Raw genomic sequence first — 288,358 nt, 5'->3', positions numbered from 1 at the left:
GAGCACCCTGCAGCTTACACAGCCTGAATCCTCCCAGAGCCATGGCACAGTGGAAGAGGGATAGATTCTGCCTGCTAGGAAGAGTGCTTTGAGCTCCCAGCCCTTGCCTGGACCTGTACCACTTCCCAGGGACAGCACAAACCACCTAATCAGTAAAATACATAGGTTTTCTGGACAGATGCTTTTATTCCTGCAGCACCCAGCAGGCCATACCACTAGGCACCTGTGGACAGCAGCATTGGGCAGTGGTGACTGTGGGCCCTGCTCTGCCAGCTATCCCTGCCACCTGAGACAGCACTTAAAACAACAGAGACATGCCCTTGGACCAAAAGGAAAGTAGCACTCCCTCTGATATCTCCTCCCTCTGATCATCCCATTCTTGCCTTTTCCCCACTCTGGCTCCAGTCTCTTCCTTGTTCCCAGAGAGAACCTTTTCATCCCTCCTGCTGCCCCTCTGGGAATGACCACAGTAGGCAATAGCAGGACCATGCTCTCCCAGCCCAACTCTTTGGGAAGAGCTGTTTTGCAGGGCTTTCACACCCTGTGTTAGCCAGACCCAGCTGTGAGCCTGGGGGAGCACTGGGCTCACCACTCTGAGAATGTCCAAGATGAACATCCTTCTCTTGGCATCCTTTTTGGGGTTCGGCACCCTAAGCCCAGCCGTCCTGCATTGCAGGGAAAAGGAAGTGAGAAAGTATATGTCTAGATGGAAATAATCTTGGAGGCTTTGTGTGGGGTCAGTGTTTATGAAGTCTTGGTCTTGGCAACCACAGATAAACCATGCCCCACTGCTGTGTGTCCTGGGGCTTGATCCCTGCTCGTCAGCAGCAGACTCCTGCAGTCACTCATAGCTGGCTGGTTTATTTTAGCAGCTTTCAATACATTGCAAATGTTTAAATATTTCTCTGTCCTTGTTCCATGGGAAATTAGAGATGTAGATCCACACATGGACTGTCAAATGTGTCATATGAGCTCAAAGATGCTAAGACCTCATGAAATTCTATTATTGAGCAATAATGGGCTCCGTGCTTCCCTAAGACCACATTATACCCTGCAGATTATTTGTAAATGACAAAGACAAATGATTCGGGCTAGAAAAATGGTGGCAGTCCTGCCAGTGTTACAGCAGATGCCTCAGTGAATCAGCTCCCAAGCTGTTGAAGCCCAGGCCATTTCAGAAAATCTGTGCAGCTTAAGGCTTTGATTGAATAGGATGGCAGAAGTGATTGTACTTGATGTATTTCAGAATAGAACATGGGGCCGTGCAATTGGCAAAATAATTAGGCTTTAACTGGAATAGATTAATTATTCCCAGTCTCCACTTCGAAACAGTGAAGGAAAGCAGAAGAATCTATATGGGCTGTGAAAGCAGTGCTGTTTCTAACAAGCTTAACTAGGTCTTTAACATGAAAAATAACTAGATGTAAAATAATTAAAAATGCCGCTCCAAATTAGCTCATTGAAACTTCAAAATCACCTGGAGGACATCACTGAGTTGTTTATAAAGACATATAATCTGAACAAGGGGTGTGATGGTGCTGCTTAGGGCTTTTTAAACTGTGATAAGATTTATGCACAGGACAATTTTTTACTTTTCAGCCAGTGTTGATGGAAAATATTAAGCCACTTTTAGTGCTGCTTTTACATGAGATGTACTGACAGACATACAACCGAAAAGTGGGTGATACAAATAATTATAAGAACTCTTTCACTCAGCCTTCATGTTATGTATGGTAGGTGCTGGTATCACCAATGACATACAGTAGCCATAGTGATGCAAAACAAGGCAATAAATAGCATTTACAAACAAAGGATAAATTCTGTTCTTGTGGATGAATCATCTACTCTGAACCTTAACATTCTTGTGTCAGCGGATTAAGAGATACATTACTTCCCCTAGATTTAATTGAGCACAAATATACCAATTTGGGGTGTGGGGGAAGCAAAATCCTGCATTTCTGTGAGAAAACTACATTGAGAGATTATCTTAAATGCAGTGCTAAAGTGCTACAGTCCCAGGACCACACCATGCTGATCTTTTTCCAGAGGCATGGAGCAAAAGCACAGATCACGTACTGCTGCTTGTGATGGCACGAACAAGGTCAGTAACATACAGAGCAACACACAGCCTGACAAGTGCTAAACCACCTCCCATGGGAAAGGCCTCAGAAACAATGCACACATTTTTATTTTAGGTTTTGAACAGAGGGAAAAACTGACCTGTGAAATTCATGGGGGGAAAAGCAGTATCTGAATGCAGACCAGCTTCAGGACTCAAAAATATGCAGTGCTTATGGAAAATAGGCAGGTCATGTGATGCAAGGAGGTATTTCCTTAAGGCCAGGGGCACAAATATGTTTTATGGGACAAGCTGAGCCATGGTTAGGAAGAGCTGTTACCTGAAGCAAACATCAGTCTGGGGGATTCTCAGACATGCAGTGAACTGAGGCCTGATCCTGCTCTCACCTCCCCAGCCAGGACAGGCAGCAAAGGGGACACCAGCCAGAGCATGAGGAGGATATCCATGGAGGATAAGCAGCAAGTACAGGGCAATGGCAGAAGAGAACACATTACCTTCAATCACATCAACGGTGTCACTTGCAAGAACTGTCCTTGCTGCAGGCGTCTGCTGCTGATGGAGTGTCGTGCAAAGTCAGTCAAATCCTAGAAGTGCCTGGAAGAGACAATGCAGCAGAGTCAGAGCTTGTGACCAAAGGGACAATGCTGGCAGGCACTGGTGTGAAGGAGTTCTGCCGAAAGCTTGCTGCAGAAACTCCCACTGTGAAGGTCTGTATCATTTTCTGTGTGAGATGGGATTTCATCTTGCTAAGGATGAAGCTCCTCGAGCACCTTGTGAATTACTGAGGCAATTAATGTACCAAAGCCACCTAAAGCTACCTGAAACACCTCACAATCCGACTTCTTGTGATGCTAAACCTTATTCCTTAATGTGAGTTACACAAAAACTGCTGAAACCGGGACATTCTGAAATCCTCCCATACAGAAATTGTATTGATAGTTGGAAAATAAAAAAATGTATTCCCTTATTTGGCAGGATCAGTTTGTTTAGTGAGACAGTTCTACTGATCAAGATGCAGAGGAGACAATATATTCTCAAAGAAGGATCCATTAACATTGCATTACTGCATGGTTCTTTTGGAAGTCAAAGGGAAGTGATTTTTTGAAAGATCTACTCCAATTTGAAGGTAATACATTGACTGGTATCAAGACAGGGAGCCTGCTGAGCAGAGGTGAGGATCCCACCATTTCAAAGTGTGAATCACTGATTTCTGATGACTTCTCTGTCAGAAAGCCTTAGCTGATGAGCCTCAGGAGTTACAGTGCGTAAATATAGTCAGTATCTAGGCCAGAGATGATTTTCTGAGAAATTTGTTTAGCTCTACAGCTTTCCAAATATATATTCATGCCAGCCACAGCTATTTCCTTGGATGGGAAAAAGGTGTTTTCAGTGAAGTGAATGGCACTAGTATATATATATACACATATATTTTATATCCTCCAGCAGTTTGGATGCCAGCCCAAATGATTAAACAAATCTACCTGCTTTGGAAGCCTTCCTACCAAGATTTATAACACTGGATTAACTGCACACTGATTTTATTCAAAAACAGTGACAGAGGAAAAACTGTGTACTGCATTCTGGAGTTTCCTCTTGTTCCACAGGCCACACTTATTGAAAATTAGGTAAGCAAGAAATCACTTCTCCATCCCCAGGATTCAATTCAGAAGGTTTAATTCTTGTCTTTAATTTTCCTTCCTAACCAATGACCAAGCCACCTTCAGAGAGGCTAATGTTTTGTCCCTTAAATATTCATGACTACACTCAAGGCTTGTCTCTCACAAAAACAAGGGAGAATCTGATACCATGCTATCCAATGCACTGGGAAGAAGATTTTTATCCCACTACCCATTACAAAGCTGCTGTTATTAAGCCTATGAAAATTCAGCTCCAACTTGTCTACAAGTTCGAACTTGCCCTTCAGAAAAGACTGGATGTAATAAGAACAATTATTACACAGAGTAATTACACTGTTAATGAGAGACAAAAGGGTGTAAAAGATAAGGAACCAGGTACCACATGGTCACTGATTGGAATCTAAGCCAGGCCACTTCCTATTTAGAGTTATATCTTCAGATGACTGGTTAGTGGTATACAAAGACCCATGCAGTATGGAATTAATTAAACCCACACCCATCGCTTTCCAGTCTCAGCAAAGGACTTCTGGATTTAACTGACCCAAGCCCAATCTTCTCTCTGCTGTTTTGGGCAGCCCTGTCCTATGGTGCATGCAGTGTTGGACAGGAGATGTCAGCCCCTGCTGCTCAGCTACTTGAAACCTGTAATAAAAAAAATTCACTTCAGGACTGCAGCATGGGAAATGTCGCTTCTCCCAGTACCACAGCCATATTTAAAACCAGAAAAACTTCTTCCTGGTCAAGACTGTTGTAGAACAGTAGTGTTTCAGGTGTACAGAACTACCTGAATGCATTTGCTCTCTGAAGTGAAAGTACTCACTTTACCTGCCTAATAGATATGATTACCTTCTGTGGCTGACAACAGAGGAAACATAAACTAAACCCCATCCTTCTGTGATACTGCCTAACCTTTTAAAAGCAAGGCACAGCTACTGAGACCATGCAAAGAGCTTTTACTACACTGGAAACTGGAAATTACCCAAGTAAAGCCTTTCTCTGGTTATCTCTTCTTATCCCTTACTTTTAGCCACCTTTGCTGCTTTCCAGCCTGGAGCCCATTTGTTCAATGCACCCTCCTCCAACCCAACCATCTTCTGCTGCCAGAGTAACTTGCCCTCCTTTGCCCCAGCTTGATAACCAGCTTCTTCTCTGCCTGCAGGAGCACCAACACAGCTGTACTGTCATTAACAGGAACCAAGTAAAGTCTCAAATCTCAGAGACCCATGGTACTGCCTTGGCCACCCCTTGTCTGGGCTCGAACAGCCTGGCTATACCTCCCAGCAAAGAGCAATTAATTTAGGGATTACTCCAATGAGCTGGTTATGTCTTGCCTCTTTAGGAGCCATAGCATCAAGCAAGGAAGATTTCCCAAGCTCTCTCATCAAGCTGAGATTTCCCAAGTTTTCAATAGTGAGACCAATGAATGCTTCAGTGGTGGCCCCTTTGCCCAGACCAAGGGCTCACCCAAGGGGATGAATTTCCCTCTGTGCTGGTGGCATGGGTCACAAGCCCAGGCACTGAAAGGTGCTCTCTGGGCTTCTCTTCCACTTTGGAAAGCATCTGGAACAAACTGTATTTTTGAAGCTTCTACAACTGGAGGACACAGCCTGTCCCAGTGTGGTGGTCTCATCACCCATGGGAGGATGCCAGAGCAGAAGCAGGATATTGGGCAGCAGCTCTGATTAGTTGGAGGGTATGGGAAGCCCAGCCTGGCTGTATCTCCTGAGTATGCTCTCCATGGGAGCAGAGAACTCCACCAGGCACAGCAGCAGAGGGCTCTCCTTGGGATAAACCCACTGTGAATTGAAAAGTAGATGTTTTTAAAGCAAACATGCTTTATTGGGCAAAACAGAAACAAGAATTGGCCACAGGCTGCAATCCTAGCAGTCCACAGGTAGTCCACTCAATAAAGGAGCATGTTTCAGAGGCTCTGAGACCCAGGCTTTCCCCCCACAGGCAGCAACACCTCCAGAATTGGGGCACATCTATTTAGAGATTCCTCCTACTCTGAAAACATCACCCCTTCTCCCTGAGCTGCCCCAGTGCTGGAGACAACTGGGTGGCAAAGTGAGACCCGACCTCAGGATGCCAGCGCTGCTGTTAGATTAGCAGGGACTGCAGGACACCCTCTTCCCTTCCCAGGCTTCTCAAAGTAATCATTTCCCACTGAGCACTCATAGAAATGCTATGATACAATACCTAACAATACACAAATAACAAAAATGCTATTTGAGCCTAACAATACCACACTGAAGGTGCACCTTCTAACAAAGTATAGATAGGAGGCAGAATCTGGCCTTGAACCACTACTGCACTTACAAATCTATCATTCTTCTGGCACGGCAGAAACAGGAGCCTTCCCCTCCTTATTCCAATGGGTCAATCCCAAGTATTTTTCCAGACCTGTACTTAAATTGTGCTGTACAGACACCCCACACGTGGCTCTGCAGGCTCAGCCTCATGCACAGGAGCACTGCAAGGTTGGAGCTCCGGGCGCAATCGCAGCACACGCGCGGCTCCCACCGGTTCAGACACCGCCGCAAACAAAGTTCAGCCTTGGGCATCCAGCCCCACCTCCTGCCTCACCCCACCACAGCCCCTGGATAAATGCAAACTTTTCTCCATTCAAGGGCTCGAGCCTTTGTGTGTGCTACAAAGAGAAACCCCTGCTATTGATTACAAGGAGAATTGGGACAGGCTGTGCGTAAGAATGGTGTTAGGTGGGAGAAGCAATGGTCTGTTGCTTGCATTTTGCAGTGGAAAATTTTGATGGGTCACAGGAAACCCTGCTCAGCAAGTCCCAATAAACAAACAGGTCAAAGAAGATTTTTCCACCCAGAAGAAGAAAGGGCGCCTTATTCAGGCCATTCTGCTGCAACAGAGCAGGCTGTCAGCTCAGCCATGGTGGAGGAGTGGGCAATCCACGACAGAGCTACAGCTGTGGTGGTGGATGAAGCCATGAAGGGGCTGCTCACACAGGTCCATGTCCCTGCAAGGAATGTCAGTTGGCGTTTTCCAAGGCCAGACACTTCTGTGGATCCAGTTCCTCTATATCTCAGTCTTCTGTTAGTCCTAGGAAGATGGAGCTGAGAACCACACAGGTGGCCTGGGCCATCCACAGGCAGAATCATGCCCGGTACTGTATTAAGGGTGGGACAACAACCTCAACATCTCGGCACAACCCAAAACAAGCACTTACATCAGTGACACCCCACAGCCTTGCTTCCCTGACTGCAACCCAGCTGAGCTTTTGGACACTGCTGGTAAGGAACTTGGACAGGGTCTTTGTTTCCCCTGGTTGCATGTTTGTAATGAATGCACTTTATGAAGTGTTGTGGATTCCATGGGACTAGCAAAATGTAAATCACCGCATGGACCACAGAAGATAAATGTACGAACTCCTATTTAAACCTCCCACTTCTTTTTGGATGCAAATCTCTTTCCTAAGCAACTGAGAAAAGTGCGATATGTGTCAGAGTCTGGAGATTAGAGATCTGTTCTGTTCCCTCATTTCAGAAGCTCTTGTCTTCGGCCACCCACGCAGTACTTGAGTTCTGCTCTCCGCAGGCCAAAGCTGCCTTCCTCTCCTCGGCAGCGTGTGCTCCACAGAAGATGTCGATCTCTCTCAGGAAGCAGTGAGATGAAACGACTCTCAAAGTGGAGGAGCTGAGGCATTTCAGCATGAGACACAGCACGTAGTTTGGGAGAGCGAAAAGGGGTAGGAGGCTGCTATTTCCAGACTGTGCTGCTTCTCATCACTAACTTCATGGCGAGCTGCAGTTCCTACTGCTCCTGCTCCAAAGAAACTGCTGGGGTAAATATCACCCTCGGGAGTTCCTCAGACACTCATCTGTGGACTCCCAACACTACAAAACACAGGCTTGCAAGGGGCCCTTGCTGGCAGACAACTCTAACTCAGCCTCCTCAACTCCTGGTGTTGCACAATCAGCCACTGCAGAGCCACTTTCCTTTGACATCCCCGCATCCTGGAGCACCATGGCTAAGTACAAACCTCGACTTCCAGTTTGCTGTAGTTGCCCAAGTTCTTACTGGCCCTCTTGGCAAAAAGGAGCTAGAAACTAGATTCATAAATGGTCAAAGAAGAAGTAAAAAGAACTAACATGTGCCTGTGTTTAACTATCACAATTTTTAAAGTAATCTCATTATTTGGGGATGATTCAACTCAAAGTTTTTTTCAAATTGTTTTTGCTATGCTGCTTGCTATGGGTGCTTCCTTGGTGGACTCCTCCTTTTGCTTTCTCGTTTCTCCTGGCTGCTTTAAAGCAGCTCATTTATTTCAGCTCTTTGATCTCAGCAATAAACTACCTGAGCTTCCTCACAGAAGATGCCACAAGGGATAGTCAGGGCAGGAGAGGTGGGGGGGCAGCCAGACAGGATGCTTGGGAGATAGGGAAGGGGAGCAGACAGCCAGGAAGCATGTGTAGAGCAGCGGAGGGAGGAAGAAGAGCAGATGGGAAGAATGACTAAGCCAGCTCCTCTGAATGCTGGTAGACCTCGATATCATGGAAATCTCCACAGAGCCCTCATGGAACCGTGTGCCAAGGGAAAGTTTGGATTTATTTTTTTAACATCAGATTCGGCAGCTAATTGATGTGAGAGGAACTCATTAGGAAAACACCTCATCAAAATTAGAGATAAGCCTCAACAAGCTGTTAAATGTTTTAGAGGTATCTCTTCTGGTACTTGCTGTGCAAATACTCTCATCCGAGAACTCGCTTTTGGGATCAGAAATGCCTGTATTGAGCAGAGTGATTCTGCATAGGCTTTAATTTCCCATAACCTTATGAAGCCAGCACCTTACAAATAACCATACTGTTCCCTTAAACTCAGAGCAACCCTTACTAAAGGCTTTTAGAAAGAAATGGTTGTTTCTGGGATCTGCTCTGGAAAATTATGAGCTTCTAATCCCTAATATTTCACGCCACAGTTGTCCCTCACCTTGCAGCACCCATGGGAATCAGTGACAGATTAAAATTGGCTTCCTGTGCTTCTTTCTACCATTCCCTAGGTATTTTTGGATAGTTCTGAATTCAAGCAGGGGAGTGGGGGGAAAAACATCTTAGAGCATCAACATAGAGTACATGATTCTCAGATGGAAATGTCATGGGAAATGGGTTGCAAAATGTTTGATGTCTTTCTGGCACTGTGAAAGAATACTCTGGATAGATTATCACTGGGCTCATTTCTAGGCAACACAGTAGGGTAAGAGGTTAGGTGCAGTCAGATAGAACAGTATTTACTTACAAGACAGATTAGTTATTTCCTTGTAACTTTGGGAAAATTAGAATACAGTGCTATTGGTGTTATAACCTGATATAATATTGAGCATTTAGCAGAGAATTTGGTAAGGCAAACAAAGCAAAAGTGGTTAAGATTTTTAAAAAACAAGCAAACAAGAACCCACCAGAGACTCCTAAGAGAACAAAGACAATGAAGTGGCTATTAATATTCCTTCTTGGCAATTAACAGCACTACCACAGGTGTCACGATATCACAACCTAACACCAGAAATGCAGCTGGTTTTGTCCACGAATTAAAACTCTGTCACCTCAACTGAATTTCCAAGCATGGGAAGCTGCCCTAGCCCAATACGGAGGATATGAGAACACTGCGTCCTACTACAGAAAGAATGGGGAAGATGGAGGTTGAGGACAACACACAGCTAAAAATAAAGAAAACACTAAAAAAAAAAAATTCAGTGTGGCTTTTTTTAACGAGTCATTAACACTGAAAGCAGATATGCATTAACGAGGCTGTGAATCTTCCTGCCAACCAATTAACATTCACCTTCTGAATCTAGGGGTCTACTAGGTATTTGAGGCAATTTATGTTGTGTGCATGTCAGAGACTGAACTCAGATGAAAATTCGAATTACAGCTTACACAAGCTGCAGTGGTCTCAACAGAAGAGCTGGACTTGGACTATTTTCTCCTAGTCCTATGGGGACATGGGTACCAGGGGGTAAAACACTGTGCGATCAGTCAGTGCACACTGATGAGAAAAGGGGATTATCCTGCTGGACCAGAGCTTCTTCCAGCCCTGGCATCTGCTCTGCAGGAGACTGCTCTCTCCAAACCACAAAGGAAAGGTGGTCCCAGACCCTGAGGACTTACAATCAAAGAGGGACAAAGGCTGAGATGAAAATTTAAGGACCTGTTGATATCCATCAGTCTACTTCATTCTATCTGGATGTTATTGGTTGGCAGCTTTCCTGGGGTTTGCAATAACACCTTCCTCTGAAGACTGAAAATTCATGAAATTTATTATTTTACAGAATTTTCCAGAGAATGTCCATGTTTAGGAAGCAAAAGGGAAAGACTGTTGCTGAGGCAGATACTGGTCTACTTGAAGTCCTAGCAGAGCTCTTCCTGCCTTGAATGGCATAGGATCAAGGCTTCTCTGACCAACTTCTCCAAAACAGAAATGGTTAAATGGGATCAAACATAGGGGCACAATTTCAGAAATGAGAAAGAGCAATTTTAGCCTGTGACACTCTGGGGTTGGTACCTGATCTACGCAAAAGCCTGTTGCTTAATACAAAGAGATCATTGTGAGAAGGGAGGGAAAGTAGTAACTATATTTGTACATTATTTCTTCTGCTAAAGCAATGTACTGAAGTTGTTGAAGGAAATTCCACCTGATTGACAAATTGTCAGGCTAGAACAGGAAAGCGACAAAACCAGGTCAAGTTATTCCCTGTTTGCTTGTTTTCTCTTTGTAATCATAATGTTGACTCTGAAAACATGTTTTTTAAATGGTGTATTAATTATTGAAATCCTGAGCTGTGAGCTGGATTCTTTTTCTGGGCAAAAAATTTGTTGCTCATTAAAACTAAGAGAAGGAAAACACTGGCTTGAGCCTGGTTGTGCGTAGGCAGAATTTCCCCGCTTCACCTTCCTTTACAGGCTACTCATAAGGAGGCATTGTGCTGTGAGACAGGCAGGCTACAGGGCAAGTGTGAACACCAACCCTGGATCCTTCAGTAAGATGTGAACCTATAGCCAGGAGGGCTTCATTGCTGTACTGACTGCACAACTGCAGTAAAGATCTCAGGAAAAGACTAATGGAAACAAATTTCTCTCTGTGTATTGCTTATTGTGGCTAGAGGGGTTAATGCTACATCCAGGCTAACCCAACTCCCCTCCACAACTGTAGTCATATTCAGAGATGCACAAACACGGCTCTGTACCAGATGAAAAGAAAATTTTTGTGGTATGTACATTTGGCAGATGGAAAATACTCACACCACTTGCTCTGAGTGAAACATAGTCCTCATTTACAGAGCAAAGTAGGTTCTTTCATTCTCTAAAAGTGATCGTATGTGTGGTATTTGCTACCTGATAGGAAATGCAGGATTTCAGTGCTCAGTTCAGCTCGGCTGCAAGCAAAAGCATCATTGTCTTAAACTTGTGCTTTGTTAGTCGCTTCCTCGCCTCAAAAGTTGTCTTGGAAAAAAAAAAAAGGCATAAACGAATAGCTGAGGCGATTGAAGCCCACAAACCAACAACTCCCTCAGCGCTGTGCTCATTCATCAGGATTCCTTCACACAGCCCTTTCGGCTGCCGAACGAGTTGAGAGGTGTTTTTCTAAACGAGAACCCTTTTTCTCAGTGAATTCTCCGTAACACCCTTCACTCGAATAAACAGGCATGTGGCGAAACAAGCCACGGCAGAGGCGCGCGTTCCGCCTCTCCCTCTTCCCCGTTATCCCGCAGCCGCCCGTGGGACTGGAGCGCTTCTCCCGCTCCGCGCTCCTCCCCGCTGCCGACCCGTCCCGCACGGCCCCGCAGCGCTCCGATCCGCGGCACCGTGCTCTGGGCTCCCGTGCCCCGCACAGACCCGGCCGGACCGGCACTGACCCGACCCGACCGGACCGGCACCGCACTGACGCGCACCGCACTGACCCGACCGGCACCGCACTGACCCGACCGGCACCGCACTGACCCGCACGGCACTGACCCGACCCAACCGGCACCGCACTGACCCGCACCGCACTGACCCGACCCGACCGGCACCGCATTGACCCGACCCGCACTGACCCGACCCGACCCGACCGGCACCGCACTGACCCGACCGGCACCGCACTGACCCGCACGGCACTGACCCGACCCAACCGGCACCGCACTGACCCGCACCGCACTGACCCGACCGGCACCGCATTGACCCGACCCGCACGGCACTAACCCGACCCGACCGGCACCGCACTGACCCGCACCGCACTGACCCGACCCGCATTGACCCGACCGGCACCGCATTGACCTGACCCGCACGGCACTGACCCGCACCGCATTGACCCGACCGGCACCGCATTGACCCGACCCGCACTGCACTGACCCGACCTTCACGGCACTGCCCCGCATCGACCCGACCCGCACTGACCCGCACGGCACTGACCCGACCGGCACCGCATTGACCCGACCTTCACGGCACTGCCCCGCATCGACCCGACCCGCACTGACCCGCACGGCACTGGCCCGACCCGCACTGACCCGACCCGCACTGACCCAACCCGCACGGCACTGACCCGACCCGACCGGCACGGCACTGACCCGACCCGCCCTCCTGTGCCCAGCTCGGGTCGCTGGTTCCGCCACGGGGGCGCTGCCCAGGTCCCGGGGAGCTGCTCCGGCCGCTGCGGGGCTGCGAGCGGGGCACTCACAGGTGGCAGCTCTCCCCCTCTCCGCACCCCGCCCCGCCAGCCGCACCCCCGAGCCCTGCGGAGACCCCCCGCTCCCGGCCCGGCTCACCGGCGCGGCAGGCGAGGCGAAGCGAGGCGAGGCGGCAGCCGCCCGCCGCCCATGCACGGCGGCAGAGGGGGGCCGGCAGCTCCGTCAGCGCGTCCGCATCCTCCCGGGCCGGGCGCTGGCACCGCCGCCGCGGCACCTCCCCGCCCGCAGACCGGCCCCGCCGCCGCCAGCGCGGGGAAACCACTCCCCCGGCAGCGCCGGCGGGGCGGCGCACTCACGGCCCGGCCCGGCCCGGCCCGGCCCGGCTCCCCGCGGGGAGGGCACGCTTTCCGCGGACACGTGTGGGACCGCACGGCCTCGGCCAGCCCCGACCCCCGCACGGTGCCGGTGTCACACAGCGCACACGGTGCACAGAGGTGGCGGAGGGGTCACTCTCCCGGAGCAGTTCCCTCTCTCCCCTTGCTTTCCTCACGGGTGTCCCGAGCCCGCCCTGCAGTCAGTCCTTGCTGAGAAAAGGGATGCGGGAAGCACAAACTTTTTGGGGTTCTTTTTGGAGGGGTCCTTTTTTTGCGGGGGCGGGTGTTCCACACCGGGTGAGTTTCCCGTCTGCATCCCCGACCCGCGGCAGGGACACGCTCTGCCCTGCACAGCATCCCGCCACCTTGTCCCGATGGGTTTCAGGGATGGGGCTGGCAGACAGACTGTGCCAGGGCTGTGATAGGGGCTCCCCCCTGCCAGGGGCTCACTGGACACAGGCTGTTAGGGGGCATCTGCAGCTCTGCATGTGTTGGTGATGCTGGTGATGGAGGCAAAAAACACACACAGTGGCAGCAGTGGATGTGGATACACAAAGGAGCGTGGTTCTCCCCACTGCTGGGCATCCCTCCGGGAAGCAGCTCAAACTCGGGTGCAGAGGGATGCGAGGGGGACCCAGACCTGCCTCCCTCCCTCTGCACATCCAGCAATGGCAGCTGTGGCTTCAGCCTGCAGACGTGCAGCCCCTGGGGTCCCTTTGGCAGGCTCAAAGGAGGGACATGCACCGTGTCTGCTGGAACAGGCCTTCCCTTTAGTGCATTTTTCCGAGAGTGGCTCTTCCAGCACAAGCACACAGGAGCACGATGGAGCAGCAGGAACACTGAAAGGGAGATGGGTGTCAACCAGGGGAGACCCTTTCAGCATTTGTTTTGCGTGAGGTCCTGCAAACGTGTGCCAGCATGCGTGAAAGGCACAGGGTGCATGGAGCATCCAGGGGAGACTGCTGCAGGTGAAGAGGAAGCAGTGTGTAACTTCTGCTTCAATCTCCTCTGCTCTAACACTGAACTGTCAGGAAATAAAGAGCTCAGCCTCCATTTCAGGGTCATGCATGCTTGGCTGGTGGGGGTGAAAATGTCAGCTGCCGCTGATTTAAGGGAAGAGACCGCCTGTTTCTGTGGGCAGTGGTGGAAGGTAATTCGATAGAGCAGTGGAACAGTGGTGGCACAGCTGCAGTCAGCACTTCATGCACCCAGGAAGGTGGATGAGAGGGATCTGTACCCATGCCCAGGAAACCCATTTAGGAGTGAAAGCAGCTCCTTCTAAAGGCTATATATATATATATGTACAGTCTTCACACAGGGTGTGTATCTACTGAATTTTTTCCAGTGTTGGGGTTATGGGTATGAATTCCAACCCAAGAGCCACCAAGAACCAGTTTATAGTCTCTCTTTGGAAGCTGCTCTTCAACAGTCAGCTTTTATGCAGTTTGTGCTTTTTACACACACTTTCTGCAAGTGTGTATAAAGCATAGCTATTGTTTTAATCCTATATATTAAATGTACAGCTTCACTGTACAGCTCAGTGTTCTGAGAATGAACTTCACATGGATGGGCTGGCCAATTGTTTCTGACACTTTTGTTCCCAGACTCCTGAGTTATTCTTGCCTGAGGACAGAGCAGCTGCAAGGGGAGATTTATCCTGTGGAGACTAAAACCAACTCCCCAGTGACACTGGGATTGCAGGAAATCTTTAAGTAGAAGGTGTCCCTTGCACCAGCACCTCAGGGAGATACTAGGGTGCATGTGTACGCTATCAGCGAGGTATCCCATCAGGGAAGTACCCCTTGTGCAGTGCAGGTGCAGTGCAGGATCCAGACATGGGGCTGGATGAGCTGTTCACTGTTCCACTGTTCTCAGAGAAACTGCTGCTACTGCTTGTGCCACCTGTATCTTGCAGGGACGTGGGTGGGGAGAGTGCAATTCCTCCAAGGGACTTTTCCCCTGCTTTCACTTCTACTCGTCATGAGCAAGTTCCTGCCTGTGCATTTTCCCAAGCTGCTTCATCAGGAACTGCAAAAGGCAAGGTGGAGAGCAGAGACAGGCAGTGACTACTGTCAAGGAAAACAATGGTTTAAAGCTATTTTGAACTTTGTGGAAACAATTTATTTTGGTTTCGTGGCCCCAAGGAAGAGAAGAGCAAGCCTCTGTCCCCACCACAGGATCTGTTTAGTCTTTGGTGGCAGATATGCCTCAGTGGCAGACAGAGGCTGCACCCAGCCCAGTGGGCACTGTGGGACATTCTGTCTTCTGTTGGCCCCTATGGTGACCTACTGTGACCCTAGAGTGTTGTGGGGCTCAAGATGTGTCCGTGGCAGCTAGAGTAAACATTCAGAAGTAACTAATATCTGCCTGGTGCTCTCCAAGACAATTTTGGAGTTGTGTTTTCAACCTTTGAGGTCTCAAGTGGGGAATTCACTTTGCTCCATGGGCAAGTTGACCAGACCCCAGCTGGGAAAGCAGAGGATATGGGTGGGATATCCCCTTCATGGGCTCCTGGAAGGATAGTTTCTGAAGCCCACTGCAGTTTCTAAAAATAGGCTGTATGGCAAAGGCTCTCTTGATGAACAGGGTAAATGCCAGTCAACCAATGTTATTCCTGTGTAACCAATCTGAACACTACACAGACCGAATTTAATTTCATGATTAATTATGCCAGGAGACCACAAATATTGGATAGGTGCCTTTGTTAAATTAATCATGGAAATAATTACTGGCTCCAGGAGAAGGGGGGTGCATTTTCAGATGCAGATAAGACTGGTGTGGTAAGGACACTCATCCTGCACGCCAAATCCAGATGAAAACCTGTGGCCAAGATGCTTGGTGAGAAGTGCCCGTGCTGAGGCCAAGGATGGCACCCCATGCACATGCCACCTCTGGGATCTTGGGAAAAGCATCTGTGCAAGCCCCCATGTGTTAGCATTGTTGCATAAGAGGTGCCCCTGCCTTGAGCCTCAGCCAAAATCTGACTTGTTATTACAGCCAAAGACATCCAGGCTGGACGTGCAATTTCCAGAGCTGGATGTCTGCAGAAGCACCTGCACACATTTTTTGTATCTGCCTGTAGAGATGTGTGCAAGAGATGCAGCTCTCGCCTTGCTTCTTCGTGGCGTGTCCCGCTGTTTCCACATGCCTTGGCAAGTCAGTGTATCAGATGAACAGAGGCAACTGCCCATCTACATCTATACATCCATACAATATGCATCTCTTATCATAAACCTTTCTTGCCATAGATTAAAAGGAACCAATTTCTTTCACCTCTGTTGTAGGGAAATGTCAGAAGCAGGGGCAGCTGGCTCAGCTGAAGTGAATGAGTCAGATGAATATGCATGATGCTAAGGCATTGTTAACCTTGTGAATTTAATGTTGTACATTTGACCTTTCTTCTCCCACCTCTCCCTCCTTTGTGGGTTGCTGTCCCTCCTGGACACACCTCTTGTTGTGAATTGTGAGATGTCACACCTTGGTGCTCGCTGTGCATGTCACCACGTGAGCGCTCTGAGACAATTAATCACTCCAGTCCCGATTGAAAATTCTCAGTCCTTCAGTTTTCTCAATGCATTTGCCTGAATAATGCCCTTGCAGAGACAGGGGAAAGAAGAGTTTCCAATTCATTTGCAGGTATTTGATTATTTTAAAAGCTGTTTTTGTGAAGCATCTCATAATACATAAGGTTGCATGGCTCCATATCCTGAAGGAAAACCCAGGCAGCACAGCTCTTCAATCCAAACAGGCATAAACAAGCTGTCCAATGACAGGCTCAGCTCTCACACAAATCAGGCAGCAGCTAAAGGGATCAATTCTCACCTGATACAAGGGCATTTGGGTCACAGAATCTGGTCATACTGGGGTTCTGTTTGAAGCAGGGAAGGTGAGGTGTTATTAAGCTGCAGCAAGCATGGGAATCAAAGAGGCTTCAGGTGCCAGGGCTCTTTGGGCTTCAGGCTAGAGAAATAATAATCACACAAAGCGTTCTGATATTAAACAGCAAAAATTTACTGGAAGGAGAAGAGTTGCTTTTTATTAAAAAACCTGCTGTTTCTTGGCTGCAGAGCTCCTACTTGCATGTTTTTCCCATCCTCCCTTGAGGAGGATATGCTTTCCCCCTCCTCAAGCTTCATTCCATGATACACTTGCGAGGCCACACATCTTTGTTCCTTGCTGCTGTGCAGGGAATGTGGCCCTGCCTACCCCAATGTGGGTGTGCAACACTGCAGGGGTTGTTGGTGGGATAAGATCTGCAGAGATTGCTGTAACAGGAGGCCTCCCACTATAATACCAAATGTCCATTTAAATTTTTATGCTAAATGTTGGCTATCACCATGAGCTACTACATATATATACATTACAGTATTGGCTTCTCTCAGTATTTTCCTTCTCTGAATTTGGCCTCTTATGGTGCTGGATCTGTCTGAATCACTGCATCGTCATCAGATGTGGTTTATAGGCACCAGACTGTCCTCCAACAGCCCATCTCCTCACCTGGAGGCTGTGGTTGAGGGTATGGTTGCTATGGTGGTGGCAAGACAATTAAAATGGCTTTATAATCAGCTAAAGGTACTGACTGTTTCCAGGATACTGTATATCCTAATCAATCTCAGATACAACAGACCCTTGGAGCAAAGCCAAATCCAATGACAGCAGTTGGTGGTGTTTAATGTTTTTCTTTCTCCTCCAGCCCCTTAAGGTTAGGTTTCCTACATGGGTTTGTAGCTGCAGTTCAAGGTGAAGAAAAACATCCATCCTTTCTGGCTGTTGCATCTTTTGTTTGATTTGGGCCGTGCAGCACACAAAACATGTGAAGTTACCACCACTTCTTGACCTCCTGACCTGCCAGAAGCTGAACTGTCTTCTTTGCATGGCCTGATGTGGGTGCTGCCCTTGTGATGAGTGCAGGGAATAAGGGATCTCTTTGTGGAAGGCTCCTCCTAACAGGCTGTGCTTCTCCCCTTGCCAGGCCATTCCCCGTGGGTGGTGGGGGCTGGAAGCAATATGTTGGAAGTCACACTGTATCCCAACAGCTTGGGATTCAGAGCTGTCAAGCAGTGGCTCATTGTTAGTACAACTTCTTCCAGAATGCCAGAAAAAGAAAAGGAGACTTGAAACTTTTTATGATCTGCTGACACATGAGTCTGGTAGGAAACTGACTGTGAATCTGGAGAAGTAGCAGAGGGGTTTGGAAATTTGCTGCTGCTGCTCATTACAGGGTTGTTTTTTCCTACAGGTAGCAGTGTGAGCCAGAGGGCTCCTCCAATTTACATCTGTTTGTTCCAGCTGGCTTACATGGGTCTACTTTGTGGTGTAGGTGCTGCCCTGTGCTTGGTCAGCACTTCATGGGAGTGTATAGTAGTTTTGTGAGGGCTCTTTATATTTTTGCCATGATTCAAGAACAAATGAATTCCCATATCAGAGAGTTTCTGACCTAAATGAGTCCTGAGGTGACTGTATAGTCCCAGGTAGGAGGCTGGGCCAGCTGTGTCCTGCAAGTTGGGATGAGTTTGCAATGTGAGATTACAGGGTAGCCAAAATGACTGCTGCTGCTAAGAAAACTTAGCTCAGGGCTGCTCTGTGTGGCACTGGGCACTTCCCCAGTGTAGGTGCTACAGTGGGATTCAATTTCAGGGCTATTCTGCATTTTGTGATGACACTGTCGAGCTCAGAGTTCTTAACTTTTTCTTGTATCCTCACACACAAGCTGAATTATTAAAGCCTCAACAACTATCAGCTTTAAAATAAAATTAACTTGAATCTAACTTAGGTTTATGGCCCTACTTAGGCCTTCTAAAGTTGTGAACGCTGTTTTAGAAGCTGCAATGCCTTTGCAATCAATCTATCTATCTATCTATCTATCTATCTATCTATCTATCTATCTATCTATCTATCTCATGCCATCAATGATTGTAACACATTTGCTTTAGGTAATCAGACTCTGCACAAATCTCCTGAATTTCTAGCATGCCCATAGATTTTCTAGCTCTTCACTCTCTTTTGGGATTTACCTGATCCCTCCAGCTGGAAGAGTCTGCCAACAGCCTCCACTTCACAGAGGGGGCCCTTCACCCAGGCCAACGCTCCTGGCATCTGCTGAAACAACAGATTTGGAAGCAATAGCCTGTTCCATTAGTCTCCAGGTTAGAGGGTCAGTGAAAGTCCCCAGGGTATACCAGAAACCTTGTCTGGAGACTCTTTCTCCCTTAAGGAGCCTGCTACCTTCAACACTTAATGACCAAAGACAACACCTTGAAAAAGCCCTAATTTCCAAAGATAAGCAATGTAGCTACATAAATGAAAAGTTGTGGGTTTCCTTAAAGGCTCTGTTTGAACATATTTTTTCCTTGACTCTCCTTTGACACCATTAGATCTTTCTGGCAGCTCATTTTGGATGATTCTGTTTCAAAATATGTTTAGAAGCTTAGGTTCTAACGAAGGATAGTAATTACCCAGCTAACAATGAACTTAACCAACCACCCGAGGAGTTGGAATGATTTACAGCTTTCAAAGGAGCTGATGCTAGCTTGCCTTTTGTCTTTCTACTTAATGCCTTTCTAATATTCTTCGCTGGACACAATGCCTTTATGAACTGTTTTTTCTCCATCTTTTTTTTTTTCTTCAATAGAATGCCAAGTCCCTCCACCACCTAATTCTCTGCATACAAAAGAAGATTTAATATCCTCTAAATGACTATAAAGAACAAACCTACCAGATGGCAGACTTCATTGCTCAAGGGGGATGCAGGCTGCTTCTCTTGAAGAAGCATTTCAATGTGGTTTTGAAAGAGAGTCATTAGATGTATTCATATTTCCCTTAGTGGGGTGCTGTGATGTAACTCAGGAAAGGTGCAAGAAGAGAGAAATACATTTTGTGATCCAACAGAGGAAACAAATGGAGCTGCATGAGATGCTATTTCACTAATTTCTTGAATCTCTCTGAGAAACATGTTGACTGTGACCTTGAGCATCTTTGCAGAACTTTCGAGATGTAGTGTCTTGAGGCTATGTATGATTTTGCAAACTCAAAGAAAGGTTTAAGAAAGCTACTAGCATTCAAAGACATCTTCTCTAGATTTAAAACAAGGATGTTGCTGACATATAATCAATGCTCCTCCGGAAGAAACTGTTCTGCTTCATTCTCTTTCCATTTTTCCTATGTCAGAAGCTGACAAGATTAGTTGATTAAAAGGATTTCTCTAAGAAAAAATGTTTGCATCTCACTTATTTTCCAAGTATTTGGCTGAATAATTCATCTGACACATAGCTAAATCATTTATCTTTGTAGATTATCTGAGAAGAGATCACAATATTTATGTATGGACCTATTGCTCAGACTTATTTGCTAAATAATTTATTGGAATAATCTGTGCTTTGTGTCTCATTTGTGGCCAGTTCTTTGGGACATGTTGGTATTCTGATGATGTGGTGTGTTTCTGTTCCCAAGTGGGTGAGTGTAACTTTCTGGAATTATTTTGTGATGTAAGTGGCTGTTATTATGAGTCTGAAATATGTTTTCACACTAAATTCACACTTGGTGAGTATTCCTTCCAGAAAATGTGTTCCCTAGGATAACTGTGGAAAGCAAACACAAAAAAAGGAAGGAACACAGTCAAAGCAAATCCATAAAAAGATTCAGATGCAGAGAAATGTGTTTGCAGGACACACTTATCTCTGCTGTGAAGCAATGCGATAAGGGAGACCTCAGATTTACAAGGCAGAGATGGTTATATGCCAACCAGCTACATATCCTGTATGGACAACTTGAGTGATGATCTGCAGCCAGACCTGCTACCAAACAAATATGACCCATAGTCACTTGTGTTCTCCTTGGGATGTAGGTTACACAGCAAATTACCAAGCAAAGCAAAGTGTAGCATTACATATCAAATGAAAGAGAAAAGATAAAAAGGGCATATTAATGGGGAGGCAACAATCTTGGTATTAAGGGTGAAGAAAATAGGGCATTTTACGTGTCTCCAAACTGACACAGTAGACTGTCGTAATGGCCACTACCTGATATCTTGAAAGCAAGAGAAAAATTTCCATCATGATTTAGTGATCAGCTTTCACGCTGAATTTGGAGATCTGATCTCCTTATCTTTGCAAGTGCTACTGGGAGACCTGCTTGGTAACAAGAAAAGAATTCAACCTAACAACAACCCATTCATCCTGGTGCTGTGTCAGGCAAAACCCAAGTCCTTATCTAGAATATTAATTCTCTACAGACCTTTGCTTCAAATTGTGTTTGCTGTGCACCAGAATGTATTTTAACATAGCCAAAGAGAGGCCTTCCTCTCACAGAAATTCAGTTGAACTATGTTTCTCCCCACCATGAAAAAGCAGATTCAAATAATGTACCTGTCACAATATAGTCATATAACTCGATGGGGAAAAGCAACTATTCTGGATTTAATCCCAGCTACCAATGGGGAAGACATCTTGCAGTTTTCTCCCCATCTGCTACTCACATATATCTCTAGATTTTTAAGGATGTCTTTGGGCCATCTATAGAAAAGACGTTAACTTTTTTAGAGCTTTGGCCTTGTCTATACAGGGATGGTATTTTTCAGTACATAAATACATACATTGTACACTCTACATCAAACTCCCTGGTGCACCTGCTTATTTATCACAGTCTAATGTGCTTCTCTTGACAACCCTTGTGTGTATGCTATTTTCTCGGTACTTGGGAGATATCCTGAGGTTCAGTGGTCCCTTCCTCTATTCTGTACTCTGCAAATTTGCTGGCAGTAATTTGTGGGATGCCTTTCCAAAACTACAGGAATACTGGTCTGGAGGCGTAAGTGTATTAAACCGCCGAACTCCCGTGATTCACATCCTTTCCTGACACCCATTAATGTTCCTGGCACCATTTTCAAATTACTATTTGGCAAATGGAGGACATGCTGCTGAGTGCTATGATTATGAGATTAATTAATATGGACAGAATTATGCACATGCATTTGTAGTTGGGCAGGCAAAAGAATTTGTATCTGAGGTTTCCAAAGACACTGGATACTGAGGTGATACACTGCAGGAAATGATACCAGAGGAAGATAAGATAAAATTTTGTGGAAAAGTTACATGCAGCAATTTTACTAGATGAAATTTTTGTTTTGGGGCTCACCTAGGCAGCAACTGGTGTCAACAGGTAGTGGTTCAGAACTGGATGGTCATTGCCAGTGGCAAAGCTTTTGGATGACAAAGACCAATTAGATCCATGAGCAGAGCCCAGAGCTACAAGAAAGGAACATGAATGTGCCCATCCAAGTGTACAACCATGCCACCATTACCTCTGGCATCTTACTGCTGGTCAGGAGCTCACCAGCTGGGATGGGAGATCAGCTACAGCAAATGTCAGGGATTTGAAATGGGGAGATTTCTGCTCTGTCATGTCAAAAGCCTGGAAATGTGCAAGAGTTGGAGCTGGCTTGAATGACATACCCAGTCTTTTCCAGCAGGACCAGGTATTTTCCATGGGTTTTCAGAGGTTGACTGATCACTATAAATAGTCACTGAGAGTAATTGGAAGTGGAGAGGTCTGTGATGCTGTGTTGCTGCAAAAAACAAGTCTGGGTGCTGGAATGGAGAGGGACTATTTGCTTCTAGAGATATGAACATTTAGTTCCTCCTCTTGTTCTGGGCATCTGGATTCAGTGTATGCTGCTTCCCTGGCCAAGGAGGCTCTTTGTTGGTGGTTTCAGCATGAAGGAAGAATTATTTAGCTTTGTGCAGAGTGGTTGCAGATGATCACTGGCATGTACTTCAGGAAGATGGATAGGAAGGAGGTGGTACTTCATGAGAAGGGTGGGTGTTTCTCATCATGATGTGCTTCATGTGATAAGTGCCTGCAGTTTTTTTGCACGTCCATAAGAAGATTTCCTGAAGGAAATGTTGGAGGAGGAATGTGAGTGGGAGCAAGAGGAAGAAATTTAATCTTTTAGGCAGATGGGGAAAGCAAAATGACCAAAATAATCATGACCACAACATATTGGATGTTTGATGTGCTGAGGACAGAGAGTGATTTTTGGCCTAGGAATGCATTGTAACCAGGGAAATGTCTTGCTCTTTGGAGTATTGATAGTGTGTGGGCATGATCTGTCATTTAGGGGTTGAGCTGGATCTACGTGACCTTTTCCAGTCAAATGCACCAAAATACATTTGAGTGATGAAAGTAATAAATGTTGTGTTGAATAAAACCCCAAGGAGTGCAGTGAGGAAGCACACAAACAGAACAGCTGCGAGTGAGATGCCTGGTTGGACTAAGGACATACAGGATCACAGAAAGGTGCCAAAGTGGGGCTGGCAGCAATGAGAGCCCAAGAGTAGTGTGTGCCCTGGAGTTCCATGGGATTGTCCATGCCAAATCCTGTCTCCCCAGATGTTTGACTCTGCACTTCCCATCTTTCCAGGGTTCCTCATTCTCATTCTTTGGCAGCACCTCAGGAAGTGCGATCTCCCTGCTGTCTCTGTAGACCCTCTGCTGGGATGCATTCTGCTGGGATGCCCTGGCACAGGTTCTCTCACATTTTTTTCCTATTTTGGTACCTGTCAGCCTCCCTGTACAGCATAATGCTTCTTTTCACACAGGTTGCATTCTACAAGTGCTAAGAGACATGATAAAACATCTAAGTGCTTATTGTCCATTCCCAGTTTCCATGGCAACCATGACAAAACATTTCTTTTCCCACGTTTCAGGAATGCCATTCACCTCCTTTCTTTCCACTCCTCAGTTCCCTTCAGGAGAAGACAATGCTCCCCCTGCTTCCTCAAGGACAGACAGCTGTGGCAAAGGCTCCGTGCTGCCCACACCTCCAGGACAGATGTTACAGGGCATGGGGCATCACTGGGTAGCTGGTACATCGCCTTTCCCAAACTCCCTAGACCCAGACAGGTCTTGCTGAAGATGCAAGGATCACTCTGGGACCACACCAGGAGCCAGCTTAGCTCTCCTTGAGCCTGCAGGTGTGGAAAGGGGGAGCCAGCTCTCTCACAGAGGAGCATCTTTGCCTTGCAGGGGTGTGCTGTGCCATCTGGGCTTTGATTTCCCCTACAAAGGACCTACAGAGCAGCACAAATGCACTGAAAATTATCTGAGTTTCCCAGAGGTCTTCCTAAGCACTTCACAGCGTCCTAAAATCTGCCTGCACCTTGGTCAGCCTGGGGAGCTCAGCTGCAGGAGCTCAGTGCTCACAGATCATCTTCTTAATCAGCTGAGTGAAATAATGAGTTGGAGGACCTTTCCTAGAGAGTTTTTCTGCCTGGGATGTATTACTGTTATACAGATGCTGGGTTCGCAGTGTGCTTAACTATTTAATCAATGTGTTGGTCACTGAGCCCTGCATTGTGAGAGCTGCTGCAGGTGTGCTGAGCTAACTGCTGGCAACATGGGAATGGGATGTGAGGGCAGCGAGCCTGGATAACAGCTGCAGGGAGGTGGTAGGAGGCAGAAAACCTGCAAATCTTAGGTGACTTCATTTTGAGTTGTGCAATGCATTTGGTGTCTTCTCTTAGTTAACAAGTGAAAGGACAAGAGGAAATAGCCTTAAGTTGCACCAGGAAGAGGTTTAGATCGGATGTTAGGAAACGTTTCTCACTGAAAGGGTGGTCAAGCATTGGAATGGGCTGCCCAGCAAAGTGGTGGAGTCAATATCCCTGGAAGTGTTCAAAAAACATGGGATGTGGTACTTGGAGACATGGCTTAGTGGTGAACACAGCAGTGATGGGTTAATGGTAGGACCTGATGATCTTACAGGTCTTTTCCAACCTTAACTATTTGGGGATTCTATGTACAGGAGGAAAGAGGGTTGAATGTGAAGCAAATTAGGAGTCAATACCTGGAGAACAGAGGTTTTATATATTATCCTAGTATTTGAATACATATTATATAGTTCACATGTATTTATACTTATCGGCTACTGGAGGCTGTCTCTGTACCATGTTTGATGAAGCTCTTCTCAAGGCATTTGAGTGCATTGCTCAAATCTGGTAGGTCTCCACCCATCACTGGCTTCCTCTGCTGATGTTCACCTTGGCAGGTCCTGGGGCACTTCTGAGGTGGAAAAAAAATAAGATGCTGGGGGTAAATTTTGTGTTGTTCCTCACTGGCAACAGGGTGGTTCTGGGAAAAGAGTCTGTCACACCCCTGTCCTATCTGGCAGCATAATTTATTCAGCAGACTGATAATGTCAGGGAAGTTACATGCAGAAATATAGTCCAGCCCCTCATAAGATGAATAAAGAGCGGGACCACTGCCTGCCCGCCGGCCTGCCAAAGTGGTCTTGCCTCCCTGCAGCACTTCACTGGCTCCAGGAGAGCCATCCCTTCCCTGTGGCTCTCCTTGTCCTGGAGGTGCTTCTCCAGATGGAGACTGAATGTGCAGCTCTGGAGAGGCAGCCTCATCAGGCCCCTGCAGGGTGCACAGGGCAGCCTTGCAGTGCTGCTAAACCAACATGCTGCTCTCAAGCACTGGGAAATGACAGCACCAGAGAGCTGGCTCCTAGTCAAGGTGTCACTGGAGCTGTGGTGTGCTCACACAGTACCAAGGAGGTCAGTCCTGATAAGCAGCAATCACTTGGTTAATGTTTGGAAATGTAGCATAGGTGGCAATGTTAGTACCAGAGCTGTCTGAAGATCAGGAATTCTGGTTCACCACAAGGCACATTTTTCTTCCTTCTCCCTCCCTCTGAGTTTTAGGAAATTGGGACCAGACCCTTAAACTCAAGACTTCTTAGCCCAGGAAAAGACTTTCCAAATACACCTTCCTGAATCCCCAGTTTACAGTACCCCCAGCCCAGGGATGTTAGGGATCCAGAGAAAGGCACCCCAGAGCCTTGGCTGAACTTAACTCATTCTATACAAGACATCCAAGTCTTGAAGAAAGCAGCTGTTGACCTGGAACTTTGCTGGAAAGTTTCCAGCCAACCACAGCTTGAAATGAGCCTTCAGGAGCCCTAGATACCAAATGGCTTCACTGGGAAGTCAACCAGCACCTGTTCATGGAGGTTTCTTATGGGTCCTTTGGCATGGCAAACAAAAGGCCCCAGATGCTGGCCATCGTTTCTGCTCTTCAGTCATTGTCTTCCTCCCTGCCCTGGTGCCAGCCAGTGCCCTGGCATGGCATGGAGGGCAGGATGCTCTGAGGGCTGTTCCCAGATACGAGGCAGGGAGGAATAGACTGCACCACTTTCAGCACTATCCTCCCCACACAGTGCCATACTTTTTCCATAGCCCGATTTTCACAGAAATAAAATATCACCCTGCTCAACTGCGATACTATTTCAGACACTTAGAAATCAGGGGAAAAAAACTAAATGAAAAGATAATTCTAAGAACATAAAAATACTGTATTAAGGTCATAGGGACAGCACAGATGGTCAGATGAGACACAGAATCAGATGTACTATGGACTGGAAATGGCTAATCTGTGCCACTTGGCTTCAGAGGAAGAGAATGGTCCCTGTGTTGATTTCTTTTTCTATTTCAGGCCTAGACAGCCAGCAAATTTGGTATGGATGTGAGCAATATGAGAGTATCAGGTACTTTTTGTGAAAACTAATTTTGTCCCTCTGGTATATCATCTCCTTAATAAAGGTTTTGTGGAAGCAACAGGAGGTACAGATGTGTTGTTTTGCTTGCATAACAGGCTCATAAGGGTGCTCAGGATGAAGTATGCTACATTAGAGGTTCTTCAAATTGCCAAGATGACCAAAATCCTGAGAGCTGCACAGCCCTTCTGTACATATTGATGGTCATTTCAGTGGTGGTGTTATAGACAGTCCATAATTTGCCTACTTCCTCACTGTGGGACATTTACTACATGGCTTTATCCCCTAGATGTTCAGTGTACAGAGTGGGGAGTGGGTATGATCCAAGGCTGGAGGATATTAACAAACATTAGTTTGGATCTTCACTCCTCTAGTTTACAAGTAGTTCTTTGGAAATGAGCCTGACATCCTTAGGTTTATTGAAGGAAAGGTATTAGAAGAAGGATTTCCAAAGAAGGGCTAAAGAAGGGGTTGGTTACACAACTAATTCCACATCATAGCCATGAGCATCTAATCTATCTCCCAGCCATTCCTATTACATCTAAATAGACCTGTTGTAATGAAGCATTGAGAGGTGAAAGAGGGGGTTAATGTACTACTCTGTCACTGCTGAATGTATCATTTACAACTTGATGGAGGTCACACAGGAAAATAAGCATGGTTGTCTCAGTTGATTCTTCAGGGCATGTCCAATGGTGAATTTTCCTGAAATCTGCAGATTTTGCATTTGTTAAAAATCTGCATAAATAATGGTGAGAGAGTAGATTGTAATGAACCTGTTATGTAGGCAAAACAACACATCTTGCTTTTATTTAACACTATACCCTTTTTACCTGGGGTTTACCTTTCTGGTGTGATCTGTTTTCCTCCTCTCAGCTAAAGCAAAGTAATAGCTACCCAGGGGCCAGTGAAATATATGAATGGGGCAGAGTTGGAAAGGGCAGCCCTACAGATATGCTGGACTGGGCCAAAGAACAAGGTGAGCAGATTAGGCTATATAAATACTTAAAGAGCTGTAATTAGGACTAACATGGCTTCACTCCCAAGGTTCATTATTATACATTCACATTGCAGAAAAACAACTAATCATGATCTTTCTCCCCTTGCTTTTTCTTATGTTTTTGACAGAGTGTTTTTCACTCCCTAAGGTGTTCCTGGCTGGCACTGCTTCCCTGGGAGGGGACAGGAGATTTGTCATGGCTTTCTGTGAGACCAGGAAAAAATCCCAGAAAACTTTCATAAAAAAGCAAAGGGGAGATGTTTTCTCTGGCCCAGGCATCACCCTGTGCTGCTGGAATCTGGGGCAAGGAAGCAGAGGTTTCTCTGCATGATGAAAGCTCTCATCCAAAGCCCAGCAGGACTTGAGGAGCCCTTGCAGAGGACACCATGCGTCCCAGTGTCACAGTCACAAAAACTCCCTCCTCATGTTGGGATGACTCCAGCTCATCCTTGGCTTCAAGACCATGTATTTGTGGCTCCAAGGCTCAGCTGTTACAACTGCCCTCGAGGCTTGCAGTCTCACAAGCTAAAAACACTCCAGTTGATACAAACCACAATATCCTCTTTGCTTTGCAGCACACATTTCTGTGAACACCTTATACCATGAGGCTCGCTGTTGCCTCAATGCTCTATAACCGAGCCTAATGCAAGGCCTCCTCCTGGGATGGAGGGAAGAGAGGCACAAGAACCAGTGGGACAGCCCATGGGCTGGGCCACCAGGGCAGTCATCCTGGGGTTTGTGCTCCTTACAGTGCAGCTGGAGCTCACCACCTTGGTGTCAGCACCTCTTGGCAGGGAGAGCACAGCAGGCCAGTCACTGAAGGAGTTGCCTTCTCCTCCAGGAGAGCACTGAGCTGTCTTCCCCAGAAGAAGAGGGTGAAGGAGGTTCAGAGGTTTTTTCCAGATTGCCCACAAACAGACTCTGATGTTGTGTGGGGAACACACCCATAAATTCTGTCTGCAGCATCCCATGCAGGGTTGGCCTTGGTGGGGACCAGCCACTGCAGGGCTGGTGGTATGGGCTCAAGGCATACATGCACACCACATTTTTAGACCTCCAGCTTTTCTAGACATAGCATTTTAGTTATCTGTTTGTGCCCCTTCCCACGATGCACAAAGATCAGTTTGGATGAGATTTCCATTGAGAAAGACTTACTGGTCATCTGACCCAAGAGAAGGACAGAAATAAGGTACACTGGCCAGCAGCCTGCACCCAGATACACTTCTCTGGATATGGCCACAGAACAAGAAAATTCACATACAAGCACAGGGGAGAAAAACAAATAGAAAAAAATAGAAAAAAGAAAAAGGAAAACAATAGAGGAAAAAGGATTGTTTGCTGCCCTACTCTTCCCTGTGGCTAAATTAATTGGGTCTTACTCCTGCTGTCTGTATGCCGGCAGTACTCCCACAGCACTGACTTTAATAGGAGTGCAGATTGCAGGATCAGGCCCACGGTGTCTTGGAAAAGATGAATAATAATCACTATGTGGAGAAATACTGCAGTTTGTAACTCAAAGAACACTTTAAATCTGCTTAGCAATTTGTAACACCCACAGTAGCACACTGTGTAAAGCTGCAGTTATGAGACAAATCACTTTTCCATTAAGCACGGCTCCAGGACGTGCCTTATGGCAGCACACAGGGAGCAGGGAGAGAAGGAGGGGAGGGGAGCACTGTGCATGAGGTGGTGCAAGAAGCCAAGAGGTTTGCTTTTTCCAGCAGCAGCTGTGTTATCCCTTTACAGTTATTTTCTGGGCTTGCAGCAATTAATCCCTATACAGCCTGACTCCAATGTCCATCCATCTGCGGACTGTTGTGCCGCCTCTCACATCTAACCATCTCTCAGTACTGATGACTTTCCTTCAGCAGTGAGCCTGGAAACAGCAAATTATATGAATTTTTTCAAATTACAGTATTTTTCCCAAGTCCAGATCTCAGTGTTGTTTGATGAAGTCTGACCTGGCCACCCAATGTTCTGCCAGCAGTTATCTGACCTCACCTCTGCCTGAAATATCATTCTGCCAAGCCAAAACACAACAGCAGAGCTATGAAAGCTCATTTTGAGGGCCTTCCTCTTTCTTACTTAAGCCTTTGAAATCCTGCTGATCTACTGGAGGCAGAGAACATCTCCAGATGCAATGTGTCCTCATTTGACTTGGGGCTGTTTCACACTAGCAGGAGGCACTGAGCTGCTTGGAGCAGGAATAAGTTGGAGAAGGTCCCAGTGCTGGCCACCACAGACTGGTTTAACTGGTGCATTTAACCCACCCTTGCCAGCTCTGACCCTTTTGTCCCCAAACTCCCCCACACTGTCCAGTTATAATTTGATGAGTACCAGGTGATGACAAAAAGCACTAGCAGAGACAGCACCTGAACCACAACCATCAGTGGCAGGAGGCCACCTGCAACAAATTCTTCACCGAAGGCTTGGGCTGGGCTGGGTCTGAAGTGCCATGAGAGCAGAGTGGCCTGCTGAGGACAGATCTCTACTGAGAAAAAAGACCTCAAACATACTGGAAGTAAAAGTGTGGTTTGAAATGCAGGGAGAAGGAGGACGGTGAGCTATCTTGAAGCATCTACACAAAAGTACAATGACATTTAAGCCTGTCGAGGCCAGTGGGTAGATCCAGCCAGACTGGGGAATTAGAAAAAACAGCCAGGGTCTCAGTGCAAGTTTTTATCTCATTTTTAGAGAAGGTGTTTGGAGACCTTGAATGAGGAAAAAGGGTAGCAAGATAAACAGAGCAGGCAGCTGAATCCCTCAAGAATTTAAAACAATGATCAAAGGAAAATGCAAATGAGGAACCTGCCCCCAGAAAGTCAGAGGAAAAAGATTCATAGCTCAGTGGTGGGAATCAGATATTAGAAAAGGTATTTCAGCTCCTCCAGGGAATCCAGCCTGTCCCAGACCACAAAAGCACATTTGTGCTGTAGGGAGAACACGGGCAAGGCTTAACAGATAGGCCAAGTTTCCTTCTGCCTAGGTGGTGGGAAATGCTGCAGGTCCTAAGTGGTGGATCTAGGATGGCATGGGAGATATGTGAAAAATAAGATATTATATGTAAAGGAAAAATTATTCTTGGCAAGGATGGTTAAATGATGAAACAGAAGTCAAACTTCCCCAGTTTTCTCTCAGACTGGTATCTGTGCTGCCATTGTGAATGTGAGGGGTTCTATCACCCTGAAACTAGAGCCTTCTGATTGTTCAGAACATTGTTTATTTTCCTTTTTGATTGTTTAAAATATTGTTCATTTTCTTCATTCATTTTCTTTTTTTAAAGGAGAAAGGGTGAGATGTTGTCCTGAAACTTAAAGCCTTCTGATAATGTTTTCATAGTTTTAGTTACTTTCCCATGAAAGTTCTATAAACATAAGTTGTTTATCACATTCCTTCTAAGAAATGTCTTTTGGTGGACATTTTGCAGGACCAGTGTGCTTGGGAAGGTGGTAACTTAATTATCCAATCCCTGGTCATTGTTGAGCATCTATAAATACTGGAGTCAGAGAATAAAGTAGCCTTTTTCCTGTTCTAACACTGAGAGATGTTCATGTGAATCATTTTGTGTCCTTTAGTGACAGGGTTCTACCTGCCGCTGGGCAATGCATCTCCACTTCCAACAGAGCAAAAGAACCTTGCTACTTCTTGAAGCAGTCAGATATTTTTACTTTACATCCCAGATCAAGACAAGTTTTACTGCTGGGTTTGGGTAGTGATGGAGAGAAGCAAGAGCATTTCATACACTCAAGGTCTCTCTCTCTTTGCAGACTTCATTCTGCCAGCCTCAGGAGACAGTGTCTGGCCACAATGTGTTTCAGGAGTGAGCCCTGGGTCATAAACCCTGTAGACCTGACTCAGAGAAGTTAGGGAAATAAAAATTAAAATAAACCCAAAAAATAAAAGTGGAAAAGAAAAATCACACACAGACTCACAGAATTACTAGGTTGGAAGAGATCTTCAAGATCTTCAAGTCCAATGCAGCCCTAACACCTCAACTGAACCATGACACTGAGTGCCACATCCAGTCTTTTTAAAAACATCCAGGGATGGTGACTCCACCAGCCCACCCCAGCCAGACCATTCCAGTACTAATTCCAGTAATCCCATGACACAGACGAGTCCTCAGTGGCACCAAACTTCTGATTTCAAGCTGGTCACACCTTGCTTATTGAAGCATGGCCAGGGCACCTTACCTTGAAGTAATCGGTCACTCAGGGCTAAATACTCCAAACACATCACATTTGATCATTATTTCTTCAGAAGTACCTTGATGTTTTCCTTGTGGGACAAAGATCCTACAGAACCAAATATCACGTGCACAAAATATACTGCACTCCTCCTCTATCATCATAGTGAAATTTCCCATCTCTTTTCTCCCTTGACCCACATTTTTGTAGCAGAGTGGGTACTTTCAAGTGAAGGAAAGAAAATGAGGAGCAGCTGTTTGATGGCTACTGAACGGCCTGGGATGGCAGTAGCAGCCTGGGCTGAGAAGGATTAATAGGCATCATGCATATGAGGAGGTCAGAGGTGGCAAATAAATGCCATTTATCAGAGAGTTACAGAAATAAAGGAATGAATCACATTGCTCGCATCACTATAGATGAGGTATAAATAGAGTTAATCAGCACTGAAAGCATATTAACTCAAGGAGAATTATTCATGCACTGCAGGTGTTATCCCAATCTCTGTCCATGGAAGTAATGAGTGAGATAAGTAATTGGTGTCCAGCCCATCTCTAGCCAGCAGCTATTGCCCCTTCTGGACTGAATTAATCTTCCAAATTGCTATGCTGCTTTACAACACATATTTCAACATAATGATCTTTTACTTATTATTATTTTTGGTAGCTTGTGAGTTATAGAGATTGATAGCATCCTTTGCAAAAGAAATAATGAACCCAAGGAGAACTGATAATTCAATGAACTTTTGAACTGCCTCCGAGTCACCTCTCTGGGACTTGAAAATTATGATGTATTATTTATTCAGCCCTGACTGTGTCTCTCTCAGTGTGGTAGGAAGCTTTGGGAGAGTAATAACAACACAGGCTCTGTATACTTTTCCTCAATGCTTGCTAGACAGAACCTGCTACTAATTTGCCTTTCAGTAGGGGCTGTATTTTACCTTTGTAGCCACTTTTTAAAACAACAATTTCGGTGTGTCGGTTCCAGTGCAGCCTCAAGAGTCTCTCTCTCTCTGGTGAGCTGAGCTGCTGCTTCCCAGCTGCGGCACAGGAGGGTTTCAGAGCCCTCACAGGGAGGCTCACTGCTGTCCTCCCTGCTCCCTGGGCCGGCACCACCTCTTACCAAAGACTTCAGCAACACAAGAACAGATGCCCAAATAAGTGGATATATCTCCTCTGGCTCCAGATCTCCCCTGAAAGGTGCTCAACTCTATAACCAGTCTCAGAAAACTGCTTAAACAGAGCCTTAACACAAGCATGTGCCCACCTTCCTTAAGAGCTTAGAGCTCAAAGGATCACCCCTGGGCAATTCCAAGCCCCATTTATTTCCCAGTGAAGTTATGAGTTGAAGATTTCAGTGGGTGCTGAGAAAGCAGCTTTTACTCACACCATCAATGCTGATTTTTCTCATGCTCTCCTCCTCATCCTCCCTCCACGGTGTCAGGGAAGATGCCGGCGGTAGGGCGGTGACGGGACCGTCCCCAAACCTTTGTGCCCGGCACCGGGAGCGGGGCCATAGCGACGGGGCTGAGATGACACCACTCTGCGATGGCAAAGGCACATTTCTCTGAACACCTGAAGCAGAGCAGCAGGAGGAAGGGGGGCGAACACCAGCGGCGTCCACCTCTGCCCCTTATGTCGGGTTTAGCCTTTGATATCCAGCAAAGGTTACCCACAGAATCTTTCCCTCGGGTACTATTATTATTACATTAACGCGCGTAAACGTGTTGTTAACCCTTCGAGGCCAGCCCCAGCTGCGCGGGTCGCGGCAGGCGCGGTGTGCCGGGGGCTGCAGGCTCCGGGCACCCCGCGGAGCCTCGGCGCCTCCCCGCGAGGGCCGGGCGGGACGCGGGGCTCCGCTGTTCCTTTGCTCCTGGCTCCCTCTCGTGGGCCTTCCCCAACAGCACAGCTCCGGCCGCCTCGCAGCCCCTGCCTCGGGACCCCCGCCCCGGGACCCCTCTGCCCTGCCCGCCGTCCTGCAGCCCCGGGTGGATGGGGTACACAACTGGAGTTCGGGCTGCCAGGAAAAAAGGCAGCAGTTTGAGTTTTCCGGGCAGTGTTGGCTTCACAGCTGTGTTCATGTCCCCGGCAAGAGAAATTTAACGCTCCTGCCTTCATGACTTAGCACCAGTTTCAAGGACAAATGTGCTTTCTCCCAAGCAAAAACATCGTTCATAGTTGTCGCTTTTCTGCCCATTCCTGCGTTTCTTCAAGCTGAAGTCTGCAGTAGCTGTATTGCTGGATGTGTTGCTACAGTTCCTTTTGCTGGTGTTACCCTCTGTTCCATGGGATCGAGCCAGCTTGTCCCTGTGGCATCCTCCATCTACCCTGCAACCTGGTTTAAATCTTCATCTAAGTCTTCAGTTTGCAGCAGTTTCAGAAAGCTGTCACCTTCCTCTTTGTTCCCAGCCTGTCTGCAAGCTGCTCTGCTCCTTATTCACCCACTTCACCCCAGCTTTCACCTCCCTTTTCACCAGCCACGACCCTACGCCTGCTTGGCAGCCCTTTCCCCTTTCTTGCTTCTCTCTACACATCTTCCAAACTGCCAGGGCACTGTCAGCACTGCTGTCTGCTTCTGCCAGCTGACCTCCTACTTTCATCCCTGGGAAGCCAAAACATCTGAAAATGTGCTCATTGTCCTTCACTTTCCCCTCATGTTTTCATGTTTCAGTCACAGCTGTGTCCCTTACTCCATAACTCATTCTCAGACATGAAGCGTGACAAGCCCTGCCACCCAAAGTATGGGTGAGCATCAGGATATCCCTGCAGCTCCAGGGCTGTGAATTAGGGTCTGATGCTTTGCTGTATGAACTCAGGAAGGTAACTGAACCTTCCCATACCTTTCTTTCCCCCTTTAATCTCTTCTTTGTATTTCAAACACAAGCTGCTCAGTGCAGGACAATTTATTATCTCTTGGTGGTAAGGTGTCAGATTCAAAGGAGTCCTATTTTGGTAAAATTGAAATCTAAGACCTGATAAAATTTGAATCTAAGGCCTGATAACAACACAAATAATAATAATAGAGCATATAGCACTTCTGAAACAGTTCTTTGGCAAATGGATATTGTGGAATTGAAGTGATGCTTTCTAGTCTTTTAAACATTAAACACCAACAAGCCTGCAGCTGCCTCCAGGCCAATTTATTTCAATTCTACCTCATTTTCCTGGGAGATACTCCATGAGATTTAGTGACAGTATGTGACAAAGGAGCTAGAAAATGTTTTGGTGTAGAACAGCTACTGAGCCATCCAATATGCTTGATGTGCTTTATTCAGAGACATAAGTCACTAGGTACTGAAAACTAATGAAGAATTATACCATTTGGTGATGTGTCTGCCTTTCCCTTCTCATTGGTTTGGTTCCTTTGGGCTTACTGGAGCATTTAGCAAGGAGGAGCACGCCCTGCCAATTGATCCAGGAGCTCCTCTGCAGCACAAAGGGTGTAAGTGAAGTGGAAAGCACATGTTCTTTCTCTGTGAGAATCACTGTTTACTTGTCACTTTCTCAGAAAATTTTGCAAGGATTGCGTGTGTTAGGAATGTCTGAAGGCTTTGGAAAACAAAGCAAAGCTAGTTTGAAATTGTATCATTCAGAATGGAGGGTTTCCCTGTCATGATGGAACTTTATTACTAGATAGCAAGGTAGTTCACAGCTGACAGAGAAAATGAAGTTTGGTGTCCCTTTGGTCTGGTCATCCAAGTCCCAGTAACATCAACTGCACATGAGCTGTCCTGGTATCATTCAATATTTGGGGTTGGGACTGTTAAAGATCATCCAAGGCAAGTCCCTGCAATGAGCAGGGACATCTTCAACTAGGTCAGGCTGCTCAGAGCCCTGTCCAACCTGACCCTGAATGTTTCCAGGGATGGGGCATCTACCACCTCTCTGGGCAACCTGTTCAATTGTTTCATCAACCTCACTGTAATAAAGGAGACAATACAAGGTGCTGGACTGAGGACAGCATAAGCATGCCTTTCCAACCACCCTAATGAACAATCAAAGAAATGCAAGAGAGAGGTAAGATAGATGAACAGAAACACTCAGCTTTCTTTCACAGTCCCTTGGTGCTAGGCCTTTTTCTCCAACAGATCCTTCCAAAGCACCACTGGCACCAGAGGAGAGCTGACCAGCACAGCACCAGCCACTGCCCAGCCGCTGCCATGTGCAAACCCTTTCCACTTGAAGCAGAGCTGGGATCTCTCATGAGATGCCATCATGAGGTGGGAAAGAAGATGCTGCTCCTGCTGCCAGTGCCACCTGTGTGAGATATGTTCCCAGTGCTGATGGCATGGGGTCCAGCACAGAGCTGGCCATGTCAGGGGGCTCAGGCTACTACCTTAAAGCAGCAGCTTGGCTCCCATGGAGTCCAGCCTCCAGATTCCCACTGCAGTCAGCAGATTTGACCCTTGCTGGAATAAATGCACTGAGGCACAGCCCCTTGCAAGGCCAGCAGCAGCCAAACCCCTTTCCTTGCCCTTGTTCCTGATGCTGACCATCCCCTATCAGAGCCCCATGTGGCTCAGATGTAACAGAAGGTGTGTGACATTTGTTTTCCAGGGAGATCAGCTACTCATGTTGCTGCCACCTCCATCCTGGCAACCTGCAAGCCCCTTCCTGACACATTCTTTTATCAGAGGGTTAAATGCTGGACAGGGGTGTGGCCATTCAGTGCAGTTGAAGTTGGGGATGCACTGCTAAATGAAGCAGCATGTAACCTCTGTCTGCCAGTCCCCATGTCCTTTGTCTTCAGTAGGAATTATTTACTGCACAGGAGCAGCAATAAGGAGCTGGGTGTTGGTCTCACAGCTGGAGGAAGGCCTAGGCTGAGCTCTATCTTTTGATTTCTTTGCTGTTGGATCTATTTTTATTCCAGATGAGCAGATATTCTCTTGATGTATAATAGAAATGAGTGAAGACATAGTTCTTACTCTAGGATCAGTCTCTATGAACTCAGGTTTTTGATCAGCAGATGAAGGGGCAGACAGGAGGCAAAGACGGGGACATCACAGGACCATAAGGGTCCTGAGGAGGCCTTGCCCATCTTTGTGCTGTTTCCATCAGTGTAGGAAGGGGAGAGATTTTGATTCTGCTCATCAAAGATGAAGGCAAGTAAATTAAATTCATTCACTTCTCATTTGGGCAATAAGTTTACTCATTCCCCACCAGTTGCCTGGAGCCCCAGGCAGGATAAAGTGCTCACTTTCATTCACCACTCTAGCACTGATCCTGGTTCAAAGACAGCTGACAGAGTTCTTTTCTCTTTATTTTTCAACTTAATATTACATAAAACATCTGAACAAAGTTCTGTCTAGCCTCTGCCCTAGAGAGGAAACCAGCTGTACTTCAGGGAGACACAAGCACATGCTTTCCTTGCCCCACAGCTGCAGGATTTTGTCTATGGCTGTGCACTGAGACCCTCCTTGGTGGCACCTCTGAACCTCCTGGGTGTGCATGCCACCTTCACTGCATCTTGGGGGCTCCTTGGGGGGCTCCTTGGTGGTCATGGGGGTGAAGTGCTGTGCAAACACCCTCCAAGGGACAGTCCCCTCCCACCCCAGGTGCTTCATGCTGAAGGATGGGACAGTGGAGTGCAATATGCAACATAACAGAGGGCAGCAGCAAAACCAGCCCTTTTGCTGCCCATGGTTGAATTCATTTCCATTTGTCCTCATTCACCACAAAACCTCTGCTACAAAATTTTGGAGATGATTTAAGAGAGACCCCAGCATTCAATAGGCAGATTTGGAAAGGGATTCCCAGTAGCTTCTGAGGGGGGAAAACAAAAGTGTAACCACAAGCAGCAGCAGACCACAAATCAGCGATCAATATTGCCTAACCACGGGAAGAAAAGTGGCCAGGGGGAGACAAGGCAGGGTGAATGACTGCAAGACAGAGCCTGGGGTCTGGTTGGAGGAAGGCTTCTGAACCAAGAGGGAAAATGGCATGACCTTGGTGTTATGCCAATCTTATGGTGCAACACAAAAGTTACCTTTCCTTTCTTTTAAAACTTACTTTTTCTTATTTGCAAGGGTAAGGTAGGGAAAGTAAACTGTTTTGGCCTACATCTGGCAAGCTGTAAAGCTGAACCATTAAATCTATAAATGTAGGGCTACTTAGGGACGCTGGTGGCTGTAAGCTGGATGCCCTTCTCATCCTCACACCCAGGCTTGTGCTCACACTTCAGCTTGCACGAAACCAGGAGTGGAATCGTGACTTGGTCTGCAGCAAACCTGAGTGCTGGAAGCTCTGACACTCCCCAGGGACTCAGGGCTGCTGACTTAGAGCAACATTTGCTGTTAGTCAGATTGGAGAAGTCCAGTCACAGGCAGCAATGTGGCGTCTTATTGCTCAATTAATTAATCTTGTTTGTTAACTCATACAGAGGGAGAAAGATCCTGGAAGAACATAGCCTCTGACAGGCAGGGAGCAGCCAGAAGCCCTGCCAACACAGTTCCTGCTGCTGCAGCTACAATGCAGGGCTGTGGTTAATATCCTTATCACGGTTAGAGGGCATGGTTATGGTCTTCTGCTGCAGCAAGCAGGATCTTCAGCATTAAATTTGGATTTAAGGGAGGGGAAAATGGCACTTTGGAAAGAGGGTTCTGGCTGGAAATTATGAAGAAATACTATTGCAAGCTCCTATCCCCTCCCTGGGCTGCTGCTGCTGGGGTGATTTATGAGCTGGTTTATGGACTGAGACATGCAGGAGTGATTGCCTGTTCCTCTGCAGTGCAACGCAGGCGACAGCCAGCATCAGCTGAATGGGGGGAAGCGCTGCTGTGCAGTCCCCATGGCTGGGAAGAGACAGGCCCCCACTCCTGACCCCCAAGAGACCCACCGTGGGGCCTTCCTCCATGATAACATACAGTCACAGCAGTCATACCCTGGCTTCTCACAGGTAGTCAGGGCTTGAAAAATCATATTCACAAGGCATCTCCAATATTCAAGCAGTCAGAACTGCTCATTTGTAAATCAAGTGTAGCTACTAGCTACATCTTCCCAATCAGAGTTCCCAGGGAAAAAAAGGCTTTTTGTCTGGAATTAATGTTTGAGAGTTTGCTTTATAGTTCTAAGTCAATATCTTTAAATGCTTTGCAAAAGAGCAATGGGAGAGAAAAGCTCTGCAAACCGGCCATGCATATTAAAAGCCTCATCCTTCAGCAGTCTAAAGCCAAGTAATAATCCACTCAGCTCTCACTTATTTCAAGCTTTCATTGCTTTTAGAACAAAATCATCAGAATATTTGGAGGTATTAGACAGTCCAGTATCTCTGACTGAACAGGTCACAACCTGCAAACTTTCCCGAGGCTCCAAGTGTGGCTGGTGTGAACATCCCTCACCTTCTGTCGCTGTGCAGGGCAGTCTGTTGGGAGTGCAGCCTGTGTGGGCCAAGGACAGCTTACGGGATCAGATCAGTGGCATTTTGTTCTTGTCTTGCTTTGCCACAATAAACACAATCATTACAATCAGTGCTATCACGCTAGATATTTATTATTGTTATTTGATTTACAATGATAATTTGCATTATTGCATGAGAGCTTCTTTCTATTCCAAGCAGCCAGGCTGCCCATTTGAACCGATTCCCTCTTCCTAGCAATGGCAGTGCCGGTCCAGCTGCCTGCCTGCTGCAGACACCAGCAATTTCCTTGGCTGTGTGTTTCCTCACTTCACTTATCCCGTAAATGGATTTTCACCAGGAAGCCAAGGAACAGGTAGGCTCCCACACAAGCCTGCTACAGTTGCACAAATGTGAATGGAGAGACACAGCAAAGCCACGATAAAAACCAGGGAGTTGCCTGGGACAGGTACAGTCCCCAGGTGGGGGAGAGCTGGAGGAACAGAGATTTCTTCACCCTGGCTCTTTGCAGGGCTGGAGGAAGGGAGGGAGGCAGGGAGGGAGGGAAGAGAAGCCTGGCTCAGGGCAGGGGGCCTTGGCTCAGAGCCCTGCTGCTGTAGGGGCAAGGGAAGAGGGCTGAGGTAAGATGTCACCATCCCCTCACTTACCTCATTTATTTGAAAGGGCAGCTGATGACAGAACTGCAAGGAACATTTGTCTATGACTTTATCACTGGTTTCCATGGAAAATATTGTGTGACGGGGGAGTTTATTAATTCAGGGCAGGAAAAAGCTGAAGAACCAGAGAACCTGTGTGACAGGACTGGGAAAAGGCAGGTCAGGGACTGTGCCTGTGCCTTTCCAGTGGGCTGTGTACATGGTCAGTGTGTTTGTACGCTGATACCCCAGGCTGCAGGGCTGCCACAGACAAATAGGGTTTTCAGCAGGCTACAATGACAAGGCCACGGGTTATATTCATAAATCCTCACCCCTGCAAGACCTTTCCCCTAGATCAGCCCTCTGGGCTCCCAGCACCTCCCTCAGGCAGCCCCCCGTTCCACAGCAGGCCGGCAAGGCTCCGAGCCCGTGGCACTAGAGGGCACTCGGGTTATTTTTTCCACCAAGCCTTGATATTAATATTCATAACATGCGCCGTGCTCTTGGGGCGGGTTGGCAATATTCTCTAACGGCAGGAGAGGCTTTTTTCAGCTGTTTGCAGGGAGCGGGAGCGGTCACAAAGGCAGCTCCCGTTTCCCGCGGGGACGCCCCGGGGGCTGCCGGCGGCGCCGGGGATGGGCCGCGGCCGGTGTGGGCCGCAGCGGCCGGCACGCCTGGGACCTGCTGCACCTCCGAGGGGTACCCGGGGACCGGACGGCTCCTGGCGTGCTCAGTAAAGTGTGGACTCCCAGCCTGCCGGAAGCTCCAAGTAAAATAAGAGCACTGACACATCTGAAGGTGGATGCCCAGTGAAGGATGAACTGGCAGCGTGGGCTTTTGTTTTCTGCCTCTGCAGCAGATTGCTAATGCAGCGGTGAATACACTTCTGTAGAGGGCTAGAAAGGATCCCTCAGAAAGAGAAGTTCGTGGTGATCTGCCTGGAGCAAGGGGTTGCACTGTGTGCCTTGCGTGGACGGGATTTTTCCCTCTATTTTGGCCTGACATTAAGGCTCCTGGTGTCCTGTCCTGACTCTGGTGTCCCCAGCGGAGCAGAGGATCCAGCCACTGCCCACACACAGGCATGGGGTACAGCTCCAGGGAGCAAGGCTGGGAGAGAAGGGGACAGACAGGGTCACGGCTCCTGGGTTCAGCTGATCGGATCCTCCCTGGCTCGGAGGATACACAACCTGTGGCAAATTCCCTGGTGCCTCCTCCATCTACGGCTCGATGCAAAGCTTTTGCCTCCCCACCGGGTGCTGGAACTGGCACGCTGCTGTCACAGGAGGTTGGTCTCACTGCGACCCTCGAGCCTTCCCCAGCAGCAAAACACATGCCTCTCCTCCGATGAAGCACATTTCTCTCACACAAACCACATCTCATTACAGTGATTCTTTCTAAGCTGTAACTGGCATTCAAATCGAAGCAGAGTATTTCCCCATATTTACTGCCACTTTATTTGTGCTGGAGTAGCAGCTAGAGGATCTGATTGGGACCCCCTCGTGCAAGACATAATGAAAAGATAGTCCCTGCCCCAAAGAGCTTCCGGTTTAATTACAGAATGAGCGACAACAGATGGATGCCCCATACAGACAGGGAGGAGCACAAGGTAACAGGGAGACAATTATGATTAGCTTAATAACCCATGGTCACAGTACAGCAGCTGCCTTCCATTGTCACTAATTGTCACTCCAATTGTTATGAAACAACTCTTTCAGTTTAATCTCAAATTGTTCTCTGTCTCCCAGGGGCAGAAAACCCAGATATTTTCCAACACCTTGTGCCTCATCTCTCTACAAAACTGTCCCACCAATCCTGAGAATGCAGGACAGGTTGCCCCAGCAGTGGTGCTTTTACAGGTTCCTCCCTGCCCCTCTTTGCTTCCCACATGTCCCTGAGACATGACAGCTGTTTCTGTCCCCTCCTCTCATGTCCCTGCCTTGTCTTACCATAAAATGGATGGAGGAGCTACAAAGAACTGTGCTAGCAGGAGTGCAGAGGCATAGCACCATGCACCCAGCTCACACAGGAGAGAGCAGCAGGAGGAAATCTTACTGCTGGAGGTCTGGCACTGTCCAACCACAGCCTGGGGGTCTAGCCCACCTTTCTGTTTTTCTCTGTCTTTCTCACCACCATGACTCAGCTACACGTAAATTCTCACTCCCAGCATCCCTCCATGCTCTAACACTGTGACTATTGCAGTGTAAGACCAAATGGCTGGCCCTTTTGTTATTGAAGTAATCGTCACAATTTACATGGTATTTAATTGAAAACTACTACCCCTCTGTATCCTTCTTGACTGGGTATTTTCTGTATATTTCTGTGTATTTTCTTCTATGTGTTTTTGTGTCTGCTTCCAGATTTTGACTGCTCCGATTTACATTTAACATATTTCCAGGAATCTGGCTTGTCCATGTCACACGCAAATACATGTGCACATATTGCAGGACTTCTCCATGCCTAAAGAGGAGGTGAAGTAGGGGGCACATCTGGCCACCCAAATTGGATTTCTGCTCTGACTGAGCCCTACTCAAGCAGAGGAAGACTCAGGAGACTGAGGCTGCTCTTAAGCCCCGGCCCACCAGGCACAGCTGTCCTGCCTCCTCGTTTCTACAGCCACTGCCCGTCATTCCTTCGTGTGCACAGGAAGGAATCCTCACAAGGTGAGCTGGCCATGAGGAGACTTGGGTCGTCCCATCTCCCTTCTCCACATCTGCGTATCTTACCTCAGACTGGGATAAATGGCCTATAGTGCCTAGTGGGTTACACCTTGGTCCTCAAGGATCTCCTCTGGAGTGGGGTCATGAGCTCATGTGACCATGAGCTCTCAGTAGTGTCTCTAAGAAGGAGCAGAGCTGTGAGCATTGCCCTTGCTGGCTGCAGTGGTCACTGTGTTACAGGGACCTCAACTCACACTCTCCCCCTTCCAGGGGCTTGTTTTAAGCTTTGTTTTACTTTGCTGTTCTCCTCAGGCTGAAGTAAAAGACACCTAGGGCCTAGGGAGGGAGGATGCACTGGTGTGCACCACAGAAGGCATGGCCCCAAGCTCTCCAGGGCTCAACGGATTCCTGCAGCACCAAACCTGCTGCTGCAGTGTGGCAGTGACCGCCAGCAATGAGGAACAGTGGCTGGGCTGGCATCTCCTGCTTGTGCTCAGAGACTTCTCCAAAACAGGTGCATAAGGCTCTTTCAGCCAGCACAGCCCATGGGGAGCCAGGAGAGGCCCTGGTGGCAGGGCCAGTCTGGGCTCAGCCAGGTGAGCAGTGGGCTACAGCCCACCCCTGCATGCCAGCACAGTGTGGCAGCCACACACACCAGAATTTCTGGCTGCCAGCACTGTGCTCTGACAGAGGCCTGGAGAGAAGGGGATTGACAATTTACCAGGCATGATGGAGCCTGGCCAGCTTTGAGGGAGGTGAGTTGGAAGCACTCACAGTAAAGCAAAGGTTAAGTTCATGAGTGCTACGGGCAGCTGCCGGGCAGGCCTGGCTGTGTCCTGCCTGTAAAAGCCATTTCAGGGTACTCCATCCACTTTGTGGTGTTCTAAAAGCAAGAAATAAGTTGCTTGAGCCTTCAAGTAACTCAGATCACTCTGTGTCCTTGGATACTTATATCAGGTCAAGCGTGAATAAATCATACTTGCTGCTTTCCTAGATATATTGCTTTTATTGGAATAGCAACCTGCCAGGTTTACTAGCAAGCTGAAGAAAATCTCTGGGGTTTGGTTTATATTTTTATCCTGAGCATTAATAACTTGTTATTTATTCCACTATTATTAAAAAAAAAATAAAATATCCAAAGATTTTATGGCAGCTCCTGCTGAGTCATTTCAAAGTGGAAAAACTCCTTCAGTAAAAATGAGCCCACGACATTTGTTAGCTAGGTTATCTGGGGTTGCATTCCTTTCCTTTTCCTACCTAGTAACTATTGACATGACAAGTACAAGGAAGGTACAAGATAAGAGGTAAATGTAAATTTAAAATAAAGCCTTCTATGTTGAAAGGTGGGAACTGTATTGCAATCAATCCGCTGCTACTGTTTTCCTTCTGTTGAAGTGGATATAAGTCAGGGAAAAGAAAGATGCCACACAATGTGGTGAGGTGCTCACTGCAGCCCAGGCTGCTGAATGAGGTATCTCAGGGCCTTAAAGACCATGAGAGTTGGCAATGATTTGCTGGCTCATGTTTTGCACCATCTGTCCCAGCAGTTGAAGTACCTACAAAGTGTGCTTAAGCAATATGCTGCCAGGACGAAGGCTGGTGTTCCTCAGCCTTTCAGCAACTCTTCTGAGGGAAAGGATTACAGAACCTGCAGAATATGTTGGTTTTACTTTATGTTGGGAATGTGGAGCTGGTTGAACTTGCCAGCCAGCCCAGCAAAAAAGGTGAAAGGCATCAGAGGCAATAAAAAGCAAGTCAGTGTAGAACTTGCAGAGTTCAAAAATACTTGAACGAATCAGTGAGGCAATATTCCATAAATTGCAGTAAAAAAAAATGCAGTCAAATCGAGTGAGGGGGGAACCCAACATAAACATGTATCAGGAAGAAAATATTGTTGTTTCTGAAGAATGCAGTAATCTATTTGAGACAGGTCTTGGTAAATCTGTGCTTCAGTGCCTTATTTGCAATGATGAGACAGATGATGTGAAATGATAAGAAGTCTTGCATAACTAATTCACTGCAATATTTCAGAGCTGTTAGTGAGATGATAGTAAGAGAAAGTAGAGAAGACATTTTGTGCCAAGATTTTTAAAAGCACTCCATAAAGAGAAAAGTTAAAGATTAATTGACTACTGGCTGTGGTATGATAATGCAGTAAAGCATTGAGTTAGATAGACAACTGGCTTAAAAGCAGCTTATGATGGGAGGTTAGGATGTGAGCACCAGCAAACATTTGATTTTAAGACTTTAATTATCTGTAATGTCTTGTATTTTTAAATGGCTGGGTTGGGATACTGAAATATTAGTTACAAAATTTTCAGGTTAAGACAACAGTTTGATTTAATAAGCAGGAGGGGAGTTGGTATGTGTGCAATACAGCTCTGCTCTGAAAGGTGACTGTGAAAATTACATACTGGAATTTTTTTAACATGGTTATATTTCATGCAAAAACAAATGATAGTTTCATAACCACCTACTCCACAAACTGAACGGGATATCCTTGAACGTCAGTGGGAATATTTGCAGAGTTGGGTGCTTCTCAATGTGAATCAGGGCATCAGTCTCTAACCTGAAGCCAATAAAGGAGAGGTGGGTTTTAAAGTTGATGACTAATGTGCAACAATAAATCAGGGAGAAGTGCCAAGTTGCAAATAGCACTGTCATGCAATACACTGCCAAGTATTTCTGAGTCCTATTCAGAAAAGTTTTGAGCTCACCAGTGTTGCGTGTCACTGCAATAAAACTGGGAGAAACAATGCTGTTGCTGGGGGTACAGAATGCAGAATCTGTGCCATATGGCCTGTGGTAGGTGCCTTTTACTGAGACTACAGCACAAACCAAATGCAGTCGTTCCACAAATGCTGGTTTGTGACTGTGTTGAATCTCATCAGCTGTGGTAGGTTTCAATTCTGCTTTTCCATTTAAGGAATCTTTAAGATGGAATAAACATATACTTCACATAGGGGAGGCTGCTCAGGAATTAAGCTGTTCTGGGTACTGTGGTTTTGTCTGGGTAGTGTTTGAGGCTGAGTGACAAGTGTTGAGAGACAGAGAAGAAACTCACAAGCCATCCAGAAACAGACACAAAAGGATATATTAATAGCACAGCCTCAGCAGTCAGGGAGAGAGGAGAGAGTACCTATCTTGTGTGTACCTGTGTCTGTCCAGCCTGAATCCAGAGAGATGCTCATTCAGATCAGGGCACTGATTGAACGGCCTTCAGGGATGTCAGCAGCATGGACTTAGACTATCTTGAGTCCTATGTTTGGGGAAGCTTTGGGAAAGCCTGGCTAGCACCCTGGCATGAGGAGTCTGACTCTCTTGAGCATCACAGTTATATTTTACAAGCCTTAAAGAGCAGCTTCCGATGTTCCCACACTCTTTTGTTTTCCTCCTTTCTCCAAACTGGGCATGCAATTCAGGTCACAGTCAACCCTTCTATTATTGTTTCAATTCCCCAAGCCAGTAAAAATAGCTTGTAAAGGCTTTCATGTTATCTCTACCACCCACTTTTTAGTAATTCTGCAGGAACACTCTGCGCCCTGCTCCCTTGTTGGGCCTGAGCCTTCCAAGTGTCTTTTGCATCTTGTTTTTTTTTTTTTTTTCAAAATCCTGCTGCAAACAGCTCAGCTATCTGGAAAATGGCCACTTACTCTTCACCTTTGCCCACTTCTCTGTTAAGAACCTCATTAAAGTGTTCCTCTGCCTTCCTGCAGTTGAATTCTTTAGAACTAAAAGCTTCCATTTTTCTTCTTTATTGGACTCACTCCCACTTCCTATCTTCCCTTCACTGCCACTTTTGTAAAATGCTCACATGCTGTTAGGACTCCTACTCTGCCCCATCATGTCCAGAAAGCCACAAAAGAAATATCTTTTGCTTCATCCTGTCAGCTTTTTGTACCCACTTTCAGCAATATCATATGGCTCTGCAAGAGGTTGAGCTGGATCTTGAATGCAAACAATCAGTCACACAGCACATTAATCCTCAGCTGTTTTTGTGTCATCCTCCCCATGTTATGTCTTGTAGATACCAGGATCTTTCACAGCTCTCATACAGCACTCTATCAAACCCTCAAATTCTTAGCATTTCTGTGATGTCCCTTTCTAGATCTGGGTTTCTCAAAGCCTCTGGGGGTATTTCTGTGGCTGTTCTGCATCTACGTCTTCATCATGCAGGTATTTATGCTATCGGCATTCTTACGAGTCACAGTTAGAACTCCTCAGGAGCCTGGCCTTCTGGCTTTCTGATTTCCTTAGCAACTGTCTCCTGGTTATGTGTCTGGTGCTCTCCCTGCACCAGTACCTATGGAACCTGATTTCTACCAAATTTGGCAAAAGCATAGAAATGGCAAAGCTACTGTCATCCTGCAAGTTCTGTGTAGATGGGTGATTTCATAGAGGAGAGTGAGAAGCTGCACTTTTACCCTCCCAGAGAGAAAGGCAAGACTGCCTCCAGGCCTTACCTTCTAGGTCTGGCAGCCAGCACAGCCAGGATCCTTGTGGCACTCTGTTGGGAGCCCACAGGAGGTAGGTGGGAAACAGAAAGGGAGCTGAGAATACTGACATGAATTAGAAGCAAGTGGTAAACACTTTGGCATACTACAGGGCTGGAGGACAGAAGCATGGGAAGCATGGGTGGGAAAATCAGGTACGGGACTCAATGCTGGACACAGAGCAGTTCTGGGGGTGCTGCTATGGAAACTACACAGAGAATGAGTAGAAGAACGATGGTTAGTGCACAGAGCACAGATCCACTGGAAAAAGGTTCCTTAGTTCTGCAGCTCATGAATACTCTCCATCCTGGGTCACTAGTGACAAATGCATTGACATGGTAAACAGTGACCTGATCTCTGGAGTTCTGTGTCATATCTCTAGGTGTGGCACACGTAGCAGATCTCATTCCCTTGTAACTATTCACAGCCCCAGGACTCTTAAGATGTGATTGGTTTCTTCCTCTATTTTAGCACTTAGTTCTCTTGCCCATTTCTTATGACAAATTTGAGAAAACTAGCATGTATCTGTGCAGTTCTTAATGTTCCTGTTTTTTCATCATTCACTTCTGCAGTGACTACTGACAAAGCAGATACCATGCTCCCTTTTTTATCCTGAAACAGCAAATTTATTCACTGAGGGCTTCCAAACTGGTGACTGCTAATAACCCAGGCTCATCATAATACATGCTCACGCTGCATATCCAGCTGGCTTGCTTCTACTACAAAATAGTGGCTTTGCTCATTTTTAAATGAGAGTATTCCAGCTCTCTCAATTTTTGCATGGCTGTGATACTCCTCTGGTTGCAATGTCGTGTTTTGGGGGATGGCCTAACTGCATAGGATCAAAACGTTCCACATTCCAAGATCCACTCGAACATATTGTTGTTAGGTGATTTCCCAATGTGTATTTGAATTTCATACAAATCAGGGCTTTTATAGGAGAGATGTTCAGCATATGCCCAGCCTGCAGTCTAAAGAACCAGGCTTCTTCACCTGACCACTGTCATTCAGAATGATGAGGAAAGGAGCCTGCAAACAAAAACTATGGAAGGATTAGCTGTGTGCCCATGGGAATACTAAAGCCCTTCTGCAGGGTCATACACTAGCTAGAAAGGGCCATTAAAACACCATTAATGCAAGCAGCATTAGAGCTCATACTTTGCGCTGAATGAGGCCCACAGCCCTGCCTTGGGGTAGTGAAAATGAAGCAAACCTTCACTGGAGCCTCAGGAGTTTTCTCAAGGGGAAAGGCAGGAGGCAGGAGGAGGTGCAGGCAGAACAGGACAAGCTGTAAACTTGCAGTGCATCTAGGTCTAACCTGAGCTGCAGCCTGGTGACTGCATGCCAACTGCATTAAAATCATAGAAGGATTTAGGCTGGAAAATATCTTTCAGTTCATCAAGTCCAGCTGTAAACCTAGCACTGCCAAATCCACCACCAATGTCATGCCCTGTCCCACACACACAGGACAGCTACTCACAGCTAGAAGGGGGATGGCCACTCTGACCAGGCTGTGTCTCACCAGCCAGGCACGTTAAATATATGAGCCTGCCTACATGCCATCAGGGACAAAATCCTGGAATAGCTGTCCACCCAGGGCTCAGAGTGGCTCAGACCTTGGGTTGCTGCCCCAAATTCCTGTGTGTGCCTCCAGCCAGTGCTATCCTCATGCCATGGTAGGGGCCCAGCAGGATCCACAACAGGAGCTGCACACCACCTTGCTCAGTGGTGGCTGCTCCTTAAGGAGGCTTTCGTGGTAGTAAGACACCAGATGGTTTTGGGGCAAGATAGATGGGTGGACATGACTAGTGAGGACCTGAAGAGGTATATCCATCACTTAGCATAGTGCACTCTTTGTCAGGCTCAGAGGAGAGACCCTATCAGCCCTGCTGGGCAGCGTCTCTGCAAGTTCCCTAACTGTGGGGCCTGGCTCCAGGGCTGATATCATGATATCAGCTCACTCCTGCCCAAAGCCCATTTGCCCCAGAAAAAACAGGCAATTACATAAATCAGCAATGCTTCCCTGTGGCACAGCAGGCCGAAGGTATCCTGGGCTGTGTTGGGAGGAGCGTTGCCAGCAGGGAGAGGGAGGTGATCCCCTCTGCTCAGCCCTGGTGGAGCCCAGCCTGGAGGACTGTGTCTAGCTCTGGGCTCCTCAGTACAAGGCATACATGGACATAGTGGAAAGCTTCCAGTGAGGGAATACTAAGACAATTAAGAGACTAGACCATCTCTCTTATGGGGAAAAGCTGAGAGCCTGTTCTGCCTGGAAAAGAAAATTATCAAGGGGATCTTACCAATGTGTAATAAAATAAATACCTGAAGTGAGAGTGTAAAGAGAATGGACCCAGACTGCTTTCAGTGGTGCCCACTGATAGGACAACAGGCAGTGGGCAGTGGGAAACCTGAGACTTTCCTCTGAACATCCAGAAACACTTTTTCTCCCTGAGGGTGACTGAGAACTGGCAAAGGTTGCCCAGAGAGACTGAGGAATCCCCACCCCTGGAAGTATTTTCTCACCCCTATAAATACTGCCCTGGGCAACAGGCTCTAGGTAGTCCTGCTTGAGTGGGGGAGTGGGATGAGATGATCAGACGACCTCCAGAGGTCCCTTCCAACCCCAACCACTCTGTGATTCTGTTACAGAAACAGTGAAGAGCATGTGTAACACATGGACTTTTAAAAAAGGTGACTTCAGCTTTCTACTATGACAATGAGTGATTACATTTGGAAGCTGTCCCTGAGATTCTCTTGAGCTGAAGCCTGCTGTGAGTACTTTGCATTTACTCTTAGAAACTGCACCCAGGTGGATGGTTCAGAGAACAAATGTATTTAAATTAGGCATGTAGATTTGCATCTTAATCATGTTATCATGATTAAGTAGTACCTCAGCATTACCTGAGGCAACCATAGACTACACACCTAAACGAAATCTGAAATAGTCAAAGCCCTTCTGCTTTACATATGTCAGAGCAGATTTTCACATCTGCAGGGCAAATCATAGATTGGCAAGCAGCATTTTAACGATTGAAAGAGACAGCCTAGTCTGGGACAGGCCCCAATTAACTGCAGTAATGATGAATGCTTTGAAATAATGTATCCTGTTCCTGGATGATCACAAAATTAAATTTAGGTCTTGTCCTACTCCTAACATAATCAATAACAAAACCTTGGGGTCAGATGGACATCAGTGGATTTCAATGAAATTATGACCGATTCTATCAGCCCTGGGGAGTTTAGTTATTGACAGAGTGAGTCTCTGCAGTTTGCTATTGACTCCAATGAAGTCATGGCAATTTACTGTAGCTGAGGATCTACCATCCCCACCTCCTGCTTAATATCAAGAACAAAAGCAGTATCCATTTAGAATGGAATGGAATAGAATGGAATAGAATAGAATAGAATAGAATAGAATAGAATAGAATAGAATAGAATAGAATAGAATAGAATAGAATAGAATAGAATAGAATAGAATAGAATAGAATAGAATATTTCAGTCTTTTGGAAGGTACCCATAGTGATCATGCAGTCCAAGCCTGTTCCAGTGTTTGACCACTCTCTCAGTAAAGAAATACTTCCTAATGTTCAGTCTAAGCATACCTGATATAGCTTTGAACCACTTGTGGTTGGTCACTGGATCTCAAAGAGACGAGTCCAGCATCTCCCTTTCCACTTTCAGGAAGCTGTGGAAAGCAATGAGATCACCCCACAGTATCCTTTTCTGCAAACTAGACAAGTCCAAAGTTCTTAGCCACTCCTCATAGGACAATCCTTCCAGCCCTTTCACCAGCTTTGTTGCCCTCCTCTGGATGCATTCAAGGACCTCACACCCTTCCCTTAAATTATGGAGACCACAATGGCACACAATATTCAAGAAGATCCTCTCAGAAAGAGATCACAACTTCATGCTCTTCTGCATTGCCCAGCCTGAGCCCTTCAGCCTGTGGCAATGGCCACTGCAGAATCTTCAGTTTTAGAAAAGTCCCCATTTCTCCATCACAGCTAAGACTTAGAACAAGTGACAACCACAGCAGCTGCCTCCTCATACTCCATACATCTGCTCTTATATCTCATGTCGGGGAAGCAGCTCTCAAATCCGAGGCTCCTTGGTGTTTTTCCCACGGTGTTTGCTGGTCAGAAGACCCCCTGAAATAGGACTATGGACTCCTAGTACCATGTGGTAATCACTGCCTAGTCTTTTGCCTCTGAAAACAGGGCTTTGATAAGACATTTGTGATGCCATAAAATGGATTTTTGACACTGTCACATACCCTAGCAGATGCAGCCTCTATCCCCCATGTTAGCAGGAATCTCACCCACACCTGCAACATGGTGTTTGGTCTTGTCTGGGAAGCTGAAATCCCAACTGAAGCAGCTCATCATAGATTGAATTTTCAGAATTTCAGGTTCCTTTAAAATATGAGGAACATTTCAACACTATATGGAGAAAGCTAAAAAGGGAAAAAGATTAAAGAGCTGGGGCTGCAGATAACTTTATATTGCCAGGAGTGGATGAGGGCTGGCAATTACAGAGCTGGCTGGAGACCTCTGTGGGACCGGCAGTTGTCCTTTCCTTCTTCACTGAAGCTGAAGAGCAAGCCTTGTTGCTACTCCTGAAACCAGGGAATGCCCTACTAGGGGTATTGCCAGTCATCATACAGCCTCCATCCCCAAATTAGCTAGTGCATGTCCAACTCTTCAGGATCCTCCCTGCCCTTTTGTCTGCCCTTCTCCTTGATTCTGTAGACAGTATGACCTCCACCGACCTTTGAAAAGTCCAGGTGTGTGCCACTGGAGGATGAGTAACTCATCACTCTTCGCAGAAAGAAGGGGATGAACAAGGGGAATGTCAGAGAGCCAGCCCTCAGCAGAGATGAGGGAAGTGGGCAGATCAATTATTTCTGGTGGACTGGCAGTGTCTGGGAGCAGGGGAGTCAGGCAGGGGTAGCATTCACCCTTTCCTGCAGTGCTGTGAAGTCCAGGTCTCTTCTGAAGTGGTGTCAGTGTTACAAATCTTTATAATTGCTAAGGTGTGAGACAAGAGGAAGGGCTTTGGCACAGCTCTGTGCTGTGGTGGGGTAAGTCTGCAAATCCAGACTGAGTGCCTCTGGATGTGCAATGGTGCAGTCAAGATCAGCCTGAAGCTTGGCTGAAATCTTTATTTAGAGCAAATGAGTAAGAACAAAATGTCTACTTTGCACATTGTCAGAAAAATCACTTTGTTTTTGGAAGAGGTTTCATTGAACAGAAAAGTGAGAATTATTAGGAGCAGTCTTTCAGGATATTTGATGCTGATGCTGGTATAGTTATTTTTTCACTGTCCCAGGATACTGTGAATCGAAGCCATTTTGGTCCCACCTATGCCATTCTGAACAGTGCTCAGAAATTTGTAATAAAGAATTATCAGCTGGGAATGGCTTGCCAGGTCATTATTGCTGAAGAAGTAAAAGCATTTTCCTGCATAGTGTCTCCTGCTGATTTTAGGGCAGTGTACAACTGCATTTTTCCTGCATGCTATTTATGTTCTGCCTGTATCTTAGAAAGAGATTGGAATATTTTCTGATTTCAACTTCTCATTACCACAAAATTATTATCTATGGATTGTCCATTGTAGAGAGGGAACCAGGAAAGAGAGTACAATAGAACTTGCTCTTTATTTTGATTAAGCATTTTCTGAAAAATCAAAGAGTACTTTGTCAGAGAAGAATGAAGTATGTCTTAAAGTAACATTACTTAAAATGCAAAAATATTTCATTCAAAGCAGATTAATTCTATTCCTTTTAGAGAGATTTAGTTGTGCTTATCTCCATGGGAACACTACTATTAAAGTCAGTGACAGATTTTTAAAGGTTCAAGAGAGAAGATGGAAGTTTTATTTTTCATCTCCTATCATTCCTCTCAAGACATAAAAAAAATTAATAAAATGCAGTATTAATTTAAAATGTGGTATGAGTAACACTGCTACTCTCAGCAATCCAGGAGAACTAATCCTACAGATTAGCTAAGAAAAAGGAAGACATTTCTATCTATTTATTACACATCACCTAAAACTCCCCTTATTCTCTGCAATGAAGAGTACAACTGTCAGCTTGGCTGAACCACAGTGCCAGAGCATCTAGCAAAATATAAAACAGCCCACAACACAAAACCAGATAATCTTAGTCTAGCGTCAACCCAGGCACAAAAAATTGCCTCCAGCGATGATGCTTTTCACACTTTGTACAAAGATTGATCTGACCAAGTCTGGCAGATGTGAAGTTGCAGTAACAAACACTATTAAATGACAAAATGACAGCTATACAGAGAGCAAGACATGGTGCTGTGACTTGAAGATGTCATAATTGTTGACAATAATTTGGGGTTTTTAACATCATCTCTGTACCACTGCTTCTACCTTCTTGAGAGAGCCATAAAGTTTGAACCTAAGGAGGGTTTTGTGATTTGTTTTGTCATTCCTTCTACACTGCCATGTGCCTGAATAGATTGGATCATTGAGCCAGTGTTTTCCTTGGGATACTGTGGACTGGACTTGAAATCAGAACTGAAATAAAAATGAGCTGTTGTCTTGCCTAAACGTGGTGATGACATTCTGTTCCAGATGTCCACAACAATGACTTCATCTAAGCCCCTAGTTCTCTACACTTCAGTCTTTTTCAGAAAAACACTAGGAGGAGAAAAAAAAGGCAAAAACAAGAAAGAAAAGAACAAGTGATCTCATAATGATTTTGATGAAAGCAGCTGCCCACTTCAGTTAATGCTGCACTCAAAGCGTGAATGGAATGGGAAGCCTTTTAATTTAATGGGATCCATTTCAGGCTCCTCATATTAAACTGCCTATAATCAGGAAACATATAGATCAGTAAGACCAATGGCTTCCTGAAACAGCAGCAGAGAGGCAAGATCCCTTCTTTCAGGTGAACTTACATGGGCTGAAATTATTGAGTAGGATAACTACATGAGCATGAAAAAATAGATAAAATTATGTGTTTGGGAACCTGCTGCAGCTAGACTGGGGGAAATGGGGGATTAGCATTGTTCCTTTGCTTATTAAGGCATTCTGCTCCCTAAATCCTGCAAAGCAAACCAGTCAGAAGTGACAGTATCCCTAAAAGCCTCTACTAATACACCTAATAAATTATTTCTTCTTTGTTTTTTGTTCTCTTTAAGGAAATATGCAGCAAGTACAAAATCTTTTCATATCCTAGTTTGCTTCACCTTCAGTTCAAAATGCTGGCTTATACCATCACTAAAATCTAGATACTTACAAGAGCAAAACAGAAGCACTGCCAACAAATGCACCAATGGCAGAATGCACTTAACAGGAGGTAAGTTGCCAAACAGTTTCTTCGTTGCTCTCCTTTTTTTTTTTTTTTTTTTTTCTTTTTTTCTTTTTTTTTTATGGAAAAGCATTTTAGTGAGAATTGGAAATGACCAATGACTCTCAGCCTTTTCCAGCACTTTCCTGTGATCAACTGCCCGTTGTTTCCTCCCACTTCACTCATCATCATGTGCAAAGGGAAGAGCATTACTCAAACTCCTTTGCACAGATATTGCATTAGGGAGAGCTGAAGCAGACAGAGCTCCCTGGAAGCTGAAGCACAGTTCTAGCATTCACGAACAAAAGAGCAGAGACTTTATCTTCTTTGAGAAATTTCCTATGTACTTGCTATTGTGGCTAACAAACCAGTGGTGACCTCGCTGTTGCTGTGTTTAATATTGACTGCATTAGCTCAATGTTCAGGTTTACATGGTGCAATGTCATCAAAGACAGCCCCCACTGATAGATTATTTTTGGCTCCCAGTATAGATGACAGCTGTATATTTACACTGCATTTGGCAAGAAGGGATTTTTTTGAATATTGCCAAATACAAACAGAGCTGGAAAGGTGAATTCCCTAAAAAATAATTCCAGGAAGGAAAGTCCATGATAACAACAAGATACAAAGCAGTCGTGTGACTTTTAGGCATGTTTAACTCTTTATTATATTCTACCTTTGGAACTCATTACCATGAGCTTTCTCTGATTTCAGTTTAATTATATTTTGCATTATGGATCCTTAGAAAACTCCTCCCTTGCTGCACATTAGTCATCTCTCTCAGTTAAAAATTTAATCTAATTTCTTTAATGAATAGAATATATGTAGGTTTTCTAGCTAGGTCTTCTAGCTCTTTAGACTCTCCCCTTTGCTTATTACTATAAAAATGTCTTCTAGCTAGGTTTTCCAGCCCTTTAGACTCTCCCCTTTGCTCATTACTATAAAAATAATTTAGGTAAAAAACAAATAAAATATTGCAACTAGGTGCTTTTTTTCTCTTTTTCTAGAATTATCTGTCCGAATGTAAAAAAGGAGATAGTTGCAACTTCTCCACTTTTTATTTTCAGCACGGTGTTTTCCTTGTTAATGAGCTGTGCTTGCAATTTCTATCCATACTCTGTATTTCTTAATTTTCCTCAATTCCAAAATGATCTATGGATGGATTTTCCTGAAGTCATAAAGCAGTGACACTGCTATTTCCTGTTGCCATCAAAATTCTGTAACAGAATTTCTTCCTCTACAAGTTACTAAGTTACTTGGAGTACAGCCAAAACCAAACCAAATCAAAACAACAACCAAAAAAAACCAACCAAACAAAAAAAAATACTTAAGTTGATTGGGTTGATTGGATCCATAAAAACAAAAACTTTTCAGTAGCCAAGTGAACTTGGTGCTTTGAGTTCTGCAGATCTACAATCATTCCAGATAAGTGAGAAAACTAAGAACCTGTTCAATTGCCAAAAAAAAAAAAAAAAAAAACAAAAAAAAAAAAACCCGACAAAAAAAAAGAACAAACCCAAAAAAACTTAAAAATTTAAAATGAGATCCGTTCCAGAAAAAGGGGCTGTATTTTTCCACTTAAATATGCCATAGGAAAAAGGAACTGGTAAGATGGATCATTTAATTCATTTTAGCCAGATCACATTTATTTTTAGCCTATGGAATTGGCACAGATGAGTAACAGAAGCAGAATACCTTCAGCTACAATTCCAAGTTTACATACAATTCCTAGTAGGATTACCAAATGTCACCTTTTAGCTCAGTAGAGTTTTTTGCAGCTGAAACCCTTGCTGTGAAAACCCATAATTATTTACAATGCAAACAGCTTTTAACTCTTTGCAAGGGTTTTTTAAAATAAAAATTCAGCTAATTCTGGGATACCTGCAGTATCACTCATAAATAATCCTGCACGTGCTGGTCTGATGTACTGAACCTTCCATAGCTGTTAAAGCCGGATTCAATATCATCTGTCACCCATCTGTCGTTTTCCCAGCACTGGACCCGGTTCTTCACTGCTACTGGTGCAAGTCAGGAATAGCTCCTGAAACCCCTGAATTCTGCTAATGCAAAACACACCGAGGAGACTGGAAACAACAGAGCGATTGGTAGGCAGAGATGGCTATTTCTTCACCGAGCTGCAGTCTCCTTTATCTCTTCCTTGCTGAAGGAGGTGATGATAATCACTGCAGGAACAGATAAGAAGAGCAAAGACAGATATTGTAACAGGATCTCTGTTCTCCCCAGCCATTACTCTGATCAACTGCCTGAAAATTACTCTCCAAAGTGGTAATAAGCTGAAAATGTTAGGCTCTGCTTTTAAATAAAGCAATAGCACCAGAAGAACAATTGTGATTGTTAAAATACCAAGGCTCCTCTAAATGAATGTATCTGTGATATGACACAGTATGATGAAACAACTGTAACCAAGGAGGAACACGGTGAGAGAACAATGAAAACTTCGAGATCTGCTGAAAAATATGTTTTTTCAAGTGGATGTTTGCAGAAGGAAATAGAAAGAGACAGAAGTTATTCAGGAAAAACAAAACTATTTTAGTCTACTGTGAGTTTCCTTTGTTTTAAAATTATAGGTTTTCTGTCATTCACAGCATCTTCTATCGACTTACATTTTTTAGAATTAACAGGTTCCAACATGCCTGCATCTTCTTGACCCAGGTACTAGGTCCAAATGCACAGGATGGTATTATTATGAACTGAATAGCTTTCAAATGTAACAGATTATCTGCTGTCAAAGAGATATCAAACATGCCTGAGGGCCAAGGGATCCTAGAAACAAGTATGTCTGTAATCAGCTGGTGGTCCTGTGTGTCACATGGGAAGCAATACTTTCTGCTCCACAGTAAAGACCCCATTGCTCTGCCCGGGTGTGCTCCTGACCCTTGGGAAAGGGGTGTGCAGCACTGCTTGAGTCTGGCCTTGCCATTGGCCCTGGAGATGACAGATGGGAACGTTCAGGCCTTGCAGCAGTGACTGATATGCCACGTCTGACCATGAACAAAGCCCAGTCTGGTTCCTGCTGCCAGAGGCAGGGTGCTCCCAGCCCAGACAGAACCAGCACTCGGCTGCCTCCTTTCCAGTGCGATGGTTTTGAACACACAGCACTCCAACTACCTGCCGGGGGAGACAGGCAAGGAAACAGCATCCTTGCCAGTTCAGCTTTGCATCAGGACCTGACTGGCTGCATTCCTACAGAAGTAAACTCCCATCCCAAGCTACTCCTCATCTTGCCTTGAGGTGCTGCAGCTTCCAGAGAGAACAGTTCTCAGAATAAGCTGTGATGGGAAAAAAAGCAGTGCTGCGGAAGGTTTTGAGTGCCTTACACCCAGCTCCCTTCTCCCTCAAGGGATCAAGGACAGCAGCTGTGAACACACATGGCTCTTTTTGCCTGGGCTAGCTGTTGCTGGGAAATAAAGTCCTGTCACCAGGGAGGTTCTGAAAGGTATAAAAAGCCACAGCTTCCAGACACCATGTCCTGCTGCAAAGCTGTGCCTACCTGACCAGACCCATGCCTGTTGCTGCTGAGGCAAGTCACAGAGCACAGAATCATGACCAAGGCTGGGAAAGAGAATGCCTTTCTCCAGGTGTGGTAGGAGAATTCTCCCAATGGCACAGCATCTGTGGGGATGGTGGCCCTGGGGTCATCACATCCTTCATGGGAACCCATGGCCTGTCATGGCCAGGTGTAGGGCTGGGTGACTCAGGCAGGCTGCCTGGTCCCCAGTGCACCTGCCTGACCAGTGGGGAGGGGACTTGTCCTGGAGTCCTGTCAGGATGGCACAGGCCAGGGCACACACACTGGACACACATGTTGTCCATGAAATGTGAATCATTACCTGGTGTGCAACAAGCCAAGCATTGCACACTTGAGAGACATTGATTATTTCAGCATTGTGCAAGCCTGGGTGCTCAGTGGTATTTCATAAATCAAGCACAAGCCATCAGAGTTTCTGCACCATTATTCATAAACAGATATTCAGAGTTAGCCACTTCCCAAGCTCAGTCCCTCTACTAGGATTGGTTAGTCATTACATAACCCCAGCTAACTTCTACACGTGGTCAGAGAAAGGGTCTTCATCTGGGCAGGGGTCTTTTTGAGCTGTAGGTGTGATCTTTAGTATTATACTTAAGATAGCTCAGCAATAGGATACATGGACCTTGAGTATTTTGTCTAAGTTAGCAATGGAGCCCCTGGAGCAGGTGCAGTAGAAGACAGCAAGGATGACTGGGGGACTGGAGCATCAATCTTATGAGGAAAGGCTGAGGGAACAGGTCCTGTTCAGCCTCGAGAAAAGACAACTGAGAGGGGACCCCATTAACGCCTACAAGTATCTGAAGGGAGGGTGGCGAGGGGATGGAGCCAGGCTCTCTTTGGTGGTGCCGAGCAACAGGACAAGAGGCAACAAGCAGAAACCGATGCACAGGAAGTTCCACCTGAACATGAGGAAGAACTTTACTGTGCAGTGACCACGCATTGGAACAGGTTGTCCAGAGAGGGTGTGGAGTCTCCCTCAGTGGAGACATCCAAGAGCCATCTGGATGCCATCCTGTGCCATGTGCTTTGGGGTGCCCCTGCTCGAGCAGGGAGGTTGGACAAGACACCCTGTTGTGGTCCTAGACCCATTCCAAGCGCCTCTGATTCTGCACACATAGACAGACACCAACATCGTGATGTGCTGTGCGTTTAAAGCTTGTCAGGGCCAGCATGACCATGAGTGAGGGATGCTGCCTGCTGCCTGTTCTCTGACTAGGGCTCCTTTGTTGTGCCTGAAAGCACACACAGGTCTTACACCAAAGAACCTCCTGACTGAGGATAACACATACAGAAACAGGCACGCACACACACACACACATGCACACACACACACGCACACAGACACACACACGCACACACACACACACACACGCACACACACACAGACACACACACACAGACACACACACACACAGAGACACACACACACAGAGACACACACACACACACAGACACACACACACAGACACACACACACACAGAGACACACACACAGAGACACACACACACACAGACACACGCACACAGACACACACACACACACGCACACGCGCACACACACACACACACAGAGACAGACACACACACACACGCACACATACAGACACACACACACACAGACACACACACACAGACACACACACGCACACACACACAGACACACACACAGACACACACACAGACACACACACACACACACAGACACACGCACACACACACAGACACACACACACACAGACACACACACACAGACACACACACACACACAGACACACACACACGCACACATACAGACACACACACACAGACACACACACACACACAGACACACACACACACACAGACACACACACACAGACACACACACGCACACACACACACGCACACACACAGACACACACACGCACACACACACAGACACACAGACACACACACACGCACACACACAGACACACACACACGCACACACACACAGACACACACACGCACACACACACAGACACACACACACAGACACACGCACACACACACAGACACACACACACACACACACACACAGACACGCACGCACACGCACACACGCACACACACACACAGACACACGCACACACACACGCACACACACACACAGACACACACACACACACGCACACACACCGACACACGAAAGTGCCGACACGGACGCGCAGCCCACGCGCCCTCCGCGGCGAATCTGTCGCTACGGGGCGCCGCCCGGCCCAATCTTCCTGCGCGGCTTCGCGCGGCCCTGCCCACGTCGGAGCGCGCGGGCGCCGCGCGCGGGGCGTGGCCGGAGCCGCCCCGAGGGACGCGCCGGGCCCGGGGAGGAGGAGCGGGATCGGGAGCGGGATCGGCCCTTCCCCGCCGCCGGGGCGAGGCCGCAGCGGAGCGGGGCGGGGGGTGGCCGGGTCCGGCCCATGGACCGTCCGTGCCTGAGGCGGGGCCCGTGGAAGAAGCCGCTCGGCCGCGGGAGGTGGCGCGGGGCGGCTGAGCGCGGCTGAGCCCCGGGGCCTTCGCTTCGCCCCGTCCCGTCCGTGCCCCGCGCCCGCCGCCCGAGCGGCACCATGTCGGCCAAGGTGCGGCTGAAGCGGCTGGAGCAGCTGGTGCTGGACGGCCCGCAGCGGCACGACAGCGTGCTGAGCGTGGAGACCCTGCTCGACCTCCTGGTCGGCGTCTACGCCGAGTGCAGCCGCGACTCGCCGCTCCGCCGCGACCGATACGTGTCCGACTTTCTCGAGTGGGGTGAGCCCGGGCGGGGGCCGGGTGGCGGGGGCTGTGCGCGGTGCCCCTGAGGGGCGGCGGGCCGGTCGGGGGCGGCCCGGCCCCGCAGTGCGCTCCCACCGCCGCTCCCGGCAGCGCCGGAGACGCCGCCCCTGGATGCGGCGCCTCCCTGGGGAACACCCCCGCCGCCAGCCGGGCCTTGACCCTCCAGGTCTCCTCCCTCGGTCCCAGGCGAACCGCTTGGCAGCCGGCAACAGGAACGGCAGCGGAGTGTCCTTGGCCTGAAACCCTGCTCGGCTTAACCCGAAATGTCAGGCTAATCCAGTGCTCCTCGGAGGGTTTCCTACCTGGGGGAGGGGAGGAGGGGAGAGCACCAGGCTCGGGCTTTGAAATACTCTTCTGCTGCTTTAGCGAGATCATGTGTGTGTGTGTGGCTCGAACAAACAACAGTTCCCGTTCATCTTACAGTCTTTTTTAATTTGGCCATGCCCCCCAAGGACAGAGTATTTCTAGGCAGCCTTTCTAAGAGCTTTGTTTAGTGGTTCCCTACTGTTAAGCAGCCTGATAACGAGAGACCTCCAATAGTCCGGAGCGTGCTGACAAAAGAAAATGTGGATACTTTTGATGGCACTTAGGATAAAAGTTTCCTATCCAACGTCGTTTAGTTAAGGCTGTTGACTAGAGGTATGTGGAGAGCAGAGATCCTTCCCTACTGCATGTCTAAATGAATTTATGTTAAAACGGCCATGGTGGCTGACTGGTTTATTCAGCTGAGTAAGTTATGAATAATAATGTATGACGAAGGTGACTTAACTTCTCCATGGAATAAGAATTGGATGGGAGGGAGGAGAGATCATTGCTCACGAGAATGTTGTCCCGTTTATCAGCTGTTCCATGCATGTACAGTTAATTAGGCTTTAAAAAAGCACTCTTAAAAAAATCAAAAAACAACAAAAAAAAAAAAACCAACCAACAAAACAAAGGATTTCCTAAGGGAGAGGGAGGGGCAGATTTACTTCAGTAAATGCAAATGTATGTCTTTAGCACTAGAGACCAGAGCACTAACATGGAGGGACAGCTGGTTCTCCTTAATTTCTGTGGGGACCACCACTCTTTGTCATACACTAACAAACTAAGAGGATTCACTTCCTGGACTCTTCTATTGACGTCAGTAATGCGATTGCCAACTGAATAATTAACCACTTTATCACATCTGCCCCGCAAGGCTGCAGCCTGGGGAACATTGATTATTTGTTTTGTCATGGGAGCTTTGTGTGTCTTCTGCAAAGAGCATTCAGGGGTTTTTGTTTTCAAGCTGGTGGCTTGAACGAGTGAGCACCAGCAAATTGTTAAGTGTGATAGATCAGACTGCAGCATACTTTGAAAACTGAAGTTGGAAGGATTTGGGGCAGGCCAGAGAATGATATGCTTTTTCTATAGCGCTGCTGGTGGTTTTGTCTTACTGATTGATCCCAGCGTTGTCATTTTCTGTGTGATGGGGAGGCCGATTATCCAATTGTTTATAAAATCGCTTCTTTTAATTCTATTTATTGTGTTCACTGAATGTGAAAAGGTTACTGACTTGATGAAAAGTATAGCTCGCAATAAAAACGGTGTGTAGGTTTTACTGCAGTGTGGGATTACCCTGGTATAACAAAGTGCCTATTCAATAAATAATTGAAGTGTATGTGAGCTACCATCTGGTGCTGCAGAGTAGGGATAAAAGTTTATAATCCAGATTCTTGATGGTAAGGGGGTGGGCCTAAGTCTGGTCTGTATATTTGTGTTCCATTGACAAGGGATACCCTTAAAACCAATTATAGTTGATACTGTGTGTTCCTTCCTTTCCTTGAACTTACTTAAAAACAAATAAGTGCCAGCAACGAGACACCTTTTATCTGTGTCCTAGTGCCCTCACAGTGTATTTCCACTGAGGAACTTGTTTCTGCCTCCAGCTAATAGGGAAAATACCATGCCAAACATGCTAATCTTCCTTATGTCATGATGTATCTTAATTACAGCCTGATTTGCTGTTAGAAGATATTCTGGATTAATGTGCACAAGTTTTCTGTGCTGTTACGTGTCTGTAGAAGCATCAGAGTGTAGTTAAATATTTGGGATATACTTTGAAGATCAGTGTTTCTTTATCAACTGGAGACAGAAGGAATTTCCTTTTGACAAAATGGAGACTTAACACTGGCAATGGAAATAAGCTGCATAGGTATTAAGTTTCAATTCAGATGAGCTATATGACAAACATTTTTTTACAATTTTGATTTTAAAACTGGGTGTGAGGTATCACACGTGTAAAACTCCCTTGAAATGATTCAGTGTGGCTAATAGACTTGCTTGCCTTCTTAATTGGCTAGAGAAAATAGAGTTCAGGCGTGGTAGTTGAGGCAGGGTTTTTTTCTGGCTGTGGGGTGCAGAGGAGATTCTGAGTTGTGTAGTGTAGCTGCTGGATAGGGATATCTCTGCTTTCTGACAGAGCATGGTGCTGCTCATACTCTGTAGCTGGTGGATGCTGGGGAAATGAGGAGTCCAGAAAATTAAGTCCCATGTTCATCTTGTGAGAGTTAGGCCACTTCCTCTCTATTCAACATCTGTGGAAGCCTTGTGCCTTACCTGTGAAGGCTGATAAATTCCAAATGGTGCATCCCTTTGCTTCTGTCCTATTTAATTCCTCCGCTGCTTCCTGGTACTCCTGCCACAGACTTATTTCTTCAAATTTTTCTTCCTATTTGCTAACTATAGAAGAGCACAGGGTGTGGTCCTTTGCCTTGAGGCAGCTTGTGGCTTCCATTGCTTTACAAATCTTGTAAGAATCTGCCATTTTAGCCTTGTCAATTATAGCTTTCCCATGGTGAATGGAGCTTTCAAACAGACTGTTCTTTCCCTATACTGGATGTATAATACACATACCTTTATGCCAAGTGTCTTTGGAAAAGAGTTAGCTGAAGTGCAAGTGAGGAGTCCAAAGTCCTTTTCTTCTAGTTATTTTTATTTATAACGTCTGTTGAAGAAGCTCTCACCAAGTTGGTTATCCCTGTTACATTGTTTATATATTAGATATTGAAATAATGCTCAGTATTCTTAGTGGGAATTGAATCCAAGTCTGTCAGGTAACAGACCCATGTCTACATGTTCAGAAAGAACTTCCCAACTCTGTGCTTTTAAAACAGTCTTTTAAAGTGTTGCTGCATCTGTTGCTCCTAGAGTGAGAAATATATAGTGAGGAATCCTATTTATTCTAGTTGGCCTTTACTCATTCCTCTCTGAAAGTAGGACTGCGTGATGCTATCAGCAGGCACAGAGGAGGCTGCATGGCCTTTGGACTTACTTGATGGACAACGGGTGCTGCAGTGTGGTATTGTCCATACACTGCAGAGGGATGTCCCAAGAGACACTTCCTGCAGAAAATGTCCCTTGTTTACCCTGACAAGGAGAGAAGTACAGGAGTGCTGGAGCAGCACAGTCACAGCTCAGGTGTCTGCACCACCTGTCCTTTAGGTTTCAGGTACAGCGTGTTCCTCCCTGTGGAGCCTCTTGCTCTCTCATTCTGAGGCATCTGAGTCTTGCATAATCCTGTGCTAGACTCGCAGGGCACCTTGCTGGCTGGCATCACTTCTGTGCTGGTTTGACATCACCTCGTTTTTCAAGAGTTATCTTAGCTGGCTGGTGCTCACTGCTCCTTCCTTCCAGTCACCAGGGACTGGCACAACTGGCTGCTCCATTTTTGGACAGCTACTTGTCACAGTTTGCAGCCAGTAGTCAAACATGTTCGGAGGAGAGTCTCAGAGGAATGGGCCTTATTTGTATTCAAAATGATCCTGGTGCTGCACAGCCTCTCTTGCTTCAGCCTTTGTTTCCTCTGATCCTATTTCATACTGCTGGCCTGCTACAGAGGGCAAGGTGGCACATGTCCCCATACACTTCATTCAGTGTTGTCTCGCTCCCAGACTAAGTATTGGCTGGTTCTCTATGTGACAGCACCTCAAAACCCATGTCAGAGTAGTTTAGACTGACTTTTTTTTTTGTTTGAAGCAGGCTCTTCTGTGGACTGTTTCTCCTCATTTGTTATGAGCTGTCTGTTTGATTGCTGACTTACCTTCTGGGTTCTCAGTTTGTGCAAGGTCTGCTACACAGCTAAAGTGATGTTCTGCTTTAGGATGGTGGTGGGAATTTTTTGTCTCTGTTCTTTTTTCCTGAGAGGGACTTTAAGGATGCTGAAGCTATGGGGGAAACAAAGATGATGCAGATGATTAGTATAAGTAGGCTAGCTTGGCACCTGCTGCTGAGCTCTTGAAGACAGTCTGGCATAATAAGACAGTGGATGTTGTTGTAGTAACATCAATATATTCTCAGTCTGGACTAGAGGAGAGAAAAAACATACATACAGAGTGCTCAAAGCAATCTCTAGCCTAGCCCTGAACTGCCACTTTTGGGAATATATTTGTTGCACTTGAGTGTGGATCATAGATGGAAAAAGTCATGCACAGAACATTGACCAGGATGGGCTGCTCTGCTGGTGCAGTGATTCACAGCTTTAGGTCGCTGTCAGGACTGGTGCTTCAAGTTTGGACCTTGCTATTTGGAGGGGTTCTGTGAGCTTTGCACGTTGACTCTGAGGCCTAGTCTTTCCTCCTTCCAGTTCTGCTTAAAGAGACGCCTTAACCTTTCAGATAAAAAAAATACCTAATTAGGGAAGGGATAACCTTGCAGGCTGGCCTTTCTGTCAGGACAGTGTGGAGCCTGTTCTCTCAGCCTGAGAGCAGTTGTGTTAGAAGTTACATGTGAGCCTGAGAAAGGGTCTTTCCAGCCTGCATTAGAACATCTTCTAGGCTAGCTGCAGGGTTGACCTAGTCCTCTGCCACAGGTACTGATGTACTAGAAAAAGTGCTAGGTAAGGGCAGGGACACAATGTGTAGCAAGTGTGCTGCTAGCATAGGACGCAAAACTATCCTTAATTGATTTTGAGATGACCTCAGAGCTGATGGACTTTTAAGATTGCTTATGAGGATCTGTTGGTCTTTTGGGGTTACACCAGGAAAAACTGTCACTTGATAACATGTCATATCTCTTGACTTGAGGGCTTAAATTCCTCTGTTCCTTCCCTTTGGCACTCCTCCCCCATCCCCCGCTTGCAGAAATACACATAAAAATCCAGGAAGGGACCTCAGGCTCTGCCAGCTCATATAATGTCCTTCTCTGTGCAGGCAGAAGCTGTGTAGTGAGTGATAAGCCTGTTGGGCACATGTATGAAGTGACAGTGGTTGGATAATGAAGACAACTGATGAACAAGAAAACTGGATTTCAGATTTTGTCTAAGTTTCCTCTGTATCATCCTCTATCCACCAAAGCCTGTTAGGATCCCTTTTACTAGAGCTAGTGGCAGGAGGGTGTGGACTGAGGGCCTGCTGGGCAGGGTACAGCTGCAGGTGCCTTGCAGATGCTCTGGAAAGGTGAGTGGTGGTGGGGACCATGGGTTTTTTGTGCAGTGTGGATGCAGCTAGATCTCTTCCCTGCTCCTGAAGGATTTCCTGTGGTCACAGATGGGGCACCATAGCTCGGATCACCTTCTGTAACGGGGTCATAATGGTCATCTGGCAGAATAGTGTGACCCTGGCTTCTGAATCTCAGCTACCTGCATTCCCTGCTTTGATGAAACTGGTTTTGTTCTTTTCAAAGGTGTAGCTTAGGAAAAATTCGGCTTGAAGTAGCCCAAACTGCAGTGTTACCTTTGACTGCATTGTAGTTTGGGCTAGTGACATGAGGGCATGTGGTTAAAATCCTGCTGCTGTATGATGATGGACTCTTTACAGGACATCTGTTTTAATCTGTTATTTTTAGAATGAGACAGAATCTTTTAATGACTTTTTCTGTAAAACTTCATGCTATGAAGCATTGACACTGAATGCTGCAGTCATGTTTTAAGTAGTGGCAAAGTAACATGGTCTGGAGGATGAGAGGCCATTGGCATGTGCTGTTAAAGTGACAGATGGCATGGGTGAAGATTGTCTTTTGTCCCATGGAAGGAAGTCGGTATTGCTTTTCTCCTGTGGATGAAGGTGCTTAATAAATAGCACCAGTCTTTAGTTAGAGCTTGAAGAATTATGTGGTATATTGAAGGCTGTGATCTGTATTTTGCATTTAAATTTTATGTATGGAAACTCAGAAGTGGGTAAATAAATCACTGATAAGTTTGTCTTCATACAGGAAAATATCTGTGCAGCTAGTAGTTTCTCATTGATGGTACATGATAAAGCGTAAGATTGTAATGCAGATGTAAGATTTCATAAGCATCCATAAATCTAATCTTTTCTGTCTTGTTTCACTTGCAAATTTAAATTATTTTCATATTGATTTTTCACAGATAATATTAAGATACAATATTTTGCCAAAAAAATTACTTTGTTTACATCCTCAAAACTTGCATGGTCATCAAGAGTTACACATTATCAGTGGAAATGGCTTGAAAGTCAGTTTAGTCAACAGATCCAGTACAATGAACTTTTTTATCAAATTAAGTTGAACTAATCTATTTTTGCAAATAATTAACGTGTGGGAATGAGTCAGTTTCTTCCACACCTACTAGAACAAGTGATTTTAACTGTGAATCAGAACTGAAAAGACTCGTTTCACTAGCTTTTTTTAGCAAGTTACTTCTACCTTTATGATTGTATATTAATGTGTTAGGTTCTAGGAATGTTGATCTCTAGTTGCAGTTATCTGGGAATGTTAAACTGCAGATTCTTCAAATTTATAAAAAATTACATTTTTTTTCCTTGCATATAATTTGAGGCAATTCATACAAGCTGGTTTAAGATGAGTATTACAAAAAGGAAGAACTATAATACTTAACAATTGCAAATTTATCTGCACCATTAATAGAATGTAGTGCCTAGGATTATAAAAAAAATTATGGGTTCATCTTTTTCATTACCAAAGTCTGAAAAAATTAATAGGATGATGGACCAGAAATAAAATGTTTAGAAAAATAGAAAGGACTTGTTAAAGCTTTTAATGTATTTTTGCTTTTGATAATACTTTCTATAGAGTTGTCATTTATTTCCTAAGTTTTTCATAAGTTTCGCTTGAGAGTTCCAGTATATCCTTGAAGTTAACAAAGGGCTTATATCATGCTCACTATTATTTCCCACTGAAGTGCTAGGGGGTTTTGCATTTATTTTATTTAATAGTATTAATTTATTTTATTTTTAATATTATTAGTTTATATTAATATTTTATTAATAGTTTTAAATATTTTCTTAAGAAAAGGGATTTAATTTTAAAAATTCTCCAAGTCTGAGAATTTTTATGTACATTTGCTCTATGGTTCAGTGTGATCTGCTCATTTTTTAGCTGTCTCCTAGCACTTTTCTCATCAGCATATGCAGATTGCCAAAATGCAGGTTTTCATTTAGAAAGATCTTGTTCACTATAATGAATGTAGCTTTCTTCAGTAGGAAACTACACACTGTTTTCTTAAGCCCTGATTGTGCATAGACCTCAGTAATCATGTCTGTAGATATACTTAGAGTGCATTCAGATTAAGTGTTTGCATCCATCATTTCCAGCTGAGGCCTTAGGCATCCTGAAGTGCCTGAGATCTTAATTTCTATCATTCATGTCATCAGGGTCTTAACACTGAAATGTGTTATTACTTAACTAAGGCCTAAAGCTTCAGATGTGATTAGTACCTCTGGATACCAACCTAAGACATCTATAAAGGAGTCTGAGCTTTAGAAAGTGGTGGGGATATCTTTATCAAGTATTGAATCATTGAAACTGTGTGGAATTTATTAATCAGATGTGCATTAGTGAAGTTTGAGGTATGGTTCTTAATTTAAGTGCAGTGCCATTGAGGGGTAAATATGTATAGCTGCCTTTCCCCAAAAGGCTGAGAAAAGATCAGAAGCAGCACCAATTTCAAATATATCCCAAATTCTTTTTGTAATTTATAATTGTTCTCCAGCATAAAAATAAACATGGATAATTGCTTTGTGAAGTTCTGCTTGGAATGTGTTTATGCCTGTTTAGTGAGTTGTGCATACTCAGGGTTTTGGAAAAGTTAATACAAAATTCTGTCTGGACTTCTAATTCAGCTTAAACCCAAGTTATGTTTTTTTAGTTGTCATTGAAAGGTTTGGTGAAAGGGGAAATAACAAGTAATGCTATGCCTGTTTTTTAAACTCACTTGAGTAGGTATATGGAAGTCAGTCTCAAAGAAGTATTGCAGCTATTCTGGCAATATTGTACTTTCATTTGGGACTGTGTAGTTCGTGGGATGTGGATTCATTCTTTTTACAGGAGGTATAACTTTGCCAAAAGCATAGCAACCACTATAGAAGTATGGGGGGGTCATATATTATGATTTCCTTGCCAGTAGTGGACCCTTAGCCTAAGAACTAAACTATATGGCTATGAAATCTCTGTCCTCATCTGTGGAAGTACAAGGTTTCTAGTAATTGCATGGTATTACTGATGGGACATCTGGGATCTTTTTCCCACTCTTGAGGAATTCCTCTGTCCCTGGTTCCCCTCACTACATCTAACTGAGATTTGACATGAACCTTGGGAATGGATGGGGATTGTCTCCACTGCCTTGCATGCCTTAAGATTTCTCATGTTGTTATAACATGGCTTCTATGGTTTTCATTTTGCATATCCTTCCTCAAAAGTTGTCTTCTTCACAGAGCTTTTCTATGTGCTTATTGCTGCCTGTGTGACTTGTGATCGATACAGGAAGCTGGCGTGTTCAGAGTGCCTTTTATTTTACTGTAATTAAGGCAGAGTAGAAACAGCAGGCAGGTGACTTCAGGCATGAAGATCCTATTACATAATTTTGAAATATGTTCTCAAAGGTTTGCTTTTTAAGATGCGTGTTTAGATTTAGCTCTTTTTCTGATGGAATTAGTTAGGTTGTCATGTGTTGTTTCCTCCACCCCCATTTCTGTGTATAATGGCTGCATGGTTGTGGTCTGTCTCTTATGGGCCCTGAGAGATGGACACACAGTGTGCAAGCTCTGCAGACTTTGTTCTACAGGCTTCTGGTCATTTTTGGACTCTGGATCTGAAGGAGAATATGCAAATTTTTCCTATTGTTACGTGTTTTTCCTATAGTTATATGTACTTGAGTAAGAAGTTTGTATTGAAATTTTTAAATTAAGGATTTAGGTTTCTGTGTCCAGTCTGTGATTGCTTGCATTATGTCAGCGTGAAATGGGAATGTAATATCTGACCACATTTTCTTTTTAGTTTGTATACTCTTTAAGCCAAGGAGGGAATCTCACAGTGTTCTCCTTATCAGTGGTTCCTTTTAGGGTGGCATTGTTGCCCTGGAATGCTCTCAAGTTACACATCTTGAAGGAAAGGACATTTTTGTGACTCAGAATCACGGGATTTCCTCCAGGAGACTGTGAGAAGAGAACATTTACATGTGCAAGATGCTAAAAGTGATCTAGAGGTCCTAGTGGAGTTCTGCCTTTAATGGGTAATAAGTATTTTTCCTAAACTCACAGCACTTCATCTGTCAGAGCAGACTTTCTGAGAAGTTGCAGGTCATCTGTGTCACAGGGAAGAAGCAGTGCACGTATTTTCCTTACAGACTAGCTTTAACTAGTTGTAGTAAAACCCCTTAGGTCATGTGGCATCATATCACTGTGGAGAGGAGTTAAGTTTGACTGTGTTAACTTCCTCTGGTATGTAATTCAAGATTTCCGTTACCAGTTAGTTCAGCTTTTGGTTTCCTGAACAGTTGATATTTAAGTTGGGAATAATGTCAAAATACACACAGATGTTTTTAAACTGTGGTTCTTCTGGCCTGGTACTCCAGATAACGTGGGACAACACAGTGTGGGGATGCCTAACTGGAGGCTGTATCAGGCCCACACACTGTCTTTATCTTACCCCTAGAAGTATTTACTGGTTATTAAGGCAACTGAGCTCTGGTTATCAGTCTTTGTTTGTTATTGTGGGCCAGCAGGATTTGCTGGATTGGATGTAGTGCTGTACCAACTGCGCTATACTGAGCGGGCTTGACCCTGGCAGGCATGACCTAGTCAGGTTTATGTCTGTGGCTAGACATAATCAATCCTTGTGCATCCTGAAGCTGACTCTGATGTGAATTGTAAAGATAAAAGCCCTGACATTTTGGGAAGCGGGGAAGTGGGAGATTTTTAATTAAGAAAATTAAAAACTATTTGTGAAGAAGCTTTTACTGCCCATAGGAAAGGCTTTGCAGTAATTCAGTGTTAAAGGTATGCATGCATTTGAGTGGCTCACACCAGGAGAAGTTGCCCTGGTTTATCCTGACAGAACCAAGGCTGTAGGTTGTCTAGGTAAAGACTTCCTTCCTATTCTTGTGGGTAGTGTTAAACATCATAAAGATTGTGTTTAATGTTTCAGGCGTGTTTTGAGGGTGGGGATAGCAGATACTACATTCCATCCTCTACCTTTTGTATACAGCATTATACTTCCTTCACACTGTGAAACATCAGAAAATCTGGCATGACAAATGCAAAGTCTTTATGCAAAGCTGTAAAAGTTGGGGAATGACCATCTGGACAGCAGCCTTACAGAAAAGGATTTGTTGATCCTGGTAAACAATTAGTTGAAAAAGTCAGTGATGCATCATTGTAGAAATGGAAGCTGTAATGTGCAGGACTGCATCTGGAAAGTGGAGCCAGCAGACTGAGGGAAGTGGTTGTTACTCACTTTACACCACTCTTCCAAGGCTACTTCTCTAGTACTGTGTCTAGTTCAGGACTTCCCAGTACAGAAAAACCACTGGGAGCTGAAGTGAGTCTAGTAGGCTGAGGTCCTGAAGTACATGAGATGCAGCAAAAGCCTGAGATACCTGGATCCATCAGCCTGGAGAAGGGGAATCTCATCATTATCCTCAACTGCCACATGTGTGGTTAGGGAAAACACAGAAACAGATGTTTCCTGTGTGCACTGCCAAGAAGGACAAACGGTGGACGCAAGCTATGGCAAGGAGGATTCTGACTCTTTGTGAGTCAAAAGTACTCCTCCTGAGGATGCACTAGAAGAGTCACCAAGAAAGGTGAGAGGCTCTTTCTCCTGTGGACAAACTTTAGCTGGACAAGGCCTTTGTCACCTGGTTGAACTTTGATGTTATCTCAGATTTGTGTAATTGGATGGACTCTGATGTTCAGAAGTCCCTTCCAACCTAAATTTACTCTGTGGTTCAGTATATTTTTTTTCCTGTGTTCACAAATGTATTTAATATCATGGCTGCTCTAATAGAAAACTGTTGTTCTTCATACTTCTCAGAAGGAAAAGCAATATGTGAAATAGCATCTTCTAATTGTAGATAAAGTAGTTCACACAATTTTTTTTTTTATAGTCTCAGGTGGTTACCTTGGTTGGTTGGCATTTTACCACAGTCTGAACATAAGTATTGACAAACTTGTAACTAGGCTTGTAAATGAAGGGGAAATAAATTTTGTTCGTGTTGTTCTTTCATGTATTTAAAGAAAGCACCAGTTTCCTTGTTCCTGGCAGTGAATTGCCAAAACAGGTTTTAAGAACTTTGAACCTATATTTTATGTTTAGTGCTTTTTCTCGAGTGTGGTTTCCTTATGTCTAGATACCCTTGATGGATAGATAAAGCATTCCTCCATGGAGCTGTCAGAAGAGCCTGCCACCCTTGCATGACTGTAAGCCTAAGTCATCCTTTATGAAAAATACAGGTGTAGTTGTTGTACTAGATATCTTCCCATATCACAAAGGATCTCTATCTAGTAATATGCTTATATCTGACACTGTAAGGAGTATGGCTAAGCAGTTGCTAACAACAGGGTGAAACAAATCTTTCTCATAAGAGGAAGATCTAATGGGAGATACTAACTGGGGTTTTTTGTTTCCTCTGTAAACTAAGAGCTCATATGACTTACATGAAGGTGGACTTGCAGCAATGGTTTTAACACTGATGTTCTTGATTGATGACAGTGGACTCAGCTAACCAAAATGCACAACAAATTCAGTGTTTCAAGATCACATAGGTGTGTGTAAGTGCTATCAGTGATGAGGATAACAGTATACAAATGGGACGAAACCTAAGAAATTAATCCTTTACTAGTGGTGGTTTATACTTAGAAGGTATCCAAAGTGGCACTTGGCTTTCCTTGAAATGAATTTATATCTGTGTCTTTGAGTATTTTGCTTATAGCAAAACTCTTGGATAATAATAAGGTTCTTCAAAATTCTCCTATTCCTAAATGCTTGGAAGTCTGGTAGATACCCTTCTCAGAGAACATATATTGTCAGCTGTGTCGTGAAGGCATTCATTAAAAGCACTATATAATGTAATGGTCCACTGCCCTTCTGGGGCAAGGGCTGTGTCTGTGAGCAGTTTATAGTGTGTGTTCATTTTTCAGAAGAAACTTTTCTCAAAGTGTGTGTTTCAGATGCTCTGGTACCTGCACATGAGCAGGTAGCTTGGGAGAAAAAGCAGATAGTGAAGTAATGGCAGTAACTTCTTTGTGGACTGAAATTTGCTGCTTGAAACTACCGAGAAACATCATTCTACTCCTCTTATGCCCTCATTTTCTCTTTCATATAATTGTTCAGAGTCTTAATTTCTTACTTGTATTTAGAGAAGGCACTTTGCAGGGATGTCTTTAAAACAGCAGTGCATACTTGTGCACACATGGCAGCAATGACTTTTTGTGTCAGTGGCTGTAGTATGTCATTGTGCACATTGGTAATGATAGCTCTTTCTTCAGGTTTGTACTTGATAACTGCAGAATAAATAATACAGACCTCACTGGAAAATGTGCTCCAGTAATTCACCTTCAGAGCTCTGTGGGTGACAGCTGGTGAAAGATAATGGATTATCTTTCTGCAAGAGGAAAGCATGGGCAAGACCTACTTCTTACTTCAATCTCCTTGCCCTCATCTCTTCCTCCCCCCTTTTGTCCCATATAACACTTAAGAACCTGTCCCCTCCATTTTCTGAGGGACTTGGGTGGAGATTGCTTGTTATCACTCTTGTGTTTAAAAAATAAAATAAAAAAAATTATTTGGCAAGGAAGTAAATTTAGCTTTGCATAACAATTCATGGAAGAGGAAATCAACACTGTTTGCTTGTAATCTTTTAACACATACCCAGAAATAGACAGTTGGAGAGTCATAGTATTTGTTTTAAAATTTGTAGTATTGGAATAAAAAAGAAGCAGGTCTGTGAATTAGAAAGGAGTGGAAAAAACATTAATTAAAGTCCAAAACATTGGTCAATATACTACAAACATTGGTCAGGCCAGATTTTCCTAGTGCTTCCAGAAGTTCCTGTACTTTAAGGTAAACTTTGAGATTTTTTACTAAAATGTCTGTTAAGAAAAATTTTGGAGGAGAGATGGAACTGATGGTACTCAAAGAAAAACTTCTTACATGAGATAACACAGGTTCTTACTAGACTTGGGGATTTTGATCTGTTCTAACATAAGAAAGGTGAGACTCCAAAGTGACTTTTTGGTTCCTAAAAAATGCATTCCTTAGAGAGTGGCTCTTCAGAAGAGTCATTCCTTAAATTTTGATTTCATGTAATACAGTTGTAAATGTTCCTGGTTTTTTCCTACTTTTAAAATAGAGCTGAATAGTCAGTCAGGAGTCAGTTTTTGCCAACAATTGCACAAACTACACTGCTATTGTAAAATTTCTTAGAACAAATCAGTATACTTTTGTTCCTATGAAAGAGTAATGACTGGTGCAGTCTGAGCATAGTAATAGAGAGTGACAAAGTGACCCTTGCTGCTCATGCAGATAATACGGTGGAGTAGTTTAATACATGACTGTTCCTTCTTTTTTATCATGACTGATACTTGTTTTTATGGACCTAGTGTTTCAGGTTTTTTTTAATGATGCTTCTGTGGACTTGTTTGAAAATTCAAATTATATAGGAAACAAGAGTTAAGCTTCAAGAAATTATTATAAAAGTGAAATTTTGGGGCTGTTAAGCTATAAACAGTAGGACAGTTGCCAGAAGTATAGTCTTCGAGGCTTTTAACTCCTTTTCAGACAATTTTGGTCAACAAAAAAGCAAGTATTATAAGCAGAGTCATCTTTACCCCCAGTGCTGTGGGGTATTTTTGTCCTGCAGACCATTGCCACAGACCTGCATTGTGTGTGTACCTACTCAGGAGGACCAGACTGAAGCTGTATGTTAAAGACCTAGTGAAATTGCCAAGAGATTAGAAACATTTTTGGTAAATGTCATGTCCTTGCTTGATTCACAGTGGCAATCCAAAGGTAGAATATTGTAGAACAAGCACATTTTTAATGAGGCTGAGAAAAAAAAAAAAAATAGCCCTAAGTGACAAATATATTGAGTATCTTATGTAAGGTAAAGGGGAAAAATATACAGCTCTTCCAGATTTTTATGTTAGAGAATTCCAAAGAACATTATGGAAGAAAAGGATTTCATAGCCCCAGCTCCACAATACTAGTATCAAAACTGAACCTAGCTTGTCTGAACTACAGTATCAAGGATGAAGAGTTTGACAGTCTTTATAAGATTGTGGTTTGGGACTGAATGTGTTTTTAAAGTGAGTCGATGCAAGTGGAAAATGTTACTGAAGAGCTAAAGCAATCATGAAATGGGCAAAGTACCCAAAGTTTACTTAGATGACACTGGAGACAAATTAGTAAAGGAAAATATTAAGTTCTGTATGGAAAAAGAAAAAGGAATGGGGTATAACTAAAATTTTACGTAAGGAAGTAGAAGGGCAACCATTTGGCTTTTCTCTGTGTAAATATTGACTCGTTGTCTATTTGCAGTTACACTGAAGTAGATTAAAACATTCTGTAGATTGACTGAAATTCCTTGGTGTTTTGTTTGTGGTCACCTCTTCTGCTTGTGGCCTCCTCAGAGGCCGAGTACTATGTCAGAATATTTCTGGAATGAAGTTAATGTATCTTTACTGGTTCCTGCTCTGGAAATGGGAACTTGTAAAAGCACATCTACGCCAGTAAGGTTTTCCAGCTGCATCTGTACTGGCATGCAGGCGCTCACCCTGGTGTTGCATAGGAGCTTCCAAATGTTTGGTTGTTATTTCTGAGTATGAGTCAAGAAAAGGTTGGTGGCCAACAGAATGGAGCCTGAGGTATAGATGAAGATTTGAGATTGCCAGCCTACTACAAGGTTGTTCTGAATGTCTTAGTACTAGATTTTCTGTTTTGAAATCAACACACCTGTCTAGATGGGCTGTAAATGAGGGAAAAAAAAAGAATTCTCTGCTTAAATGCGTGGAAATAAAGGAGAAGATCATGGATGTAGTGTTTATTAAACATAAATGGCATGTGGGTAATGTTACACTTTAAGTGTACAAAACTGAAAACTTACATTTAAAACTGCGAGCTTGAAAGCAGAATGCTTTAACCTGATATAAAAACTTTCTGGGATGATCCTCACTTGATATGCCTATCTTGAAAAGCTGAGGAACAAGACATAGAGTTGAGACGTGATATTTGCAATTGTGAGTACAGTGGTTGAACGGATTTTTGTTCTCTGCTGGCTTTAAGAAGATGTAAGAAAGGGAGAGCAGCTAGAACCCAGGGATCTTGGTCTGCTGTTGATCATGTTGGAGTGTGCAGTAACGGGAGGTATGATCTGGATTGGAATGATAGTGTGGAGGATGTAAGATTCCAGCAGCCTACAAGGGGATTGGGAATGTCTAGAAGCATGCCCATTAAACAGCATGTCATGTGGGCTGGCAGTTTGTTGAGAATTTACCTAAAATCATGATCCAGAAACTGGATTTAAGAATTTCTGAAAGATACCACAGTGAAGATGTTAGGAAAAGATGGGCTATAAATACTAAACAAAACAATAACTGTTCTTTGATACACAAAATACTGAGATAAGGGGAAAGAGCTTATTCAGTGTACTGTACATAAATTACCAAAAATTTGGATAGGAAAGCATGATAAAAATACAGAATGAGGGGGAGAGAACAGGGGAGAGCTTCATCCTGCTTGTACTAGAGAAAGCTGAATTTGTGATGCTTGGAGACTTGGAAATGTCTCTAGGAAGAGGCTTGGGGTCCTATTTTTAGTTTCCTGTTCTGTATGCTTTGCATACACATGTGATGTTAAAGCTCTTTAGTCATGTTCTAATTCAGTTAGATTTAAAAATTCACTCTTAACTGTCCCAAGATTTGCTTCCGCTAACAACAACTTTTTCATTTGAAGGAGAGTTTAAAAATTTGAACACGTGTAAACTGTCATATGTCTAAAATTCTAGATTATAATTTTTCAAAAATGTCTTGTTTCATGGGTATTCGCTGTATGTTAAAAAACCAAACCCAGCTTTAAATGGATTTTTTTTCTTATTTAATAGCAGGTGTAATGGTCCTAGTCAGTTTGAAACTTCAGAATAATTAGCTGGTGCTAACAAGCTGATAATGTAAATGGGCAATATTCTAAAACAGAATTCTGCAGGCTTCTTGGTTTTTTTCACTGGTAATTAAAATTTTTTGCTTTTTTTTTTTTTATCCATGAGCACTTTTAAAAAAAGTCTGTACTGCTAATGAGCCATTATCATACAGTATGACTCCATTTTTTTGAAAGGTACATCTAAGGCTGGGGCTAGGATTTTCTCAGTTTTCCAGTAGATTCTCCCTACCCCCTACACTTGGTAAAAATTTAGACCTTTCTTGTCCATTTTAAATTTTAACTGTATTATGTGCAGAGTCTGAGGATAGATATAGACAAATTTTGAAATATGCTGAGGCAGTGTTAGACTTTAAGGAAAAGTTGCACAGTAAGATTAGAAGCATGTTGCTTTATCTGGATAAAGTTTTCACCATGCATTGTAAGGCTGAGCAATGTATTTCTCTTCTCTTTTGACTCTCTTTACATCCTGTCTGAGCAAGTAATTTGTCTGGAAGCATCCTGATAGTGCCCTCTGGACATGTGCTTACCTTCTGAGTACCCCAAACCCCAGTGATTTTTCTGTTACAGGCAGCTGGCCATGCTCCTCATGCCCTGCTTGCCCGGAATTTTGTTGCTGTGACCTTTGGCACTTGAAGTCAGTGAAAATAGTGCTGCTGCAAATGGTCTTCCTCTTGCTTGTTGCTAGCCAGTGGTATTGGAATGAGTAGCGCAAGACAGAATAGCTTTTGCTCTAGATTCCTGGTCTAGAGGGGGAACTGAAGAAGTGAGAATATTTATAATAATAAAAAAGCCACTCTGAGCCATCCACTATAATGTGTAGCACATCTTAGAACGGGACTTGTTAGTATTCTCTGCAGATTTAAAGACAGTTCCTCTCTTCTCTGCTTCTAAGTAACTTGAGCTACTCCAAAGATTCTTGTTCCTGGTTACAGTAATTGCTTGTCGCATGTCTTTGTGGCCTTTTCCTGCAGCAAAGATCTGACTTTCAGTGACCTTTTAATTAGATCTCAAGCTCCAGGCAAGTTTGAAATAGCTTGAGTAATGTCTGAGAAAATGTCCTCCTGCCCACTGCCATTTAGAAGGAAGTGAAGAGAAAGATGTGCCACACCTCTTCTTAAAGTAGCTGTTGCTACCTGAACTCTTGAAATTATAAAACAGCTCAGGGTATTTATATGTGTAGTGTTGCAGCCTTGAGCCTTCCAAAGAAAAGAAAAAAAGGGAGGTGCAGTTCTGTAGCGCTGTAAGCTCATCTAATTGTCCCATCCCCTTAGTCTTGTACTTCTTAGCTTATGGTGTTGATCTCGTTGGGAACTGAAGTGTCAGGCAAAAGGTAATTGTCATTTGGCTGTGCTTCCTTAGCCAGCTTTCCGTGGAGCTCCCTGTGTTAGCAGCAAGGCAGGCCACCTCTGCAGCAGCTGGACACGGTGCAGGCCGGTGCATGGGCTGCTCATCACACCCTGTGCCACTTCAGACAGTTGCTTTGGAAGACAACTCCAGTCCTTTACCTTCCTTGCTTGTGCTGGCATAGCAGCCTCTCCCGACCTGTCATCGATGATGATTCAATTTCTTCAGCTATAGGCTGATTGTTGTGTGTCTTGGTAGCTTGGGATCCTGCTGGTTTAGTGAGTAGAATCAGGTCAGTGAGGTGAGACCAGCTGGATTTGTTGGAGCTGATAGAAGGAAGAGAGCTGTTCAGTGGAACTGCCCCTCTGGTCGCAGCGATTTGCCACAGTTGTGTCATTGAGCTACTTTACTCTAAATTTATAAGTAGAGAAAGGGATGCATCATAAGGTGGATTTCACTCATGTCACTGTAAGTGCATTTGTGTGGGGTGCTTTGGCAAGAACTTACTGGAAGCCTCTAAGCTCTAAAACTAAAGGAGGTGGAGTGTGGTAAATACAGCACCAGTGTAAAGTGTAAATTGTTCTGTTATATAATGCATGTATTATGTTTATAGTAACTTGAGAGAAAACCTGGTATATATCTGGAGAAAAAGAAAGTGCATTTACTATAAGTGATTGATAAAACAGCTTTATTGTTAAGTTTTATTTCTAAGATGAAATAAAGCATGCAGTCGGGGAGTAGAACTTTACTCATACATTGATGATGTAAGTGGTGGCTTAATTAATATAAGTGTATGTATGCTTATATCAGCACAATGTGGTCATCAGATTGGAATTGTTTTATTTCTTAGGATGTGCAAGAGATGCTGTGTTCTGATGAAATTCTGTTTCATCCTGTGTTACTGAAATTTGGGTTACTGAAATTTGGGTGAACTCAAATTAGAGATTTTCTTAATCTCTACTTTGAAACCATTTGAAAAATACCAAATTTTTTTTCTGAGCAATCTCATTATTCTCAGGCTATTCTACAAAAAAATATTAATTATGCTTTTAAGATTTTTTCATCATGCAGTAAAATAAGTGGATTTTAACAATATAAACAGTGTTGTTATGAAATAAAATAAATGGAATAATTGAAATTTTACTGTTTGGAACTAGTGATTCATGTAAGCCCCCAGAAACAATTTTTCCATTACTGATGTGCTTCAGTATGTGACTGCCATTTGCTGTGGCTTAAATGGCCTCTCCAACACCTGCAAAATCTGGCCCTGAACTAGGAGTACAGAAAAATTGAGGCATGAATAAAGCTAAATTAAACAGATACTGCATTTTGTGGTGTTTCTTACAAAGTTTTGCAATGTGTTTTGGAAGAGCCTGTCCGAATGTGGTGTAGGTTGACCAGAAACGGGCTCTGGTACAGTCACTTCCATGGTTGCTGTGCTCCACGCCACATTCACCTCAATTCTGAAAGCTGTTTTGCCCTTCTGCAGCCTCATCCTGCTCCCTGCCTTGAGCTGGGGCTCCAGTGTCACAGCTGTATGGGAGTCACATTGGGTGAGGGGTGGAATGGGATAGACAAGTTAGCTTTTGCCTGGAAATGTTTCTTGTTTGACACCACGTGAAGGCTGATCATGATCCAAACAATAGACTGGAGCTTGGTGAGAAGGAACAAGGAGGAACTCAGGAGTAGAATGAATTTCCGGGATTGAAGTGGTCATGTAGCTCCCTATTCAGTTGTCTCAAATGTCTGGGATGTCAGACAGTACCCAGGAAAATCTATATATGGCTTGATATACCGTGTTTTCCAGGCTGGGTACTATCATCTTGGGGACAATAAAAGGACTGAAGATGAAGCTGACAAAGGCATTGGAGATCGACAGTTATATAAGAGCAGAAAAGTTCCTTTAGTGTGGAATAGTATATAGAATTTATGTTTTATTAGCAAGACTTATGAGGAAGGAAAGTACCATCTTTGGAAACCTTGTGAAATTTGAATAGAAGCAAGATCCATTTGTTTCGGTGTCTGCAGGAAGTGCCAGCTTGCAGACATTGTTGGACTTCTGCTCCCATTATTTTAGTCAGTGACGGTTCTAAGGCTGAAGAGGCTGATGGACCACTGGGGAATCCATGGTTGTTACATAGTCTGATGAAAGAGCTGGGAATCTCAGGGAAAAGGTTAGAGAAGCATGGCAGCTTTTATTCTCCCAAACAAATGTGGCAAGTTTGAAAGGAGTATGAAAAACTGGACTACCAAGTGCAGTCAGGAGCACTGCTTTCTCTAGGAGCTTTCTTCATTCTCCCATGAGAGTTGGGCTAGAACTTAATCTCAAACTGCCAAGTATTTTCTGAAATGCCCTTATGAGTACTTATAAAAGTGCAGGTTTTCTTGTTCAGTCTTTCTTCTGGCTTAAAAAAGTCTGTGTCCTGGCAGCAGTATTCTGAAATATATTTTGTGAAGCTTCGCCAGGTTTGTGTGCACAGTAAGTCACTTCTGGCTTTCCCTAAGTCAATGCTACTCACAGTCACATTGCTCTTCAGTGTTAGTACTAACAGTTCCATCTTGCAAGATCAACTTCAATATTAATAAATAAGACAAACCCTGCCTGAATTTGTTCTAGAAATCAATGTGTAATTCCCTAAGTTTGGATCATTCAGTGAGAATAACATGAATAAAATGAGAAATTAGGCAGTGAGCTTCACCCTCTGAAACCGATGTAAGCCTCATCTCCTTGTACTTGCATCCTTTGTAGTACTAGCACACACCATGGTCTGATTGGCATGTGTTTTTTATTTTACCCATTATTTTTCCTTTGGTGAAGAAAGGTCTTGCATATATATGAGTGCAGGAAATAGTAATTTGGTGCATTTCTTCGGATGTGTGAGCCAGCCCTTACTTCCTCTCACCTGCTGGAAGCCCTGTTTAGCTCAGAGACGCTCGGTGGCATTGGCAGGAGTTAAATTGGCAATGTGTTTTGTCACTTGGACTATTGGAAACTATCTGTGTGTTCTTCAGTACTTGTCTGTACAATTCTGGGGTATTATCTTGGATATCCTTTCATTGTAATCATGGAAAGCAGTGAATGGGCCGGGCAGGCAGATCGCCAGCTGTGAAGTGTTTGTGGTAACATTCATCAGCGAGCTGGCATATTGCTGTTGATTGAGTCCTTCTGTGTGGCACTTGCTTCTGGGGCTTGCCACACAAAAAGAATAACAGTGAACATAGATGGTGTTTCAAGGTAAATGTGTTGCTCCTCTGCTAGCAAATTTATCAACACTAACAGGATCAACATCAGAACTACTACTTGGTATTTTTCTTGAAAGCATTTCCCAATGCCATTAGTATTTAGCTTGGTGATAAATTTTTCATGCAGTTATCGCAGACTAGTGTACAAATTCCAAATACTAGAATCAGTTCTTCTGTAACTGATAAAGCCAGTTAAGGAGCAAAATGCAGAAATAAAAAAAACCACAATCTTGGTTTATCCTGAAAATTAATGATGTTTTTATCTTTTTAAACCTTTGGCTGGTTTTGCATGTAGTTATTGAATCCAAATGTTATCCAAATTCATGGTTCTGTTAAGTGTCAGCAAGGTATCTGATTGAAGGTGCTCAGATGCTCTTTTATGTATGTCAGAAAACTTCCATTAAATGAATCAAAATCCATAACTGGCTGCAAGTGGATACCTTTGTGCAATAGTTCTTCAGAAAGCTTAAAGGCTTTTTAAGCATTTGTATACCAAATAAAGACTAACAATTTGATTTTTAACTTAATAATCAGTTACCACTTTCTGTCTTGAAAAATCAGCCTCAAGAAGACTCAGACTTTCTTGCTATTGTGTTAGTGTATGCCTCTTTTTACTGGCATACAGTAATACTTTCATTTAAAAATACAGTGATATTTATTAAATAATACACAGTAATTCAGTTATAGAGAACAGTGCCAGCCACTGTAAAACTGGCTGGCCTTGTCTGGGGAATAAAGAGGACTCCGACAGCGTGTGAAGCAGTGTTGTAGCAACAGGCTGTTCTGCAAGGTCTGCAGGCACTGTAAGAGGTTGTGCTTCTCTGGTTTTAAAGCCAGTGGAGTTTGTGTCATTGTAGTGATAGCCAAGAGTCTTGCACCACTGCATTGGTCCAATGAATGTTGATGAGTGATGAAGGATTGGATCATTGGGCAAGACACAGAGTAAGTGAAGTGTGTGTATGTGTGTCACAAAATCAGGAGGGAGGGCATGGCAGAAGTCAAAGGCCCAGCAAAAAATGTGTCAGAGAACACAGAATGTGTTACCTTTGACCTGTAAACAGCAGAACTTTGAAGTTTGTCTTCCTGTAAATTTGTATTTATCAGCTCTACTAGGCTCAGTGGAATAACCACCTGCCCTTCCCACTGCATGACTTTCTCTTTTCTGCTGCACACTCCCTTTCTTCCCTCTCCTGTGCAGTATTGTCCCACTGTCCCTGCGTCACTGTGGATAGTGAGGTATGTCTGCTTTGCACCTGGGTGTGTGCTGGCTGCTGGCTAAGCTTTGGGTGACTGCTCTGTTTCTGCTGTCACCTTTCCCTTAGTGGAGGTGATACTGTGGATGTCTCCTATTCACTGCCATTTTTAAAATAAAACTTGTAGCAACTTGGTATCTTTGGACAACTTCAGTGAAATTTGGTAAAGGGGTTATGAAGGGGCTTTATTGGGATCAAAAGGTACTGGGTGAGAGGAATGGCCTCAGATTGCCCAACAGCGTGATCACACATACCTTACTTCCTTAGGAAACAAGACTGAAAAAAAGCATTCACAGAGGTAGACAGTGAGAGGAAACAGGCCAGCACAGGAAAAGGGAAGCAAGGATCTATATTTGGAAAAATTAAAACTGGAGTCAGCATAGGATGGAAGAATAAAAAAACTTTGCATTTCCAAAATACAGGGGAAATTTCACAATCTGATACGAGAGGATTATACTTCTTTAAAACTCAAGTGTGGGCTGTAGCAGGTATTTATCACCTCAGTAAGCAGGTTGGGGCTACCTGGGTGTGGGTATCTCCCAAGACATGTATACAAGCACTAACTTGTTAAACCTGCCAGCCTGCTGTTTTAGTAGCAATATCATAGGAGCGCTGTTTCTTTGAAAAGGGTGCACAAAGGGCACACAAGTTACTTGATTTTTAGAATGTAAGTTAAGAGGGATGGCTGAGGGAAATGGTAAAATTTGCTGCTCTTTCATGTTCTTCCTCCAAAGAAAACATCTTAAATAAAATACTGTATCTGTCTGGTGGGAGTATGGCTCCACAGACAGTTATCTGTGTCATTTTGTTTTTCCCTGACATTAATATTTTGCAATTCACATAGTTTCCTGCCACAATGTTTTGTAGAGGGGATGAGGAGATAAAGGGAGCATGGTGGCAGATGAATTTCTGTCTGACCAGATAGTTTGGACATACCTTCAGGGCAGATCCACATGAATATTGTTACCATGTTATATAATGACTTAAACCCCAAATCACTTACAGGATCAGTTCCGAACTGTGAAACTATCTGGTGTAGGCAGTCTGTTATATGAATAGGTTGTCCACAGAACCCACGGAGTCTCCATCCTTGCAAGTTTTTGAAAACTGACCAGGCAGAACCATGAATAGCCTGGTCTGAAATCAATATTGACTGTGATTTGAAGAGGAGATTGGATTAGAGGCAAGCTAGTCCCTTTCAACCTGAACTGTGAGTCTGTGCATTACTTTCTTGCAGTTGTCACATTTATTTAGAACTGCCAATGGTACAAAACATCAAGTGTTCTTGAACATTTGGCAGCCTCAGCTAAGTGATTTCTGTGAATTTCTGAAAATTTGTTAGGCCTAACAAAATTTGGAGGAGTCCTCAAATAAGAATCCTGAGGTAACTCTACTGCTGAAGCAGCAGTGGTCATAATCCAGCAAGTTGTCTTTTGCCCACTGCAATGTAAGTGTGTTAGCTTTTATGATTCCAGATGGTAAATTATTGACATAAATGGAATGATCCAGAATATGAACAGCAAGTAGGAATTCAAAACATACCTTGACACTTTTAATTTTTACCACATTGTAGGTGGGAAGAGTTGACCTCTTATTTTTTGAGGGTGATGTTGACAGCAGTTCTGTTCTTCCCTGACCTGCTTTTAGAAATGAGAGGAAATTTGACATGAGGCCATCATGCACCCATTCCTGGGGTAGCAGTGCAGAGTGCCCAGTCTGCTGTGTCAGATCATCTCCACTGGCATTTCCTGCAGCTTTCAGTCATTCTGAAACTGCCTTCAAATATTTTCTATTAGGTGGCATAATACAGATTGACTGCAGTGTAGATGCACCAGCTTTCAAACCTAAATCACAAACCTATTTACCTGTGAGTAAAACATATAAATTATGTTTTAAAATTAGCAAAATTGATGTTTTCTTTTTGTGTAAACAAAATATCCTAATCCCATCTATCAGTGGAAGAGGAGAATATGATCAGAATAGAATTTGTGTGTGGAGAATAATGTCTTTCATATGTACCCTGGTTTTCAATGAGGAAATAAATGTTGGCATTTCACTTCTCATTACGAATCAAAACATCAACTGTTACTGTTTTGTATTATTTTCTTGAGAGCATACATTACTTGGCTTCTGAAAATTAGTTGTTTGGGTTTGTTTTTTTTCTTTGCCTGGTGTTATAGAAAACACCCTTCTTCCAAACAAGAATAAGTACAATAATGCAAAATCAGCTTCAGAGAAAAGGCAGTGGTGCATACAAAGATACTGCACCTAGAATGTCTATCCCAAATTCTTATTACATCCTTACAGTCATGAATAAACAAACTCTTGCAATTACTTGGAGCTAATGTTACCCTGACAACAGTGTGTATATATAACAAAATTCAGTAATCACTGCCAACAAAACCCCCAGTACAGCTAATGCTTCTGTTTGCCAGGATGAAATACTTTCATTAAGGATTAAATCAACTCCAGATCGTAAGTTCTGCCTTCAATATTAGGATCAAAAGTAATTATTCATTTGAGTATATGGAGATGAGTTTGGTTTGAGTTCCCTGTTTATCAAACAGTGATCTGTAAAGGGAGAAGCTGTATCTCTTTTTACCAGTTAGGTAGTGATAAATCACTTGGCATTGTTCTGGCAAGCACAGTGGGCACAGTCTGTCTCTGATGCTTTTTGCTGCAAGTTACTCGTCGCTCAATTTTGCCAGTTCTGTGCATGGTACTGATCTGCATATTTGCAGTTGAGGAACAGCCTTCTGGGACAGCTGCAGGAATCCAAATTGGAAATATTTTTTTATTTAACTTACTAAGAGAAATTGTGGAATCCAGTACTTAAATGCAGCAGGTCACATCCTGGTGTAAACAGGGTTCAGAATGCCAATAAAGTATATATCAGTTTAAATAAATTACTGGTCTGTTGCCCCTTCTGAGCTCTGATCTGTCTGTATCTGCTGTTGTAGTCTCTGTGATCATGAGCATCTGTTGACACTCAGTTTTATTTTCAAGTTATATTTTTAAGGAATCTTAGATGCTTTGACAGAGAATTTTTCCAGTTCAGGGGAAGTCCTGCCAAGTTTAAAATTTTTCCATACATTCAAATGATATGTTTGGTGCTTTCTAAGACCGAGACCACTGAAGATGCAGTGTTTCTGAACACCAACACCACCTGCTAAATACTAAAAGGAAACATTAGTTAAGTGCACAAATGGCTTGTAAAAATAGTAACTTCCCTCTAGAGTGAATATTTCTTTTCATTTACATATGTTAAACCAGTTGATTTGACTAACTAGTACTTCAGTTGACCAACTGAGGTGGAAAAAGCAGGACCAACCTAGGACTCTTGCAGATTTTACCAGAAATGGTAGTCAAGAAAATGAGGGCTGCTCATCTTCCTTCTTCAAGGATACTATTTCTAGAAAGATGGCAATAATATCCTTCCTTGCAGACTCTATTTCTTCTGTTTATTGAAACTTTAAGTATGTGCTCTGCTTGATACATCATACTTACTAATATTAAAATACAAAACTAATCAAATTTACTTGCTCTTATCTTACACTACTTTATGCATTTCTAAACTGAGTTCCAGTTTTAGTGGCGTGAAGTTTGATGCACTTCCAAGTGGGGAAATTTGTAGATGAAATAATAAAATATTTTGTCGCCAGTCAGCAGAAATGTAAGATATAAAGGGTTTTTTCTGAGTGTACAAGACACCTTGAACTTTGTTAGGTTTGCAAGTTGGTTGTGATCAATTTACAACAACAGGGCTTTTTTATACTTAAATCAATTATTTTATTGTCCAGAGAAGTTGTGGATGCTCCATCCCTGGGAGTGTTCAAGGCCAGGCTGAATGGGACTGAGCAACCTGGTCCGGAGGAAGGTGTGCTTACCCATGGCAGAGGGATTTGAACTAGATGATTTTAAAGACTCCTTCCAACCCAAATCATTCTGTGATTCTTTGATTTAGCTATTCTGTTTATTTAGTAGAATTATTGCTAAAAATTTGCTATTTATTTAAAACAAAAGTTATTATTGGGTTAGTGTCCTCCAGAAATAAAATGCTAGATTTCATGTCCCGTTGAATTCTAGTAACAGAAGCTGTTGTTCTGCAAAATTAGTTCAATGACCAGCATTCTAGTAGCAAACCCATACTTAATAAGAAAACTTTCATGTTTATTTCTTGTCTGCATTTGTGTTTCCTCCATCTGTGTTCATTTGATGGGAAGGAGGTGAGAGAACCTTGCAAAACAGTTGATAAATACCACTGCTGACAGCTGTGATGTACTACTTGTACAGACGTCTGATTGTACTGGTATGGGTCTCTAACTGGTTTGAGGTGGTGATGCTGGGGAAGTTCAGTGGAAATTATTTTGGGTTTGAGGTGATAGTCTCAGTGACCTTGTGGTGAAGGAAAGTGATTGGCATTCCTGCCAAGTTGAAAGAAGTCTAGCAGAAGATCTAGCAGTGTCTCATTTTTAAATTTCATACTTTGGATAGACAAGAAACTCAGTGAAAGGGATATTCTGGCAGAAGTAACACCCTCTTAAATACAAAGAAGCAGCATGGCTGTTCTTCAGTATAGCTTCTTCAGTACAGTTTCTTCATTATTTGAGCAGTTAACATTTTTTTGCTGATAGGTTTTCAGGTATTCTTGGTTAGACTTCATAATACAATTTTCAGTCTCCAGTTCAGACTTCTGTATCTCTGTAGTTTTAATGTTTGATTTGTTTGTGTTAGCATCTGAAATACACCATCAAGGCAGTGACCCCCTCTTGTAGGAATTCTGTTTGGCTTATAACTTATTAGCTTAATCATAATGTAAGGTGAGGTAAAACAGGAATCTGAGCTGAATAACAAGTAGCAGTTCTGTGATGTTTTATTCAGTTGCAGATAGGAAAAAATACATGTGTTGGAAAACTTTGGTCTTTTTAGTCTAAGAGTGTTTGTGATGAGGTGAAGAGCAGCAATCTTTTCGTGCTTAGTTAGAAGAGTAAACTGCTGTCGTGCTTGTGTAAACTCATGCAGTTTGCTTGCACTTGAACCATATTTTTCCTTATTTTCCTTATCTACTTTAGAGTAGTGACTTGTAACAAATGTTCTGTCTAAATAGTGATCCACATGCTGTGATATGCTAGAAATAAATAAAGTATTCTGAATGGGATGTGGAGAGGAGAAAACTGACGGATATGCAGGCATAGTAGAATTTATCCACCAAATATTTTGAGAGATGTCTGGGACCACCAGACAAATAAGTAAGTGTAAGTTAGTTAATCGCTGAACATCTTTTTAGGCTACAGTCCTTCAGTACTTGGTCTAATTGAGATCTAGTGAATGTTGCTTAGCAGAAAAGATAGTTCAAAGCAAAAACCTTAAATTAGCCACAGATCTTATGGGAAATGGTTTCACTGCTGTTGAGTAGAGACAGCTGTCTCTTCAGTTTGGGTTGTTAAAGCCTTAGCTGGTACTAGCTGAAATAATAAAAAGTAAAGTTGCACTCTGCTTAAGAAGAGAATTAATCTAGTGCCTGCAGGGTAGGACATTGTCCATAGGGTTTTCCAGTAATAGATGAGCTCTCCCTTTCACATGGTCCTTCACTGATTCACAAAACACTAAAGAAAGGGGGAAAATCCTTCTGAAAGACCACTTTGCTCTATATTCTTACTAGCAGCAAGACAGAACCATTCATGTGATTGAACTTCTAAAAAATTTTAATTGTTAATTAAACAGTGTAATTAGCTTTTTTCCCACTCTGTAGTTTTAATAGTTGAAAATCTGGTATTGCTCTGGGTGTGCAATGAGTACTTTTGACCTCCAGTTTGTGGGTTGGCTTGTGATGTTTCTTTTTATAATTAAATTTTCTTTTTTTTTTTTTTTTTTGTTAAACAGCAAAACCATTTACAAAATTGGTAAAGGAAATGCAGCTCCATCGAGATGACTTTGAAATTATAAAAGTGATTGGAAGAGGTGCATTTGGAGAGGTAAGAGATTTTTACTTTCAGCTCTAGTAATAAAACTTCCATTGTTTGTGCATCTGATTACTTGTTATAGTTGACACCTGAGGACAAAAGGTTCACACAGATGTGCTAAAATACTTCCAAATATAGGATAGCTAGGTACCTAATGCAAGGTCCCTTTGAAGCAGGTTATTCACTGGTCCAGGTGTGTAATTTCTGTGACTGGCTTTCTGACTTCACTGTAGCTAAACAAGTGTCTCTTGGATGTGTGTATGAATGGGGTGGTCCCTAGCAGCTGCACAGCTGAATTTGGGATCTCTTCTCCCACTTGCCATATGTACTGCTCAGTGCTGCTCTAATTTAACACAGAGCTGGGCTGCTTCTATGGAAGGAGCGCAGAGGCTGCTCCACCCATCTGCCTGTCTCTGTAGCAATCTGGTAATGCAGAAAGACGCATTTGGCTGCCTCAAAGGCTGTTCCCTGTCATCTTTGAAGATCAAAGGCTGCTGGATCTGTTTTTTGGACAGCAAGTTGAGTCATGCTGGGATGATAGGAACGCCTTGTGTTTTGAGGACTCGCCAGTCCCAGGACCCTGGACTGAAGCGTTACTTCTTAATATGTTTGATGAAAGTCTCATCAATCACACAAGCCTGGTAGGGCTTGCCACTGGCAAAAGCATTCACGGGCAACAGGCATAGGATACCTGAGACTTCTGGAGAACCTCAGAGACAACCTTTTCAGCTTTTAAAAACAGGTAACTAAAGTCATAGCTGTCAGCAGAAAAGGTTATTAACTAGAGAATTTCTAGAAGTAAAAAAGCCTTTATATTTCTTTCAGGAAACTTCTTTGAAGTAGTGCCACACTAAACTGAAACACAGAGACTGCCATTAATGGATCTCTTCAGCCCATTAGCACTCGGCTGCAGCTTTTGCTGCCAGTGGCTAAGGATAAGCTTCCTGATCCCCATGTCCTGTTGTCTCCACACAAAGAGCAGTACTCTGCTGTGCCAGGCATTCTTTCCAAGCGTGGTGTGCTCTGGACACCTCAAACTCTTTCATGTAGGGTTTGAATGTGGGACAAGGGTAGCATGCAGCAACCAGAAACTCAGCTAGAGAAACACCAGGACCATACTTCACCTGAGTTCATAAAACAACAAGGTTTCTATGTGCATATGCACTTGGTAGTGGGTGAAGTAATGACTTCATATCCATGTAATTTTAAGCTACTTCAGAAGCTGTTTTTGAGTGAAGTGGACACCTAAGACAGAAATTAATGTTTCAAGAATATCTCTTAATGTACCATCATCTAATGGTGCAGTACCATGTAGTTTACATGTAATCATCATGAACATAGCTGCTGAAGGAAGTGGAGCATTTTAATATAATGTCCAGATAAGCAATAGCACCTTCCCCTGTAAGACAAAAGTTCACTTTCTAGTAGATGTTGAACTTGATGAGTGCAATATCTGTTATAAATAAGGAAGTGTTATCTGAGAGTAATGGAAATACTGCATGAAAATTACTTTTTTCATTTGAGTGATTCACTTGAGTATTATTTGAACACGAATTTTAGAAAAAAAAAATTACTGTAAAAAGTTTGTCAGGAAAAAGCAATAATTGGAAAAATATTGGTTAGGACTGAGAGCTACAAACTTAGTCCAGAAAAGAAGTTTAAGGAGGGAGGTTTATGAGTAGATAAAAGGCCTAAAGGATCAAGACAGTAGTAGGTACCTGTCTGCCTCTCTGTTAGGGTTTTGGTTCAAAGCAGTGGCACAGTTTTGAAGACAATGCCCCCACCTACTGCATGAGGATTTTATTCTCCATGAGCTGGAGAACTTCAGTTCAGTTTCTTCTGGAAGAAACTAACCAGAACCTCCATTCCAGGTGTGCACCAAATGGCCTTTTGGATCCAAGGCCTGCTTAAGAATCAATCACTGGGTTTGACTCTCCTAGCAGCTCCAAAGCATGTTTCGTCCAGGAAATCAGGCTAGATACAGTCTGAAACAAAATTCCTGAGCTGTATACAGTATGGATGGGAAGGCTCAGCACAGGATACTTTGATGTTGTTCTGCTCTTGCTGTGCCAAATGACTTGCTATAGTGGCTGTGATCACTGATATCTAAAGAATTTTAGATTAACGTTTTGGCAGTTTGTCTTTTGGCAGGATTAGAAAAGGTTTCTGGATCTTTTCAGAACTAGACTTGTGATTGCTTTAGCTATCAAGAATGGGAGCCCTTTATAGTGACTTGGAGATGGAGTCAGTGTTGGGAATGCCTTCCCACAGTATAATATTCAAGGAAAGCCTGTTTTCCAGAGTACTTGTTCTGTTCTTTTTTCAAAAGTCGTTCTTCTCTACTTAAGGAATTGACCAGCTGGAAATCTCAGTACAACAGCAGATGAAGCATTTATATACATTTCAAGAGACTTTGGTTTGTATTTGCTAGGGAAGTTTAGGATGACCTTTCTTAGCTTTGGATCAAAGTCTTAAGGTGCATAAAAGATACAAATTCTGGGTAGAAACTTGTATTAATAGTGTTTGGAGTGCCAGAGTCAACAATGTGTTTCATACTCTTTCATTTGGAAAAGCGTGGAACTTTACAAAAGCAATTCACACATCACATCCCGCCAAGCAAAATGAAATTTCACAGAAGTGAAATGAGAAGTATCTTAATTTCATCCTTCTGTTAGAGCTGTGAGTGCTCAGAGGGTCAGTGGTGTCAGTTACCTGTCAATATCACATCTTGTTCATCTCTTATCTAGAAAAGAATCCTTTGACCCTTGTGTATACCACACTGCTATAATTGCCAGATTTTATAGGTATTATAAAATAGTAATTATGTAAAGGTTGACATTCCATAATAAGAAAGTGAAATATAGTTTCTTGAAAGGAACTGGTGGCATCTGACTTGTATAAAATAACACTTGAGCAAACTGAATGGAGGAGCTGTGAGTAATTTTTCCATAGTAATTGCATACATACATGGGAACTATATTGGAAATTACTTGACAGGCTTTATGTGCTAAAAATACATTTTAAGAATACCTATAAAATATTTGTTTAAGTGTATAAAGAAATTAATCAGAATTAAACTAAACATGTTCCTGTTAGAATTTTTAAATACTGAACAGCTAAACAGGGTAGATTTCAAAAAGGATGAAAATTTACATTCCATTCTTCTCAGTTTAGCTTCTTTGGATTTTTTGGAGAATGCCAGCGGCTTTATTCTTCCCAAAGAACTTTTGCATAAATCAGTAACTTTGAAGACATACAGTTTAAACAAAATAAAAGCATGATATTAGTTATTAGTCAGGATCAGTGGTCAATTTTTGCCAGAAAACACATAAGTCAAGGAAGGAAATGTGGTATTTGACCAAAGAGAGGATTGAGAGCATATGTGAGCTTATCCCTGTGAACACAACTACAAAATCAGTATCTACGACAGGTTGATAAAATCACCAAAACACATCTTTACTGGCACGTCAGTACCTATCCCCTTCCCGCACCGCACCGCACCTTCCCGCACCTTCCCTTCCCGCACCTTCCCTTCCCTTCCCGCACCTTCCCTTCCCGCACCTTCCCTTCCCGCACCTTCCCTTCCCGCACCTTCCCTCTTTCCCCCTCTCCCCTCTGTGGCATGTCTGAGAAAGCAAGAGGGAAAATGTTTCTTAAATTCTCATTATTATGCCAGGAGAGAAGCAGCCTAGCTTAGAGCCTAGAGATTTCCTCTGTAGCCACCTTCACACATAAAGGAAGCCAGCCACTTTGCAAGCAGGGTGAGCTGAATGTCTGAATATCCCTCACAGCAGCGTGTAAGGTTCTGACTCAGGAAGTCACTGTCTTGAGAACATAATTTATTTTTTTTTGGAAGTTTCATAGTTTGAAGGAAAGTTTGAAATGTGAGTGCATGACAGTTAGAGTAGCTTGTAATTGAAATGCTAGGAGGAGGATACACTACTCATGGTTCTTCCTCATCTCCTAGGCTGTATTTGCCTGGGTATATACCCAGCTGGGTGGAACATTTTTGTGAGTGCCCAGTGTTACTTTCAGTTTTTCATTTTCCAGGTCATACAGGCAGGTAACTCATGTACAGAGGGGCAACCTCCACAAGGAACAAAACTAATAATAAGTAAAAAGCCCCCTGAAATAAAATCAGAGGTGAAGTGGTTTTCTGTTACCTTATTTTTCTGTTTTGTATGAATAAAATGACTGCAGAAGTCTGTGTTTGTAGACAAGAAAAAGTATTTTGTGTAGCATAAAGTTTTTTATGAACTACACAGAAAACACTACACAAGACTGAAAATCACTTTTGCAAACTACACAGAAGTGAAAATACAGTCTTTAGGAGATTTAAGGAATATCAGCATAGAATGCAAAACTCTTTCAGATTTTCAACCTTTAGAAAATCACACCAAAACAACAAACCAAAAAAGCAATCCACCTGTGGTTTGAAGTTTGCTTGTGCCTGACTGTTCCTTTCATCTAGAAACACCGTGGACCGTTACTTGAAATGAAATGATGTCCTGAGAACCTGTGCTTGGTGGGATTGTGCTTACCTGGGAAACTCAGTTCAGCCTGAGAAGTGCTTTCTGTGTTCTTGTTTGGCTGTGCATGCCAAAGGAACTGGGAGCAATTGTGCAGGGTGAGAGGGGTAGGAAGGGGACAATGTATATGGGGACTGTGGCTCTAAACCCTTGCATGTGCTTCTTTGCAAGGTTCATCTGCCCTCAGTAGTGTATGTCTTTAGGGTCACATGTCCTCATTTTGTCTAAAAGACCATTTAGGTACACTGATGTAGATCAACACATTCCAGTCAAAGTAGCTTTTGAAGGAAGAATGCTTCAAAGTGTACCTTGTTTGAGAACTTGTATTGCATAACATGGCTGACACCTCCTGGAAATTTGGCAGCGTGGGACTGAAACAATTGTTTTCCTTCCCTTGTTTGTTAGCAAGGATTTCTTGAATGAGCAATGCTTACTGTGGTTCCAGCAGAAGGGTGGAACTGCTTGGTCTTGCTTAGCACAAAAATAACTAGAACTCTTAATGTGCCCCACCTAAGTATTACTGTTCTGGATGGATTAGAAATACCTTTTCATGTAAATGCTGTTGTGTACAGACTTGATCTGTGTAGTGTTCAGTAATAATACGTCACCTCAACTTGGGATGCTTAGTCAGAGTGTCACCCGGGATCAACAGAGAGAAAAACGTGTTTCCTGAAGAAAATAATGGCTGAGAGAGAATAAGACTGATCCCCTGTGTACCACAGGTTCTGATCACTGATGTAGTTTCTAATGAGAGAGATACTGAGGTTGCAGTGAGAGTCAGAAGTGAATATGTAAAACCTAAGCTTCCTGTGGTCAGTTGTGCTTGGCAGCAAGAGGCAGAGCTCTTTGTGCCCTTTCCACCTTGTAATCACAGCTGTAGGGTACTGAGTTCAGTGTTTTGATATAATTCTAGAAATTAACCTGGGGCACAGGAGCCTACGGACTGCAGTTAAGGCTGTCTCACCTATTCAAAAGTTTGGTGGTTGTCTTTATTGTCTTTAGGTGCCCAGCAGGGACTATACCTTCCTACATTTTAGATCAACAGAATTCCAAAGTATTGCACACCATATAGGACACTTTCCATTCAACTATTCAAAGAGTCAGAGAATTTAGAATACGATGCAAAAGAAGTATTTAATTAGCTCTGCTTTTCTTTAATATACTCTTCATTAAAAAAAAAGAAAATTAAATCAAAGCAAGCTATTTTCTGCTGTGGAAATGGAAGAAGAAAGAAGCTGCTTTGTTTTGAAAATGCTTCAAAAGAGCTGGTTGCTATCTCAGTCCTCCCCAGCTCTGTGTTTGTGTGGCAGCAGCAAGTAACTATGGAGACAGGCAGGTTACAAGGAGCTGGAGAGACACACGCAGTTCATTGTGGTGCTGCTGTGAGAGCAGCCATTTGTCTCTGCAAACCCCCCGGTCCTGAGGAACAGCTTAGGTGCTATTTGGGGCCTTTATTCTTCTTCTGTGGAATCTTTCTGGCTGGTACTTGTAAAGGATTTCTTATTTGCACAATATGAAGATATACAATGCATGCTCAAAAAAACCTGATTTTGGTTTGGAAATCTGCACCATGGCTTATGAACTGTATCAAAAGACACTCTGGTTTTTAAATTTATATGTAAAATAGACATTAAAAAACTGATACAGCAGCCCAGACCAGTTTTTCCTCAAAGATGCAGTATTAAAACTATCAACTGATGAGCTCTATATTAAAGACTTTTTCCTATCTGAAAGTGTTAGGAGGATAAAGTAGTTTCTGCAGTGTTTTTTGCCGTAGCTGGTGTTCAAGATATCAATAGCATGAGACAGAAATAGTAGAGTAAAAGTGGCATAAACAAGCTTTAACCAAGGGAAATGAATGTAATATTAAATTATAAATCTGGTAATAAGACATTATGGGTAAATTGTTTACATCTGAAATGACATTTTGTCTCTTCTCCCAGTTGAAAGGCTTGACTAAAATCTCTTCTCAAATGTGTAAAGTCTTTCCAAGTTCCTGTCAAAGGTTAATTCATGGTATTTTACACTCTTTTATCCATGTAATTTTATTGTCCGTTAGATTGAGGAGATCTTTGATCATCCACTTCTATTGATGTCCTTCCTTCCATTTTTATTTTTACATAGAATGGTTTTGGTTGGAAGGAGCTTTAAAGAGTCTCTCATTCCAACACCTCTGTCATGGGCAGGGGACACCTTTCACTAGACTATGTTGTTCAGAACCCCATCCACCTCAGCCTTCAATAATAACAATAATGCTTTTTTTTTTTTCTTTTTTTAGCAAGTAAGGCTTTTTCTATTCCCACAATAGTGGAATGAGAGGCTCTTTAGTTTCTTGATCACCTCAATCGTCCTCTTTCACACCTGCTCCAGATGAAGTTTATTTTTCTAACGTGTGGCTGTGTGTAGTTTCCAGTGAGTTTGTATTGCAAGGCAGTAATGTTTACCCATCCCCAGTGGTGTGTATCTGCCTGTGAATTCCAGATTTAGTTTGCCTTTTTTCTTAACTACCTGGCATTATGAGCTGTTTGAACAAGTATTAATCATCTATATGTCTGTGTTCCTCTTCTTTTCAGCTGAGAACATTTTGCAGTTTCACTTTATTCCTGTAAGTCAAGTCCTTAAAGATAAGTTTTACCTGAAAGTTTAAGGTGCCATGAGCATGAATAGTGTTGTAGTGGGTTTTTTTGTCTTTATTTTTGAAATTAATGCCAGCATGATTTTTAAGAAGTATTTGTTAGCTGTCTTAATTGTATTCTGGAAAGCCAGTCTTATATTTAAATGATTTCTGCACTTTATTGCACCATACTTTCTATTTACATAAAAGAAAACTTGTAACTTGATGCTGCTTACTAATGCTGATCATGTCATTCAAAGGGCAAAGTACAGTGGTGGGAAGTTCTGTCATGTCTGTAGAGTATGATTTGGCTCAGATTCACACCATGTAGATTTCATTGGAACACTGGGAAAGGTGGAACTTGACCTGGGATGGCTTTGCACAGTGCAGCCCTAAATGTCAGAATTGAGTGAGTTTTGAAGATCAAAACATAGCAAAATACTCATATAAAACAATTCAAGAAGCAAAATACTAACTCTTGTTGAAGTCTAGAAAAGCTACTTTAGCTATATTTGTTCTTTATTTTATTTTATTGCACTACAAGTGAAACAGAGCTTTGAGACACAAAATACAGGAAGGAAATGGATGGCAGAAGCAATACAAATCTGATAGGGTGTTGTGGCTTGTAGTTACCACAGATGGATCTCAGTTATGCTTTAGCCCCACTTGTCATACTTTTTTTGACATAAATATGTCTAAAGTTGGTTGAAGTGTAGGCACTAGGATTCATTAGGCTTTCTGAAATCCTTGAGGAAGCATACTTGAGCTTTATTGCAGTTTTCCTGTTGCCTCAGTCTTGAGCAGGACAAGTCATAGTGATGCTAATCAAATCAGGTCGTAAACAATCCATACAGGCTGGAAGGGGGGTTGCAGTGATGGGGGAACCCTTGCATCTGCCATTTATTTCTTGTCACATTTTTAAGACTTAATAAAACAGAATTACCTAAATATCTACCAGACTACTCTGGGATTATTGAGCATTTGGCCCCCCTGCTTCTGCATTCCAGCCTGGAATTATGAGATGCAAATTGGGAGTAAGTTTTAATTTCCTTAGTTTGAGATGGGTATTAAAAGTGGTAGTTCTGGGCCAAAGATGTGTGGGTTGGTTAGCCCATGTCCCACCCTTTTGGCCAGGTAGAGAAGTGTAGGGAAAAAATACAAGGACAGAGCAGAGCTGCATTTTCAGTTTCCAGTGGCTGAGGGTTCAGGGACTCCCCAACCCACCCCTTTAACTCAGTGGTCAGTAGTCACTGATGTCCACACTGCAATATGTGTTACTCGGGTATTAAGCATAAATTTAAATGTATTTAAATACTTTCTGAATACTTAGGTGGCCACGGCAGCCTGTGGCTGAGTTCCAGAACTTTTGTGTGACAATAATACTTCCTTTTTGTTAACTAACTGTGTACTAACTCTTGTTGCTTTTTTTTTTATTTGATGCTTTTCAATGTCTGTGTTATGAGAAATGGCAAATTATTGTTCTCTGTTCATTCTCTCCATGACATACATGGTTTCCTGTGTGTCTCATAGCTGTTACCTCTTCCAGGCCTGGAATATTTTAGGCTATTACATCTTCTTGAGAAGCTGTTTTATCATACCTGTGCATGTACATTTTTTTTCCTTTCATTATCCCTAGCATACTTTTTTTTTTTTTTTTAACTTCTAATACAGTGTAAATTGTATTAAGCTTGGAAACGTAGAGTGAACACCAATAAAAAATTCTGGTCTGTGAATAACATGAGCACTTGTTCAGTCAGTAGACTTTTAAACACTGAAGACAGAAACTTGTTCTTAAAGCAGACATTTGTAGCAGCCTACAAATATACGTCCTTTGGAATACCTCTGAATACCAACTGAATGGTTTTTCCTTACATTAGTAGATGTGGTGGATCAATATGTAGGATAAAACCCATCATATTTAAAACCAGACATCTTGCATGGTTAGCACAACTGCAGAGGCCTCTGTTTGATCTCCTAAAGTGGTCAGTGTGGTTATTGTAACTGAATTTAAGGTATGCCAGAGAAGGAAGAATTAATATAAAAGTAAGAAAAAACAACTCCACTGCAGCCTCTCAGAAAGAGACAAAGCATTATATGACAAAAATAAACTTAGAAATGCTGCCACCTGATGAAGAAAGTAAAAGAAAGGTAACTTGAGTAAATGCTGAGGTATTTTAAGAAAGGATCTTTTCCAATATTGTAACAGTATTCTTCCTTATAATAGCACTGAGTTTTTCAGGGCGTAGTTTCATTTGTGCTTCCCTCTTTAAGTTCAGACATCAATGAAGTTTGAGTTACGCTTTTCTGTATGTTTTCTTTCTAAAAAAATAAAAATCCTAATTATTTGAATTGGTTGGGAAGTCAGGCAAAAATTCTGTCTGCTCTGTGAGATACCTTCAGCAGGACCAAGATTTCTTTCTTTCCAGACATAAAATTCATGGGGAATTACCTAATTTGCTGTGTGGTTCAATGAATTTTTCTGCTGACACGAGAAGCTGTCCCCCTGTCACCCTTATAAATAAAGCAGCAGTGTGTTTACTGGTGCCGTAACTTGATAACCACTTAATGTGAAAATATGAGTCAGCTTTCTTTTTATGAACTGTACTTTTTCTTCCACAGAAGACAATTATCTTCCTCCACAAAGTTTAAATTGGTCTTTTTAAAGCAGTCTTTTCAGTTGAAAATAAATAGCACTAATATAGCTAGTGACTGGGGAATTGCTAAATAAGTCTGTCCTACAGATTTGGCATCCTTTCTTCTTTTCCTTTCTTCTTTTTCCAGGCCTGTTTCATTTGCTGCTTTGTTCTAACATTTGCAAAGCTCCTCAGCTGTGCCTGCCCTCCATGATGCCAGGCTTCCATTGCTCCTCAGGACTTGAGCACGCTCCAAACTTGTGATACCCTGCAATGCTTTTGGACAGTGATGGCATTAGATGAAGTGCGGTGCATGTCTATCTGGGTTCTGATTTGTGCACTGTATTTGTACTTAAATGGCTTAGCAGTTCTAGTGTTGTGACGTTACGAAACTTGAATGTTGCTGCACCAGGGCTCAGAGAGCTATGCTTGCAAATTGCATCAGCCCCAGAGCATTGGTTCATTCCTCTGCAGCAGGTAACTTTCATGCTGCTCTGTTCCTGTCCCTGCACTGGAGGTGTGTGCATTTCCTGAGTCACCATGTTCTGTCTGGAACAGTTTAAAAACTGTAGTGGGTAACGTTAGCATCTTGCAGTTTCTCAAAAGCTGTTAATGCGCTGTTTGACTTACAGTGTGCCTTCAGCTGGATCAGGGTAATGACCCAATTAAGTGAATGGGGAGAGGTTTTTACAATTACTTTTAACTGTGATGAGGAGAGGAGCAATGCTGTTTACATTTAAGGCCATTACTGAAGGTCGGTTGAACAGTTTCATATGTGCCAAGGAGCCTCGTGTGTTTGGTTGAGACTTTCTTGCTCATTCTTCCCCTGCAGCATGAGCAGTGTCTGTGGGAGGTGTTTCTAGGCCTGGAGACATTGGGGTTGTAATGTAGCTCTGGATATTCCACTTCACTTAGAGAAGCTGCTGCTTAGTGCTGTGCCTTTCCCAGCTGCATCCAGGGCCAGATTCCCCTGTCTTTCCTGCAGTGGTACCTTTTTTCAGAGCTGTGTGGTCTGTTACATGACTGTGCAGGTGTATACAAGGTGCTGTCACCCACTATGTGACCTGGTGAGTGGAGCTTCACTCACTGAGGTGTGGAGGGCTGAGCTGTGTACCTGCAGGGTGAAATTTCTGTGTAAATGTGAAGATCCTGTTCTTGTGGTACTGGAGAAGCAGCAGTTTCCCTGCCCCTCACTTGGAACTTCTTTCCTGTTAAGGTGCAGGTTGATGCTATGTTTCCCTCTTCCCTCCTCAGGACTTAAGACTTTTTGTAATGTGGCTCTGCTTGATGCACTATTCCAACCTTATTTTGTAGTCAGCAGCTTCTTAAAGCTGCTGTGGCTGAAGCCTTTCTAGGTAAGAGTTTTTAAGCAACAGAAGAGGCAAGGTGATGTCATTCCTTTTCACACAGCTATTCAGAGCTCTGTTGGAAGCAATGAAAGCTGGTTGGTTTTCTGCTTCTGAAACAGAGATGAGCTGAGAAGCAGTAGAAATAGCAGTAGAAATATTCAAGCAGACTGTGTATAGTCCTGTGAAAATGTTGCTGTATTAGTCATGATGCCTGTTTTTCTTTTCCCAACTGGAAGAACTTTGTGGAAATGATGGTGTTACCATAAGAATTAATTTTGGTCTTTGAGAATACAAGTCTTGGTCAAAATAAAGTCTTGGAATTCCTAAGCCTTGAAGTTTTTGTATTCTTTTTTTTTTTCTTCCACTTACAGCTGTGTGCAGAGCTACTGTTCATAATAGATCAGTGTAAGCAAGTCTAATACACAGGATACATAGTAAAATGTTGTAAGCAAAATGGTGAATAAATAAATGAATATTTTTTTTCTTTTAAAATATCTGTAAACGGTACACAAAAGTATGCTAATGTGCAATACCTTTCAAGTTTCTGAGACCTGAAATGTGAAAACAAATTAGTCAAATGTAGTGTACTTCTATTGACAGCAGCCTTTCTTGTTTTCTCAGGCTGCCCTTTTAAATGTTGCCGCACTGGCTGCAGGCATGGCTACAAGCCTCACTTGTTTTTGGGAAACAATGCAGCTTTACTACACATCTTCATATGAAAAACTTCATGCTCCTCCTGTATCATCCCCTATGTACTTCATCATGAGCTGTTGACCACACATGGTGCATCAAGCACAGAGTAGTAATGTTGGAGGAATACAGAAGGAGCAAAGACTCAGACTGCAGTTTATCAGTGTGTCAGTTGATGACTGATGACTCCTTAGTAACTTTTATTTTATGGATTTGTGAACATTAAGCTGTTTGAAAACTGTATTTCTCTGACCGTGCTTTTGTGTGATACTGATCTCTTTAAATACTGTATTTTTCTGACCATGCTTCTGTTAAATAAAGGTATCTTATTATTTCAGGTTGCAGTTGTTAAAATGAAGTGTACAGAGCGCATTTATGCAATGAAAATTCTAAATAAATGGGAAATGCTTAAAAGGGCAGAGGTAAGTAATACAGTTTTTTAACACAGAGAATTTTTAAAATGGCATTACATTGAAGCTCTTCCAGATTAGGAAGAATTATTTCATGAGTATAGGAGCTTCGTTCTTTTCTCTTTTTTTTTTTTCCCTTAAGCTGTTTTAATGCAATCAAGTCTGACAGTCCCTTCCAGGCATCTGTTGTTCTCAACATTACTGTGTATTCATTTACCAGACAGTCTGCCCTAGTTCTTACCCTGAATTTATTGGCCAGATTTTTGTTTACAGTAAAGGCAAGTTAAAGACTACATGAAAGCTGAGATTGGTGCTACTATGGCATTCACAGCTGTATACAAAAATGTTATGTAAAAGGTCTTTCTTCTCTTCCATTCAGAAAGCATGCATTAAGGAGCTTTGCATCCTACAGTTTGTAACAGGATTTATATAGCTAGTAAAACTATAACTAAATATTTTGGAATCAGATTCAGATTGTAAAACAAAATGTGTTAAGAAGGTAAATCTGTTTAAGAAGGGTTTTTTTGGCAAAAGGAGGTGTACACTGTCACAACAAATTGTGTGAATGTAGAGGCAAATAGGTACTTCACACATTAGGAAAAGAATACTGAGAATACACAGTGGGAAGCAGCTTTCTAGGATAGGTTTTTCTAGGATACTTACTCCTCCATGGTAGAGGAAAACCTTATGGCACATATATAATATTATGTAAATTAGCAGATAAATGGGCAATAGATTTTAAGAGAAAAGACATGTAGTACATCAGGAGTTGCAATAGTTCTGTTCAGGGGTGAGCAATAGCACTTTTGCTGAGGTGTGAGCTTGCTGACCCTTCCCTGTCCCATTCTTCTGTCCCCTTCCTGACACCACCCTCCCCCTAGCCTGCCCTTCCTAGTCCCTCCCTTCCTTTCAGTGAGTCAGTGCCAGGCCTTTTCCTGTGACAAAATCTCCTCCTTCTTGTTAAGCCCCTCTTCACCGCTGCCTTTGCCTGATTTAGTCACACTCTGTCCATCCATCCATCCATCCATGCACTTCTCTAGAGTCGGCAGCAGCCACTGCCTCCCAGCTCTCCTTTGAGCTGTCAGGAGATTTCACACCCTGGGCTGTGCTGCATCAGCGATTCTGCATTAAGCCTTTCCCTGTAGGAGAGAAATTTGGTGCCCTTTATACGCAGATTTCAGCTGTGTTAATTCACTGGTCAGTACAGAATTATTTTAAACACAAATGTTTGCAGGGGTCTCCCAAACTCTAATGGAAATAGCACTATGCTGCCTTACTTCAATCATTTTTAAAGTAATTTCATTAAGTGGCTTCAGGAGATGCAGCTTTTGCATGTAGAGAAGACAGCTGTTTACAAATTGCATTCTAACCATTCAACTGACTTGTCTTACCCTCCCAGGCAGGCATGAAAGATGTATAATGAGCAATAGTTTTTCCAGTGAAAACTTAGGAAAAGTAACAGTCAGAAAAAGTTTTCTTTCTGCTGATTTTCCCCATCTACAGAGGACAATAAAGGAGCTGTCTTCTCTGCAGGACTGCTTTGTCTTTTCCTGTTCAGTTTGCTCGCTTGATTCGCCTTTTCTGGATAAGCAGGACGTTACAACCTGCATATCAAGTTCATGCAACATCTGGGTGTTAAAAATTTCCCAAATGTGGTATAACCTGTTAGATTTTTAAATGAAGACTGCAAGAATACAGTAGCCTTTTAAACTGAGTGTTCCATTGAAAAAGCAGACTTCAAGTATTTTATTAATCCACTGCATCTAGTATTATATAAAATTATTATTATTTTTATTATTACTACTACTACTACTACTACTGGTTTAAGAAGCATGTTGTTACACTGGTTTGTGTTTGTTGTGCATGACATTGAACATAGCAAAATACTGCTTATTCATGTACTAGCTGCAAGAAAATAACCCCATATGGTTGGAAGAGGACAGGTTAGTGAATATCGCCTGACATCCATAAACAGGTTGGAAGCAAAAATAGGCATGCCATTTATGTTGATAAGGACCATTTGTAGTCGTTGTTCTCACAGCAAAATACATAGTCATTAGTGTATTACTGTTGACAGTTCCAAATAAGTCCTGACTGGCTGATTAGGTAGCCTGTCATGCTTTTTTCATGTCACGTCTCAAGGCCTTTTAAGCTAGTGTAAGCAGAGAAAGAGAATTTTATGCTCTGAATTCATGATGCAGTGTTCAGCAGCATTACTAGGTTTTCAGTGTTCATAACATTCCCCTGCTATTTGAGGTTGCACAGTGAACTGGATCAAGGGACCGATGTCTTCGAAAATAAACTAGTTTTCTGTGTTGGCAGCCTCCTCACATCATGGTGCCAGGAGAGCTGAGAAGTGCTGTGCTCTGGTGCTGTGGGAAGGGGATAGGATTACTTGGCGCTGCTGTAGCTGCCAGTCCTTTCTGCAGAGCGCTACTTTGGCCTTGCATTCATAAACCATTAAACCACTCAGTTGGCATTTAATTACAATTTAGTTGTCTTTCCACCAGTGATTACTAATTTACAATGTGACCACAGCATGGTCTTCAGTAAAAATGCAGATTGAATTTTGCTTCCTTTGAGGGGAAAATAGTTGGAGATTAATTTCTAAGGTGCAGTCAGTATATGATAAGGCTTGGGCTTCCCAGGCACATTTCCATAGTACATTTTCTAAGACATCTGAAGAAGTGGCAATGACAAAAAAAAAAATCAGTTCTTTTCTAGAACCCAAACACTTCAATCTGTAGCTATCAAATATCCTGATAATGCCTCTCTGGATTGAGAAGAGTCCCAAGGTCTGTTTCATAATAGTTCTGATCCAATAAAAACATTAATATATTTTTATTGGGGAGTACTCGCTTGAAGTTTATGAAAGGTGGTTTTATGCAAAGATGTTGGGAAAACCTGTTACACAGAGCTTGCTTCTCTGAAGTGCTGCAGTGTGACATTTGAAGTAAAGATTATTGAAAATGAAAATGTGTTATACTGGACAAAGATAAGACAGTAATGGTAAAATATGGTTATTTCCGATAGTGTGTTAGCAGTGTCTGGAACTGGGACTGTAGTGTAATAAAAGTAGACATGAAATGGTTTTCATAAAGGTCTTTATCAGAAGAATCAGACTTACTTCCCTAGAGCCATTATCTTTCTGCTGCAGATGGTGATAAGTTATTATTTTCTGACTTTTAAAAATATTTGGTTAAACAAAGGTTTATCTTTGACTCAAACTGGTTTGTGGGCTTTTTGGTGTTGGAGGGTGTTGTGTGTTGGTGCGGAGGTTTTGGATTTGGGCAGGGGAGAGGGGGTGGTGGGTTTTTTCATTTGGTTAGGGTTTTTGGTTTGGTTTGGTTTTTTAAAGTCACAGTCAGGATTAGAGTGACTGAATGCCTGACTGAAACCTGCAGAGATTCCCTGGCATGTCACTTGTGTAGACTGAATTCCAGTGAATAGAGACCTCTGTTCAGTAATTTGAAATAATCCCATAAAACATCCATATATATTCATCCTGTGAAAACTGCTTGTTGATGTTGACAATGGCTTTTCTCCCTCTCTCTTCCTTTAGACAGCTTGCTTCCGAGAGGAGAGAAATGTCTTGGTGAATGGAGACTGTCAGTGGATTACTACATTGCACTATGCCTTTCAAGATGAGAACTATTTGGTATGTTTGATTAATCAGGAAATAAAACTCTGGGTTGTGAAATAACTTTATTTTTGGAATATTTTAAAAACGTTAGTGCATTAAATCAATCCACCTCATGCCTCACAGCAGTGTTTAAACATTCTCGTTTTCTCCTTGAAGCCAAACTTCAAAGGGACTGACTGTAACTCCAGGAGAGTGAAAAAGTTGTGTAGGACTGTAGTACATAGAGATTCAGTTAAGCATCCTAAATTAATTAATCTGCCCTTGCATAAAAAAATGCCGTGTTCAAATTTAGTATTTTGGATAAGGTTGCTATTAAGTAATCTGAGATGTGTTAACTCTATGAAAGTAAGAAATATTTTATTTTAAACTTTCACAGTGTCTTTTAAAGCAAGATTTTGTTTTAAACTGGCAAAAGTAATTTAAAAGTTTGGTGTTTTAAAATCATTAGGGTAAAAAAAAGCCTGTTTCTTACAAGTATTTCTATAAAGTGTGTTTTTAAATTAGCAGATTGGTCATCTCAGTAATTTGAGAGACTTCAGCAAACATTTATAAAGAAAATCTGTATTCTTGTGACATTTCTTTGTGATTGATTACTAGAACTGTGACATACAAGCTCTGTTTGCTTTAGTCACAGAATACAGCAGAGTACTGGTTAAGAGTAAAGTCAGTAAAGCCCCAGTATTCTGCAATATACAGAACCATACAGCTTCCCTGTGGCTACTTCAGGCTGGGTTTGAAAACCTGCTGTTTCTGTAACATCTGACATAGCTGTAGTGTCAAAGTTTTCACTTCTTAACACTTCACTAGCATGATAGCAGGTCAAGGATATAAATAAGAGAAAATGTATTGATAAAAGACTGCCAAAGAGTTCAGGAGCTAAGTAAGAGTTAGCAAATACTCCAACACTTCCACAGATGCTGAGACAAAACACATTACTTGTCATGTTTGGAGTATTTTTAGAATAACAAGCAGACAGTAGGAAAATAAGTAGTCACATCTTAGGCCCTCATTTACAGGCTATTTCCATTGAATGGTTTGTGATAGGTCCAGATTTTCATCTCTCACAGTTTAGCTATCTCTGGCACTGCCTCATGATTTCAAGTCAGGTTGTAGTTTCAAATTCTCACAGAACCATCCTTCAGACTTGCATAAAAAGCATCCAGTTTTGTATTTCCAAGTAGCTTGTAAGAATGGAGGTACCTAAGGAAAAGGTGTTAGCTGTGTGAGATAACAAGCAATAGCAAAGACAGCATAGAGGGGGCATCTTTTCCCAAAGTTCTCAAAGGTGTTTAGATATTAAAGTTTCACCTGACAGCAGAATGTAGACATCTAATTTAAGATCCAGTATCTAAGAAGGCAGCAGTTCTGCTTGATAGCCAAAGTCAGCAAGCAGATGCCCAACTTGCCTGAGGCCTGCTTCTGCATGTGCATTGGAAGGTGCTGAGATGCTGCCTTCCAATTTGGTCTGTTACTCAGAAACCATCTCCTGTAAATGTAAATGTCTGGTGCTCGCAGATGGAGTGGATCCACAGCTCAGTCACCATTGTAAATGATGCATGGAGAAAAGGTGAAACACATCAAGAAATCAATTAATCTGAAAACCTGGACAGAAGGTTCTCTTCTGTACCATCTAGTACTTGTTTAGGGACTAGAAGATCTCTGTTCAGTTCTTTTTGGAGCTTGAAGTTTATAGCTGTGTTTCCTCATCCTGGAGAGTGCTGCCTTGTTACAAAACCTGGGCAGATTTGGTTTACTTTTTAGCTGTGCTGTTAATCCATGGTCCTTGTAGAATGGAATACTCAGCTGAGAACTGTCCTGGGGTGACGTCCCTGCCACAAGAAAGAACAAAGGAAGAACAGACTGCAGAGCTTGGTTTTACAACCTGGTCCTCTGCAAGAGAAATCTCTAGGTTCCAGTATTTCCTCCCAGTGATGTTTGTACATCATATCTAGTGATTCTTAAATGCAAAATCACATAAGCTAACCCTGAGCAGATGGAGAGCCTTGTGTCTTCCCTTTGTGCTCTTCCTCCTCTGGCTGAATGATAAAGGGTTCAGAATGAGACAAAGAAAAAGTAAGATACTAACGTAGAAAAGTAGTATCTGCCTTTGGAGAGTCTAAAAGTACTTAGAGTTTTATTCTCTCCCTTTAGTATTAACAGAGCATTTTATAATGCAGAACCTAAACAAGAACTACAAAATTTTGTTAAATATATATGTTCTGGATATAATTTTCTGATTCTGCTCTTGTAGTTTAAAAACCTTTCAAGTAAATGCACCATGCATTACTGTTTTCTAAACAGCCAGATCTTAAAGGGAAACGTGGAAATGCTGCATAACTTTTTTTTGGTTCTTAAAATGCTTTCATAAGAGATAGCCTGTGTCAAGATGGGTTGAATAAACCTTTGGTGATTTAGCTGAAGCAGATATGATGGAAGTGAAACATAGTCCATGAATATTAAAAGTGAAACATAGTCCATGGATATTGAAAACTTGTATGGAACTTGAAGTTCTCCATCTCTTCCAGATTCATATCTCTTAATTTTCTTTCCCAGTCTCATTCATAAAAAAGGACATATGTGTATTTGACTGCTATCAGCCTCTCAAAGGCTTCTGGGTACTCATGAGAGTATTTTTTCCTTTGATTTCTAACTACTCTCACCGTTTGATGTAGTCACTTTCCTGGAAGAAATGCACTACTGCTAGATTTCAGCATCAGAATAGCTTTTATTTTAACCCCATAAGAAGAGAGAAGCACCTCCCGGAAAGCAGATAATTTTGAATTGAAAGATTAATAAAGTTCTGCTTCCTCATAGAGGAGATCTCACCATCTTTCTGTGATCCAAGTGCCTTTCTTCATGGGTCACTTGAGTTTGTGTTGCGTTATAAATGCTTAGGGAGCTGACAGAATTGCATTACCATGTCTCTGACAGGGAAGACATTTCGCTTCCCACAGAAGGTTCTGTATAAAGTCTCTTTTCCTTGAATTTGAGAGAAAATACTTCAAGATAATAGCCCTTTTTGAACATCAGTGGTTTCTGTCTGTAGCATTTTGTTTTCAAACATAAGTGTTGCAAGTGTACAGTGTTCAGTATATGTTCAAAGTTCCTTGGAGCAATACTCACAGATTGATATATGTGATCATTTGATGATCACAACATAAGTGATGCAATTTGCCTATCAGATTAAGCAGTACTTTGAATAAAATAGAAAAAAATACCAAAACTTGTGGCTTTTGGAGTCGCTCTTTCAATCCAAAAAAGATAGTGAGGAAATGGCTAGTATTGCACTTGATGTTCTTGGCATTTCTCTCTTCTTTAATTTGCTTCCGTTGTGGAAGATCAATCTGTGGCAGGGATGATGGGCCCTAGTTTGCTTTACTTTGAGGAGAAAAATAAGATGATGGCTTTGGAAACTTAATTCCAGGATAAGCAAAGTTAATCCTAAAACCATATATCAAATCATCTTGGGAAACATGGAACAAAATGGCTCAAGACTGGTAGTACTAGATGAAGTCATTATACTTCAAGTGATGGTCTGGATTTAGGTCGATATTGCTAGGAAATACCTGAAACATAATCCTTGTTTTGTATAAGGAACAAATAGCATGCCTGGGTCCTTTTCTTTCATGTCACTCTTATCAGTATTGGTCCTTTCCATGGCTAGGATGGTGCCTGATTGGCCTAGGAGGCTGTTTACTTTTTCACTGAAATGTATTTCAAAGAACATGAATTTTGGACTTTAAAATTTCCCACTTTAGTGCCTCTGGCTTGACAGTGCTTTTTGGCTTGTCATGGGCATCCATGTATAGTATAGTAATGTCATGTACAGTGACATCAAACTCTTGCCAGCTGTGTTATGTATCCATAATGTGGAATGTGCCGAGATGAGTATCTGAAGACGTTGATGTGATAAGTGCCAGGAACAACGACTAATATTGAAATGGTACCAAAACTACAAGTAGTGATGAAATGTGTATTTTACACTAAGCTACATCAAGTATTGACTTTAACTATACTTTTTTTTTTTCCCCCTCTTTCATCATGCTTTGGAAATTTTCAGTTTAAGAGTCAATAACATACATTAGTTCTGGTGATATCAGGTCATTTTCTCTGTGATACGAGTTAAGACAGAAATAAATCTATCCTGATTTACTTCTTTGTTGCTGCCCTATTTTATTTGGGGTTTTTAATTGTAGGAACTAAATGTTGATGTGCCATTCTTACTGTGATTATTAAAGGAATATGATACCTTTTTATACCAAGTAAATAAAAGTAAAACAGAAGACTACCAATTTTGACTACTTTCCACAGGCAAGGAAAAAAATAGTGAAAGGGTTTTTCCAGGGGTTAACTGATGAACTTCTTTTTTTTTTTTTCTTGCCAGCTGTCTCTCAGTACTTTATTGCTTTATTTCTCCATTTTCAGTATCTAGTGATGGACTACTATGTTGGTGGTGACTTGCTGACACTTCTCAGTAAGTTTGAAGACAAGCTTCCTGAAGATATGGCTAGGTTCTACATTGGTGAAATGGTGCTTGCTATACATTCCATACATGAGCTGCATTATGTGCACAGGTAAAATGGCTTCTCATTTGGCAAAAAATACATGTACAGTTATATGAAGTTAATCCCAAATTTACTGCTGTGTATACAAATGCATACAGTAGCCAAAGGCAAACTAATATAGATACATGCTTACTTTATGCTGTATAATAGCTGTATAAGATACTTTATTTTAAATACCAAGTTTTAACGGATTGATATCAGATGCAGTGACATTTATCTGAATAACCTTTTAAAATCTGTTCTGTTTTTAATCAGGGCTCTTGACTTATTCTCAATTCACTTACTAAATATTTATCTGCCTTTGTCCAAGCAACCTAGATGTTTGAAGTGGTTTGAAATGCTTTGAACTTTCTACAGATGTTTAGACATTCTGCAAAATTTATGCACAGTAAGCCCATGATAACATCAGTGCATCTACTTACCTGAGGTCATTCTCAAACAGCTTTTGTAATCAGTGGGAATGTGCTAGTTGTTTTTGCACACAAGATGTGTATTCCGAATCAGTGGCTACCATCAAGTAAACTTAGGTTGTGGTTGGTAGTAGCTGTACAGTTAAAGTTTAAAAACCATAGGGAATTCTCAACTATAATGCTTTGAACTATTCTGATTGCTTTTTGATTGCTGTTTTAAAAATTGGAAAGATATTTAAACCCTCTAAAACTCCTGTGAGTAAATATGGACTATACTTGGGGATTTAAAAATGTTACAGCCTCAGAGAAGTTCACTAGAGGCACCATTGCACCAGTTTCCAAGGAAGGTGGCCTGACTTACTGAGCAGCTACATCTCTTCATGGGGCTGAGCGAAGGTCTGTTGTGGCAATAGGAGTCAAAACATGTGCTTTGAACAGGTCATGTGCCAATACCCAAGAAATTACTGCTTGGCAACAGGAATGGATTAGGAGGAAGCATGAATGCTCTGGAGATGGTTTCAGAGACCCTTTGAGGGCTTATACGACCTGTTAGCTGTAGATAGGAGACAGTGGAGCTCAGAAAGGAGGCATTATGCCTTTCTGAACAGCAGTTCTGGTCCCTGAGGCAAGTGAAAGCTGCATGCCAAGCAGAGATTGGCTCATGCTGCAAGTGCCACTGTGAGCAGTGTTTAAAAAACAAACAAATTAGTGTATAGTTGTATATTAGTTTTCATAGTCCCCTACAACTACTGAGATTGACTTGTGCTTGTGAAATGTTGACAATATCTGGAACTGAAATATATGGAATAAGTTTAATAATGCAGAATTTCTAATGAATATGTTGAGGAAGCATAGTGACATAGTCTAATTTTCTCAGCACATTTTTTGTGTATTATCACAAGTAAATATGCATTTAAATTTATGTAGACAGGCATAGATTAGCATTTATTATTTTGTATTAATACTGCTAATGAGCAGCAGTATTAGTGACATTTCAGTAATTAATTTCAGAGCATTAGCCCTTGGTTAAATAAGGTTAATTCAAGTTTGTGTTGGAAAAATGTATCAAGTTGGCAGGATTTTTATACATATGTAAATACCCTTTACCCTTTGTTAAATCTGTCACTGTTTTTCTCACAAATGTCAAGTGTGAAGCTGGAATTCAGCACCTTAAAAATCAGCCATTGTCAGGTTCCACATCTCTGTAGCAACATATATTAAAGCACCTTATCTTTGTTTACTCCTAGTAATTCTAGTCTCCTTCTCAAAGATTAAACTGGAGGTGTTGTAGTTTTTAAGCTTTTCAACACATGTAGTGGCATTTGGAACTTAAAATGTGAAAAGAAACGCAGGTTTTATGGGGCGGCAAAACCGCTGGGTTTAAGCTTGGTCAAGAGGAGAGAGCCATAAATAGTACCATAAAAGGAGTTTACATCAGTGGTAAAATTCTATGTTATTTTGATTGCAAATCTTTACAAGCAGAGCTAATACTCTATGTTTAAATCTTTTCACTTCTATTATGACAGGGATATAAAGCCTGATAATGTTCTTTTGGACATGAACGGCCACATACGACTGGCAGACTTCGGGTCCTGTCTGAAAATGAGTGAAGATGGCACAGTATGTATGAAGCAAAATTTATTTGGGTCGCTGATAGTAGTACCTTCTAAATGAGTTGCTGATATTTAAGAGATTAGACCTCATCAGTGTGCATCAGGGATGTGATAGATTGTGAACTTTCTGACATCCTAAAAATTGAGCATACAGTATAACTCAACATACTTAAATGCATTTTTGAAATCTTCATCTCTTTGTTTTCCAGACTGCTGACCTTTTAAGTTATTTTTTGTTATATTTTTCTGCTTTTCACTTTTTCTTCTAATGACTATTGGAGTCCAAGGGGGAAGGGTGAGTGACCTGCTACACCAGTTAGGCACACACAGATGTGGAGTCACCATCCCTGTAGGTGTCTAAACAATGTGTAGATGTGACACTTGGGGACATGATTTAGGTGGACTTGTCAGTGCTCAGTTAACTGCTGGACATAATGATCTTAGAGGTCTTTTCCAAGCTAAATGATTGTTCTGATTCTATAATTAATAAACGGTTTGTTTTATATGCTTTTGACAAATGGAACAGCAACATGATGGTAATTGGCCATCTTATGCAGCAGATTGGATTTACCTCTCAAAACTGAATTGCTTGTGACAGATTTTGTTTGTTTTGCCTCATTTAGGGCACTTCCAGGGGTGCCAGTCCTGCCAAAGTATGACATGCAGCATCCTTCACTGGTTTTGGCACAAACTCACATCTTGTTGATGTTCTCTATTCATAAAATGCCTGTCAGAGCTTTACCATAAAAAATGCAAAATGAGGGGGCCATTAGAATTTAGAACATATTCCCAGAGATTAGTTTGCCTTGATGGTCAGGGCTTCCCTACTACTTTTGCACAGAGTAAATTCTCTACGTTATTCCTGTAGTACATCCAGTTGCACATAAGGCAATACACATTTGACTGATTTCTGACATAATAAAACTTACCCAATTTGTTCTGTATCTTCAAATCAAACTGTAAAATTCAGGGTTAGGACCTGATCTCCCTACTTACTCATTTTTCATTTCAACTTCTGGGCAGCAAATTGCAGTTTGAAAGTATAAACAGACACAAAGGCAAAATATATTTTGCTTTTGCTTTCTGCTTTCACAATATCTGTGATTATTTTGGGTTTCTACTGTGTTCAGAATAAAACATATCAACTGACTTTATGTAGCAGTAGAATGGAACTTAATCTTTGAAGTCTTTGTTGCTTTTTTAATATTTTCTTTGTTGTGTTGCTGTGAATTTATTGATCTCTTCCTTCTCCAGAATCATGTTGTGGTGTTTATCAGAAATACTATTGTTTGAGTGACACAATTGCTGAGAGAAACTGGAAAGTTAGGAGCATTATGTTTGCCTTATTTTTAAGGTACAGTCATCAGTAGCAGTGGGTACTCCTGACTACATCTCCCCTGAGATATTGCAAGCGATGGAAGATGGAATGGGAAAATATGGGCCTGAGTGTGACTGGTGGTCACTGGGTGTCTGCATGTATGAAATGCTGTATGGTGAAACACCCTTCTATGCAGAGTCACTGGTGGAAACCTACGGGAAGATTATGAATCATGAAGTAAGAGCTGTATTAAATCTCTTGTGTTCTGAGTTTATGTTTACAGAGAAACTTACCACATAAAGATATTGATGTAGTTGTTTGCTTTTTCACAGTGTTTTAGATTGATGTTGTGTAGGTTTCGATCCAGGTTTTAGGAGTGCTTGCTTCTGTGAACTGCAGAAATTTAATTCTTTGACAAATTGAAATTTTTCTCTAAATGCTGATTTTCTTGTTGGAAAATCTAAGCAATCATCACAAAATCAAAATTACTCAGATTTTTTCAGTCAAGAGTTATTTCAGTTGTTAGTGGTAATTACAGTTTTTAGATCTTATGTTTGCCTATGATAATAGAAATACGTTCTAAATGTAGATTATATTTTGACAAGAAAAAGAGGCATTTAACCTATATTTTGGAAAAATACATTCTTAAATGTGACAACATAAAGAATTGACTAACATCATGGGATTTTAAGAATTGAAATTAATTTTATCATGAGGAGTACATCTCCAGGACATTAGTGGACCGCTGGCTAAGAATACCAGCTTGTCTTTACTGTATGATCTTTAATATATTGTAGTACATAAAAATTCTGGTATATCTTAAAAAAAATGGTGCATTTCCTAATAGAATTACTGTAATCACAGGTCAAACATATCTGTTTTAAAGAAATTGAAAAATTATTTTTTGTACTTGAAATCCAATTTAAGACAAAAAGTCTGTCATTGAATGTATTGAATTGTGCTGTGTCATTGCTCACTGTAACTAGAATAATATTTGATTATTCATTTCCAGTTTTATTGGTGTAATTTATGGCTTTTTTGCAACTACAGTTGAAAGTTCTGGAATTAATTCCCTCTCTAAAAATTTATCTGTTTTGTTTTTTAGGAACGATTTCAGTTTCCATCCCATGTTACAGATGTATCTGAAGAAGCAAAAGATCTTATTCAGCGACTTATCTGCAGCAGGGAGCGTAGGCTGGGACAGAATGGAATAGAGGATTTTAAGTCTCATGCATTTTTTGAAGGACTTAATTGGGATAACATCCGAAACCTAGAAGCACCTTACATTCCAGAAGTTAGCAGCCCTTCTGACACCTCAAACTTTGATGTAGATGATGATGTACTAAGAAATCCAGTGAGTCTTTGTTTTTAAATATTACTAATGGAAGTATGGATCTTTGCTGCACTGTAAGGTAGTAGTGAGAACTTACTTCAAAATAAATAGATGAAAAATATGTCACTCCAAATGTGAAAAATTCAAGTTTTTCATCTCTTTGCATTTTGTCTTATCAGAAATCATGAGCTGCTTTTTTAAGTGGTGGCACTTGCCAGACTGCATTACTCTTCTATGGTCAAAGTTAAAACATATTTAGGTAGGGAAAAAAGCCCCTCAGTTACCCTTTTAGTTCACTTTTACAAGGAGCTAGTAATTGGATTTATGCCTTTTCAAAGGTGAAAAAAAAATACACCTTTAGAAATACACATATATTCTTTGTGAGGCTTGCAAGCAATGCTGTCCAAGTGAGAGGACTCATCCTGCTACTTCTCTGCTGACTTAAGAAGCGGGAGGTTGGTTCTTGGAGTAGGGAGCATTGGTGTTCAACTCCTCCATTCTTGCTGTCTTGTAGCTTACAAATGTGTCAGGAGGAGTAGAGAGCTTTTGTGGTAATTTGTTCATTGGCTTGTATTCCAAGAAATTAGGAGCTTTTGGCACATTTTTTGATTACATGTCTGACAGTAACTAGAACACTAACACTAACAGCATGCATTTTGGTGCCAGGTCACTTTTAATTAGGAACTTGAAATTTTGGGTTTCCTTTTACTGGCTGCATTGTGCTTTGAACTTGTTGAAATGCTGCCCTTTCAAGTGCCAGTTCAAGAGGCTCCGAAATTCAAGTCATTCTATTAGGCGACCTAATCTGAAATAAAGCTTGTCCAGGGGCAGTGGAGCATAACTGCCAATTGTCAGTTGGTGTATTAAGAAAAATCTTTCCATTAGCTGTCTCTCTTTTAGCTGTTGAGGCTCAGTGAAATGCCTTTCACTCTGTATGTGTTCTCTCTTGGGTTTTCATGCACGTTGTTTTCATGCAGGAAGTGGTGCCACCAAGTTCTCATACAGGCTTTTCTGGATTGCATTTACCATTTGTTGGGTTTACATACACAACTGACAGGTAAGCAAAGGATATGTTTTATAAAGGAAACTTGTTTCCCAAATGCAGCTAATTCCTGGGAATTCTCATTTTTATAGTTTGCTTTCCATAGGTATACCTGTTGCCAAACCCTTATTCCTTGTTGTTGGTTTTTTTCCAAATGTCTGAACATATTTTGATCCTGTTTGCCAAGATTAGGTGCTGTTGTATTTAATATTTTTTCTATTTGAAATGAAAGAAAGTTAAGGGACTAGATGTGTCAGTTGCAGTTTCTGCATTGAGAGGCTGAGCGCAAGTCTTGTCCGTACTGGACATCTGCCAGGAGTGTTCAGGATTTTCTCATGGCTCCACTGTCCTGCTGGTAGACCAAGTTAACACAGAGGATGTTATGAGCATGGACAAAGTGGCTCACTTTGCATATCTTTAAAATGTCTTCCATCTGACTTCAGAGAGCTCACAAACATTTGCTTGTGTCTGATGTAAGAGTATTCTGGCCAGTTTATTATTCCATTAATTCTCTTTGCTAGGGTTTGTTGCCCCATGAACCTAAAACACACGTCATCCTTCTCACAGTGAGATCATGTGCCTTAATTTAAATCCATCTTTGCCATGCTTTAAACTAAACTTCTGGGGTTGTCCCTCAGCCATCTCAGTGCAGGTACACTTACCTGCTTCCATTTCTGCCAAGTACCTTTAAGCTTTGGCATGGGAGAGTTAACATTTTCAATCATATAGGCAGTTTGTGAAGGTATATCTGCATCACTGAAGTCCTGCATGCAGGTATCTTAATTCTACAGCAGCATGCACAGTAGCTAGGGAATAATAACTTTACCCTGAGAATTGTCTCTACAGTAACAATTACTGCACTAATTGTACTGTAAATTTAAGGTGCGTATTTGGTGGAATCCCAGCATGTGCCAGCTATAGACTGCTGTGAGTATTTATTAAAATGTCCTAACTTAGGTATTTCTTTTCAGTTCTTTATCTGATAGAGGCACTTTAAAGAGTGTACTGCAGTCTGACACTGTAACCAAAGATATGGATGTACAGCGAGATTTAAAGAACACTTCACAAATAGAAGGCTATGAAAAGAAAATACGGAAATTAGAACAAGAAAATACGGATTTGAACAGAAAACTACAAGGTTAGTGGTTTATATTTTAGATTCTTAGTTCTGCTCACTGGAATATATTTTATTGAAAATCTTTTCCTTTTTTTATGGATTTTAAGAATCTACACAGACAGTGCAGAACCTCCAAGGTCCAGTGTGTGTTACGGCAAATACAAGCCGTGATAAGGAGATTAAAAAACTAAATGAAGAAATTGAACGGTTGAAGAACAAATTAACAGGTAAGCCTCCAGCATGGTAATTATAGTAATGCAATTTACTTTGCAATAAGTAGAATTAATGTTCTTGAGGTATTTAAAAAACAAAGTTTTTTTTTAAAGCCTTGTTCAATATTAAGAGGCATTTAAGTTTTTTCCAGATGAGTGCTTAACTAGTTCTTCCACTTGCTTGGCTTGATAGCACGTACTAGCATGGGAAGTCCAGAGTGTGATGAATTGTGAAGATGGATTTAGTTAAATATTTTGTGTGATATTCATTTCCCTAAAAATCTCAGGAGATTCTGTTCTTACTCCTCCATTTGGGGAGGAGTATTGTGTTGGAGAGGTTTTACTTGGAGGCAGGTGTGAGAGGCAGAAGTCTGGTTGCTCTTTAGTTACATAAAAGAGTAGATGGGGGGATGTGTAGTAGTAGTTCACATTTAAATATTTCTGAGCTTCTGCTCCCTTTGTGTTTCTGTGTTTGGTGATGCATTAATTAGGAAGCACTGAGCGGTGCAGAAAAACAAATACTGGCATCTGTCCCAAGGGAAGACTGACTCACCCATATCACTGAAAATCTGTTGCTTGACAATGCTATTAGTTTATCCATGCAAACCTCCTGTTAGCACCTAATTTTTAAGTGGGAATCAGTGATAAACAAAGTGGTAGTTTTGAATACTAATGACTTGGCTGAGAGTTTTATAGAGGCCTATATAATGTGAGTTCAGATGCTGAGTTGCTGATGCCAATTTTTTTAGAATATTTCTTCCCCATTTCATTTGACAATATACCCTTTTTGTAGGTGTATGCACTGCAAAAATCAGCTCCACTCTCCAACATAGATTATCATTCCAAAAAAGCTATTCTTGCGTATTCTGAAATTAGGTTTGAATCGCAATAGTTAGGTTAAGATTCTTCTTTTGCATTCAGGTTTTTCTAGAAATAAAGATTTATTCTTTCAGGTTTATCTAGTTCTTCAACCAGTGATGTCCTGTTAAATATAAATTCTAGAAGTATGTTCTGATTTAAAAAGGAGTAGCATTAGTTCATATAGGGTGGGAGGACATTTGTTCTGAACTGAGGAAGGGAATAATACTTCAAGCATTACAGCATTGCTTGGGATCATGAACATTTTCCTGTTCTGCCACAGATATCAGTGGAACTTGAGTGAGACAATTATTCCCTGTGAAATTTCTTATTTATTTGTTTAATAAAAGTAGTAATTAAAACCAAATAGAGAATGGTAGTTCATTTTCTTAGAATTAGTAAGACTGAGCAGGAGTATATAAAGGTGGCTATGTTGGGTTTTTTGCACTTAAAACCAATAATTTTAAATCAAATTTCTTTAGTTGTCCTTGTAAGTAAAGCGAGAACAAGCTGCCAAGACTATGGGCAGTCAGGTCTCCAGGTTACCTTGTGCAAGATGGTATTTCTTTCCCAAACTATTTATTAGTTCTTATCTAGAAAATAAATAGTCCTTGCATGTCTTGCTGGATGTACTAATGACTGTTGCCCTTTTGTTGAATAATGAAAACTATTTGGGAAACACATTACTAGAACTGGAATTGTCACATTTCAAGTTTATTTTAGTATTTTCAAGGGTTAGAAGTTGTGTTCCTCAAAAACAAAGCCCTGTGCTAAGTTTTTTTTCACTTAGAGATCACCATCTTTGGGACTGAAAAAAAATTATTTTGAACCAGATGTCCCAAAGTTACTTTAAACAGTCTAAAATGGTGGGAGTAGGAAAGAAGTTGATTTTCCAAGCACAGTGATGCCAATTTGCATGTGTAATGTGGCTTGTTTTATTGGTGTTAATTTGGGACCAGTTACCTTTCATATGTATTAATCTCCAGATATAAGTAAACTGGAAGCTCAGCTTGCGGATGCGGTGGCTTTTCGACAAGAACATGAAGACTCCATACACAAGTTGAAAGGACTAGAAAAGCAGTGCAGAGTACTGAGGCAAGAAAAGGAGGACCTTCATAAGGTATTGATCCAAAGACAGATAATTATAAAAATGGTAATGTGAAGTATTTCTAGAGCAGTTATGTTGTGATTGCAATTTTAGTGTTTTAAATTCTGCTTTTCAAAACTATGCAGAAATGTTAGGGAACCTGTTCAGCAGTACAATAGCTTTCCAAAGTATCACACTCTCTTTTTTGGAAGTTGATGGGCTTCTTATTTCAAATGTGTTCTGCTAGATGAAACAAACACCTAAAGAATGGTTTTAATTAAGCTGTTTAATTATTCTTAATTGTTTCAGTAGAAGTCTGAGGGCAATCAAGAGAGACCTCAGAGCTTTGGGATGACTTGTTAAGGGACCAGGAACACAAGTATTGTTCTCCTTCATTCTTCCAGTTTCAGGGTATGATGAGGGAGGAAACAGACCCAGCAGATACCTGGCTGGTATCCCTGGCAGAATTATGGGGTTTTTGACCATGGGTCAGTTTACATGACACCAGCCCTGCTGGTGACATTTGGGGTACACATGTTGATTTAGGGGAAAAGGATGTTTGCACGGAAGTTAGCAGGGCTCATGGAAAGGACCATTTACTCTTTTTTATACCAAAAGGTAAATTATTCCTCAAGGCTAATGTTGACTTTCATGTAATCATTGAGTTTATTTGCTGCTGTGTACATTATCCCTTTGTTTGCTTCCTAAAATTACCAGTATTTCAGTTTTAAGTCAGCAACATATTTTGTAGTAAAGTAAATAGGGATTTGCATGTACTACCTACCACTTTCAATAATAGTAAAAAAAGATACACGTATTGGAATAACTAGTTTTGCAGAAGTCTACCAGCCATATTGGTCCTGAGCATTCATATATATCCAAAAGTAATCCATGGGCCAGAATTTCTGGGCTGTTTGTACACTAGAATTGAATAGTCCCTCTTCTGTTGGTTAACCACCAGTAGATGTTATTTGCCAGAGCGTACGAGTAGCAGAGAAGGTGGCTCTGCTGCTTCTGGTCTGAACAAATGCTTTTTGGGAAGTTAATCTTCCTGCAATGCTCCTACTAATGGCAGATATTTTTAGAATTCTGTTGTATAGTATACATTTATTTTGTTGTGTCGTTCTGCTCTTGTTCTTGTTTTCTCCTCCCACTCTCAAATGATTTTATGTCAAACATTCTATTTGTATTTTAATCCTGTTAATTTTTGTTAACTACTTTCTGTAAAGGAAATATTTTTTTATACTTCCAATTAAAGTATTAAGAGGTTCAAAATTTGTTTTAAGAAATCTTCCTCAGTTTTCTGAAAAATGTCACGTTTGCTGCAGTACAGTCAGTGCTGGTACAGTTTATTTGATGTCTCTCCCAAATCTGATATCCGCTAAAGCATTCCTTTAAACAAGGTTACAAATGTGCGGTACATGGTGGTAATCTAAAATCAAGTTATTTAGAAGTGAGGTGGCTTTGTGTAGTCACATTTATAAGAAAGACTTCTGGGATACCAAAGGTAGCTTCGGAGCTGCCACACTAGAGGCAGACTAGTGACTGTTTTTGTATGTCACTGCAGCTGCTTAGTTAAACAATTGTGTAAATTAAGAATTAGAAATCTTTAGTAGTTATGTGAGGTGGTCAAAACAAGCTTTTGTAGTTTCTTTCTTTTTGGAAAAAAAATATATGGAGTCCAAATAACTCTTTTTTTATTATATATTTTTTTTAAACCAGCAACTTGTAGAAGCCTCAGAGAGATTAAAGATGCAGTCCAAGGAGCTGAGGGATGCCCACCAACAAAGGAAGCTGGCTGTGCAGGAGTTCTCTGAGCTCAGTGAGAGGATGGGAGACCTGCGCTCCCAAAAGCAGAAGCTGTCCCGGCAACTCCGTGACAAAGAGGAAGAGTTGGAAGTGAGCATGCAGAAAATCGATGCTCTGCGACAGGATGTCCGTAAATCAGAGAAGATAAGAAAAGAGGTATAGTGATAAAATCTCTAGGACTCATGTGTTTCAGCTGCTGCTTGCCCAGTACCTCATATGTGATTGTATTGAAAAACTGGGATAGTCGTCTGGGGATATTCGTGGGGTTTTTTATTTGCAGTCAAACTGATTTGAATCTTGAGGAAAGTATTCTTGCTTGTATGCCCAGTTTATTAGTTCTGGTGTTTTGATTCTTGTAGAGTCTTGACTCACAGTCAGCTTGAAACCTATAAAGCTCATTGAGTGTCTTCATGTGCTCTGAGGTCGGAGTATTCTGACCTCATTGTTTTTTTAACTGAATGTTTTTCTTCAGCTGAAGGGAGGAATAGTGATACAAAACTAAATATGTGGTTTTCCTTCCTCTGTAGTTAAGTCATAGTATCTGTAATATCTTTAAGCAAATTAATTTCCAATTAGTATTCTAGGCAATTTATAGTTTTACATGAGACGAAGTGGATAGCCAGAAGAGGGCATAAGGAAAAACTACTGTGGTTAATCTGGAGTGTTTTAATCACTGAAAAATCATCCTGTTTTCGGTGTGCTCTGGGTGAAGCATAGAAGAGAAATTCAAGAGTTCTATAAGCATTGCTAGAAAACTTCTGGCAAATTGAAGGGTAGTCTATGAAAATGTAGTGGATAATGAAGTTTCTAAGGCTTTTATCCATGAACAAGACATGATAGTTGACTGGGAATTGATGAATTGCTGTGGCATCTCATCTCTAGAGTAGAGTGCAGTAGGCTTTCAAGTGTTGTTGCTAATGCAGTTAAATATTTTCATGCAGAGCTTTAAAACTCTCCTGTCTTCGTTCTTAAAAAATTCTCTCTACTCCCTTTCATAACAGTTGTATCAATCTTCTATTCAGAACACGGTGTAGAAGTTCATTATCTTGTCTCACAGTTCTAGCTACAATCCTTTTAAAAACAACTTTGCTGGTTTAATTTGAACACAGGAAAACAAATCTTACTCTTCCTGTCAGGGTTTGAAACTATGCTGCTATTGCTTGAATTCCAGCAGTTGCCTTAGTTGCCACCAAATCTAAATTGTCTTTCTGATAAACTTTCTGAAGTCAATAAATAGATGATCAAGCTTATTTTGTTCCATAATTGCAGAGTAAAAATATTCATGTTCATATTTAAAGCATTTTGCAGTAATTTGGTTCTAAGGTTGATATTTTTAAGCTGCCTTGTTTAGATACTGAGGCATGGAGCTGACCTGTAAATGTGGGAGACATTCTTCTTTCTCAGCTGCAGTGTCTTCCTCATGCCATTTCCTTCTCTTTGCTGCAATAGAGGATGTGCAGTCGTCCCTGAATGGGCTTGATGTAGTTCACATCAGTACAGTCATAAAATAATAGTTCTATGCATGTGACAGATGGATGCCTGAATCATTGAAGGCAAAACAATTATCATGACGTTCTGAAATGGTTGTTATACTTGTGTAACTTAAAATAGAAATAAGTAAAACTTGCTGCTAGGCCGTGTGGAGGAAAGGAAATTAATGATACAGATAGTGTTATCTTGTGTTGAAATGACCTAAAATGATTCATTGCAGTTGGAAGCCCAACTTGAGGAAGTCGTAGCAGAAGCATCAAAAGAACGCAAGCTCCGTGAGCACAGCGAGGTTTTCTCCAAACAACTGGAAAATGAACTGGAAGCTCTAAAGGTTACTAACTCTAAAACTAAACTCTAAATGGTTTTTGACAAATATTTACTCATGGCCCAGAAGCTGCAATAGTTTGGCTTGCTCAGCTGTTGATACCAGTGGGAGACTTAAAAACTACAGCATTACTAGAAACCTGACTTAACCTGTCCAGATTTATTTGCCTATTTTGCTTGAAAGCCTTTAATTTCTGGATACTAATGTCTTGAAAATATTCAGTTTATATAAATTCTAAGCAGCTACTAAACCAATGCGATCCAAATCTGTTACCTCTGCAAGCCGTTTCAGCCCCTTATTCAGGTCATGTAAGCAGAGCAGTCACAATGCTGGCAGACCGACACCTTTTAAATCACTTGCTGCCCAAATAAAAATTTTTCCAAAGTGCCACCAATTGAACAACTCTGACTTTTAAGAATATTCTCAAAATAAAAAGATCATAGCTTCTCCCTGATGGTTTCTCCTCTTGTTCTGCAGCTGAAGCAGGGAGGCCGGGTAGCTGGTGCCACACTGGAACATCAGCAGGAACTTTCCAAAGTTAAGTCTGAGCTGGAAAAGAAAATCTTATTTTATGAAGAGGAGTTGGTCCGACGAGAAGCATCACATGTATTGGAAGTAAAAAATGTTAAAAAGGAAGTACATGATTCAGAGAGCCATCAGCTTGCACTCCAGAAAGAGATCATGATATTAAAGGATAAATTAGAGAAAACAAAGCGAGAGAGGTAAATTTTTGGGCATACTTCCCTCACTATGGATTTCTTTTTGTTGTGTCTATGTATTGCATTGCATGTGTGCCTGTGCAGGCTGGTATTTCACCCTGACTCTCTGTATTCCATTTTTAAAGTCCCAGTCTACAGGTTCAGCAGTGTGACAGTGTAAGTGTTTCTATTTCTTGCCCTTCTCTTTAGGCACAGTGAAATGGAGGAAGCAGTAGGAACAATGAAGGAGAAATATGAGCGTGAAAGATCTATGCTCTTGGAAGATAACAAAAAACTAACAACAGAAAATGAGAGGGTAATTATTTCAAGAAACACAAATTCTTTATTCATTAGTCTCTGATGTTGAAGTAGTGTACTCTGATCAGAATAGTATCTGTGAATGTTCAGGCACTATCTGAATTTTAAAAATGTCATTTTTGCCATATAAATACTAGAGATTTAGCAACATAGTAGTACCTTTAGCATCTTGGTACTCTGCTCTTTGGGGGATTGATTCCCACAATTAAGAGGACACCACCCTTTGATTTTTCATGAAGGCTGCAAAGATGGAACATTGACACACACTGTCTGCCTTCCTGGTGGTTTACAGTTAAACCTTTTTCCTCTCTGACCTCTACAATTTTTGGTTTTCCTTTGTTTTAGATTATTTTGTGTGAACTGATAGTTCTGTAAAAAGAAGCCCATCCAGATAGCCCAGGGTGGTCTTGTCGGTTCAGATTCTAAACGCGTGTAGGCACATATATAAAAAGTCTGAAACTGACCTAAGTCACAAGTGAAACTAATCTCTTGTTTCAGCTCTGCTCCTTCGTGGACAAACTAACAGCACAGAACAGACAGCTGGAAGATGAGCTCCAAGATCTAGCAGCAAAGAAAGAGTCTGTTGCTCACTGGGAAGCTCAGATTGCAGAAATCATTCAATGGTATGTGCTGGTTAGAGATCCAGATATGGCCACTTTCAACTTCTGAAATACTGATTGGTTTTTTTGGTTTTTTTTTTTACACATAGCTAGGCCTTGTCTGTGTCTGAGATCAGCAAAAGCATGGTACTTCTGAGTGTTGATTTTGTTAAAATTGCCAGATGCCACTGAAACAAGTACAAAGCAGAGTCCTGGTGTCAGCTTTCTTCAGTCTCTAAAGTGATTGTTAAGTCATCCAATTTGAAATATTTTGATAAATTCATTCAGGAGGTTGGTCATGAATTAAAAGATCAACCTTAACATATAGAAACTCACTAGGTGTACCGGACAAGCACTTAGTATTTCCACTCTTCTCCCCTATATAATTCACTGTTTTAGCAAGCTGTGTGCAAGAATTTCAGTGTGCAAAACAAAAAGGACTGGAAGGTAGCCCTTATAAAAACGGAGCAAGTAATATGCAGATTATTTTCATATAACAGTGAATCTCTGCAGAACTCTTGCTAATGGCAAAAGGGGAGTTTCAGTTTCCCTGGAAACTGCCACAATCAAGAAAATCAGATAAAAGAAAAATCTAAAGCAGGCAATCTGAGATGTATTCAGTTTTCTGTTGCTGGGAGAGTTTTCCCTGCTCTTTTCATTCCTGTTATGTCCCTAAACCCAGTACAGAAACTGATAATTTGGTGATACAGTATTTGATGCTGTGTGCCATGAAACTGCTAAGTTATGGGTTTTTGTAATTGCACAACAGGGTAAGTGATGAGAAGGATGCTCGTGGCTATCTCCAGGCATTAGCTTCCAAGATGACAGAAGAACTAGAATCATTGAGAAGTTCCAGTCTGGGGTCACGAACACTGGTAAGGAAATAGGAGACATTCAAGATATTCTGGGCATGTCTGAGAAGCTATAGTTTTGTAGCTAAAAAGAATCAATCTTCTGCTCTGCTTTGTAGTACTTCATAAGCTACTGCTTACAAATTCAAATAGGTAATCTGATCAGAATTTGATAATTACAGGGGGCAGTTGTTTCATACCAATATCTGCCATCACAGATATTAAACACTACAGAGGAGAGAACAATAACTTAAACAATCAAAGGGGAGTACAGAAATATACCTAACTATGTATATGCAATTGAATAATTGCAGTGAGACAACAAAGTAAGTTTTATTCTGTGAAAAAATGCTATCTAGCTTGTACCAGTACAAACTAAGGACACACAGAACATGTGGCCTTGTTTACATGCAGAACAATGAGACCTTTGTGCTACAGTTTTCCCATACAGTAGTAACATGAATTCCCCAAAATTTAATAGAAGAGCTCTCATAAAGAAATACGTTTTCAAAGAGATAAACACCTGCATAAGGAAAGGAAGAGCCATTTGCAGCTTGGCTCAGGAGCCCACATCCCTACTCTACTGCCAATCACCAGTCTGCCGTGATCTGTCTGCTGCTGGTTTATGCATATGAGAGGTTGCTCACCCCTTCCAAACCTATGAATATGAGAGAATAAGAGAAAGTTTTATTTCTGTGAGTTGACATTCATCTGCGTCATCAGGAGACAATTACAATATTGAGAGGTTTAACGGGAAGAAAGATTGGATCAAATGCAGTTTGCATTTTTATCTTAGCTACTGCCAGAATAAAGAACACTGCCTGTTCTTTATATTATAACTGGTTTTGTAACTTCTACAGAACCTGCTCTAAGGCAGTTACTTCTTAACATAAAAAGTGCTTCTCAATTTTCATGACTTTTATTTGCAAGTTCATCTATGACTAGAGAGGCATTCATTAGGGAATATCAGAAATGTAGTCCACACAGAAAAATGCCTGGAAAAGCTCAGAATATTAGCTTTTAGGGAGGAATATTAGCTAGTAGGGAGGAATTGCATGGTTTATGCTGAAGTACAGCATACATTACATGTATGTAGCATGTTATATGTATAATAGCATATATGGTATATGCTGCTTACCAAGCATAAGACTTAGGCAAGTGTTCCAGGTATCTTGGACATCTCAAGACCCAGATTCTTTCTTCCTTTTTTAATTCTTATGGTTTTGCTACACTTGGTATGTTTTATGTTAGTATGTTTCAATTAAATGTTGACATTTATCTCATCTTTGAAAGTCCATTATAGCACTGTGCAGGCTTTACACTCAGTTCTAGACTGGATAGTGAAAACTAATAATTTCCAGTGGGTTCTGTCTGCTTGACTTCCATGCTCAGTGATCCAGCATTTTGGTTTCCAGCATATTGTGTTAATGGTGTAACCAATATTAAAATTGCTCATTACTTCATTTTCGTGTCATGAAGACTGACTATTGACTACTTTTCATGCAGCAGGTATGCTGTTCATAGCTGATTAAAAGAGCATTATCTGAACCAGTGTGAAAGCTAATTTATGTCTTTGGACAAGAACAGAAATATCCTTAGTTGATAGTAATATCCAGTAACTTACTGCAACAGGATCCTCTTTGGAAAGTGCGGCGCAGTCAGAAGTTGGATATGTCAGCAAGGCTGGAATTACAGTCGGCCCTTGATGCAGAAATTCGTGCCAAACAGCTAGTTCAAGAAGAGCTACGGAAAGTTAAAGATGCAAACATATCTTTTGAAAGGTAATGATGGTTTTGGTTCTGTTGGGGGATTAGTGTGCTGATCTAAACTGCTGATTGGAATAGCAGCAACTTCCTTAAAATGGCCTCTTGTGCCTGGGATATTGGACTCTGGGAGAGAGAATCCATTCTGCACACTACACATTTATTACATAGTCAAATGAGAACTGTTAAAATTTCTTCAAGTAAACACTTCACTGATATACTAAGTTATAAATCTTGGGCATCTGAGAAAAACTAAGTGTAAGAGCAAATTCAAAGCAAATTCAGTAACTTTTCTTTGAGTAACTGGAGAGTTAGACATGTTCTTGGGAATTAAAAGTCAAAGTTCTATTAGAATAATTTTGTTTAGCAGATAACTGCAGTGATAGCAGAAATCTTAAGTACAGTGTTAAATATCTAGTCAAGTAATGAGGTGTCTGTTCAGGGGAAAAGTAATTATCCGTAAAAGAAATCACTTAAAAAAAACCCCAATGCCCCTCAGAAAAACCCAAAATTACCCCCAAAAAAACCCCAAACAAACAAACAAACAAACAAAAAAGACTTTTTCTGAAAATCTGAGATGTAGCACCAGAAATTAACCTTGTGTACTGGCATTCCTGCCTTTGAGACATTTCAGATTACATTTCAATCATATTTTTTACTTTAGTAAATTAAAGGAATCAGAAGCAAAAAATAGAGAACTGTTGGAAGAGATGGAAGGTTTGAAGAAAAAAATGGAAGAAAAATACAGAACAGATTCAGGTAATTAAATTTACTGTGTTCTAACAGAGTTCTAACGCAACCTGTGATGTTACCTTTTAGCTAAGCCTCTTCTGCTTTTGGTTTTAGGTCTCAAACTTCCAGACTTTCAAGATTCCATTTTTGACTATTTCAACACCTCTCCTCTTGCACGTGATTTGACTTTCAGAGTGAGTTATTACATAAAATAACTACAAAAATGAGATAACTGAATTATATTTTTATTATCTAAAAGTAACTCTTAGGCACTGTATGGCAGATTGATATCTTACATATTAGCCAAATCAGCGTAGCACAGGATGCCCAGTAGATGTCAGATTGCTTGGCATTTTGTAGAGAAGCTCACACCTCTGGGAAATATTCTCAGAAGTTCACTTTAATTATTTCTCATTCTAGCTTCTTTGTTTAGGTTAATCTCAAACATTTGCTAAATTAAACATATTCAGGGTTTTTTGAAAATGCTGGCACACCCTGTTACAAATAAGGAATTAAATGCTTTGCAGTTGGAAGATGCTGGTTTTTACAAGGAAAAGTGTTCACACAGTTCAAAGAGTGCTTAAACAGATACGTAGAATTGTTGGCTCCAGATCTTAATGGAGTGGTTAGAGGAGAAGAAGCTGGGAAGAGAATCAGAAGACCCACAGATGTTGGTATAAGTTTATCATGACACACCCTGTGATCCTTAGAAAACGAATCATACAAATCACAGCTCCAAGTAGGCGTTTCACTTTAAATGATTTGTGCATTCCCTGAGGAAGCAGCTGTTAAACACAACATTGAATCACATTTCCTTACTTCCTGAACTCTTGATCCTTGAAGATTTTTCTGTTTTTTTTAAAAAACTTTATTTTGCAAAGCGTAGATAGTCTTGTTTTTTTAGGATAAAACCACAAACTTGGAGTGAAACGAATGATATGTTTATGAAGTGGTGTTCAAGGGGCTCAGGTCAAAACCTCATCAATCTGGTTAGATTTTTCTATCCGAGATGTTACTCTCTCTTTCTTATTTTTCTACTGTTTTTTCAGTTGTCACTGTTGCTAAAAACAAAAAGCCTATGGACATACTGTGATATTTTCATACAGTTTGTGTATTTGCTGTTCCCAGTCACAAAATGTCTGTGCTGCCTTTCTGTTGAAGCAGCAAGGTGTGCTTTATGGGTGACCAGGAGGGGAGAGAGAGATGCATGATATATGCTACTTTCTCAATACTAACTTTTATCTGCTGACCTTGATACTTTAAAACATTGCTTTAAAAAGTACCAGATAGATGTAAAACAGTAACATGTAAAATATCAAGCCCAAAAGTAAATAAGGTTCTATTCTATGGACCTTGAAATAAACACATATTCTCTGTGGAAACGCAGGTGGCATTTTCTGATGAATTACATTAAAGTTGCTGATACTGTGCATAGTAACTTACCTTTTTTTTTTCTTCACATGTACTTAAAAAGATATTTTGTATCATCTGCTTTGGGGTTAATTTAGTTTGAATGAGTGTCATTTGGCCATATAAAATACTTTATTTAGCTAGTCAACTAATACGCTATCTGAAGTTTTCCTGTGGGTGATAAGCAATCGTTTTTATCCCTCATATCTGTTACAACAAAGGATTCTGTTTCTTCTTCGTCTACATCTTCTCTGCTAGCCTTTTGGGAAGAAGTAAGTTTTTGTTAGTAGTTATGTGTCCTTACTATGTTGTGACCTGTCTTAGTAAGAATGGCCCTCTAAAACTAGATATTTTGCTTCCTTAATTTCTTTGTAACTTAATCCACTAAACCTCTTTGAGGCTTACTGTTTTATAGTTTGACTAGCTATATAGCTAAAGCTGAATCACACAGTATTTTGAAGTTGTTCGTATTACATATTGTGCAATTTGATCTTAAATGGCCCAGCCCTTCCAATCAATTTGCAATGAAACAAAAAAAACAAGTATCTGAACAAATTTAGTGAGCTAACTGAACTTGAGACGTCTTGCTGTCTAAACTGGCTGGGAAGTGAGTGATTCATTACTTGTTGCCTTTAGTGCTAATTATATCATTGATGTGAAGTCTAATCTCATGTTTGTTAATCACAGTTTTCGTGATGTCCTGAGAGTACAGTAATACAGAATCTTACTTCCACACCCAGCTGCTTTAGCTCTGGAATTGTAGCATACTTCCCCCTTGTGCTGGCAATTAGTAGTTGCTAATTTAAGTGTGAAATTAATAGATGGCTTGTAATGGATGCTAGCTTTAAATGTTAGTGAAATATAAGACACTGTGATTAAGTAGACGTGATTCTTTTAATGACAGAGGCAAATCATTCTTAAACAACATTTTAAAGATTGAGTATTACTACTTTAAGATTTTTTCTTGTGGTAGACTTGCTGGCTTCTGTATGCTAGAAAAATCCTAGTGTAGCAAGCTACCATGAGAAATTAGCTATTTTAGGGATGATTGCCAGGCTACTCAAACATGATTCCATACCTGCAAGCAAGAGATTAGACACAGCCTTGCTGGGAGAATACAACTGTTAAAGCATTTATGCTGTCTACTATGAGATTTTGCATTTCAGTACTTCCAGTTTTTCCATCAGGTGTCAGGGTTTGTTTGGAGGAAAGATCTTTTTTCAGAATGGATGTTAAATGTATGTGTACTTCATATAGAATTTGGCACTGGGTCTTGTTTCCATTTTGTTGACACGAGGATACTTCATCAGATATGTGGTATCTAATCTAACATGTTTGCTGTCACTTTTGCAGACCAGCTCTATTAGTGAGCAGGAAATGCAGGGTCCCAAGTCAGAAGTTTCACCATCTACTTCAGTTGTAACTGCAGAGCAACAACAAGAAGTAAGAGACCCATTATTTTACCCTGAAGAGTAACTCACCCAAAAGTCTCTCTGTCTTGTTCACAATAAATACATACTGCAGCATTCATTATGAAGAAGCAGGATTGAATGCTGTATTTGCAATGTCTCAGTGTTAATTGCACCTGCTTTGAGGACAGTTGCAAATGAAACCTTTTTTGTTGGCTTTGTGTATGTTGATGTACCTCATTTTCATGTTTTCTGTATTGCTGCTTGTTTGTTAGTGTGCAGGCTTTCCTGTGAGTGCTTTAAAACACAATCTATTTCTATTAAATCAGAATGGCAATGTATACAATAATTAAATTTCTGATAATTTTCAAAAAGGAAAAAAAATCAGAACAACAAGCTTTGCCACCCCAGTCTTGAAACAAATTCTTGAAGCCTTATTTTGCTCAATTACAGTTTCTTGTGATTCAGGAACCAATTCGGCTTCAGAGGATGCCTGCTGCTCCTTCCCCCACCATTCAGTCCATTTCTCTAGCTGTACCAAAGGTAGGGGGATGTGCTAACCTTATTCTAAAGAACAAAGGAAAAAAAAAATCATTAATAAATTAGCCCTCTGTGTTTTCTTGTCCTGTTTGGGTTTGTCATGTGTGTGTTTTTGTTAGACCTGTGTTTTTAATCAAATGTTTCCACATGCATATCAGTGGGTTTTGTGTTGTTGGAAGGGATGACAAAACATGGTTGTAGTTTTGGGTTTGAGTGTCTTTTGGAGTTGGAAATAAAACCCTTACTGTTGTCTTGCAGCAACTGCTACAAGATGCATTTACATAAGAGAAGCCCAAGCTTCATAATATACACACTGATATACTGGAGGGTGGTGGAGGGAGGTGCTTGCATTACTTAAGTCCAGAAAATTAAGTTATTTTTATCTTGACTGTATCTTTCAGCCTAAAGCTCACCAGCTCAATATCAAGTCGTTCACAAGCCCCACTCAATGTAGTCATTGCACCTCTCTCATGGTGGGATTAGTTCGACAAGGTTATGCCTGTGATGGTGAGTTGGTGAAACTTTTTGTGAATTTTCAGCAAGCTCCTAAAAAAAACACATCCCAATGTATTTTAAGACAACCATTTCTTTGGGGAGAGAATAAAAGAGAGGAGTGGCTGCCACTGGATGATTTTCCCTTCTGTTGCATCAGAGCATATTCCTGAAGTCTCTTTAGAAGAATGATGATGTATGATGAAGTATGGTTTCCTTGCATATTGTTAATTAATTCTACTAAAGTTAGTGCTGCTGGAGTGCAAAGGAAGGGGTAAGGAAGGCAGGACTGGTTTCTTTTGTTGTACTAGAGAAAAATGCAGAAATGATCAGGTGGCATGAATCTGATTATGTCTATTTTATTCTGGTCATAAACCCCATATGCTGGAAGGATGTTTGCTCAGTTATTTGGCCTGTAGCCTGTCTTGCTGTCCATTAGTTTTATTTAAAATGCTTTCTCTGATGCATATATCACTACTGAATTCCATGTTTGAGTATATGGAGGTATTTTCATTTGAAAACACTCACTGTATATTGATGAATATATGAACTCAGTTAAATAGGCCACAAATTCATGTAGTATGCATACTACAGTATAAATAAGTTTATTTCTGTGCCCAGCTTAGTTCTTGCTAGTGGCAGCCTCTCCACTGACACCCGCAGTATCACATGCAGATTGCCTCATCTGCGCTTCAGGGCTTTTTTCCTGGCAGATCTTCTGGTGGCAGTTCTTCCCCAGGAGGACCTATCAGTCTGCCAGCACTTGCCCTGGGGCTGCCTTTTGTCTCCTGTTGCTGACAGTTCTGAACTCTTGTTTTGCATGTCTTCTTGCAAGCTTGAAACTGTCTTTTTCCTTTAGTGTAGCTATCAGCTTCACTCTTCTTTTGTCTTGTGTATTTTGATTAAGCTCTGCATCGTTAGTTTTCCATTTTGCCTAATCTACAGCAGAAGTTGTTTGCTACAGGAAAAACTAAAATCACATTGATATAAAAATGGAGATGACTCCAATAGAGCAAAACTTTGCCAAATGTTCCCCTCTCAATCACTTGCATTTCCCAGTTCCTCCTCTTTCTCATCCTGGAGACTATGGTAAAATACATCTACTCTTAGAGAAAACTGGAACTGACTCTATCCTGTGGATTTTCCCTGTTCTGTAACTGGTGTACAATCCCAAATAATCATGATGCCTCCTTAAAGAACTGAATTTATTACCTGGTCCTGGGGAGCACCTACAGTACTTTGTGTGTATGACTTTTTGGTACCCCTGCCCTCCTGAGAGCAGACAGTAGCTCAAAGAACAAGCCAGGCAACCTGCTCTGGGCTGCCCCCTCAGGTATCATCAGGAGGAGGTTTGTTGCCCTGTCTGTGGCTGTAACAGAAGCAGGCTGTTTCCAGGTTTTTTTGAATCCTTTGACACTTCATAATTAAAGAACGGGATGTACCTAGGATATCTGCCAGATTCCCACTTCTGAGAATATGGTTAGAAGGAAACACAGGACAAATCAGAATGTCATGCCCCTCTCTCCCTGTTTTCCCAAGCAGGTTTCTGTTGGTAGAAACAGGACAGCAAAATCTCTGTGGAAAGATTTGGCCCCTAAGCTGTGGGTCAGTTGCCTCGATATAAGACATTAACTCATTCCACAGTTCTTGTGGTCTGTCTCATGTGAAGTGGCATGTATTATGAGTTTTTTCTGTGTACTGTTTCTGTGTGAAATGCTCTGTAGACAAGACCTAGAGACCTCTGTCCCTTGCTGGTGCAGCACAAAGTGGTGCAAATGGTAAGAAAGTGTGCAATGCTAGTTTGCTCCTTATTTAAACTTACTTGAACTCTGGGCAATAGATACCTATGGCTCTTTCATCATGCAGTATTTCAGTCCTTGTCCCTGGTTTCTACTTTATATATGCTTTATTTATGTCATATCTTGTGTTTAATAATTTAACCCTTTCTGGTTTTTTCATCAGTTTAATTTTACTTTTTCTTGCAGTGTTCTTGTATATGTGGATCAAATTAAGCACCTATTAGCGCTACCCTATAATTTTTATTCCCCCTTTATTAATGCTATTTCTCTTCTGTGACTGAGTTAGCTTAACACCAGCAAGGCTGCCCAAATAATTTTCCTTGAAATGTGGACTGAGTTCCTGCCCTTTATGAATGTAATAGGCTAAAAAGAGGAAATAAAAGCACTTTGGAGAGTCTCATACAATATCTAGGTGTGTTCACTCCTTCAGCGTAGCAAGCTATTGCAATATTTGACTGCCAGTTTCAGTGTGATTAATTGATTTGCTGAGTGTAGACTATGTGAATCACCTGTTATGATTGACTCATACAGCTATTTCACTGTGAATTTTCTCTTTTGTACTTAGTGTGTTCATTTGCATGCCATGTTTCCTGCAAGGATAGTGCACCTCAGGTCTGCCCTATACCCCCTGAACAAGCCAAAAGGCCTCTTGGAGTAGATGTGCAAAGAGGAATAGGAACAGCCTATAAAGGTTATGTCAAGGTAACAGTCTTTTCTTCTTAGACAAGAAAAAATACTTAACTTCACTTACAGCTCTACATCTTGGAACCTCTAAGTATGTTTAAGCACATCTTCTAAATAGTGCTAAAGCCTTAAGGCTTTGTGTGCCACTGTGTAACTTACTTAACTTCCTTGCTTTAGATGTGGGAGAAACACTTTGTTTTACTACAAGAGCTGAAGGTCAGTAGATTAGTAGCTACAACGTTCATAAGCAGCAAGGGGAGAAAAAAAAGAATGGTTTAAGAAAGAATTTCTGTTATTTTTGATGTAAGCATAATATAAAAGGTAAACTGTCCTACCATTTTGGCATTGGTGAAGTATCTAAGCCTAATACCTTTATACAAGTCTTAATATATTTTTTTAAGTTGTAACAAGGAATGATTGAACTTAAAAGAGGAAAAACGATTGCTTGATTACGTGGTAATTTTTCATTCTATTTTGAAGGACCAGTAGAATGTGCTCTAATTCCGTTGGTCTAAGTGTAAGCATTTTCTAAATGTCCTGCTTTCTGTGTCTTCTATATGTAGCTTACACATAATAAGCAATCAGTTATTTACCTGCAGGTCCCAAAGCCTACAGGAGTTAAGAAAGGATGGCAGAGGGCTTATGCAGTTGTCTGTGACTGTAAACTGTTCTTATATGATGTGCCTGAAGGAAAATCCACCCAGCCTGGAGTTGTGGCAAGTCAAGTCTTGGATCTCAGGTTTGTATTGTTACAGCAGAGTAGAAGTCCTCTCTACTTTTTTCTTAACATGAGTGTTTATTCCTAGTACACAAGAAATTATATTTTGAGAGCTCTGGCCACAAATAAGATTTGTGTATTCTGTACATAAACTGAGTTTAGGCTGATAGAGTTGGCTCAACAAGAAATTACTTAAGTAACTTTACAGTCACTCACACTGCAATCAGCAGTATTTACAGTATTAGCATGCTTCTTCCTGGAATTCCATATGCACCTGTAAAAAGCAAGTGTATATTGGTAGATTGCTTTTCCCGTGTACTCAGACCTCCACACTGAGTCACAGATCATCCCATAACCAATAAGTTCAGGAATGTTAAAAAAATCGAAGAAGTCTGCAGAAAAGCACCAACTAATTTATGCTGAAAGTGGCTCTGACCCTGCCTTTTAACAGGAATTACTATTTCATGGGGAACCATCTGAACCAGTGAACACTGTCTACCAAATATCTGAGACGTAGGTTGATCAGAGTAACCAAGGAAGTTTTTTTTATTTCAATTTATGGAAATATGAAGAAAGTCTAATACCTTTGAATGTTACAGCACCTTTGTACCTGTGTTGAATACAAAGTTTGCATCCACAAGCAGCTTGATTTATATTTTTTCTAGACAGCAGTACTGTGGGGTTGCACCAGTACTGCTGTGCTGTTCTCACACTCACTGGGAACTGTCACTGTCAGCTCCCTGACATGCTGGCAGCAGGAGCAGGAACGTGGAAGTATTGCAAATAGCAGCATTCACATCAGTGCATTGCTTGAAGCAGCTCAGCCAGATACCATATACCAACTGTCCCATGCTTTCTCTGCTTTTTGTAGCTGTCCCTTTGAGGCTGTCATGTGAGGATTCTTAGATCTTTTTAATAGATGTTAACCACCACAGCTATGAATTCTAGCATGGGCAAGTTTCAGACATTAATGTTGTCTTCGCACTAAAATTGGCAATAATAATGATCAACTTGGTCAAATTCAGTTTAAAAAGGCTAGTGTAGACAAGCCCTCTGGAGTGGAGCACTCTGAAATGCAAAAGTTGTTCTGATGTCTGTTTATTTTACTGTAATAGAGAATTAAATCTAGCTGTTTTGAAAATCCTTATTTGAAACCCACAAACTATAATTATGTTGCCAAGAGCTTTTTATGTGATTTTTCTTTTTTTCCAAAGGCCCCTCTCTTGCTATACATTGAGGTATGAATTATTCATTTCTAATGTGTCTGCTGGGCTGGAAGAGCAATATTCTTGCTTCTAATTGTAGAATAGGTGTGGTTGGGACACCAAAACTACACAAAGCCACCCCACTTAATTTCAGGTGGACTGAGATACACGTACCAGATGCTATAGAGACATAACTGAGGCTTGTGAATTGTTTGGGTCAAGGATGGTTAGAGCATAACAAAGCAGTTGTGACCTCTGTGTGGTGTTAGGAGATTGCAGCCTATTGAAACAGTGATGATACCAATTAGATTTTGCTGAGTAATCCTCGTGTCTGTTGTGTGTGATGATCTTGTTCTCTTTTCTCACTAGAGATGAAGATTTTTGTGTGAGCTCTGTCCTAGCATCGGATGTAATACATGCAACTCGGAAAGACATCCCTTGTATATTCCGGGTATGGCTACCAACTGACTCTTACAGAAAATACCAGATACATACCAGTGTTTTGTTTTGATAATGGCATGTGCTGTCCATATCTGATGTTGATTTTATAGAAGTGTAAGAATTTACAAGGGCTGTGCTGACATATGTAGACGAACAATATGGTGCTCCACTTATAGGTAAACTGTAAAGAACAGAGTTCTCCTTATTTACCTGCTTCCTTGTATATGAAGTTCGGTGCTTTTTTTATTTTCCCGATTATAATTCAGTATATTTTCTCCCTTCTTACATTGGTATTACCAGATTCTGGTTTTTCTTGCTTTGCTTTGGACTCTTGCTTTAGGAACCAATGCTGTAACAGAATATTCTGAAACTGATCTAGTTTCCTTAATTTCATATTTAAGTATAGTAGGAAAAAAAAAGATAAAATAATGAGCTGAGCTATAATATCCCCTTTTAGTGTATGTTCCATCTGAATACTGTATTTAGTTTTTAACAATAGGTACTTAATTCTTATGTTTTGTGTGAATCATATTAAGTATGGAATTCTAAAATTTAGAAAGGAATACAGTAGTAGCCAGTATCTATAGCCCCTTACATTTGAATACAGAAATTCACTGTCTTCAATGTCTCTGGTCTTCATCCATTTAGAATCAAGTCAGGAAAACATGGAAAGCAAAGAGCTGTCAATCAATCACAGTCCCTGTATTTGGTCCTTCAGGATTTTACTTGGGAATTATCTTTGCTCCTTGTTTGTGTCTCTACTTTTCTGTTTTTTTGTAAAATTATTTTCTGCAGTGAATTTTCATACTTTGGTTTACTACTACCTTTACTTTAAGTTTCTACTTGTTTGTATTTTGGTTTTTGGGTTTTTTAGTTCCCATCTGCCTGCTCTCTTAAATTAGCAAACATGGAATACTGTAGGAAAGGACATCTGAGGAGAGAAAGCATGGTAGGCAGAATGATGGTTCATTCATTTAAGAACAAGGTATTCATACAGTTCAGCCTGCCTGACTTGTTGCTCTAATTTCTGCCTGCAGTTTTTAACTGAAAGGGTATCTAAATAATAAAAATAAATTTTTTTCAAATATCTCTGTTTAAAAATACTTGTGTGGATAGACATGACCAAATATCTCTATGGTGTCATCATCTTGGAAGCTGATATGTGAATATATCCATTTAGGTAGGGCACCAGAGAAGTTGCTGAATTACACCTCTTTTCTCAGTTCTGTGTCCTCCTTCAAAAGCAGGAATTTCTAAAACTAGAAACCACTAAACCTGATGGGGAGAGTCTCTTCTCAGTTTCATTTAGTTCTAGATCTGCATCTTACTGACACAATCCCATAGACTAGCTTGTACAGAACAGTTTAAGCTGTTAATTCACATCATCTGTGTAAAAATGTGGTCCTTCTTTTGTGCATGTCATTGCACATAACACGATGATGTTGGTGGCCTACAAAAGACAGATTATAATTTATTCTGGATCTTCTACCAGCAGATAACAATAACAGAATGCTGCCAAACACTAAAATGTTCCCATCTCTGAAGCACCATGAATTCAAGAACAGTAAGAATTCGTCTCGGATTCAAACATTTCTCCTTGGTAACCAGTTTTTAAACCTGGATGTTAGGCCATGCTGACATTCAGACACCTCAGTCTTAAGTGCTGCCATCAATACACATTTTTAATAATAGTGTAAGAGTTGGCTGTGGTGGAGTGCTTCCACAGCTTAGCAGTTTGAGTTAAGAAGCCTTGAATTTCTTAGCAAATAATGTATTTTTGTATGATGAAGAATGCAATATATATTACGACCAACTACTCACTTTTTTTTTCTTGGATTTGACTATATGTAAGTTGCCAGCTTCAAAAACTGAGGAGTAATACATGGTGGCACTTCAAAGGGAAAACAATTGCTGGAATTTGGTTTTGTTTTGTTTTCTAAACATATTATCCATTATGTCTCCATCTGTCTTTAAAATATTAGTGCTTAGTTACAGTTTCAACAGGAACAAACCTTTATGCAGAGTAATAAGAGCTATAAGCAATAGCAACTTCTCAGTTCTCTCCCTATCTCCCTTCACCTCCACCTTCATCTTACTTACGAACTTCTGTCTTTGACATCCTGTTGTCCCAAGTGTACTTTCAGATATATTTTATCTTTGTGTGTTACTGTTTAATTCACTCTTCCAGGAATTGTGTGTTGTATTACCACAACATTCATCCTTATGATTTTCTTACAACAGCATGTAGGCTGAAGGTCTGCTATTCCATGTTACAGCCTTCAGATTTGCACTTTTACATCTTTTGTTGCTTTTTTCTGTTTAACTGTTGTTACTCAGAGTCTGTGTTGAGGGCTGATCCTGGCTGTTGGCCTGTTTGTCTGTGGCTGAAAGTATAGTTCCCATGATACCATAAACCTTTCAGTCTCTTCATGCAGTACAAAAAACCAAAATGTTAAAAAATTCTGCATGCATTCTTCAGGCAACCTCAGTTTCTGGATAGTTTTTCTGTTTAGAACACGTTCTGCTTTGAGATTTATGGGAGGATTTAACTGAAAATTAAGTGAAGCCATAGTGATTTTCTTTTAACACAGGGATGTGGGAGAATGCAGTACTTCAGTCTCAAATATTGCTTTCCTCCAGAGCATTGAATGCAGATGTGCTCTTCCTTTGGACAGATATTTGGAAAATTAGATAACAAAATCAAAATCTAGAACTGATGATAGCAATGCCTTTGGGATGGCAATGCTTTTGGGTTTAAATGCATCTGGTTCACAGAGCATGTGTGTTGGTCTCAGCAAGTTGTGGGTGGGTGGGAGGGAGGCATCAGGACAAACTATGGTTCAGAGCAGGAAGGAGCCTTTTACTGCCATGTATTGATTATTGTTGCATTCCTTGCCCATGTTTTAGGATTCAGAATATTTAAGCAAGACTGAATACTTTTAAACGAAACCACTGCGGCTTGTGCAGGCTTGTGTTGTTTTTTTTTAAGCACTGTGTCTGTGTTAGCTGTGTTGTCTATGCCCCTTGGGTACATCATTCCATTGTCATGAGAAAATGTGGTTTATTTTCACAGTTCTGTGTGATAAAAAGGGCTTTTATTACACTGACTAATTTCACTGTCTCTGTCTGTTTAAAGGTGACAGCTTCTCTCTTAGGTTTGCCTTCAAAGTCTTGTTCTCTACTGATCCTGACAGAAAATGAGAATGAAAAGAGAAAGTGGGTTGGAATCCTAGAAGGGCTGCAATCTATCCTGCACAAAAACAGGCTGAGGAACCAGGTTGTGCATATTCCACAAGAAGCCTATGACAGTACACTGCCTCTTATTAAAGCAAGTTTAGCTGCTGCTATTGTAGGTATGTTTGTTTAACTTTTATCAGCTTGTGAAGGTTGTTGGAACTTTTAGATGGGCTTCTATAATGAGAGCACTGACACCTTGAAATAAATTCCTCAGCTGAATTCCTTCATAGGAATTTAATAATGGGTGAAGAATGCTAATCTTGCATTGATATTCAGGTTTCTTCATCCACTTGAAATAAATAATACTGTTGAGTTGTTCAGCAGGTTGTTTTAGCAATATGGTATATAGCATGCTTTTGACACTGTGTGAACTCAAGCAAAATTGATTTGCTGGTGAAAATCTGTTTGTGCAGAAATTTTTTCAGCTGTTCAAAACAAATAGCCTGTTTTAAAGATAAGACCAAGCATAGCTGAATTAATGTCCTTTTTTTCCCTCTTGGTTTAGATCGAGATAGAATAGCAATTGGTTCAGAAGAAGGACTGTATGTGATAGAGGTGACCCGTGATGGTAAGTTAGGCCATAATGCATGCAGTAATTACATATGAAATAATGAGTTCCATAACTTTTACTGCTGCTCTAATATAGGCTGCACAACAGCCTTTCATGTATAGTAAGTATTAAGCACTCAGTTAATTGATGAGAAGGAAGAGTGAATGTGAGATATAAGCACTAATTTGGTCATTATCGTTACATTCAGTTGACTGGCTGAAATTAAAGGTGTGAGTTACTGGGCATATTCTGACAAATTTTCACCTTAGCTGTGTTCCCAGAGCAGTTATCAAAATGCTTCAGCACACAGAGCATGCACAGCACACACAAAGTTCATAGTCTTCCCTTTAGAGCCTCCATGTCTCATCTGCTTCTTCCAGAAATTTGGCAGCCATTCACATTCTCTTGCAGACTGATGCTATCCAAAGCAAATGTGTCTTGGGGTGCTAGTCTTGTCAGTGATTTTCTCAATTCATTTTTCTGGGTAATTTAGTTTGTGGCTATTTGAATGTCGTATTTTACTCACGCTAAAGCTTGCATTTCAATGTAAATAAAGCAGTGAATACAGATTTTTAAAGACTTACTTGACTTTCAAAATTAAATTATATCAGGGATGTGGTTTTGGGTCAAAAGAAAAATGTTATTTCTTCTTCTTGTTTAAAATAAGACATTGCCCAGTTCCAGGAGAAACTGCTTTATACATGGAGACAGCAGATATTTGAAATTCTTTTTAGCAGTAATGAATGCCATTCCTTTGAGTAAATTTCCAGTGGTCACCATTCATTAAGTAGTTAGATATAAACATAACTTGAGATGCAAATAATTCCAGGGATTCCAGTACAGCTTCTTGCATAAAAAAGTTGTCAATTTAATTTGAAAGGTCATTTCATAAAGGAGCAATTATCTGCATCACCATGTCATATGTAAATGTGAAAATTAATTACCAATTTTGGTTTTAAGTTAAGAAATGTTTTGGAGGAGTTTTCTATGGCCAGTTCTGTGCATTAATAGATTTTTATAAATTGTAATCTGTTTTTCATTTTATAGCAGTTGTAATTTTTAGTGTTAATTAACTGCCAGCTGTTTATATCAAAGGTCTTTGTGTAGAATATTTCATAATTCTTGACAAATAAGCTGGAGTTGGAGCAAGGAAGAAAACCATTTATCTGGCAAAGCCAGTTATTTCCTAGACTATTTCTTCAGACATTTCATCTATTTATGCAAATAGGGGTACACCACAACAGCACTTTGTGATTTAAACAGCTAAAGTCTTATTGCCATGTTTAGAGAATTTGGTAACTTTGGTTACATTACTCAGCTGTTACTGAAAAAAAAGGCAAAGAATTTCCAATTAAGAGTCTTCTGTTTTATTTTTTTAAACTACGATTCACAAATATTTTTAATGCATTCAGCTAGCAGAAAAATTAAAGTTACAATTCAATTTAATTGGTTTATGCTTATTAAGTTTCCTAGTTTAGAATTGCTCTTATGTTTGTACCCCATGAAATACTCACTGCATTCTTGAAAGTTCTTGTACAGCCAAGATCCCCAAAGAGCACACATTGTACCTAACCCCCTTAGCTGCCTCTAACCCTGCTTTAAAAAAAATGCATCCAACAGTAAAACTCCCCATGGGTAGCCTGCATAGTCCTTGCTCTGAGAAGGGTTTTCCTGGTGCCTGTCCTGAGCCTCTTTTCCTGCAGCCTAAGCCCATTCCTTCTTTTCCCTTCCCCATCACATACAGCTTTTTTTTGCCTGTCTGTATATGTGTTTTACATCCCCTTACTGTACTGCTTTTGTATCTGATGAGAGATCTGCCAACAGTACAGCATTTTGTGTCCTCACTTACCAGGATTAAATACTTCATATTTCTTAACTTTGTGTTCTGCTAATTTGGTCTTCCTCCAAAATTTACTGAAGATGCTGATGTTTTCATGGAGGTGGGACCCACTTCTGAAGATGCAGCATCTTGCACTGTACAGATGGTACAGATGCAATTATATAAAAAAAACAATACTCCATTTATCCTACATGTTAAGCAGCATTTTCACACAAAGTGTTGTTGAGATTTTATTGTGAATAGAGAGTGTTACAGGAATGCTTTGTTTCATTGTTTGCTCTGAGGATTAATAACGGAGAATCAAGCGTGTAATAAGTGCTCTTCCTCACCTGGTACGTGTCTGTGTTTAGATTAATTTTCAGGCATCACTATGTAGCAGTGCAGTGTTTCCGGGCCTGGTGATTTTCCTGTGTAACTTATGGCAGCTCTTGTTTCCTTTGCAGTGATTGTCCGAGCTGCTGACTGCAAGAAGGTGTACCAGATAGAGCTTGCTCCCAAAGAAAAAATTATCATCCTCATCTGTGGTCGGAACCATCACATCCACCTTTACCCCTGGGCCTCTCTGGATGGGTCAGAAGGGAACTTTGACATTAAGCTTGCAGAAACTAAAGGCTGCCAATTGATTACAACTGGAACACTAAAGAAGAGTTCTTCTACTTGTTTGTTTGTGGCTGTCAAACGACAGGTTTTTTGCTATGAAATTCACAGAACTAAACCTTTCCACAAAAAATTCAGTGAAATTCAGGCTCCGGGAATTGTACAGTGGATGACAGTGTTCAAGGACAAGCTCTGTGTTGGCTACCAGTCTGGGTTCTCTCTGTTGACCATCCAGGGAGATGGACAATCTATAAACCTGGTAAATCCTAATGACCCCTCGCTTATCTTCCTCTCACAGCAGTCTTTTGATGCCCTTTGTGCTGTGGAGCTCAGTAATGAGGAATACCTGCTTTGCTTCAGCCATATGGGAGTTTACGTCGATTCGCAAGGTCGAAGGTCACGCATGCAGGAACTAATGTGGCCTGCAACTCCTGTTGCCTGTAGTATGTATATGTTTTTCTGTTGCCATATCCCTGTTGCTGCTTTACTTGTCAGAAAATACTCAGCATTGTATTCAATTGTGCTTCAGTTTGTCTTTGAATATCAGGTTTAAGTTTTGATGAGTTAATAGACACATGGTTCTTCCTGGTGGTAGTGTTGGACTTGGAGATCCTGGATGATGCAAGAAATGCTCTGTCCTAGTACAGGACACAGAAGAATAAATAGTGGGATGCAATAGTTTCTACAGAGAGTAGGCCTGGATGCAGGACAGTGCAAGACTACCTGTCTGTGAAATTCTATAAAGGTTTTTGTTCACCTAGAGAGTATAAATGTCCAGTTGCCTGTAGGGTGTCTTCTGTGTATTGTACTCAAAGTACAGTAGAAAGCTGAAGAAGAAATGGAACTGCAAGTCTAAAGGTTCATAATAGAGAAAAATTTTCTCTTTTTGGTTTTAATTTTAGGATGACAATATTCAAAAATAGTATAGGTGAGGGCAATATTTGAACCACTCTGTTTCAGGAGCACTGGTTATCAGCTTGGTAGAACAGAGGTACATGCAGAGCATTTTTCAGTATTCAGTAGTCAAAGGTAGTTGATGATAAATCTGGTATTTCTGTTTGAAGCCAAAATAACAATTAAATTTTTTTGAATGATTGAAGGCAAGAAATACCTTTTTGTTTAAGCAGTACAGCAAGGAGTGAGGTGTATGTTGGTTTGATCAGGCCAGGCCCTAATAGGAATTCGTTTAATTTTATTTGACTTGAACTGAAATTGTTTGCTTACTTTACTGTGACCTAGTTCTGTACAGAAGTCTGAAGCAAAGTCCCAAGGAAACAATGTAGTGGCAAATTTACTTTAAAACACTATTACCTAAAACTAATGTTTCCTTTTCCTTAATCAGCTTTACAGATTTTTGCATTTCAGCAAACTAGACTTGCTAGTTAATGGTTTTGTCTGTTATTATTAGAAGTGTTCTTACTGTAAACTATTTAATAACATTCTTGTATGTGCAGTCCTGAGTGGTGCTGGCCTAGGGCTGTTTTTGTAGAAAGAGCAACATTTTCTGCTGCCAAAGGAAATGGAATTACTTCCCTTTTCATTAGACTTGCCTGCCCTCCTCAGTCCCAGTGTCTGTCACTAGTGATAGTGGGTTTTTTAACTGTCCCATCAGGAGGTTGTAAAATTACAGAACGGTTTGGGTTGGAAGGGATCTTAAAAAGATCAACTCCTTCCAACTCCCCTGCCATGGGCAGGGACACCTTCTGCTAAACAAATTTTCTCAAAGCTCCATCCAACCTGACCTTAAACACTAGCCTGGGTGGAACAGCTTCTTCCACAGCTTCCATGAGCAACTTGTTCCACTGCCTCACCGTCCTCACAATAAAGAATTTCTTCCTAATATCTAGTCTAAACCCACTCTCAGTTTAATGCCATTTCTCCTTGTCCTATGACTCCATGCCCTTGTAAAAAGTCCCACTCCAGCTCCCTTGTAGCCTCTTTAGGTACTGGGAGGTGCTGCAGGGTCTCCCCAGAGTCTTCTCCAGGCTGAGAACAGCCCCAGCTCTCTCAGCCAGTCTTTTTAGGAGAGACCAGCAAAGTGGCAGTGATTCTGCTGCGGTAAAGCACCAAGTTGTAGAGAAGTTTTGGGACAAAACAGGCTTTGTGTCTGGGGTGTTCAGTGTCCTTGCCCTGGGAGAGGGCAGGGCGAGCACTAGCACAGCTCTGTTACCCCAGCTGGCCTGTTGGGGTTGCCCCTCCACCACCTGGTGCTGGTGTCCTGTGCTGAGCCAGTGTGGGTGTCCCAGGGCTGCCTGGCTCCCCTGCAGCCTGGTGCAGAGCCTTGGAGCCAGCTGCTCTGGAGGCTGGAGCGTGGGCAAGCACACTGCAGGCACTGACACAGCTCTCTGGGAACCACTCGAGATCTGGTCAAGCTCATCAGCTCTGACTGGCAAGTGCCAGCCTTGGCTACAGATGGTGTTTCTGCCTGATGCTCGGGTCTCCCTCTTGATTTGAACATCCAAGCCAGCTAAGACTGCATGTAATAAATGCTTGACCGTTAATCACTTTTGTGTTACATTTTTATGATAGCCGTCCAAGGTATTCTTTTAATGAATTTAAAAAATAGCACCACAACTGTACTTCAGTTCTTTTAAGAAGATTCTATGATGTGTTTAGTATCCTACTGGGTTATTTTCATTTGTTTATTGAAGCATCTTCTCTCTATTAAATCCCTTAAGTTTCTAGTAACTGCTTTTTACATCAGGAGACAGTCTTTACAAGAACAGAAGCATGTTGATACAAAGCTCTGGAGTTCTCTGCTTTTTTGACCTAAAATAAACTTGTCTGCTGCTGCCTTTTATACTTTAAGGAAAAAAAAAAAATAGTTGAAAAGAGAAAATGAGTTACAGACTTTAAGCATTTTTTAAGTTGACATTTTTCTATCAGCTTGATGAAAGTAACCCATACATGAATATCTAAAGCTAGAAAATTGTAAGCAAAAAGAGGAAGGAAATTGAGAGCAGATCTGCATCATGAGTTCATGACCCAGCTCACAGATGGTGGCTTTCTCATCTCCTCTGCACACAGCAGATGTATAGTTAGGTTGCTGCTTCTGAAATGAAGTAATCCATAGCAAAGATAGCTGCTCAGTTCCTACCTCCTAGCAAACTTGTATACATCTAAAAACTTCAGATGCTATTTTGCAATTTCATGAAATGGCAATGTGAAATTTTAAAAAATACTGAAAGGGTCCAATTTAAATATTTCCATGATGCTGGTAGTTGTCATTAGTAAATCTATTCTCACAAAAAATCTATTTGAAAGTGGGACTTTGAAAATGTGTTTTAAAGTGTATCTTGCACATAGTGGAAAACTTATAACTGTTGAAATCTGCTCAAATATTTGTCAGTTCTGGACTAGTGAAATGACATTAGGGTTTTCTGTTTGTTTTCAATCAATGCAGGTTGCAATTCTTCATATGTAACAGTGTATAGTGAGTATGGTGTTGATGTGTTTGATGTTAACACTATGGAATGGGTCCAGACTATTGGCCTGCGAAGGGTAAGTAATTTTCTTTGAATATTGAACTTAATGGGGTTGCTTTCAAATGAGGTGTTTCTTCACAGTATATTCTAGATTTGAGGTAATTCTCTGTCTCCTTCCTCAAAACAGATCAGACCATTAAACATGGATGGCACACTGAACCTCCTTAACTGTGAGCCACCAAGGTTAATATATTTCAAGAACAAGTTTGCAGGTGAGTCCTGAGCAAGGGGAGAAATGGGGAACTCATTCTAACTGGTTAATTGTCACCATGTTACCTTTGCACTAGATGAAATTTGTGTTGAATGTGTCTGGGTCAGCGTGTACCTCTGTATGTGCTATTGCAGCAGGAGCTGGCCTCAGTGTACCAGAAACATCTGACAACAGCAAGAAGCAAATGCTTCGAACCAGGAGCAAAAGAAGATTTGTATTTAAGGTTCCCGAGGAAGAGCGGTTACAGCAAAGGAGGTAAGAATTTATTTGTAAATTTGTAAAAAATCACTGAATATACATGATGACATGCAGAGAGACTGGGGATGCTAATAGTAAAAATCACTCTTGTTTTTTTAGGGAAATGCTTAGAGACCCTGAGCTAAGGTCAAAGATGATTTCTAACCCAACGAATTTCAACCATGTGGCTCACATGGGACCAGGAGATGGAATGCAGGTCCTCATGGACCTCCCACTGGTAAAATACATTTATAAGGGAGGGATATATATGTGCATTTGTTCTTGCTCACAAAAGACATGAAGATGAGCTGGATGGGCTCAAATATTATCTTTGTACCGAATTCTTCTTGAAATCCTTTTGAGAAAGGTGAACCTTCCTGTTGTGCAGTACTTCTAAATCTTGTGCAAGGAAATACTGTTAGCTGACTTATGAATGAGACACTGAAAGACAGATATCACTGCCAGAAGCTTGTTAGTAGTTTTGTATATAATCAGTCTCTCCTCCTTCCTTTTTCTTGTTTGTCTTCTTAAAATAACAGAATGAATTTCCTTTCCCCTCATCCTCTCAACATTCTGCTCTTGGTATCACCTCCAACAGGCTTTGAGCACGTCTATCACATGAGCCCTATCTCTGCTGAAATCTCTCTCCAGAGTGACCATTCCTCACTGCAAGGCTCCCTTCTGCTTTCTTCCTCTTCCTGTCCCTCCTCTGCTTCCCTAGCAAGGGTAGGAGTAGCTACAAACTGTTAGGAACTGGAATATGGTATGCTTGTGGCACTTCACCAATTCTAGAGCAATAACAAGGGGAAAAAAATAATGCTGTGGAGGTAACTAAAATGCATGTGACTTGCAGTGCTTTATAGCATTAATTTTAGTTTGTATTTAACTAATACAGCATTTTATGAGCTATTTTGGTGTTAAATCCACAAGAGGAAGATGTGGAGGTACACTTTTATGTTCTGTATGTACCCTCTGTCCTACAGCTGTGAGTCAGGCTTTCTCTTCTCTTTCTCAGATAGTCCAGATGTGGGTCAGGCATTTGTCATTTCAGCAGGAGGAGGAAAGAAAGCAGAGCTGTTAGTACAGTCCCTTCATAGACAGTTTGCTGGCTGACAGGTTTAAGTGGCTTCTGTGGGGCTTAGTTCTTTCTCTGTCTTTCTCAGGGTTTGTGTCTGTTACTGAAAATATGTGGATGTGGTCAAGTAAGTTCAGTTTTTCTACCAACACTGGGTTGTAATAGCTTCAAAAGCACAGTAAAGTTATCACGAGTAACAGCTTCTCATTGGATAGCTTTTGTTGCTGACTAACAGGGTGTTTCATTTCAACTGTAGAGCGTCCTACCTCCTGCCCAGGATGAAAAAACCTGTCCATCTTCAGCTAACCTGTCACGGCAGCAGCAGCAGAGGAACAAAACTTACATCTCATGGCCCTCATCAAGTAAGGCTGGGAGCAAGCTGGTCACTTCTGAGCTGTAATCTGTGATATCAACAGGAGCTGTAAACTGCCTTTTGTCCTTCACTCTCTGCAGGTGGCAGTGATGTGGGAGCAGGCATGCCTTCCCGAAGTATGTCTGACCCTGACCAGGAGTTTGACAAAGAGGTAAAACAGCTTCTGTAAATGGAGACCAATGATACCCTGTTGACGTAGATTGTTCTCTTTTTCCAATAAATTACATTCCCAAGGAAATACTTAATAGAGACATTTATGGAGATGTTTTCTTTCCACAAGTGTTTTTCCCAGTCTGTAATACTTGTTTCCAAGTTAGATACACCATCACAAAAGCAAAGCTGTGAAAAGATCTTCTTATGGTGATATTTTAAGAAGTACTATGTCTTGGATTAAGCTTTATAGGCAATGGAAATTTGACTAATTGATGAGATGTCCTCAAAGCTCCTAAAAATGTTCTCTGGGATATTAGCATAGAATAGCAAAGTAATATGACTAGTTAAGTAATTTTCTGTGCTGCCTTAAGGAAGACTTTTTGTAATGTAACTTGAGAAGGAATCAAATTTATAACATGGAAAACTGCTTTTAGCAAGAATAAGAGTATGTGCTAGTAGTCACCAAACTGAAAATGTCGTGGCTCAACAAAACTGATGTTCCTGGATCTGAACAGAGAAGATACATGATTTTTGTATCTGTTATTTATCATGTGTTTTCTTCCAAGCTTTGCTACAGTCCTATCTGTGCAAGGAAAGTGTTAGGAATTATTCCTGGGAGGCAAAGTCCCTGATTAAGATCTTTTATAGTGCTTTTGGTACCCAACTGCGGACCCATATAATGCTCTGAATCTTGAAGCATGTTTTGGTGAAGCCAGACTTCTGCTGGATGCCTTAGCACATGCCAAGTCCAGAGTTCTGATCACACTTGTGGTCTTATTTCCTTTGTCACCTTCAGTTAGCCATTAAAAGCACATGAAAGTGGGGATCTCTAAACACAGGTGTTTTTGAAACAGTCTTGGTTTTCAAAGGCAGTTATGATGGGCAATGTTAGTTATTCTGCTCACCCTTCCCAAACTCCATTATATTACATGCTCTAATGGTAATTGTTGTTTCTAGGCACAAGTAATGATAGATTCAAAAGGGATTTTTTACAATCTTTTCTCTTTTTGGTAGCTCTTACAATTTCTTATGACTTCTTAAATTTTAAAAAATAGTAGTTTGAAACTGGTAAGAGGCTCTAATAATACCTTTTGGCTTTATACTGTTTCCCCCATGACTTTTGACTTTATGAACTGGATCATGTTAGGATAATCTTGTTATAGATTATCTTATTGTTCAAGCCATGCAAAATCTTCTCAACAGCATTCTTGAAGGACGTTACCTTTCAATCTATTTACTAATAGTATATATCTATTGTTACCTTTCAATCTATTTGCTAATAGTATATATCTATTTATTATATGTATTTCCCTTTCTTGAAAATAACTTGTTGCAACAGTAACAGGGGTTCTTTGTGCAGTATTTCATTAACTGTGAATGTGTGCAGTGCTCAGAATTGTAACACACCAAAATAGTGGGAAACTTGCCAGCCATCCTGTTGAAGTGAGACCAGCCTGTGAAGGCAAATACCCAACAACTAATCTAACACTGGGGAAATAACTGTGGCTAGTCTTTATTAGATATTGATGTAGGACGTACCCACTAAGTATATTCTGTTTCCAGATCTCGAGCCAGATTCTTGGCAGCCTTCACTCAGTTGTGAGGCACTTCACAGGCTTGTTGCTGTTTTGTAAACAGTTCATAATGCTTGTTTCCTTCCTCCTCACCAAACTGAAGATGATTTGACCATAGTTTTTGTATATTTACATGGGCAAATAAATCTGCTTCTGGGCTATAAAAATTGCCTAAAAATTGCAGGCTGGTAAATTCTGAACAACAGTGAGCAGATAGATGCATTCCATCAGGAAAACTTTGCAATGGCTAAAGGAGAGGAGACAGAGATGTAGCAATTTCCACATACTTTACCATAATTCCTGTTGCATCAGAAGGTCACCTTTGGGACTGCACTAGAGCCTGTTGATGGTAATGGAAGTACTTGCTTGAATGTTTAACTATGAAATTAATCTAATGCACACTGCTTCGAAGGTGTTGCTCTGCCTTTGAAAGCTTTTGAGTGTAAAGAATTCACTTCAAGTAAACATAATTTTTTTAATGTTTCTCATTAACAGCCTGATTCAGACTCCACCAAGCACTCTACTCCATCTAACAGCTCAAATCCAAGTGGTCCCCCAAGTCCCAACTCTCCTCATAGGAATCAGCTTACGCTAGATGGACTGGACCAGTCGACCTGTGATGTGTAATGCCACCACTCTCGCCATTCCTGTCATCCACTACTCCATGGTGTTCAACAGCAGGGCAAAGCTGTCTCAGATGCTAGTGCCAAGACTGACACAGACTCTCTAGGGTTGTACAAGAATAATTATATATCCAGATTGTAGATACAAACTATGGAAATGAAGAAAATTCTTTACTAATAGCGATTGAGCTTTTTACGCAGAATTGTTCACTGCTCAGTTACAGTTGATTCCTTTCTGCACAGCTGTGACACAGTTTTATTGCATAGGAGCATTTAAGGCCACCAGTAAATAGTCTTATTCTTATGGTGAAAGAGAAATAGAGAGAGTTACTGATAATGTTGCTACAATATCAGGAATATTATTTTTCTATAGAATGATGTAATGTCTGATTAGCAGGAAATCCTTTTAGACAGAATTTGGACTTCTGAATAGGAAATGTGAGCAGGTCTAGTTACATCCTCAGATGAATACACTTTTCCCTTTTTCCCGTAACTGTTTTTTTCCTAAATCTTAAGGAGAATGGTAGGAAGCTGTAGGTCATTTCCAACATCAGTAGAATCACCAGGAAGTCAAAGAAAAGCTGGTTATAGTTTTGTGGCCTTGAAATTCATTTAGCCATTACATATACAGCTGCATAACTGTCTTTCTATCTTTTTACCAACTTTTTAGTCTTGTACATAGGACTACTGACAGTTATCTCTTTAACCATTCCCTGCTTTTAGTCCTCATCAGTCATTAGTCAGGGCTTTTAAAATACTGCTGTGAAAAGAATTTTACTCTAGTTCCTGCCTTTCTCCTCCTGAGAAGCTGTTTCTCCTGGGATTTTGGTGTGAAGACACACTACGCTGTTTAGGTAGCAAGCCTTCTTGTGGACACATTGCCCTCGGAGTCAGCTTGACCCAAGGGACTGTATCACACTAAAACATCAGTCTGTTCATTGGTTACCAAAGTGGAACGTGAAGGATGTGTAACTGGGGGTGCTGCTTTTCTCATTAATTATATCCTCACCTGCATGAAGACCCCATGATTATTAATCAAGTATTGATCATGTAGAAAAATGCACAACACACTCCTGTATATTTTGCGATGGCCCATGTGCGGTGATGTTTTGCGTGTATATTTAATCTCATGCTTCCATGTATTATACATTTAGTACTCAAGGATTTGTGACCATGTTTCATTAAAAGCTTGTAATTAATTCAGTGGCTGGCATATCCAGTTTGTCATTGTCACACTAGTGTGCCTTCTGTGCCAATTTTATGACAGTTGGATGTCACTTATTTAAAATTCAGTTTAAATGGGCTAATGATATACCAATGGCTAATGTTCTTTTCTGAAACACTGTATAGGACGTGCACTTATCTTTAGTTTAAACTGAGTGTTCTAGTCAACATTTAATCCTGTTACGTTAAGTGTTCGACAGTACTTGCTCTTTTTCTCAGATTCTTGATAAAGGGGCTCAGTTAGAGCTGGACACTACTGCTTTGGGGGTTTTCTGGTTTTTACTTTTTTAATGTAAGTCTAAGTCTTTGTAATTATTGAATTGTGAGAACATTTTTGAACAATTTACATGTCAATAAAGCAGAAGAGGGAGGTTTTAAAGTTTATAGTTGTCTGTCTTGACATCTGAAATCAATCTACCACTGGCACTTGGCTCCAGTCTCATGGTAAATTCACTTTGTTCACATGGACATTTGACATAATCTGAAGATATTTTGGAGCTCCGTACCCAAGCACTACAAGAAAGGTGCATATTGCTGAAGGTGAATGAATGTTCAGAAGCAGTGGAAGTCTTTCTGGTGGAATACAGTGCTGAAATTTTGTGCCCTCAGTTTGCTTTAGAGTTGTCATTTCATTGACTTGCTGACCCTATTAATTCCTTTTTAAATTATTTATATGACTCGTTACTTACAGCTGAAGCATAGAGAGGAGGCTGCAAGGGTCTATTCATACATCTTAAGTATCATAAAACAATACATACATTCCACTTGTTGTCAAAGCAGTACTCCCAAAGAAAGGCTTAGGAACATTTCAAGGATTGGTGTGTGAATGGTGCAGCCCCTCATACAGGGTTTTTTTTAAAGCTCTCCTCATGCTCTGGTATTTGAGCACCATAGAGCCCACTGTAGCTAGACAGTGCCAACATCTCCTCTAGGGTGTCCTGGGTAAGCATCCCTCATCCCTTACCGAGTGCCAAGTGTTCCTGAATTGCTTCCTGGTTTGTCTCACCCCTCACAGGAAAGGCCAAGGTGGGTGTTTTAGACCCTGCTGTTCCTTGCCTGACCAAACCTGCCTGGGCAGGCTGGGTTGGCTTGGAAAAGTGCACCCACACTCTGCCCTGGGCATGGGGTGATAGCTGACAGGAGGTTTGAGGGCTCTGTGCTGGAAGCTGCCTCACAAGTATTCATGCTAATCAGCCTTTGACTTTTAAAAAACATTTCTCCTGCTCTTGAGCTGATTTTTCTCTGCACAGTGAGGACTTAGGATGACAACAAAGTCTTTAATTATGGGGGTATTAAATCATAGCACTCAGCAGTGCCAGGGCTTGGTTATAATTTAAGCAGAAGAACGTTTCTAGAAAAATTAATTAATTGCTCATATGAATACATTATTCTTTTTTTTTTTTTCCTGCTTAAGTCTGGCCAAGCAGAATTCCTTCCCAAGTCCTCCACCACAGGCCTTTTCAGATCATCTTTTCCCTTATGGATTTTGATTCTAGTTAACTCAAGAGTCCTCTCGAGCCCTCAGGAAAATTTTCATAAATGCAGGAATTCAGGTGAAATGATTTTCTGACAATGCACTTTCTTATCCCTGGAGGCTGCTGGTCTAGGACTGAAAGTGAGGAATTGAGCTATGCAAGGAATGAGAGTAATTTGGTGTCTGCCTGTTTCTCTGCTCATTCCATTTTCACAGAGATATGACATCAGGTCCTGAAGCTGGAGTGGTGGGTGTACTGCTCACTGGAACAATTGGTCACTTCTAGCACAGATCTTTGCCCCTAAATGCTGAGTATTTTGGAATACATCATGGTATAACTTGCCACCCAAGAACTAAACTCATCTGCCACCATCTCTGTCTACAGAACAGGTGTGCTGAGAATAAACAGCTTCCTAAATACGTGCAGTCTGCTGGAGAGGGGGGTGGCTGGCTTTATCTTTGCAGGGTAAGTACTTAACACAGCTAAGCCACAGGGAGGGGACTTCAGTGTGGAAATTCTGAAGGTGCAGGCACTCTTGTTCTGCACAGCGCCAGATGGGCATCCCTGGGAGAAAGCAGATGTGTAAAAACCTGAAGAGCTGGCACTGGTAGCCTAAAGCCCTGAGAAGCAGGGAAGTGTTTGAGGGAAGAAATGACTGTGGGAACTGAACTACACCTTGAGGTGCAGTTAAGCAAAGTATTAGTGAAAGGAAGGTGGTGTATCATGAGCAAAAACCTTGTCTTGCTGAGTTTAGCTTATTTTGAAACAAAAAGGACACATGGCATTCTTGCATGCCAGGCTACTGGAGCATTTCGTGTTCCAGTTTGAACCATCTGCTCTGGATGAAGTGGCTCTGGCAGGCAGAAGGGAGGAAGACAATCCAAAAAATCAGTGTTCAGCTGCCCAACCCTTGCCTTCCACTGCTGTGGCAGCATCTCTGGCTGGCCTTCTGCCTGCTTGCATCCCTGTACAAGTGGCTCCCCTCTCAGTTTCCCCTTAACATACGTCCCTGGCAGCCTTGGGGCTCCTGCCAGCTCATGGGCTCAAGAGCTGCAACCAGTGCAGGGCAGCCCCTTCCTGCAGAGTGAGAGCTGCTCTCATGTCCTGGCCACACTCCTGGCAGGGCAGCACATGGGGCTGGAGGGGCTCTGCTTGAGGGAAAGGGGTTCCATGGGCACAGGACCACGTCAGGAGGACAGGATGGAAGGCACAGTGCCAGCACCATCTCAGTGCTTGCAAAACATCCTAAGCATGTTTTTGGGGATGGGGTGGTTACAAGACCAGGCAACACCTGCAGGCCTGGTGTGGGATGCCCAGGAAAGCCAAATGCTGGCAAGAACGTGTCCCAGCGGTGCCTGATGCTCAGGCCAGCCTGATGTTGCCATCAGGCAACCCTGTGGCAGGGTTAGCTGAGGACAGGAGCAGAAGACAGCAGGACGTGCTCAGCCAGTGGGAGCTGCAGTGCTGTGCTCCAGCCAGAGGAGGAACATGGACTAAGGAATCAGCCCCTTCCCTGTCCTTGCAGCAAATATTTTCCCTGCTCCCCAGTAAGCTGCAGCACTTTTTTGTCATCTGACTGCTCAGGTTCACGCAGGTTTATTGATGCTTTCTCATGGATAAAACCCTCCAATCTTTTTCAGCCTCGCCTCCTTTGCTGTTTCTTACGCAGCCCCTGCTCTGTGGTCCCGTGAGGATGAGCAGTGCAGAGCCCTGCATGCTGATGGGCACGGCCAGAGCTGCCACCCCGCAGTGCCTTGGCCAGCTCCTGCACTCCGGTGAGACCAGTCCCTGCCAAATACCCTCCTGCCACTGCTTCCTCCTGCTAAGAGATATAAAAAAATAAATCTATTGAGCCAAGTCTGTCTTGAGGCTCAGGGATATTTTGAGGACTCTGCCACAATCTGGGTTTGCACAACTTGTGTGAGCGGCTTCATCGTGCAAAGAGAAGGCACTGTACTACGAGTTGGTGTCCATTACTAGTGTGCAGTTTGCTTTTTCTTTTGAGACTCTGGGAAGCAATGACTCCTGAGATCTTGCCATTAACACTAATGCATTTTGAATTAGTCTGTCACAGTGGGGACCCCTGACACTCAGGACCAGAAGCAAAACAAAGCCATCAGGTGCCCAGACATGCCGTGCACAGCCTCGGTGACATAAACCACCCATCTAATGTGCTGCTTACTAAAGGTGTCTGTGAATTAAATTCCGTCTTTAGACAGGATCCCAGGAGACACGTACCAAACGCCTTTGCTCTGCCCTGCCTGCACCGTGGCTGTGTGTGTGTGTGTGTCGGTGTGCAGCAATCACAGATACAATCACGGATACAGCTGTTTTTCCAGCAGCTCTTGGTTCCTGGCATCACAAACTCACTGTGGTGCTTCATTTTGTTTCTGCAGAGCTCCCCCCTCCCTGCGGCGCGTTCTGTACGAGCGAGCGGACGTGGCTCCTGAAGGAAAAGTACAGACTGTGCTCTGCTCATGCACTGACAAAAATTGATCTCTACTTTAATTAAAGCCTCTATTGTAAGTGACCTCGAGCCGCTACTGCATTTTAAAAATGAAGCTTCGCCAACGGCAAATCCGTACATGCCAACACTTAGGGGTGACCAGGTGGAGATTCCTGCCACAGGGTGGTCTGCCTCCCCCCGTGTCAGTGATGTGTCCCAGGATGGTGTCCCACCCCAAAAGCACATGCCAGCCCATGGCTCACCCTCAAATCCCTGTGTGTCCAGGCAGGACACAGGCTGAGGTCCTCAGCCACTTGCAGAAGGACACTATCCCGACACCATCTTGTGCAATGGTCCCTGTTGCCCAATGGGTCGTCTCTTCTCTCCCTTAGCCTGTGGCCATGGGATGTTCCTGTCCTTCCTCATCTGCACATGCTGAGGGGATGCAGCCATCGAGAGCCCTCCCAGTCCTCACATCACAATTCACACTCACAGTGAGCAAGGCCCAAAAATAGCCAGGGAGGAAAGAAATTCACTCTGAGGTAGGGTCAGACCCCCCAGACCCTGGGGGTCACCCCTGAGTCCCTTCCTTGTGTGGGCAGTACTGGTGTGATGGGCTGCCTGGTGCAGCCACCTCCAGTGTGCAGCACTGCAGTGGCCCCAGAAAGAAAATTCCTCTGTATGTATTTGAAGCCTTGTGGGCTGGAGGAAACACAGTCACCTGCAACAAACTGATGTGAAAGGCAAAAAGAACACAAAAAGGCCCTCACAGGCAGAAAGTAGGGATGTAGCTGGTGGAAGATGTGGCTGCTCTCACAGGCACCATGGTAACACGGCGGCTGCTGAGCTGCACCAAGCCCTGGCCATGCGGTGCTGTCTGGCCCTGTGGGGTGAGCAGGGGCGGGGGGATCTCCCTTGGGCTCACGTCACAGCAGTGACTGTGTGTTGTGAGGTTTTGGGTCCTGTCCCTGGGTCACTACTCCCCACGGTGATGGTTGTAGGACCATGGGATGGGGATTGAACATCTCAACATGTCCATGTCAGCTGCTGCAGCCTTCCTCTGCTTTTTGACCTTGTGACCGGTCACAAGGCCGGTGACCATTTCACCCCAGCAACAAGTGCCTGACAGAGGCAGCAGAAACTCCTGCCCAGACAAGTTGCTTTTTGTCCCAGGAGTGGAGGAGCCCTCTCAGGAGAGGTGTGCATGGTGAAATCCAAGCTCCTCCTGGCTCTGCCCCACTCACAAATTCACTGCAGGAACCAGGGGCCCCGTGGGGCCTTGTTCCCTGCCTGCCTCATGCTTTTGTCCTGCCTCTTTCCAGGGCCAGGGCTGGTCCCACCACCACATGCTGCCCGATACCCTTCGTCAGGGCTCTAATGCACCTAATGATGAATTCCTAGGCCTTTGAGGACGGATTATGTCTTCCAGAGACTAGAACAAAATATTATAAACTTAAAATAGCTGCTTCCTTATGGAATATGCCAACAAGCCCTGCTGAACACCCAGTAGAGTGTAAATTTGCATCCATTTGCATACATATCCATAATTTCCGCCTCACCCATCAGCCCTGCTCCATAAAGAAGCACTGCCTGACATTGTGGGCAGATGATGCTGTTTGACACATCTCAGTGCCACTGCCCCAACCCTCATCAGAGATGGGCTGATGTGACTGTCCCCAGCCCTCAGTTCCTGCCCGCATCCCTGCCCAGGGACCCCAGCATCAAACCTCCTTCCCCTTCTACCATGAGAAGAATTTCTCACCTCAAGGAACAACAGAATAAATCCCCAAAGGTCCAAGAGGGTTTCTTACCTTTCAGTCCAGGCACAGAGGGAAGGAACAAGCTCCAGAAGCTTCCCAGGGGAGGGAATTGTTTAACCAGGACTGCACCTCACCAGCACCCAGTGGACAGGAGTGAGAGGAGGAATGGGGACCCTGAGCAGAGATCCCCAGCACTGAGCACACTGCTGGAAAGCAAAACAACCTTCCAGCTAATGGGTCCAGGCCCTGAAGGCTCTGGGTCATATTCTAAAACGTGTTTGAGCACTGTATTTCTGTCATGCATCCAGGGATGCTTCCTTCAACCTGCTGTGTGCCCTGAAGCAAAAATTAGGGCTGGCTAAAGCTAGGGTGCTGAGCTAGACCCCACTTCTCTGGATACCATCTGGGACCCAAAATGTTGAACTGTCTAAAAAGAATGGACACCTGCAAAATACAGTTTAAAAGCCAGAAGTAACACCAGGGATGCCATGTCCATGTGACTGAATCCCAACAGTGAAGGTTTGCTGTGGTTTCCTTTACTGCACAGAAACTTTTATTCAGGTGGGATCTGCTTCTGCCTACTCCCACCAGGAGTGATGTGAGGGACTGGGAGGGGCTGTGAGGACTGGAGAGGTGGCAGTGTCCCCCAGGGAGTGGTGTCTGTCCCCAGCGTGAGTCCACACCATCAGGTCTCTGTCTCACTTGCATCGTACAGAGGGTTGAGGTAGAAGACCTGGAGATCTTTAGGTGTCTCCTCTCCAAGGTCAGCATCTGGAGGCTCCTGCAAAAACAAGGGAGGAAAAACAACCGATGGGGAAGAGAAGCAAAACCCTTGGCAAAACCCACCCAGTGCTGAGTGCCTGCAGCAGTCGAGAGGCTGGTGACCTGAGGGAGAACGGGAATGTCCCACAAACCCCTCCTGGGCTGGGGAAAGCAGGGCCCTCGTCAGGGTAACCCCAGGAGGCTTTCAAGACTGTCATGGCACCCAGCAGCTCCCACCCCCGAGCACCCCCGGTGTCCCTGGCAGTGGTGACTCACCACGTTGAACACGGGGTTGTCAAAGCCTTTGTCACTGGCTGGTGCAGGGGACACCGGGTCCTCCAGTCTGTCCCAGGGCCGGGGCGGGCGCAGGACAGGCATCCTGGGGAAGAGCTGGGTATCACCATCCACATCCCTCCTATCCCTGCAGCTCCCCCAGCTGAAACCCCGCGTCTTTAAGAGGTGGATGGGAAAATGTACAGGGGCAAAATGTCAGGCTGTTATTGAAATGGGTTATTTGTACCCTTTCCCAGGGAAAAGCCGCTGTATCCAGCAGAAATCATTAAGCCTGGTGATCTGGGACCTGCATTCTGGAGGGAGGAGTTTGCAGAGGCAGACAACTCTAGCACAGGCTTCCCTTTGGAGCAATCATTCCTTCCCTGTGGCCTAAATGAATTGCCACAGAGCTGACACCTGTTCCCACTGCAATCTCAGCAAGTACTAATTACTTTTATCATTACTTTTATCATTACTTTTGTCTTTACTTTTATCATTACTTTTATCATATTATCATTTTGTGATCTTAATCACCATCACCACTTGTATTATTTTCTTCATTACTTTTATCCTAAGGGTCCCAGTGGCTGAGCACGCCCCTGCATGTGGGCTCAGCAGCAGGGCCATGCACATCACCTCAAGAGCTCTGAGGGAAGCTCTGCCTCGCCCCTTTCAGTGGAAATAAGGGGGACCTATAGCAGGAGTGGGACAGGCCCTGGGCTCGTGTTCAGCTCTGTCTCCTACAGCTACACAAAATTCCCTCCTGCTGCTGACAGAGCTGGTTTCAAAGGCCTGTCCAGCATCCAAAGAAGCATCAGTGAAAGATAAATCCTCAAGTAGCAATAATGGGTCTGGGAGTTTTATTTAGGAATTAAATGAAGGCATGGGTTTTACTGCTAGGAAATATCATGTCAGCACGTGTTGAGCAGCAGGACAAGTGTTCCTGGCCAGGGCCACTGCTGCAGAGTGACAAAATCCCAGTGGAGGAAGCAGGAGGGAACAAACAGCCTGACTTGTGAGCCTGTGACAAGGCAGTCCCAGCATCAGGGTACTCAGCACCCTCTGGCAGGCACAGATGTACTTTGCACATGCAAATTGAAGCAATTCCCAGACCCTGGTTATAAAAGGCGTAAAGTCAACCCCACTTGTCCACAGCTGGGTAAATGAGAAACCCCCAGTGGCTCAGCAGGCAGCCAGTAAAGCCTGCAAAACCCTCCACGTGAAGGTGGCTGCATGTGGGAGGAGCAGAGGTGGGTGCCCCAAGCACCTGCTGTGGACACTGCCAGGCCCCATCTCCAAGCTGTGAGGGAAAAAGGTGATGGAGAAGGGGTATTTCTGATTAACTCCCAGCTGAGGTACAGTCAGGTGCACCCTCCAGCCCTCCCCTGGGACCTGCACTCTGTACTCCATGCTGTGTGAACAAGCAATGCACCAGAAGCTGCACTTGCTTTTGAATGCTGTCTCTCTCTCCCTTTAATGGTTATGAAGCTGTGGACAAGCATTTTGCATTATTTTGATGCATTTCTATTGAGCAGCTGGCAGGTTCAGTCCTCCCCTCCCCAGCAGGGCTGCAAACTAACGGTGCCAAAGAACAGGAGATGTCACCAGGCTGTGCAGAGCTCCAGCTGAGCTGCAGCAGCCCTGCTCCCACCCGAGCACACTGCACCCTGCCCAGAGGCAGCTCCTCCTGGTCATGGAGGAGAACGAAGCAACAGCCCAGGAGTACAGAAGTGCCTTTCAGCCACCCCACCTCCAGTAAACCATGAGGAGCAAGGACATGTTTTAAACTGACACAGGGCAGGTTTAGATTAGATATTGGGAACAAACTCCCTACTGTGAGGGCAGTGAGGCACTGGCACAGGTTGCCAGAGAAGTTGTGGATGCTCCATCCCTGGAAGTGTTGAAGGCCGGGCTGGCTGGGGCTCTGAGAGACATGGTTTGGTGGAAGGTGTCGCTGGCTATGGCAGGGGGTTGGAACTAGATGATCATTGAGGTCCTTCCAACCCAAAGCATGCTGTGGTTCTATGAACAGCAATGCTGGGGGTAGCAGCTGCCAGGCCATGCCCCTCTCTGTGGGAGCTCCAGGCAGCACTGTGTGCCCCTGTGTGCCAGGCTGGAAGGACAGCTGGGCTGGCAGCTGCTCCCAAGCAGAGGCAGCCTGAGTATTTGCTGCTGGCAGAAGCCTCATCCCTACCTCAGCTTTCCCTTCCTGTAGAGAAAGAGGATCCCTCCAAGGAAGAGGAGAGCGAAGAGGAGCCCCATGACTGTCCCCGCTGTGATCCTGCTCACTGGGTGGCTCCCCTCTTGCCTGCTGGCAGTGCTGCCAGTGGCCACTTCCATTTTGCCACTTGCAATGCCAAGCTCTTCACCTGGGAAGAAACAGGGAAGAGGATTGTACAAGGCAATACATCCCCACACCCATGGCAGAGGGAGCCCTCAGCTGGGTCTGGCCCTGCTTGCCCTGTTGATCGCCTTCCCTGGGAACAGAGAGGGGATTCACAGGGGAATGGACTCAATGGGGACAAGCCCCTGTGGGTCTGCCACCCACACAGCGACCACCAGGTCCCCTGGCTGTGACCTGTGTGCCCATCAGCATCTGCCAGCTTCCACTGTCTGCCTCCACAAGCAGCATTCTGGCTGCAGAGCAGCTCTGCAGACAGGGACCTGGGGGCCCAAGCTGGTCAGGGTCAGAGGTGGCATGGAAGCACACTGGTATCTCCATGAGGAGAACTGCCAGCAGAGCAAGGGAGGTGACCCTTCCACTGTGCTCTGCCCTGCCCTGGTGAGACACAGCTGAGCACTGAGCCAGGCTCTTCTCAGCAGCACCCAGTGACAGGGCAAGAGGCAACAGGCAGATTCTGAATATGGTAAATTCTACTTAAATACCTATATTTATCCAAGTATTTATATATAAAAAACTGGTTTACTGCGAAGATGGTCACTGTGGAAACAGGCTGCCAAGAGATGTGGAATCTCCATCCTCAGAGACATTCAAACCCCACTGGATATGTGGGCTGCTGGCAGGGAATACAAAGCTCTGGCCAGCAGTGGGTCTGGGTGCACCTGCAGGGGACCTGCTGAGGAGTACAGGGTGTTACCGTGCTGTGCTATGCTCTCCATGATGTCTCCTGCCAGCTGCTCCGCAGCGGTGCCCGCCTGCACTCCTGCTCTGTCATCAATCAGCACGATTTGGATGAGAGGAGTGGTGCTCCGGGATGTGATGCCCAGGAAGGTCTGTGCTTTGTGCACCTTGGATATGGCCATCTGCACACCAGCGTATTTGGGCTTCCCAAAACAAAAGGAGACACGTAAAGCCCGTGAGAGGGTAGGCACAAATCAGTCACATCTCCAGACAGCACCATGGGTGCAGCTGCAAGGCCCACCTGAATCTTCATGTGAGCCCCACCACAGAGCTGCCATCCCCGTCACGGCAGTGTCGGTGCATTTCCCGAAGGAGAGGCTTGTACATCCCCTCTCTCCCAAGCTGTGACCAGTGCCTACCCGGCACACAATGAGCCCCCATGCAGGAGAGCACGCTGAGAAAGCTGTTTCATGTATAACACCCATTAAAAGCTGTATTAAGATGTGTGGCTGTAAGGAGGGCAGGCAGACAGCTTTCAGCTCAGGATCAGTAGAGCAATACTCTGGTATCGAACCTCCCAGTGCAACGCAGAGCACACCTCCTCCCCCGGCAGCCCCTGGCAAAGAGGAGGGGTACCATGTTGTGTCTGACAGGCAGCAGCATGAAGTGATGCTTTGTAGAGCATCTGAGAGCTGACCAGTGCCAGTCACCCACCCAGTGCTTGCCTACTGGGGAATGGAAAAGCAGCTCAGCACGGGCCAGAGGCCAGGGAATGCCCTGCTGCAGGTGAGCATGACCCCAGCCTTGTGTCCTGCACTCCCCTGCGACCCCAGCTGACCTCCTCTGCTTCCTAGAGCAGGAAGAGCTGCCAGCAAGCCCCCTGCACCCTCCCCCTTTGCACATCAGCAGCTCCTGCTGCCCTGAGCTGGGCGGATGGTGGGGCTGTGGTGGGGACTGAGGGACCCAGCCCCACAGCAAGCGGGCACATCCCAGAGGTCACACGGGGCTGGTGGGCCCTTCAGGGCTGTGCAGAGTGAGCTGCCCCCTGGCATCGCTGGGACCGTGTGCCAGCCCCAGACAGTCCCACAGGCATCCAGTCACCGGCAGATGTGGCCAGTGGCTTGTGGTTTCATTAGCCCCTCCCAGTCTGACAGGGTGACGTACCTGGCTCAGCAACTCTTGGACCAATCTGTCCTGGTACTTCCGCAGGTCAAACTCAGGAGTGAAATCCAGGTTAATGGTGGCCCCTGCAGCCAGAAAGCAGCCAGACATCAAACTGTCACCACTTGTGGGCAGAGAGCAGCCACAGCAGCTCTGACTGCCAGGAAAGGCACTGGGGACCCTCTGGTACCCTGCGCAACTGGTCTGGCTGGGCTCAGAGAGAAACCTCCCTTGCTGGTCCTTTTGGGTTTAATGAAAGGCTTTTTGGCTTTCCAACATACTCTGGAGAGGAGCTTTCCCTGGAAAGCTTTCTCCCACTTATCCCTGTGGGAAGTTCTTCATGTCCCTGCTTTTGGGGCCATGAGGCTGTGGCACAGCAGCACAAACCTGGCCTTAGGGGGGAAGGCTGAGAGGAGGGAACACCTGTGGTCCCTGCACCACTGCACTGCAGTCATGGAGACAAATATTTTCCTGGGGAAAAATACAATTAAGCATTTTCTGAAATTTTAAATTGTCCTAAAGACTGTAAGGGACTATGCTTTTAGAAGCACATTGGAGAAACACATGGCACCATTTTAATAAATTTGGTATGACATACCAAATATCATATACCAAGTATCCAGGTACAGTTGTGCATGAAAAATTGCCCCTAGCAACATTTCATGCAGATTAATGGAGGAGCTCTCATTGCAGAGAGAATGCTGTCAATCTGCATGCTTTTATTTTAAATGAAATTAAACAAGCTGGTTGTTGGGAAGCTGACATTACAGTGGAAAAGGTTGCATTTCCTCTGCATGTTTTTGGCTGCATAAACTCAGCAGAGCCCTATTAGCTTGACGAGCTGTGACATCCTGACAGGATAAACCAGAAGCAGGGACGAAGGGCTGTGACTCAGAACAGGCTTCCAAAAGCCAGGATCTCTTCAGAGAAATGTGCTGGGAAGGTGGTACGATGGGATCTGCACATGGGACCCACAGACGGGACCCTTGGCAGCAGTGATACAGCAAAACTTCAGCTTTCAGCCAGCAGCAAGCACCCCCTGCACCCAATTTTCCCCCATGGAGCCAGGGGAAGCACGCTGGGGCAGCTGGCATGGCAGGGAGGAGGAATAGGGGGCCATGTCCCCCACTCACCACAGACCCCACAGCAGTGGCCAAGGGGCTGCAAAGGGCTCTGGCATGCTGGCTCTGGGCACTGCCTCCCTGATGCCCTGAGCAGGGCTGCGCAGATGCGGGGGCCATCCTAAAGGAGAGCAGGGCAGTGTCAGTCCCTCGCCCCACAAACTGCACTAGAGCCGCCAAAAGGGGAAAGGGAAGACTCACCGGGCCGTTCCCACAGGCACAGCCAGACTTATCAGGACAGCCAGTGCCTGTCACCTGGAGAGTGCCATTGCCATGAAACTGCAGCGGGGCAGAGGGGCCCCCCAGGTACCCAGCCCAGGATGACGGGGTGTTCAGCTCCTGTGCAGGGAAGAGCAGCAAAGAGGGTGAGTATCCCAAGACAGGTCCCAGTGCTGTCTCCAGGCACCCAGCTGTGCTGCTGGGACACCTGGTGCCACATCTGATGGCCATCACTGGGCAGCCCTGCTGCAGACAGTGCAGCAGCAGGAAAACCCCGCCAATACACCCATTCCATCTTTTCCCCTGGACCAACAGAAAAACTCTCTCTAAAACAAAAAACAATGGCAATGAGATGGCTGGGCTGTTTCTTATTTTGCTTTCCATCCTTCTGCTGGCTCAGAGAATTCAAGTTACCAGCTTTTCACTTCTGGGAGAAAGGGGGCTGGATCTGAGCTGTTTTCCTTCTTTCTGGGAAGATTTTCTAGGTGCTTGGCATTAGCAAAGGCTGAGCTGGACTAACCAACCTCATCCTGCCAAGTCATTGGTGATTCCCTCACCCACTCTCTTCCACAGGAAGTGTCTCCATGCTCTGGCACAACAGGCAGATTTCTGAGAGCCTGGGGTGAAAATAGTCATCAAAGAGCACAGAGTAGGCTGGCTACAAAGGCACAGAGAAGCTCATAAGGTCAGTTCTTAGGAAATACGCTATGATACAAAAAGCACATTCTCCTTCCATCTCATTGCTCAGCAGCAGCCTCTGCCCTGAGGGACAGCCAGCAGTGGTCCCTGGGGGGGATGATGTGCCACGGGGTGGTCCCCAGGCATCAGCAGGACCAGCATCACTCTGAGCACCCAAGAGCATCCACCTTTCCATCCCTGGGGCTACGTGTGCCTGGGGTGAGTTCCACTGGGGCGCTGCCTTGTTCAGACTCGCCTGCACCCGCCTAGGCACCGGCTGAGTCTGTTCCTCAAAAAGCAGCTACCTAATGCCTGGCCCCGAAACGGCAGATCCCAGCCAGCGCAGCAGTAGAAATAATAAATAACTTATGAAACGCCTGCCGCATCTCCCACTCCTGGAAGGAGCCTGTGTTTACTGCTGCAGCGCCTGTGATCTTCTGCTCCTCTGACCAGGAGGGACAGGGCTCATGGGGAGCCTGATTCCCAGGCTGAGGCACAGCAGGCTGCCAGCGCTTCTATAATTATCCCCCCAATCAATTAAAGAGCAGTGCTGAAGCAAAGCTGGGAGATAATCACTGGGCCACAGGCCATGTTAAGGTCGGGGGCAGGAGGGAGGTGTCCCCAGAGGGTCCCTGAGCAGCACGGCTGCAGACACGTGTCTGGGAAGGGAGCGGCCCCTGGGAGCCAGAGAAGCTGCCATTTACGGGTGGTTGGACCCGTGCATATTGGCCCTTTTTGAAACGTGCACAGTGAGACAGCCTGCGCTCCCACACTGCAGGGAGGGAGGCGATAACAAAGCGCTCGATGCAGAAAGCCATGGAGGCCACCCGCAGCAGCAGCTCACGAAGCTGCAGCCCCACGGGTGTGCCCCATCTCCCTGTGCAGCGCTGCTCCCCCATCTCCAGCTGCTCCTTCCTCGGGGCTGGGGTGAGAAGGCGTGGAGCCAGTTTCTCATCCTCCCCACCTCACCTGGCCCATGACAGAGATGCTGCGGAGGTGAATCACTGGCTGCCATGAGTCGGTGTTTACCCGGAAGGAGGTTTCGGGCTGGAAGATAACATCATCGTAGCGGCACGGGACGCGCTCCTCGTCCACAGAAAAGATGGGCCCGCTTGGCTTGAGCTCCCCGCTGGGGAGAACATCCTGCCACAGCGTGGGGTCAAACCACGCATGGTGCTCAGCATCAGCAAACCTCACTGCTCCACCTGGAAAAGGGACAGGAAAGGCTGAGCATAACCCAAATCCGAAGCCCCAGCAGATGCATCTGGTCTGGTAAAATCAGGCACTGTCTGGTGAAGTGAAGGATCTCAGCCTGTGGGCAGGGAGCCAAGGGCTGGGCCTGGCATCAGCCTCATGGGCAGCCACCGCAGGCATTTCCCAGAGCTTGGCAAGGCTTCCCAGAACTCAAGGCTGGGGTCTCAGCCTAAATCCCACATCTGCCTGCAGGCTTCCAGGCCCACATCCCACAGGATACTTTTCCCTCATTTTTTAGAGCTCATCCTTCTGGTTAAGGAGAAAAACATCTGCCTGAATGCTGAGTAACAGCTAAACCTGATAAAAATGGGTATGATAATTCATGTCCCAGTTTCCCAGCAGCCTGGCAGGTCTGCAGAGATGTGACCGGCCCTGTTCCCTGCAGCAGGTAACCCCAAAGCCAGTGCCCCATTTAACTATCAATTATTTAACCATTAACCATCTCCCTGCTTCCCTGGTTAATCTCATCATGCCCTGATTGCCTCTCTCCCCTCCCAGCAGCTGACCCTTCACCAATTCAGCCAGCATGCAGATACTTAATGACTGAATTATTTGCATTCATTTTGAAATCGTGCTTTGAAGAAGTCCATTTGTGAAAGTTGTCCCAGAAACACCAGCTGATTTCAGGGGAGAGGTGCATGGTCAGCAGGAAAAGCCCAGTGCCAAGCACAGATGGCAGAACATCCCTGCTGGGGGGCAAACAGCCCCAAAACAAAAAAATTATAGGGATGAAGGATTTCAGAGTGCCTCCAGACAGTCTTAAGCTACAGTCCTTCCTCTGGGGAGACTGATTTAGACTTTTTCTCTCTTCTTTTTTTTTTTTTTTCCATTCAGAGTGCAGGCACAGATGCTCTGCTTGAATGCTTCCTTCCTGTAGAGGAAGTTACTTGCCACTGAAAGCATGGGGTAGTTCTTAAGCACCCAAAATACACCTCCCTAGAAAATAGCTTTCAGATAATAGCAGGCACCAATGACACAAAGCTGCTGTCTCAGCCACGGAGGCTGGGAGGGGAGAATGCGTGTGTGGGGCCAAAGGACAGCTTGCTGTGATGGCCATGGTTTGGCTCACCCGCATGTAACTCCTTACTGGTTTTCTTTAGAAACACCATGGCAGAGAAAATAAGGGCTTTGATGTGGCTACATGCTTAATAGGCAGGGGAAAATATAAACAATATTTGCCTCTCTGCTACAGCTTCAAAGGCTTCCCTACTATAATTACCTTTTTAGGAGACAGGTGATCTAGGAGAAAAAAAGATCTGATATAAGAGAGGTCATCAAAGAAAAGGTGAGTATTGGAGAGGAGTGATTCACTTTGCTCTGAGGCAGGACCTTCATAGAGATATTTGGGCTGAATTTGCATGATTCATCACGGGCTGATGGGGTGCCTGGTTTGGGCACAAAATACCTGAGTCACAGCCTGGATCCCAGCTGCCATCGAAAGCTGTGAATGCTGCACCAGCTGCCAGCACGAATTCTCCGTTCAGGGGCAGGTACTAGATGAAGGGATGCAGAGTGTTACTGTCCTGCTGCCAGCCACCCAGACTTGTAATCAAATAACTCTGCTAATTATTAGGCTGCCTATTACACTCACAGTCTCCCAGGCACTTTACAGTTATCAGGAGTTACCCTTACCCTGCCCATGTAAATAGGAAAGTATCAGCTCCTGGTTTTGGGGATCCTGCAATGGGGAGAGGCAGTTTGGATTTATCTTCCATAACACAGAAAAGTATTCAGAGAAACAAGAAAAAGCAAAATAAGCTCTTGGTTTCTTCCTTCTGTTGTACACACTCGCAGCAGCTCAGGAATGGATTTATACATGGCTGGTGCACCAAGAAAAACCCAACCTTATTCTGCAAGTGCCAGAGGCCCCCTCAATGGGTTCCCACCTCCAGGAGCTATGCTCACCCCACAAAATATAATTCAGGGGCCCTGGCTGTGCTTGGTACAGTGTCAGGTAGTGAATTTGCACTGAGCACAAGCTAAGGGGAACACACAGTGGAATCTGGAGCAGCTTGCCACAGCCAGACACCCTTCTTGTTGTGTAGGACATCACCAGCAGGGTCACAGTTCTGACCTGGCTTCATCCTGGCCATTGACAAACCACAACAGGCACAGCTCTGCCATGGGAACCTTGTCAGCAAGAAACTGTGGCCACATGGGTCACCAGCCAGCACTGCTAACTCTGGGACAGGCCCTGCAAATGATTGACTCAGACAACTCATTCACAGCAAACAGGTTATTCAGCCCAGCCCATCTTATTTTACATTTAGAAATTGCAGAGAGGAAGTCATGGTTTTTCCCAATATTTTAGAGTCAGTGATGCTCAAGGCTCCCTTCTCTAATTTGTTCTATCCCGTGTTTTAGCATCCACTCCCCAACAGCAGCTGAAAGCCCTCCAGGATTGAGTTATGAGAATGTACAGGGTCCTGTGCTCAGGCAGAAAAAGTTAAATGGGATTTTAAGGTTTCATCTACTTAATTGGTCTTTAAATATGTATATAGGTTAGAGAAAGCAAGACTTATGGCTGACTGCTGCAGGTGGCTGTGATAGCTCTCTGTCCCTGGCCAGTCTTGCCTGAGGATGCTCAGTCCCATTCAGAGGCTACCAAGGGGAAGGCATGGGGGATGTGGACAAGGCAAAAGATCACCTCCAAATTGTAGGCAGGCACCTGTTAAGACATTTAATGCCTTGGTGGTGCAGTGCTTTGAAGGCCAAGCCCGTCTTGGTTCAGGAAGCATGAGAAGCCAAAATAGAGAGCAGAGGGTGGCTGCCACCAAGAAGAGTCCCACAGTGCTCCTCTGCACCATCTGCTTTGGGCCCAGCAATGCCATACATTGGGCTGGGCAAGAGGGAATGGCACTGGGAATAACTGAGGTTGGGGCAACATGTGCCCAGAGTCTTCCGCCAGCCAGGAAGAAGTCTTTGCCTATGGACACTGCTCCATCAGACCACAGCCTGTGTCCTGCCATCAGGTTCTCTGATTTTTTATTACTTTTGAGTAGAGGAAATTTGTCCAGTACTGAAGCACTGAAAAAAGTTGAAAGGTCTGCCAGGATACAAAAGGCATCATGTCCTTTAGCTGCAGATGAAAAAGCCGTCAAAACATCTCCATTTTGAGGCTCAGGACTTGGCCTGCATTCAGTTGGGTGAAGGCAATGCTGCCAGCTTCAACCACAAAATGCTGTACTTCACTTCAAGTGTCCTGGCTTGTTTTCCTGTGAGCTCAGGCAGGAGCAGGCAATGGGACATTCTGGAGCAGTCAGCTGTTGCCTGTTCTCAGGCCAGCACCAGCAGCACTGCCAGCCCAGTCCCTTCTCCCAGACTGGCTGGGCCACTGCAGCCTGGGGTCCCTGGGCACTGCCTCTTGCCCGGTTTGCAGGCTCTGTGAGCTGCTGTGTGGCTGTGTGAGCAGGGGCCAGGCAGGAGGGGTGGCCAGCTGGCTGCTGGGGCCCATCTGAGCTGCTCTGTGTGGGGCTTTGGATGGGATGCAGCAGATCCTTTCACCAGCACAGGGTACCAGCTCTTCACAGCAGTCAGCTCTGGGCACTCAGACCCAAAGCTGCAGGGATCTTTGGGTGGAAGAAGGAAAATCAGCCAGCAGCTGCTGGTGAGGGGCTTGGTTACACAGCAGGACCATGATTGGTGTCTGCTCGCTTTCCCAGGCTGCTGAAGTTGGCATTTGTGAGTGTTGTGGCTGGATCAAGACCACTGGGCTGGGAAGTCCCTGCTCTCATCCCTGCCTGTCTGACAGCTCTCTCCCCTCTAGTTACCACTTTGACTATGGCTGTGGATCAGAGCTCCCCAAACACCCTGTGATGACCATGCAGGACATAAGAAGCTTTGGTGTCCAAGGGGATTGTTCATCCAGGCCTTCACAAACTAACTAGGGGAGAAGGAAAACATGTCAAGGATTCATGTGGTGGGGCTGAGTTCAGTATGGTAAGAGAGGAGATGAGGTGTAAGAGGGTAACTTGCTCAGTTAGGGATGCACACATGGATGCACAATACTGGTTCCATGACCAAGCGAGGTGGTGCATGCTGCATGTGCTTGGGAGGGAGAGCAGGTCTGGATGGGCCAGCAGGACACAGCACCAGTTCTGCTCAAGAGGAGAGATGGGAGAAATGCCTCAGGCCAAATCTGCCCCTGTGCTCTGAAAACATTTGCTTCTGATCTCTCTGGACAAGATGCAGCTTCTCCAGCCACCATAGGAGATCCCCCTCCACTGCTGAGGCCAAAATCTCAGGCTGGCTGGACTTCCCAAGCCCAGAGGAAGCTGCTAATGCAGGTGTCAGTGTGGCAGGGAAATGAGAGCGAGGACACACAATGTCCCTTCACACCCTGGGATTACCCAAACACTGCAAGCACCAGGCCTGGAATTCAGATGCAACACAATACGATGCAGGACAGGCGACAGAGATACCTCATGTCCACAGGCATGAAGTTCAGGAAGAGCTCTGTACTTCTGCTTTATCACAGGAATTTCTGGGGCTGGGCCCTGCAGCTATGGCTCCCTGCCCACTGAGGCAGCCCTGCTGCACATCACCATGAGCCCTGCCTGAGATTCTCACCACTGGGCAGCATTTCAGGAGTGTCTCCATCATCCAGTGGATCTCTGTAAATCATTTGCCCTTTCTTTTTTCCAACATAAGTTAAGCATCTCAGCTCACTGCAGAGGACAAATGGAGACTCTGGTTGGGCAGTGGTTTTCTACCTTTGGGAGTTTAGTATGGAAATTGCATACAGATTGGGCCACTTCCCAAGTACATTTTGAACTAAGCAATGACAGGTACCAATGGACCAAAGCCAAAAAGCTGGCAGTTTCATCTGCTTTCCCTTCCTCCTGCCAACCTGTACTCCAGGGCCATTAATACAGCAAGAGCATAAGAGTCTCATTAGTCATTTCCCATCCCTGATACTGGTAAATCACTTATCTCCTCAGTTATCATTATCAAGTATAATGACAACTAAAACACAGTCATTGTTTTTCTTATCAAAGTCAGAAATAAACAGAGGCAAGACCCAATGTAGCTCTTGGACCAGCCCCAGCATTGCACTACCAGAAGGAATCTGCTACCCCAATGCATAAGTGGAAAAGAAACTAACCTCCAAAATGTGGAAAAAAAAATAAAATAGCAAAGTCCTGACAGATAGCTTTCCAATCAGATGGCTTCAACCAGCCTCTGGCACATCCTGCCTCTGCTTGAGTCACAAGCATTGGGCTGAGGTGAGTGACAGGAGCACTGTGACTGGCCTGTCACCATCATCAGCACAGGAAAAATGCAGCACTTGTGCTTTATCCTGGGTGAACAACACTTGTGATTGCCGCCAGGTCTTCCCCCAGCCTTGCTTTCATTTGCAGCATCAATGCACTTGAATTCCTTGCTTGGATGAGATGGTGCCACCCACCCCATCATTCAACACTAAGACTGCCTGGGCACACTGAGCTCCACAATGCTGCATCCACAGCTGCACCAGCAGGCAGGTCAGCAGCCATCAGCACCCCCTGCCTGGCACCCAGCCCAGGAGCAGCTTTGGTGCTGCTGCTGCTGGCCCTCCATCGAAAAACAGCACTGGGATAGGATGCAGGTGGGCCATTGCTCCAACACAGGTTGTTGTAACTCACCACAAGCAATAATGCTCAGGGGAGATGATTTCCACATCACCTTTCCCAGCACTGCCCTGCTGGGGCAGTGGCAGCCCACAGGCAGCAGCAGGCAGCCAGGGCAGCAGGTGGGTGGGCTCTGCCCATTCTGCCCACAGGAGGGAACAGCAGGGATTTTCCCAGTGCCTGCTGGGGCTGAGGGTCTCAGCGCAGCTGGTGGTGGTGCCTGGGTGATATCCAGCTGTTGGCTGACACCCCAGAAAGGCACAGGGCCAGGTTCACCCACAGGTGAATCCCTCTGACAACTCCGGAGCATTGCCAGGGGCTTGCTTGCAGCAGCATTTCTTGGGTTCCTTACTGGGGCTTCATTTATTCACCTTCTGGTCCAGGTGAAGCTTGTCCCTCAGGACAGTGTCCTTCCCCTCAGCCACACATGCCACCCTACACCCCCAGCTGGCTGCCAAAAACAGCCTGTTCCTGCCACGGCCCTTGATCCCACAGCAGCTAGTCCAGGTCCCTGGCAAGGCAGGATGACCTCCTGCCACCCAAGATGTGTGTGAGCCGAGGAGGGTCACCTGCTGCTGGAGTAGCACCTTGCTACCCAAAAACCTCCCTGCCCCAGCACATGGTCCCATGAGGAATGGGGGTTTAGCTTCCCAAGGAAGCCAGGCCAGAAATGCAGCCTGTATCCCCATGAAGCCCGTGCTCATGCAGCCTGTATCCCCATGAAGCCCGTGCTCATGCAGCCTGTATCCCCATGAAGCCCGTGCTCATGCAGGCTGGGGCACAGAAGCTGGTGCTGCTGTCCATGGGCCCCACCAGCAGTGGCAGGGGATGCCCACAGCCCTGCTCTGGTCCCAGCAATATCCCCTCTGCCTCTGACCCACAGCAGGCAGGAGCACAGGCACAGGAGGGGGGTGCCAGGGGATATCATCATTTCAGTGTCATTTCCTGCAAGCTAACGAGGTGCTTGGCAGCTCTTCCTGCCTGTGCCTGCCTCCCCTCCTGCCCAGCAGCAGCAGCACAGCCGCACTGTCATTAATGCCAGAGCTGGCCCCTGCTGAGTTTGCTCCTCACGTTTTAGGTTGTGTTTCAGCACATGGGCTCCCCACAGCACCTGCCCAACCTGGCCTTGCCATCACATCTCCTGGCACAGGGGTGGCCTGACACATCAGCTTCCCAGCACATCATGGTCCTGCCCATCCCTACAGAGAAGCCACAGCTCCTGGCATCCCACAAAGGTGCTGGCTGGCACAGCCCCTGCCAAACCACCCCGCAGGGCCCAGTGAAAGCCATGGCAGGATAAAAAGCAAACAACAGACCCAAAAAGCCCATTAACTTGATTGCAGATCCCCAGCCCACACTTCTAGCCAAAAGGGTCCCAACAGTGTACAGAAATCAGGTGTCACAGGGACATGGGAAGCCCCTTGGGTAGTGAAGACATTGAGCTATGGATGCAGAAGACACAGAGAGGCTTAAAGCCATTCGCCAAATCTATTCCAGATTAGTTAAACTCCTTTTCCTGAACTTTCCTCCACAGAGAAGGTCAGAGAAAGCCAGGAAGGGGCTCAAGGTGTGGGCAGAGGGGCCATGCTCAGCAGTGAAGGGATGGCAGACGATCCATGGAGCAGCTTCCCAGCCAGACGGGCTCCAGCATCAGCTACAGCCCAGGATGCTGGCAAGCTGATCAGCTCATCACAGACTTTAGTAACTCCTCCTACTGGAAACCAGCCTGAAATGAGCAAATAGACTCAGGGAGATGAGTGTAAATGGCTGTTTTACCCAACTCCTTTCCTAGCACACACCTTAAGTGTGAATGCTGACACAGAAAAGACTGCAGGATTCCATCTTGGAATTATGTGCTGGCACACACTCCCCTGAAATTTTTTACCTTCATCTTAGGGGAAGGAAAAATAATGCCTTTTCTGGTTGTCTCATTACCCTGCTGTCTGGGAAGAGGTGGGGGAGGGAGCACGGGTGCCTGGGACTAGCGCGAACTGTGGCAATTCATTAGAGCCGGTGCCCCTGGGGAGCAATTGGCATTTCCAGATCGATCTCTGCCAGGAACCGAGCGGGAGCATCCTGCAGCAAAGCCGAGTACATTCTGCTCTCACAATTAGGCAGCTAAAAATATAAGGCTGGGGGAGGTGTCCCTGGTCAGACCCCAGTGCCCCACACACTCCAAATCCTTGCCCAGCCTCGCAGCCCCTCGTGGGGCAGGCAGGCAGAGGGCACAGACAGATGTCACCCCAAAGCAGAGCTCGGGAATGGGCTAAAGCTGGAAAGGTGATGTCAGGGCTGCTGAGTAACCCCAGCCAGTGTCCTGACCCTGGTGTCAAGCAAGGCTGCTCTGCCCATGTGAATAAACCCGATTCCTGCCATCCCAAAAATAGAAGCAGCAGCATCCATCCCTGGCCCGCATGTCAGTGCTGGCCAGCTCAGGCACAAACTGCACAAGGGCTGGTGTCACTGGGGCAAACACCAGCTCACTGCTGCTGCCATGCCCTGGCCTGGCTCCCTCTGGAAGCACAGCCATAGCCAGAGGGTCCAATCCCTCGCAGGAGTCTTTCTCCCCCATCAGGAGACAAACAAAGCCAAAGTCTGCCTTGCCCTGGAGCACCCATGCCAGGCATCATCACCTCCATTTCCATCTTTTCTGCACATTTAGTCTCAGGCACCTCCAAAAGCTGGCTAAATACTGATCTGCATCTTTAGGCAGCTAAATACCATAGAAAATCCAGCCTAATCACAACGGTTGTGCATCAAAGCCACTTACACTTAAGCTGGATTTGGATTTAGTGTGTGACTGAATTAGGGATCCATTTAAAATTTCAAATAACCACCGAGCTGGGTGCTCAGTGGGTGATCTCTGAGCAGGGAGGCAGGCTCTGTGCCCCAACAGCCTCCTCCCAAGAAGGCATCTCCCAGCACTTGGCTGGTGCCCACATGGGATGGATGGGGAGGGGGGCTGGAGAGCTCACCATACAGAAGTGAGCTTTCACATAAATGTCTAGGAGAGAAGCAATGGTGAGACAGGAGGACCGCCTGGAGCTCCACTCAGCTGGAGAGTTGGGATGGGAGATCCCATGCTGTCCCTCAACCACCAGCACCAAGCATCCTCCTCCCCTACACTTGCCATGGCAGGCACTATCTTCATGAAAGTCACTGAGAGCCTAATCCCTCCTCAGCTATGAACTTCCTTCCATGCTACTACAGCAAACAACATTCTGCCTTTTTTTTTTTGGCCAAAGGCTGTATAGCATCTCCATGGTGACTCTAAAGCTTAATGTATTCTTGCTGATTTAAGTGATTAATGCTCCAGCGAGCGTGGCTGGCAGCCGAACAGGTGCAGCCCAGACTCTCTGCAAAAAGCCTCATGACCAATTCATTTTCTAACCAGCTGGTTGCCAAATTTCATGTCATTTGCATGACTGGCAGCCCAGCTCAGGTGGTGGGTTTAATTCCTCTTTCATCCCTAACCTTGGCAGTCCCTGTATCACCTGGTAACAGCAGAGCATGGCAGCGAACAGGAGGGAAGTGCCTGAGCTGAAATGAAAAAGAAATATTAACTACCTCACTAAGAGACATGCTGGGACAGTTCACAGGGTATTGCTGGGGCAGTGATGTTCAGGAGGAAGGTGTGAGCTGCAGTACAGGTTACAGGCAGGGTTGGCTGCTCACCTGCGGTGCAATTCAGTGCAGCAGAGGAATGGTGCCCTCACGGCCCATGTGATGCTTCATTCCCTCATGGATCACCTAGCAATCCTCCCCATCTGCACAGCAGTGGGACTACAAAATTCACTGTAACCTGGAGCCTGTGCAGCTGCCTGCCGGCAGCGGGGGCCCAGAGAAATCCCAAAGCAGCAGAGGGTCCCCAGGGGCTCCCACCAGCACTCTGGGTCCTTTGGCAGGGACAAGCCAGGGGTCACAGGGGCACCCTGACCCATCCCTCAGTCGCAATAGGAGCCATCCACCCGAGCAGGGGGCAGGGCCATGGATGTTGTTTTGTGTTGTGCAAAGGTTGTGTTGATCTCCCTCTCCTCAGGCTGCTCAGCTCCGCTCTCCAGCCTGGCTGCGGGAGGCTCAGCCGTAATGACTGACGCTGCTCTGCAATTATGCACTTTGCAGGCCTCTGATGAAAGTACTTTAGAAATATTATACATTCATCTGTAAGTAAAATAAAATCTACTGGAGTGGTATTTTGCTCTTTTCCTCTCTGGGTAAATTCCACATCATTTATTACATTATATTTGTACGTATTTCCCCAGTACATTCTTTCCTTCAAAAATTCATATTTAAAATGCCATATAAATAAAGTATCTTCTCCAAATATTTGTAGAGGGATTAAATGTGGCACATGGTGTTATTAAAGCATCAAAACTATTAGTGGTGTAGACAGCCTGAACAAATTACACCACATAAATTTCAAGGGCTTCTTCAAATTCAATGGCCAATAAAAGAGCAAATCTGCCCTAAATCTGAGAGAGGAAATTCATCCACAAGCTCAACAGGTCTAGAGGAGGAGGTTTTCTAAACAGGATCCAGCCCATCTCTTCCTGTCCCAGCACTGAGAGAGGGCTCGCTGGTGACCCATCCCCCACTGGCAGGTTGGGGCAATAGGTTTGCTTTTCCCTTTAATTCCTCCCTGTTAAATTTTACCCTCCAAGCCACAGAGATTGAGAGCTCATGTTTCCATAGCTGCCTGACAGCCTGCTCTGGGGCAGAGTTCCTCATGTGGGGCAAAACCACATGAGGAAACCCCTCTGAGCTGAGCCCCCCCAGTCTTGTATCACTCAACACACACATTTCAGCAGGGTGTCATGCCCATCCTGCCACAGCTAGACTGATAATGCCACAGAAAAATATAAAACCCAATGGCACTTGAAAGAAAATTCCTCAAGCAACATTTTGGGATTTCCCAGAACAGTTTGTTTTCATTTTGAGATATTTTGATGTCAGCTTCACTTAGCCTCTGCCCAGGGCTAGTGCCTGCTCTGCTGTGGGTTGGTGCTCCTCAGCCAACTACTGCCAAGCTCTCCATCAGATGGAGGGGGTTTTATTCCTCTTTTGAGGAGGAAGTATCAATTTCCTTCAAATGAAATTGGGTTTTGCTGAACTCTCTCTCATCTCCCCTAATTAAAAGAAAAAACAAACAAACAGAAATGGGCTTTTTTGTTTCATGGTACAGAGAAACCTAGGCTGCTGTAGGACTCCTGTCCCTTGCCCCAACTCAGGCATCGTTGGTCTGGCTGGACCATGAAAAAAAGTATCAAAGTCCATGGAATGACTTTAAACTGACAGAGGACAGTAGGACATTAGATATAAGGAAGAAATTCTTTACTGTGAGGGTGATGAGACACTGGCACAGGTTGCCCAGAGAAGCTGTGGATGCCCCATGCCTGGAAGTGTTCAGGGGAGGCTGGACAGGACTTGGAGCAATCTGGTCTGGGGGAAGCTGTCCCTGCCCATGGCAGGGGGTTGGGACTGGTGACCTTTAAGGTCCTTCCAAGCCAAACCATTCTGTGATTCTGTGGAGAGGGGACCAGGGGAATGTGCCACCAGGCAGAGCTCCAGGACTGGCCCTGCCCTCACCCACCCTCTTACACCTCTGCACACTATGCCTTACCATGTCTGCCAGTGCATGGGGAGACCCAACGAAGACTGAGACAACCTGTAAGAAAAGCAAGAATTGAGTGTGCTTTGCCCTGCCAGGTAAAAGGGCTTTTCCAATGCCTGACAGTGTTTTGTGAAAACAAAGATAAAAACAAATTTAAAATGTCTATACCTTGTCCTTCTCAAAGTGAACCACATCCCTAGCACAGGGGACTCTGCCTTTATCCCAGTTGGAGGCAGTTTCAAAATTGGTGTTGGGGATCCACTGCTTGTACACGGCAGCGGTGGCAGCTGGGAGGGAACAGAAAAAACAGTTTAAACCAGTCCATGGGAGGCGCTGGGAGCCTGCTCTGGGATGTGCTTTAGGATGGCTTGGCATTTTTAGGCCAGATTTGGGGATTTTCCACCCAAGAGTAGCTCCTGCATTGTCCCAGCTGAGCAGTCACAGCCCTTCCATACACAGGGGATTTTTTTTTGTCTAGGTGATGGTTTTAGCCACCCAGACAGGAAGAGAAGCAAGGGACAAACACTGAGCAGGCAGACAGAAGGCAGGAAAGCATTCTGCAGGCAAAGGGTAGGAATAACATAGACCTGGTAGTTAAGCAATCCTTGCAGGGGGTTTTGTTGTCACTCAGACTAATAAAACAAGTAAAGATTCCTCAGCCTTCAGTTTCCAGAAGGTACAGAGTGGGCACGCAGAGCTGGGATACCACTAAGGGCAAGAGAAGAAAGGGCATTTTCTATGGGACATATAGCACAAGTACAGGCTGGTGCTTGGAGCTGGAGGGGGAGAATTCAGTGGTGTACTTCAGCCTGAGGCATAAACATGTTGGGAAAGAGGGTTCTTCCCCTTGGGGTTTCCTGGGACAGTGGCAGTCCTGCCTTTGGGGCCCCACAGGGATGAGTCTGCTGGCCAGGGACGACAGGACATGGCAGAGGGGATTTTCACTCTGACCTCTCTGATTGCACAAGCACAGCAGAGCAGCCTCCCAACCTGACATTGCCTAGGCTTGGCTGGGGGATGCTTGTTCAGCTGAAGATGAATGAATCTCCAGCAGCCTGAATTAAATGGCTTCAGGCAAGCAAGTATGAGACAGAGAAGAGAAAATGACCAAAAAAACCTACTTTTGCCTTTTTAATGTATCATATTTTCTGTAGGAGGACCCACAAAATTACAAAATATGTAGAAAGCCCGAGGTGGAAGGGACTGGGGCAGTGGAGAAGGAACACCAGCCCAGGCTGGGGCGGGAGGGGGGTTCTGAATGACTGCAGCTGACAGAGGGATGTGCACTGCACAGAGCCGGGGCCCGGCTACACCAAATGATGGGGTGCGATGTGGCTGCAGAGCCTCCATCAGAGCACAAGGATCAACCTTGAGGTGTAATTTGTGCTATTTTACTCTGCCGGGGGCTCTGCTGAGACCGCTGACTGTAGTAGCCATCCCCAGATGAACAGGAAACGATGATTTTTTAAGCAGAATGGAAGTCCTGGAGCGCAGGTCCAAGGCGCAGAGGGCCCCCCCTGCCTGACGCCGGGTGCCTGAAGGAGCCCTCCGGCAGAGCGATCACACCCGTGCCGAGTCCTCTTTAAAACCCTCCGAGAGGGAAAAAAGCATTGCCGGTGGCAAGAGCTGGAGCCAAGCAGCTGCTCGCAGTGTTGTGGACATAAACACCTTGCTGGCTCAGAGCAGAAAAGAACTTAAGGAAAAAAAAGCCCCCAGACAGTGCTGGCAAGTCGTTCAGTCCTTGCGGCGGTCCCCCCGTGGGAAGCTGGGGGATGGAGGGCCCGGAGCTCCAGCCCAAAGGACAGCCCCATCTCACAAAGCCTCACGTCCCGCAGGTCAAGCGGGCACAGCCGGGCACACCCTGGAGACGGCTCCGCATCCGAGCCGGCTGCAGCACCGAGCATTCCTGCACTCTCCCCAGCCCTGGAAATATCAGTGTGCTATTTAATCGGCCCTGTCTCCTGGGAAGCGCAGTCCTTGAACATCAAAGCTACATGCATATTCAACAGGGAGCGTGTCCTGCAGCGCAGCGCTGCTGACTTCAAATGAGAGGCTCGGCATGCTCCGCACGGCTATCCCAGCCTCAGTCCCCTGCCCGCCTTCCCTGTGGCCGGCTGGAAATGCCTTGTCCCGTTTGCCGCTCAGGGAGCCGTGGGTGACAGAGCCTGCAGCTCTGCTCCGAGCCAGGGCTGCCGGGAGCACACGCGAAATGCCGAGGTCGCCCAGCGGCCACCCCTGCTCGCCACGGCGGCCGGGCCCTGGGCGTACTCACCAAAGAGCTGCAGGATAGCCAGGAGGAAGAGCAGGGGCTTCATTTCGCAGCCGGCTGCCATTCCTCGGCTCGGCGATCCCTGCCCGGCTGGACCTTGCACCTTCCCGGGCACGTGATGGGCTCAGCCCGGGGAGCTGCAGGGAACGGCGAGTTAGCCAGGGTGGGGACAGGCTTCCCCCAGCACCAACAGCCTTGCTCTGTTTGCCCTCTGCTCCCCTCCCAGTCTCCCTGTTCCCTTGGCCATCCATTGGGAACCCAAGAAAGCCACCGAGGAAGTAGTTGGGGAGGCGAGAGTGGGACTCGCCCAGCTGGGCTCACCAGAGCCACCCGCACTCCCCCCACGCATCCAGGTCCAGCTGGAGGGTGTCGGGGTGAACACGCTCCGTGCACATCCCACGCCGCTCTCCCCTGCTGAACAGCGGTACCTCGTCATTGCTAATAACAGCCTCCACGGATTTTCAATTAGCTCGCTTGGAAGGGAGCAGCTCCCAGCCCCGTAATCCTACTTTGGCCACCAGCTGATTCGCTCATTAGCCGGCAGCGCCAGCACAGCCCCGCGCTGCTCCTGCGGCGGTGCCGGGGGATGCAGCACGAGGGGGGACTGCACCATCCCTGTGCTCTGCCACAGCATGGAGCAGTGCTGCATGCCAGTCCAGGCCCGTGTCTCTGCCAAGGGTGTGTTAGGAGCAGAAAAGGATGGGGGGAGAGCATGGAGAGGCTCATGCCGAGGAGAGAGCTGTGAGGCCCAGCTGCCCTTCAGCTGACACTGGTACCGGCAGGGTAAGGGCAGAAAATTGCTGAATGCAGGGGTTTACTAGGGGCCAGGAAGAGACTGGAGAAGTTCTTGTAAGGGTCATCCAGTGGAAGGGTCACAGACCACAAGAAACTCTCACCTGATGCCAGCAAGGATTTAAGAGTGCAGGAGTGGGAGGCAAACCATCCCCATTCCACCATTTTTACTCCCTCTGGTTCCTAGCTTCCAACTTGGCAGACAGACTGAGGTGCCAGGAGAGAAAGCTCCTTAGAGCTGCAGATCTAAGCTTGGGCATCAGCCAAAACACAGTCAGCACTTTCTGCCCACGGAGCTCAATGCTGAGAGATGTCCTCGAGGTGAAAGGCTCCTGCACTCTAATTACCACTCACAAATCTCTCCTAGGGGACTCTCAGGGTGAATGCTGGCTGCAGTGAGATGTCCTGTATTTTAATAGAGGGGGGGAAAATTATAAATCATGGATACGTGGAAAAAAGAGCTTGGAGAAAGGACTGCAGTGTGCAGAGGGCAGGTGCATGCTTGTCTGTGGCCTCAGCATCCTGCAGCACAGCCAGGATGGGAGAAACTGCTCATGGGACCCTGTGCAGAGAGCAGTGCCACAGCTCCTGAAACCCCGAGTGCTGGGATGCACTCCACACCCTTAGTTTTACTTTCTGTACTCTGCAGCTGCTGCTTCTCAGTGCTGCTTGTCCCACCAAAGCTGACGCTTCACTTTAAATGAGCTGGAATTCATCTGGCCAGCAGGCAGACATCAAAAATCCCCAATCTGGCTGTGAAACCCTGCTCAAGGATGGACAGCCCCTGCTCCAGCATTAGGGTAGGACAGGGCAGGGTAGAGGAATGACAGGAACTCCAGCAAAACTTATTACTGGGGCCAGGTGCTCACTGCAGCATCATTGAATAACCTGTCAGAATAATGCAGCCCTCACTGTGGGACTCTCCCCATGGCTGGAGAACACTCCTCTTCATCCCAGCTTTTGTTGTTGCTACTGTCCCAAGATGCTGCTGTGCCTCAGGACCAGACAGACACAAGGGAAGGCTGCACAGGAGCAAGGTTTGGCCCAGGTGGTTAAAGGGAGAGTGAAACAAAGCTGAAAGGAAGGAAAAGTAAATCCCCAGAAATTAAATCATCTGCTCTAATGCAGAGATCAGCACATTTTACTCCTTGCTGCCTGCCCATCCTTCTGCTCCCCAGTTCTGGCTGTCCACAATGCCCCTGGGGGAGGGCAAGCACATCGCCACCACAGAGGGAAAACAGCTCTCAGTGGATGCTTCACCTTCCCAGCCTTGAGTTATAAATGGGCATCAAAGCCAAAAATACTGCTTCCCTTAGCCAGCCAGCAGAGCCACCTCCTAAAGCCCTTCAGGGACATCAGGCAGCAATGGCACCATCCCCAGAAAGTCATTAAATGCATGGAAAAATTATTCTGTGGTGACCATATTACATGCTATGGCCTCAAACAGAGGGGGGAGAAGCCAGAGGTGTGCCAAAAGCTGGCTCCAAACCCCCAGTGCTGAAGGCACCCCCTGTGGGAGCTGGGCTGTACCCAGGCACACAATGTTTGCCAGTCTCCTTGGCACAGTGCAGTATTGCTGATGGCTTCAACGTGAAGCTAAGCTTCAATAAATGAGGAGAAAGGCCCTAGCAAATGACAGCCTCTCATGGCTGCCCTTAATTCAGGCAGCCCCTAGCATCAACCAGATAAAATCCCCACGTGGGATTTCCTTTAATTTAAAAAAAAAAAAACATAGTCTTGGATGCAACAGCACCATCTATACTGCCAGAACTAATCTCTGGTGTCAGAGGAGTTCTGTGTGCTGCCAGGAGAGGCACAGCCTCATTTCAGGGCTGGTCAGGAGCTGAAGCTGAATATCCAGTCAATCTCTCTTTGGAGCTCCACACCAATTCAGCAAGAGAAACTCACCCAGCGCTTACAGGCCTCCAGCAGCCACAGCTTACCCTCAGGGCAGCAAGGCAGGAGAAGCCACTGGAGGGGATCACATTTGGAAGCCACACTCCAACTCACTTCTTACCTTGTAGTGTGAAGCGGGGGAACAAGAGCTTCTGATTAGGGGTGTCTGCAAGGAGCAGCTACAGAGCTGTGGAAGTAGGGCTGTGAGCAACCAGGTTTGCTTCTCAGCCCTGAGCCCAGGCCAAGCTGCTGGCCACTGGAACCAGCCCACTCCATCCAACCCTGGGCATGGCTGGGATTTCTTTTTATCCTTGGAAAAACTGAGCGCCTTTCACCAGCCATCACTACCTACCCCTGCAGGGACACCTGCTAAAGGGGCTGTGGCTGGGGACAGGCCCACACCTCCCCTGTGCTCCTGCAGGCTGATGGCACAGGGTATGCTCAGGCAGATGCCACTTCTGCCTGCCAGGTAGAAATACCTGGTAGAAATCCATGTGATCTCTGCAAAGCTTCTGCGTTGGCACAGAGCAGTCGTTGAGTGTCCACAGCAGTGTCTGCAAACAGCTCCCACCTCCACTCACACAGCCATGCTGCCAAAACACAGCTGCAACCAAACCAGCTGTGCCCAAACATTGCCTAAGCCAAGGTGCAGCCTTCAGGGTGGAAGTCAGTCCCTGAGGTCTCTTTTGGGTTTGCCAGCCAAGCCAGTGGGAATTCAGTTCCTGCCGTGGGCCATTCCCCATTCTTGTGAGCCTACAGAACACACCAGAGCATGTGCTCAGGTCCAGTGCTCACTGCCAAAGACTCACTTGAAGGAGCAAGGGATCTGAATGGGCTCAGCCTCCCCAGGTGCCACGTTTGTCAAGGAGGGTAGGGAAGATACTTGGGTTTTCATCTGTTTTGGCCAAACAACAAGCCAGACACATTACTTGACAGGAACAGCCTCCAGGGCTCAATCTAGGCATGCAGGAAGAAGCCACACAACTGACTCATGAAATAACTGGTTTTGGGGAAGGCTGGGGGAAATCACCTCTTTCACCACTTGTTTTGAGTGCTGGGTATTTCCCCATTCCTCAGACAATTCCAGGAGTTGGTCACATGGAAGCATGGATACACAGGACTGAACATTTTGAAAACCTCTGACTTCTTACCAGACAGCAAGCAAACCCAAGGTTTGAAACTCTGGAAAATTTCCCAAAAACTTTAAAAAAACCCCTTGCATTTCTTCCAAGAGATGTCCCTAGCAGCAAGTCCAGGCTCTGGCAGCGTTCCTGTCAGACAGCACCCTCCATAGCCCAGGAGCTCCTCACCCTGCTCTCCCTGGCTGCTTGGTGCTCACAGAGCTGGCACTCTGCTCATGTCACCTTAAGTACCAGGAAAGGACCTCACGAACCTGGCAGTTACCTTCTGGGACCTGGCATGAAGAAGAAACCTTTTACAAAGCCTCACTGGAGCCAGGGAGGGCACCACGTGCCATTTCGATTATGGGGGAGGAGGAGCAGGGAGGTGAGGAGAGAATTAGTGTTTACCTTCACGTTTGAAGCAATTTGTTTCCTCTCTGCATATCCTGCTGCTTTGTAATGACGGAAGTGTCACATCTGAGCAGCACCAAGCTCCCCAATTTGGGAGGAGGAGTCTCCTCTCCAGAGGACTCTGCTGGAAGGTAACCCACTTCATTAAGACAAGGAAGCTCACCACCCCTTCATGCTCCACAGCAGAGCTATGAAGAGCTTCAGGCAGTGCAGCCTCAAGTGCCAACGCTGGGAGTGTGAGTGGAAAGGCTGATGAGCAGGACAGCAGAGGTCGGAGCATCCAGAGCCACATACAGTGACTGCTTTCAGCAGCAAAGGCAATGTCTACTTCAGCACATTCTGCACGAGGTGAGGATGGCACTTCTTAGCCACCCTTCCCTCTCACCATGCCCACCTGCCTGCATTTGCCATTTCCCTGGCGTCCCCATTTCATGGAACGTGGCTGCCCAGCACGTTCACTCTGCCTGTTCCAAACACCAGGATGGGCTGGCCAGGTTGTTCTCCCATTGCAGTGCCAGCAACGCGGCGGTGGCTTCTGCCAAGACACTGCAGTCTTGGGTGTGAACACATTGCTAAACCCAGTTCCACCCTTGCAGTGATGGGAAGGAAGGGAAACTGCAATTTCACTAAGAAAGGGGTGGGAGGGACAACAGTGGTGCTCAGTAGAAGTTGCATACTTCGTACAACACCACAGGGGATCAGGGGTTTCATCCCTAGGCTGAATTTGAAACGTGGTGCAAATATTGCTCCACTCATTCCAGAACTGACTGGTGTTTTTACAGACTGCATCATGTTCTGTGACTTCAAGCACACACCTGCCATGCAGTTCTGAGCTGAGAAGAGTCACTAATGACACAAGAGAAGAAAAACTAAGATATATACATCTTTAAACATTTAAGCTATGCTTCAACTCTCCCACACCTCTCTGGGAAAGCAGTGTACCCCAAATGCATGAAAAGCCATCCCATTTATTTCTACTCTGTTTGCACAAGATCTCTCAACTCTGATGTTAGGATGAACACCATCACCTGGTTTATTCCAGCAGAGTTAGCAGATGGAAAATAGGACTCTGACTGAATTTATGGCAAGCTACCTGTGCAGAGGATGGGAAATGCCACAGTAAAGCTCTATCAGGTGTGTGAGCCCAAAGCACTGAACAGCCAACATGCAGCATGCTCACAGAGGAGGAAGGATGCACCCTGGCCATCTACAAGTGAACAGTAGTCATTCAAATTCAACACACCAAGTTTTTTTAAAAAATATGATTTCCTACTTATTTATTTTTCCTTTAATAACACAGTTTAGCATTTCAGAGTTCAGCATTCTACACTCTTACACACTGTCCTTGTTTATTAGCATTTAAACACAAAAAGACATAGCAAGACCTCCAAACACAAATAAATACAAAAACACAATATACAGTAAACTGAAATACAACATATAATAATGCTATTGGGAAATTAAGACATGTTGCTAATTCACTCTTTTTTAATTATTTTAACAACATGGTTATTGCTGAGCAATAAATTATACATTTTAAAATTGTTTTTCCCCCTAAAATAAAAGGACGAGAACCACTGGTTACCAGATCACTTGCACTGTATCCTTACAGCTATTGATAATTAAGACAGGCAGAATATACACAATCAAATGAGGCTGGCCTTCTTTGGTCTTTGTTTTTGATCATAAAACTGAACACAAGTGTACCGTTCACTGAAGAGTATGAGATTAAAGAAATGGATACACAAGTTTCAAACACATTAATTTGTACATTATTCTCAATCATTGATGTCTTTTCCATAGATAGTTCTCACAGAATTTCTTGGAAACAAATGTAAGCTTCAGTTTTCCCGATTATTATGTTGTTCCATGCATCTTAAAGGTTATCCTACTTGTCTATGAGAAATGGACCTACATTTAGCCCATCATCTCCTAATGGGGTATTTTTCACAGCTCTCTAGTCACCACTAATTCATTGGAGTTTTATACCTTGTAGAAAAAATCCTGAACTTCCCCATTTTTTTTTTTCTATAAAACTGAAAAAAAAGAAGTATTAACCGAACAACAGCTATAAGACAAACAAAATAGGTGGAGTACACGATGCATCAGCAACGATGGAAGCTTGTACCTTCCCATTCCACAAGTACAGATTACACAACTCTCTGCCAGTGATGCAGGTCATAGTTGGAAGATGTGTCCTTTCAGGTGCGAGCTATATTCAAATACAAAGCTCGGAACACTATGCAAGAAAATGACCTTTACGAATGATAATGCTGGTTTATCTCAGTAACCCTTAGACAGAGTCAAATTTTATCACTACGCATCGCACTGCCAGCAATGGAGCGTGTGAACACCGGCATCGCTAAGAAGTTAAAAAGTCCTTGCAGAACTGGCAACCAAATTAAAAGCTTAGTTCCAAAGGACCAAAAACACAAACACCACATAGAGACAACAAACCCTTCCCTGAATGGGTAGGTTAGTAAGCCACAGAGTTGGGATCCAGATTTGAGTTCCACATCAAGTCTGGGATGTTTGAATCCAGGGTTTTGGTTCAGGTGCTTACCTGTGAAATTCAGAACTTACTTGAACCCTAAGGAACTAATCCTAACTTGGAGGGAAAATAATGGAAAAACACAGCCTAATATCTACACTGATGTCATGAAATGGAAGACAGAAGCTGCAGTCTTGACCATATATTAGAAGAGAAACAGGAATAGTCAGATCCCTTATGTGTTGTATAACTCTACTCTTCTAAATCTTAAGAGGATGTCCCTTAATCAGCAGTCCAAAGTTTTCCACAGCCTTCCTATCTGGTGCTTCTCTGCAAAGGCCTGGATTAAGAGGCAAGAAAGAACAATTAAGCCCTCCAGATTTTGGTTTACAGAAAAAGGGAGAAAGCCCCACAAGTAAGAAATGGTCAGTCACACTGACTGGTAGAACAAAGATGAACCCACTTTGCTGTACAATGGTATTCTCCCTCCTTAGTTAAGAGGAGCATCAAACGAGACTGGTGTTGTTAGATGATTCTGAACAAACAGAGCAGGACACGTGTTTGCTGCTGTTACTCACACTGACATGCTGTGCTGGCCTTCACTCTGCACGTCTGGGCCACCACGTGTGTGCAACCCCAAATCACGACAGCTTGTATGTTTAATTCTAGCCCTTACTGTCCTGATGTGGGTCTTCAGGGTATGTCAACTGATTTTCCAGTTCCATTAAGGGACAAATGTATTAGAAGAGTAAAACCTCGTGATTCAGAGATAATACCAGGGAACTGGAACCTCTCATTCAGTCCCAGCTCCAGGAGATTCCTTTTGTGACTCTGGGCAAATCATATCTCATCCTTGATTTCCTTGTTCCAAAAAAGAGAAATAGCACTTGCTATACACTGTACACAGTATTAAAAACTATTCTCAGATTAAACTGTTAAACCAATCATTTTTATTGCAGTGGCTTTGACTTCTAGCTCAACCAGAAGTTCAAGGTATTGACTGAACAGGACAGGAATTCCAGGGAAGAGGTCCAGATGCTTTTTACCATTTTTTGTTCCAATGCAGAGGAAATAATTTGCAATTAAAAAGTTGCCCATCACTGCAGTTGTTCAATATACAGGAATCTCCAAATTATCAGAGCATGAGGAAGAACATGTGTCCTAAATTACAATTCAAAGTCTTCAGAAAAGCTGAACCAAGTGTTTGCTACATACAGGTGTTCAAACCTGAAAGATATGAACCAAAGTTTGCCCTTAGCCAAGATCCTCCCTTAGCAGCAGCAAGTTATATTTGCACCAATTGATCAAGTATAACTTGGAGGAAAGGGTTTTGTTTCATCACTTCTACATAAAGAAAAGACTTTGCATATTTATGTGCATGCATGTCTGTGTGTATATGTATGTACCTACACACATACAAGAAATTTACAGAGCAAAATCTAAGAGATTAGGTATGCAACCCAAGAATTCCCCCCCTCACCTATTTGTATATTTGCATAGTTAAATCATATCAAAGGCATCAATACTACAGTCACATTTTTCACTCTTCTGCAGTGCAGGCAACTTTCCTTGTCACTCCCTACACGCTTCTCTGTCTTGGACCAAAGAGCACCAGAGTTTTAAAAACTAGACAAAATATCAACAGATACCCTGCACTGTTGGGTGAAATGCCTATCCCAGGTGATGGAATACAGATACAAATAGGTGGTAGCTTTTAAACTCCACCTCCGTGAGCCATAATCGTGGCAAGCTGAGGAAACAGAAGCGATACAATCACAACCTAACATTCGTGGGTTCAACACTTAAATCCCAGCTAACACAAATCTCTATTACCTTTGCATTTGAGAAATTCACCAGGCATAGAAACAGGCACATATCTTCATCTTTCCTTTTCCAAGTAGAAACCACCATGAGAAAAGGAAATAAACTGCATTTCTTTTTTTTTTTCCGTATTTTTAAAAATCTAGCGTGTTTTTTCCATCAAAAGTATGCCACCCACCACTCCCTTTTCCTATTGCACATTCTCTTTGTGAAGAACAACAATTACAGTACAAGGCTGAAATCAACATTGCATATTGTAAGTCAGCAGTTGAAGGTGTACCGTGTAGACAGTAACTGAAACAAGACCCCAGTTAATTAGCTCAGAGAAGCAATACAGACATGGTCATGCATCATAATTGCAGGTTGGTCTTTAAACACCCAAAAGGTTTCATCCTGTTTAGGATTCAAGACTAGGTAACAGGTGCACTCATCACTCTGTGCTGAAGAGTGCACGCAAAGGGCAACATCCAGATTGTCACACACTGGAATCTCCCTAGAGGAAGCTGGAAACAGGAGAGGTTTGTACAGAACTTGGAGCGTCACCGTGAAGAAAGAACACCAGCAAGAGACTTCAGTCGTGTGCTGCTAAGAATTACTAAGTAGAGGACAATATGGTTGCACTGAACAAACTCTGTTCAAAGTAACACAAATACTCTGGGACTCCCTTGCAATAGTGGCAGCCCCCAGGAGTTTGCCAGGATTCAAGAGTATACCTTGGGGGTAGGGTGCTGTCCCACCAATCACTTTAAACAGACAGGCCCTAGAAAACTTTGGATACCTCAGTCAGGAACAAAGAGAAAAAGGATAAAGGGCATTTCAGCGATGAGAGAAACAGTTAAATAACTTAAAAGTGTTGAGTAAAGCACCAGGTATCTTTTCCTTTCAACTTAGAGAATATACAGTGGCCTTGTTTTCACAAAATGCTACATACTCCTTGCTGGAAAGCAGAGGAAACCGATTTCTATGTACACAGTAAGAACTCTACAGAGATGGCCTGTGAGTTCTGCGGAGAAAGGGGTGTTACAGTCAAGGCTTCAGGTATTCCACAGCAGGCGGTGTCTAATTTGTGTAGCAAGATCCTGGATTTCACAGTACGCAGGGTTGGCAAACTGGAAATTCTCTGGCAGCTTCATGTAGTTTTAAAAAATAAGTGCAGTAGGCCTCCATTTTATTAACTGTGATAAAAAGCACATATGCAAAAATATTTTTATATCGATAGCACATTACTGCATTATAAAAGCTGCCCAAGTGAAGCTGAAGATTCTGGCAGCTGGTGCTTTTTGGCACTTGGGAGATGTGGAAAGCAGCATAGAGATCTGTGAAATACAACAGTGACTGATGTTTCTGCTACAGTGATCGGCATTTAGATAGTTAGCAGTGTTCATATTTAAACTTCTCTGTGAAGTTTCTGAGTCAATATCCCACCAAGACGAGATATTCAGATCTCTTAAAGCTACTAGTTTAGGCTGTGTGCAGACTCAGGAAGACTTCCCTATTGGTTTACACATTCGCATGTTTCAAAGTCCTCTTTCAATCACCAAGGCTGGAAATGCTTTTATTCTTCCTCTTTTTAAAGAGCTTGGATTTAGAAGCGCAATTCTGTCACAGAAGTTGGAAACTGTAGTCACAAATCTGCAGAATATGCTGGGCCCTGCTTATACTAGAAATCTCCTCCAAGTCCCAGATTGAAACAGGATATAAACTGTTTTGAGATGGCCAAACGGTTTCATTTAATTTTACAAGACATGCATTAGCAATGGGAGGAGAGTCCTTTGGACATTTCCACTTGGGAATCCTGTTTTCAGTAAAATTCTGTGATGCACAAACACAAAAGCTCAGCTGCCTACATTCACAATTATTAAAATGACACAAGTCGAGCGAACCTTCGCCCTAAAGCGTAAGTGATGGGTTTACTTATGCAGCCTGCATAAAACTGCAAGTGCCATACAATTATATCTAGAGATATAGATGCAGGTATATCTATAGATATTTATCTCTTGTGCAGAACATCCTCCTTCCGTGCTAGAAATTAAATGCTAGCAGGTGCCTCCACATTTGAGCTTGCACCTGTTGACAGCCACGTACCATAGAGGGAGTACAGTACCCGGACAATGGAAGGCAAGAAAAGGAAGACAAGTTGCTGCCGACGGTCAGGACAGTCAGCAGCAGGCAGTATTCTAGCAGGTGCCTGGAAAACCCATGAAGACCACTTAGCATGCATTGTATATCCATAAATACTTCTTGCAGGCACTGTGTGTGAAGGCACAGCCAAAAAAGACAACGGCAAAGACAAGCTGAAATACAAAGGCATGAATTCAACTGCACCTTAGACAAAAATTGTGACTATGCCTCGAAAAAGCAGAAAACTGATACAGCCTGACATAAAAGGCTGAGATGCAATAGTTTTTTTCAAGCCCATGAAGGCTGAAAACACAGTGGTGCAAGCCCACTCTGCTTAAGCAGGATTTTAAAGAGCACCACAGTCAGGCTGTGTCTCTGGACTTGCTTGTCACAGGCTATTAAATAGAAGCAGATGAACACAGCAGGTTGCAGTCAGCATGTTTCAGGGCTAGCAAATGCTTTCCACTGCAGTTCAGGCTGCTACAAGAAAGAAGCCCATGCATTCCCCATTAGGATGCTTGTCTGCTATGAGAAGCTGCCACGAGCATCCATATTCACAGCCCCAGAGTTCTCAGATGGATTCGTTTCAAGTGATGCCACCTTACAGCCACAGGCATTAGAGGAAAAATGTCACCTGCCTTCACAGTGGCCATGGAGTCTGTCTAGTCCAAGCTCCATAGGAGCACTGAGCATAACGTTTTGGCACCTCAGTAGGATGGATTCCACCATGGCCAAGTCATAGAAGCTGCAGAAGCCAAAGGAGTGGGCTCTGGCTTCTGTTTCATACATTGCAAGGTACCTAAGGGCTCTGAAGACAAGGCTAAACATTATGCCTGAAGTCCAATTAAACTACCATTTCAGATATCAGAATTAATCTGAATAAAAAGCTATGGTTTATAAGCAGCACAGCACATCTAAGGCACATGTATGCATGCAAGCCACCATCACTGTATTAGGACATTGCTGGTTTGTCTTGAAGCAATGGCTGCTAGTACAGAACAAACATAGAGGCTTTTTTCAGCACTAATCCTCCTCCCCAATACTGAAAATACTATATACTGCTGACAGCATAATGTGCAACATATATAGCTTGATTGGAAAGCATGGGGCAGAACTTTAAAAAATGTACAGGATTCCGTTTAGAACTCCAAAGTTCAACAAATGCCCTATTTTAGGGTGAAAACAATTATAAATCTGATAATGATGCACAGCATCCATGAGTGATTTTTTCCTTAATTTTGAAATAGTGTCATTAACTACGACATATATTGTAGGTTTACATTTCTAAAGAGAAATAACAGAATTGAATAGTTTTTTTTTCCTATCACAAGTGATAACCAGTGTTTGATATCTTCTATTTTTTTCTTCCAAGAAATATCAGTCTATCAACAGTTTTAAAATAAAATGTTTTTTGTAACAATAGAACTTTAAATAAAAATATGATTTTGATTCAGATACTTTTGAGAAGACATGGATACTTTTCCAAGATCTTCTGACAAAGTAATTATTAAAACAGAGACCAGATGAGGCCTTAAAAAGACAATATACTATATTTCAGACAAGATTGCACCTCAGTTTTTCAAAGAATATCATAATTGTAACATTACTTCATCTTCTTTTAACATGCTGACAATTTCCAGCTAGCCCACATGTGAAGGGTTTTTCTTGTATTCTAGCTTAAGAGAAAAAAAAGTCAGTAATTGATTCAGCACATACTGTATATGTCTTTTCACCTCCAATTGACTAGATCATTAATAAGTTAAAAAAATCCTCTCTGACCATAATCACTTCCCTGATGAAGGATAAGTGATTCTTCAGAGCTCAAGTGTTGCTAGTTCTATTAAAAAATATACCATGGTATGATTTCTTAATGTGTTGCTACTTTCGCAATTGGACCCTACGCAGTTATGCCTTCAAACTCTTCCATCTGTTCCACAAGGTGGTTCTGTGAGCTTTAGGACCTCTGATTGAAGACAAACTGATATAAAACCCCCAAACGGAGTTGCCTTCTGTTTAATCCGCCTCCCCCAGTGTATGTCAGGGGTCTGGTAGATCCGATGTATCCACTATGACTTTAATAAAAATAGTATCATCTTTAATATACGTTCCATTCTCTAGAACAGTTTGAGCCACAAAGACTGGGCAGCCAGACGCAATGTTCATTTCTCCAGTTGGCTTCTTGAAACTGCTGCTGTTTGGATCTGGCTTGAAAGCATCTCCCAAGTGACGTCGAGACGGTCCCTGATCCATGAGCATGAGAGTCACTTTCTGTTTGAAGGGCCAAGGAAGCAAAGCATCGTATTCTCCACGCATTATGACAAAAAACAGAGACAAGTGCGTCCCCTTTCCCATGCCGTCTCCGTTCAGGTAAACTCTGGCACACATCTTGTAGCCAAAGTATCCGGTATAAAAGGGTTGGCTGTACAAGGACAGAGTCTTCCCCATGACTGCTTCTTGCTTCCGCCGTTTATAATCTCGGATTTTCCAAATCAGCACTCCGTTGTAACTTGCAGTTTCTAGAACCTGGAAGCGGAGGTCCATGTCAGCCAGCCGAATGTCGTGAACGCTCAGCATCTGATCGTGCCTGCTCAGCTGGGTCTCTAGCAGGCCTGGCAGAAACAGAAAGGATAGGGGTGAGAAATCCTGCTTTTTACTAAAGACCGTAAAAATCAATCACCAGTGCTGTGTATGAAAACACTTTCCTCCTCGACAACCAAAGTGCATTTGGCCACTGATGAAGCAATTTCTACAGGCTCTAATTTGCTGGCTGGTATCTAGGTTAGCTGGGATTTTTACAAACGTGGATGTTAATCAAACGTGCAGTAAAAGTCAAATATTCAAACCATTTAACAGATTTTTCCTGGTCACTAAACAGTATAACTAGAGGCTTCCATTTTTTAAAAGCAGATCTGGTAGCAATGCTGCAGATTGCTATTTAGCAGGTAAGACCTTGGAAGCCTCCTATTACAACCTATGTAATCCCTCTGAAATTCAGAAGCATTCCTGATAATTCAAAACATTCTTTTTAGATACTATTTGTCTCAGAAGTACAGTGCTGTTACAATGTCTTAAGTTCTTCATAAAAAAAGCCAAAAAATTCAAGCTTAGACCCGTATTATATGGTCATTTATTTAGTTTGGAGGGAGGACTATGTTTTCTGTGCCCCCTTTCCTTCTCATGTTACTCTTTTGTTTTCTTACTGGCAAAATTGGCCAACACGCAGTACTGAGCAGCAGATGAATTCATAAGGTAGGTTTATCTTATATAGGACTATTTAAATGTTCTTTGTCATAATCATTTAAACACTTGCATATGATCTACACTGTCCTGCTGAATTCCAGTCTTTACACAGAAGCACAACGACCTTATTCTTAAGCAGATTTCAGTTTTCTTAGGATGTCTACACCTGTCTAACAGAACCAGGATGGGTGTTTTCAGGTGGAAAACCATTCTGATCCATTCACAGGGGAGAAGAGTAGTAGAAAATGTCAATATACCAAGACTAGATTTAAAGAAGTTGCTGAAAGCTATTAGCTATCAAAGATCAATTGAGAAACTGTTTTTAATGAGCTAACAATACAGTCAAGACAAGAGTCAATAAAACAAAGTAGAAGACAAGAATCAAGACTAAGAAAAAGCACAGAAGCAATGCCACATCATCAACAAATGAAATGCACAATCTCCTACTCAAAAATCAGAAGAATCATTATTGATGTTTCCATATAAAAGTCACAATGGGAGTGCCACTCAAGGGACACTGTTTTCCTCTCAACAGCACCTCAGCCCATTGTGCTCACACTCACTTGTATTCCGAGCTCCTTGCCCTGCAGTTTTATCAACACTTTCCAGCTCAGTCACTCTGTTCTGGAGGGATTCCACACTGCTCTTCATGCTGTCAGCCTCCTCCCAGTTCTGTCGGAAGGGACGGATTTCTTTGTCCAGTTCTTTCAGTTTCTCTGCTTGACTGTCTATTACTCGCTTTATAAAATAATAGCATATGAGTTAAAATAACACAAAGACATTCATTTATGAAAATTAAACAAAGACTTAATTATCTGTTAGTAATAACACTGAATTCCAATATAAACAAGTTTTGCTTATGTCTATTGTATTTTAATAACACAAACCTTGAAAATTTAAAAGAATAGCCCAGGTATTTATGAAACACAAAATATTTAGTACTGCATAGGTAGAGCACTATCAGAATTAGCAATAGCTTTATTTTAAAAAAGGGACTTGTTAGTGTGTAACCATTGTCTAAGGTTTTTTTAATTTTTTTTTTTTTTAAAACCTTTCAATGTAAGAACAATTTTCTGAATGTCTCCATATTGGTATTATGGGCTGATACTTGTTTGCTTTCATGTAACAGTACTGCAGCAACAAAATATGGGCACAACTTCCTGTGGTGTGGATCAGATGGCTGCCCATGTGCATAGGTTTATATTGGTTTACAGCAAAAAAACTTAGCCTCCAGGAAAACACCATTATTCTTGCACACATGGAACACAAGTACACACATGTGCAAGCTCCCAGCTCACTTAAATCAATCATCAAAGCCTGAGTTATGATGTGCCCATAACTGTATCAGAAGCCCTCAAGAATGTAAGCAAAATGACCACATCTGTCCCCTTAAGTACCTTTAAAATTCCCACTCTTACTTCCTAAACTCAACAACCCACGCATTTTGAAGGTATTTTCTGATGAGTCTTTTTAAGAAAAAGGAAAATATAGCCCAGCTGGTTTTGGAAAGGCATGAAATACAACACTCCAGAAAGAAATAGACAGAAAGGCCAGTATTCTCTGAAAGAGGGACATTGCAAGCACCTTAGTACATTACGAATATCAAGAACATATTTCCAGTCTACCTCAAATCTGATGCAAAAAATACACAGCACTTCACATTATCACAGCTAATTTGGACTAGCAGGAATTTTAGCCAGAACCCTATAATCAGTTGTGAAGTTCAAATGATAACAAAAATATCTGAGAGAAGAAACTACTTTTGCTACCACCTACAGTTAAATTCCGAATCTAACTTTATAGCTTTATAGTTTATCATCACATAGAGCCAACAAATGTAAACATGATTTTTCATTTCTTCACAAAAACAAAGTGGCAGTTGAGCACAAAACAATAAAATAAAATTTATTTTGCATTTGCCTTCTGGTTGGCCATGTGGATTCAGTGTTCCCCACTGATGGGGAAAACCCTTCTGCCTCATATAACCTCCACTGCCCCTTTGAGCCATTTGCTTTTAATAACGTGGTTTCAGTTATACTCAAAGTCTGTAACCATTAATTGAAGGTTGTCAATTTGATGAGCCAGCTAGCAAAATCTTATTTTTTGTCTCAAAACCACTGAGCAATGTAACGTATTTCAAGATTAACTAGTTATTTCTATGTTCATGTTTTAAAACAAGTTATGTATCTCTCATTTCCAGAATTGGTGCTTTGTGAAGGAAAGCTGTGCACTGCATCATAAATGCCAGGGGTATGGGCCCAGTAAATAAATGAAGCAGCTTTCCTGGACTTACAAAACACCACCTACCAACACAGTCACAGCCCCTCACTTGGGCTGATGGTAATCAGACAATAGAGCAGGGAAGGGCTGTTAGCCATATATATATATATATATCTATATATCTATATCTATATAGCTATGGAAACATACCCCAGCATGGCCTGAATGCATGTTGTGAGAGCAGAGCCAAAGGATTTGGCCACTAGTTCACAGTTAATGTGCAAAAGTAACTCAAAATATGCCCAAGTCTGATATTTTTTCCTTTACTCATACCAAACATGAACTCTTCAAGGCAGGAACAGTAACATGGCTGGCGTTTGCACAGTGCCTCACAGCTTGCACCTCCTTTGGGTTAACACAGCATCAAACAAAATAAATTATCACATTTTTACATGAACTGGGGAGGTGTTAAACATGCAGAAGAATTGTAAGCCGTTCTCTTGGGAGAAGTTTACCCAAAGCTGTTATTAGGGACCCACTTCTCTCCATCAACCTGTGCAACATTCCACCTTTGGACATGCATAACTAATTCTGGTTTAGCTGTTTCTGCTTCACATTGGCAAATGTGTATCATTTTTATCTACTGTACCTTGACATGAGAATTCAAGAGGTATAAAATAATCAGAAATAAGTCTTCTATTTAATTTTTAAAAAGCAGTGGAATCTCTATCTTCTTACCCTACAGGGATTCAACCTCCCTCCTGCTGGGAGATACTGATGTACTAAATCTGAATTTAATGCAGCAGTGGAGATTTTCACTCTAATTATTCCATCAGAAAGCACACAGATGTCTCACACTGTACTCATAAATTTTCAAGTAGATATCAATTTTCTGCATGCACTTTTCGCTCTAGCAATGACCTCTCTGGATCATTAATCCCTAGTTATGTGCTTGGCAAACCATTGTGAGCTCCTTTTGATGTTGATCTTCATATATAGGGTTTTGTTTAGTATTTCTAACAACTTCCATAATTTTAGCACTATACTTGCTGAAAGAATTTCAGAAAATGTCATGGGGAATTGAAGAGCTGTAATGACCTTTCCATTGCAACTGATAGGGCGAAACTGAAAAGCTGAAGAACAGACTAGAAAAGGTACTGCTTGACTTGGAAAAGAAATCATGTGTCCTTCTCCTCTGAAGGAACATATTACTCATCAAATCATTTTATGTTCCTGTAGGCCACTGTTTCTTTTGTCCCTCAGTACCTCACGTCCCCAGTCCCTTTACAATGGGCTTACTCACATGCTTCCATTTCCATATGAAAGACTGGACACTACATGTGAAAGTTCTGACAGCAGCCAAAAAGAGTATCACACCCCCTCAGTAAAAACACTTTATCCCTAGAGACTAATATGTAGAAAACTCATCTGAAAACAAAACCTCTCTAGGCTGAGGTTCCTGCCAGTGCCCAGAATCCCTTGATGCATTTACAGCAGTTGTATCAGACTCCTCAGAGAGAGATGATGCTCAGTGACGCTGCTGCCACTCCCCAGCCAAAAAATGTCACCTGGCAGCCAATACTGGGACTGTACTGGACACCAGTAGCATTTGTAGCTCTTGGAGGACTAAGCAAACACACCTTGCCCAGACCTGAACTGCTTAGTGCAGTATCTGTGGCTACACTGTGGAACCACGGCTGCTCAACACAAGCCAGCAAAGAACGGCTCACAGAAGGTAACTCATTCCTTCCACTCCTGCTGGGCAACAGAAGGAGGCTGATCAAGTTGTCCAGGAAAAAATAAATGGAGGTGTGTTTCCAGGATACCCTTACTAATCAGACTGAACCAGGAAATTCTGCTAAGTGGAAGGAATCAGGTGGAAATATCTTTGAAGTACAGTTTGGCTTGAAATAACTAAATTGAAATAACTGGCAAGAGGAACTAAAGAGTAGGAGGAAAAAAAAAATAAAAAAAGAAGAGGAAAAAAAAAAGGAAGAAAAAGAAAAAAAGAGCAAAACATTTTCTCCAGTGCTTATTACCACCACAAAGCCACCTGTTGGAATCTGCTGCTTTGTAGTGGTTTGGGGTTTTCTTTTTTCCTAAACCATCCATTTGAAAATTGATTTTGCTAACACTTACAGCTCGAGGAAAAAGATATTGCAGTCTGTCATTTAAGACAATAATGAAAAACTCTGCTCTGTGGTTTTTCCATTTCCACTCTCATTGCTGGCCATTGAGACAGCATGTGTAAGAACTCCAGGCTTACAAATTAACTTACCTCCTGGTAGATTCAATCAGCAGTATCAGTACACACAAGGATTAGCTCCCCAGTGTCAGAATGCAATATTGCAAGCAGGCAGCCATATCCCAGACTATCATCAGACAAGTAACAATGACTAAGGCAGGCTGAGCTGGTTACTAAGTGGGCAGGCCATGGAAAGAAATTACTGCTATAAGGAAAAATGCTGCAGTTGCCAAACTTGAAGGTTTCCTTATAAACCATCATCAAGGGTCTCCAGGCTCTGAACTCCTGAATGCGCCACCCTTTGAATTTTAGCCACACACTGGTTTGGATATCGTTATCTTTCTTATCAACATTTGCAGTTTATATGTGAAGTGAATAGTGAGTGAAAAAGATAATTTTATTTACATTCCTTTAAGGTGGATGCTACAACAGGTATCTGATATTCCAGCACCAGACATACTACATTAATGTGTAAATGATATGTCCACAACTGCTTGCTAAATATCTCCTGAGGCTTCTCTAACTGTGGTTACTATCATGCAAGCTAATACAAATTCCCACATTCCAAGACAGCTGTGAATACAGAGCAAGGAATTTCAGCCTGGGATAACCACCATGCCAGGGCATCCAGAGGATTTCTAGTTTCATGCTGGCTTGTGGCCAGGCATTCAAAACACAGAACATGAAACTCAGACCTACGAGCAAAGGAATAACTAGATAAAATTTTCCTCAGAAGGACAACAGAAATGTGGAATTTCAAAAAGTGTATTCAATGCATTATGCTATGTTTGAATTAAATCCACACCAGACTGATCTCACTCATGATTCATATATATTTTTTAATACCAGCAAGTAAAAAAGAAATATACATAATACTTGACAATTTTAAGGTGCTAACCTTGCCCTTCAGCAGGACTGCCTTAAGTAGTTTTTTTCCAAGTAAAAAAAAAAGGTATGATTATTCTTCATTTAATATTTCAATTTTGTTTTCCACCTTTACCCTTTTTAAAGAGTTTGGGGTTTTTTTTTGTTTTAACATGGGCTAGGCAATTACCTAGTGTTTTAGTGAAGTATCTTACCCAGTTAAACACAACAAACCAGAAGAAAAAAAACAACAGAATGGCTCTCTAGCAATGTAAAATATCTCCCCCCCACTTTTTAACTAGACCACCTTACTTCACAAGTATAAAGGCACAGAACAGAAGCTACTACCATTTCTGCTTTAATGGGGAGATTCTATATTTCTTACCTGTAAATGAAGTATTTTAGATTCATTATTCCGCAGCATTTCCTTCTGTCTTTCAATTTCTATTTCAAAGCTACAAATCTGATTATGTAAAGTTTGTATACTCTTGTTCTTTTCCAAACTTTCATTCTGGAGCAAGGCCACCTGGAAAAAATTCTACAATTACTCCTGCCAAAGTTTATTAAAATACTTATAACTTTGTTAGTTTAAAACTATCTTAAGCACATGAAAGGGATAAGATCCTCATAAAATCTCTCTCCATGTCTGGCAAATAAACAAACAAACAAATAAATAAACCCCAACCTTCTGATAGCTATTTTTGCACTTCCAATGTATAGCATTGGTACAACTTTGGCTTAAGAAAATGCAGATGGGACAGAAACCCAGCAAAGAATTTGTGTCTAAATGTAACATTTTCTTTATTCACTTCTTGTTTAATGGTTTGGTTTCCTGGTTTCCACCAACTGACTTGGGAGTTGCTTGGAGTTTGGAACAACCTAATTCTAACTTCTAAATTGGCATTAAGAACTCGAGCCCTGCACAGAAGGTACACCAGAGACAAACTGAGCTGGCTGGATCAGGGAATTGTAATCTTCTTCACCTATGCCAATCTGTCCTGATCTATAGGAAATTTAAGGAAAAACATCTGCATGGGATTGATTTGACTTAAAAGAATGTGATGGCAATGACAATTCTTGAAATGAGTGAATACAGAAGGGATCCATGCATTTGAAGGACAATCCAATGGTGCCTACTAGTAGAAAAGACCAAAGAACTACAGGCTGTGAATTCTATTCTCTCTCTGAACTGACATTTTATGAATTTATTCATTAGTGACTCATTCTGTTTTTAAAACATGAGACTTGTTAAAAGAATACCTTATTATATATCTCCTTGGGGAGGAAAGTAATACAGTAAATATTTTCTGTCACACTGCTTAGTGCTTGTTCATTAATGTGCTTTGGAGAAGGGGGCTGCTTGGTGGTGGTGCATTACTTTATTGAGAAATGTAGTTTTTCCCCAGGCAAGATCATTCAGCAGCAAAAACGTAGAAAACAAATACTTGGCACAAGATGATGTTTGGACATGCCCTGACTATTCCACAGATAGATCTTTATACGGCTATGATGCAGCACCATTTCAGACCCAAAAAATTCTTGATAAATGTTTCACATCAAGACCAATTACTTGGATGTCAAAAAAATTCTCCCTGGTCTCTATTACAGGTACTAGTTTGAGGTTAAGCCATCTTCACCTCTGATGTGGGTGCCACTGCTGTACCGCATCCCCCTAACTGCCCTCCAATCAGACACCATCACCAAATCCCTTATGTGTCACTGCATTCCTAGCAGAACCCAGTCTGTTTGACAAGGTAATTAATCTCAAATCTCTGAACCAGCCCAAACTAGACAAAGGACTGCCAAAGCCCACAGGCATTCAGCAAGTTCATTAGGCAGGAGCCCAAAAATACAGAGATACAATAATGTGTGTGCGGGTATCTACTTTTCAATATGGTACAGTACAGTATGTGTGCATATACACACATAGGTTGGTTCTGCTTTACACATGGAAAAACTAGCAAAAGAAACTCAACAGAAATGAGACAAAGCCAAGTTTGTCAGTGCAGAGAGAGAAGCAATATTGAGGCGGAAGGAATGCATGCCTAGGTACTAGAAAAAATTTTCAAGAACAAGCTTAAATTTAAACCAGTACCTCTGCCTCCCAGATATTTAAGATTTGCTGGGTGGAAGCTTCATTTTGTTTGCATCCTCCATTTCCTTAATGAATCAGAGTTCTTTATTTAATTGTGATCTTTGCATTTCCCTTTTCTCACTGTTTCCTCCCCAGGCCTCCCAATCACAAGGCAGTTATGCTCTGGGTCACTAAGCATTGCATTTCCATTTTTATGTAAGTTATAAAATGTGGCCCTGTCTTGTACTGAGATTTTCCACGTAGCTTTACAGAATACAAGAAAAGTAGAATTATGTCCTGCAGTCCTTAATCATATAGAACTGTCATTGCTAGGTCAGCAACTGTAGTTTGGCTGTGATTTGTGAATAAAAAAAAAAAATAAATTAACACTAAATAGTTTCCCAACTATAGTTTCCACATAAGTCTTTGGAACTTTAGTGTAAAAAAGGGTAAAGGAAACACAGCATCTAATTACAAATTACATAATCTTCCTTTACTTAGTTGGCATATTTGAAATATTCCTAGGAAAAAGCATGCTCTTATTCAGCAATTTTGCAAATTAAGCTGCTGTTTATTGTTGCTTACTAAAAAAGAATGGAAAAAACGTTATGCCACAAGAAACTGTATTCAAACAGGTCCCATATTTAAGTCTCATATTAAAAAGAAAAAAACAGTTGATACCAGTTTTCTGTAAGAATGTGATGAAGCCACAAAATTACGTTTAACTGATTATTTCCAACATTACAAAACTGTGGGAGTTCAGTCTGCAGAACACCATCACAGAGGGGAAAAAAAGCACTAATTCCCCCCACAAAGTTCTGATTCAAGATTTTACATCCGACCTTCTCTTACTACTCTCTGCCACCAATACCAAACTCCTAACTTAGCATAAGCTTTGCAGCTCTGAAGATTTCCAGTTTGCCTACTCCACATGCACTGTTAAAGAATGTGGTGACTGGGAGAAGACAACTTCTCCTTTCCCCTGCAGATGTACCACAGAGAGAATCCCAAATGAAATCTTGACACTATACAAACTAAGAAGACTTCCACTGACTTCAGCAGGGCTAAGATTTCTGAGATACCCATCAGCCAAGTTGACTTTGCACTGTTGTTCTTCAGTGCATTCATTAATTTTTTCCTCAAAGAAGGGCGCAGCAATGAAGTTACAAATCATTTTGTAACCCTTCCCTAGAATAAAGTCACTGACATATGACATGTGGTTAGCTATTCTGGTAACTTGGCACTGGCTTGGGATTTCCAGTGATTCAACTCTTTATTATGAATAGGAAGAAGTCTACAAAGCAGGAAGTAAAAAGAAAAAAAATGGACATACGATAATAAGCAGTTATGTCCTAAATGAAAACTGAAACGAAAGTCGAACATAAAACAGTAGTGAAGCGTGTAGTCTCTAAGGTCTGTAAGAGACAAACATAGAACTGCTGGGCATTTTTTAAATGACAAAGCACCTCTCAGGACACTGACAAAAGGCAGAACATGATCTATTCTGCAAGTTACAGGGAACGTGGGTTTTTTCCTGTGATGTGAAATAAATTGTGTAGTTTTAATCAGACTAATGAAAAACGAACTAAGGATATGAATCTGTATCTCTCAAAATCGAAAAATGTAAAGTTTCTCCACTGACAAAGTTTCACATGCAAAAGCAAACTTAAGTAATGCTATGGATCGTCAAACTAAGACCTACCTACACATGTAAAAAAATTCTATCTAAAAAACCCTGTATTAGACCTCACCCAGGGTCAATGGCTTGCTGAAGAGGCTTCAAGCTCAAAACCAAGGAGTTCGGGAACAAACCTGCTGGGGGCACAAGACATATTACGCTGTTCCAGTTAATGTCTGCTTTAAAACGACACTTCCTGCAGCTGCATGACCTTGCTGGAGACCCAAGTCTGTAGGCCAAGACAGGGAAGTGCTTTCTAGACAGTTTGCTAAACTCTAGCTTGTGATCTTTCAAGCTCTGAGATGACAGAAATCACATCCTAAGTGCCACTGAGCTTACACTGGAATTGCTACTTGTGAACTCATTTGAGAAAAGTCTGAAGGGGCTCCTGACTCTTGCGACTGCATTTGTAGAATACTTTGGAAATTATGGAATCTTCTTCCCCCTAAAAACACAGAAACATCAGTCTGATGTCTATGTAAAACTTTTTCAAAAGGATTTAAGAAAACAGTAATTTGTTCTGAAGTTTTGTATTTTTTAAATCAAAGCCCTGGATTTTATTCACAGAACACATGGTAAAGTCATTCAAGCTTATTCACAAGATCATAGCTGATACAACTCCCAGCATCTCCCAAATCCCAAAAACTTAAAAACCTGGAGTCCCAAGGAAACACTGCAACATGAACTGCATGCTGGTCTAGCACTAAAGCAGACATCATCATGCCCATGAGTTACAGCATATTTAATTTAATTAAACTGTGCAGGTCTTTAAGTTTGGAGAGCAAGAACAAAAAGAAATAAAATACATAACCAGTTTATCACACACTTTTGAAGTTATGTCAGGAAAAAAGATGAGGTGGTAAAGATACAGCTCATAGTGTTGCCATGGCTTTCTGAACTCTCTGTTCTGTAAGAAGGCAGCTCAGAGAGGAAATATAATACTGGACTGTTTATTTATGTGAAGAAAGTGTTTTTTAGTTATCAATGAGGAAAACTGTCCATGGAGTTGCGAGGCCAAGTTTCTCACTGCATTTTATTACATAACAAAGGCACAAAGAGCTGCTAAATGGCCTGATAGCTTTTGAAGCCTACTAGTGCTTTAGCTGTAATGTTGAACAGCTGTGAAACAGGAAAAAAGCGCTTCTTCCAGTACTTTTATATAATTTAAAGAAGTCAATGAAAATTAGAAGTGAGTAGAAGATATACCTTATTTTCTAGAGCATTGCTCCACTCTTTCAATAAGTTAACATGCTGCACTGCTGAGCTGGCTTCATGTGCTTTAATTTGTTGGTTTGTTCCCTGTGACAACAAAGAATTTATACATTTTAGCCAATTCCACTTCTTTTAAACCTACAAAGAAAGAGTATATAAAGACATCGAACCAACACTACATATTTTGGTTCACAGGTGCTTGTTGCAGAACTGTAGAGAGGAGGGAAATCTACTGGGGAACTTACAAAAATCAGGAATACATTTAATATAGCAAGTGTTTTATACAACTGCTACGTATCTCCATCCAGTGTGCTTGATAACTCAGAAACAGTAAAGATGAACAAGATTTACAAAATTAATTGTATTTTAGAGTCCTTTGTGCAGCTTAGAATTAAACAAAGCACAATAAAACCCTTGAGTCATATAAAATCTGAAACCTCAAATTCCACTAACTGTAATTTAAAACTTCTGTTCTATTTCATGAACAGCTTCATAAGCACTACATTTTCCTTCAGCTGAATATTAAAGACAAATATTAAGGATAACTTTATCATCACTGGAAACTGCCAGCTTTATAAACTATGCTGAGAATTATTACAATGCCTGTTTTGTCATGTTTAAGATGTTACCATGATTGTTCTGGGATATTCAGATCTGCTGCCTCTGCACAACCTCTAAGTGCTGTTACAAATAACCACTATATAAAGAGTTTACAGAACACACATAGATTATATACAGAGTACATAAGATGCAGACCACATTACTTCTTTTGTATCGTGTTGCATTATGCCTACTTCAGTAAGTGCTTTGCAATGCAGAGTATGTTGGCTTTGATGGTATAGAGTGCTGCAAAGCAACTGAAAGGGTTTCAATGATCCTCAAGGTATGTACTCTATATAAAGATACTAAAAATATATATGTGGATATATGTACATATATGCACACATATAAATACATAAAATGAATGGCAATACGTACGACATAACAGTGGGCAGGGTTACAGCAATCATCAGTTCTACCACTAAGAGCATTACTGTTAACACTTAAAAAGATGAATGCTCATTATTTAAGAACCTGGAAATACCTGCAGGACATCAACTGTTGAGAAGTGTTGCTCCTTTGTGAGTCCTTGTCTCTTTAAATAGCCATGGGCTAACAAATTAATCATTCTATTAGATAAATGCCATTGTTTGCTCCCAGTGGTTTCTGAAATGTCCTGACTAATATTTTCATTACATAAGCATCCAAATACCCCAGGATTTATGGTAAGGGAAGCAGAATATTGGAAGAAACTTGAATAATACTACTAAAACTAAACTCTGAGGTCTGAGTTCATTTCTTTTAATATTGCAGGGATTGCCAGGATTAAAATATAAACCTCTTTTAAAAAAATAAATTTCATGCTTTGATTATATACCTATGTGCACACAGATATATTAATGCACATAAAAATACATGTTTTAAGTGTGCTAACCTATGTGTAACCTCAATTAAAAATATTAAAACACACAAATGAGAGAAAATATAAACATACTTAGTTCAAGAAAATGCTTTCATAGAAACAACTGAAGTTAACTAGTCTATTTTCCAAAGAATTAAAGAGACTTTCCTCTTATCCTAAGTTTTTCAAATGTGTCATATTCCTATTTCAACGAGACACACCTAATAACTGAACTCCCAAACCATTACAGGAATGTATGGGGTTTTCATTTTGTTTATTTTTAAAATGCAAAAGCAAACATCTCCTGTATAATCATTTGGTGCAACTGGATGATTTTCTTAACTGAAACTAGAGATGTCCAGAACTTTCATGTCAATGAATTAGCTTCTATTTGCAGACTTTCATCAATTGGGAAGTATAATTGTTATATACTGACCTGAAAAGTGCAGCCATAACGCTTAAAACTACAGGTACTTGGGGCATTAATACATTCTGACAAATGTGCATTCAACTGCAATAGGAAAGAAACATGAGTTTTGGCAAAAAGACCTTTGCATGATAACATAAAGGGCAGAGGTTATCAGGTTTGTATTGTGTGCCATTTGCAGAACATACAGCACACATGTGTATATTTTCTCCAGTCTGATCTCAAGTGCTAATTCTCTTTATACACATATATAAACCACACGCACATGCCAATACAGTATACAGTGTGATACATTTAGTATACAGTGAAACTTGTACCAAAGACTATTTCAATAGGCAACCCAATTTAAAAAAAATGAAACAAACAGAAAGAACATACTCTACAATTATTTGATTTCATTTGACTTTAGTGAATGACTAATCTTTTCTCAAAAAGTGATTTTTTTTTTTACTGGTGCTCTGAGCAAGTCTTAAGATCAGTTTCACTGTAATAAAATACATTTTGTTCTAATCCTAATTTCACGAGGAACCAACTTTTCAAAACATAACATGCAATTCTCCATGCCTAAATTTAACAGTTAAATTACACAAAAAAGACTAAACAAGTACTGCATGAAACAGACAAAGAGTTTTAGAATAGGTACAGTTCAGTAACTTTAAAAAAATGCAGTACACGGGATTAAAACTGATTAGTAAAATGCCTGCATTTTTCAGATTGAGATTTAGTCCAATATCTTGGATAATTACGAGCACAGACCACTTTTCATTTAAAAGTAAACAGACCACTTTTCATTTAAAAATAAACCAATTCACAAAAGCATATACATATATATATATGGACAGCAGCAGCACAGATGGCAGCAGCTGGATGCAAACTGCCTAAAAGTTGGAGCAGAGAGACATTTTTTGGAAAGGACAGCCTAACAAAGACTCTCTTTTCAAAAACAGAGACTGCAGTTTGTATTTCCCACAAAGCAGACAGGAGCCAGAGCCTGGCTTCTCAGCTGGCACCACCTTTGGGTTGCAGAATCTCATTTGAAATTCCCACACCTTAAGCCCCACGTGACTGAACTCATCCACCTCCCTGGAAAGAAGTGGTGAATCAACACTGCTTTGAATGTGCAGCTCTGGAACAGACAAGAGAGACTTTAAAATCTCATACAGAGATGCCATCAGTCACTCATCTCTGATTCACAGCTATTGTGTCCTAAACACTACCTGAAGAAATTCACAGTATCAATTCAGAAGACATGGAGTGGAGAAAAAAAATAAGAAAGAAAGGGACATGTGGTTTAACAGGTTTTACAAGAACACCACGTTTTTCAACTTCTCAAAACCAGAAGTCTGCCAACGAGTTATGAATTAAACATGAAAATTGCCTTTTATTCTACAGTAAGATATCCACTTGTACACTACAGAATTTTCTCAAACTGTTAGGCAGGCATTTTCCCGTTTTCTGCATTAGACTTCTTGTCCCTAATCATGCAACCAAGAAATACATACATTTTCACAGTATTAGAAAAAAAAATTAATCAACATACAGCAACAGATGATGCAGGGCAAAGGGCTGTTTAAAGTTCTGTTTCTACCCATGGTTTCAAACTCCACTCTGACTCTGTGTGTAACAACCCAGCCTTTAATGGTGCAGCTCTTACAAGCACTCAGATACATCTCTTCTGAAAGTAACTGCTGAAGTCAGGGTTTAAGACTAAGCCAAAGTGCTCCAGAACCAGGATCTAATCTTGGCAGTATGCACTCTTAGAGTTGGCCAGTATATGTATTTTCTCTTTTCTTAACAGCTCAATTTCTCTTAATAAATACAGTATCTATCATATATTTTGTATTTCATTATCTTGACAGAAAGACTGCATTAAACTTTGGCAAGAGTCTTACGTGCCTTCTGCACTCTGCCACAATTAATAAATTACAAATGCAACCGAAAAATGGTACTAATCCAGCTTGGGAAGTAGCAGAGGAAAGAGAAAAGCTCATCCTCAGATCAGAAACTTCACTTTCCTTAAAAGAGGCTTACTGAGTGATGAAGACTTCAGTAAGTTCTTCTCTATCCTTGGCAAGTTCTACTTTTAGGGAAAAATTAAGTACCTCAATTTTGACAGATGCCACTTTTATCTTTTCATGTACAAGAACATGGATCTCTTCAAAGCCACACTTTAATTTTTTTTCATCTACATATTACTGGAAACTTCTATACATTAGAAATAACTTTTATGCATTGTTGCATCTACTGATGGAATATTGTACTCAACCTTAATCTTACACCATTTCTCTAAGTATCAGTTACTATTTTTCACAAAAAACGTAATAGATTTAATTTTAAATTTTTCCTTGAAATTACACATTTATATGATTTTTGTAGTCTTTAATAACTCTTGTCAATGAGCACTGAATTTTAATTTTGTATTTCTCTTTTAATATAAGCTAACTACCCCAAGATGCTGCTCTGTGGTGCTGAAACGAGGGAAGGGCAGGGGGAGAGCTAGTAAAAACAAAAGCAGGAAGGACATACACTAATCTTGGACAAGCCAAGTGTAATAATGACTCAAAATTAAGAAATTCTTTCTTTTTAAATAGTTTTTCAAGAAATCATTAAAATTATTTGAGTGTTATCACACTTAACTGTGTGGTAGAAAAAGCTTTTCCTTAGATCTCACATTTTAACAAGGAAATGGCTTCTGGCAAAATTCTTGCGAGATCTTACTAAAGACATTATTTAATTTTTCAGCACAACACTGGGCATGACTTCTTACCTCGCTCCTCATGAGTGTTTTAACACTACATTTATGAGGACATGAAACCATGACACATGGGCAGTCTGTATCTTCATGTTTCTACAGAGGAAAAAAGCAAACAAACCACAAATCAGATCTTACTCTTTAATTAAGAGAGGACTTACCTGCAAAGAAAAGCATCCTACAATAATTAAAAATCCCACAAGATTTTTTCCATGTTATTCCAAATTTCACAGTTACAGAACTGCAATTGCTCAAACATCAGTTTATACTTTGATGCAGGTGCTGGTATTCTGAAGCAAAACCAAGGGTTTCCTTGTGTTTTCCCATGCAAAGCAAATCTATTTGCTTACCATTTTATTGGTTTTACTTTGAACAATGAAACAGTAGTCAAAGTCAAGTTTTAATCCCCAACAGTCGCTCACAAAATTGGGCATCTTTAAGAGAAGGCACTGTTGATGTCCTTTCTAGTAAGGGTATATAGTGCATGGAAAAGTTCAGCAGAAATGTACACTGCCCACCCTCAGACATTCACTTTCCTATATACGGATATTCCCTTCCAATTCTTTTCTAATTTTGATTCCCAAGCACCTGAAACTAAGACTCACTGTTACACATACGATGCTGGGTAGGGATTTTAATTTGAACTCGGATGACAGGTATCTCAGCATAGCTGTCAAACCCTAGCACCCCAGTGAGGGCAAGATAACAGAATTTACATTTCCTCTCAGTTTTCTCAACAAAATGAAAAATCTGTTTCCCGTCAAGTGACACGTCCCATTCAACTTGAAACACACTGCTTCATTTCTGGTACTTAAGAAAAGCAAAGGAAAAAAAGCTCTAGATTTATAACCCTGTTAGAAAGGGAAGAGCAAATAGCATGCTCTTTTTGCCCAGTAACCACGTCTATTTTTTGAAACAAAACCAAGATGCAAAGGACATCTGATCTGTAATATGTGAAAGGCATTGATCAGAATTCTGGCATAAATCTGCCACTCTCTGAAACTGTGTATCTCCTCCTTTTAAAGCAGGCCATGAGACGCTGTCCTGACCCATCTAACCCTGCACACTCCCCAGTCACACTCGTTCACTTGGGATGTGGCACAGTCCCAGTGACAGGAACCAGGGAACCCTCAGCTGCTCCTTAGCCAGAGGGCTGGGACAGCTCCTGAGCCATCTTCAGTCCATCCCCAGCCAGGAGCAGTGCCTCTGCTCAGAACAACCTGCCAGGGTGACAGTGATGCTCTCCTGACAAGCAGAGTCCCAAAGCACCACTCCTGCTCAGAGTCAGGAGCTGGACCTGGGCCTCTCTTTCTGAACACATCTGGAACCGTGCTGAAGGGAGAATCACACACAACCATGTGACTACAGGAGCCTCATGCCCCACACACTTCCTCAGTTATTTATCAACTACAAATCCGGAAAAGTAACAATTCCTTCTCATGTTCATTCCCTAATTTAATTCCTTAACCCTGTTCCCTAACCTACCCAAACCATCTGACAAAGGCCATGACACTGAGTCTTGGTTCATGATAAAAAGGGAACATGCAACTTCTCTCCTGTTTTCCTCCTTGCTCCACGTCCCAGTGTCCACCCACTGAAGCCAAGGCAAGCCTTTCCAGCGACTTCAGGATATACCAGAGTAACCCCAGTGGCAGAACTCTCTCCCCCTCCAAGTCTAAATTCACCCAGTTGAGCACATAAAGCCAAACACCAAATCCAGTACAAACCACAGGTGATGCTCCACGCAGGGCTCCCAGCCCAGATGAGGGCAGGGCAGGATATTAACATAGCTCCCAGAAAAGCCACTGCCACATCAGGAACACACCTGGCTCTAGAGCAGTGACAGGGAGCAAGGAACAATGTCTGGGGTCTTCCTTAGTGCTGTCCCAGTCAGCTCAGCTATTTCAGAGCACTGTGCAGAGCCCAGGTTGCCCTGGCAGGGTCTGGTTTATGGCCAGGGTTTCAGGAAGGAGCCCAGGCATGAAGCAGTGCTGTCCTTCCAGATCCATGTCACACTACTGCTAAGTAGCAACTTTACAGGACAAGCACTTCCAAGTAGCTTTGGGGACTATACACAGAAAAATCCAGAGGCATTTCAGACTACTAATTTCCATTTTAACAATGCACCATCTTTATCTGTCAGGATGCAGAGGATAGAAAAGATAAGTTTTTGACAAAAAGAAACCCTAAACTTTTAGATGGTTTGAACAAAAGACATTAAGAGGCTAAGTCACCGAGTGAGCATGCAGGCAAGATAAATGCAATCTTAAAAAGCATTCTAATGACATTGTTAACTTGTTGGAGTCTGCCTCCAACAACGGGGATTTCCTACCCCACGGGTCACGGGATTCTATGAAGACATGAACCACATGCTCTCCAGTAAAATTTTTTGTTTCCATTTGCATACCTTTTTTCTCAGTCTGCTCCCCCTATCTCCATTTTCAGTTCAAGTCACTGAGGCCAGCTTCAGCCATTACTACATTAGAGAAAATGCTAGGCTACAGAACCCAGAGATGAACTCAAGTTCACCTCTAAAAACACAGTTTTGTCAACGGGGTGACAAAATTCAAATGAGAAGTCAAAAGAAGCCTTACAGTACCTAAAGGGACCTACAGAAAGCCAGAGAGGGACTTTTTACATGGGCATGTGGAGATGGGGCAGGGGAGAAGAAGGGTTTTAAGCTGATAGAGAGCAGGTTTAAATTAGATATTAGGAAGTTCTAGACTGTGAGGGTGTCAAGGCACTGGAACAGATTTTCCAGAGAAATCATGAATGCTTAATCCCTGCAAGAATTCAAGGCCATGTTGGATATGCTTTTGAGCAACCTGGTCAAGTGGAAGGTGTCCCTGCCCACAGCAGAAGGGTTGGAACAAGAATGATCTTTAAGGACCCTTCCAAGCCACACCATTCTGTGATCCTAAGATTCAAAAATACCATGTCATTAGTCTTCTCATTCTCATTACTGAAGTATAGCAAAGTAACATTTTAATCAGGCCACAACAAAGAAGCTCATCTGCATTTCTAGAACCACTGAACTTTTAAAAATCTAGGAAAAAGCCCCAAAAATATCAGCCAATCCAGTCTGCAGAACATACTTAAAACTCACTGATTCTGTCTGTTAAGACACCACACGTTTTTTAATATCATTTTCTGCCTCCTGCCAATCTCCAGCCTAATGATAATTCTGGGAGAACATCATCCATAATCTACCTAAATACACTTTCACCTCTGTATCAGAATGTACAAGAATAAATGAAGGGCAGACTTATTTTTTTCTGTGTATTTTCATATCTCAGCCACCTTATTCTGGGCAAGGCACAGTTATTGAACTACCAGCCCCTGCAAGTGTGCACTCAAATAACTGAGAGCCAAATCTAAACCAGAACTTGACAAGTTTCTACAGATGCCTTTTTGTAACATCTCCAAGCAAAGAACACTTCTCATTGTTGTCATACTTCACCTAACAAACAACACACAAGAACACAAATGAGAATAAAATTTTCATCAGTCTTACTATAGCAAGAAGGTGTGAGATCCAAGACCATCAAACTACAAGAAAATTTGTAGACAGAATTTGTTTAAAAAATGTTAAAATCATACCAAGATAGATTCAGCATAATATTTTTCAGTGTGAAACAGTCAAGTTAAAATTTTATGTGTGACTTTCTCAACGTCTGCTCTGTAATTCTAACCCTCAATATGCTGCCTATCAGACTTGATCAGAAGCTTCTCTGATGCCAAGAACAGCAGTAACTCATCTCTGGCCTGTCATGTACCATTGCTGGTTATGGTAAGGTATAATTTGCTTTTACAGTCTTCCTCTCCTAGGACACAATTGGTTTTACATTCTTCCCTTCCTCCCAGGAGAGATCACACAGCACCCAAGAAGGGTTATGTAGAAGATGCTATTTTTCCAGTCAATTGCAATGCTTATGCTTTTCTTGCACAATATTTGATTGCTATTGTGGTGGTTGCTTTTATAATCTAAATTGGAAAAAAATCTAAAAAGCATAGCAAAATTAACTTCAGCGTCAACAGCAGGCAGTGGATCTGAACTTTTTAAAACACAGTATCTGAACACCAGAATAAAGAAAATATTTCCTATTCAATGTTTTTTTTTTTTTTTGCAGGAAAAAGACATGTTTTGAAAGTCAGCCTTTTTTCTTTTTTGAACTATTAATTCTGGCTGAGAGACCAAAGCTCTTTTGGCAGTTACAGAGAAAGACAAGAAGAGTTGGTATTATTCCACATTAATGTAGGGAATCTTGATGTATATACAAAAGAAAATACTGCACCTGCAACATAATCATTGGGACTTGGCTTTTACAGTATTTACAGGTTGTCTCCCGGTATTTACAGGTCTTCTCTACATGGTCTGGCAGATCTTTTCTCAGTATTTTTTCTTTGCAATCAGCACGAGGACATGGGAGTTCTTCAAACTGACAATCAGTTCTCAAATGCATCTGAAAGATTAAAAAATAAAAGAAAAAGTCAATCCAATTAAGTTTTATGCATCTCTTCCACCCTTTGAAGACATCCAACATTAAATAACTTCAGAACCAAAGTAACGAGAGTTATTTTGTGAACTGCATCACACAAGAGCAAACACTGACAGATCTACTCAGGAATACACTTCTGACTGTACAGTCCCTTTACCTGGACACCTGATTTCACTGTATTACAGATGTACATGAGCTACTTCTACACTGAAAGCATTCTAACGCAGCACGAAATTCTCCACAGGCTATTTAAAGAAAGGGTAAGCACTGCTTTTAAAGGTGTATTATTCCACATACACATAGATGCTGCTTTAATTTGTTTAGGTACATGAGCTTGCTCACTCAAAGCAACAATCTACACATCTTACTGCAAAGTGCAGTGCAGCCATTTCATACAGCTGCTGAATTACTGAATTACTGCTTATCTCATGCCTTCACCAAAACAGCTAGAGGTTATTTTACACAGCTCTGGAGAACCCAAAGGTTCCATTTCACGCATAAACACCACGTGAGGGGATTAAGATAAATAAAAACACACCAAAATAGAAATCAAATTTCTCACATTTGTCAAGTACACATTAAGATTCTTCACTATTTTATTTTTCCTTCCAGTTCTCATTTGGTTCATCCATTTCTATTTCCAAGCTTTAGTGCCAGACAATCATATGATTTTTTACAATTCCTTACAGTTCATAAAAATGCTGAGCTTCAAAACAATTTATATCTATTTTAACAGTTATAAATCACATTAGCCACCAGTGAGAGCAAGTTAAGAAACTGTGATTTTAATTTGTAAGAAGCTTTCTTCATTCTTTAACTCAAAAGAAAGCTTGCAACTTTTAGGTTAGCTTACCAGTAATTGACCCAAAGATAGCTGTTCCTTACAGCCCTTGTTTTCATTTCTGCAGTATATTTGAAGGGCAAGTAGTTCTCTCCTGCAACAATTATCTTTAAATACCTGAAAAATCAAAAATCACTTTATTTTAGAAACTGAAAACCACTCAAGGATATGCAAGTTCAAATAAAGTAGAAGCCATGCAATTCAGCTACAGCAGTGTCATTCAATTCTAGCTTTATGTGCCAGAAATAAAATCCTGCTATTCTGTTTTTCTATAATGTGCACAACACTGAGGCCCCTCCACTGTGAAGCAGCTCAATGAAAGTGTATTTGGACAGATCCTCTACTACTGTTTCAGTTTTACTATAAATACAATAACGGGAAAGGTACAAGAAAGGACCAAATTTGCTGCTATTTGCTTGCCAATATTAGGCCTGCACAAGCTAGAACTCTCCATTGTTTGGGGAGCTGCTGAATTAGGCACAATCCCGTAAGACAAAAGAGACTCAAAGCACAGTAGTTTGGAGGGGAAGTGTTTCATAGATGGATTACTAGACTGGTTGGCTGGAATACCTACTTCCATTTCAGTGGCAACACATAATTACAGATATTTTTTAAGGTTTTGGATGGAAGGAGGTTTTTTATTTCACGAATAAGCAGACTTTAACTATCTCTCTGTTTTAATGTCTATAAGCACTTTTAGCATTTTTTTTCTCCACAAGAGAACTGGAAGAAGTTACAAATAGAGAGGCTGGGGTTTGAGTTCTACACCTTTTATGGGAGATATCCCATAAGAAACAACACAGCTGAACTCTCAAGGAGACAAATTATGAAGGGCAGGCACTGGAGAGAGACAAGAATTGAAAATCATTCCTGCTATTTTAAAGCCCAAAACCAAAGAGATAAACTTCTAATTGCTTTTCAACTGCTTTAATAGCCAATAAGAAATACCTTAAGAACCAAGCCCAACCTGTGACTTCTTCTCTGATAAACAGACTCCTGTGATACTGTGTACGCTACAGCACTCCTGTAATTATAGAATGGTTCTGCATGCTAACACTTAACCAAGAATTATGATCCACCTGCCCACAGTGACTATGAATCTGTCCCCAGTATCAGAGGGGAACAATCTGCAATCTCTCTCATCTGATCTCATCTGACACAGGTCACTGATTTCTCTTTACTTTTCAGAAGCGTGTGGGAAGTTTAATGAATCAACAAGTCTCATTTAAATAATCAATTGGCTATGCTGCAGTATCCCTTCCAAAGTTAATTCACAGGGTTAGTATGCAGAGTTTTGCTAACTGAAGACAAGGTAAGAAGATGACTTTTAAAGTTTGGCAAAGACTATCTAGAAGCATTTCTGTGATTTAGGACTTCAGCACTCTGTGGGAAGAGAGGTTTCCAGTTTCATGAAAAACACTGATTTGCACAGCTAGTCTAACAGGTATTTAATATACATTGGCCTTCTTGTCCTGTTGTAAAGACACTTGAAGTTTCATAATAAATGTACATATTTATGTATCTTGAGAGCCAGAAAGAGTTGAAAGAACAAATAAATTAGGCATCATGACTATTGGTCTGAGCTTGTGAAGAGTCCATCCATGTCAAAAACAAATTATGCTGAACACTGTTCAGAGAACTATTCTGGATTAAAACAAGGAAAGATTAAAGTATCCATCAACCTTTTCTTGAAAATGGTTTCAAACACAAATACTCATTTAGGCAAGAAAGACTACTAGCACAAATTATATAAAACCACATAAACCATGTACTAAGCCAAGAAGTTTTTCTACCTTCAGCGTTTCAAAGGCAGCATAAAGTTCTGATGTGAAAAACAGTGAAGAGGCATCACTGAAATAACTTATACATGTTGATAATGATGGTTCCATTATCATTACGGTAACTCCCCACTGTCCTAATCCCAGTGGGATTCACTGAATACCACACTATAAAAGAGATGAGTGAAACAGCAGCCAGTGGTCTAGAGCCAAATCAGTGTTCACCTAGACCTGTCACATCCCTGCATTACAGGAGATGGAGTATTTCTTATCATCCTCTTGTTGATGGGAGGACAACTGCAGTGTGTTGCTGCAGCTCCCAACTACAAATACAAGGTGTGACACCTGTCTGAGCTTTTTGGGATGAAGCTGACATGTTTTCTACCATGAGGTTAACAGGAAAAATGAGCCACCTATTAAATGCATGGTTTAGGTTTTTCGACAAACCTACCTTTTTAGGCAGCTTATTAGGCTTATGAAATAATTACCACGTAACAGCAACACAACTTGCGCACTCCACACAGTTGAATACTCTTGAATAAGAAATAATTTTAACAATACCTTATCTTTTACTATGCTTTCTTGACACGCTGTACATTTTGGACTAGAAGACCTGAAAAGAAAGAACTATTTTAGCTCATCGGGCACTTAGTTTTGATTATTCAGTATATTCTAAAACCACTAAAAATGAATATAGTTCATTACAAGGAGAAAATACAACATTATTTCAATAAATTTGAACATTTGAGTTTTCAGTGTGAAATATTTGGCATTCCCAAAGAAGTAAGACCACCACAATGTCTCCAGACAACTGCACAGTGGCTTTCAAGTCTGCAAAATTTGTTCCCTATTTTTCAGTCTGCACCTGATCCAAGACTGTTGTCACTTCTCAATCTGTGCAAACAGGCAAAATATTGTCTCTTCAATTATTGCTTTTCAAACTATACCTAATGAAAATTTACTTTCTCTGACAGTCAGTTATGCATTAAAAAAGTATTTATATCCATCTCCTTCAAGTCTTGTTCTGGTTTTAGCAACTGTTACAGATGCTTGCTGCCTCCTTTATATGAACTACTGCCTTTTATCTGTCTTGGTGAACTAGTCACCAAACTTGTGACCTCCTGGAGAACAGGCAGAATCAGGAGCAGGGCAGAATGTGAAGAGAAATTGGAGTGCAGAAAACCTGAGTTTTTAGAGCTGTTTCTGGCTCAGACCTGCCAAGTGTTGTAGTGCAAACCGCTCAGAATCATAAAATGGATTGGGCTGGAAGAGAGCAAAGCTCATCTGGTTCCATTCCCCTGCCATGGAGAGGAACACCTTCCACCAGACCAGGCTACTTCGTTCCTTTTTAGCTGTTTTTCCCCACATAAAATGGGAACAGTCAAAATTATCTCTCTTGTAAAGCACCAAGACAAAAAGCACCAGGTAAAAGCTGCATGAATTCTTTCATAAAGCAACTCCCTGACAGGCTACGTAAGCTGTGGCTGCTAGCAGCAGTGCAAATCAATGTAAAAGGCTGAAAAGGTTCAATTATGTTATATAATCTGTATGGTTATTTCAAATCATCTTGCTGGTTTCTCCTCTTCAAACCAACCATTTTGTGTCTCACCATATTTCTGAGCATCTTAAGAACCTTGAAGCTTCAGTATCTGTAATGCTTTTCTTAAGTCAGGAAAAAAAAAAGGAATCTGAACTACATCAGGGCATATAGTGTTTAATACAATGTCATGCTTTTCTTGCTCTTACTGAATTCACTCAAGCATCCAACTTGCTTTTTCAAACTACTCTTGCATACTGAGCAGACATCTTTACTGCTTTACCTCCACTAACTCCCAATTCCTGTCCTCAAACAACCCTGGAACAGAAGTTGCTAGCATATAATTAGTGTGTTTGTGTATGCAGCAGCATATGAACACTGCATGTGCCAAATACAGGACCAACATAAACCTATTTTATTTTCAATTTTATGGCACACTTTTTATTTTATTTTTTTTAAAAAGCAGGGGGGGGAGAGATGTAAATTTTATTTTAATAAAATATTTATTTTCAACAAGCATTTATAGTGAAATAACTCAAAGGCCTTAAGCACATGTCCTTTTCAGTAACAGACTGGTTGGGAAGTCAGGAAGATAAAATTACACATACTCTAGCTACACTGTAATAAGCAGATGTGCATGTCTCACAGCAGGAAAGGAAAATTGCCCAGACCCTAGAAATGCCAGAATTGTTACTGCTTAGATTGTCAAGGATCTGCTCTGTCCACCTGTGCACATCCAAGCATGGCAGGTATTTGGTTTTTTGCAGTCACTTTATTAACCACATAAGAGTCGTCCAAAAACAAATACTGAATAAGAAATTACTGCATTTATTAAATCCCACACCTCACTCAACACTGTGTATCAAAATAAAAGTTGGTGGGATTTTTTGTTGTTGTTTTAAATTTGAAATGCTGTAGGCACAAAACCTGCAGGAGAGTGTTAGTGAGCTATGGACCCTTGTGTTTGCCCAGTACAGAGACTGCTCTTTATTAAGAGATTGAGTATTGTAATAGCTTCCATACCCCTTTGCCATGATGCATGTAGTCTTGGCTTAGATATCCAAGTATTAGATATCAGATTACAGTATTTCCAAGTGACATATAAACCAACATTTAGAGTCAGAGTGGTCACCGAAAGTAAACAGATCGCCAAGGCTTCCAAAGTCAAATGATCTCTCTGACAGTAGCCCAGTATGCAACATTCATCAAGCCAAGTGTCTTCTGTATTTCTGCTTTTCCAGTAATAAATGAACCTATTTGCTGCTTATGCACCCCAGGAGATTAAAGTGTGCTGAATGGTCTCCAAACATTACACAAAGTTTTGCAATCACACTACTGAATACAACCAGCAAAAATGCACTAAAGTTGAGAGGCAAAGAAATCTATTGATGCACAGGTACCTCTTAAAACCAAGATACTCCCTGAATGACTGCACTTTTATTCTTATCTAGACTGGGAAAGATTGCACCTCTCAGCATTCATTTTACATCTATATCATTCACTTACCCTCTTCACTCAAACATCTCAGTAATAGCGATGCCAGCCTTTCTGACCCTCCTGCAATCCACAGAACACACAAGTCCCATAACAAACAGCTGCAAGGGCTACAGGGAAGCTGCTCCACAAGCAGCCACATTTATCCAAGCGTCCCAGCACTCATCTCTGAGGCTGGGTCCATAGCCAGGTTAGGCATCACCACCCCAAGGAATGTGTACAAGCTCACTTCCTCACACAGACAATTTGCTGTGTGTATATGACACCACATTACTCAAGTTAGAAGTCTTGCAAAACAGCTACTCCATTTGGCCTCCACAGGGAATTAAATTCTTACCTAAGACATTGCTACACAGGACTACACCACCTTAACAATTGTTCCAACAATATTGCTGGAAAGCTCAGTTGTCTTACCTGACCCAGAGTACAGCACAAATGTTTGCACCAGCACACAGATAACAAATACTCAAGCAAGAAACAGTGGAAGGTTCAACCTATTCCTAAAGTTGCAATGATGTTCACAATAATGTCAGTAGTTCACAACATTTAAAGGTATCAACACGCTCTACCAGAACAAACAACATACCTCAGCAAGGCATTCATGCAGGTTTCACAGAATCTGTGTCCACATTCAGTCTGTTTAGGATTGCATAAGATGAGGTGACATTTTTCACATTTGTACTTATCTTCCACGGCATTCACAAATTTCTCTTTGTAGCCACCTTGCTCTGGAACATAGATGGATGCTGATGGACTGCGGTCAGGATTGGCCCTCTGCTGTACCATTTCTACAGATAAAGGGGGTTCTGACTTCTTACTGGTGTCCATGCTCTAAGATACTTTCTGTGAATCAAAAGTGAGAAAAACTGAGAAATGAGGACCTCTTTCACCATTTAAATAAAATAATCAGAGCATCTGAGAGACTGCATAAAATCAGCAAGCATCAAGAACAGATCTGCGTCCACACATCATGTGAATGTAAGACATACATTACTGCCTGAGTATATTTAGCATAGCAAATCCGTAAAATAGTCTACATATTCAAAGGCTCTAGAAAGCAAAGAATTAAAACCTGTTCCTGAAAATGAAGTGTTAATTCTGGCCATCACCCTAGGAAAATATAAGGGATTCTTTCATATCTTTCTCTCTCTCAGCAAAGCATTGCTTAGTACTGGAGTCCAACCATTAGAGGCAGCAAGAGGTGTGGTGAAGAAGCTGCTCTGGTACTGCTCAAATGCTACTGCAAAAGCCCACAACCACCTGTGTGTCCTGCACAGGGTATCCAGAGCCTGCCCAGCTCCCCTGCCCACTTTTCCTGTCTATTCCCTTGCCATGGCACAGTGTAAGACACACTGCTTTAAGTCTGCTTTGCAACACCACAAAAGGGTGTTACTTATTAGATATTTTCCAACCTTTTCACTGCACATCTGCACCTGAAGAGAGCAGCTAAGCAAAGTCTATCTGACAGCAGAGAAGGGCCTATGTAACATGGCCATTTGATTAATTTACCAGGGCTAAGCACAACTGACAGGTAGCTGAGAAAATAATTAATCCAGCTGAAGAGTAAATTACAGTACCTATTATCTTGGACAATCCATCTTCTAGGTCAGCATGCAAAGCATTGGAAGAGCAACAGAGGAATAATATCCAAGGTAAAGTTTTAAAATGTGTTTTCAATCATTTCTTAGCTAATCTGGTAGTCAAACAAGTGTAAGTGCTCTTAGAAAGGCTCAGTATATACAGGAGAAAGCACAGTCAGAGGATACAAAAGCTATCTGCCTATGAGAAGTGTCTGGCTATCTGCAAGAGGAAAGCAAACTTCAATTTCTCTCCATGTTAACTGGTAATTTAGATGTAAACCTATTCCACTGCTCTGCAGTTGCCTCAACTGATAGGGTTACAATTCAAATTTTTAGAAGCAGAATGAAGAAATAAGGCCCAGTTCACTTCTCAAAGTATATCCACAAATGCCACAAGGAGAGTCAAATGCCTTACCAATTCCAAATACACAAACCCTCCTGTACACAGTTTTTGTGATATCTTACCTTCCCTTGCTAAGCCCAAAACCACACACTTGTAATGAAGCACACATTTACCTGTAGATAATTTCTGCATCTATAATTTTGGTACAGAATTCTCCATGTAAACTAAAGGGGTATGGAATTTTCTTTGATTTCTGATGCCAATATTTACAGAAACAAAAGACAAAATCATCGTGACTCAATGCTGAGACCATTTCATCTTTTTACAACACCAGCTAAGCAAGGGTAGAGGTGCTGAGTGAAGAATTCTAACTTCATAGCCCCCTCGCCCAGGGGAAAGCCTCTCTGACCTCCATCAAACTCAGAGAGAGCCCAAGGAACCCATCCTCATCACACAGACCCAGTGACTGAGTCTTATTCAAAACCAACAAAACAACACAAACACACCCAAAAAACCATGAAAAAACCCAACAGGTTCTATGAACTGAAAAGCTACTATAAATTCTGATCCATAATTCTGATTTAATGCTAGTCTGTTCCTTGTCTGCTCTTCAAAGACTACAGAGACTTATGTCTTGACACAATATGTGAAAGAACCGAAAAGTCTGGGCTGAACTGAAAGTGACTCACACTTCTCATTAATGAGGAAATTCAGATTATTTCAGACCTTAGCTAGAGTTTCACCAGCAAGCATAAAAACCCAGCAGGTAATAATGACACTGAAGAGGCAACTCAAGATTGTAACCAGCACAAAAGAAATGGGATTGACGTTGAGAACATGATTCAGACAAGGAGGTTCACAGAAGTGCCATGAACGAGAAAGGAAAGCAGATTCCAAAAGTAGTCTAGATTTAGAGACTGCCCAAGGGGTGAGTGCTGCTGCTGTGTATCAGTGGCTGGACATAGGGAAATGAAGTCATAAGCTTAGGACCTGACACTTTTCTGTGCTTGTAAGAGAAAAAATAAGCAAGAGATGGAAAAATGTGCAACTCCTTAGGTATCCAGACTGCTGAAACCTAGCTAACTATGGACTTGCTTCCCATGTGCAATTAGAAAAGCTCCATTTGGCACTTGCAGTTTAGGAACTAAATGTTTCAGTTCCTTGACTTATAGATACTAATACCTCTTTTCCCTCTGCAGCTGTGTATTTTCTAAAATCATATTCAAGACCTCCACTATTCTGTCAATTCCTGAAGTCAAAAGCCAACCTCAAGCATGTTGATTTGTAGAAACAATTCAGGAAGCATTACTTTTCTTAAAATGACAGAAAAAACAAGGCATGACCTGCTTCTGACCCACAAAAGAAATACAGAAAAAGAGGTACTAAAAGAGATGCTGACAGGAGAATTGTCAGTCAACAGAGCACAAAGTTCCCAAACTTGCAAGTCACAGTCCACAACTATGAATGTCTGCTTCCCCATTAAGTTTCTTCTGAACAAAAAATAAGCTAAAGATGATTGGAGATATGAAGTCTTCCAAAAGCATGATTTCTTCAAAACAAAACTGAATAATTAGTCACAAGGAGGCAGGCAGGCAGGGGTGACAGGAGAATATTCAAGATTTAACACAGACAGTACCCTATGCCAAATGAGCAGCAGGTGAGAGTGTCACAGAGATATGAAACTGCTCCAGGCTGGACTGTCAGCTGTCAAGAGAGAGACTTCACACCAGAATAAACTGTACAGGGTGCCACAGGACTCCACTTTTGGACCTGACATCTTGGATATCTTGTCACAGAAAACAAGCAGAAAGCACACTGACAAATAAAACACATTATGCGATATGCCTAACAGTCAGATTTGTCTGCCTTGGGTTTTGTATTTATTTTATGAAGAAGTATGTCAGACCAGAAAAGCAAAACAAGCTCAGCAACAGAGCAGCCAGATTGGTGAGGAATTCTCTTCCACAACATTGAATGCCAGCATTTTCTTGTGCAGCAAAACTAGGAAGCCATTAATGAAGTACTGTCAAAATACAACAGAGCATTGAGCTTACAAGACCACCACAACCTTATCCCAATGAACTAGCTGTAGTGAACAAGGGGATGGGGAGAAGTGATGCCTGTCTGTATGCACAGAGCTTTGTCCTCATGCATATTAGTTAGATGCTCCCACACCTGCATGTGGGATCAGTGGTGAACACAAGCACAGATAATACAAACATTTCAGCTGCCACCCTTTTGCAAACAGCATTCTGTTATGGTTTCCATGCCACTACAGGGTGTCATCTGCAATGGCTTCTCTTCCTTTTCAGGAACCTTTAACAGCAGGAATCAGATTATTCCCCCGTAATCATGTTTCAAACTGCCAGCAAAAAGCAATTTTGAAGTCACACCTCAGTAAGATACTCTGCGATTATGGCAGTGAAGTTAACATACCCCAGAGAGCGGGGAGAGGAGCCTAGCTATGGCATTCAAGATGGGCTAGTTCTGGTGGGGGCCTCTGACTCCTAAAGGCATGGCAAGCTGCCATCCAGCCTAAGACTCTGGTTCTTGCTCAGCAAGCTAAATCTTAATGCCCAATTAATCACCAGCTAGTTCTTACACTCCAGTTTCTTATCTGTGGGAAAAGATCATCACAATAAAAGTATGACTTTTAGATGTCTTTTAAAACTGTTAAACCTTGGACAATCACTTTTCAGGACAGATAAGCATTTAAAGAAAAAAAGAGGCACAGTCACCAAGGTTGGTTCTGCCCACTGTGGCTTGTCCTTCAGGCATGTCCCCCGCAGCCAGCATTTGCTAACACTCACACCTGAGTGGAACCTGTTGTGGCCATCAGACAGGGGACACTGTGACACTGCTTGCTCCAGCCTGGTCACTAATCCTGTTCAATACAGGTGCTATTCAAGCAACTGAGGCCCAACCTCAGCTGACACTTCAAGCTGTATATACTGCACTGAAGGTCAGAACAATCTGTTGATGCTTAATACTAAAATCAGTACAGAGACCTAGAAACTGGAAGCAAAAGTGAGTTTACCCACAAAGTTGTTCTGAGAATTAGGAAGCACGGGAATTCCCAAACAAAAGGCATTTTGCTCTTTCCTTATTTAAGCAAAAGGGTTCCAAGTAGGTAAGCAAACAAGGAGTTGTTCTCACTGTACAAAGAGCAAACATCTTAAAAATCTGCACTCATGTTCTGTATTACCACACATCTTTATGATTTGCTCTTTGGGAATAAAGCCAGTTTGTACACAGAAATACAATAAAGCTTCCATAAAAATTCAAAATAAATTTGCATCCTAAGAAAAACAGAAAAATAATAATTTCTATATAAATCTAAAACACTCCTAAAAATTTGATTTCACTAGGCACCATGGATGGAGCCTAGAAAGCTCTGCATGAAGACAGTTTCACTATATTGACAATATGAAGTAAGCTTTTGCCACAGATTTAAAATTCAAAAAGAGCAAAAAGCTATTAGAAATAAATGTTTTCATTACAGTACCTTAGAAGAGAATAATGCATGACACGGTTTAATTTGGTTATTACTACAGGACAGCGAAGCTTTTTGATCAAATTACAATTTGCACCGAGGAGTTCCTCAAACAGAACAGCACTTCATGCACAATATCTAAATTAGGCTCTGAAAGAGAAACCTAAAGTGGGACAGGGAGCTTAAGATCAGAGCAGAAAAGTAACCTTTCCTCTTCAAAAAAAATTTTGTATGTAAAATGTGTAAAAGCACACAAACTTCAGCATCTCATCCTAACTAGGTCATTTTTTTGGGGTATCCTGGGGTATAATTTTTCAATGTAAGCTTTTAATTATATAAGAGCTTGTGATTGTGCTGTCCCTCCTCTCAGCCTCCCAAAACCACATGGGAAACAACTGGGCAGAGTTTTCATGAAAATGAACAGCTATGAGGGGAACAGAAAGAGAAACTTAACGTAGTGTCCCAGTGAGCAAGAGGCTATAGAAGTGCACCACCATGGTCTGTCAGTGACCAGACAGATACAAGCCAGCCAAGAACACCTGCTCCCTCTTGTCCCACACCAAGCTCCAAGGCCTTAGTCTCCTCCTATACCATAAAAGCAGGGCTGGACTGGAGATTTAGAGTGTTTTTGTTGTTTGAATCCTTTTTTCTTTGGGTTGGGTTTGTTGTTTTTTTTCTGAGGAGTGGGGAGTAGGGGTAAGAAAAGGGATGTAGAACACAATTAGTAGGAAAACAGACTTCAGCAGTTTCACTGCTCTTGACAGAATCTTCTATACTCCACAGATATCCTCAGAGAGTCAGATAACCAGGAGAGGTATTTCCAGATCGTCAGTCTTTCCAGCTCACCTGCTTTCTATCACCAAGAATTATTGCTTCAAGTTAGCACACAGAAACCTTTACCTTAAAATTAAATTATTAAAACAATCTGAACTTATCCTCTTATATTTCAGCATTTTATAGCATCTAATAAATTTCTAGCACATACTGAAAAGAATGTCCATCTTTCTTTCACCATTCTCAGACAAGTCTTCTGAGTTGGTTCTGCTCCCAGGTGCTATTGTAATATGCAACATATATTGGCATACTCTGATGTCTTGTTAAAGCAGTAATGCAAGCTGAAAGCAGTATATTGGTGACAATATATTATCAGTTTACTCAGGGCACACATGTCAGAAATGATTAAAATAAGGCTGAGCAGGGAGGCTGCCATGGGAATCTTGACTCTGGAGCTCTAAAGCGTGAAGGGGTCCCACTGCAGAGTATCATTCTCACAACATCCACCACACCTCAGCCTGGCCTTCCAGCAAAATCCCACTGCTGAGTCTGGGCAGGGGCACTGAACAACAGATAAATAAAATGCAAATGGCTTGAATCACTCAAAAAAAGGACTCAGGCCATGACTGAGGCAGCACTGGAGTGGCAGGTTTAAAAGCAGATGATCATCCATCAAATTTGTTTTGTGTGAGGTCAGAGGTCTTGGCACATCCACTCCTCTTGTTTGCACAGGGGAAATATTGATTTATTTTTTTTTTTTACCTGCATGCATTTTTCATGCTTGAAATGCTATTTACTATTTCTCTTAAGCATATATATATATATATACACACATATATATATATATATAGGACCAACTAAGCATAGGTTTAGGTATTTCCAGGACATGCTCTGAGAGAATATTCTGAGGAGGTAAGGAAGGGTTGCTAAGTCACCAATGCTGATACAACTTTACACAGTGAGAAATATGAGACCACTCCTCACTTTCTTTTATATTTACACTCAAATACTAAGTCTAATTCCTGTACAGAAATGAAAGCAGCACTGATATTTGAAACTTCTTTTTCTCTGTGCTAAAATAAATAGGCTATTTTAACTACTTTAAACTTTGCCCTTCAATTTCACAAGCACGCACTTTCCTTACTGTGAAGAATACCTGGAGATCACGCATATCATAGAACAGATAAAGACCAACAGGAAAAATCAGTGCTTGGATATAAGCAAGTAGGGCAAACATCTGAAAAGAAATGTGAAGAAGATGTGCACTAAGCATTCTCCACACAGGAAGCTTCTGCCACTTGCAAGCTCTCCACAGCCGCTCATCAATGCAGTATCCCAGCTGCTGAGCTTGGAAGGCACCTCTGGAGGTCCAACCTCCTGTTCAGAGGATACCATCTTCAAAGTCAGGCCAGGCTGCCCACTGCTGAGCTTTCACAACTACCTGGGTGAAGAAACTGCAACCTCTCTGAGCAGCCTCTCCCAGCATAGGGAGTGTGAGGGGTGTGAGGAGTTTTTATTGCAGCAATTATGATGTGATTCTCTAGGTAGCAAAAAGGCCTGTTCTGACACTTGAACTGCTATGATCTCAAGCAATTAAACCACACTTCACCACAATCTCCACAGGCTTGAGCCTTGAGTAGAAATTATTGAACAAATACGAAAACTATTTTTGGTTTGGAAGGTACAGGCTATTCCTTCTTTTCCAATCTGACCTAGAAAATCAGAAGTATAATCAAAAGATGCTATCATGATATTCTTGCAAAAGAACAACCACATGTGTCACTTGAATCACAAACATTGTTTATTTCCCATGTTCTAGTTTGTAAGATGACTGAAGAGCTGAAAATTAATGGTAAGTTATGTTTTTCATTGTTTTATTCTTTAAACTTACCAACTTCCTTGGGTGTATTTCTTTCAAAAACGAGTCTACACACCCATGTGAAGCATCTGAGAGGATTAAATAAAACAGCACCCCCGTACAAGGGATCTCAATTTAGCAAGTCTGCTGGACTATGCTGTTACGAAAAAGCTCTAACATACACTCCATCCTGCTCAGTGTAACAAACGTCGAGATTCTAAAGGACAGATTTGCAAAGTAATTACATAAGCACTAAGAGGTTAGAACAGTAACATTTTTTTACTAATAACATAGTATTAACCAAGTTCAGAATGCCCAAGAAGACAGGGACTGACACTTTCAGTAACTACCAATAATATGTTGAACACAATTAACATTTAGCCTAACACATATTTCACCACATGAGAGAAAAAAAACCCACAACTTTTAAAGGGCTTAAATTTTATCTATTAAAAGGAGACAGCACAAAAAGTAAGTCAGTCCCATTAAGGAAAGCTGATTTTTATGTGACACTATGTTCAACTTTTACTTTTTTTAAAGTTTACAGCATCTCTTTGAGTCATGACACATGGGCTGGCAAAACAGCTTTAAGATTCAGCCTGAGGCAGCAATAAAAACAAAGTGTTTGTATTTTGACTTACACTTGCTATCTACAGCTCTCAGTAATTACTTCCTAATCTCACTGGGCTACCAAAATACAGTATAAAGTCATCTGAAGTACAAGAAATCAAAGCATCTTTTAGAAATCAAAAGACCTCTTAAGCTTTGAAAGCCTGGGTCACAAGACAACAGATAAGAGAAATGCTGTCCAAGCTCACCATGCGTATTTTTCTGCATTTCCAATTCCAATTCAGGTTCCTGTACATTTCCTCTTTTCTCTCATGCACCCCTAGACAAAGCTATTGCATTTCACCTATGAAGTTAACCCCCAGCTGTGATCTGTATTTCTATACCAGGCTTTTAGTAGAAGCAGATAAAGAACAGGAAACATCAAAAGATTATCAGATGATCACAGAACAAAGTACACTTTAATCTCTTCCTCTGCTGTTTAGGGGAAGTCCATGATTGAGATACATATGACAGTCCTATGGGAGGGGAAGTGGATGAACACTATGAATTTTTTATTTTTTTTAACTTCTGGCTCTGTTTACAGAGAAGTTCTATCTTCCACAGAAGAAATATACTCAGATAAAATATTCCCAGAAAAGCCATGAAAATCATCATATTTGAAATTAAAGGTAGTTTCCTCTTTCAAAATGGTTTTATATGTGCTTTGAAGAGATAACTACGAAAAACCAGCTTATATTTGCATTAGGAGTACTCTGTTTTTACAGAAAGCTATTTCCATCAATCCAGATTTCCTCCAATTCCTGTTTTACAGCAAGTCTAACACTTCCTTTACTTTTGCTGCACAGCACACAAGTCTTTGGTTCACATGATACAAGTGGTAGTGTCATATCACAGACACACAAAAAACCCAACTGCTCACTATGATTCCCACTCCTGCCTGCTGTGACTGGGCAACATGACATTTGAATCAACCACGATAAACCCCAGCAAGGATCAACAAGGGTTAAGGAGACAGCATGTCCCAATCATCCTGACCCTGGTATACAGCCCTAGAAAATGATGTCTCATCCTCTAGTGACCTGGTCTAGCCTCCTTTTCCTCCCAAAGTGTGCCTTCAAGAAAAATCTGCTGCATGAATAATCAGGAACAATTTATAAATTATAGCAGCTTAAGACAACAAAGTCTCTTCATCTCTGAAATCACCAAGTAGTAGGAATCAAAAAATTATTGCAATATTTGCATCAACCTTTTCTTTGTTCTTAAACCAAGATGTATCAATCAATGCTATTCTTTTCCTTTCTATTAGTTACTGAGATCCTCAGCTTCAAATGTAACAAAATTTCAAGTCTACCAGAATAGCAGAAGATATTCCTCAAATCAGAGTCCACCTATGTACACTGCTGTCTGCAAGTGCATGAAGAGTATTTCTGCATTGCCAACTCCTGACAGAGTGCATCTGTGCTGTCTCTTAATGAATCCAGCCTTGAAATCACAGCAGAGGTAAAAACATAAGACAGGTACTACCTCATCTTCTACAATTAGAAGAAAGTATGTGAAGGCAAAGGTGTCAGAGACCAGCAAATAAGAAGAAAAAAACCAAAAGCACTTCAAGAAGCTTATTATGAAAAATTACTGCAAAACTGCCTTCTCAAGAATACCTACAAAATACCACTTAATTAATTTTAAAATGCAGCTCATCTTTAACAAAAATAGTCCTCCCAGGAAATTCTGAACACAGCAGAGTTTAGAGGAATCTTCTAAATGAAAAAGAATGCAACTTCAAGTATGGCTCGGCACTTTTTGAACTCAACACTGAAATGAAGTGCTGTGCAACTAGAAATGACCATACCAGGAAAATGAAAACACAGTATCTCACTTCCACGTGAAGTTCTTTCCACTGTAACTGAAGTAAGTTTCCTAAGCCTACATCCAAAACTCAAAAAAGTCTATCTAACCTGTCTTCTATGGAAATTAACTCACTCTCATAAAACATTTCCTGCTCTTCCATTTTATACCAGTGAACATGGCCTACTATGGACACAGGTAAGAAAGAAATACTTTTTTACACTGCCCTAAATACAAACCAAACTCTAGAAATTAACACATAACCATACAACATCATCAAAATATTTTATTGATCATTAAACTGCAAGGAAGAGATTTATTCATGCACAGAATTCAACCTCTCGCTAATCCTGAGTGAAATTTCCCACCATTCTAGATGATGTCTTCAGCTTTGTCTGAATCCATTATTTCTTATTCAGGAAGGAAAACGAAAAAAAGAGAGTAACAATAACTCTCTTTTCATTTGCCTGTATTTAATTATTTATCAGAATGTGAGGAATAGAAAAACATTGCCCACTTATTTAATGAAGCAACAGCAGGTTTAACTTCAGTGATTTCAATATCTATACTGTACACTTCACTGTTTAGATTGTATTATCCAAGATCAACACCTTGGAGTTCTGAAAAAATGTGGGAGTTCTGTTAAGGTTTTTCTATTAGATGAAAAAAACAAAACAAACCACATTTGTAAATAGAATCTGGAAGAAAAAAAAAATTAAAATATTAAAGACCCTCTAAACCACTTGTGCTAGAATTTCTAGTTATACTAAAGTACATTCCAGTTTCTACAGCTCTAGTAAAAAAGTACTACTGAAATTGAGTTTTCAGGAGAAAAACAGACCCTTTACCCAGACTTTTCATAGTATTTATAATCACAACTTCACATTCACTGCTATCTAAAGTATTTCTTAGCTTTATTAAGGTGTTCATGGAGAAAACTGTGTTTTCCCTAACTGAAAATTTAGATTCACAGAACATGTCTCCCAGCAATGTAAGAAAGGAAGGAGCATGTTACTTCCTCTTGTAGTAAACTGACTAGTAAATCGATTTTAAGAATGTGCTACTGGAAGCCAAGTCCACAAATGCCTGCTGGTGCATGACAGTATTCAATTTTTCCAACTGTAAGATATCATTGAAAGAGTCTTTTACCTGGAACCTGCATGCAATTTCCTCATTTCTCTCACAGTTTCTTCTAGTTTCTGTCTCTTCTCTGTGATTACTTTGCCAGCTAACGAAGTATGTTATTATTTTATCTTGCCAACCTTAAACGTTTTATTTGCTGCCTGCAGGTTTACATCAGCTTGCAGTTCTGGAGGTTTCAGATCAATGGATATCACGGACATCTTGAGAACAAGCCATCTCTACAGCCCTGGGTCGGACAGGATACTACTAAGGACTAAAAATCCCCAGGTCCCTTTGAAGGTTTCTCTTGTACTGGATTAAGAGAACTAACAAAAATCAATGAGGATGTTATCCTTCTACAACATACCTAATGTGGAGGTTGTAAAAGTAATTTATAAATTTTTCTGACTGAACTTCACATCGCTACCCAGAACCAAGTGTTTATCGTTGTTACGCAGCCAAAAAAAGTTTAATGCAAGCGATCACAACCTTTCAAAGAAACTTCTGATAAAATTGTACTGTACTGCTGCTGCTTCAGAAACACATTAAAACTGGTGAATTCCACACCATCCACAAGGCCTTAAAGAGATGTGTCCTCAGATTTGGAATATGAAGCTGACAGTTTTAGTCAAAAATTCTTTTCGCATGCTTATCGCCTGAGGGCTTCTTTAGTTAATATTAATGAAATCATGTTCACTTCTACCAAATAAATACTTTATAAAGCAATTCTCTTTAATGTATTAATGGCAATCTAACCTTTAAACATGGATTTTTATTTTTTATTTTTGAAAATTCAAACCTGAAAGCTTCCAGGTGTTACACTAGAAACTAAATGAGAACACTCAGATTCCTTGGAAAATTTATGTTCATAAAGAATTATTTGCTTGTTATAAAGATTCACATAGGCATATTCTAGATATGCAGAATGAAAGGAATAATTTACAACTGGAGCAAATGCCAGATGTAAAAGTATGCAGAGGACACTCGCTGATAGAGCAAGGGGCTTAAGTCCTAAGATTAGAGCTTATAGGATCTTCCACTGCTAAGGATCTTCTTCAGAGGAAAGAGTGCTGATTCCCACTTTTTGCAAATACCTTGTATCTAGGAAATGAAGTTTCCAGTATTACAGCAGTGGTTTGGATTTTTTTCCCCACCAATTCTACAGAATTGCTGCATGATTTTGACTTCATCACTTTATTCCTCCCTAAACTGTACAATAAGCAAAACACTACTTACCTTTTATAGCATCCCTGGCCTGAAGTGTTCTACATCAGTAGGAAGTACTATTTTTGGACTCTTTTACCAAGATTTTTCACCATTCTAAACCCTACTAGAAGTCTGAATAAAAAGAAGTAATTTGCCCACACTTCTTAGTGTCATAAGAAATTCTTTTGTTGTACACAATACTTTCCAACTAAACTGCACACTGATGCTTATCCTAAGAAGCAATTTTAGGACCTGAAAACACTAGGTATAATATTAAGGACAAACCTCTATCTCTCAAGTCACAAAATACATTAAAAATGTTATACTGTTGATCCATCAAGCCAGGCTCAAAACAGTTCCTGGAACTCTTTTCCATCATTATACAGCATCTACAACACACTAGTGGATAGGCAAGCGAAAAAAATAGAGTTGGGGGGAAGGTAGCTCCAAAGATTCTGTTAAGCATGATTCCTATTTCTTCTATACATCTGCTAAATTTACAAGCAATTATTTTGAGGCCATGAGCAGCAAATTCTTAGTGGTATCTCAGAACAGTGAGTTCTACAGGTTAGACAAGTATCATAGTGTCAAAAAGTGGGTTTTGTCTTGGTGCTTTTGAAAACAATTTTCCATCTTTCAAGACAGTTATTCAGGGGGAAAACAGAAATCATTAAACTAGGTATACATAAACTCATACTGCATTTTTATCTTTATATGGTCTTACTACTTTGCTAATTTATTCTCCAGGGTATTGACTGCACCAGAGTTATACTTATTCACTGACAGCTGTGCTGGTGATAGCTGTGATTAGTTACAGTGAAGGCTATTCCATTTTGGAACAAGGATGGGTTTTGTTATCAATCCAAACAGCCTCTGTGTCTCAGTGAAATAAGGGACTTCATCAGTGCACTAACACAGAGAAGGCTGGCAACAGCTGTAATTAAGGCAAATCCATGGTACCTTAAGTTTAGCTGAGAGAGGACAATCCTAAATTTCTCTCACTTCCCACAAGAAAATTTTACATCTTTAATGATATGTCATCACCCAGCTTTTTAAAACCATCTCCAGATAATATTTTTAAGTGGCCTAAGCTGAATGTAACAGGCACATAAAACATCATCTCTCTCTGTACAAACCTTTTGTACTCACATAATTTCCTTTATATAGCCCCTTTTTTTCCCCTCATCTGCTCAGTTTTGGCCAGTAGTTTCAATCAATCCCTCCACTACCACACTCAAGTTTTACTTCGATCACAACACAAAAATCAACAACAAAGATGCCAAGAGAATATATTGTAAAGATCTATTTTTCATCATACCAGCAGTGCAATGTTGAATTGCTGGAAGGATTGCACATGAAAATTCAGACCAAAGTCATCAAAATAAATGCTCATTCTCACAGAATATTGTATTATATTTCTGACATAGAGAAGGAAATATTATGTGCACGACTAGAATTAGAACCAAAGGAAAACAGATTTCCAAGCACCTACTTCACAGCAGTAGTAAGACTGCTTAGGTAAAATGCTCTCTTCTACCCAAATATTCATGCTTTAGGAGAAAAAAAAAAAAAAAAGTTACAATATCCTTAAAAAATGTAGCAGCAATTTGTCTCCTAACCAGTACCTAGCAAGCTTATGAAGTTTGGATTGAGTACAGCCCAGTCCAGTCATGCACTCAAACACAAAGCAAAAGAAACCTTTGAGAGAAAGTATATCAAACTGTAATTCCAAATAAATCTCCTTCAGAGTTTATTCAATGCTGTCAATGATCAGGTCTAACAAATGTGAGAATTCTCCCAGCAGCCAAAAAAACCCTTACATTAAAATGAAAGGAAGGATTTTACCATATCAGAGCCACAGAAAGCAGTGGCAGTGCCACCACAGAACATGCCATACAGGTGAGTTCAGTTTCAGGTAAGAAACAAGTCAAGTCACAAGCATTAGAAGTTTAAAGGTGAGTGTCCAAACCTGTACCAACACAATTCCATTGAATGTATGTGTTTTCTTAGTATCTAATCCTTTAGAAAAGGTTCACCTTAAGAACAGGTTAAAGGACTCTTTCCCATTTAAACACCTCTTCGGTACCACAGATGCTGCCAAAACAGCAAAATGCTTGAAATCCTTTACAGTTCTTTCCCAGACTTTGTTCTCACTGCTCTTTCCAATCTCTTCACTAATTACCTGCTAACAGGTAAACTCTGTATCAGTCTGGAAATTCTATGTTCCTTCTCATGTAACAGTTCCCCTTCACAGACAACTGAAGAGATGATAATATTGAAAACTGAGTCGTTAGCTTAAATAAAAGCTCTTGATTCCCAGAATCCATGCAACAGCTTTCTTGATCAAATCTGTGTACTTCTTCCCACACCTCCCCCAAATTTGGAAGACTCTGATTGCTTACATTTCCTTCGCTTTATTTGAATCTCATTTGATCCGCAGCTTGAGAAGAAAGAAGAATAGGCTTTCTCAATGCTCTGACAGGGTTCTCTTTACTCTTGCCAATAAAGGGAGCTTTGCTACAGTCTGCCTGGTTTCTTTCTTTGCCCTGAAGAAAGAAAAAGTTCGAGTTATATTACCTTCATTCAAAAACCCTGTAACAGGCTTTTCAGAATCTATCAAGGTACTCCATTAGTTTCATTAGACCAAACTAATTCTTAATGATGAATTTTAAAAATAACCTAAATGTAAGATAAATAACAAAGAACACTACACAAAACATATCAACATGATTTTTAAACTATTGTTTTCTTCTCCTCCACTATCACTCACAAAGGACTCTTGAGGAAATAGCATTAAAGGAGAACATGCACAGTTAAAATCACAGATAATATTTCTTGCTTTCACAAAAGCAAGCACAAAAACTTCTCCACCCAGATACACTGTGGGTCATGACAGATTGTAAAAAAATCTTGAAAACAATGTCATTTTCTTGGAAAGTATGATAAGTTCTATTTGAAAACTCAATTCTAGGAAAATAATGAAGTGTTCTGCAGAGTGTTTCTTAAAAAATAACATCCCATGACAATATTCCAAGAGGTCATTAGAAGTAAGCAACTTAGTTTGGGGACATTTGTTTGATCCTGGAATTTTTATAAGCAGAGAAAAAGAAGAAAATAGTCCAAAAGCATAATTAATACAAATCTTCATCAATCTGCATCTAAGTGCACTCTTAAACGTGACATTAAAGTCCAACAAATGCTACCACAATGCCCAGGTCACCACTACACAAAGTCTGAAGTCTCCACAGCCTCTCTCATCCTTGGGGATACCAGTACCATAAAGTATCATAAAGTCACCCCAGGACACACGTCGAGGCCAACTTTTTGCATCGAGGCCAACTTTTTGTGAGCACACAGCATTACCCTCACCTGGCCACGGACAATAGCGAGCCAAAGCACATTTTACAGCAATTTCAGCGGCTCGACTCCTGCCGGCGAGCTTTGCACCCACCTAGGCCCGAGTCCAGCAGCGCGCTGTGGCCAAGCCGGGCGGCTGATCGGCGGTGCCAGGGCAGCGGCGTTCCCGGGCGGCAGCGAGGGCCCAGCTCCGCGCTGTCCTCCTGCACACGACGCTGCGGACATGGATCAGCCTCAGCAGTGACACACGGCTGGCTACGGAAGGTCACACCGTCACAGAAACGCTTACCTGGCCCTACGCAAGCTGGGGTTTCGCTCCCGTGGCCCCAGCTGAAGCAGAGCGGGACTTTGTAACACGAGACCAAGATAGCGTTTAGCCAGTCGCGAGGAATGCCACGGGCTTCCACGGCTATAAAACAGGGGGGTTTGTGGCTTTCTGATTGTTTTGATCTTAGTCACATGCTACAATTCACCTTTGGTCCTCAGGAAATGGAAAGGAAAGGCTACTGCTGCTATTTTGCTACTGCTACTGCTGCAATGTTACTCTGGACCACGGTCATAGTAAGTAACCTGTTAATGAGTGGTTACAGATTCTGGCAAAACACACACAGGCCCATGAAAGCCCAATCTGGTTCATTCTACAAACACAGTGCCTGGAAAAATAGCCCAGCACTGAGATTGATAGAAAACTCCAGGAGTAAATGCTTACTCAAACAAAAAGGAGATCTACAACTGTACACTTTCCCCACCAAAGCAGTATATAAATTACGAGTCAGCCCATTATACCTACAGATGTTGTGAAAGTAGTACAAATTTCTGTACTAAACATTTACATATTAACTCAGCAAAAAACTGAAGTCCTAAAACTCTTAGCTCCCATACTGACTTCAGACACCAATGATATCAATGATCCTGGGCCACTGCTTCTTCATATTCTTAGGTATAAATCCAAATTTAGTGCAGGGAGTTTTGCACTTTCAGCCTCTCCTTTCCCTCCCAAGACACCAACCAATCCCTTCCAAACCACAGAGAATTAAGGTCCCTCCAAAGTTTTATTCTTACTAAAGAAGTGCACTCCATAGCTGAACAGCAGCATTATGACAGTGCTAATGCCCTTAAAAATCTGGCATGAAAAAAAAATCCAAAGATATTGGTAAGACATAAAAAGGACTGGGGATTTAGCTCCTAAGATTAACATAAAAAGAAGAACATTCTCAGAACAATTGAATATAGTTGATCTTGAAAATATTTCCATATTATATTAGAAAATCAAAGTGAAAACTGACTACAAAAAAAACAACCCTTTTAATACTAATGAAGTACACATAACTATTTCTCAACTTGAATACACTAGATAATTCAGGGAAATTATTACAAAGAATTTCAATGTATTACAAGCAATAAAAAAGGCAATCAAACTTTTACTTTCCAACAAGCACAGTTATTGTTGCATGCTACAACATACAGAAATTACTTCCATTATCCTTTATATTTTAGTCAACAAAAAGTACCTTACCTTTTTCTCCACTGTCTGAGCACAGAGGATTAAAAACAAAGTATTAGGCAGAAACTGCAGGTGCTTTGTATCAAAAAGAAAACCCAAACCACTGCATCAATAACCTTAGTGGCTGTCCAGCATGCCATGCACACTCTAAGGACATTTAAGGAAAACTTATCCATATCCCTTTTTTTGCAAGCTTCCAGACTTCCAAATTGGAAACCCAAAGGTAGCCGTTCATTATCTCCTCCAAAATGCAGATCTCAGCAACACCACACTGCAAGAGGAGCCACCACAGCTTGATTTTCCCTCCTAGTAATTCCCTCCTTGCCAACTACTGCACTGCAGTCTTTCTGAGGGCTGTGCAAAATGCAATCAGGGGAGGGCTGAGAGAACCCAGCGAAGAAACACAGCTACAGGAAAGTTCTCTCAAATCATCTCATGACTTCCTATTCATGGGCTGAAAGGCATAAACTGCAGAGTTTGGTGGGATCTCTTAGCATTTTCTCTGCTGCTCCTCCTCTCATCTTCCTGCCTACTTTTTAGTTCATTTTTCACAGGATACTTTGAGGACAGTACTTTGTGGCAAAACTAGAGGGAATAAGGGGAAAATAATAAACAATTCTGTCATAATAAAGCTACTTTTAATTCTCATAACCATAATATTTGAAGGGATTAAAACCAAAATGTGTTTAAGGTTTAGGGTGTTTTGGTGTTTTCTTGGTTCAGGGAAGGGGGAGATACTGGTGGATTTATTTTTTTTTTTTTTTTGCTTTTGTTGCTTAAATTGGGGAGTTTAGTCAATTAACTACTTAGCACTTGGATGCTTTCCCTATACAATTAAAACTGCAGTGATTACACAACAGCAGTATTTGTGAGACAAGTGCCCAGCAGGGGCATTTATAATTATTCCCCAAGTGTTCCACAACAGCAGCAAGAGAATACATCCAAACATTAAAGAAGCTTTCACAGAAGGGGTGGGGTTGGAAGGGACATCTGGAGACCACCCAGGCCAGCCCCGCCTGCCCAGGCAGGGTCAGGCAGAGCCGCCCAGCTCAGCCACCCATTGGGTTTTGAGTATTTGCAGAGAGTGACTCCACCACCACACTGGGCAGCCTGTTGCAGTGTTTGAGCACATCCCCATTCAAAAGCTTTTCTTGTATCCAGATGGATTTTAATACTTTTTTTTTTTAATTTATGTCCACTGCCTCTCTGTTCACCTGAAGTCTAATGTATAATGTTACCTCCATCCCATGGAGTTACCTCCATCCCCCTCCACTCTCCAAAGCTGTGCTTAAGAGCAAAGGGATCAACAATGAGCCCCCAGCGTCAATCAGCCAGTTGCTGGCTCATTTGAAACAACAGCCTCATCACTGCTTTCCACCCCTCCTTCCTCCTGCAGAGCCAGGCTCAGAGCCAGACCTTTCAGCTCATCACAGCTGCCTACCATCAGCAACCTATTATTCCTGAAGATCCAGGTCCTCCTTGGGGGAGCATCCTGCCCAGTCTCCTCCGGTTCAGCCTTACTGGAACATCAGGCAGGGCTGAGCACATGCTGGCAATGACATGGAAAGCTCAGAAACCTCCACAGCCCTCTGGCACCCCCCAGAAGAGGGGCAGTAGCCAGCAATCAGAGTGTATAATATGGGGATGAGCAGAAAGGAAATGAGAGGTAGATGCATCCTTCGGGGGTTTGGCTCAAAGCAGTGCAAAGGCTGGCTGGTTTTAGGGACATGTTTCTAGGTTTTTCTTTCCTTTAAATGGCCAATATAATGGGCAACATAGGTACAGACTCAGATATACGATTAACACAACTACTACCCACTCCCCCACCAACAGATGAGAGGAAGATTAAGTTTCTCAAAGCTGTGCAAGAGTCCTTTGCTTACGCTTTGCAGAGGCTCCTGAGTTCCCAGGCACAGAAGCAATGATTTAAAATTTTTTTTCTATCATGGCTTAATTAACATTGACATTCCTATAGCGGACAATCCATACCCATTTTAGGCTCTCAAACAAAGTTTTAGTTGGTTTTATTTTAAGTTTTTGTCTATTGAAAATAATTCACCACTAAAGGTCATCTTCAGCTTCAAATCCCTTCCTTGGTTTGCAGGTCACATGACATATAACATTTTAAAAACATTATCACAAATTTGAAAAGGGGAAAGAGAGGCCTGTTGGCTTTGAAACAGAAGAAATCAGAAAAGCTATCAGAGACTTTCTGCGTGACTTAAAGCACTTCTGTGTATTTCTATTCGCCTTTGTTGAGGAACAGATCCCCTTGCTCTGATCTTACCTGGGCATCTACCAAGTTCCCATCTCTTCATATGCATTACCTTGTATAAAGGACTCCAGTATTAAGCTGGGAACTGTCAAAAGTGAAAAAATAACTAGAAATAAGGAACATAAAAACAATTATATTTTGGTAAAGTTGGGGAGAAGAAGGACCAAAAATATCCCTTTCCCCTAAAATCCAAACATAAATGGTAAAATAAGATCTTTAATTTTTTGTTGTTGTTTCTGCAGTTAGTCTAAGACTAGTACCTTAACACTGCTTAACCTATTTTGCTTCAAGACAGTGAAAATTACTTCAAGATAGCCATGTGTAGCCTAGTTGCTTTCTGGCAGGCATTCACATACCAGCACAGAGGCACACAACATTTCTGAGGAAAATGCCAACAAACACCTAGCACCAACTTATAAGATGTGGCCAAGGGAAAAAAAGAAATCTTACAGAAAGATAGCAAGTCTGCTTCATACCATGGTCCTACATGGGAGAGTAAAAGAAAGAAAAAAGGCCAAAAGAGTGTCCAATTATTCCAGCAGACTACTTCCTTTTCCTGCACCCTTCAGATGCTACTTCTAGATCACAACCTATAAAGGACTTGTTATACTAATAAGTGAACCTACAAAAAGAACTTATTGTGACAAGAACATGACCTTCTCGATATAAACACCACCATTACTTCACAAAATTTATTACCACCAAGAAGTTCTTAGTCACAGTGCTTAACATATGGTCTAGTAACAGTGTAGCAAAAAGCTCACTTTTTATCCCTTTCCACTGAGAATTTTGAATGAGCCTCTCTATCTTCCAGCTTTATGAAGCTGTACCTGTTCTGAGGGAAAAGCCACAGAGCAGTCCCAGAGCATCATCTGCTGCTCCTCTCCAATGACACAACCCCCATCACTCACCTGAAGGACTGACGAATTTCCTATGTTCACGTCAAGAAGCTGAAAGGAGCACGTTTCACTTCTTTTATCCATTCCTAATTTAAAGCTTAAACCGAAGGCAAACAGGACTAACTTTTTTTTTTAGAAGCATAATTTCTTTTTAAACTCCAGAAAAAGTAGAGTGGAACAAGGAAGGAAAGCACAACCCCAAACATATTTAAGGTACTGTTCTAAAGGATTCAGGACATTTTCTCCTCTTGCAACTAAGGTTAAATGCAGTTTTCCAAATTAGGCTGTGGCTGACTGAGGAAGCTGGTTACCACCTATGAGCTCTAATCATATTTTTAATCTATTTGAAATCAAACAACTGAGGGGAAGATTTTTTTTTGTGAAATCGAGATAATAATTTGCTTACCTTCCTTGCAAATACAACTGATGGAACAAAAAAACCAAGCCTCCATATACTATCATGCAACTTAATCCATCAGGCAGAATGCAGAACTTGCAAAATAGTCCATTCTGATTGTGTGCAAGACACACAAGACAGAACAATGCTACAAGAGGGTTTATTTATAGAAATGAGAATGAAACTTGTTTTGACTTTTGAGGTATCACCTTCATTCATAACTAAACCAAGCCCAGGCACTGGAGACGATTTGTTAAATTAATATCAACTTAAAGATGTGAAAATGCAAAACAGAACAAGGTACTTTACAGCAGCATGCAATGATACTAATACTAAAAAAAACCAAAAAAATACTAAAAAAACCAAAAAAAAAACCAAAATATCCCACCAAAAAAAACCCCAACTCACACAACTGTCATGAGGTTTCTCAATGTATACATTAAAAACATACACAGCAGATGAATTGTTCCTACCTACCTGTTTACATGAAAAAAATTCACAACACAAACTCCAGTGACACACAAGACTGCAGTCTGTGCTTCCGATAGATTAATATATTGTTTCCCACTGCTGAGAGCTGGTCCTGATTCAGTTAAAGCCTAAGCACTTAGGCTTTCCTGCTGGGAAACAAACAAGTCAAGTCGGTTTCGAGCATCTCCTATTAATATACAGAAACAATTCTCACAAGCCTGAAGGCAAAAAAGAAAAATGGTAGGTAAAGGCTGCACTCAACCGTAACAAACTACAGCAAATCAAAAGCTGCACTGAAACTTACTAGTTCACTAGAAAATTCATTGCAAAAGTCTGTTTACTTCATGCAGGAAGTCACCACTACCATCAGTGAGTCAATATCTACAAGAATGTTTTACATAATGGGAAAATTTTTATTGGCCAGAGGTTCACGGTGTTCTTAAATTTCCAGAAACTGCAGATGTAAAGATACTTCTGTTAACCTAAACCAAAACCAAGAAAAGAAACTATCCGAGATGCACGCTCCATTTCACAACACAGTTCTAATTTTACTGGCTACTGTTCTTCAACCTTCTCAAAATAGGAAACACACTCTGATGTTAAAGGATGGAAATGTGAACACTGGAAACAGAGGTAGCTTTTAGACTACCACCAAATGGTATTAAAACATATTAGCCAGCATAAAATTTTGGTTAGCACATTGTTGCCATTTCTGAGCTCTGATACCAAGAACTGAAGTAGCTTAAGGAACCAGTTTTATTCTTGTAGAAAATTAGTGAGCCAGTCAGAATGCATTGACAAGAAAGCAGGATACCATCTTAGTTCTTCCATTTTCACTTTACTTTTAAAGGCTAATAAGAGAGCCAAGAATCATTAGTCGGTAATGAATTGAAAAGAGTTCCTTCCTTCTTTCGACAAGGAAAATACACTGCAACACCACTACAATATAAAATCCAGTATACTCAAAGTAAAGTAGCTTGAATGACGGAATCCTTCCCTAGAGGGCTGACGGCAGTTTAAGGATTATATTTAAAAACCAAAGAGTAAATTTAAAACATTCCACAGGTTATATTACTCCCCTTAATCTGCTAAAAATTCCCAATTTAAAAATGAAAATTATATTTTAGTTGCTGCTTTTGAAATATTTTGAATGATGCTTAAGAGTAAGCATTTTCATCACACAACTTTTTCAAAGTTAGAAATTGAATAAATATTTTGAATTAATGTCATGGATCATACATGCATAAGTATCAGGATTAGAGCTCTAAAAGAGACTTAAAATTACAAAACTGCTCATAAACTAAAGCCTATGTTAAATTTCAAAAGTACAGGGACCACATTTGTTTTAGTACTTAAGTATTATAAGTCCATTATCATGACAGTGCAAAATAACTTTCCTACCAGGCCACAAAGCATTCGAGGGGACACATAATTAGAAGCTCAAATTCAGAGAGTTAAATTCACATTCAGCCAACCCTTAGTGCTGGTGCTCCATAATGCAGTATATGGAGATTTTTTTATAATTCTTATTTTTTTTACCTGCTTTTGGTGATGCTTTCTAAAGCATTCTGTCCTACTGAAACATTCTCATCCCTCCACAGTACACCAAGACATCCCATCTCACTTTTCTTCTCATAGACAATTTACCTATGTATTTGCCAGCAAAAGCCATGCTGATGGTAACAGAGAATGAATGAGAAAGGTCTTCTGACTCAAGTAACTACACTTCTTTTTAAACTGAAACCTAGTCATGGGGGCTGCCTCCACTGTACAACAGAACCAACCTGTAATTACGGAGAAAGACAAGAAAGCACATGCAGAACAGAAAACAAAAAGCATGTTTTTTTCTTTTACCTGCTGATGCAGCCACTCATCTGAAGGCTTAAATTCTATTTCTGGAACATACAGACGAAGACCAGCAATGCAGCTGCACTGCTCAAGTAAAAAGTAACATCTCCATGTCATAATTACCAAAGCATTCTCTTGGGTCCTCAGCACAGTTCCCAAGGTGTCCATCAGTTCACAAGGAAAGCAAACAGCAGCACAGCTCTGTATCCTGGGATAGTGAGCACTGCTCCTCACCTGCAACTAGACTCTTCTGGTCAGTTTTGACAGTGCTGTACTTACATGGACTTCACCATCTTTGTCCACACACAGATACAAGTCCTCACCTTCCATGAGCTGGCAAGCTGCACTCCTGAATTGCCTTAGTAAAAAACTATAGCCAGAAAAATACTGGATTTGTGGTCTGCCTTAGGTCTTCCACTCAAATCTCAAGAGCCAGTACAGCTCTTCCTACAATGTTAAACATCTGGAAATCATGCTGGAGCAAGCTTAGTCTGCTACTTTGCAAGATGGCCCTACAGAGCTCAGAATCCTTGGAGCTAGTCTTGTAAGCTAAGGTAGCACCATAAAACCCATTGCCTCAATTCAGATAGGAACATAATGGCAAAGAAGCTTCAGTAACTCTCTTCTAATGCTGCATCTCCACATGGTACCAGGAAGAATCTCAGTACAGTAATCCAAAACACAAAACTCACAGTGCACATTAGAAAAAAAAAAAAAGAACTCCAAACAAAATAAAATAACAACACAAGAAATAAAATACTAATAAAAAACCTAGACCAGTTAAAGGATTAATTAGGAAAAGAAATCCTTGCAGCAGTAACAAACAGCTGTGTTTCAGCCTATAGTCCAGCCCCTGATCTAGGCCTTTGGTGAATGAGAAAAAGAAGATGAAAGTAGGCAGAACCCCACTCCACACCTGAAAGACTCCTATTTCTGTAATGGGGATGTGTGTCTTTCTACAGTGCTCTGCCCACAGACAAAGTCCCCTGTATGACATATTGGCTTCCCAGACTTCACATCTCCAGCCCAACTATCCACAAGCCTGAGTACACACCAAAGACAGCCCTGAAGCCTTCTGTGTTTAGACAGCCACCAGAAACAATTACTCCTGGGCAAATTGCAGGCAGTGGTTACTGATTCAACATGTGTAACACTCCAACATCTATTTCCACCATGCATTTATTTCTCCCTCATTTGCTATCAGCAGTAGATCAGTTTTACCAGTTAACATAATGCTGAAAATTCATCAGTCTGATTTCAATTCCCATACTGCCTGCTTTTCCAAAGTTAGTTTGGATTGTCTAACTGGTTCTGCCACAGTCACAGCAAAGCTGTAATACTGTCAAAGAGGACTGATTGACCACAGTGGGTATCTGCAGAAAGAATGACCCCCAGTCACCACTTATCCTGGTTAGTGAAAACAGATTAATACCTTACATCATCTTAGAACACTGGAAGCTGAACTCTTCTGCATTAATTTACAGCCATTATACACTAGCCTCTTTACTCTTGCAGTGAAGATCTGGATAAGTAGAGTAGCTGTAGGGAAACACCACCCCAAAAGTCACTTGTATCCAAACATTAAAGCTTTCTTAAAAGCATTACTATTTACAGGAAAATGAGTAGAGAACGGAAGAACAGAGACATCAGTTTAAGGAACGTATCATATGGGCCCAGGGAGCTCTAACAGGGAATAAGGCCATACAGAAACATTATTAAAACACTCACTAAATGCTCTTCTTTCTATTTTACTTAATGTATGTAACACTTGGCAATAGGCTTGAGCCCTGGTAGCTGACTACAACGTTAAGATATTAGTACATCTTTATTTGGCCTTCCCACCTCTTCCTTGGAATTTGCTATGCTTGCAGTAGTGGAAAAAAAAACCAACAAAACAAAACCAAACCCAAACCTAAAATCATGACAAAATCATGACTGGGTTTTCTACAGTTCACAACATCATATAACATAAAACTCGTGTTCAGCAGTGATTTAAACACTAGGTTTCAATGTAAAAAGTGAGTTCTAGTACTGTGCAGCTCTGGGCCTACTCTGAGTGATGGAGATACAGGATTCCATTTTGGTGTCAGTAACACCATCAAGCCTGACACATTGCATCTAGTCTTAACATCAGGCTCTAGCATTTCATTTAATAACTCAGGACAGCCATCCATATTTATTATTAAGAGCTTTCCTGTGCATCAATAAATTCTTGCACAGGTGCATATACTCCTTTCTCAGAAGATACCTGTGCAAATAAAATCCTTCATTTATGCAAAATCTCATGTTTAATCATTTATTTACTACCTTTTTTTTTTTTTGTAAGCAGAAATACACCATCTCACTCATTTTTGGTGGGTGTATCACACCCCTGCTCTTATCACTTCTTAGGCCTCCCCTCACTACCTTCTTCATGTAAAAATAAACAAGACACAACCTCGATACACTAAAGTTTGTTGTCATTTCTTCCCTGCCCTGACTACATCCTCTCTGATCAACATGCCAGTGGGATATGCTGTTGGATGCCATTATGGCTGTAGAAGCAACAATTATTCAACAATCGGGAGTCCAAGCAGAGCAAAATGCTGTAATAAATCCTGTTAATTGCCAAATCTTAGCCTGTGAACATAGTTCACAACAGAGTTAGTCTCTGAACTACTTGAAAGTCAAGGTAAGAGGGAAGAAGCAAGGCTAGGTTTTGTTCATTTTTATATATCTACTAAGACAGTGCAGAATACTATTAGCCTTCTCTCTATACAGTCCTAGACAATGCCAGAATCAGGGCTTGCTATTCGAGGTGACCAAGCCCAACTTTCTTCTTTCCTGATTCGTTTCCACCTTTGGCTTTGGCCTCACTCACCAAGACAATCACGTAACTAAGGAATAACACATTCGTATGGCTGGACAATATCATAGCTGCTATCTTTTAATTGCCCCTTTAAGGGTTATTATTAGCCAGCTCTAAGCTATTATTAGCAAACTGATAAAACACTTCATGGTCAAGTTCTCTCACAAAACAATTTGTCCGTTTTTCCAGTTATCACACGGAGTTATTCTAAAATAAATGACTAAGGCCAAGAAGAATCATCCCCCTACCTATTAATCAAACCTGTTATATTTTGAGCAACTAACAGCATTTAACAATCACACATTTTATTCCTGGCCAAGGTTAGAAAACCAACAGAGATTTTTGCAAACTTCTCTATTTCTCTTTCTGAAAACAGAAAATTGCATGTGACACCCACTGGCTCTCTCACACCACTTCAACAGCTGTTAAACTCAGGTCAAGTCTGTTAAGCTAGGCTTCCAGCTGCTAGATCTGAAATTGTTTAAAATTTCTTCCTCTAAGAAGTGGATTTTTGCTATGCTATGCCTTCTTCAAAAGAAAGAAAAAAAGATTAATCTCAGTTACTCATGAAAAAATGCATCTCTTGCATTTCTTGCTCAGTGCTTTTTAATGCTACTAAACCTTTTTTGCTAGGTAGTTATAGTTACCTTGATTGTGTAAATCACACTAAAAATGCTTCTACCTGTAATGAAAAGAGAACCCAATGTGACTAACTTGATTGCTCTTGGGCAACACCATTTCTAAAAATGAAATTTGGGGTTTTTTCCTACTTACAGCTCTGTGGTGTGGGAGAATTCAAAGACCTCAGCAACCTTGTTCTGCTATCTATGAAGCAATCCTACCAGCAAGGAGTACTTAAATTCCCTTTTAATTTAGTTTGAATCTCAGCTCTAACTACTGTACAGAGAGTCAAGGGTCTAATCACAGATGTTTAGTACTATTCCAGATGCCAAGTCCTGTGTAGAACTGGCAGATAAAGAGTATAGCCATATGGAAGATCTCATACTTTTTGAGCATCAACTTCACACTGCAGGGGACAACCTGCAGCATTTAAGATGGTACACAGTGCCTCTGTGTGTCAGCACCATCTTTGTTCCCTTAGGTTTTTCTCAAGTCAGTAGTCAGTCAAGGCTTAAGCAAAAAAAAATAATACCATCATAATGTGTTTAAGTTAAAACACAGCTCTTTAAAATAAAACACTAGCAGACAGGGTAAAAGAGATCATAGGAACTCAAAAGATTCACAGGAACGTTTTTGTTGTAATAGTCAGACTAATTAATTTCAGGATTTTTAAATCAAATATTTCTTGAGACTGCAGTTCTTTAATGCTACAGTATCCCCATCTACATAGCAGCAGGGCATGAACATAACAGAGTCAACACTTGAACAGATGAGAGCTACAACAGAGGCAGCTGCTAAAATCACCCACACAAAAAGCATATGATTGATTCCTTCCATACCTCCTTCCCATGATGACAGCCTGTCTTTTTAGTATTTTATCTAATCACTTCAAACTGAAAAAGCCCCCATACCTTAGCAAGTATTCCTGCCTTTGAAAAGTTTTTTTAATAAAGACCTTAAAAAGAAAAATACAGACATGGAAATAGTTCTCGGCAGCCGCCTGCTTCTATTAGGTATATAAATACTTTAATCCCAGCAGCACCACCTAATGGAGACCTCACCAATTTTTCCCCTTCTTTACCATGACAAATATTTAAGTTTGGAGGTGTTAACAACTGGTACTTTAGCACATGGCCTAATTATTACCCTACAAAATCTGATTAGCTACAAGAGAAGCCAAACCATTTCTCCATAGACAATCACAGTCCTTTTTCCTGCACACACCCACATTACATTCATACAGAAATTTCTCAAGTACACAAGACATTGGTTTAACCAGGATATAAGATTTTAGGAAGATTTTGGTTAGAAATTTAGAAAAAAGCCCCAAACAACAAGAATTGTACAGTAGTGTCAGCTACCTTAGACATGTTTCAACTTGCCCTCAGAAAGGAAAACAGGGATGTCACTACCTCTGAAGTGTACAGAACATTGAAAAACCCCAACCTAAGATGAAGTTATGCGTTCCCAGACAGCTTCAGGCTGCAATTCTGCTACAAAACACCCCATGGGAGATGTGCAGCAATTTATTGTAAGCATCAATACAGTGTGCAGCATGATGCCTGTTGTAAATGTCCATCATTTATCTCTTGCCAACAGACATGACAGAACTCACGTATAACTGGATACATAAGGAGTTGGTTTTTTCCTCACTGCCTTTTGTCCTCCGTGTTCGTTATATAAATCAAAACACTGGAAGTAAGGGTTCAACTACTTTGAACTTTTCCAATTAACTCAGCATACGGACACTTGTTCTGGAATAACTGCCTTTTTATGTATGGCTCAGAGGACTTTCAAAGTCTGTCTGCCCAAGCTCATCTCAAAACAGTCAACTAATATACTGAGAGCTCATATGGAAAAAAAACAACAAAAACACCACCAAAATCTTAGTCATTAATTCTGCAAAATTATGGCATCATACTCTGGCTATACGTACTAAAAGCTTTATTTACACAAACAGGCTAATTCCAAGCTTCTTCCTCATTTATTTTGAGTCTCCTCCACAAAAAAATACAGAATGCAGTGGGTAGATACTTAGTTGCTTGTCCCAAATCTGTCTTTAAAAAGCAAATAAAAGCACACACAAAACCAACCAACCAACCAAACAAAAACCCAGCACAACAACAACAAAAAAAACCCAAACATCAACCAAACCACAGAAACTACCAAAAGAGTAAATCCCCCAAAATTCCCTCAAAATCTTACAGGCTAAAATACTGAAAGTTGCATGTCTAAATAATTCTTTTCAGAATGAAAGTGCAGTTCTCAGGAATTTGCAAGAAGGAAAGAGGAATAGGGGAAATTTATGGTGCCAGCTAGTGAAAAATATCTGATGAAATTCAATACTCAAATAACAATAAACTTGTTTTATCTTCCTAGAGACTGCAAGAGAATTCTTCTGTTCATGCTCAAAACCACACAGCTACAAAAATCACCTGCCAAACAGTATGAGCAACACAACAATATCTACTAGCTGGACTACAGCATAGGATTCACTGGCATTCCCATCACATATTGACACCATGGGTGAGTAGTGAGATGAATTTGCTAATCTGAACTATAGCATGCTCAGGGTCTGTAGATAGAAACATGATTCAACTCCTGACAGAGAACAGGATACTACTGCCTTCAAGGGATACTGCATATCATTAACAGAGAAGAGGACAGTGCAAAGGATGGAGTAAGAGCAAGTACAGAATCACAGATGTGTACTTCAGGCAACAGTAGGGTACATTGCAGTGTATCTTTGGTGACCTGGAAGAGAAAAGCATGTTCATTCACCTGGAGCGGGAGGTGGGCAGAGAGGGAATCACAGAAGCAGGTAGCTACAGAGAGGTCAAAGAAAAGTGGATTTTGCAGATAGAAATTACCTGCCAGAGTGTGAAAATAACTATAATCCTAAAGATGGGTATTTAATGAGAAAAATATTATGTATTTGTCAGTAAAGGGGAGAATGCAGTTACTTTGCTCAAGTGCAAGGATGAAACCACCCTGCAATAAAAGTCATCCATTAGCAACTAAAATTGCAAGAAATCTGATTGTAAACAGGTCAAAATAAGTCACTTCTAAGGATCAGAAGAACCAGTTGGAGAAATTAATAGCATTTATACTGTTTGGACAAACAAGATGGAGGAGAAGCACAGCACGGACAGGAGCAACCATTAGTAACTGAAGAGCTTAAATGCAGAAAGAGGAGCTACTTGGAATGGTTTGAAGGAGATTAAAACAAGAACAAGTTAGATGAAAATTATGAAGTTAGACTTCCTGTGCAAAAATCAAGACTTACATCTGCGAGTCATTAATTCACAAGCCTCAACACAGAAAGCAACACACTCTCACAAGGTTCCTCTCTGTGTAAAGACACAGAATGGGCACAGGCAATCTGGTACAGCACCATTATAAAAACTTATAATAATTGTTCTAATTATCTGCCTCTCACATGTACAGAGATGAGCATATAAAACAAAATCCATTCACATTGCTAATATTTGGTTTATGAGCTGGGCTTTGCTGTTACAAAGTGGCACAAGTATCACAAAAGCTGGCTTCATAAAGTAAAAAAAATAAATGTTACTTTTCTAGAACATTCAAAGGAGAAAGCCAGGAACAAGTACAAGCACGGGAACAGCTACCATTGAAAAAATTCTGTCCTGTACACTCAGCTTCATAGAGCCCTGTATGTTTGCTGTGGGCATCAATGGAAGAGTGAAGCAAGGGCTGTTTCCTGTCACAGACGCTGATGGTGCAGGATGGCACAGCTCTGCAGGGGAGGCAGGACTGGATGTCTCCACACAGCACTTGTAATTCACTCACTTTATCAACAGATGACGCTTGCACTGCCCTGCTGGGTTCTCAGCACCTCATCATTTTTATGTCCTCAGATCATAGGAAAGTACCGCTATTCCCATGTTATTACAGACCAGGAAAATGGTCTGTATATGGAGCAAGAAGCTAGACACAAAATAAGCCACTAACTGCATCAACGTTATTTTCAGAACTCCCAGTCAGCTACAACCTAAACCTATGCAACACCCAAGTCCCTCCTTTCTTCCCCAGCATATATTCCACACTTAAGAAAACATCCTGACAAGGCTGATAACCTCAGGAAGAACATCAATTTCAAACGCACGAGGAAAAAAATAAATGAAACAACACTGGATGAAGCATCAGCAGACTCTAAGTCTTCACTCATCCCAGTAATCCTAAATAAAGTCCTAACCACTTGACTGAGACATCATGATTCCTCTCACTCTCTTTCTTAGGCACACTAAGTTTTGATTTTTCCTGGCATGGCAAAAAGTTTCAAGAGAAGGAAGTGACACTACTCTTAACTGGCCTGTGGCTTGATGATGAGAACACTCCCCAGGGAAGTAGGAAACTTGGACTGGAATCCCCCTCCTGCCCCTGGGACTCGGACATGATGTCACATCACCCAGCACTGCAACATCAGAGCCCCTTGTTGGTCTGGCCCTAATGGAAAGGCCCACAGCACAGACATCTATAGAACGAGAGAAAACCAAAGCCCAGCCTCTGGGCTCCTGGTTTCACACTGCTGTCTGCAGTGGACCATCTTCTCTTTCTTGACAGATGTCAAAGCTTGCAGGAACAAAGTGGCAGCCAGGAAGGCACTTATCTTACACTAGTATCTGCAACACCCTTTTAAAGGTAGATGAAATCCAAATTACTTGTTTTCCTAGACACCTAAGAAAGATGCAAAGACTCATGGCATTTTGAGCTTGTCTTCAGTGCACATATCTTACTTCATCTACAAAAACATGTTTCTCACATTAACGCAGAAACCAAAACACGACAAAGGTCCAGTATTACCCCAAATGTTAAGTTTTTCTAATTATGAGCTACCATACAGTCATCATTAAAACAAGTAAAATGGAAGATTCATGACCTCTTGCACAAACATTTTTGAGAAGCATTTACTGTTTGTGTGCGAAGAGATTCACTTAAGAGCATTTAAATTACTACAGTATTAGTAGCAACTTTTATCATGGCAAATGATCTACAGAATGTTTCCTCTACACATCAGAGAAAACTATTTTACAAATCAGCATTTTATGAAACTGTGTAAAATAATACCAGAACTACAAAATATTCCAACTTAAGGCATTCCTGCTATGCCCACTAAGGTTCTAATGCCTGCAAATTGCAAAAATTTAAATCTTGTTGTTTCAGTACAAGGAGTGAGCAGAAGATGGAAGCCATCACACACATACAATACTGAACTTCTGCACACACACAGACATGTCAAGACTTTGCTTCCCAGGCTGCCTTGACTAGATGAACAGCAGAACTTGAAATTCTACTAAAATCACATTTTATACATGCAGAGTAAAGCAGCGGGTAAGAACAACAGCATGGAATCAAAGGCTTAACATTTTTTGGGGGGTGGAGAGGATTAGTGACCTACAGTTGTTGTATATAATTTTAGAGACACTCATCCTGTTAACCTAGTTACAAAGCCAACAGTCAGTAGCAATTGAAGTCACAGTGGCAATAGTATTTTTCTATCAGGGCTCCAGAAGAGGAGATCTACATGAAGAAAACAAACACTCCCTCAAAGACTATGTAAATATCTCTCCCTCTCACAGAATTCTCAATACCAAATCACCTTTTGTTTCATTTCTCGTTAAGTTCTAAGACGTTTCCACTGGATACTTTCCTTACTTCCCTTAGCTATCCTAAAAAGCTTTTTTGCATTTATTTCCTTTTTTCTTCTTCCCCATTACAAAAAGAGAGAGAGAACACATATTCCTACATTATGGGCACCTAACAATAGTTCACTGTAAGTTGACTCCCCTTTTTCTCCCAATTCTTTAGTCCTTTCTCCTGCTGTAAGAAAAAAAGACAGAAAACAAAAAATGAAACATTTGTGATTCGTCAAAATTAAATAACTATCCATTTATGAGGGCATGGGCTTCCAGCAGGCTGAGGTGGGAAACCAGTTATATTCTCTCTGCCAGCCCTTTCCTAACATATTAGGAACAGCACCACTTCATCACCACAGGTTAAAAAGTTTAAGATAAAACCTAGTGCAACTACTGCACTCCTACAAGCACATCTTTATTCTTCTGCACAAAACCACACAACTCTCCCTCCCTTGGCTTCTTTTCCCCATACCTCATTTTGAAATCTCCAATTTTTCCCACCACTTCTGATGTTCCTGAGTCAGACACCAAAAATTCAAGGAGGTTTCAAATACAAGCATTCTATTCAGAAAGTATCCACAGCTTAAAACAAATAAACAAACAAACACAAACTTAAGCCTTGGCAATTATTTAAAGGAACTGTGCACCAGTGTACAGATACCTGAAACCAATGTGTAATGAGCAATCTTCACACATCATAAGATGCAGCACCTTCAACTAAAAAACACTAGCATAATAAAAAAAATCTAATGAAATCCACTAACTACATCATCTAAGATATAAGAGATCAGAATGTTTTATTTTTACAGTATTTATTCATACAAGGCCAGTTTAGGGTACAGGAGTAGATTTAAGTCATTCCTATTCTTAAATTGCCTTTTCATCTGAAATAGAACTATGATCAGCTCCTTATCAATCAAAAACCAAGGTTTTTGGCTTTTTGTATTTTCAGCATTGCCATATCTACTATAGAACAGCTGGATTTCAGTACTAAAAAGCCAATCCTCTTCTCTCCTTAAGTGTTCATTATGGACAAGATCAATGCAAAGATCTAAGACATAACATGATCCCAAGATCATTTAAAAGACAAACTGTATTAACATGGACTAGTAAGACTTCATAAATAATCTTTGGTCACCGATGCTAACTACTGCCATCTTACTGAGTTTTCCCAGGTATCAACAGAAAATATGCTTACATGATACTCAAATTCTCTGAATCCATGCAAGAATGGCTTCTCAAAATTCGTATCACCCAACTTAATTGAAGGAGGACTTCAGGAAAGCCTAAAGACTGAGTCATTAATTTGCTTTGGTACTGAATGCAATTTATGATTCTATATTCTAGGTCCAGCTATTATTAGAAAAACCTCACCAAGTCACATTTCAGTAAAACACCTACCATTCTTGTGCTGGAACAACCCAACTTTTATAACCCCCTAGTGCCGCCTGCTTGCAATGCCCAAGCTCATGATACATCAATGTTTCCGTTACCAAGCTCTATGACAAGGGGTTTCCCAGTGCAGCCATAAAAAACTGATTCCGTCCAAATGTTCAAGTATTTCTCACCTCAAATGAACAGCCTTCTCCCCGACCACCACAATAGCATTTGGACCTTAATCCATATGTGGTAGAAGCCAATGGCTCATTTAAAAGGACAACATGCAGTACATGCCATGGTGTCCCCAGTTCTGAACAACCATCAGTGTAGCCCTTTAATCCAGGCTTCTAGGCAAGTCAATAGCCATTTTAAATGCAGATTTTTACTAACTACTTCAAATTGTACTATTTTGTTTGTCTAAGCTAGACACTGCTAGTACACCTTTGCATCATGCACTGAACTCCTTTTCAGTCTATGAATGCAAGCTCAGATTAGTGCTCATTAATGCTACATGCATCCTATGGGACAAATCTGCAAGGAAAAACACACCATTCTACTCAAGAAATAGAAAACATATAAATCGCAATATACAGTATATAAAGCTCAGATCTAAACAAGCTAGAGAAGTCACAGACCCAAAGAGACAGCGTATTTGAAATTGTATCATTGGAACGTCCCACATTTTACTACTACAGAAACAGCAGAAGAGGAAAGATGCCCTAATGCGTGGTAAAGATCCACGCAGAGGAGCACATACAGTCTGTCACGTCACACACAAGCTCCGATGGGCAGAACATGAGATTATGCCTCTTAACATTAATACAATTTCTCCTGGTTTTCTGCGGTAATTCAAATCTTGGGCACTCAAATAAACAAATAAATCAAAATGTAAATGCCTTACCTTCCTATTTTACAAGCCACTGCAGTTCTCAGATTATGAGTCAGTCATAGGTTAATCTGCAGAGGAATGACTCAGTATAAACTTTTAAACATTCATTATTTTTTCTAACCTACAACACGGCGATTCATTCAACGCGCTAAAACGCGGCGTCGCGAATCAGCGCACGAAATGAATGGCGTGAAAACAAAACACTTTTCTTTCCGCTCACGGCAGGCAGACGGGGATAGCGCAGCGCCGGTGCAGGCAGGCGGACTTTGCGAAAATACAACTCCTTCCGCGCCGATGCGGGGCAGCTCCGGCGGCTCCGTGCACAGCCCCATGGCCGGGGAGCGGCGGGGGCTCCGCCGCAGCGGCAGCCGGGGGGACGCGCAGCCGGGACCGCGCTCCGCGCCAGGCGCGGCGCTGCCGGCAATGCCCCTTTAAAGGCCGTCGGCCCGCCCCCAGCACTGCATATGGAGGGAGCCAGGAGCGAGCGAGCCTTCTGCATTCAAACGACACATCAAACGCCGCAAGCACCGCCGCGGCTCCCGGCTCCGCTCCGGCCTCGCCTCCCTCCGCTCCCCGCACAGGCACACACCCCGCGGGGAACGGGACGGAGAGCGAGAGGAGCAGGGGAGGGAAGGGGGAGGTAGGAATAAGTAAGCGAAAAGGCGCACCTGCAAAGCCCTGGAGTGCGAGTGCGTCCGGGCAGGAGAGTCCGCGCCGGCCCGCCGCAGGCTGATCTATCCCCGGGCACCGGCCGCCGCCGAGGTCCCGGCACGGGCTGCGGCTGCAGCGCGCTCGGCCCCTGCCTGCCAGCAGATGCCCCGGTGAGCGCCGTGCCCCCGCCGGAGCGCCCCCGGCTCCCGCCGCCCGCCCGGTCCCGTCCCCCTGCGTGGAGCGCCCGAGCGCGGGCAGGCGGGCGCGGCCGGTGCCGGAGCCCCGCGCGGGAGCCGCCGCCACGGCGGCAGCGAAGCTCCCGCCCTCCCTCCTCCTCCGCCGCCACCACCACCACCACCACCGCACAGCCGAGCCCAGCCGAGCCCAGCCGAGCCCCGCGGCCGCCCTACCTGCGAGCGTGTGCGCGGAGCGGAGCGGGGCGGCGGGCGGCAGCTGGAGCCGGGCGAAGGCGACCGCCAGCCCGGCGGAAAGTCCCGACCGCTGTGCGCCGTCTCCCCCCGCCCCGCACTTCCTCTCCCGCCCGCTCGGGCTGGAAATCCCCGGCGAAGCCCGCTGCTCTCCCAGCTCCTCCCAATCACCGAGGGCGGGCCCGGCACAGCCGCTCAGCGCGCAGGCGGCAGCCGGGGGCCGGGCTTGCCCTGGCCGCTGGCCCCGGCTGCACCTGATGCTGCTGTCACCCTCCTCCCGCGGGCACCGCTCGGCCGAAGGGGCCCCGCGCCCGGCGAAGGAGGCGCGGGCTGGGCTGCGGGGGGCGGCGCGTCCCGCTCCGGGCGCGGGGTGGTGCCGGCGGAGCCGTGGGGGCTCGGCCGGGGGGCGGGAGCTGCTGCCGGGCACCGAGGGAAGGAAGGGCGCGGGGGATGGCGCCGGGACGCGGGGTCCGGGAAAGCGGGATCGGCGCGGCGGAGAGCCGCTCGCTTCCCCTGCCTGTCCCGAGGGAGGTGCAGCAGTCCCGCTCAAAGAAGCGCCTCGAAAACAATAGCGTATATTAAACAAAGAAAATGCCACTGGGAAGAATGGGAGGGAGGAAAAACGGCAGTTGGGAGGGAGAGAAGGGTCTGGAAGAGATCCAGGAAAGAGCAGCGAGCCAGAGCCGATGGTCCCCCGGGAGCGGCCGGTCGGGGCGCCCCGGCAGCCGCCGGCCGTAGGTGCCAGCCCCGCGTCCTGGCAGGGGGCAGGGGGCAGCGAGTGTTCCCTGCCCGGCGCCCCGCGCACCCGCGGCCCCTCCGCAGGCGACCGGAGAAAGGGGGCGGCGCTGGCAGCACACAGAACCTGTCGCTCCCGGCAGCCAGGTGAAATAAATGCCTGCGTCGTGCTCCGCTAGCATCGCGGCGTGTCCCGACCGGGACATTTGTTCCGCCTGTGCCGGCGGTCTCGCTTTTACATGGGGCATCGTTGGCTGTCCTGGCTTGTCGTGTCCCCGCCGCCTCACCGGGCTGCGGGGAGAGGGAGGGAGGCGGAGAGGCGGCTCTGGCGCAGAAGCGGCGCGGGGGCTCAGCCGGAGCCGGGAATGCCCGGCCTGAGCCGGGGATGGGGGCTCAGCTGGAGCCTTGCTCCAGGATGGGCTGGAGGAACTGCCCCACAGGGACCTCCGGACCCCTGGGTGCAGCGATGGGGCTGGCAGCCGGGAGAGCCGCAGCTCTGAGGAATGTGCAGAGCTGAACACGGAGAAATGTGTGGTGTTTGGCTAATTTCAGTGAGATGAGGTCACCGTCCTTTTTGGACGTTGTTTATCGAGGGATCACTAGGGAGGAACAGTTGGATGCGTGATCCTGAACGGACAAGCTTTGCGTCATAGTTGCCGCTTGCAGCATCTCCACTCGTCCCGAAATCCATCCTGACCCTCCTCGGTCTTCATCCCCCGGCTCTCCGTAACGCCCACGCCACGTTGCCCTGCAAAACTAAACATCTCTAGCTCCGGCACTGTCCTCACCAGCCTCTAAATCACGAAGCTTGGCCGCACTGCTAATTCCCTCCTGTGTGCTGTTTTCTTCTCATCCCACTTCTCTGCTTTCTCTCTTTCCCCCTCTCTCCCGCCTTTGCTGCTGTCCCCAGTCAAAGGTGGCTTAGCTGTCAAGACAACTGCGGCTTTTGAAACGATGAACCTGCCATGAGAAAGTCTCAGACGGATGTCTTACATGTTCTCATCACTTGTTCAAGATTGCTTCACTCTGGACCGGCAGAAAGGATTGCGCACCAAGCCTGGATCTCTCCAGCAGCAGGGCTGCAAATAAGTTTCTATCAGAGACAAACCTGCAATTTCCTCCTTTGCCACTCTTTTTGCTGCTGTATATGTGTCCTCTTGTTTTGTCCTAAAAGAAAAAGAAAAAAATGGAGACAACATAATAGGATTCCAGTGCCTGTAGCTCTAGCAGCTGTACTAATGTATTCTTCCCCAAAAAGTGAAAACAAATTCTTGTTTTAATTACCATTTAAAGATGTCAGAGGCCTTTCCACATTAAAAAAAAAAAGTCTGTTGACAAAGGGATAAAATGATGATTTAATTAAATACCTAGCATTTCAATTGCTTTTTCTTTTTGATTTTTCCATATTGTGACTCCAAAATTTTAGAGATTTCTAATACAATTAATACAGCAAGATATGTCACCAGTGTTTAGTCTTTAAATGGTTTGGAATTTTGTGTTATAAGCAATGTTTTCTCTGAGGCTTAAAGTCTTGTCTCAAGGCTGCTGTGATATGCTGAACACTTCTGCTTGGCAATAGTGTTTAGAATATAGTCATTGGAGAGCTACTTGAAACACCAGAAATTATACTGAAATCCTTGGAGTAGCTCCATATTTTAGTAAATTGTTTGAAGAAATAAAATAATAGTGCATTACATTGGAAAATCACCTGAGAGGAAAGGGTAACAAGAGAAGAATACCAAGAGAAGAATAGTAATCCCTTACAAACTTGGACAGGGGCACTTATCTCCAAAACTATTTGGGAGACATAGAAGAGCAAATGGCATGTGATTATGGGAAACTAATTTCTCAGCTACAGACTAGAAGGTACCACTGGGAACCGGTAGGGCTTAAATGTTCTGGAGTGTTGTAGAAACTCGATTTCTCAGGCAAACAGTCCATGAGAGAGGATGCTATTTTAGGACTGGTATTAATAAGCAGCAAGGACCTTGTAGAAGGCCAGAATGTTGAAACTGATCATTAACTGAGTGATCACAAACTAATCCAGCTGAAGTTAAACTGCAAGAAGGACAAATGCAGATATTTGACTAAGACTTGGGACTGCAGAACAGAAAATTTAGAGAAATGGGGAAAATTCCTGAGACTGACATGATGGATGAACCCAATGATGATTTTTACTTAGAGATATTGGAAGAAGCAGCGAATAACAACTGCCAAAGCAAGGATTTGTTCAAGGTTAAAAAGGCTAGAAGCAATACCCTGTGCCTAAAACACTGTAGTGAGAGAAGGAGGGCAGTGATGCTGGTAGCCTTGGGTTTACTGCTCTGACCTTACTATGGGGATGAGTTCCTCCATGAGAAAATGAGCTGCCAGCAGAATGGCTATGGAAAAGACTCACTTGAGTCTATGATGCACAAAGCATGGTATTTTTAGTAGAGAGAGGAAAGTATTAACATGGCTTTGCACAGCACAGCTGAGGAACCTTGTTTGGAAAATTGCGTCCAGTTCTGGTGACTTACGGTCAGAAAAGATTGACTCAGGTTGCCACAGGTGCGGAAGAGGAATTCTGGGGTGGCAAGGGAGCAGAGTATCTGTATTCTTGAATGGGAGCTGCAAACAAGCAAGCAGACTTAGCTTCCTGAACTAGCCAAATTAAGCCAAAATAGTGCAATTCACACAGTAAATATCAAGGAAAGAGTACTATTTAGATTAAAGGATTATGTTAGCACAGTGATGCATGGCCATAAATTGGTTGTGAGTATACTTAGACTGAAAAGCTTTCTAACCATTCCAAGAGCAAACAAACAGCACTCCAGGAACAAACACCTACACAATTTTAAATCAGAGCATGATGCTTTGTTGTGTCCAAAGGGGATTTGAAGACGACAGAGCTGCTGACCTTTGACATTATACTGTAATCATTCCCAAGTTTCAGGCCTACTTCTGGTCCTCTGTCCCATCTACATTTGGCTTGTGAGGTTTTTTTCAACTGCCTCTGAGGCACTGGAAATTAGTCAGAGACAGGATGTAGAAAGGGCTGGTGACATTAAGTCATCTGGTGGTTTGTGGTGGATCTTGCTCACAGCCATACTGTGATGGTCAGATTTGTGTCACCACAAAACCTTTTCCCTCAGGTGAGCCTGGTAAAGGACTGTTTTGTGTTCCCCCTGCCACCTTCTCAGAATCCTCTGGGAGAGTTTTTTGGTAAATATCTTGTTGCATGGGTACTGGTTATGGTCTTCTCTGATATTGTACTTGAGAGGTTTAGCCTTTTACTGCAGCTCTTAATTTTATTACCGCTTACCAAAAAGGGTTTGGTGACTCTTGATGAGTGGGGATGCTGAAAAGTTATTGCTCTGAGATCTTCTAAACAATATGGCCATTATGTGTTTGTAGAGGGGGTTCATTCCCAGTTCTATTTTCCCAGAGGTGGCATCAACAGGTTATTTTTAATTCTGGAAGTAAACCTGAGAGAGGGAGAGAGAAAGAGGGCAGCAAACCATTGTTTCTTGTATGAATTTGCTTATTGCAATTAACAGTCATTCAGCTGAACATTTGTAATTTGGAATGGTACAGTACATCCTTATTAACCCTGCTGTTTCAGGTGCAATTTGGCACTGCTTCTGTATGGAATGCTAACTCTAAGTGCTGTGGTTTGTGTGCTTCACATGGCTTCTCCACAGTTTCTGCAGAAGGTGGTTATGGGTTTTTTCTAATCAATACCTATTGTGGATCTGAACAACACTTAGCAGGAGCCAGTTTCTACATTTCTGGCACTTCTTGATTTGCAGCATCTTGGCAGTTTCTTGACTTGCAGCATCCTCATCCTATGCTCCGGATTGAAGATGCTTATTGACAGAATAATAAAATCATTAAATTTATATTCTTTTTTTATTGCTGAAGCACTGCCCAAGAGTATCGTGGGAATACATGTTCATTTATTGCATCTCATACATGAGATAGGGGTTCCTCAGGGTTTATTTCAGCTGCTACTAGGCAATAATGTCTAATGTGATAGCCCATTTGTTTAGGAAAAAAAAAAATTCCCCTGCCCAAGCTATGATTTTCTGCTTTAATTTCCTAAAAAGTCATGGTTTTCCAAATTACAAGCATTTAAGGTGAAACATCCCCCAGCTCTTCCAGAAGTAAGTTATATGTGCCTTTCTGCATTTGTTATGTAACATTTTTCATTTCTTTCAAGTTAATTTCAGTTCCCAAGTCAGCTTACAGAGCTACTTCACACTTGACAAAGAATAATAGTATGGCGTAACACTACTGCATCTCAGTAATCTTAGGGCCTTCTTACTCTCTTGTTGAGACTATTAAAATATTTTGAGGTCCCCAGTCTCCCCTGTCATCAAGACTGCCATTGTGCCCATGCCAAATTAACTTTGGAGTCAAATGAAATTTTGGAGTGCATGTCACTGGATTCCCAAAGTGGCCTGTAAAGTGGTTCACGTGAACTCTAAGCTGTGCCTGGAACAAGAGACAAGATACAGCTCCACAGCAGGGAATTACTAGAGCACAGCAATGCCTCAGCCATAGGTCTGCCTCTCACTATGGCTGCAAAATCAGAGCTGTGATGGGAAGAGTGCAAACTCAGCAAGATCAGCTCTCCACCATATGGAGATTTCACTGTGACGGCTGAATCTGAATATAACCGATAAAAGCATCTTGAAGGCTGCTTTGTGCCTTTAGAGCAGCACAAAGAGGCTTTATCAGGAAGAAGGAATTGGTCCAAAAGATTTCTCCAGACATAAAGTGTCAGTTATTATGCTAGTTTGTAACTAGCAACTGCAAGGATTCTGTTGAAACCTGGCAAACTGAAAGGCTGACATGAATATAACAACTGTATTGATTTATTCAGATGCCCTCATTTTCTATCTGAAACATCCTTAGGATATCCTGATATTCTTAGGATCTTTTCTCCATCAGGAATCTCGGAATCTAATCATACCTAGAGAAAAAGCCATACCTAATATTGTCAGAAAGATCAGGTGGGTATACTTTCAATGCTGAGAGTCTTTCATTATTGTAGACATTGTTACAGGCTCTTCTTCAGTAATCAATAGTAGCTCTTTCTTCAGAGTGATGTAACTACTTTTGCTTTCACCTTTTCTGCATGTAGTCATGGGAACACCAAACAACCTGTGAGAATCAGGCTTAGGAATAATTTGAGCATTTGAGATGACTGGGAGGTGGTCACTGTCTCATAATTTTCCTGCTGCCAGCTTAGCTGTGTGCCTTATCCCCAGTGCTGTCAGAGCATCAGAACAGGTCTGAGAGGCTTTTTCACCCACTCCTTTTATTGATAATGCCCTAGGTAGTTCTGAAGGGATATTTCAGAGTATTCTGGAAGGTTGTTTGAGCCTCTGGATGTTCTTTTGTTGTAAGTAAAGTGTCCATAAAAGGTGCATTTCCAAAGCCTGAAGTATTCTGTCCTGGATTCACATGCAGACCAACCAGACTTCAGTACTGAAGAGATTACACAGGATGGAGCCCCTGAGTTTGCTGCCCTGGCAGATTCCTGAAGAGAATTCAGTCAGGAGAATCACCGTATAAAGAACAGTTGTTCTAGAAGCCCAGAGGAAAACATTTCTCTTGTCACAATACATCTAAACATACATCCAGCCCTCCTGTGGATCCACACTTGTGGGATTCAAGACATGCAGACCTGTATGACAGCATAAAGCCCTTCTCTCTGACTTTTACCTTAAAGCTTGTAGTCCCTTCTTGCTCTGCCTCTTGTGACTCCACAGTTTTTCCCACTGTTCTTAGCAATTTTCTCACCTTGTATAGGAAAATGGTAATTCAAATTTACAGTTTCCCAGGCACCATTCATTCTGTCTCATGACAGAATGCATAAAATGAGGTAACTCTAGAGAGGCAATAATTACCCAGCTGTTTGTCTGAAGATACCTCTGAGCTGGATTCTATTTATCCACCTGGGTCTTGAGAGTTAGGAGACATCAGCATATTCACTGGATGATATTTAGAATTATTTTACTTTCAAGTATAGTTTTTTATCACAGGGGTTGGGAGGTTTCCGACCTGTGAATATGAACAAAATGACTAAAAGTGCTCCAGGTGGTACTGGGGAGAGAGGGGGATGTCTTGGGATGAAAACAACTGGCTGTCTTAGCAACCCCCACCTACTGCATTGTTAAAACCCAAGGGCAGGTATCTAGTTTAAATGTATCTTCAGGGAAGCATGATTATATTAAAATCTTTTCCTTGCTGAGTTTCAGCATTCTCTATATCAAATGTTCTCAGTTTTCAAGTAAAAATGTAAAATCCAACTGCTCTCTGGACAGTTTCAGCCTAGCCCCTATGAATCTAGCTTCTCTTCTTCTCCCTTCTTACTGGTTATGACGAATGCTCTGCAAGCCACATTACACCCTAATCAGCATTTGCATAATCTTTACTAGCTCTGTGATTGCAGTGTGAGGGGGTTATATATATAAGCTAGACAGTAATTAACAAGGGCTAGAAAGAACTCAGTTGCAATGATTAGCATGAGGCAGCAATGATTCAAGAGCTGTGAGTCTTTCACGTGCAGCATTTGGAAGAGAGGTACCCTGCTAAGGGAACTATTTTGAGTTTCTTAACCAGGAGGGACTATTAAGATTTTTGGGTGCAGACCCCCATGAAAGCCCAAGGAGCAAAAGAAAGCCAGACAGACCTCTTGGACATTGTGTCTTCAATTACTGGATATAATCTTCTACAAATCCACTGCAGAGGCTGCTGTTTTGGTATTGAGGAGATAATAAACAAGTTCTGTTGGCACCAGCCCACACAAGAGCCATGCCCACCAGAGAAGTAGCCCTTCCTGCTCTTCCAGATGCTGAAAGACCCATTGTGGAAGTGGTGGAATACTAGCTAAGATTCTGCAAAGGTCTGAGCTAGGAGTGTTAGAAAAATTCTCTTGGAGCCTTCAGATGATTGGAAAGGAGTGTGCCTGACAAAACTGGCTTGAATGTTTCCCACTGTAAATATATGAACTACTTCTCCCAGCAGTGCTCATCTGCTGTAGCCATGGGATGGTGTCTCTGTCACAGGCATCTCCCTGCTGAAAAATGAGAAGAACTTGGTTCTAGCTGCCCTTGAAACTCAGAAAGGTTGCTTAGGCTGCAGCTCCATAAAGAACCTTTGGAGCAGCGGAAGATTTAAGGAGAGGTCAGTTTACAGGACATACTGCTGTATGTTAGTAATCTGCTGCCAGTGTAGAAAACAAGGATTCTTTGCAAATCAAAATGAATTTTGCATTTATTTGTTCATAAGAACAGATAATAATAGAACAGAACCTGTTGTCAGACTGCAGGCAAGCCCAGGCACTCTTGTAATTTTAGCAGATGGAGCTAAAGGAGCCCCAGAATATTCTAAGAACAACCTTCTCACTTTAACAATAGCAGGCAAATGTTGTCAGTGGGTTTGAGGACAAGGAGATGCTGTGTTCAGCCTCAGATGGAATAGCTGAACTCTCAGGACTCTTAGGGAGCTGAGACAATGGGACTTCACCATTCACTAGGTCACACCACAGCTGTTCCCGGGTCCTTCACTTTTTCATCCTTCCTAGTTTGTACCCCAGAGAGATAAGAGCCTTTTTCTGATCCTGTACTACTTTCCTGAGTTCAGTCCTCAGTGCCTGCTCCAGCTGCTAAGAGAAATGCTTTCACATCCTGAATTAAATGCTCCTCTGTTGCCGAGAGATGCAAGTTAAAATGCAAAAATCTTATGTCATCTTTGCACTGAATTAAAAGCCACCAAAAACAAATTCTTCTTTGGCCTCGTTCTTACCTGGGGAATGCTAATTTGTCTTTGTGCAATTGCTGCAGACTGACACCAGCTTAATCCAGAGCAGAAAGAGGCCCTAAACCTCTCCTGGGCTGTTTAAGATACTACACAGTCATAAACCCAAAACCCAGTATCCCTCCCTTCTCCAGTTTCCCCAGGTATCAGGAAACGTTCTGGTCTTTAGATGCAAAGTGGAAAGCTGTGGTGTTTGCAGTCACTCTCCTGGAGTAACTCCCAATCCATACTGTGGTAACAGGCTGTCGACTCAGCTGAGAACAGAACTATTTTTCATTAGCTGGGCCTCCCATTTCTGAGGCTGTGGAGAGAGAAGTCTCTCCATCTTTCCCTGCAGAAAGAGAAGTTATTTCTAATGGTTTTGCTGCTGAAATATAGCTTTGCATCTTTTATAGACCTCAGGAAGTTTTTTATTTATAAGAAGGGCATTTGTAAACCTCAGACACATCTGAAGAGCTACAAATTGCAAATCTTTATCATAAGTTTTGTGATATTTGAGGCTTTTTCCTCAGAGTACCAGCTCTTGGAATGATGTGATGAGGTAAAAATCTCCCATTTTTCTTTCATTTAAACAAAAAGGCAGTAATTTTTCTGCTCTCATGGTTATAGATAGAAGCTTAAAAATATAAACTGAGCACACTGCAAAGGCTAAGGAATCAGGAGGCAAAGCAAAACTAATTGAACATATATTCACTCCTAAACATTATAACCAGAAGTCCTTTTCTTACTCTTTTTTAAAGATATGACTCATTATTTTTAAATTATTCAGCTTGGCAATACCATATAGATTCATTATGCTCTTGGATAAAGCTCTTTGTCACGCTAAAGGCTAAATTGAGCCAAGAGTAAGCTCCCTATAAACAATTACATGTATTGTCTATTCTCAGCTTTTTAAAAACATCATCTACTCTTTACAAAAACTCTGTAATACAATGAAGACTAAATCTTTCATCTAGGCAAGCTTCAGTAGACGACAAATATAAAAATTTCAAGGCACAATGGAAATAGAAGCTAATAAAACTTGAAATAGGTGAGATTTATTTCTTTAAAGTCTCACTTCTCTCATACCCACTGGACCACAGTCTGTTCTGGGTTACACTAGGGCAAACCCAGAGTAAATCCAGTGAAATAATCTGACTTTATTGTTCACAATTTATATATTTTGCAGTGAATTGATATCAGTTCTGCTAAGTGTATTTGTCATTCCATTTCTACTTCTACCACTTATATCAAAATCTAGTAACAGCAATGTGACTGGGGAACTGAGAAAGCACTAATATTAAGCCTGTGTGTGCAACTTCAGTTTGTCTGATATCCCTTCTGCCCTGCTTCAGAATGTGTATTCTGAAGCCTTTTATGATGCAATCACATTTTTTCCACAGGATTTGCTACCTCTCTGAGTAAGAGATCATTCTGCTGAAGTTTAGATATGAAGCATGCAGCAGGAGGGACTCCTGCCTTCCAGATCTGTATTTCACTTTATCCTTAAAGAGGAACTTGGTGCTACAGAAACCAAGCCCTGTAGAAAGTAGGTGAAGAGTGGGTACTTGCACACTCAGCTAGTAAAGAATCCAGGATTGTGAAAAGTTTAACATGCTGTGCTTCACACACCTTCAATGAGAAGGGAAAAGCATGCAGCCTGCAAAATAAACACTATCCAGGAGTCTTACTTGCAGTCCTCCAATTCATAATCAGAAGGTGTTATCCATTATGCTACCAGAATGCTGTTGGCAAGGTCTTTGCTTGGATAGATGCACCCTATAATCAAAGTTGAAAGGTGGACAATGAAATTTATTTCTAAAACCCCACCTAACTTCTCCCAGAAATAACAGAGCAAAATGAAACCTTTGCCAAGCTGATATGAAGACCAATTGAGTGTTTGTGAAGCCCTCATGAGCAGCAGTGATGGGTTCCAGAGGGAAAATTTTAGGACTTGAGCTAGCACATCACTGACAAAAAGTAAGAGGAATAGGGGTCTTACATAGTTACTCTCAAATCCCCCAAAGCCAAGAGCACTTATCCCTCAAACCCTCTTTTAAAATCCTGTTTACTGCCTAAGAGAACCATCCAGCTGGGATTCAAAAGGCAGAAAAACAAATATATAGCACCCTTACTTAGGAGGAATCAGATGGCTTTTCAAACAAACCTGGATAACACAAAATAAATATGTAGGGCACCACACATTAAATACTGCAGATAAAACAAAATTACTAGGGAGTCCTCTGTCCATCTTGTGTATCAAAGAAATTCAAGTCCTTCAGAAAGAATAGTATCTTACTAAGGACTTCTTTGTAACACCATCTTTATTCTGACATTTTTCTGAGTCATCTGAATTTCTGAATCACCTGAATTTCAACCTTATTGTCACTTGTTTGTGTGGATTTCTATTTTGGGTTGAGGGCAAGGAGAGTGACGACTGATTTTTTTATTTTTTGATTTTTTGTGTCTTCCAGAGTAATTCATATTCTTATAGAGGAGACACTTTACATTCACTCTACAGACTTCTACTGCTTGACCTAAGAGAGCAGCTTCTCACAGTGCTGCTGTCTGGGTGCTCTGGAGGAAGAGCTCCCCTCCTGCCACCACAGCATCACTGCTGTTTAACTACAGCAGCACAGTGAGGCTCAGCAGCCTGGGTGCTTTTCCATGCCCTGATGGGGAGTGTTGCACATCTGGATGGGCGTTCCCCTAAAAGGAACCATACTTCCTCTCATGCTGCCCATTTTTCCTGTTGTTTTAACTTCACTCTCTGTTTCTCAGGGATCCCATCCTCATCCCAGTCTCTCTCTCACTATAACCTCCAACTCTTGATTTTCCATCTGAGCACTGTTCTCTTTCTACGCTGTCAAAGCCTTTGCACCAAAGACCAGCCACCTTTTAATCATGTTCATTCCTTTTTTTTTTCTCCTTTGCACTTGTACAGTTTCCCTTTCCCTTTATATCTCTGTCACCAAACCAGCTATCATTTGCCAAAATAAACACCCAGGGGTGGGTTATTGGAGACAACCATGCTGCAGTCTGAACCCTTGTTGGTGCATGAAAACTACAAATAACACAAAGTATTGAAACATGACAAAAAACCATGCAGGAGCATGGGACAGTGTGTTTGTCTGTAGATTCAAGTTCACAGTTTCATTGTCCATCATGCAGTGCACTTCACCTGCACATTTTAAGATATCTATAGGATGGCCCAGGAAGCCTGAAATCTGTCTAGAACTGCAGGGTTCAAGAATCAAGAATTTTGACATGCTGTGATCTGCTGAAGAGACCAAAGGGAGCTAATTTGGCTTGACACAGTTTTTCCTGCAACAGTAGGCTTGGTTTGACAACCCAAATGGAGTGGGAATATTCTGGTGAGGGTATTTATTGAATAGGAAGTAAATCCAGACTCTGTACATTCCATACACTTAAAAATTGGGCAAAAATACAAAAATCCCCAGACTTCTCATGGCATAGTCAAAGTGTTTTTCTCATTGAAGAAGGTCAAGGAAAACAGTTTTGAAAATCTAAAATTCACTTAATTTCTAAAGAAAGAGAGAAAAAAGACAACACCAGATGATTTTACCATGAAGCATTAAAAGACATGGGTGCAAGTAAAAGGGTCATAGCAAATACAGCATAACCTGAAGCCTTCAAAGGGTTGCAATAACACACTTAATAACCAGTGTCAAATTCTTGTGCCCTTGGAGTATTCCAGTAATAACTGGAATAAGACTGATTTTTGTCTCTAATCTTATACTTCTCATTCCCCACAGTTCAGAGAAACCTTGCTGTCTGGAATAAAGTTCTGAGAAGACAAAGACAGAACAAGTCTAGGCATGACTAGCTAAATTAATAGGGATGGCTTGGGATGCTGAGACTCAGAGATAGGTACTGTAATATCTGGAACAATTATTCTCCCCCTTTGTTGTCCCTCAAGAATCTCTAATTAGTTCATGCAACAGATAAAAGCTTTGAAAGGTCTTCAGGATCTTCTCTTGTAGCATAGTTCCTGCTCTGCCTCAATGCTCTGCTGATTGACAGGAGGTGAATGGATCTCTTTGTCAAGTGCTCTAACCCCTGCCTCTTGTGTCATCTCCATCAGCTGACACAGAAACAGCACAAACAACAATAACCTAACACAATAAAGCAAAGTTTCAGGCATCAAGCTGCAGTTTGAATTCTGAAAGGAGACAGGCACTGCCTGGTGGTGTGCAGTCAGATGTCTCTCCCATGAGAAGGGATGGATTTAAAGCTTTGGTCAGGTGGCCTCTCCTCTTGCAAATGTAACTGTGGCAGTGTAAGGTATGTCCTTGTCCTTCAGCTACAACTCCTGGCCTAAAAACTGTTGCTTTCCCTTATCAGGGCTGGCAGAGCTACTTGTGACATAACTCACCTGTCTCAGAGGTGAACTGGTCAGACATCGCCCTGGGGCAGGTGAGGAGTGCTCAGGGGAACTGCTGTGGTGTGACAATGGTAACCTTGGCAGGGGACCAACTCAAACAGCTGAAGGGATAATCATGTCTTAAATTGATGCAGTTTCTTCTAAAGTGGTAATGTATATCCAAGGATGTCTCCTCTTTTCAGTGCCTCCTATTTTTGGTAACTGGCATCTCAGTATAGTGTTTTCTAGGATCTTCTGATGCTCCCTTGCAGTCTCCATGCACTAGAGGGGCAAGGGGTCTGCCACAGATCCTCCTGTGGCTGGTGTGCAGCTGTGTTCTAATTACCCCATCAGTAGTGCAATCCACCTTTCACAGCAAGCAAATGCACTTACAACTCAAAGGCACTACTAAAAGACAAGAAGGAAGCCACAAGGAATTTTTTCCTATACCAACCTCACCACAAAGTTGGTCAACTTTAGCCAAGAGTCACTTGTATCAAAAGAGAATATTCTTTAACTAAAGTTAATTGTAACTCTTACAGGATGATCCAAATAATAACTAGAAACTAATCTTTACAGAATTAAACCAATAGCAGCAGAAAGGCTTGGAGATGCCAGATGGTGCCTGCCCAGTCTTTAGGGTTCCCAGACATGCACAAAGCCAGCAGGCTGCCTTTTAAACCTTGAATGTTTTCACTGTCAACTGACTTTGCCCTCTCTTCTGCCTCCCTCCCTCATCATCACTATGGTGACTACTGTATGGCAGCCTTTGAAACTCTCTCTCTCTCTCTCCCTTGTTCATTCTTTTTCCTTTAGCATCCCTCTTCCTTTTGACCCAATCCTGCCCTTTAAATGATCGGCTCTGGACTGAGGCTGAAGTCATCCCAGCTGTCCAGCCTGTCCCTGCTGCGTGCTTGTCTCATTGCTCATCAATCATCTCCTGAAATACCTCAGTTTGCCAAGCAACATTTTAAGGCAAACTGAAATAAGCAACAGTTCACCTTGGAACACACACTCCCAGCTGTGACAACCAAAGAACAGACTGACAAGCAGCTGTACAACAAAGGGGAGGGGAACAAATGTCCTAAGGTAAACTTTCCCTTCTCTTAAAACGGTCTCCTCCAGAATACAGGTAATGAATGCTCATCCATCTTCCTCTTATTGATCTAATCTTATGTCAAACCTACCTTTTCACATATTCTGGAACAGATCCTGTTTCCCTCCATGTGTCACCCACCATCACGTAGTGCAGCGACTGACAGGAGCAGGGACTGGGGACGATAACGAGCTGTGCTGTTTCTGATGCAAGGCACAGCCCCAGAGGCTCGAATGTGCTATCTCAACTTCAGCTTAGCAAATGAAGTCTGAGGCTTCAGACAGAGCATCTCAGCCCTGTGTGTCCTCCTTAATGTATTGGGAGTGGAAGTATTAAAAGCATCAAATATGTGAAGCATCAAGTACAACTGTTATTTTAACATGACTTGCTCCCTTTCACATGATCTCCTATAGAAATAAAGCTTATGAGAACAGCTGGGCAATGCACATCTCTCACCCTTCAATCTTCTTTCCCCCATTAGCCAATTTCAAGAGCACTTGATAGAGAGTAAAGTCTTTCAGACTTAAATTAATTCTTACAGGATTTATAAAAACCAGTGGCCAGGAAGCAGAGACCATGGTTTAGACTTTCCCAAGTTGACCTATGATGATTTTGCTCCTGGCACCCAATTTCTAGAATATCACTTTGATTCAAAATTCTTGGGGGAGCAGAGAGGCGGGGAGGGAATGGGGTGGCAGGGGTGAATTTTGTGTGGAATGTTGTAAGGGCAAAGCAAAGGGGAAACAGTGCCATGGTGAGTCCACCAGTGCATCACCACCATCCACAACAACCACTTCAGTGCTGTTGGGGTGAAGGCCAAAGACAGGATCCTCACAGCCACCCTTGGGTAGCAGGCCATGGACAGGCAGGGACAGGCATAGGATTGGAGGGCAATAGGGCAAGATATTGCAGTGCCAAAAACAGTGTGAAAAAACCAGGAAGCCTCATGTAGCTGTGTAACTGTGGTCACACTGGTGGGACCGACAAGCCTCCCCTGAGCAGCCCACTTTATGGTCCAGTGAAGGACTAACCAAATCCTGGCCTAAAGGTCTGAAGTCTGACTTAATATGAGCCATAAAAGGATACAGTACATTCGAGATATGTCATCCAGGAAATAAGTATAATAAGTACAGTAAGTATAATAAGTATAGCTTTACATGAAGCGAACATGGGGTGCTGACAATGGCTGCCATGAACACGCGACCTTAGGATAAGGATGAAAAATTAATCCAGTAAAAATGTATAATAAGAGATAGCAGCCACTGAGGAAGTGCACTGCACAGTGCAAAGGGCTGACTGAATACCAGGGAGCAGCTGTGGCTCAGTTCTCCCACCTTTAGCTGCTGTGTCATGTAAGCCCTGGTACTGGTGTTAAGCTGTTGTCCCCCCAGTCAAGCGCTGGGATGAGCCCTGTGCTGTCCAGAGCTGTGCAAAAGAGCTGTGCAATGTCAGGCAGCAGGAAAAAGGACATTCCCTAGCTGGATTTGGGTCAGTGGATGGATGGTCAACAGGGGAGATGGGCTGTTGATGGGTCCCATCTCTGGAGCACAGCAAGTTCTGGAGGGGGTTGTGGTTAAAGGGATGTGAGAGACCTTGGGAGCTCTCTGATTGTGGAGAAGTGGGGTGAGGTATTGCCCTGTTTCCATGAAGCTCCCCATGTCCTGGGAGTTGTTGCTGCTGGACCACAGCCCTGCTGTTATTTGTGCTGACAGCAGCAGCTCACACAGCCCCGCAATGAGAATGACCAAGTCAGGGGAAGGGATGGGTTAAAAAGGAGGAGGAAATTACAAGACAATCTCAGGAGGAACCTGGAGCAGCAGAAAAATACAGAGGCTGTAAAGTGCAGAGAAGATGGAAAGGAGGATGAAAGGCTGAAGGCAGCAGAGCAGCTGTGGGGAGGTCAGGAAGGCAGAGTGGCTGAAGAACATGGAAGTTGCAGGGCATGACATATTTTATGCTTTATGCAGAGACAACAGTAGATTTGAGTATAATTAACTTAAAAGTCAATACTGCCCTTTACATGAGAAGAACATATAGATCTGCAGAGAAACAGGCTTCATTATTTTTCTTGCTTACAGGAAGACCGACTCTCAGGGAAAGTCACTCTCTTTTAAGGTACTCTCTTGTGAGGTACTGGAGGTGACAACCGTCCATTTTGGCAAAAAGGGAAAAGGTTATTTTAAATGGGCCACAGGAGATGTTGTTCTCCTTTGTTCCTCCAGAGCTAAAAAAAAAGACAAGAGCATAAATGGAGGGCAAGAGGGAAGAGCTGCAGAGAGAGAAAAGGCAGCAGCTGTTGTGGTGCTGACTCTTCCTCTCCATCTCCTTGTGAAAAAGAGGGCACAGCTCACACTCTTACCATTTGGTCTGAGATGATTTGTACCACCATTGGGCTGATCAGGGCACTGCTCAGCCTTCCTGAGCACCCGTGAAGTACTCTAACAAAAATGCAATCTGGGCTGCCTAATCCACTCTGAAATAGGGGGAGAAGAGAAGAGAAGAGAAGAGAGAGAAGAGAAGAGAAGAGAAGAGAAGAGAAGAGAAGAGAAGAGAAGAGAAGAGAAGAGAAGAGAAGAGAAGAGAAGAGAAGAGAAGAGAAGAGAAGAGAAGAGAAGAGAAGAGAAGAGAAGAGATGAGAAGAGAAGAGAAGAGAAGAGAAGAGAAGAGAAGAGAAGAGAAGAGAAGAGAAGAGAAGAGAAGAGAAGAGAAGAGAAGAGAAGAGAAGAGAAGAGAGAAGAGAAGAGAAGAGATGAGAAGAGAAGAGGAGAGGAGAGGAGAGGAGAGGAGAGGAGAGGAGAGGAGAGGAGAGGAGAGGAGAGGAGAGGAGAGGAGAGGAGAGGAGAGGAGAGGAGAGGAGAGGAGAGGAGAGGAGAGGAGAGGAGAGGAGAGGAGAGGAGAGGAGAGGAGAGGAGAGAAGAGAAGAGAAGAGAAGAGAAGAGAAGAGAGAAGAGAAGAGAAGAGAAGAGAAGAGAAGAGAAGAGAAGAGAAAAGAAGAGAAGAGAAGAGAAGAGAAGAGGAGAGGAGAGGAGAGGAGAGGAGAGGAGAGGAGAGGAGAGGAGAGGAGAGGAGAGGAGAGGAGAGGAGAGGAGAGGAGAGGAGAGGAGAGGAGAGGAGAGGGGAGGGGAGGGGAGGGGAGGAGAGAGAGGAGAGGAGAGGAGAGGAGAGGAGAGGAGAGGAGAGGAGAGGAGAGGAGAGGAGAGGAGAGGAGAGGAGAGGAGAGGAGAGGAGAGGAGAGGAGAGGAGAGGAGAGGAGAGGAGAGGAGAGGAGAGGAGAGGAGAGGAGAGGAGAGGAGAGGAGAGGAGAGGAGAGGAGAGGAGAGGAGAGGAGAGGAGAGGAGAGGAGAGGAGAGGAGAAGAGAAGAGAAGAGAAGAGAAGAGAAGAGAAGAGAAGAGAAGAGAAGAGAAGAGAAGAGAAGAGAAGAGAAGAGAAGAGAAGAGAAGAGAAGAGAAGAGAAGAGAAGAGAAGAGAAGAGAAGAGAAGAGAAGAGAAGAGAAGAGAAGAGAAGAGAAGAGAAGAGAAGAGAAGAGAAGAGAAGAGAAGAGAAGAGAAGAGAAGAGAAGAGAAGAGAAGAGAAGAGAAGAGAAGAGAAGAGAAGAGAAGAGAAGAGAAGAGAAGAGAAGAGAAGAGAAGAGAAGAGAAGAGAAGAGAAGAGAAGAGAAGAGAAGAGGGAAGAAAGAAAATAAGAAACTGAAACCCAGCAATGAAGATACCTGCTAGATCCTTTCCTTCCATTCCCGTAACTACATAACTTTTCTAAGATGAAGTAGATTACACCCATTTTAGTAACTAAGTTGTTTCTGGGATTTGAGCAATTCTTGGGCAGGGCAGACCTGAGAATTAACAACTCCCCCAGAAATGTTTACTTCACCTAGTGCCCACTGCAGACCCAAATATGGGCAGAAACCCCACTCAGTATTTAGCCTTTTTTAATGACCTTTTAGTTTGTCATGTGAATCTACAGAACCCTGAATCCATGACAACAGGCCTTTTGTGCTAATCAAGTTTGTATTTTTTTAATAATTTCATTGCTTTTATTTAAAATAAAATCCTGTGTAAGGGACTGAGTTCAGCCCTGGGTAACCTCAAATACTTTATATCTGTTGATTTTCACATTTTCACCTCTCTCTAGTCAACCACAGTTAGTTCTGCTATAATTTAATGTTGTGGACTCTTACAACTGCTGCATTTAGAAGCACACAAGAAAGCCCTCACTGCCCATGGCTGGAGCCTGTGTTTGGAGAATCTTGTTCATGGTGTTTTTGCATGATAGGCTGAGGGTCACAGCTGCTAACTCCTCTCTCCATTCATTTCGGTGGTGCCAGTCCCACCTCAGGCATCCCAGCATAAACACTTACTCAAAGAGTATAAACACACGGGAAAAATAAGTTGTTAAAACATTGACCCTACAGTATGGAGTGAAGCAGAGAATCTCCTGAGAAATCCTCCTCTGCTGCATTTTATTAAACAAAAATAGCTTGCAGAGGCCAGCCAGTGGAATATTTGCCCAGGCCCCAGTGAAGAGATTTGATTTTTATTGTATTCTTGCCTCTTTCCTGTGAAGGAAGGAGGATTAAAACACTTCCCCAGGTGGACAGGAGGGTCTGACCAGGGCCCAATGTCCAGGTGAGGCAGCTGACAACCGAGGATGGGGCTGGGTCTGGAGACGAAGAAGGGTCAGGAGCAAAGAAAACCAGGCAGGCTTTCTGTATCATTCAGTGGCACACCTGCATGAAGTCACCCAAAGGACTGACATCCTCCAGGACACTTTATACATCTTAACTTTATGCCAACAGAACTGAAACAGAGCTAAACAGACATTTTCCCCCACTCCCTGTTAAGTTTCGTGAGTCAGCTAGGTCTTTGGGACCATCATTTTTCACAATAACCTGGTCATTGCTCCAAGAGGTGCCTCAGAGCTGAAGGACTGTTAAAGCTGAGGAACAGAGGTAGGCAAGGAGCACACCAGCCCAAGAATTAAACCAGTAGTCTTTGACAAAACAAAATCATTACTTAATACTTTCATAATGTATTTTTTTCAAAGTGAGTAGTCCAAGAATTAAATCACAGTTATCTAAAGTCTAAAGTGTATGTATTAGCCTCCCTAGAGTCTCCCCAAACCCTCAGCAATGGTACCTGTGATACTGGGAGTTCAATGGCAAGCACTCACAGAAAGACACCAGCCCTTTTTAGTTCATTTCTTGCTCTTCCATGGAAATACCCACTTCAGGTCTCTTCGCTTCTTACCCCTCAGGCAGACTTACCTGTATCTGAACTTTGCAAAGTTACTTTGGGGAAATTATTTAGCACTCTGTGTATTTGGGATGTTCAGGATTTTGCAGTGAGAGCTGGCCTATTCCTTTATTAAATTAGCAGTCATCAGTGTGTTTTCAAACTACTCAAGCATCAACACAACCTGAAGTGGTCCTTTCTCACGTATCAGCAGCCAAACCCAGCCCAGAGCTGCAGTTGCCAAGGTGGAAAGCATGGCAGCTACCTACTTCTTGGTCATCAGCTAAAATAACAGACTACAGGGCAAGGCCCAGGCATCATTTGTGCCACTAACATTCAAAATGAACGATTGCTTTTGGGTCACTAAAAGCCCTTCTTTTTCTCTATCTAAATTACTTATTTCTTAGGTTTTTACCAAATCATTTTAGCCCTCAAATGCAAGAATTGCAAGAGGAATTTTTATTTAGGTGACAGATAGATGGAATATCCCTGGGACAGCTGGAAGCTCATGCTTCTACAAACATTGGCACATGGGTTTCCATGGGCCAGCACTGCTTGAGACTGTGTGAGCAGTGTCTGAGGAAGCTGAGACTCTGCAAAGGAGCCGCTTTCCTCCTGGACGTGTAGCGTTTCCAAGAAAAGGATGTTCTGTTCTCTGCCACCTCTAAAAACAACACTGTTTCTGTCGTCTCCAGGTTTGTTTTGCCACGTCTGATATTTTTAAATTGTTTATTAAAAACACTGCTGATTTAATTGGGTGTTTGTAATAGTATGAGATGTGTGCCGCTGGCTCGAGGCAGAAGGCTTCCTCCATCCCACTGACATTGCCAGGCCTCCGTGGCTCACAGAAAAACCCTTTCCAGTCACCCAGGAATAAACCTCCCTCATGTTGTTCCATGACCAGCACCAGCTGGGGCAAAACCGCTGTGAGAAGGTGTCTCAGAGTCTGAAATCATGCACAAAATTGCCTCATTTTAATTTCACCATCATTATCAAAATTTTTCTTCGCATTCTATTGCAATCACAATATAGAAAGGGTTTATGTAAAAGTCTTCTCACTGCATTTACCATAATCATGATGCTGTAGTACCATTGCACTGGAAACTGCTATAAGGAAAACTCATCAAATTTCATTGCAGAAGTGATCAAATGTGAAATGTATAGAGCAAAATAATCTCAAGGAAAGATCCTAAAAGAACCCGTTTCCGGGAAATGAAAATGCAGCTGTTCCCACCTGGAAACCGAAGAGAGGACAGTTCTTAAGTAGTTACAATGCTAAAACAAATACTAACAAAATACAGAAATCATTTTTATAATAGTTAAATAAAGCCATTGCTAATTAAGTGACTGCTTACACAAAATACACTAAACAAAAAACATGTTGAAAATACAATATTAAGACATAAATACATAAAAGGGTGATTCTAAATTGTCAACTCTTTGCTTAATGCAATTCTTATAAAAATTACACTTTTCAAGAAAGATACCTAATTCCCAGCATTTCATTTTTCTGTGCAATAGAGTAAGAATTAATAAACAATTGTTTACACAGTTTAATTAATGCTCCATATCTCGCATCCACAGATAAATGTTTGGGACTCCTGGTATCCAGCAGTGTGAACAAGCTGCCAGGTCTCCATTTCACTCTGTCTGTCTTTCTTCCTGTCATCCTGCACAGTCCAAAGTCGCTTCTGCAGGGGAATTGGTGGTGTTTATGTCCCTCTACCCCATGCTTTCCCCATAACCAAGAGCAAATAACATGTCATGAAGCCTGTGTCACCTTTGTCTCCACTGCTGCCCTTCCACACAGAGAAGATGGGCGGCTGCCTTACCCCAGAGGTGGCAGGGTTTGTGTCTGAGCCCATGATCACCCACAGCAAAGGGACAGGAGTGACAGGGAATGCACACACCAGGTGCCACAGAAAACAAAACAGGAGGCCAGTGGGAGAAGTATGAGATGGAGAAAAGGAGGACGCAAAAATCGAGGAAAAGAAATGGAAATTAAGAAAAGTACTTACTCCTCTTGAGGAGGAGGCACTAGCCCCTGGAAAAGTCCTTATTAGACACAGCTTTCCTTCTGTTTCCAATTCCTCATGCAGAAATGTGGACAACAAAAATTTTCCTTCTGCTCTCAACAAAACAAATTGGGATGTGCCCTATAAGAAAAGCTACTGAAGGAAAGTCAGCATTGGCACAAGAACAAATGGGCCTGAGCTGGTCACAGATTCATTTAAGATGGCAGCGAGAAGCTGGAGGTTCTGGGGTGGGAAGGGACAGGAGCTTAATTAAGTATGGAAAGAAGCTTGATGCATTCATTAAAGGGATTATAGAGTGAAATCACCTCTGAAGACAGGGAAGTTGTTTCAATGGTGCCTGAGACCCCCACCTCTATTCCCAAATCCTACTGTACTTTCTTTGCCTCACTTTTGCCAACCTCTTGTACTTTTATGGAGCCACACTTTCAGCACCACGTTTCAAGAATAAAGGTCCAAAGCACAAAAATTTTGGATGCTATTAAAGCAGTGCCACACAGTTTTACACTCTTCCATAGATAAGACCAACTCTTTCACTTAGAAATACAGGGCCTACCAAGGGCTGCAAAAGTACATACAGATCCATCCCAAAATAATGCTTTCTGTATATTTCAGGAATGAGCCTTAACTATACTTAGGATAAGGAATTTGTCTTCATGTGATGAGCCTGACCTCATCTTCTACAAAGGGAGAGGTTGTGAGAAAGCAGACACTCCTCTCATCTGCAAGGTCCAAATCACCAGTATATTTCATATATTTAAAGTACTGATCTGGAACCCATTGCTGTGGTGTCTGGGTGCCTCATAGTCTGCCTAAAAATAAACAAATATCAGTTACCCAAGTGGGTGACTCATAATCATACACAAGCCCCTTCCAGTGTGAGCAGATTGGCTGCTTAATTAACTTGAAATCTGACTAACAGATGATCCTAATTCTAACCTCAAACTACCATCAAAGCACTTAGCATGTATAAAAGGGTCAAAGTGCACAAAGCTAGTAAACTAATTGCCTCTTCCCTTGTACATCATGTACCAGGAAAAATTCCCTCTTCCCATCCCAGAATTCACCTTTATTGACAAGAAATGATCATAGAGCTCTTTCTGTCCCACATTCAAAACATGGGCAGAAGGGCAGGTTTTCATCATGGTACCAGTGAAAACCTTTCACCAAGGCATGAACCCTGCAAAAAATTCAATCCACTCTTGAAATTCTCACTGTGATGCTCATACATTGAGTTGTTGATGCTTCTGATAACTTAACCTCACCTTCCACTCCCTCCACACTCCTAAAAAATACACAGTCTATTGAAAGAATCCTTCTGAATCTTGATTTCATGGGAAATATTTTTTTTAAAATAACACAAGTATTTTAAAATGAAAATATTTTTGTATGAGCAGAGCCCATTGGGACTCGATAAGTGGTTAATTTCCTGGAGTTTAGCTTTTTGTTTTTAAAATTCCCTGTCTTCCTATAGATATACACAGACACAAGAATAGATATATAGAGATAGATACAGATATATACAGGTATACATAAAAATATATAGGATCACATGGAACCCTCTTTGCCAAGCTAGACTCATCCCAAAGGGAGCTTTGCTGGCAAGCACAGGAATCTTTGCTCTCCTTTGACTCAGCAGGAGCCCTCACAGTGCCAGCAACAGTAGTTTAGTTACCATTCAAAAATGAAGAAAAAAAAAATCTGAGCTTAATTTCCTTGAAAAGCTACCAAACTCAATTGTTCCAAGAAAAATAAAATTCACCTTTGGAAAAAAAAACAAACCCAAAAGCCAAAACACCAAAATAAAAAAACAAAAAACAAAACAAAAACAAAACAAACAACCAAACTAAAAAAAAACAACAAGAAAAAACCACATCCACAGATCTTGTGGCATCTCTATGAAGTGTTACAATTGACGATCTCTAAAAGAAAATTGAAGTTTAAACCCATGTCTTAGTCCACATGCTGTTTGCTTTCCAGTCTAAACTCCTCTGGGCTGGACCAGGAAGCAAGGGGCATCCTGAGAGACACTCCTTATCTATAATCATCACCTGTAATTGCACTTTCCTCTAGCTGTCTCTAGCATTTTCCTGGCTGAACCCCACCATTCACATGCAGGGAAGGCTCTTGGGAAGTCAATACAGAACTACAGCTCTAAAGTCATCCTGAATTGACTTTTTCAGCCTCCCTGCAGGTGCCAGCCATGGTTGCTTTTTGACATCCCTGCATTACATTGGCTTTGTGTGTCCAAATGAGTGAAGTTATTCCCTAGTGACTGGTTTGAAGAGACTTATTACTACCAACAGCTGCGGGAACTCTCTTTTTGCTCAAGACATAAAAATGTGGGGCTTGAGGCCAAACAACCAGACAGCCAAAGTAAAACACGCTGAAGCTGATGAGAAGGCTCCTACCAGATTCAGTGGGACCAGAAATTCACCCTTTCTCCTGGGGGCTGACAGGTGTGTGCAGCTGTGCCTTGGATTTGGGGTTTATTTCCAGCTCACGCCCCCCAGGCCCAACCGTGCAGCACTTGCACACAGCAGGATCAGGTATAAAACCAAAGCTCACATCACAAAGAGGTATCTACAGAAATCCCAACATTTTTCTGCTTAGAATGACATGCTGGCCAGCACTGTTTAATGAATGAAAAACATCTGGTCTCATAACTGCTCCTGTGGGCTCCATGGAGCTGAACTGAGGCAACTCTTTACAGCTAAATGTGCACGTACAATGCTCCTCTCGGTGTTGCTACTTGCGTTTTCTATCAGCATTCCAAAATGTGTGAAAACAAAGATAATTCAGGTTTTCACCTTACTTTGTTGACTGTTTCAAAGTGATGTTCACCAGTACCGACATAATTATCTAAGTGAGATAATACAGCAAACACCTTTCAAGCTGCAAGACTGCAAGACTGGATGAGCTGTGCATATCATTTGTGCTGTGAAAAATAGTGCTGAAGAAAGTAGGGATTTGTGCTAAGTTATCAATCAAAAGTTTTTGGCATTTTTGCGGGAGGTTTTTGATTTGGTTCTGGTTTCTGATTTTTTTTTGTAGGAGTTATGAAACTACGTGAAAACAAATGGAACAATATGTTGTAGAGGCAAACACAATGCTCACCACAAAAGCCATCCCAAAGGAGAAAATAATTCCCAACATTGTGCTATGTGGGTTTTGTTTCAGGAATAATAATTTGCATGGATAGCATCAATGTGCAGTTTTCTGAATTGATGGGAGTCTGAACAAAGGCAAGAAAATCTTCATGTTGTGGCGGATTTTTCCTTTTATTTTGGGATGGGATCGTGGGATATTTTCAGCCTGGTGTTTAGATTGTGGTAGAAAATGCAGACAGTTTCATGTGCTACACCTGGCCCTTTTCTATCATTGCATGCTTGTCTAGATATATAACTGCAGTTGTATTTTGGGCTTCCTTCTTACTCTAGAAAAGATCTACACAGAGCTACAAGGGGAAAAAAAATAGCTGATTTTACATGAAAGTAGCAGCAAAACTATTTATACAGTGGATTTGGCAAAATCTATTCAGTGAATATGCAAGAAAAATAGAGGCATTTTCATTATTTGGAGTAAAAGCAGTGTGATGCTGAAACTGGTAACATCCTTTTGTCATTAGCAAAGGCTGCCAGTCTTTGCTGGGGGTGAGTCTTGTCTCTATGTAATCGGGACTTCTCATTGCATGCAGGCACACACACCCCTGGTCACTGAGCTGGGGTCTTTTTCTACTTCACATGGTAAAGCAGGAGATTAAATAAGAAAGGAGATGGCAAAAAAACAACAGATGACTTTAAAAGACATTCATTCAGACTACAAGTTTTATTTCTGTCTAAACTATGTCATTTGTGCCAATGTGCTATGTGCTGTGACCATTACACTGCAATAAAGGGAATTCTGTTGTGAATGTTACTAAAGGAAAATAGTTTCTATTGTAACTCCCACCTTGAGAATTGTGTCTGTATTTGGTCTTGAATGGAGAGTGTTTCTTCCTTACTTTAAAGTTCCTATGTAAAAATACCTTATTTTTTTATTATTCTTTGTTTATATTTAATTTATTTCAGTGCCTGAAAACAAATGTGTCCCTTTTGTTTGGGTGGAACCCTGTGGTGGAACCCCCCCCATGCTTAGGGACTGTCTTTGCCAGCATCCTCAGGATAAACCTTTCCCTTTTGTTCCACACTATGGTTTGGTGATACACCTTAACAACCTGGGTTTGGCCCCTCTTGCCTTTGTATCCTGAAGCACCAAGAGCAGTGAGTTCTGCCTTCTGCATCAGTGCACTCCAGCACACAGGGTTACACCCCACCCATGCAGTGCACACCAGCTCTGGACCCTCCCAGATCACGGACATCGGACTTTGCTCCAAATGGAAGCAATTCCCAGGTGCTGCACATGGATGGATGAACTAGATCAGAAATAGGTTCTAAAGTCCATAGAGACCTCGTAACTGAGAGAGTTTGGGACCAGGTTTTTGTCATGATACCAGTGACAGAGGGACTTGGAACACCTTTTGATGTCATGAAGAAAGGACTATCCTTCAGCACTGCTGCTGTTTGGGGTCACTGATGGCAGGCAGATGGATTTCAAAAATCCACTCCCAGCCCTGGAGGCTGTGATTCAGTAACCAGCTGATGCTGCAACACCCGTGCCAGCCCCGTAAGCCCCAGAGGCATGTCCCCTCCATGCCAGCAGTATGTGTCTGTGTGACACCCAGCCCATGCTGCCCTACCCCACTCTCGTATCACTGCCCTGAAATACCTGCTGAGCACCACCAGCACCAGCAAAACCACGTCAGTTCCCGCATTGGTTTACAACAGCAGCACAAAATCAGACTTTGAATGCAATCCTCAGGTATTCTGGTGCCTTGCCATGAGTCTAAAGCTCCCTCACCCACTTATCCTTCCAAAATTCAAGAGAGAAATTACAGCCCATCATCACCCTACTTTCTACCAATCTATCATCATCCAAATTTGACTTCTCCAGGCATATTCAGGTTGTTGTTACCTTTCTTCCCAACAGACTTACACACCAAACAAACTGTCAGGTCCAGGTCCAGGTCAGGTCAGGGGTCTCTCTAAACTCACTGCGCTGGGTTTTGGCACAGACAGCCAAACCTCCCTGATGAATGCCAGGGCTGTCTTGGTCTGTATCACCTGATTGTTCCTGTTCCAGGCCATCAGTGCAGGCCAGCATCTCCAGGCTGTGTTACAAGGTTTGTCCATAGGGGACATCTGAAGAGCACTCCCCTGTTTGTCCCTCTCCTCCCAAAGCACCATGGCACAACAAGGTCCAGCACAGATGGAAAGGCTGTCCTGCCCCTGGGCTTTGAATAAACCCTGAGTTTCAGTGTCATGGAGCCCTGCTTGGGATCTCCATACAGTAAAACAGACAAGTGCAATCAATCAAAGAAACAAATAATACTGTGTACAGCAAAAAGTTTTGTTTCTTACAAACATCTTGAAGGTGAAGCTCAATTCTTACCAGACACACAGAGAAAGATGAGTTGCTGTTCCTTTCCTGTGTTAGGAGTGGTAACAGGTCTTCATATTCATGGAACTTAGGGAGTTCAGTATTTCTGAGATCCCTGAAATTTTGTCTCATTTGGTCAAACGAGTTAAAAATCTGAAGGGGACAGAGTGATAATATGAGCACAGAGTATCCCTTGCATAGTAGCCATTTAGCCTGAGTCACAAACATCTTTTGTGCAATTTCTGGTCCTCTGTGAGAACTGAGGGCAGAGCAGCAGGACATGTGTCACCTGGACCTTCTCACAGGGTGCTGAACAAGAGCAGAGCAAAGTGTGCATCACAGACCTCAAATGGGACATCTCTCTATGGGCATGAATTCACCTCTGTGGGCTGCTCTGGGCTGGCCCACTAGCACCAGGGGGACAATTCATAACCAGGGACTCCCATTCACTGCTAGACCAGTAGTAACATCCTGCAAAGCCTGGGGTGGTCCATTCAGGCTTCAAACCACCACCACAGGACCTCCTAGAGCTCCTCTGGTAAAGCCCTTGGTCTCTGTGGCTTAGTGGTTCTCATAAATATGAAACTGCTCCCCTTTTCCTGCTTTCATTTTTCTGGCTCTCACAGTAAGGGCAGAGGTTCAAAAAGCATGCAGGAGAGCACCCCAAAACCCTGAGGTTTGTTTCCTCGATTTTTGTTTCGGTAGCAGAAATGTATATGAATTTGCAAGTGGTTGGTGGATTGATGTTTTTACAAGGATATCTTTTCCTTGCCAAGCACCCCCACCTTCCCCAGATACGGGTCACACCTCTCAACAAACACCCTTAAGGAAATGCAGCTTATTGCAACCTCCTTCAGCTGGAATATCTCGGGCTGGCTCTTAAGAGATAGCAAACAATGCCAACAAAGTCCTTTTCAAGTGATATAACTGCATCAGCACTGGGACGTTTTCCAGCACAGATATTCTCTGGCAGCAGAAGAGTGAAAAGCCACTGATCCAACCAACATAACGGTGCTGGCAAAACAGCAGGACAGACCATTGCATCCCTGATAGCATCTGTCTCCTCTGTCCCCCTTCCCTGGCCCCACTTTCTCCCACCATCACTTACACACACCGTTTCGGGTCTGCCCAGGAAGGGGAGGGATGCGCTGCTACCTTCTCACGTAGATAAAATGTTTCGCATAAACAAATCCAAAGGATCTGTGGGAGCTGGGGGCTGTATGCTGCAATCCACTCATCACCTAGCTGAGCCCCTAACCCAACAGCATCTCCTCAGATCTTATCTCACTACAGAGGCTTTGTTTCAAAAGGGAAAGCTTTGAATGAAGATATCATGTTGGCACTGAGAGCTGCAGAGCTGCTGCTGGGTCTGTGGGGCACTGCTGGAAGCACTGAAGAGCCAGTGTGGCTGCAGCCCTGTCACTTGAATGAGCAGGGAATGAGCAGGGAATTTCATGGGGGAGCTGAGGCTATTCTATCAATAATATTTGCCCCCCTACCTCCTGCCTATGAGAAGGGAGAGAAGTTCAATTCCGGACTCTGCGCTAATGCAACTGTAAAATTACAGATTAAAAAAAAGCTCAGAAAGGGGAAGCTGAGGGGCTTTTTCAGCAGCAGCCATAGCCCAGCCTTGCTTCAGGGATCCAGGTGGGTTCCCCTGGGCGAGGACACACTGACAGTGTTACAGCCTCCATCATGATCCTTTGGCACAGCACAGAGCTCAGGGAGACTTGGCACAGCCTGGTTGCAACTTCCAGAGCCTCTGCAGGCTCACACCTTGGCTCTCATTTTAGCAGTCAGCACATGGTGCAGTTTGACAGTGCCTGGAAGGAGCCTGTGCCTTGCATGCATGCAAGTAAACTGAGGAACAGGTAGGAAAAACAAAGTATATGAAGTCACATCTCTGCTGTCATGCAGGTGAATCCTGATGACAGGCTCCAATCCTTCTTGTTAACACACCTGAACTTCTTACTACCATTTAGCAAGTTGATGCTATTTGGACAAAATGCCGCAATCAACATATAAGTTGGCAGGCACAGCAAATTGAAAAGGCTTTGAATAATGTTGTTCTAATTCCTAGCTTGAAAGCTCATAGCTTACAAACAACATAACATGTAACAACGCTGTGTATTGATTTCATTAAATAATAGCATCGGGGGTGGGGGAGGGAATTGCTCTGAATAGCGGCTTTTAGGAAAATCACTTTATAGTCCGTAGCATCTGATAAAAAACAGTGCTAGCAATCGAGACCAAGGGGAGAAAGAGCTGAATCAGAGGCCCTCGGGATGCAGTGCCAGTCTCTGCTGCAAGGGTGTGGGAATCCTGCAGCAAATTTTACTAATTCTCCTCCAGCCCTGCAGTAGCAGCATGTGACTGCAATCCCCCAGCCCCGCTCTGCCCTGCGTCCCCAAGAAGCGCCGCTGAAATCCTTCATGGCCAGGCACAGCATCAATCCTTCTGAGCAGCACTTGTGCTCAGGCTGGCCAGATCACGCCACAATTAGTTGTGCCAGAATAAATTGCTCCAAAGTAAAAGGGGAGAGATTTAGATGAGATGTTAGGAGGATATTCTTTACTGTGAGGCACTCGTACAGGTTACCCAGAGAAGCTGTGGCTGCCCCATCCCTGGAGATGTTAGATGGGGCTTTGAGCAACCTGGTCTAGTGGAAGGTGGTCTTTAAGGTCCTTTCCAAACCAAGCCATTCCATAATTCTATGATTTGGGTAGGGGCTAGAGCAGCACTGGTGGGGTTTTACCAGGACAACCAGACCAGACTATCACCAGGCAAAATTGTCTAGGTTCAGGTGCTGGTCAATGTACCCAACATCTCCTTTGCTCCCCTTACCCCACACAAGCCCTAATAGGAAAAAAGCTGCTTAGGGCATATCCAAGTGGCTTTTTCCATCACTTCATCTCCATTACCTGCTGGATCTCATAACACTTCCAGCTGGTCTGGCTCTGTTGGGGCAAGACCAGAGCCTGGCCTCCAGTAAGACAAGTGGGAAAAGCTTCAAAAATTGACAAATTAGCTCCTGCTCAGAGCAGCACGAACTGTGTTGGATCTGTGAGGCAGCCATTTAACCTCACCATTAAGTTTCCATCAGGTGACACCACTGCCCCTGCCGGGGTGGGTCCCAGTTAATTGGGCTTGTCACCTCCCCATCCCTGGCTCCTCTCATTCAGAGCAGTCTGTAAAGGCACAGACCTTGCCAGCCAGAAGCACACTATTAGTAGTACTAGCAGTGGCACTGTTATTATTAGCCAGTCTTGTATTTATTTTTTAGGAAGTTCTGCTGCTGGACTGCAGACCTGCCTGTAATGCTTTTCCAAGGGGGGGCTGGGGAGGGCAGACTCCCCGGCACCAAACCCATCATTAATCTATTTTGAAAACAAGATTGTGTTTTCCAAATAGCAATGCATGACTCGCTCCCATTCTGCCAACACATTTTTATGGTGGTTTGGGATTTTTAGGGGGTTTCTTGGAGATGGGGGAGGAGCTTGATGACTGACAAGTGTACTAGCCTGCTTTGCAGCCAGCCTGCAAGAGAGCCGGTGTCCCTCATCCTGGGCTGCTGAGGGAGTAAAACCCTTCTGCATGGGGTGGGGAGCAGGACCCCGGGCAGCCCCTCTTCCCAGGCACTGGCTGTAATCCATCCCAGCTCCAGGATGTCCATTTTGATATGCAGCAGTATCTGGAGGCAGCGGCATCACTGGTCATGCACAAGTGCAGGGGGCCCACCTCTGTCCTGCTGGGATTAAAGATGAGGCTCAGTGACAAACTGCATGTCAGAGCTGCTCTGAAGGGTTTGCAGTGCCTGAGCACAGACCAGTGCTCCAAATCCGAGCGGATTTGCTCTGCATCTCAGTACACACCAGCTGAGGATGGAAAGCTGGTTCAGTGTCCCGAGTGCAGCTGTTAAAGGAGATGTGTGTTGTCCAGATGGGAAGAATTGAGCTGGCTGCTGGCAGGATCAGGAGGGACGGGCACAGCCCATCGGCTTTGCAGTGAAGACAGTACGGAAAGTGAAACCCCAGCATTTTAGCTCATAGCTCTGGACATCCCTTGGGGAATCCCCGGCATTCCAGATGCTGTTTACTTCCTCCTGGGGTCCCCTTGGGAGCCTTGGGGCAATTACAAATGTTCAAAACCTGGCATCTCCCTGGGGTAGAGGAGGCAGCTGGGTTCTGCAGCAAGGGCCTGGAGGAGCCGTGCTCAGGGTGAGCTTCTGCAGCATCCCTGCCTCCAGCCCAGCACTGAAGTGGGTACCAGGCACCCGAGCGAGGAGCGGCAGAGGTGAGAGCACAGACCTACAGCTCAGGAAACAGAAGCTCTGCTTCCAGCACCACCTTTGCCTCCTGATGATCCTGTACAAGGCACCTGGCTCCATGCCTCGGTTTCCCCTCTCTGTAAGACGGGCTAGCAGCCACCCTTCTGGTGAGCTCTGTGACAGACAGGGATGGGAAGTGCTACAAGAGCCATCACACTGCTCTGCCCTGAGGAGAGGCAGGGAGAGGGAAGGGGGTGGGCAGGTGTGCCAGCTGTGTAGCAGGAACAGCAGAAAGGACCTTAGAACCTGAGTTTTCCACAGCATTAATTTTAAAAAACAAGGAAACCTGAGTGAAGGGAAAGAAATTAAGAAAGTCAGATGAGAAACCAGGTCCTGGTGAAGTCACACAACTCGGGAAACTGAGGCAGAGACAAGCTTCACTTGGGAATCAATTCACCGACAATGAAAAACCTTTTCAGCAGAGGCTCTCATCCACTCTTGGGACTGAGACATTCCTGGCAATGAGAATTCCATATGCTACTTCTAAATATTGCAGAAAGTCCCAGCTGCTGCAGGGAAAGGAGCCTTCCCCCTAGGACAGAGTCAGGCCGGCTCAGGAGAACATGAGTGTGCTGCAAAACAAATCTCAGAGAGAGGCTACTGGGTGCTTTGCTCATTTAGAACAGCATTGTGCTTATTCATCTTTGTGCAATGTCCCCTGTGATTGCACACGGCTGCACGCAATACTGGGGAAGTTAGGAGAAATTCAATTATATTGATTTACGGAAGAAAGAGACAATAACAAATGTAATGGGTAGTTGCTATTCCATATTTTATCATGAGCCATTAAGACTTTGGGTTCTAATATCCTCTACCTTTAGAAAGAAATTAAAACAATCATTTTCAGGATGAGGTGCTTCTCCACACAGAACCTGGAGCTGCCAGCTAACCAAGCGTTGATACACATAAATCAAGACCTCCTCAAATCTGGGTGCCCTCAGACACTTGCTGGAAATCAGCTGAAGAAGGTTCCTCTCAGTAAAGGTGCTTCTTGGCACAAAAGATGCCAAGCAGGTTCCCCACTCATATTGCATACCTGGTCATAGGCTGCATAAATGCACAGTAGGAATCTGAATCTGAGGTTTCTGTTTAACATCCATGCCTCGAAGAATTACCTTCTTACTGTTTAGGTGAGCAGAGTCTACAGCAGGGAAATAGTAAACTCAAAGTTAAGCTGAAGCAAGCAGAGAATTGTTTTGGTCTGTAGGATGTTCCAGTTCCCAGTGACCAAAACCTGATTGATTTTAGGGGAGGCTTGGGAAAAAAAAATATTTTTGAAAGGGGTAACAAAACCAGTCACCCAGAACTTGAGGCTACCAGCTAAGAAATCCCTGGCATCTCCCACTGCTGGATACACGTATCACTAGAGGCAGCTTAATGTGCTGCTGCTCTGACACCAGGTGCACAGCCCCACTCCCTCAAGGAATAAATCCCTGAGCCTCTCCTAACCAGCCTTCCTCCTCTGGCTCACTTCTCATTAGGTTTTGCAGTACCAGGATGGCCCAGATGGAAAACAAAGTGCAAGTGATTCTCCAGATCTCTTCCTTTCAGCAAGCACAGTGTGAAACCACCGCATGGACAGGTGTGCTGCCAGTGGAGGAGATTTCCTCTCCAACATTCAGGTTCTGCTGGGGACACATAACCAGGCAGCTGCTCTGTCTAGCACTGGCTGTGCTGAGACATTCTAGCATTGTAATATCAATCTGAATAGAAAACAATAGAATAAAACTCTGGCTTCATGAAGTAGAGCATATTTATGTTAATTGTTGTTTAGGAGCTCTGCTCAGGACTTGGGTGAGTGACCATTTGTTTGCATCACCTTAAGCTACCACTGCATGAAGTTTGTGGTTATTTAAGAGTATTTATAGCCAAGGCTAACAATTTCCCTGCAGTTTTTCTTTGCCCCTTGCCATCACCTGACACCTTGAATGGCTCCTGCCCACCCATTGCCTGGACTGAGCAGCGATGTGCTGCCAAAACAATGCCTCTTTCAGCTCACCTCTGTCTCAGCTGACTGATGGCAGCAACTTCTGCCTACCTAAATCATGGCCCCTGATGCTATCAGTGTTGAAGGTTTCCCAAAAGCCCCCCTTAATAAACACCACAGGGCCTGCACACCCCTCACAGGGTCTGGTGGGACTCTGGTGCAGCTCCTGCAGGACATGAGGAAGACTGAGAAGGCACCCAGGCTTCCTCCTGTGAGCAGAGCTGGGTGCTGCTTCAGCTCACAGCTGTCTGGCACTCCTCCAGGTGATGCTTGCTTGCTTTTCAAAAGCAAGTCACCCACAGCCAAGTCCCACCACAGGGGGTTTCCCCAGCACTGGCTCTCTGCATGAAGCCCGGAGGCATCTTGAGTCCAAAACCACCGGTGGGTGGAAAGTGAGCACCTGAGCCCTGCACATGGGCCCTGCCCAGAGCACATCCCCTGCAGACAACCTCCAAAGGGCTTGTGGTTTCTACCAGCAAAGCCCCGTCTCTGGATGGGGAGAGCCCAGAGGGCTCCATCAGGCTCTTCTCTGCCACAGAGCTCCTGTTTCACACCTGCTTATGTGGATGGATGGATGGATGGATGGATGGATGGATGGATGGATGGATGGATGGATGGATGGATGCTTCAGTGCCTCCTCCTCCTCAGGTGGGCAGCTCACTGAGGGCTGACTCTGTCCCATCCTGAGCCTGAAGCTTGCCCCTCCAACACCTTCAGGCCATCTCTGGGGAGAGATGACCTGATGTTTGGGTGTAGGCCAGGCAGGTGGGAGGGGGCTCTGGGGCATCCCTGGGGTGCAGGGCAGAGGTGTGAGGGGAAGCAGCAGCTGCATGCCTTCCCTAGGGAGCAGAGAGCTGAGCTACAAGTTTCAGTGCCAGTTTCAAAGGCAATGGTTCTCACCATTAACCCTCTGACCTCCCTGAAGGCCCTGGCAGGGTCAGACAGGGTAGGTTGCTCAACTGAGCTTTCTACATCTCTGAGGGTAGAGATGCTACATTCTCTCTGAGGGCCCTGTTCTCTTGTTTGCAACTGGTAACATCTGTAACATCCAGGCAGGCTGGAATTTAATCTCAGTCAATATCTGAAAATGTCATCAAAGCAGGAGCAGAGCTGGTCACTTTCATCCTTACCCCAAATCTCCTCTGTTTCTGTGTAAAACTGTCACCCTCTGCCTGGCCTCAGTCCAGCTCTGCTCCTTGGGAGCCTGCACCACCTCAGATGTGCACCAGGACAGGAGATGGTCTCTCAGCTAGACCCACTCCCCTCTCTGAGCTCACCATCCACGTGATAATTAACAGATTCAAACATTCTACCTCTTCCCATTTAACCTTTGTCAGCAAAGTTAATTTGCAGAGGCAGATTGTGAGCTCTGTGGGACAGAAACCACATTTTTCTACTGTGTTGTACATAGTAACAGTTTCTATGTAATATTCCATAGAAATAATAGTCTTTATAAGACAGGCTAAATATAACAGCTCTAATGAAGTTACCTCTGGTCTTAAACATAACATGCCACCTTTCCAGCCTGCAGGGCTTCAGCATACACATTGTTCCCCTTTTGCAAAAATAGGGGAGTAGGATGGTTGTTTTTCAGGCTGTCCTCAGGCAGCTTTACCTGCTTGCTTTTTGTCCTGCAGGCTGCTTAAATACATTCTTCACTTTCTAAATATCACATGGTGACCCTTAGCATATGTCACACTTCTCTTTTGCCACCTCCTCCTGACCAGGCTGTTTTCCAGCTCTGTCCCACTACTCCATGACCTCTCCACCCTCACCCCTGCCACTGACTTTCTTGTCATCTTCCTCCCTTACTACTTCCCAGAACTACCCAAATCTCAGCAGAAAACAGGTCTGCCACCTTTTTCTATGTTTTTTTTTTTTGTTTAAATTTCCTGTGAGTATACCTAAAAATGAGGAAATATATCTTCTATGAAAGAAAACAAAATTGTCCCCCAACTTCAGGATGAACAAAATTAAACTTTTACTGGTTAGCTAGAGCAGAATTGAAACTTCCCTCTAAAAGCTGTCAGCATAATAGCTTAAAAGCTAAGGAAACTAATGATTTCAGCGAATGCATTAGGCAGCTCAGGTTAATTCCTACTTGTGAGTTACATGGTATCACACACAGTGCAGCAACACAACCATCCAAGCTAAAAACATCCAGTCATCTCCAGGGTTGCAGACAGTAATGGAAGACAAGTGATTCCTTCCTGGCCTGAATTGGGAGTGCCTTGGATCACTGCACCCTAAAGATGTGAAGTTATTGAATGTGTTTGTTGGAACCATCTGTTCCAAGAGC

At 42.7% G+C, this 288,358-nt stretch overlaps 4 protein-coding genes across 26 annotated transcripts in view; 1 reads left to right on the top strand and 3 right to left on the bottom strand.

Annotated features, from left to right (window-relative positions):
* The window catches only part of LBHD2 (LBH domain containing 2), a 22,608-nt gene extending 9,984 nt beyond the window's left edge, over nucleotides 1–12,624 (bottom strand). Inside the window, exons 1-2 of the mRNA XM_005520107.3 lie at nucleotides 12,485–12,624; nucleotides 2,575–2,674 (exon numbers count right to left, since the gene is read on the bottom strand). The gene's annotated coding sequence lies outside the window, so the exon portion shown is untranslated. The remainder of the gene's footprint in view (nucleotides 1–2,574; nucleotides 2,675–12,484) is intronic.
* Nucleotides 12,625–59,847: 47,223 nt separating this feature from the next.
* Nucleotides 59,848–150,689, top strand: CDC42BPB (CDC42 binding protein kinase beta). 10 transcript variants are annotated; one of them, XM_088057178.1, is made up of 39 exons: nucleotides 59,848–60,223; nucleotides 88,342–88,433; nucleotides 100,575–100,658; nucleotides 104,209–104,304; nucleotides 108,715–108,863; nucleotides 110,791–110,884; nucleotides 112,232–112,432; nucleotides 113,301–113,549; nucleotides 114,506–114,585; nucleotides 115,542–115,708; nucleotides 115,795–115,914; nucleotides 117,744–117,877; nucleotides 119,567–119,809; nucleotides 121,365–121,475; nucleotides 121,947–122,191; nucleotides 122,378–122,483; nucleotides 122,984–123,108; nucleotides 123,854–123,959; nucleotides 125,568–125,716; nucleotides 126,363–126,457; nucleotides 126,545–126,624; nucleotides 128,062–128,112; nucleotides 129,194–129,283; nucleotides 129,703–129,792; nucleotides 130,191–130,296; nucleotides 132,646–132,782; nucleotides 133,364–133,503; nucleotides 135,057–135,138; nucleotides 138,265–138,481; nucleotides 138,871–138,933; nucleotides 141,199–141,795; nucleotides 144,756–144,853; nucleotides 144,965–145,049; nucleotides 145,183–145,303; nucleotides 145,406–145,523; nucleotides 146,449–146,487; nucleotides 146,617–146,722; nucleotides 146,814–146,884; nucleotides 148,956–150,689. In XM_088057178.1, exons 1-39 carry the CDS (start codon nucleotides 60,046–60,048, stop codon nucleotides 149,085–149,087), a joined length of 5,247 nt encoding a protein of 1,748 aa, XP_087913304.1. In that variant the 5' UTR covers nucleotides 59,848–60,045; the 3' UTR covers nucleotides 149,088–150,689. The 10 variants fall into 10 exon arrangements, with proteins under 10 accessions (XP_087913304.1, XP_087913305.1, XP_005520165.2 ...); XM_088057179.1 differs by having other exon boundaries at nucleotides 59,849–60,223; nucleotides 129,718–129,792; XM_005520108.3 differs by lacking the exon at nucleotides 128,062–128,112 and having other exon boundaries at nucleotides 59,849–60,223; nucleotides 129,718–129,792.
* A 5,819-nt stretch (nucleotides 150,690–156,508) lies between these two features.
* On the bottom strand, nucleotides 156,509–178,465 carry AMN (amnion associated transmembrane protein). 3 transcript variants are annotated; one of them, XM_088057917.1, is made up of 13 exons: nucleotides 178,349–178,465; nucleotides 178,031–178,164; nucleotides 175,927–176,045; nucleotides 175,768–175,812; nucleotides 165,944–166,031; nucleotides 164,314–164,489; nucleotides 162,589–162,726; nucleotides 162,400–162,508; nucleotides 161,270–161,352; nucleotides 160,122–160,308; nucleotides 159,218–159,392; nucleotides 157,027–157,129; nucleotides 156,509–156,769 (listed from the first exon to the last, which is right to left on the bottom strand). In XM_088057917.1, the coding sequence occupies exons 2-13, from the start codon at nucleotides 178,089–178,091 to the stop codon at nucleotides 156,674–156,676; spliced, it is 1,380 nt and encodes a 459-aa protein (XP_087914043.1). In that variant the 5' UTR covers nucleotides 178,092–178,164; nucleotides 178,349–178,465; the 3' UTR covers nucleotides 156,509–156,673. The 3 variants fall into 3 exon arrangements, with proteins under 3 accessions (XP_087914043.1, XP_005520168.3, XP_087914044.1); XM_005520111.3 differs by having other exon boundaries at nucleotides 156,511–156,769; nucleotides 164,254–164,489; XM_088057918.1 differs by lacking the exons at nucleotides 165,944–166,031; nucleotides 175,927–176,045 and having other exon boundaries at nucleotides 156,511–156,769; nucleotides 164,254–164,489.
* A 5,029-nt stretch (nucleotides 178,466–183,494) lies between these two features.
* Nucleotides 183,495–253,112, bottom strand: TRAF3 (TNF receptor associated factor 3). 12 transcript variants are annotated; one of them, XM_088057522.1, is made up of 15 exons: nucleotides 252,984–253,112; nucleotides 252,591–252,725; nucleotides 251,935–251,990; nucleotides 238,683–238,825; nucleotides 232,176–232,319; nucleotides 217,569–217,825; nucleotides 214,513–214,564; nucleotides 212,186–212,290; nucleotides 211,129–211,296; nucleotides 206,849–206,929; nucleotides 204,091–204,165; nucleotides 202,208–202,300; nucleotides 197,635–197,775; nucleotides 192,484–192,658; nucleotides 183,495–191,289 (listed from the first exon to the last, which is right to left on the bottom strand). In XM_088057522.1, exons 6-15 carry the CDS (start codon nucleotides 217,808–217,810, stop codon nucleotides 190,718–190,720), a joined length of 1,704 nt encoding a protein of 567 aa, XP_087913648.1. In that variant the 5' UTR covers nucleotides 217,811–217,825; nucleotides 232,176–232,319; nucleotides 238,683–238,825; nucleotides 251,935–251,990; nucleotides 252,591–252,725; nucleotides 252,984–253,112; the 3' UTR covers nucleotides 183,495–190,717. The 12 variants fall into 12 exon arrangements, with proteins under 12 accessions (XP_087913648.1, XP_087913657.1, XP_087913656.1 ...); XM_088057531.1 differs by lacking the exon at nucleotides 202,208–202,300; XM_088057530.1 differs by lacking the exon at nucleotides 204,091–204,165.
* Nucleotides 253,113–288,358: the final 35,246 nt, after the last annotated feature.

The sequence above is a fragment of the Pseudopodoces humilis genome, chromosome 7 (genome assembly GCF_049639895.1).
Source record: "Pseudopodoces humilis isolate 2021_Gansu_Grassland_sample_001 chromosome 7, ASM4963989v1, whole genome shotgun sequence".
Lineage (NCBI taxonomy): Eukaryota > Metazoa > Chordata > Aves > Passeriformes > Paridae > Pseudopodoces > Pseudopodoces humilis.
This window is presented reverse-complemented; position numbering and strand designations above follow the sequence as displayed.

What these genes read in the sequence shown, in the direction of transcription:
- CDC42BPB (XM_088057178.1), top strand. Translation starts at nt 60,046, where the DNA reads ATGTCGGCCAAGGTGCGGCTGAAGCGGCTGGAGCAGCTGGTGCTGGAC. An exon ending in GAGAAAACAAAGCGAGAGAG is followed by an intron (nt 122,192 to 122,377) that starts GTAAATTTTTGG and finishes CCTTCTCTTTAG; the next exon opens with GCACAGTGAAATGGAGGAAG. An exon ending in CCTATAAAGGTTATGTCAAG is followed by an intron (nt 132,783 to 133,363) that starts GTAACAGTCTTT and finishes ATTTACCTGCAG; the next exon opens with GTCCCAAAGCCTACAGGAGT.
- AMN (XM_005520111.3), bottom strand. Translation starts at nt 178,091, where the DNA reads ATGGCAGCCGGCTGCGAAATGAAGCCCCTGCTCTTCCTCCTGGCTATC. An exon ending in CCCATGCACTGGCAGACATG is followed by an intron (nt 166,032 to 175,767) that starts GTAAGGCATAGT and finishes CCCTTCATCTAG; the next exon opens with TACCTGCCCCTGAACGGAGA. An exon ending in GGATCCAGGCTGTGACTCAG is followed by an intron (nt 164,490 to 165,943) that starts GTATTTTGTGCC and finishes TCCCTTTTCCAG; the next exon opens with GTGGAGCAGTGAGGTTTGCT.
- TRAF3 (XM_088057522.1), bottom strand. Translation starts at nt 217,810, where the DNA reads ATGGACACCAGTAAGAAGTCAGAACCCCCTTTATCTGTAGAAATGGTA. An exon ending in TGCATGAATGCCTTGCTGAG is followed by an intron (nt 214,565 to 217,568) that starts GTATGTTGTTTG and finishes CTTTCTTTTCAG; the next exon opens with GTCTTCTAGTCCAAAATGTA. An exon ending in GCAAGGAGCTCGGAATACAA is followed by an intron (nt 191,290 to 192,483) that starts GTGAGTGTGAGC and finishes TGTTTCTGCCAG; the next exon opens with GCCTGCTAGAGACCCAGCTG.